Consider the following 262,431-nt stretch of genomic DNA (forward strand, 5'->3'; position numbering starts at 1 on the left):
TCAAACCCACTAGGTGTCAGTATTTCTTAATCCTTGAAACCCTCCTTAAATTACGAGTTTATGAGTCAGAAACTTGTGCCAATAAATATTGAAGGAGAACAACTTAGTGAATTCAAGCCTTCATAGACTCCTTGATATTTCCCAAGTCTCTGCTTCTAAAATTGCCCTCATACAATCACGCCTAAGTGGTTCCTAAAATATGGCCTCAGGACCGTTAGGGTTCCTTAGTGGGCACAGTTAGGGCAACACTGTGGGGTTGGATTTACAAATTCAATTTAAAAGCTAAACCCAGAGTTTTGGCTGAAGCACCATATGAAGAGCTGGGATCGGTGTGCGTCACTTTAACATTTAACGTTAGCTGAACTGTTTTTAAATGACCATTCAAGTTAACCGTTAGCCGACCCTTTCAATTAGCTTATGCTAATCACTGTGTGGCTGTCTATTGTTATGATTATGGTTGGGTAGTGCTGCAAAGGTACTGTCATGGTAACAATATACAGTATAAACTCATGTAAACATTCAGGAATTTGAGTTTACCTGCAAGGCTGGGATATGTGTTTGGTGGCGATTAGCATAATGCTGTGTTCACACTTTACACGTGACAAAAGCAACAAAATGGTCAAATGTGGCCAGCTGCGTAGTAGGCGAGTCGCCGCTGAAGTTTTGCCAAAGCATTTGTTGCTGTAGTTATGTCGTTATGTGGATTTTAGACGGAACGGAACGTGGTGGAACAAAAACCTATGATTGGTTGATGGTTTCTCGTGTCAATAGGGTGCTGAAAAAACGTTGAGACTAGCTCAACTTCGGTTTGTAGCGTGTCACTCCTGTCACGCGCATAGACTGTATATAAAACGTGGGCATAGCCATCGTGACTTCACCCATTGGTTTGTGGACTGCCGTTATGAAGCCTCGAGTTTGGCGATTTGGCCGTCGCCATCTTGGATTACAGCTGTCGCCATGTTGTTTTTATTGCAACCAATGAACGGAAGTTATCATATTTGGAATGCGGAGGAGTGACGTAGAATGTCAGAGTGTCTCTGGTAGCGGCAGCGACCTGTCAATCACAGTAAGCCCGTCCTAAAGCATCCCCTGCTTTATGGTCTGTTTGACTCTAAATGGACCATAATTTACTAAATGAACATCATGCTGTATTGAAGAAGACTTGAAACTAGAGATTGAGACCATAAACTCATGTTTACAATGTTTACTGAGGTAATAAATCAAGAGAGAAGTAGAGTCATTTTCTCATAGACTTCTATACAACCAGAGGAGTCGCCCCCTGGTGATCAGTAGAGAGAATGCAAGTTGTAAGACACTTATGCTCGGCAGAACCGGAGGTTTCTGCCAGGTTGGTGACGAATGCTGCCTCCATGTATATCATCTGCCTACAGATCAGCCAAAGCGAAATTCAATTGCTCTCAGACAGGTGGTGGACATAAATTGTGTGTGGTTTAACCTAAGTGGATTTTTTTTTCTCAGATTGTTTGAGTTTAAGAAATATTGGAATGTTTAACAAGTAAAAAAAGTTAGAGAAACTAGTTACCCCTCAGACTTATAATGGGACATTTCGGGAGTATATATATAATAAATGTATTCATACCATACGATTCATATTTATCTATGTTGTTTAGGTTTAGGGAACCTTGAGGCTGTCTCCATCATGTTGTCGCTCATTAAACCCTCTCCCTCTCTCTCCTCTATCGGCACAAACAAGCCAATCAGAGGGCTCAGATTGCCTCCTCACTCTCTCTCTCTCTCTCTCTCTCTCTCTCTCTCTCTCTCTGCCGGTCCACCAAAGAGCAGTCCTCCTCCTCTCGTATACGATACACATACACACACACACGCACGCGTACTCACACGCACACACGCACGGTCCAAACCCCCAGAAAAAGCCCTGCTGAATCCTCACACCGTCTGTCAGCATGGGGAGCGCTTGTTTTTCCCGGGACGTTTGTTTGTTTATCCTCCTCATAAATACTTGCAGGGTGATGGGAAATGTCGGACTCGCAGGTAAGAGCTCCCCTTTCCTCTCTGTCTTGCTTTATTGTCAGCCACTGAACGCACTTTTCTTTTCTCTTTTTTGAACGCTTCAGTCTCACCGGCTTAACGCAAGAAATGATGGAGACGAGTGAAGAAACCACCACAATATCACAGGGGGTTTAAAATACAAACCGTGAAGCACAAGCGAGCTACTTTAAAGTTGCCATTTGATTACAGCGCTCTGCAATTTCGATATTAGAAAAAGAATCGTTCACTAAATGCCTCTGAAAACTCACATTTGCGCGCATTTTTGGGGGTTTGTATTCTTGACAAAACACATTTTTTTCATGTTGAATTCGGTCATTTTGGTGAATCATGCTTTATTTATTAAATGTCAAATTCTTGGTAGAAAGTCGATTTCATGTCGCAGTTTGTCCTCAAAGGCATCCGGGATGCGTAAATGGATTACCAGTCGGTGTAACATCCGCGTCCCGGACTTCACTGGAACTTTGTGTTTCCTGCGCGCAAAGGTCTATTTCAATCGGAAACTACAGCTTGCTCTCCGGGTTAAGTAAATACATTTGCTGTGATTTGTTTTTTTAATGTTCCAAGGCGTGGAAACGGTGCAAATGATTTACACCGAGGGCGGCTTTTTAAAGCGGAGGGCTGAAGCCGCTATAGAGAGCATCTCGTCTCCGGGGTTTGGTGGGCTTGTCCGGTGCTGAAGGAGGAGGGAGGCGGAGGCTGTGTGTGTGTGTGTGTGTGTGTGTGTGTGTGTGTGTGTGTGTGTGTGTGTGTGTGTGTGTGTGTGTGTGTGTGTGTGTGTGTGTAAGTTGGTTGGGGGGCAGAAGTGACCGTCCAAGTCCCAGGAGAAGGCATGCAGGCAGCAGGGGCCCGATATCGACCGCGCAGCAAGAGCAGCAGCAGCACATTGTTCAGCCTCCCACCGCTGTGAATGCGCGAGGAGTCAATATTGAGACAGTGAGCCACCATGCAGGAAAGGCTTTGTCAAAACCAGAGACACTTGGGGTTTATACAGAACACAGAAAACGTGTAAAAAACTGTTCCTCCTCCTGCAGCATTTCACCACCCTAACCCCCTAAAAAGACCGGAGCTTGTTGCTGCTTTTGCTCTCCTTTTTCTCTCTCTCTCTCTCTCTTCACTTCGGCTCCAATAAAACACTCACTGACTTTTTTTTTTAACAGGAAAAATATTTATTGTAAATTCCGTTTTATCGTTTATTTATTGCCTTTACACAGCTGAGCCGGGCGGAGGGCCAGACAGAGAGCAGGGGCCGAACCGCAGGCAGCTTCCAGCCGGGTCGCCTAACTTTTCCACACACACACACACACACACACACACACACGCACACACACACACACACACACACACACACACACACACACACACACACACACACACACACTCACACTCACACTATTTATACTGCAGGGGAAGAGCAGAGGGGCTCTGTGGTGATGCAAAGGTCTGCTGAACAGGAGAAACCAAAAACGTCTCCGGGTCCGTCTCCCTCTGTGTGTGTGTGTGTGTGTGTGTGTGTGTGTGTGTGTGTGTGTGTAATGAGTCGGGCCCAGATGTGACTGTCTCCTCTATCAATGACCTGATCAATTAGGAAGCCGTTAAACCCTCTGTCCTCTGCATGTTGCCCAGTGATCTCTCTCTCTCTCTCTCTCTCTCTTTCTCTCTCTGTCACACATAAATAATTTGCCGGACACATTTGGCACCGACAGGATTTCACTCAACTTATTTTTTAAAAACGGCAAGGGAAAAATATGCGAAGGCGCATACCCTCTTAAGCTTAAAGAGGGTATGATTTTGTATCACACTCCCTTAGAGTTGGCAGACTGCGAGAGACAGATATAATTTAATTACATTATCTATATATATATATATAAATATATATATATAGAGAGGGTCTCAGGGGTTTTAAAGACCTCCTGGGAGCCTTAACAGCAACATTTTGAGGGGACTCTGGAAATAATTTTTAACAAATAACTTTTCACTCGCAATGGTCACAAACATGTCCCACTATGTTCAACATTATTCATTATTAAAAATAATAAAAAAAATAATGTATTCAAATATATGAATTAAGAAAAATATTGCAGTGTTTCCTTTGAACACCCGGTTGTTTCTGGTAAGGTCTTCACCCATGGGTGGCAGCAGTGGATTTTTTTTCTTCCTCGAGATCAGCTCTCTGTGGGTCGTTCTTTTCTCTTTAAGCCACATCGGATATGTTTCTATCTCCAGCTTGTGTTCGCATGAGGTGGAAAGCTGATGACTGCAGCTACACACAAGTGTGTGTGTCGGGTGCGCTGTGTGGATTCTGTTGCAGGACATCATGTTGTATAAGTTGATTGTCTTGACTTGCATCCATTAAATCTTGTAGGCTATATTGCAATTTCAGTGTGTAAGACTGTGTGTGTAAGACTCACAGAGTGTGTATAAGAAGTGGACTTAGTCATCGTGACGTCACCCATGGTTTGTGGACTGCCGTTATGAAGCCTTGAGTTCTGCGACTCCACAGCAGCTTTCATTAGACTCATGCACCTGCATGGTCAAGGGGTCAGTATGCGTCAACAATTAAGAGAAGGCTTTTTACCCCGCTTTCGAGTGAGCTATTCGGCCGACACTTTTGTCGTCAGACGACTAGCTAGTTTTAAACATACCTCAACCGAGTATACATGTGACTGGTTCCACATGTCAGCGGGTTGTAACCAGGTGGCAACCTCTCTACTAACCAGCAGGGGGCAACTCCTCCAGTGGCAAAAAGAAGTCTGGTTGTATAGAAGTCTATGAGAAAATGACTCTACTTCTCTCTTGATTTATTTCCTCAGTAAACATTGTAAACATGAGTTTATGGTCTCAATCTCTAGTTTCAAGTCTTCTTCAATACAGCATGATGATCATTTAGTAAATGATGGTCCATTTAGAGTCAAACAGACCATAAAAGCTGCTTTAGGGCGGGCTTACTGTGATTGACAGGTCTCTGCCGCTACCAGAGATGTATACGTGTCTCTACTTTAGTCCTCCACATTTGAAATATGGTCACTTCTGTTCATCGGCTGCAAAAAGCTAAGATGACGACGGTGAAATTGTCAAACTCGAGGCTTCATAAAAGCATTCCACAAACCAATGGATGACCGTACGATGACTACGTCCACTTCTTATATACGGTTATAACCCGGTCAAGAGGGATTTTATTCTAATTCCATAAATCATAAAGAGGTAAAACTATCCAGTAATTCACAAAGCAGAGATTAGAGCAATATTTTAAATACAACATTTTAATTTTGTTTGTTTATCTGTTTAACTATCCTAGTAATCTTGTTGCGACCACTTGGGGGGGTCCATACCTCTAGGTTAGGAACCACTCATGTATGCTCATGAGCCGTCATCAGTGTCTCATTGGAAGGCGAAACATTACATTGTTTCAAGCTAAATGAAAAGTACACATGGAGTTGGCACTCAGAGCTCTGTGATTAGAAATGCTACACAGACACACTTCTTCTAATGTGACATCAGTTAAACAACACGCATCTCTGTCGAGGATACTAAAGGGACAAGATGGAACAAATGTAACACTTGTAACTGAGTGTAGCTTTTAACAGACAGATGCTGACTCACTCCATCCTGGGGATGTACCAATCCAACTCTGAAGCAATTCTGAAACATCAACTGAAATGTATGGGTCGAGGCCAGGGATCACTCAAATTCAGCGGCATAAGGTCAGAGCGGTGCGTCCCGAGTCATACCAACATCAGGGCGCGTTGAATCCATTGGGACTCATGTCTTTATATTATTTTTTTCATTTTACCTTTATTTAACCAGATAAGTCAATTAAGAACCAGTTCAAATTTACAATGACGACCTGGCCAAAAAGGCAGCAACAGGAAGTAATTCGTTACTTGACTATTGACTCCTGATTTTTTTTTTCTTAATGTTTGTGCAGATGCAGACGAGTGTGCAGAAGGTTCGGACGACTGCCACATCGACGCCCTCTGCCAGAACACGCCCAAGTCCTACAACTGCATCTGCAAGCCAGGCTACAAGGGAGATGGCAAGCAGTGCGAAGGTGAGTGGCCTCACTCCGCTTCAATGCACTTCCCGTTCACTCCTTTCTCTTCGTGAACGGATGTGATTGAAACCTCTTGAACCCGAGAGTGCCCCAAATGGGGTTTTAGAGGGGGGGGGAGAAGAGTGTACACATGTAGTACAAATCACTTTTGAGAACGAATGAAATGATATTTTAAAATATTTCAAAAACGTACATGACGAAGAGATTCTGATCAAATGGACCATGTAACCTATTTTAATCACTCAAAAACATATATATACACAAACTACTTCAAGGTACTACAAGTACTACCACAATTTCACCTATTTCTCGCCAGGAGAAGCCGAGCAATGTTCTCCGTTATCGATCCCAGCCGCAATCTACGGCACTCACACACACACTTCATACCCAGGACCATGAGCACAACAAACTGCATCGAACTATCGCCTCCAAATTATTCTACTTTAAACCGTTAGAACGTTACTATTGATCTGCCACAGATATCAACTCAACCCATCATCATAAACATTGAAACGCTCCGTACCTTTTAGATGTTTCCTGGATGAAAAAAAATAAATAAAAAAATGTATCCGTGCCGCCATTTCGCCATGTATCTCAGCTTGTTCTGTGTAAAAAAATGAGTCTCTGACGAGCTTCTATGACGAATGAGTAATAATTTCAGTTTTGGCCAATGGGTTTGACCCATGGGGGTGGATCACAGTTTTCGATTATTTTATTGGCTTAAAATTCTGTAAACAACTCAAAGAACGAATGACTACACTGCCCAGACTCTGCTGAGTTCAAATCTGTGGGAATTGCGCAAATCGGCCAATCACAGGCTGTGTTAGGTTCAAATACATCACGTAAAACATATTTTACAAGTTTTCATATAGCCCAGGCTCTCAAAATGATGCCAAACTTCTGTATTAGATAGATTGAACACTATTAGTGATAAAATAAGTGAAATATATAGATATATAGTATTTAAAAGTACAATAAGACAGCGATATATGCGCCTTCCAAAATCAGAATTGACGTTGGCTGACCAAAGCTGACCTGTACACCAGCATTGATTTCTCAGGCATACTTCACTCTATCAAAGCCAATTTTTTTTAAAAAGGACTGCTGACATGTTGAGATATGATTTGGGAGAGTTTAGGCCTGGCTGTGCATCATTTAAAATCAATAAAAGTGCTTTTTGGGCACAAAAAAAAAATAAACCTCAAAATTCTCAATTTGAGCTGTGTGTAACGTTCATTTCAGCATTTACCAGTAACATATACAATGATATGTACACATATTAACAAAGCTCACATTTATTTGTGTTATTTTTCCATTTAAATTATTCAAATAGACCATGTAGTTAGCGAGATAAGCCCCTTTGCGTAAGGGTAGGACATTTTAGAGCACAGGGCTAAAAATAGGCCTAGGGTCCAAGAGGACATGTGCATCTATAACTGCAAATGGATAGCCAATCTACATGATACGATTGTAAAAAATGTGCCGGGTTGTCACCAACCTCCTGAGCAACTTTTCAAGATTGTTGATATAGAGTTAAGATGCAACATGATTCAGCAGCAATCTGATTCTGAAGTGCACCATTTTACGTCCAAGGTTTAGTACCATTTCAGAAAATAGTTATTAGCAAGGTAGAAAATAGAGTTGAGACTGGAATTACCCATCACAGAAAAATACTGAAGTTAATGTTTAAACTGTATCCACGGTTGACTTAAACTTCAATCATCATCATTCGTCATATGAAGGCATCAGAGTTACATTGAAACTAATTCATGACAGGTCAAACATTCCTTGTAGTGCCTTCAATGTGGCATTTTCATTTGTGTAACCCTAAGCATACATTGACAAAAGCTGATTTACCATAATGATGATCTGTTCCCGACTGTATCCACGCTGTGGGGAGAGAAGCAGTCAATTGAAGGAAGGGCTCACTTTGATGTGTTAAGAATAGACCTGTCCATCAGATCCAAGGCGATGGATGAAATACCCACCACAGAGCTCTTCTCCAAATGTGTGTTCATTTATTTTTTCTAGAGATGCCCCAAACCAACCCCAAGGATCGGCATCGCATAAACTAAACCCCAATCGAATGCCGATCCTTTCTTTACTCAACTCTACTGTGTTTTGTCCACCTCATCCTGGTACTATTGCAGCGTTGCTCTCCTTTATAGCCTACACTTTACTGCATATACCAGTGAAAATTAGAGGTGCACCCGCGTAAGTGACGCCCACTTTTGACATCTGAATACACAGACTCACTCCAATGCTAAGAAATCAGTTAGTTAGTTAGTTCTAGTTACGTGAGTAAGTTGATGTTGTTGGGTTTGTTTGGAGTGTGCGCTCAATTCTGTAACGGCACTTACAGAGGGATACCTCTTCTCTCCAGCTGTTCATTTCAATATAAGGCACTGTCTCGGTTACAGTGTGATTTATATTTTTTATTGACTATTTTATACATTTTAAATCAGGACCTTCAGTAATTGGATCGAGAAGATAAAAGAAAAATGTGCAGCTGCTGTTGTGTGTCAGAAACATATTTAATCCACATTCAGGTAAATACTGGTATCGGATTGGACATGATCTGATCAAAATAAACGTTTTTGGGACATCACTTGTAGCAACAGATAAAATCAAATGTGAACTTCAGTTAAACAAAGCTATAGGCTGGATCTGGGTACAAGAACTAGGCCTCTGATGTAACGGCTGGTTGGACAGCTGTTTCACAACCCCTCCCCCCTACAGGTTCTCCTAATTAACGGGGAGGAAGTGGACTGAGCGAGGGTGTCCGGGTGAGACGGGGGCAGCACCTGGCTGTGCGTTCACACCTCCACTCACTTCTGCCTCGGAGCACACCACAGCTGGAGCTCCGTTGCACTGCACAGATATGCTCTCCCTCCCTGTTATGTAGAGTCCTAGCTCACACACACACACACACACACACTGTAATCCTCTAATCTTTTCCTGTGAACCGTGCGCTCCACTGCTCATAACAAGACAGAATTTTTGGAACCTTGGCGAAGTATAATTTACTACAACTCGAGTCTCATTTTTGTATTTCTGGCCATCATTCCTAATAGCACTGTACTCACCAAATGAATTGTGGGAAATGGCAGCTACTAGCGGTAACAATGCAAACCCAGACGACACAAAGTTTCCATCCAAAGCCATTATTCTGTCACCAAGTTGCTCTCTCTATAGATTTATAATATTATTCACTCCCCTGCCAAGTTAGTGTCTGTTCAGCACACCTACAGAATAGTTACTTTTGTTGTCAGTTTTTAAAAAGGTAGCCGGTACTATCAAATTCAACCTGGCTAACTTTAGGCATATAAAACCATACCTAACAACAGAGGCAGCCAAACTCTTTATGCATGCTATGATCTTTTTCCTACTTTACATACTGTTTTACAAGCTGGTCACAAGCAAGCATGACCATTTTAAAAACCTATTGAGTCCCTTTACAAACACTAAAAACACTTGACCGAAAGACCAGTTGCTATCACCATTGCATATAGTTCAAAAGCACAATCTATTTCATTTCTGTAGTTTCAAACATTTTGCAGATGCTTGCCTCGTCTTTAAGGTTCTGCATAGGCTTACACCTCCCACACTGAGTCAGTTCATAGTGCTGAAGGATAGTAGCAGCAGGGCAACAGAGGCAAACACCAGAGGGGACTGTGTTGTACAATACAGATGTAGCAAGTTTGAGCAAACAGTCTTCTCAGTCAGAGCCACCCACGACTTAAACAGTTTTCCTATTGACTTAAGAGAGAGCACTAATTACCTAACATTTAAACAAAAACTAAAGAGAGTGCTTAAAGCAAACCAAACCTGCAATCACAGTAATCATACTACCTCATCTCTGGCCCTGCCGTTACTCACTTTTATTGTTTTTACGAATCTGCTACTTTTGTAATGTATTTATGTATTTTATTGTATTATGTTGTATTATGCTCTACAGTGTTGTCTTATAGTGTTTGCTGTTGAATTGTACTGATAATATCAGCCCAGGGACTGCAGGCAGAAAATAGCTCTCTAGCTGACTCACACATTTACATTGAGGTGGAAACTGAATTGTTGATTAATGTGCACTGTCCCAGGTAAATAAATGAATAAATAAAAGAAATAAATAAATCGCCGTTTGAGGGACGGCCTTTGTTAGTGAAGAGCGTTCACTAACAGATCAAGTAAAAGTTACAATGTTGCAATTACCCATGGTGGTAAATAATCATGGGAGCTTTAGTTTTTTAAATGCTAACAAATAATCAGTTTGACTGGTAAAATGCAATTTTTGTTTTAACTTCTAATAACAAGTGCTATTAGTGTCTTGGAATATGGAGAGTTTAACCCAGGTACATGGTGCATTTTTGGAAAGAAATGCTGAATGAGTGATTGTGGGTGAGTTAAAGAAGCTAGTGGAACAGAGGCTATTACAGAGGGTTTATAGCATAAAAAACAACTTTGCATGTTGATCTCTCCATAAACTGTTGTTTTTTTTCCAACACGTGTGCGCGCTGGTGTCTGACGTCACATTTTTGGTTGAACTGACCATTTACATCAATGATTATTGATTGAGTCATTCAGCAGCTCTGTTGTCTTTTCTGTTTGCCATAAAGCATGTGATTTATGCCACCGGACAGACAGACACGGTCTGAACGAGGTCGTCTGGAATAACAACAGCTCTCTGTCCTCTGAGAGGAGACAGCGGAGGGTTTCAGGCTTTCAGGCTTTCAGGAATATGATCTTCCTCCCATAAAGCTGCTGCTGTCTGAGCCGACCTGTCCTGCCAGCCACTGTGTATAACATCACTTCACCCAGGCCAGCGTTTGAATCAGTGTGTGTGGAAGCTGTACTCTGCTTTGATGGAACTTGAACGTCAAATGCGTTTCATTACATCACCGTTCTACATCCAGCATTTGAATGCCTCTGCGCGAACGTGTGTGAGTGTGTGTCAAACACGCTTTACAACACCTCCAGAATGTACGCTGAGATCTATCAATCTCCTCCCAGCGATGTAGCAACAGCTCACGACAGAGATGTCAAATGAAGACAGATGGTGGGATGGGAGTTGACCCTCTGACCCCGGTGATTAGATATGGCCGCTGTAATTGGCTGGCTGTGTTTTCCATCAACAGGCATTACGGGCCACTTTGTCGGCCAGCGCGCCATTAGCGGCCCTGCTATTCCTGGAAGCACCTGGAAGCGGCAGAGTGCCTGTGCTCGCTCTCTCCATCACCCAGTCCTCCGCTGCTTTTATCAGCGTCATTCCGTTTCGGCAAAGACTCACTCAGCAGTCTAGTAGAACATGCCATGGATTAGGCGAGAAAAACAGAAAGTGGATACAACTTAGTGTACGTCATCGTCTTTTTGCTCCACAATCCTCACAAGTGCGTTAATGTATGATCCGTCCACACTGTTATCGCTCATTTGTCATTTTATCAGACGTTTCTGTTCAGAGCACCTGCATTTATTATTATTATTACCTCCAGATGCACCCTTCAAATTCCAATTCCTTGGATGCGATGTGCTATTTTTATTGTGAGGCTAGAATGTTTTAACATTTAGGCCTCTCTGTTATTTTTGGCCGTGCTGTCAGAAAGACCAGCAGCAATATGTGCAAAGTCAATTGTGACAAAACAGAAAAGTTGGAGCTGATTAAAAATAATGAGCTGCGTAAATTGTAGGTTCTACAGATCAATAACACAAACGTAATCATATTTTACACGTTCAGTTCACCACTGAGATCCACCATCCTCCAGACAGACGAGTCATATTTCTCCTATACCTCATTTAGAAAATAGTTTTGCCTTGTAAGTGGCTCACTTTAAGGCAGGGGTCTCAAACTCATTTTCACTCTGGGCCACATCAGCATCATGGTTGCCCTCAAAGGGCCGGTTGTAAATATAAGACTGTGTAAATGTAACTACTCCTAAATAACTGCAGTGTTTCCCCTAGCTTTACAGCTTCTTGGGGGGGGGGCTACCTGCAGGAGGGCGACTGTTGCCGGCGACTGTTCCCATCCGCTGGTGGGAGTGTGCGCGCGCGGACCGGGGTGGAACTCCGCCGTGCGCGATACAGAGAGCAGAGGATATTTGTAAATTGTATCAAGTCTAACTTTTGATATTTTTTTTTTGCTGGCGGATTCGCGGGCCACATAAAATAACGTGGCGGGCCGATTTGGCCCGCGGGTCTTGAGTTTGAGACCCCTGCTTTAAGGAATAGTTTTTTAAGTGGAGTGGTATGAGTTAATAGTCAGTGTATTACCTACAGTAGATGGCGGTCAACACACCCCTAGATTGGAGAAACAGACCGTAGTACCAGCACTGGAGCAAAGCAATGTAATGCTGGGAATGGGGGCAGCAGCAAAACGTATTTTAGACACCTAAAACAATTCATATTAGTTTAAGTGTAGTTGCTGTTCTACTGCTGCCTCGAACAGTTAGTTTGTGATATTTTGTGACTTTGGTGAATCCTAACTAATCCACTGTAGGTTCTTTACTGACTAATTGCTTCTTACAACCCACTTAAAAAACCCCAGAAACATCACTTTTATCAAATTAATTTCTGTGTGCATATAACTTACCAACTAGCACAAACTACCTAAACAAATGTGAGTGGTGTGTTGGGGATGTACTGCAAGGTTTTTTGCGGATGTCTCTAGGTGTATGTACTGTATAGATGTATTTATATTCCTAAAGCATGGACAATACACACAAGTATACCCTTGGGCATCTACCCCAAAGTGAGTTATATCAGTATAATATCATTGAGGCTCTCAGTCGGTACGTCGATCCAGAGGCTCCTCAGATAATGGGGGAGGCAAAATATTAATATCTGTTGATCCATCCATCCTCCATTATGTGGGGGGAAGGTTGCGGTGAAGCCCTGAGTTTCTTACCTTATCTCTAAGGGTGAGTCCAGCCAATCTACAGAGGAAACTTATTTTGGCCTCTTGTATCCATGATCTTATCCTTTCCTATTCAAAGCTCATGAACATAAGGGAGGGTTGGAACGTAGATGAACGGGTTATCGAAAGCTTTTCCGGCCACCTAAGCTCTAACAACGGTCTGGTACAATGCTCACATTACTGCTGACACCACACCAGTCCGCCCGTTGATCTGACGTTCCATTTTTTCACTCGTGAACAAGACCCAGAGATACTTGAACTCTTTTATTTGTGGGCAGCGACTCATGAAACCTAGAGGGGAGCAGTCCACCGTTTTCCTGCAGAGAACCATGACCCCAGACTCGGAGGCGCTGACTCTCATCCCAACTTCTTCACTGCAAACTGCCCCAGTGCGTGCTGGAGGTCACAGTCTGATGAAGCTAACAGAACCACATCATCTGCAAAGGGTAGAGACACAATTCTAAGGTCCCCAAACAGGACATTATCCTCCCCCCGGCTGCCTCTTGAAGATGCATCTGTGAAGATCACAAACAGAATCTGTAACAAGGGATAATTGAGTCCAACTCCCACTGAAGCATGTTTGACTTTGTGCTACAGCTCTCATTCCGGTTGTATAATGACCGGATGGCTCATAACAACGGCCCCAGTAACCACTCTAAACACATTAGAGATTGGCCTTATGTCCAGTTGTTACTTTGTTATTTTAAAACACTGAATGTTTTCACAGATATTTCCTCAGAGTAGGGGATGCAGATTTGTTTCATCTCTGGAAAGTACACTGCAGAAACACCACAGCAATGAGAGCTCAGCACTAAAGAAGCTGCCAAAAGAAAGCAACGGTGTGACTGTTCAACTTTTCACGAAGCAAAATGTTTCTGGGTCGGGCCAAAAACCAGATGTACCCTTTGTCAAGATCGAAAAGCTCTCGGATCTTGTTACTAGGTAATTTCGGAATCAGACATTTTTATTTTCCTTTTCCTAAAGAAAGCCACGAGAACACGGATCGTATTGATGATCACATGATTTCTTAATGTGCACTTTAGAGGTTCCAGAGGGATGCAGCCTGTATAGCACCGCATTGACAAAACTCTGGCACGCTCTTGCACTTTTGTGGGATTCGAGCCCCTGTGACCAAGGGAGACGACCTGTGCTCTCGGCCTCTGCTACACTTCGGCACTACAAATTAGCAACTCGCAGGCGGCATTGTCCCAGCCACTACGAGTTTCACCCAGACCTGACCATGTGTGTTTTCTCCGCTGACCGTGGGCGCCCCCGTCAGGACCGTGTCCTCAGATGAGTCGTTTTCTCAAATGAATGTGATTCCGCTCGCCACTGAAATTGGATCTGCCGTTTATGAACGCTGCCCTCTCTGTAGACATTTTCCGCAAGCTGATACTGCCGGCTCGTTATGGAAAAATGTGAACTTTTATCCCTGTGCTGTCAAACGAAGAGTATGTGGGAGGAGCTGTGTATCAGTCAGGCCTGCTTTACTGAGTGCTAGTGTGTGTGTGTGTGTGTGTGTGTGTGTGTGTGTTTGTGTGTGTGTGCAGAACAGGGCCAGAGTTGTCTCCCTGTTTATAGAGAGATCCAGCGAAACTGTAACCGGCTGTTGTGAATGCTTGTTTACCAGGCTGAGAGTTAACAATTCAAAGGATTATGATAAGATGAATCGGAGAGACTTTGCTGTGTTTCCTGAGTTCAGGGCAGAAAAACTCCATGGGCTTTGGGAGATAAGTGACATCATTCCTGCTGCAAAAACCCATCTTTACAACAATATGAAACATCAAGTCTTTAAATCTCATAAACGTCCAACCAATATTCACTTAATGTTGTCTTTATTTTGTGAGTAAGGGCTGATTTAGAAGATACAGAAGGTAAACGTCAGGAGAGGATATTCTTTTTTAAAGTTTTAAAAGTTTGGCATCACTTTTTTGGATAAACGTGTGATTGATTGGTCTGTTAAAGAAAAGAACCAGAGGGTTGAGTGATCTGGCTGTTTGCCACAGAGCTGTCGGAGGCCTGCAGAAGCAGCACCGTGTTTACTCAGCATTTGTCACTTACTGGCTAATTGAATGGTTTTCATCAGCGCTGCCCTGAATAGAAGTCTCTTCTCCTTCCGCTCATTATGTGTTTTAACACTCAAGCCTCTGCCATCGCCATACACACACAAACAAACTTGTGCTCATACTTGCCATACTTGGCGGTATGACCATAAATTTGTATCACTGTATTTTTTAAGATTCTGGCGGTTTTACGGTATATCACGGTATTTTTTTTTTCCTTGACTGTGTTTTTATATAGGTTTATAGTTAACTAAGTTAACTAAGTTTATACTTACTCTACTGTCAGGAGTACATAGAATATAAAAACATTGGAATGTCATCATGTATAAAGGCTTTGCTTAGTAAAGGGTTTGCTCGTTTGTTCGTATAATGTTGGGATAGCAGTTTGGCTGAAGTATTGTCGCCCCGGTAAGACATAACTTGAATCCAGTATTTTATTCATTGCTCTGAACCCGTCTTTCTCGACTGTCTGTAGCGGGACCATGTCCTTGCAGAGGTGGATCATTATTGCGTTCGTAATGTCACTCCACCGCTTGCTTTTCTTGTCGTATGCAGTGCCTCGGGCAAATGTCTCTTCAAGCGATGTGTGACCCTTTAGCTTCACCGTTTCACTCGCGTTACCGTTACTGGTTGACGGCCTCGAATCCGACGGCACAGCTCCTCTCTTGGGCACAGACTATCGATGCATCTCCGGTCTGTCTTTGTTCATCCGGCATGTTCCTTTCTGTTCTTTGATGTAACGTTACTGTAGCGACGGAGACTCTCCCAGCTGTTAGCAGACTGTTGTGCTAACGGGCTAGCTAGCGAGCTGTACCCAGCATGCCGTACGGCGGTGAAATTTTACAAATGTACAATTATTAGTGTTACAAATTGTTTATTTATCATAAACTGTTGTGTCGTGGTGTTTTGCCCTGTTAAAGAGCGTTAGTTGTGGGTAATAATTGTTGTTATAAAGTTATAACCATGTTTGGGGTCCCTCTCAATACACATAAGACAACTAGCTACAACCGCAGATCCCTCCGCGGCGAACAATATATTGTGCTGCCTGTTGAAGAGTGACAGTAGTTGTTTCGGCTATGACGGTGTGTGAAAAATTCATATCATACGGAAAATTAAAACCGGTATACTGGTTGAACCGGTATACCGCCCAGGACTACATCATGCTGTATTGAAGAAGACTGGAAACTAGAGATTGAGACCATAAACTCATGTTTACAATGTTTACTGAGGTAATAAATCAAGAGAGAAGTAGAGTCATTTTCTCATAGACTTCTATACAACCAGACTTCTTTTTGCAATTTAAGGAGTTGCCCCCTGATGGCCAGCAGAGAGAATGCAAGTTTTAAGACTCACTTCACATCGGCTTCACTCAGCAGAACCAGAGGTTGCCGCCTGCTATAGATTCATGTGCAACTAATACAGTTAATATGGCAATAGCTTCACTCAATTGAGCCAATCAAATGCATTGTTTACCGTGCATAGACTATTGGCTGGAGAGAACTACAGGGTCAGAGAGATGTCAGAGAGATGAAGCAACTGACCGGCTAAATTCTGGCTACAGACTGTTTTCTCTGGTCTAACCAAAGTAGCACACAACTCCACCGTGTTTGTATTGACTGAGCTGTGAGCAATCTTTCTCCACTATGAACGTTATCAACACAAAGAGCTGCTCCCTACACATGTGCATTAGAATGGCACTAACTCGATTCAGGGCAATATTCAAACTACTGGTTGCACTGGTTGCACCTCCAGTTCTGCCGAGTGAAGCCGATCGGAAGTGTCTTAAAACTTGCATTCTCTCGGCAGTCCACAAACCAATGGGTGACATCACGATGACTATGTTCACTTCTTATATACAGTCGATGGTGTGGGCGCCGTAGCGCTTCTTTCATGCATTTTTTTATTTTTAATTTGTAAGCTCGTAACACATGATGAAAGATACCCTGCCAGCTTGAGACTGGATTCTAATTTCAGCTCCTCTTTTACTCTGTGTCACTTGACCTTCTTTACTGAGACAGAGAGAGAGAGAGAGAGAGAGAGAGAGAGAGAGAGAGAAGGCATCTCATTTGGAGGGATGGATGGTGAGGGAGACGGCGAAGGTGGAAAGGGTGAGTGGGAATAGTGGCAGACAATTACTAGGCCATTGTCTGCCTGGCGTCTGCACCTCTGTCATCAGTCGGCCACTCTCCTCACTGGCTAGCTGACAGACACACACACACGAATGGAACCCACCCGACACAGATTCCGTCCGTGCACATCCCTCCCTCTTCCCCGTCTGCTTCTTCCAATGCTCAGACTCAGTGGAGCAGGTCGGATTCATTCAGGCTCAACTTTATATATAGATACAGTGACCTCATGCCAGCAACTCCATGCCGCTTTCTTGTCAGTCTTTGACGGATGATGTCTGGCACCGCGGGGTGGACGTGTCACTCAGGTAAAAGCTCACAGGGAAAAAAGAATTTCCCTCCAGCTTGGTTCTGACTTTCACAGCCGAGATTTAAGTGTTTGTTGGATGTGCAGACAAAGCTTTATGTATCTTTGTATATCATGACACATGCACACTCGGTTGGGACACAAGCGATTGGAAATGGTTACTAAAGTCTTGTCATTTTATCTACATTCAGAGACAAGTCTGAGTCACTCTGTTCTCTGCTAGTTCGCTCATAAGTTGCAATGTCGTGGTCAAACTTCACGTTCATCCGCCATATATTATAGTGACTAGTGACGCAGATGTTTGGGAAGTAACACTTTCCTGGCTGCGACTGCACTTTGGGCCGAGAAAAAAAATGGTACCGCTTACTTTTAAAAGCTGCATTCATTGGTGGGAAGTTGAACTTTGACATACACACAGCCAGGTCCTATGGTTAAACTTTTTTTTTTAATATATAGGTCCTTTTCATGAACCTCAAAACACGCTGACATCTTGTTGTATTGTAGCCTGTTGTTACGGCTGCAAAAATAATGGCATATCTTTTCCAGCAGACATGGAGCAAGATTGTATTTCATTTGGAGTAGTGTTTCTGGATTGTAGAAAGCTTTATACAGGGTGACCCGGTGACAGACACAGTGACCTGCTTATCTCTATGCTATCTTATGTTATATAGCCCAGATATTTAATGAGCAAACACACGGCAGATTAACATTCATGTAGAATCGTTTATGGCCACCTGACTAATGTTAGTCCAACATTCTCTCAACATACTCTTTGTAGATCCATCTTGTCTTCCACTAAACCCTGACAAAAAGCTGTACAGCTTTTCAACTTGGCCAACTTTGGGGACTGTAGACCCTCAACATAATCTCACAGACAAACAAACCATATGGAAAGTTAGGCCTTTTGCAAAGCATACATTTGTTACATAGCAGGAAAAACACTGTGCAACTAATAGTATGAATGAGGACTTCACTCCATTAATTATCCCACTAAGCTGTGCCAGTGAACCAGCAGGCACAATACCACAGCCCTGGAATAACAACAGCCATTGTTAATGTCATTAATTACACCTCTGCTAATCCTGCAGCAAAATGTCTGCTGTGAAAAAGACCCATTATCACCTAATAACATTTGCTAATGTGTTACACGCAACATTGAATTTAAGTTTACTCTACTTTTTGCTCTGCTTTGGACTCCATCAAGATTATGTGAGCTTCATAGATATTGAATTGTCTTCACTAGCTTGCTGCTAATGGTGCTGTTTGCTGCTAGCTGCTATTTTACAATGAATACAAGTCTAACTTTCCTTTTCCTTTTTCCTGTATATACTGTGAAGTCACCCATTGGTTTTTCGTCTACTGTTTTGAAGTCTCAAGTTTGGCATTTTGGCCGTCGCCATCTTGGATTTTTGCAACCAGATGTGACACAGGCATTTTTAGACAAAAAGGTTTGCATTAACTTTCATGAACTGAAAAGTGCACCATGAATACACGGACCACACCAACACCGAACATATATTGTTTGTCATGTGTTTCCTAAAACATCCTAAAATCCTGGAAAACATTTAACTTTTTACAATTTGCGAACGCTAGAACCTCAAAAAAGGCTCACAGACACACCACCAAACACCAAATGTAGGTGTTATGCATATACATTTTGACCTAACAGGAAGACAAAAAAAAAAACCCCACTGTGAAACTAATTCTATGAATGAAGGCCCCTCTCCATTCATTTTAATAATAATGTCATTAATTACACCTGTGTTATTCCTGCAATATGTCAACGTGCCTGCAGTGAAAAAGACCCATTATCACCTTATAGAAAAGCTGATGGGTCTCACATTTGAAATTACAATTCTTGGCAGACACAGAGCAACATCGAATGTAAGTCAAATGTTTCCTGCTCTTTTTAGTTCTGCTGTGGACGCCACCAAGTTTATGTAAGCTTGGTAGATATTTAACTGTCTTCACGAGCTATAGTTGCCAACTTTGCTATTTGATACAGCAACATTGAATTGAAGTAAAACATTTACTCTCCTTTAAGCTAAGGTTGCTTCATGTTTAGTAAACTGTCTCCACTAACTATCCGCTTATCTGCCATTTGATGCTGGGCTCAACGACCTCAACAGAGATTAATAGCCTTCAGAGTTAAGGGATTTGTTTTACAAAATGGGAAGTTAACACGCAAGGAAGAATTACTTGTTGTCCGTAGAGCGTCTTTAATCTTTTTGGCAACGTGGAGGCAGCTGGCAGATACAGACTTGACATATTTGTATCACCTCGCAAAGCTTGTACGTGTTAGCAAACAGTTGCATATTCACACATCAGCAGGACGGAGCAACGTTAGCAACTTTCTAGGCACGTGATGAATATATAGTATAGTATTCCTGACTGAACTTACGCTAGAGCTTCAATTGTTACAATTGTGCGTCGTTCGGTGCTCGGTAGGAAGCACACAGTGGTTATATCAACCATTTTTTGCTGTTGCTGTTTGTTGTTGTTAACCAAAACTATGAGAGAACAAAGGCTAAAGGCTGGGTGATAATGTGTGTGGCTTTGTCACTGTGGGCTGTCACATCACATGTAGTCATGGGATTTATATGAAAATATAATTTATTTTCTGTTTGATCCAGGCTCCCCTCATAAAAGTGCAGATGAGGGGAAAGCCAAGCACCTTGGAAAAAAAAATGTGTCATTAACTTGGACTTGAATGTTAATACACATACCTCACTGATTTTTATAAATTCTTGTCATGAATTTAGTGTTATTTTACATTCTGCATGGCATTGAAAGTATAGAATTTAGCTCACAGAAACCTGCAGAAACCCTAGACTGTAAGCAGCATCCCATTCTCTCCCTTTCCTCCTTTACTCCCTCTGCCCCTCAGTCAGGGGTGGGGGGGAGTGGCACCTAATTCCCTTGATGAAACTTGGAGCATAAACGCTTCCCTAGGCAATTAGAAAACGTGCACAATTGCGAGCGGAAGCAGCAGCCGGTCTGAAGCTGTCGGGCCACCGCTGTCAGATGTCAACAACAGCTCAGGGGCAGGAAGTGGCACCGTTTGGGGCTGAGTCGACCCTACGACGCACCCTCCTCTGCCGGCCTCTCCCTCTAATCCCTCCATCACACGCGTACCTACGCATGCTCCAAGTCTTCTTTCCTGTTCTTTCCAACACCTCAACATACACCACCCTGTTTGTCCTCTTTTCATTTTCACATGACAAGCAGAAACTCTAGAACCAATGGAAATTAAGTGGTTGAATTGAATGTATCATATGTGCTTGTGCTTTAAATACATTATGACAGGGATAATTGATCACTCAAAGTAAACCTCTGACTGAGCAGAATCCTTTTTAATTGTGCGTCGTTTGAACAATCACGTCTCGCTCTTTTAACGTTCAGTTCTCCCCATCTTGGAGTGTAGCCATTCAGAACAGCTAAACGCTGTGAAAACAGTTGTTGTAATGATGTCTTCTGTGACTCTGGAGAAGATTTGTCAGTTCTGAGGTCATCAGAGTTATCTTTATGTTTACAAACTTGGGTTTGGGAAACTCCACGTGTTTAACAGTGTACCAAACTGGCTATGAGTTCAAATAAGTGGGCTCTAATGGATACCATCTCTTGGTAGCATTACGGGAAATGTAGGATGTGATGTTTTTTTAAGCCTGACTCACTATGGACTAATATAGGGGTATAAAAGAGCAATGCTAAAAACCACACATCATATTAAAGTCAAATCTTGGTGTGACTTCTGCTCCACACCAGCGTTTTCAGGTGTGTTTTTGTAAAGCCCCCCCCCTGACCGCCCCCTCAGTAGACCGTAGTCTTTCCCTTCTCCCTTCCTCTCCGACAGATGAAAAGCAGAACACAGAGGAAGTGCCACATCGTGCTGCACCGCGCCATCTGAGCTGGCAGCATAGCAAAGTGTCCAAACAACCTCTTTCCCCAAACAGTCGCCCATTCCAGCTCGCCCTAATTGGTTGCAAATGACTTTTGGGATGAGCTAGTGATGGCTGTGATCGGTTTGTATACACAACGCTCGGGCTCTTTAATTCCCCCCATGATTGACTTTTTTACGTTTTCCATACCTTTAAAGAGGAATTCTGGCTGCTTATAAACACATGCGTCACAAATAAAGCAGTTTTAAAGTCAGTTTTATGAACTTTTCGACGGAGGCTTTGGTCACTATTTTTATCACGGAATTTAATCTAAAGAGCTAATAATAATCTTCTCATCTGACACTTGACAGTGAGTACGTGTGGATGAGAGTGTTCCCTTTAACGTCAATCATGCCGGAGTATTCCTTCAAGTGCAGAGACAGGGTTCCTTTCTCAGGGATCAGACAAACAGAATTAAATTGCACTGATGTGTGTTGGCCTGTGTAATTGGCCTCTGGTAAACATGTCTGTGGTGCTCTAAGTCGCAGAATGTGGCATTGATTTGGCTTTTGTCATGATGGTTTCTAACCAAGTGAAACCCCTCAGATGAGGATCTTTTCATGTTTATGTCTGCCCGCTTTTGGACTTTTCAAAGCGCTCGTATCCCGAGCCCAAATGGGGACGTTAACCATCTGAACGGAAGTTTTTTGTGGATAGAAGATTTCTGTTGTTTTCTGTGTAAGTGATTACATTTTGCACGTGTTCTGGTGTTGGCGCGTGTGCGTGCCGTACATTAGTGTTTGTATATGCTCAGCGTCCAGGTCTGGGTTATGTCCACATGCAGGATGTGGCGGCTGAGAGCCATGTCTGTGTCTGTGTGTGTGTGTGTGTGCGTGTGTGTGTGTCGTCCATCGATACTGTGTGCCAGGGTCTCATTCCTGCTCAGAGCCATCGGCCTCCTTCCATCAATCAAACCTGGCTGCTGTGACTCTGTGATCCAAACAAACAAAGTCTGGAGTCATATGGCAGGACAATATCGGTGACAGTGCTGATCTGTTGGAACTAAAGTTAACTCAAAGATCTGCTGTAGTCACGCCAGTGGCACACATGCCGTAACACCGACCGCGTCTATCTACATAGTACTAATTGGTTTCTCTAAATACATGTAAAAGACACCGTAACTGTTGCCTGGAGTAAAACATGAACTAGGTTTTTGTCTACCACAGAAGTTTGGTTGTTGGCAGGAATATAAGAAGGACTTTGCATGTGGTCAACGCTAGTTGTAACACAAGTGTTTCTGTTATTATACATGCAAGGGAAGGGGTGGGGGCCACGACCAGTGACTTCATTCTCAAAATATCTTCATTGATTTCAGCTGTTAGACAGACAGAAATACAGACGAGCAACGTGGAACGTTGACAGACAGCAGCCATGGTGTAAAATGAGGCCGGGTCTTCCTTGCCGCCTCCCGGATCTCGTGCTGTTCACACGGAGGGGGGGGGGGACTGTTTGCTTAAGTGGCTCCGCATGGCAACCACTTGTGAGCCGCTCCTGTGAAAGCCCTCCACTGGCTCAGCATAGAGGTGGGGAGGGTGCATCCCTAGACGAACAAACAGCGGCTGACACTCTCCTCTCCTCTCGTCTCTCACTCCCCCCCACCCGACTGCCCCCACTTTCCGAGTATCCCCCATTTCTGCAAGGTAATGCAGCCGGGTTGATAAATTCACTGGCATCCAAACTTAAAAGTAAAGCATTAGATCAAAACTAGTATCATCACCATCATCGTCATTGTCATGTGTTAGGTTGCAGTAACCTGCTGCTACGCTCTGACTGACGTCTAGACAGGAGGAACGTTTGCAATCTTGAAAGTGTCAAGCGGCGCTCACCTGGACGCATACTGCCAACGAGGGCATGTGGCACAAAATAAAAAGTAATCTGGGAACTGATGCAAACAAAAACACCCTCTTCATTCCCCATACAAACAGCATTGTTAAATGTCTTAGTGAAATCATTTATTTCATTTATTTTTTTACATACATTTTGCCTCACTGTAAATTCCAAATTCCACCAAAAATGCATTAAAGGCAGGGTTGGTAATCTTCTTTCTGATATTTTTGTTGAAATTCTCTCATGACAGCAATTAATCAAATGCTCAGACAAAATAAAATGTCTGTGGCTGTCTAAGACTGTGACTGTAATAAGCTCGTCCAATTATTTCATTTGGCCCAAATGTGACGATTGGACGGCCTGCCTGCCTGCCTGCCTGTATTCTGCCCGTGCACTCATTGCTCATCACCAGAATTGTCCACAAGCTGCTATCTTAACAGCTGTGAGTATTAACAGTAGCCATGTTTGTTGTTTTCGTTCATGATGATCATTTTGTGGGAGTGGCTTTCGAGGGAGGCCTAAAGAGATGGGCTGGGCTGTTGGTGTTGCAGACTTGGCGACTTTTCCGCTAGATTACGCGACTTTTGGAGCTAGTGCTGCTAGCTACTTTCATTGGATAAGAGTTGGCAACACTGGGCTGAGTTTTTTGGTTGGATAAGTTTAAAAAAGACATACACTTGCTAGTTTCTCAAAATTACCAACCCTGCCATTAAATACAAAACATATTTCATGTGTCCAGTGATTGACAGGAAGGACTGTATGACATTGCGCTCCACACTGACAAGAAAAAACTCACCAACTCTCTTTTTTTGCAAATCACAAACCAACTGCAATCATTAAGGTGTCAGTAACACTACCACCTTTCTCTTTCAGACATGGACGAGTGTGAGAACGACTACAATGGGGGCTGTGTCCATGAATGCATCAACATACCTGGCAACTACAGATGCACCTGCTACGATGGATTCATGCTGGCCCACGACGGACACAACTGTCAGGGTAAGAACTTCCCTCCTCTGGGTGTGTCTCTGTTAAGAGGGCTGATGGAAATGATGGACTTGATGATTGAATGATGGATGGACTAAATGACTAAAGGGACTATGTACTAAATAGTCATGTCTTGTGGGCAAACATGATATTAAAAGTTTTGCTGTTTGTTCCTGATCTTGACAAAATCATTGATTATATATTCGCTTAAATGTGACATAATGGGTTTTTCATCTGGTATAAGTATTTAAAAAATCATGAAAGACTGTAGACCTATGTGAAGTCTACGACTGCGTATTATGGCTATAGTAGGTTTGGTTTAAATAGAAACTATAGGGGAGGGGCTAACATTCGGGGAAAAAACTTGGATATTCTCTGAGATTAAAGTGGTAAATTATTGTAAATTTGAGAGAAATCTCTCAATTAAAACTTTATGATACAATATTCTCTGAGATTATTTAATCACAAATTTCACAAGAAGAAACGATTTTTCTGAGACGGACAAGACAACGGTAATCCAAAGAAAATATGTAGAAGTAGGGCTGTACCAAAAAAGCTTAATTCCTAATGCTGACATTTAAATTATTATTACTAATAGGCGGGCATCCGTGGCTAAGTGGAGAGCAGGGCCGTCCTTCAATCAGAGGATCGGTGGTTTGATCCGCGGCTCCGGCTCTTCTCGTCGCATGTCGATGTGTCCTCTAGCAAGACACTGAACCCAAAAAATTGCTCCCGTAGCTGTGCCTATGGTGTGATATAATCTGAATTGTAAGTCGCTTTGGACAAAAGTGTCTGCTAAATGACTGGAATGTAATAACTTGCTAATTTTTTTTCACTTTAGGTTGGATTAACATAAAATCACACCTTTCAAAGTGAAGCTAAACAAAAAATAAATACTATTTATATCCAAGTTTATATCCATCTAAGGTTTCTATTCTCAAAATATTACCCCCCGTTTGTTTTTGTTTTGTACAGGCAACGGATGTTCAATGTTAATCTAGCCTTGGAGTGTTTCTGGGTGTGTGCATCCATCTGAATCAGTACATGATTGAATATGTCTGTCTGTCTGAGCTTAAGAGAGTAAGCTTAAGGGTGCGTGGATGTTCCTATGTGTGTGTGTGTGTGTGTGTGTGGCTCAGCTCGCCTTTTCTCTGGAGAGTCCCTCCGTCATCGTTTGGAGGCTTTCCATGATCTCTGCTGTTTTGGTGCTTGTTTCTCTGTGCTGTTGGGAGGGCGGTCGGGGTTGAAGAGTTCTCCTACAGATATCTGGCTGTGCTTTACCACTGACACATCCAGCCCCGTCTAGCCCCGCTGCTGCTGCGTTATTGACTTAGTGTCAGTCAGAGTAATGTTTTTTTTTCTTCTGCCCCGTGCAACACACAGTCCTGCACAAGATGTGCTCGAACACATCTCATCCTGTCAGTCTCCCACTGATGACTGACGAGAGCAAACATAAAACACAACACATGAAAAGAAGCGTGTGGTTTTGAATGCCCTGTGTGTCTTGTGTTTTGGCATTTGTAAGTGTTGCAGCCTCATTCTTTGAGCCTTTTGGAGAGATTGAGTGAGAGATGGAACGCTAATAGCAGCAGCCTGCAGCGCAGAGTAAAGCTCCGAGTTGTGGATTCACCTTACAGAGGATGAATTTCAGACAGCTGATATAATGCAGAATTGAAGACGCCATGCTGCCAGAATTCAATTGTTCCTCCATGCACAAACATCGGCCAGAGATGTTCAATGAAAGCACTATTTAAAAAATCCGTCCCCATGCTGAGGTTTCAGCTCGTTTCCGTGGTTTCTATTGGAATAGTGAAAGGTTTTAAACGTTGGACGCACTATGTCTACAGAAGTTAAACTGTCATGAGACATAAACCTGATGAAAACAACACAATGACAAACGTCTTACATTATTATGCAACTAGTACAGTTCTGTTCTCACTTTAATGAAATTAAATGAGGTATCAGTCACTGAGCAGTTTCATTAATTGACATGTCTCCATACCGACCGACTAAAGGTCCTCTGGACCTGCGTCGTCATAGCATTTTGCTCACAGGCTGACTAGTGTAATGCAGACATGGGGAGTCACTGATAGAAACGGCTGAAACTGAATGGTTATTTATTATTAAAATAATAAGTCATGCAACTTACAGTTGAAGCTTAAACCATTTAATGTGCCAACAAATTGATTAAAACTGAAACAGGAATCACAGTATATAATGTGCATTATATCTGAACATAGAATTGAATCAAATTATGATACCCGATCCAGCTATATGAGTCGGTATCGTGCATCCCTAGTTTATATATCCAATAAAACGTGAAAACAAAGGATAAAGTTGCATAATGTGGTCTAAACCTGTAGGTTCAGAGCTACTTCCTGCTTCAATGTGCAGAAATGACCTACTTACCTCGTTTTCGGTTCTTTGTAAAAGTAAATAGAGTGTGTCATGAGAATTAAACAAAAATAGGCAATGCAAATGTTTATATATCTATATATATATATAAGTGTTTTGGTAAAAAAAATTTACTTGACACGTTGAATTAAAGTCGCTCTGTTTTTTTTTCTCTGCTTCTGCATGGTCACACCCTGCTGTGAATAAGGTGAGAATGTTGTTGCTGTGTGGGTTCTAGTGCACGCCATACAGATGTGGATGGTTGTGGAGTTGTGTAAGTGACCTCATTGTTAACATATAATGTTACTAAGCCAGCATCTAGAGGTCATTAGAGGAACTGCAGTTAAAGATATTCCCACCAGAGCTTTAGCTTCAGTGTTCAGAATCTCACACAATGAAGCTGGTGTTTAAAATCGGATCATCCTGAGAGACATGATGGAAACAACTATCAAATGAAGCTGTGGTTTGTTAAGGAAATAGACATTTTCCATTTTTCCATGTCGGAGCAGGAAGTTGGGGGGACAGTGTCTCTGTATTGGTGTCATCACATGTTTTGTGTTGCTTATTTCCTGCTGGCTGTAGACGGGCCCTGACTGTCTACAGCCGTTAGCTCGCCAGTTAGCCGCCGCGTTGCTCTTTGTGTTCTGGTGAGCTGGAGAAGGAGGGGTGTGAGGTTAGCAGGATTCCACCACACGTGTTGTGTTGGTGCCGCTAATTCAAACGATTCCATTCTGCTCTTTACGGGCCAGCGAGAGGAAGCCAGCCCGACTTCAACCCGGAGACATGCTTTATTGGATGCTCGCTGGATGCGGCCTTAATGAACCGCGGCTGATTAAAAGTGGGTTACTGAGTTCAAACGAGGCGGTAAAGCGTGAAAACAGACACACGGTCCGTGTGATTGCAATCTAAGAGGCAATGTTTTCTTTCTTCTATCCTATTCTATCTTTCTTTCTCTTTCTGTTGTGTCTTTATTTCACGCTTTGTTCCTTCTCCTCACCCCGCTCTGTATTTCCTTCCTCCTTAGTTTGAATCAAAGCTTCAGTCTTTCTTTCTCTCCTTTGCTCGTTTTTTGTTTCATCTCTCTTTCCCTCTTTGTCATTCGTACTTTTCTTTCCTCCATTTCTTCACTTTTCCATTCCTCGTTCCTTGTTCCAACAGTTAATTTCTGTCTGCCTTCCTTTCTTCCTCCCTTTGTCCTGTCCTTTCCTTCCACCCTACCATATTTCCTTTGTTCTCATTTCCTTTCTTTTTTGCTTCCTTCTATCCTTGCTTCTTTCATTCACTGTCACTCCTTTCTTCCTTCTTCTCCTCTCCTCTCCTCTCTTTTCTTTTTTCCCTCTCATCTCCTCTCTTGTTTCCTTTGCTCTCGTCTCCTTTGTCCTCTCCTCCTTTCCTCTCTTTTTTCCTCTCATCTCCTCTCTTGATTCCTTTCATCTTGTCTCCTTTGTCTTCTCCTCTCCTCTCGTTTCCTCTCTTGATTCGTCTCCTCTCTTGGATCCTTTTTCTGTCTCTCTCCCCTTTCTCCCTTTTCTCCTTTTGTTTCCCTGTCCCCGTCTCCCTTACTGTCTCTTACTTTTTGTTTCATTCTCTTTTCTTCCACCATCTCCTGTCATGCTCCATTTATTTTTCTTTGTCTCTTTTCTGTCTTTCTTTTCTTCCTCTGTTCTGTTATACTCGTCCTGCCTCTCTGCTGACCTTGTACTAGCTTTCATTTAATTACCTTAATAGCTGTCTGGTGTTCTTTCCTCTTCCCTCTTCTCTCCCATCTATTTGTCAGATGGATCACTGAATGTTTTCACTTGACTTGAACCATCATCAGGTAACAGTAGCACAGCTACAGGCTGACCAGTCAGCGTGTTTATGGGAAACGTATAAAGCAGGGGTCGGCAACCCGCGGCTCCGGAGCCGCATGTGGCTCTTCGGCCCCTCTGTTGCGGCTCCCTGAGTCCTCCGTCCACACGGCGTTTAAGCATCGTTTTCAAGATGATCTCCGTCCAGACTTAAACGCCTGAAAACGAATATCACGTGACTATTGACGTACACTGGGCATGCAGTGGGTGCCGGTGTTACGTCCTACTGGTTTTCAAACCTACTGGTTTCCTTCCGTGCGTGTGTTGTGTTCGCGTAACAGCAGCAGCTGTTTTCTGCCTCTGTTGCCAGATTCGTCACACATTCACAAACATATTGCTGGAGATCTAAAAGCCACATCTCATATATATTGCGGGGATTACGATTGTATAAGTGAGCACTACATCACAGCCACCTATGAAGAAATACATTGAAGAAAATATATTTATGGAAAGATCGCATCAACCTGGATTCCAACCCTGTCGAGCAAAAGAGTAATATATTCAAAAGCGGCCGCGCTACGCGATGCGCCACTTGAATCTTACATCGTAATGCGCCTTTTCTTGTAGGTGGCTCATCATAATTTGCAGACCTCCACCCTCGGTAAACTATCAATTGATAAATCCAAAAACAGAAAAGTCACGGAGGAAAATAGAGAGTTTAATTCTGCGTGGACGTATTCATTTGCTTTCACTACCAACGATGCTGGCTTACCTGAATGCTTGATATGTGGTGAGAACTCTGACATCAAATAGCTTTTGCGGCTCCAGACAAATTTTATTTGGTGGAAAATAGGGCAAAATGGCTCTTTGGATAGTAAAGGTTGCCGACCCCTGGTATAAAGACATAACTATGCATGAGATGTTAGCTCTCTGGGCTTGTTTCCATTCACATATTTATATGCATTTTGAAGTATCGCATTTGAAATACTGTATGAAAACGGCAACTTTTGATAAAACTGCCTCAATCGCAAAAGAATGTTTTTACGCTCGTTCATGGTGGTTTTTATACCTTTGTTGAAAAATAGTTGACGTGCTAGATGAATTATGGGAATACCATAACTGAATAAATTCTGACGTAGGTAACATTTCACTGGCTTAACTGATTGGCTGTTTCTGCTGCCAATGTCCTCTCAGGTATTCCTATAAATTGCAATTGCTAGTCTGGGGAATGGATGAAACATGGCTAATACTAGTTGACATGAAAGAACAAATAAAACTTGTGCATTTGAAACAAATTCCCGAAGACCTCTCTCCATTTCTTTCTTTTTTAGCGCAAACTTCTGACCAAACTACGCTGTGGCTGAGTTTATTCGCTCAAAGCCGAACAAAAAGAACTCATTCTGATTCTCATTCAACAAATCAATTAATAGAAATGACTTCTGCACACAAAAGAGGAAAAAGCATCCTGCCTTTCCTACCGCAGCCAACGCCTTCAAAAGTGATGCAAGATATTGTGACATGGTGCACCTAAGCCTTTCTTTTAGACCATTAGTACATTGTCTTATATAAATCAAGTGATGCTTTAAAGGAGCAAATGGAGAGTGTTTTTGTATCTGTGTCCTTGTGCTATACTTTTACCTCTGCTACAATATGTCACATTTGACAGGGCTCAACAAAAAGGATTGCCGGCTTGCCTGGGGCAAGTAAAATGCCACGCAGGGCTAGTAAACCTAGAAACTCACAAGAAAGATTAAACATGACAAGTAACTTTAACTAATAAATAAAACTGTTTCTAAAGGGGCAAGTAAAAATGTACTTTGGGCAAGTATTTCCGACCCACTTGCCTCAATTAACATTGAACCCTATGTGATCAAGTGTCTTTTGCAATTGGACAGACATGATTGAATCCTTGTTAAAGCCATTTTTACTCCCAACTCGTCAAATACCAATGTTTGGTCAGTGCCCCATGGCGTCTGACACCGACGCACCGAGGCACCCTTTAGTGTCTGTATGAGACACACCAGGCTTCCAACTAACTTCAGAGTCAACCTCCCTGTGTCATTATTAAATGTGCAGTGCAACTCATGTAATAGAAAGTGCATGATAGTCCGTTTATGCCTGTTGTGAGCGATGGAGGTGGGTCAAACAAACACAGGACTTTCACCCAGAAAGCGTCAGTTCGTGTCCCGAGTGAACCTCCGAGTCAATATTGAGTTATTTGACAAGTCAGTCGTTGGTCACATGACTTGTTAGTCCCGTGAGATGCTAGCCCCTTAACGTCAACCACAATCTTTTTCTAACTCTGACTAATGGATTTTGTTGCAAAAACCTAACTTCTTGTCAAGATGGAAGTTTATTTTGAAAAGACACTATGCATAACAAGTGTATGGTGACACGTCCAAAACTGATGCTAGAGGCGTAAACTAGAGAGTCAGGGCCACTGACCAAGCGATCGTATTCCACGAGTTAGGAGTGAGAATGTGTTCATAGTCAGTTTTAGATACTGGTTATTGCAAATCAATTGTTTCTTAAGTCCATGCTGGGTTGTTTTTGGACCAGGTGAAAGCCTACTTCTGGCATGGTCTCACATTGCTGTGTGTTCATTTCAGATTAAACAAAGAAATGCTTCCTAAATTGCACCGCACAGTCAATATTTAAAAACCCCAGGCTGTTTGTAAGCAAAGATGTTGACATGACTCATATATAATAGGAGCCTGTATTGAGTGGCTTACTCTGATTCCAGCAGTATGTCTGTTTTTACAAATGTGGAATATCTAATTTTGGAACAAAATAATAGAATTTCACATTTTAAACCCCATAAGAAGAATACATAATAGGACTGCTAGCAGAGGACGGTGCTCTCCAGGGGATTAGGTTGTATTTCAGGTATGGGTTTTGTAAGAGCTATATTTAGCCCACTTTGAGAAGATATACTACACTGCAGAATGGGTAATGCGTTCCTGTGTATTGACTCATGGACAGCACATCGTCACCAGCCTCTCCGATGCTTTGTGTCGACTGTCATCACTGACTGCAGAGTGCCCTGTGATGCATGGTAACCATATAAACAGGCCTCTGAGAGACTGACACGTCGGCCTATTGTCAAACCGCATTTCAAGCGCAGCTCCAGCCGTCACCGTCACGCCGCTCGTCAACAAGGACCTCAGTGTTTGTCATAATGTCTCGCTCTCAAGTGTCTCATTCAGCAGGAGATTTACTGTATGAATGAGGGCACACGATCGCACACGCTCCCTCGTCCCAATTAATACTGGCAGTCTGTGTACACCCAGAGACAGAAAATGTCTCGTCTCTCGAACGACGAGCTGTCATAACACAGCACGGCAGCCCCATGACTGGAAATCGGCCGCGATTAGTTCAAAGATGCAGTCAAATGAAAATCATGTGTCTTCCATGGCTGGTAGAAATGTGGGATCCTGCTTTCAGACTCACTAATCACTAGCTGGGAACATAATGTCAGGTCCATGCTCAGAAGACATTTGTTGCAGTGAGCTTTTGGGTTCAAGTCGAACACTGAAGCTAAGTAGTGTATTGTGGTGTGTAACCATTCAGATTGACGCTCTTAAATCGTAAACTGCAGCATCAAAGTGCAACAGCTCCATCTGAAAACAACATTTTTTATCCGACTTGTTTATTACTCCGTCAAAGTTCACACTCTATTTAGTTCTTACTTTTCTCGCACGCTCTGGGCCCGCTTGTGAAAAGCAACAAAGACTCTGTGGCTTTTAATAGACCCGAAGCATGATATTGAGAAACCTCAGAATCTTGTGGTGTTCTGAACAAGACTCAAACGACAAACGGCACTTCAGAAAATTGAGTTTGGAAGAAAAAAATGAAAAATAAATCAGTTTGCGTGAGGGGGCAGGAAGTCACTCCCTCATGTCCCAGATGCACTGTGTCAACAAGTTAGGGCACTAATAGATTTAAGATTGCGTAATTGTGCAGTGATTAAAGAGCGGTCCTGTTTCGGCTCCTTTCTTCCTTTTGATTCTGACTTTATTTATTTGGTTTTGGCGTGGACACAGCTGGGCCCAATGTGTCGATCTTTCGGTGCCCTCTGTGAACGTCCGGTGCGGCTTGCGCAAGTTTATTTTCCTTCTGACGCGTCCTTTTCATTCCACGGCGAGATCTGAGAGGTGGCGGCGCAGCGGGGAGCCAGCGGCCGCGGTGTGTCACGGAGAGGTCCAGCATGTAACGGACAGGAGGTGGGAGGGAAGGGGCAGATAAACTGAGGCAAAGTTTAAAGACTATCTGCACGCTTAGCAGTGGCGAGGTACAGCAGTGTGTGTGCTGGTAGCTCCGTTAGCTGTTAGCCAAACACACCGCAAACGGTTCCCTCCCCTCAATGTGTGCACAGAGTAGCACATGGGGGGTTGGAGATGCACTCAGCAGTGTTGTCACTAGCGGCAGTGCAATAAAAGGTGTTTTGAGTAAGTGTGGCTCACCGCTACCACACAAAGTCTTTGAGCGTACAGACATAACTGGCCGGACAAAACATGACGCAGTTTGCTGCAGCAGAATGTGAGATTAACCGGACGGACGCAGAGGCACACACACACTCATGGACTCCCAGACACACGCACACACGCGATAGGTTGAATGTTTCTCCTGTGGAGATAAGAAAATCAACAGAGATTAGGACAACTATCAGAATTGATTAATGTACAAAACATACAAATAATTAGCTCTCCTCAAAGCCACCAGCAATGGGACAGGAGTCTATCACCTATGTTTAGCGGGTTGTCCTGTGTTAAAAGAAAACTGCACATATGCGCTAATTTTGGTAGAATATAGGTTAAATATCGCACATTTGTGTGGTTTCTACTGGTGGTTTTCCTCAGTGTTTTCCACATGATCAAACATTCTAGAAATCAATCGTCTAGAAGACATTTTGAAATGACTTTCTACACTTGTTTTGCATCTTTACTCACAAGTCTTTTATTTTCCCACCCTCACTCATCCCTCGCCCTTCCCCTACGCCTCGTTGTCTCCCCCCCCCCCCCCCCCCCCCCCGATGTGTCAAGCACATCCTAGTTGTGTCTAAACAAAATTGTAGGCAAGTTTACACTAGCACAATCAAACAAAACAGAGGGTCTCCGGTTGAAACTTGCAAAATGGCCCCGTGGACTGTTTATGCAGAAATGTTGGCAGAGTTTAGTTGGACTTGGAGATGGCTGCATTTCTTCTCTCTCTCTCTCTCTCTCTCTCTCTCTCTCTCTCTCTCTCTCTCTCTCTCTCTCTCGCCCTTATCCAGCCTGAAGATGAAATGCCTCAGTCACATTTATGACATCTGTTAAACCATGAGATTTGCTTAAAACGCCGTTCGGAAGTGAAATGAAAACAAAGCCCAGAGTTCAGCGAGGACACTAATACACCAGTATATTTACACAGGAACTGGAGGTTTATGGGTGTATGAGTCCGGGAGAGAATGAAGCCAGCTTTAAGTTCGATTGCACTCTCGTTCATGCACCATCCAGGGTACATTCAGGGAAAATGATGGACATAGAGCTAACGGGGGTGGGGTGGGGTGGGGTGGTTCTCCAGCGACCAAGATTTGATCCCAAACATATCCGCAAAATAGGGAAGTGTATTGACTTATTGTTGAATTATTTCTTATAATTGACCAGGATTTGGTAAGATTGGAATCTTAAAATATGGGTTAATAAGGTGGGGACATGAGCGTGAATCATAATCCTAACCATAATCCTTAAATCGAATCACAAAATGGTCTGGGGAAACTAGATTAAAGTAAAGTAGAACCCTTGATTTCAGTCTAGAAGCAGCAGTGTAAGAGTTGTCTTATTGTGTTGTTGGAAGGGTGCTAGCGGGGGATAAAAGGGTACAGTAGAGTCAGAAGTTGGCAAGTGTTTGGCAGAGGCTCTAACAGCTGTATACAGTAACAGTATGTGTTCATCTCTGCACTCTGCGCAACTACTCTCTTCCTGTCCTCTGTTTTTGGCCTCCCCTCCTCTTAAATGCACTAAGTCTAGCTGGATAACTAACTGGAGGAGATCAGCTCCAAGATCCTCTTGGAGCTGATCTCCTTCCTACGCAATGTATTTGGGGACGCTTTCAGTGAACTGTTAGAAGAGTTTAACATCTTGTCCTGACAAGATGTATTTTCGTGGCATTTCTACTTTTTTTTATAAGGGAGACGGGAGAGAGAGAGGGGGGGGGATGACGTGCTTAAAAATTGAGAATTATAAAATTTTGACGGAGCGCTTCTATTTTAACCGGCGCAGCTTTTCCAGCATTTACGGCATTTGTTCAGCGGTGCAGGAAACACAACGACCAATATGCGTTGTAAATCACATCACGTGATGCAGCTCAGCCAATCAAATATGGGTATTCTGACAAGTTTCCTGACTCGAGTGAGATGTACACACACCAAGACACACGGGGGAGAGACGAGGAGAGAGCTCGCAGAGCAGGAACAATATTACGTAGTTTAGAAAAGTCAATTCACAAGACGATCTCCTAAAAGAGAAAAGTGTTCAGAGAGACCAAAGTCTTCAACCAAGAATGGACAAACTCGTTGAGGTGAATTCCTCCCACGGGCAGTTTAGAAACAGTACGTCTCACTTGGAGCAAACGTACCCACTCACATCTGAAATGAAGACACAGAAAATAAACCTCAGAGTCCAATATGATCAGAATCCTAACACTTTAATTCACTGTCCAACAATGATGTTAACAGAGAATAGAGCTGAAACAAGTGGTTTAATAACCACAGATAAAGTCCATGTACACAAATGTATCTTATTAGAAGATGAGAAAAATATAATATAGATTTTTGATTGACATCACTTCACACCTGAATGAGCTGAATTTAAAGCTGCAGGACAAATCAGTGAAATTGATTTTTCTAAGATTAAGTACTTTATTTTAAGATGCACGTTTTTCAAAAGCTTTCTGTTATTTAAGTTATTCTTTAATCCAGATATTATTTTACTTGAAATGAGAAGAACATTTATTTATGTATTTCTATGTATTATTCATAATCCATCCAGTTACATTTGAAAACTGAGAATAATAATTGTTAAAATATAATTGATGTGTACTTTCTTTATTTGATAGTTGTTGACTACACAGAGACGTTACTACTACTAGGCTTCTTGAATATATATATATATATATGGCACTAAATAGTGCAAGTTAGATATTACTGTAATGTTCCGGACCTTTGCACGAGGACATTTTCTCAATCTGGACCTTTTGGAATTTTAATTGAATACCCCTGGTGTATAGACTCAGGTAAAACTAGGTTGGACATTGTGTCTGGCGCGATAAACACCAAGTTGTACATTTCTTTTGAGCATCTAGGTCTTTTTGTCTTTGTCTGTCTTTTCTTTCTTTCATTCTTTGCAGTATGTCTGTGGTTGTGTAACCTGCCTGTCAGAACCTCAGACTAAACACAGTGGAAAGTCATTCCAGTCAGCCACTGGGATCACTCACTCACTCACACACACACACACACACACACACACACACACACACACACACACACACACACACACACACACACACACACACACCTACACACACACACACACACACACACACACACACACACACACACACACACACACACACACATACACACACACACACACACACACACACACACACACACACACACAGGTAGTCATGTTTGATCCCCGTTAAAGTCAGTTGAGGGTGTTACAAGTTTGCAGTTCACTTCAGCCCCCATCAAAATGTCCCATTGGAAATGTACTGGTCTTTCAGCAGCACAGCAGAGGCCCTATAAACACACTCTTGCACCAGCATGTGCACACACACACACACACACACACACACACACACACACAATCACACACACACCCCCACACACACACACACACACACACACACACACACACACACACACACACACACACACACAGACTGTGATGCTCACCTTGTCAGATCCCCGTTACAGCCTGGTGCCAGGAGGTTGTACAGCCACCTTAGGGTGCCAGGATCAGAAGCCTGTTAGGACTCCCCGTCTGCCCTCTGTGTGTTTGTGCGCGTAAGCATGCGTGACCCTCACATTCCCGACACTGACGCCATCCCTCTCATCAGACATTTTCACATAAACTTTGATGGGCACACGTTTGTTTATGAAGCTGAATGGGCTGCTGTTCCACTGTGTTGCCGTGGTTGACTTTATTTCTCTCTGTGCGTCTCCAATCCTAACAGATGTGGACGAGTGTGTGGACAACAACGGCGGGTGCCAGCAAGTGTGCGTCAACACTATGGGGAGCTACGAGTGTCAGTGCACGGATGGCTTCTTCCTCAGCGATAACCAGCACACCTGCATCCACCGCTCTGACGGTAAGACTGGAACAGAGATGCCAAGTACAGTGAGAGCCGTCTTCTGCTGCTTTCTGGAACGTAATCACTTGAGAGAAGCAAAGAAAACACGTTGAGCTTTGTTTCAGGATTATGTAAAGCTACTTGATGCTCCTTGCTCAATCTTGAACTAAACAGGGATTATATTGTCTAAAATCATTTTGGGTAACTAGATCACTTTGCTAGAATGACTTGAGAGTGCGATAAAGCATTTGGTTATTATTTGTGGAATTCATGCAAAGTGGTGGGAAAGAAATCGATAGATCAGTGCTACTTTGCTCTGGTTGGTGTAATATTAATGGAAGAGGTGTTTACCCCACTGTTCCTGACTGGATGTGTCAGAGACAGCTCAATGCAGACGTTTCATCTCATTATACTAAAAGTCATGACTTGCAGACACGTTATTTCTGTAAATATGATTCTTTAGGAGTGGATGGATTATCAGTTGATGGGCCCTCAGGAACAGACTCGTAAAATGTACTTGGGTATACTTTTGTGTAGCTTGAGAAATTCTGGCCAATGGAAATATGTCATTTTCAACAGCTTTTAGCCTTGTTAGTGGCAGTGCCCAAGGGATGCTAATGTCAGCTGTTGGATGGATTACCAACATATCAGGTACAGATATCCATGAGGGTGAATCCTAATGGCTGTGTTACCACCATGACGTTGACATTTGTGGTTTTTGTTTTTTACCATCAATGTCCCCAATAGGCTGTCCTACAGGTTCACACACACACACTACATTCATGTCTTAAGTGAAATAAATATCAGTCCACACTACCCAGGGCACTGTAAAATGGTTTGATCACTTTCGTGTTGATCCTTTTGAACATAAAGCTACTTCAGTCTTGAAATGGATCTCCCCTAATTTACGCCCCTGCTTTGCTGTCGACTCAGTGCCTCCTAAAACGTAATCTCCCTTGTGCGTGACCCTGTGACAGGCTCTCTGGATCACAAGGAGACGTGGGATTCGAGGGCACTGACATCATGCCTCTGGCTCGGCCGGTCGCCCTCCACACCCACAGTGGCATTGGATTTCTTTAAATCGTTTGACCCCACTACCCTGGCATCCCCGACCCATTACGCCTGTCACATTTAATTTATGGGCTCAGTCTGAGGGAGCGGTGATCCCGAGGTGAGGAGGCCTCCTTATTCCCCCTCCACACACACACACATACATTCTCTAGGCACAATGCTCACATGCATGCGGCTGTGAATGGGGACAGTGTGGCGGTGAAGTTCAAAGACGGGACGAGAGGACAGTCATCTGTCATCTTTGCGATGGCACAAAAGAAAGAGGCGCTGGGGGAACATGGTAAGGGATGAAGAGTGAGGGGGAGGAGAGAGGGACATCAAATACAGGAAGAGGCTGCAGCAGAGTGACCTCTCCTTTATCCTCTCCCTCGTCTCCCTGGGCGCTCCTCACAGTGTCGGCGTGGTCAGCATGAGGGCGTGTCAGGAGCCGGCGTCAGGGATGTTAGAGGATTCTCTGTGGAAAAAGAGGTGAAAGAGATGCAGAAATAGAAGTGTGTTTGCTCACTGGAAACCCTATGAACCAGCATGTGAATATATCTCACTCCAACTATTTATGAAGGTTTCGGGATAGAATTCAGGGGACAGCCATTGAGAGTTCTGTTTTTATACGGTGAATTTGCAAAGTTGCACCACAGAATGAGACCACAGATTACAAATGCAAATCAAATTACCAAATTCAAGTGACTAATTTCCCTTTTTTAGCAGTAAAAACATATTTAAAATTCCTTATTCTTCAAAAGAAATGCGAAAAGTACATTATTTCACCATATATTCATACAAATTAAATTAAATGTCAAAAATCTGTATCTTAAGTCATTACTGCGTCAACATGTGTAATTCCTGCTCCTGTCAGACGGATGTTCACGGTAAACAAGCACTGAAGACGCTTGTGGTATTTTCCCGTTGCTCTGCTCTGGCAGGCTTTTCTGAGCCTTTAACCACCACCACACAGCCCCCACCCCATCCAGAGATCCTCAATAGGACACTTGTCTCCTCTCCGTCTCCTGCACAGGAATAGAAGCAGCATCCCGGTGTCCCACAGGAATCTCCTTGCGCATGTTTTTTTCCATCTTCCCTGCTGTGTCCCATTTTTTTCATCTTGTCTTCTTTGAGTCACTTGCTTTATTTCATCCTCCAAAGGTAAAATAAAGAGATTAAACCAGATTAGGACCTCTAACACTCTGTTTAAAGACAGTGGATCAATCTGACAACATACAGACAATCAGACAGACTATACAATATTAAGCTAACACATTTTATAAGGGCTGTACAGTTATTTATGATGTGTTTAGCATAGTAGTGATGATAACACTTGTTTACTTTTCCTTAGGTAGGGCTTTGAAGGCAGGACTTTTACATGTAATGATTTTTTAACATGTGGTACTTTTACTTAAAAATAAATACGTCACCCCAAAATTATAATTATTATATTATTACCCTGTGTTACCTTGAATTCTTGAAGAAAACATTGTTTTCCTTGCATACCTCAAAGAGAAAAGTCTTGATGAATTGAAATAATTAGGATGGCTGCGTTTTAACAACTGCAATACTTTACCAATCCAAGTCTCATTTACCCAGTGGTGTGCTAACACATTCCCAAATACATGCGTCGCAAAAACAGAGATGCCGACAAGTAATTTTTTGCTCAAAGTCTCAAGTCTTTGAGCTACAGTCAAAGTCAAGTCTTAAGTCTTTAAGGGGCAAGTCTAAAGCTGTGTTCACACCAAACGTGACCCAGATTTTTGGCCCGACTACGTTACGTACAAAAACAATGGAAATACGCAAATGACGCAACTTGAATAATCGCCTCATTCGCGAGAGTTTACATTTTCCCACATGGACGAGAAATTTGCGTGACGCTGTGTCACAAAAGCATATCAGCGTTGAGATCCTCCTCCTGTCATCACTGACGTCCTGCTGTTGAATCAAAAGCTATGGAGGAAAACAATATTCTATCCGTAGGTGGGCACCCAGAGCACTACGATAACTCATATTAGTAGACACCAGACGAAAGTATGTGTATAAATGTACGTCTATGAATCATTGGGTACAAACAATAACTATGCTGCCATATTTACGCCTAGATGATATTATTTTGACTGTTGATGGAGCTGTTACAATGTCAGCAAAGCCTAGCGACATCGATCCGAGCTCCATTGAGAAAACAAGTATTTTAAAAGTGATTTGCTTGTCGTCTTGCAGAGAGAACTAACAAAACATGAATTCAGACTTTTTACAAATCAGCATTATTATGTCGTTATTTCGGCATCCCTTTTATCCATTTATTGCAATGAAATCAGATCAAAATCTGTTTATTTGGGGTTCATACAGCTGTAGTACACCAGCCGACCTGTGGCTTGGTATATACAGTGAAGACAGCTCGATAAAATCCACGGAGCTCCACCGGATGATGTTATGAACTCAGACAAAATGGCGTTTAGTTTCCCGGGATATGTGGTACTTATAAAAAGCAGAAATAGTGGTTATTTCTTCCATGGTTGATGGTGGAAATAAATGGCTTATTTGATAACGGTTTCCATGGAGATAAGCCACTCCTCCTCTCCGGCACAAATTACGCGAATAATCACAAATGATCCCGCAAGTAAACTCCTGCGAGTAACGTAACGCAAAATCTCTTTCTTTCATCCATTTTATTTTCAGCCTATACATGTTACACGCCAAAAATAATTATATATAACATGGTGGATAACTATACAGACAGTCAAACTCAGCGACAAACAATGTAAAAGAAGAAAAGGTCAAATTAAAAGAAAAAGTCTTTGGGGTTCAAGTCACAGTCAAGTCGCAAGTCTTTGAGTTAGATTTCAAGTCAAAACTCGAGTCTTTGAGGTGCAAGTCTAAGTCACGTCTCAAGTCTTTGAACTCGAGTCGAAGTCAAGTCACAAGTCTTTGAGCGGCAAAGTCCCAGTCAGCTCTCATATCTTTGGTAGGCAAAGTCCAAGTCAAGTCCAAGCCTCTTATGGTTGTAATGAACGTTCTATCATCGTGACGTCTGGTCCAACACATTCTCACTCCTAACTGGTCGAATACCGACGCTTGGTTAGTGGCCCTAAGCTTCAAAATATGACACTCTAGGAATCCCTCTAGTGTTAGTTTTGGATGTGGCGGAGACGGCGTTTAGTTTTGCTTGTGACACGAACAGCGGTCTCCTGGCCTAAAGTCCTGTGTTTCCACTAATAGAGGAAAGAGGCTCCGTGTAATCTTTACTTCATCCAGCTCGTGCTCAGTACCCCAGTTGTTCTATGAGAGACTAAGGTGTGTGTGTGCATGTACATAAATGTAATGCTGGCCTTCCCCTGGGGGTAAAACCTGCCGCCACATTCGTGTCACATCTTTTCCCTATTTGGGTTGACCTCATCACGTTCATCTCCAACCTGTGTAGAGCTTTATTACAGAATTGAGCTTTGCCGTTTTGCTGGAAATGAAAGAGACGGTAAGCCTTTATTGATCCCCAGAGATCGTCTGCTTTTAATCTCATGATGATGTGATGTGATAATTTACCATAACTGCGACCGCCAACAACCAGCTTCTCAAATTATACTCTGGTAGATACAAATGATCTCTCACGCAACTGTTTTGTGTGTGAGAAGGAAAGACGGTCGGTGTTAGATTGTTGCTTTGCGTATGGTAAGTGTCAGCTCACGGCTCATTTCTTTCTCCCTGATACTCGCCTGGAAGGTAATTAAGCCTAGCAACAATTGTTTCTTCCATTATGGTGTGTTTCCACTCTGTTGTGCTGCGCTCTGTCTAAAGCACATCCAGACGAGAATGTGGAAGACTCTGGCCCGAAAGCTTCCTATCTTGAGTTGGGGAAACAGCTCTCGCAGCAAATGTTCCTGATCTGCCATGATGTGTAAGGGCCATGACCACATGGGCCAGGTATGGCCCACAGGCCCGACGGTGACATGTAGAATGGAGACGCTCGGTTCCAGTTTGGGAAATTTGAGTATCTCTAAAATGGAGGATCTGGCTTGTCAGTGAAAGTCTTGGGTTACCTTCTGACCCTGAGAAGGGATATAAATGTGTGCTGAGTTTGTGCCATTGATATTACTAAACTAATACAGCGTACGTCTCATTTAAAGAAACTCCTGCGTGTGATTTGCAGCAACAGTGTAGAGGTTGATTGGTTGCTGTATTAGATATCAAATGATTGCCTCTGAGTTGACCGGGTCCGTCTGATTTATTAATTGTGCCTTTTGGACCAACGTGGCCCCCGCCAAAACAGAGTGAAAACAATACGCTTGTAAATTCTTCTCTGAGCTCAACACCAATTTCCTGGCAAAAGTTGGAGTTGGCAGTAAGCGGGGAATTTTAAACACCATCTCATGCGGACGCCATGCCTGGCGCTCCAAGAGAATGTTTGGTCGCAAGAGTCTCTGTGAACTGTGGAGCAGGATGACCGGGCGATAGTGGGCCGACTGTGGGCAAGAAACATAAAACATTTTGATCAAACAAACTATTTATAAAGAATCTTAATACTGTGGTGGAGAAACTGTGGCTGGCAGCTCCTGGAAGGCTTTATGTAGTATTTAATGGTAGGGATTACAATCAACAGGAGGTAATGGGCAATGAGGCATGGTGCTCACATGCGGGGCTCAGTGTAGTGCAGTTTAGCAGCTGGTAACTCTTGGATTCAGTATAATGTGATGCCTTTGAGGATGAAAATAACAACTATTTTCATTATGTGTTCAATCTGGAGATTTTTTTTCTTGATTAATCAATTAAAGTTAAATTGTAAATTAAAATACCAAAAGTCCAAGGTGTAGTCTTCAGATTCCTTGTTTTATCCAGTAACCCCAGTGTATTCAGTTTATAGTCACAAATGAAAAAGAAAAGCAGCAAAGTTTCACGTTAGAGAAGCTTTACATAGGGATGTCAACAAATTATGACAGTACTGATGATTACCATGATATTTAAAAATGTAATATTGATATCATTATAAGGCTCAATATTAGGGCGTACTCAGGCATCAGCTTATAGTCGCCGAAATGGAAGAAAATGGTTGCATTTGTAGTCACCTTATATTTTGATTAATTAATATGCTATGCTGCTGTATGTCAGCTTAATAATGAAAATGTGACACTTGATCTTACATGTTGAATATGTTTCGCAAAAAAGAGCTCCGTCCAGTTCAAAGATACCAGGATACCTCACCTCCCAATACTGCACGTTGACAGTTGAACCAATTTGCACATTTATTTGTGATGCTGTGTGTGTTGTTTGTGATGAACTTTTTACCCCACAGTCCAACAACTTCATTTGCTTAGCCATTATTTCTAAAACAGATGCCTGTGGGCACACAAGTAAACGCACCAATGCATGTGCAGTGTTATCACATGCAGTTCCAGTTCTGACTGTAACAGCAATATTTAAATTTCACCCCAATATCAAAAAATTGTTTATTTTGGGTCCATATTTTGCCTTTTGCTATTCCTATTTTTAAACATTAACAATGGTAATTATTTTGGCCACGATAATCATGTAGTGACAGCCCAGCTGGAACCAAAGAATGTTTTTGCATGAAAAATGACAAGCACCTTTATGTGTTGTATATCAATTGGAAAGTAATAGGAAGATTTATTTCTTTGTATTTGACTTACTATATTTCATCATAAGTCATACCTCATTATCACATTTTGATTGTAATCACGAATGAGATGGCAGCATGAGAAACACTCCCATTGGTATTCTCATTCAGTAACACTTTACTTATTACATCTATTTAGCAAAGGCTACACAGATTTATAGGCAGTTCATAAACATTGCATAAATGGTTTATAGAATATTATAATGTAAGAAAATATACAGAGATTTTAAGGTGTTTATTATTATACTGTATTTGTCAGGTTACATGTCTCCTATGAAGACATGTAATAATCAATCTCTTCATATATTGTCTATCAATGCGAAATGGCAGGATATAAAGTAAAGTAATGCCATTGTTTGAAATGATCACATGGCTCACACATGATATCTGTATACAGTATGCTATGTGTTGAGAGAGAGGGAAGGCAAAGAGAGCAATGGATTGTGGGAGCACGGGATGGGGGGAGTTGTGAATGTTGAGTGGAGAGAAAGAGAAAAATAAACACAGAGAGACAAACAGAGTGGAGTGGACCAATGGAAGCCGCACGCGTTTATTTGGAGTTGTGTGATGAGAGGAAGCAGACTGAGGCTGCTGACACACACACACAAACACACACACACACACACACACACTATAGACTATAGACACAGATGCACAGACATGTATTTGTGAACAAAAACTTGCACATGGAGGAATTCTCACTTTAAACAAACCAAAGCAGGAAATTGGAGGTACGGTGGAGCTTTTTAAATGACGGCCGAGGGGCATGTGGGAACTCTTGAGTACAGGGAGCTCTGTCTACCTGGCTGTTATCATCATCAATTACAAACACCATCAAAAGCCAGACACTTCGCCTGTCCCACATCCTACATCCATACAGCTCCGTGTGTCTGTCAAATACTGTAAACGCTCAGCTGTCGTTATTTAAGAAACACTAATGTGTGTAGCAGCACGTCATTTGATAGAACGCTCAGTTTTAATCTGTAGCATGCAGTAGTCCCAATGTAAAGGCCCTACAGGTATTAATTTTGACCAACAAATAATTTAAGAGTTGGACTTAATGAATTGAAGTCACAACTGTAATTTCATTGTCTCACTATAGTGTTATTCCAAGAATGTCCTACCCCCAAAAAACGCCCCATGGTTACGATCATTTTTAGGGGGCGACTTCTTGTGGCCATAGTAAAATATAACTTGAGCAAAAAGGGGAAGTCAGGTGACGTGATATAAAGAGCAACAATGTCCGTGGAGGTGGGAGGTTGGGGTGGATAGATGGGTCAAACACATCCAGAACTTTGACCCAGCAGACCATTTTTCGCATCCTTTGTGAAATAAAGGGTCAAATCTTCTCTGCCAATGCCAAACAGCTTAGTTTGCCATTGACTCTTGTTTGGTGTTGTTTGGTGGATTGGATGATTGAAGTCTGAAGAAACAAGACATATTGGCAATTTAAAAATGTATTCATTTAACAAACAGGAGCCTCAGTAGCGTGTGGAAGAACCATACACAGCCACAACAGCCTGGCTCCTCCTCCTCATGCTGGTCACCAGCCTGCTCACACACTGCTGTGGGATGACATCCCATTCTTCAGAAAGCATTTGTCGCAAGTCAGCCAACGTGGTTGTGTTGGTCACTCTAGCATGAACAGCACGCCCAAGCTGATCCCACAAGTGTTCAATGGGGTTGAGGTCAGGACTGCTGCAGGCCATTCCATCCTCTCCACTCCCAAATTCTGGAGGTAGTCTCTGATAAACCGCTCTGTTGGCATTGGCAGAGAAGATTTGGCAAATTTTTCATGGGCGCAACCCACATACTCAGCTCTGCTGCTCATCCCACAAATGCACGTTTCTTACAAATGTGGCACAGTTTTAAAGGGAACTAAACAGGCTTTCCAACGGTATAAGATTTATTGCCAAGAAGCATTGTTACAACAGAGAAATAATCTACCAAACACAAATTTCCTTATTTTTTGTGCTATGTTTATATAGCATGTGGAGCCTTCATATTTTTTCAGTGTTCACACTTTTGGACACTTAAAAATGTTGGATATATATAGAATCCATTGTTTTCCAATTTTTGTAAGTTATTAAAGAAATTGATTTTATGATTTATGGCATGGTAACTGAGTTATTCTGCACAAAAGACAACTCTGAGTTCTCTCTATTTCATGCCATGATTGTGCTGTTTTCATAGAGATGCAGGACTTTTATATTGCAGTGAAAATCGAGGCCACGGAGAGTAAAAGGTGACTGGAGCGAAACTGCTTGGTGTTAAATAAACACACAGGCCAGTTGAACATGTAAAAGTCATTGTCAAAAATCTTAATAGATGAATAAAACATTGCAAGGTGTTCAATTCACCTAATGGGATCAATAAAGTGTATCTTCTCTTCGACTTTTAGGGAAATATAAAGCATGCAGTGAATGAGCTCCGACCCTGCATGGAGACACCCGAGTGTCCCAGCACTGAGTGAATCCTTGAAGTTTGTGTTTTGTATTAACAAAACACAAACACACACACACACACACACACACACACACACACACACACACACACACACGCACACGCACACACGCACACACACTCCAAAGGTCCTGGTGTGTGGAGGTGAAATCCTGGTGTTTGTGTGTCTTTGGACACTGTGACTGTGGGGGTGTTCTTTTACATTTTTAGTTGTAGTTGTGTGTGTGTGTGTGTGTGTGTGTGTGTGTGTGTGTGTGTGTGTGTGTGTGTCAAACCAGGCCTCGGCATGAACTCTCTTTGAAACGATAGGTCTATTATAGGTGCACACACACAAAACACACACAAACACACACACACACTAGGTCATCATAGCATGGTCGAGGTGCTGAAAGTGACTAATGCTTTCCTTTCCAAAACACCCGCTCTCCTCTATTTTATAAATACTTTGTTTAAATATTATTCCAGCATGTGATTTTAACTTTAACTGAAAACGAGCTCCAACAACTTAGCAATCTCTCTCTCTCTCTCTTTGAGGTAAACACAACTTATTTACCTGCGAGCGGAAGGTGGAATCCACGTTTATTTTTATTCCCCCCCCCCACTGTTCTGCTCTTTTCCCCCCCTCTGTGCTGCCTCCGCTATATTTTTAGGCCAGAGTTTGTCTGTGGTCAGTGGAAATGTTTTATACGAGGGCGTGGTAGCTGACCTGGTGTGGTGCTGCTGCTCAGTAGCAAACACAGGAAACACACACACATACGCACAAAGTAAACATATTCCTGTCTCATCATCTCCCAGCTTTTTACAGAAAACTAACATCTGCCTTTAACCGGAACAAGTCTGATACACACACACGCTTTGTAGTCATACTATTACAGTTAACAAGGGCTGTGCGAATCAAACAGTTCCCCCCAAAGTTTTTTCCTGTCTTTAACGTTAGCAGCTGGACTCTGTTAACATGACACACTGAACTCTGGTTCGCCTGCTCTCTTGCCTCCATCTAAACGTTGCTGCTTTGACGTTATAGCTGAGGACACGAGTACTGACACGGCTTGAGCATTTCAAGAACCATACCTGGGGTTTGCAGGTTGTAGCAAATGAAATATACTTTACATATCAGCTGATCATCTCACTATAATGTGAGGAATCTCTATCTGTCCGTGTATATGTGGGTGTGTCCTTCGTATATTTTGAGAAACACTCCTCCGATCTACTTCACACTTGGTGGGTGTACTGCTTGGGACCCAAGGGGTGTGCAGTATTTATTATAGTGCAATTTGGACATGACATGTTAAATATGAAGGAACTTTAAATAAACAAGCCATATTGCTTAGTGCAGCAGAGGGGGAGGGGCTTCTGGACTCTGAAAACTAATTCAAACATGCCGTCGGCAGCGCGCCTTTACAGGCCCCGGCTCATTGACTGTAGTCCACTTTTACTGGTGGAAGCTAGATATACTAATGTTACAACCAAACTCTTTGTCCCTACCCTTGATGTGACAAAGTGATGTTAGTTTATAGTGCCCACATTTGTATGAAGGTTGCTCAGTGACCCAAGTATATCATTCTATAACATTTCTCGGATCTAACCAAAGTTCTGCATCCCAGTGGCCCGTGCATTTTATACCTGGGCCTTCTGTGCTGTCCTACTGTGCTGTCCTACTGTGCTGTCCTACTGTGCTGTCCTACTGTGGCGTCATTATGACACGCAAGCTACGGTTATTTGTTTCTAGGGGTGTAACAATACACGTATTCGTATTAAACCGTTCGGTACGAAGCTTACGAACCAAACAATACGTTTGAATAATACTAGTGCATTTGGAAAATGCAGAAGCTTAAATTGTGAGAAATATTATGTTTTCGGTGGACTGCGCTCACGCAGTAGACAACGGGCTGTGTGACCTTTTGAACCCAGAACAATAACAAAAAACAGCTGGGGCACCGCACGTGTCTTCAGGGAGGTTAAGCTAAACTAGCTTAGCAGGAAACAACAGCAGTTAGCTTTTCCCTACTGATTCAAACAGAGAATAACATTTCCGAACCTAATCCCGCGATGACGGGATGCTTCGTCATTAACGGACAAGTCAGAATCAATGTAATTAACACAATGACCAGTCACATATATTTATATAGAGCACGAGCCATTCATATTATTCATAAAAACGACATGACAAATGAACACAGTAGTAACGCTACTGCAGATGTAAAAAAACAAATGCAGTTGACTTATCAAAGCTGTCTTCACTTAAAGACAAAGTCCATCCTCCTTTCTTTGTTAACGAAGTCAGTAACTCCCAAATCCATTTATCCTCCTCCTTCAGCCATTGAGTGTTAAAAAAACAAAGCTAGGTTACAAAAAAAAAGAATCTACACCAAGCAAAACGCTAGAAATATCATAACTTCTCTTACATATGTTTCAACCTGAACTCTTACTCAACACTAAGATCTGCTAGCTAGCTTTCTGTTTGACAAAAGTCACACCGGCCCTCTGACCAATCACGGCGCACGTTAATGCAGACATACTTAGCAGGCTACTACCACTGGCACGTCAAAGAATACGCCCAACATGTCAAACTAAAGATCTGATTGGTTGAAGACTATGACAATCAACAATATCGTCCCCATTTACTTAAACTGCAAAGGCTCTCTATTGGGCATCGAGCCTCTCTCCTTACCTAGAGACATAGGGGCTGAATCTGATTGGATAAAAGCTCTCCTTAAAACAAGCTGCACTGGAAGCAGAGCTGCAGGCTTGAAGCAGAGCAACAGAGGAAGACAGGAGCTGTGCAATGAGAAAATAAGCTAATGGGGAAAAAAATTGTAATACATGTTGTGTATTTGTAAAAAACCATTACATTATAAAATAGCTATAACTTTGTGATTCTGTTTAGGCCAGCAGAGCAGGCTTAGCTGGCCCTGACAGCCCACCACTGCTGCATCCATTTGCCCATAGAGCAAGCACGCCCAATGGCCTCACGTGATGGACCCGGAAATTGTAATCCCACAGTCTGGCCACTATTTAAAACTTTCTTCAAAGCCAGGCGCTCTTCTTGGGGGCTTGGGAAAAAACAGGAATGCAGAATTCTTTTTTTGCTTTTGTGTGGCTATGTGCACTTACAGTATACGTTGGCGTACAAAAATTGCGGATGTTAGCATTTCACTCAAATCACTGCTACAGCCTCACAGAGCTGCAAAGCAGAGTGCAAAAGTAAACTATGCAGACGATTCAACAGGTGGCTCAATCGAACGGACCTCCACCCTGAATCAGAGCAATGCTGTTAGACTGTTTTTCAACCCGGACCCTATTTGTTTAATGTTTTTGTGTCTAAGTGACTGATGGGGACAACCAGTCCAGGCTTAAAAATACTCTCCCCTTTATTGTGTATTATAACTAAATGTCCATGAACAATGCTGAGGTTCCCTAAACCACCAATATTCCTCCATGGTTGGTTTTTGCCCCCCTGTCGATGCACTCAGTAATAAATTGAGGTTACAGCAGTGGTGGGCCGTCAGGACCTGCAAAGCCTTCTCTGCTGGCCTAAACAGAATCACAAAGTTATAGCTATTTTATAATTTAATAATTTTTCTTAAATACACTTCATGTATTATAATTTATTCAAATATTTATTTTCTCATTGCACAGCTACTGTCTTCCTCAGTTGCTCTGCTTCCAGTGCAGCTTGTTTTAAGTAGAGCTTTTATCCAATCAGATTTCACCTCTGTGTCTCTAGGTAAGAAGAGAGGCCCGAGGCCTGCAGACTCACAAGTGAATCCCTTTGCAGTTTAAGTGAATGGGGACGATATTGTTGATTGACATAGTGTTCAACCAATCAGATCTTTAGTTTGACATGTTGGGCGTATTCTTTGACATGTCAGAGTATGAAGGCAAATCACTGTCAAAATCCGAGAGTGCAAATGAGATCCATGCGCGAGCGAAAATCAAACAGCCGCACGCGTATTTTACTTTGACGGGCGCTTTTATATACTTTTCTGGTGACTCTGACGTTAAAGCACGTATGTTCTGCACTCTCGTGAACGAGCAGCGGGAGCTGCCGTGAGCCCCTCCGCCGCCCCAAAGCACACACAGGCGCCTCGCGCTGTCAGAGCAGAGAGGAGACGCGCTCTATCTATAGGTGTTGGCTATATTTTGACAAGAAACAAATAATAACCGTTGCTGTGTTTCAGCTGCAGGACAGCAGTGAAGGCCCAGGTATAAAATGCACGGCCAGCCACTGGGTTACGTTCGCCGCTCTGCACTGCGCTCATACAGGTGGTCACAGTTATTAACGCCGTCTCGACCAACAGGGTCATGGCCGGAAGCATCGCACCCTTCCTCCTGTTCACACTCAAGTAAACACGGCTCAGCTGATGCCATGTTGAGACCAATGTGGAGGGAATTGAAATGCTATGAATTTCAAATTTAGCACATTTAAAGAAATACCAACAAGCCAGAGTATTTTTTCCCCCTTATACCAGAATGATAATATGTGGAGACAGACCTTTCTTTAGCGCTTACAGCGCTGTGGAGATAGGTCTGGCTATGCGAGACTATCGCTCTAATAATCTAAAGAATATGAATCAATTATTTCAGCTTAAACTAACTACATTAATGGCAAGAAATCCTGGGTGAAAAAGGGAATTCTAGTTCCAGGTAGTTCCACTGGTCATTTTAATGTGATCTTTACTGTAAATAAAAGGAGAGAATTCACTGCCAAGGCAGTTTGGTAGCGTCTGTTATTGTTCCTTTAAATTAAGACCTCATTTCCCATACACCCTGTTGCTTCCGGTCCCGTAGGGGATTTAGCTACTTGCCCCCTCCCTCTGTTATTGCTTTGGTTTTGTTTGTTTTTTGGATTCACTGAAGCGGAAAGTAAACATGGTATTTTTGCTCTTTCACAACCGTTCACTACCGAGCTTTAGTTGTGTTTGCTCTGGAAGAACAAGACCTACTTCCTGGTCAGTGCTTTCATTCAACTAGTTACCCTCCAAATCTCACAATGCAAAACATAAATGCTGGCAGTACTCCAGCTTGGTTTTACAATGCTCATGATTTAAAATGTCATATATTGCTGCTAAAATCCACAGTCCTGCCACTATGATGCGTGTGAAGTTAGAGTGAGATACAGAAAGTGAAAATAAAAGAACGAGGGAGAGGGATATGTTTGTGTGTGTGTGTGTGTGTGTGTGTGTGTGTGTGTGTTTGATGAATAGATTGGGGAGTTATAAGAAAGGCACCGTCCTTATGTAAAGGAGTTCAATGCAGCCAAGAAAAGCTCTCATTGAAATTCATGGCTTAGCACCTATAGCGCAGTGGTTTGAGCAGACCAGTGAGAGAGAGACACACAACCAGCGTCTGACAGATTTCAATTAAAACGGCACTTATAAGAGCAGGGATGGAAAAGTGTTTTTTTTCTGTTTCGTGGGCTTTTCAGTTACTTAATAATTTTCTCACACTTCATCATTTAGTTAAGTCTTCAATTCAAAACCGCTTTTTGTAACTTGGTTTCCTTGGTGTGTTTTAGTTACCATGGTTCAAACACTTCAGCGTCGATTAAAAAAGCTGTTGTTATAAAATAATGCTGAACGTCAGATTTAAATATTGGCCTCCCAGAAATGACATGGAAGAGAAATGTTTAGAAAAGCAGAGACTGATGTCTTCACTGACAGCAACAGATTGATAAAAGGTACGTAGCCTATGACACGATCGCACATTAATGATACACAAGGCACGGCACATCCCAAAGCAGTGATGCAACAGTGTTTTCTTTTCAGAGGAAGTAATAACAGCAGTATAAATAGTTCCTGTTTGAGCGTTTGAGGCTTATTTAAAAGCTTCTTTTAAAAGAAGCCTTTTAAGTGGAGTTCTTTATGTGTGGCTTGTAATTCATACATGTGTGCGTTAGCTGGTTATCACATACAGAACACACATATCGTACACGACGTATACGCACACACAGATGCTCTTATTATTGCAGCTGTATTGGCAGTTCAGTGTCATTTTTTTAATTGTTTCTGTCGCTGTTGTTTTTCTCCGAACTCCCAAGAATATTCTCAGAAGACAGACAGACATGTATCATGTCTCTGGGGCAGTCAGTCAACCCTGCAGTTTGTGCATACACACACACACATAGGTCAATAGTTGTAGAAACATGACTGTGTCGACTCAGTTGACCTCTCCCTAAGCCACGCCCCCTGCTGCGACTTTGTCATGCTGTCAAAGCGAACATGGAGACCACACTGTCACTAACTGCACTCCCTGGAGAAATATTAGCTCATTGTTTGAAAAACAAAAGGTGATTTCAGAGAGAAGCAGACAGAAGGGCTAGCATACCACTGCTGACAGATATTAAAACTCGCTGAAGAACAGACAACCTGTGTTTCCCAGACTATGTACTCATCCAGACTCAACGTTTAGCCCTTCTGCGTTTGTTCTTTCTCTCTGCAAAGTATGACTACAGCAAGTTGTTGCACCACATCAGTTTACAGTTTGTTTACGTCTGCTTCCCCATGGCAGGAGATCGCGCTGCATCGCTCCTTCTGCCAGGATGATTGTAATTATGTAATTAAGTGTGTGATGCACCATTATTTTCAAATTTTGCAGTGTGTGCATGTGAGAAAGAAGAACATATTTAAGTTCCTAAATTTGGTTAGGGTTTAAAAACTAAAGTCTAAATTGGTCTGGCTGCAATTTTGGCGTGATGTGTTAAGTTGGCATGATCATGTACGAGGTGTCCATGCACACATAAAGCATTGAATACATGCACACAAATCAAAGCAGAAACAGACTTCTACAGTTTAAGCAAGAAATCCACAACTGATGCTTGAATTATCACAGCGGGTGTGTACATGAAATGTGTCGGCATGGCACCGAAGTACTGCAGCATTCAATTGCAAATTAGCATTAAGGTTCAGAACATTATTTCACCCAGGAAGTGTAACTGTTCTAAGTGCTGGTTAATGTTGACAGGAATCCTAATAAATAGACGAAAAACAGAAGAAGAGTAACAACTTTCCAGAGAGGATAAAGGTTGTTATATTCATTTGTGTATATTTGGTATTTTCATAGTTGAATTAATCAAATTTCCAACGTTGCGACATGTTCAAAAGTCAACATCAAACTTTCTTCTCAGTTGATTGAAAGTGTGAAATGTCTCTCTCTCCCTGGTGAGAAGATCAGGCTGTGAGACTGGCGTTCAGCATCACCTCATTCCTCATCAGCCTCAGAGGAAAGTGGGAGGAGAGCGACTGTGAGGCTCTAAATTATCCTACTCTCTCTCTCTCTCTCTCTCTCTCTCTCTCTCTCTCTCTCTCTCTCTCTCTCTCTCTCTCTCTCTCTCTCTCTCTCTCTCTCTCTCTCTCTCTCTCTCTCTCACTCTCTCTCTCTCTCTCTCTCTCTCTCTCTCTCTCTCTCTCTCTCTCTCTCTCTTGTATACCTTTCTCTTCCACATTCCTCTCCTCTTTCTTCCCTTTTTCTCTCTCTATCTGTCTCTGTCTTTCACTTCATTCCTCCCTTTTTTTCTGTCTTCGAATTATACTCTGCCAGCCAGACTTTTGGGGCTTTGGGGTGTAACACTGCAAGAGTCAGGTTGTAATAACACGGCTGTGATATGCTTGGACCTCATCTGGAGTCAGAGTTCCTGAGAGAGAGAGAGCGAGATGTGTGGAGAGGTGGATGAAGGAAGGCAGGGAACGTGAAAGTGAGAGACAGACAGGAGGATAATAAAAGAGACAGAGGAGAGACTGTGCGAGAGACAGACTGTGTCCTAGGGGCTCTCGCTGGACCGTGAAGACGTGTCTCTGTGTTTTATCTGGACCTGCTGGGGCTCCCGGTGAGGAGCCTCGGTAGCTGTAAACCTGCTGACCTCTCCAATCCAAACAAAGCTTCACGTTGAGCTGGAAGGAAGGAACATCAACCTTCTCTCTATACATTTTCCTTGCTGTTTGAATAATTGCCATTAAAAGTGACATAAACACCACTTTATTGCAAAGGAGCATGCACATGTTTGCACTCCAGAGCTAAAACGACTCAAATCAAAAATACTTTATGTTCAAGCCGACCAGTTCCAAAAAACACAACATCATTATTTTCCGATTACTTTTTGGCAGTCAAAGATTTCAGTTCCTTTCCGAAAATCAATTTACAGACATTTCATTTACTTATAAGTTTTTCACATCATGCCAGAAAATATATAATATAAGATGTTAAACAAAACAAAAATCATGAATAATAAACAAACCACTTAAAGTGGACACAGTGTTCCCTGCAAATAAATGAGTGAGCAAAGTGATTATTGATCAGCCTTCTACATGACAACATGTCACACATGATATCAGTCTCGACTGCTTTTAGTTTGAAACTTGAGCTTGTTTTGATAAAAGTGACTTTCTATCTGAAACTGATGAAACACACGCACAGTCAACCGTTCTTAGCATCTTCAACGTAGACTTATGTCACTAAACACTAAACACTAGTGTTTAGTGAACACTAAAATAAACCACTTACCTGAATATCCATGTGGGGAGGTCATGTGTTTGATATGATACGATGCTCGATTCGTGATGAATAAATCTCCTTTTTTACATTTTTTATCTTCGTCTCTATCTTGATTGTAAGGGAGCCAGGAGGGGCAATGGAGTGATTCGACTCTTCTTTGTTTGGAAATGAGAGAGGGAAACACACCTGTTGGAGATCTGCACTCTACTGAGTGCCCTTTTCTAACACTTAAGTGCGTTTAAATCTTCTAAATAACTCTGGTAAAACCAGGGGTTTTGCTCATGACTGTCTGATTGTGTAACCACCTGTATGATTTCCCTCTTCGACTCCATTGTTGCTGAGTCTCCAGATCTCAATTCATTTAATCTTCATGGAACACTGTATCATAGTACTTTACCTAGCAGTAATGTAAAGAGGACAAAATGTGGCTTTACAAAAAACACTGGTGATCCTTTAGTTTATTGTCGGTGGGAATGTAAAATGCTCGGCTATTTCAGTGTTTTTGTGAAGAGGATCAGCAATTTCTTGACGAAAAAGTCCTTCAGGGACATGTAAGTTGTGATCGAGTCTTGCGGAGACGATGCAGGTATTGCACAGAATAATGTTTTTTGTGCAGCATCACTTGTCAGTCCCTTTTATATTTGCTTTGTTTGTATCGTGTCTATGTGGTCTCTGCCCATGTATCAGCAGGTCAACGCTGACGTTGAGCTAAACACGGCTCAAAATCAGATCCGTCTGAATATGTATCCAGAGACCCATGTGGGTTATTCAGGTCTGATGAGTAAACGTGTCAGTGAGCTGCCGGCTCCCCCCCCCCCCCCCGCCTCACTGCCTCCTCACATCGGACCCGTCGAGAGGCCACAGTTTGTGTTTGTTGCTTTAGGCTCGATTGTGCCGAGTCCCAGTCCCGCGTCCACCTTCTCCCTCTGCCTCGGTTTATTTGACTTCTCCCAGGTTTAAATTGATTGTAGATACTCGGCTTTCTTATGAGTTTAGTTTTCAAACAGGGTCAACGCACGCTTTGGCAAACTGTTGAACGTTTTTTTTACCCCCTGGCGTTGTTGCCCTGCTAGTCTTCTGGGTTGTACAGGGTCTTACTTTGACTGTGCACCAATTCCTGCCTACATTTTAATGTTATCAGAATTATATCGACTGAATTATATAATGTTAAACAGAGGGGCAGATTCAGTTTGATCTTTTGTTAATCATGTAAATGCACAATTTCCTTTGGGTACATTGATTTGGGACTTTGATGGAATTGTCCCGTTGGAAGTGGACAGATAGAATGGCAGCGTTTAAGAAAAGACTTTTGTTTGTGAAGGGGACTCTCTCCAAGGAATGGCACCCTAATGAGGTACTTGAAGTGCTCCTGGGCCCCATGAAGGGACATTATTCACTATGGTGACCAGGGAAGGGGTGTTTCTTTGGACCAGTAATGGATGAAGTTTGGTGAGTGCTACCACACTAATGGACATCCTGAGGAGTAAAGATGCAAAGATAATGAGAATCACATTAATCTCTTATCTACAACGGCCAATTTGGGCCATTGTAGGTAAAAGAAAAAAGACATTACAGAGGCGAGGGAGGGTTGTGACATTCAGAGAAACATTTCTCAGGGATTAAAGCCGTACATTTCAGAGAAAATACTCATTATTATATTCTTTGAGATTAAAGTGGTATTGTTACCAGAAAAAAACAAACTGGTATGTTGTTTTTCGTCTTAATAGGCCCAATTCGCTGCAATGTCTCTTAAAAGTCTTTTAGAGTATTTCCTCATTTTTTCTTTCTCGTAAACGTTTGACCTTTTAATCTCAAAGAATATTCAAGTTATTTTTCTCATTAATTAGAAATGTAATCACCCCCACCCACAATGGTCCAAATACGGCATCGTTCTTATCTGACTGATTGGTTCCTTTTTTAAAAGACTCACATTTCAGTCTTTGAAATTGAAATACTTGCTACTTACTGCAGCTTTAATCTTCCACATGGTTCTTGGATGTTTGGAGAGCATCCTCAAGGGCAAGGCCTTCACAGCCAAACACAGCTATATCTAAAAAGTACTCAGAGGAGCTCCGCCAAGATTATACAGTTGCCCGAATGTGTTATTTTAGTAATATCCATTTCCATTTGGATTCTCATCTGCAACAACATATGCGTATGATGGACTATCATGATTTCCAAGATATCTAAATGTGTGGGAATAATGGAGTTCTGAAAAGATGAATTGCAAACTTTACAGTTAGACACATTCAAGAATGATTTTGATTTATTATTGTTTTTATGTGCCGAGTGTCTGGCCTGTGATGGCCCTGCTTTCTCGAGAACTGTTCATACTATAAACTATTCAGCATAAGTTTGCCACTCGGCCTCGGCTTAATGAGCCAGCGGGGGAGAGAGAGATGGCAGCGATGGTCGAGCAAGCTAGAGATTGAATGAAGAGAGCGACCAGCATTTGTGAGAATGAAGCAGGGAATCAGAGAAATGATGTGTTATTTTCCTATTGTTTCACAGCGTTTACATTCTAAAGCACAAATAAAGAGAGCCACACCTCTGCAGACCTTTGCACTATCCTCTCGGGAAGATGCTGCCTTGACAGATTTTGCTCTTGGTCACTCTGCACACAGTGTAGGAGACAGAGAGGAGCAGAGGGAACACATGAGCACATGCACATGAAAACACACATGATGATGACGTGATGTAACAACCTGTTGTCATCCGTCAAATATGGCAGCTTCGTATCTGACACAGCTAAAGTGTGCCTTGTGCCTATAAATGTAATGCTTGTGTCGTAGGTAGCTTGTACAGATACCGCCACACACTCCTAGTGGATCATACCTGGTGATTGAGAGGGATTCTTTTTGTCTATCCATTGTTTTTTGAAAATTCCTCCAAATAACAGCTTTTAAGCATTTGAAATAACTTAGATCTGGCTTGATTATATTTTTAGATATCAATATCAGGCTGCAATATAGTTCCAAATCCTGTACCTGAAATTCCTAACTACTACATCCCCCAGCTACCAAGAAACTACAGCTCTTGTACCGTAGCTCTTAATCCAGTAACAGCAGTAACTTAATCCATCAGCGCTAGCGCTGCAAACCACCAATGAAGGACGTGTCAATGAAAATTAGCTCCAGCCAGCACAAAATGAATAACAGAGTCTTGGGCTAATACAATCTATTTTTTATTTGGAAAAGAACAGAAGACGATGGACCAAGAAACAAAATGACGATGTCTTGGTAACAGTAAAGTCCTCTGAAGGGAGTTCATTTTGATAGATAGATATATACTTTATTCATCCCGCAAGGGGAAATTTGTTCGCTACAGCAGCAAAAATATACTGAGCAATCAAAGTGAGTAGAGTAGTTGAGTAGAAAGAAATATTAAGTATAAAAAATGCACAATATATACAATAAAATAACAGAGCAGAACATATTAAGTAAAACAAAGAATGCACAGTATATACAATGAAATATAATAGTATTCATTTAATTAACTAGATAAACTAAATAGTAGTGTAAAGACAGTGTAGCGGTGTGTAGTCATGTGAAGGATGATCTGGCCAGAGGTGATTTATTATACAGTCTAATTGCAGTGGGCAGGAAGGTTCTCTGCATCTGTCCTTGTGACAGCGGAGCTGGATCAGTCTGTTGGAGAAAGTGCTCCGCTGTCCCTGCAGTAGGTGGTGGAGAGGGTGGTCCGGGTTATACCATATGGATAATAGTTTCTTCAGTGTCCTCTCTACCACCTTTTCCAGAATGTCTTGTTTGCAGCCAATGATGGAGCCGGCCTTCTTAACAAGTTTATTAAGTCTGTTGGTGTCTCCGGCTCCAATGCTGCTCCCCCAGCAAACTACAGCGAAGTAAAGTGGACTGGCCATAACAGACTGGTAGAACATCTCCAACAGCTTGCTACACACGTTGAAGGATTGAAGTTTCCTCAAGAAATAGAGTCGACTTCACATAAAACCATTAAAAACATCAAAACATAAGGCAAAAGAAAAGGAGATTTAAAAACAATTAAGAACATTGATTGAAACATTAAAAACAGTCATTAAAACACTAAAAAGCAGTGTAAAAAATAAAATACAGTAGTATAGTAAAATGCAGAAATTGATTAATATCCTTGAATCTGGTTCAATCTTGATTTAAAGGAGCTGAGGGTCTCAGCAGACCTGCAGCTTTCTGGGACTTTGTTCCAGATATGTGGAGCAGAGAAACTGAACGCTGCTTCTCCATGTTTAGTTCTGACTCTGGGAACATAAAGTAGACCAGTCCCAGAGAGCTGCAGAGGTGCAGAGCCCAAAAGAGTCCAAAAGACAATACCCAACCACAGTAACAGCCTGTTCACCCTGCTGCTGTTTGACAAGTGACACAGTAGTATCTGCTGTCATACCTCCAGACTTGCGAGCAGCTTCTTACGTTCAGACTGAGATCTGTAGAAATCTACCTCCAAGTGTGGTTTTGATTCAATTTGCAAAAATAGCATTTCATGTCTTTTTTTTTGCTGTCCAGAGATTCTAAAATCAATCCGGATGCAATCTGGATATAGCAAAAACAGATTTAGGCTGGCAGTCTGAACAAGGCCAAAGACTCCTCAATTCATCCTCCACACTCCACCATAACAATTCATTTTGCTCTGTGTTTTTTCTTGTGTAGCATAAAGGGACTACAACCTTGAAACTAGCCTTTGTGACCAGTGGAGTCCACCTATTCACAGTAAAAAAAAAAAAGTGTAATCTCACATGGTTGTTCTCACTTGAACACATTCTTTTGCCAAAGTTACATATGTTTTGATTGTGTCACATGACAGTTTCATGCGTTTCTTTTTTCTCGCTGTTATTCCAACACGTTGTCACGCCCAACTCTTCACATATGAACGCCTGGTCAGGACCACTTGGGTCACTTTTTAACACACTGGGTAGACCTTTAGCATAAGTTTTCAACACGCAAGGTTCATGTTGCCAAGAATTTACAAAACTACTTGTTTGGGTTTAAGCAACAAAAACTACTTGGTTAGGTTTATGAAAAGATTTTGGTTTTGGTTAAAATAAGCACATTTGTTACACAGCTCAACTTGGGCATGTAACTTGAATATGTTATGTAAGCGAAGTAAGTTTAGTACGTTATGTAACTTAACCTAAAAAAGTAAGTCAAAATAAGTCAACGGGGACTTTTGGTTTCAAATGGGACACGAACAGCCGTCTCTTGGGCAAAAGTCCTGTCACTGTAGTGAATTTTGCCTGTCTTTACACTACATCACCTGACTTCCTCCTTTACTCTCGTCACAATAGCTACAGCCACTAGAGGCAGCCCTGCAGGTGCAAAACTGTCGCTTTCGGGGAAGTGAAGCCAGAGATGCTTTATAACAAAGATGATGCATTACAAGTTCTGCCAATGTTTTGAAATGGTAAACTTCCTGCCTCCTGACGTGTGCAACACCCTCACCCCACCCAGTTGTGTGGATGGATCAATAACGTTTTTATATTTTCTTTTGCTAATTTTGAATTTACACAGCTAAAAGACATTTATCTAAACAAAAATGAGTTAGTTAGGGCGTTCGTAAACGTTAGTTGCCAGATCTCGGGGTGTGTGTGTTGTTGAGACAGAGAATGGTCTTCAACAAAGTACATTTTTTCCTAATTTGTCCGTTTGTGGCTTGTGAAAAAGGGGACCAATATTTACATTGGTGACTATGGAGTGAAATAAATGGTCATAATGTGTTCGTGTTCAATTCTCCCATTACAATTAACTGACCCAGGAACTGACGTAAGTCTCCTAAAGGGATGGGGCAGTGGCGAAACCCACGTGACACAGATACAGGAAACTGATTCTCAGTGGGTTGTCTCTGTTCTAAACTGTCTCTGATAGAGTATCAAAGTTTGAAGCACAGGGCCACTGAACAATCTGCCGCATTTAAAAAGTTGGGAGTGCGAAAGTGTTGGCTCTTCTCACTGATTTAAAGTGGGTGGGGCTGATTTAGAGGATGTTTTCAAATACTCCCGTTCATGGGTCAGCAATGAATTTGAAGTTGGTGGGTCGTTTGCTAATGTTACTTCCAACTGTTACTTATTTAGTAATGAATATATATATATATATGTGATGCTGTTTTCTAATTATAGTGTCATAACTTAAGTGTGCCAGTGGAGAAAAGTTCCATAGCTCTCTGTTCCTGTGTCCCTGTCCCCTCCACAGATGGGATGAACTGCATGAACAAGGATCACGGCTGTGCCCACATCTGCAGGGAGGCACCAGGCAAAGGTGGGGTGTCGTGCGAGTGCCGTCCTGGCTTTGAGCTGGCCAAGAACCAGAAAGGCTGTACATGTACGTATTACACCTGACCTCTTTATTATTACAGTGCTGGCCTATATCCCCACGTTGACACACACACACACACACACACACACACACACACACACACACACATACACCAGGAAGTGAGTGGGCTTTAAGGTCAACCTTTAGTCTCTGATTTATGTGTAGGTTTTGTTGACCTTTGTTGACATTAAGCTATGTTCCCACTACATGACTTACGTAACGGTCAGATCGCTGTACTGATAACGCTACACTGTAATCAGGAGTCATGACTGACCGGCGACAGGGGCTCTTTCACCAGGAGGAATACCCAATGACCACGTTTAGTCACAAAAACATGTGCAGTGACACAGGAAATTATGTACACTACAGGATTATTTCTTCTAAAAATAGTAATGCTTTTTGATGTTGTCGTTGGCAAACAAGTTCGCAAAACAGCTGGTTTCCACCCGTCTTTACTGTGTTTCTTAGGTGTAAAAACTTTGGTCCGGCTTTGTAGTAGGAGACCCCTCCGCCAGCTTTCCCCTCAACCCGTGTCTTGGGCTCTCATTGGCCATAGCTCATAGACAGGCTACCCAACAGGTCCAGATATTTAGCCTGATAGTTATCTGGAATGCGTCTGCGATGCGTCTGCGATGCGTCTGCGATGCGTCTGCGATGCGTCTGCGATGTGTCTATGATGTGTCTGCAATGCATCTACAATTTGCCTCTGATCCGGGGCTTTTGTTGGGGAGCTCAATCATTTTCAGTGAGTTGAAAATCATGGCTGAAGTCATGTAGTGTGAACTAGCTATTAAATGAGCAGCTCACAGACATTGGATGTCTTTATTTCCCACATGTAGTCAAACACACTTTTGCGTAATGCTCTCCGTCATCTGTTAATCTTTAGTCAATTGGCTTGTCAATTTATTTTACAATTCACATGGCAGCGAGGTATTAACACTTTGCTTCATAGACTTGAATTTATTGAGGTTACGTACTGGTGCAATGAGGGATCTAAACTGTTCCTGTAATCAACATCTGTAATAGCAATGATGGACAAGTTCCAGGAGGCCTTCAGCGGTAAAATATGAGGGTGGACATTCAATACCAAAATCAGCAAAGCGTTTCAGGCCAAGCCGAAGGTGCAGAAGGATTCAGTGGAGAGAATTCATGTCTCGAACTCCCCCCTCACGGCTCCATCCCTGTTTCTCACTCTTCACGCTGAGTGCCTACAGCCATGGAATTTAGGGCTGCTGTTTTTGAGGGGGGGGTTCGCTTTTAGTTACACTTTGTTTGGCAACACATCTTGTTCTCCTCTCAGACGGTGAGAGTGTCAAGATTGTGAAAAAGCATCTGAAAGTCTCTAATGCATCACCCGCTGTGCTAAAATTCATTATGGCGAGGGACCCAGTGCTGTGCCGGCCTGTTGAGCATGGCGGCACAGAACAGCAGTAAACAAGTGATGAAATGAGAAGCTACTTATGTCTACACACACACACACACACACACACATACACACACACACACACACACACACACACACACATCTTTCCTTCCTTCTCCTTGCTCTCTGTCCATTTTCACCATTCTGTTTTTTCTGACTCCCACATCCTCTCTCTCCTTCACTCTCCTCCTCATTGTTTCTTGAATCATCTCAAACCCTCTTTTATTTTCACAAACGTCTCACATTGTTAGTGTTTGACTAATCAATTCTGTTCGTTACAGGAAACTCCTTCTCAGGAGTTTCTGGCCCATTACATTGTACTAGTTAGCAGGCTGTTAGGGCCAAGTTAAAACCTAGTTTCCCGTGTGGATAAGGGCTAAGGTTGGTGAGTTCTCAAAAAGGTCCTGCAGTGAAACCTCCTCGTTACAATCTCCTCTTTCTCACGTTTTCCATCTCCAGCCCTCGCTTTATCTCTCCTCCACGAGTGCATTCTCTTTCTCATTCTTCCACATCTTTTCTGATCCATCGTGTTTCTCACATTCTTTCGAATTGTTTTTCTTTTTTAAGAAATGATTAAGAATACGAAACCTTTTCTCATTTTGCTCTCTCTTTACCTCTTAAGGCCTCTCTTGACCCCAGATTTCCAGGAAGTCAGGAAACTTTTCAAGAACTACATTTCAAACACAAGAACCTAGAACGAGTTAGGGGGGGACGATGGTCCCCCAATCTAATCAAAGTAATAATTTTAACAAAAACCTGGATTTCCCTAGTCCTAACTGCTTTGGTTTTGTTCCTAAGCCTAAGCAAACCTTAACGATACAGCTGAAAAGTCAGAAAACAGGTTTTATTTTTTAAACAGAGATGCTGTTCTGGAAGGCATGGACCAACAATGTATTTTGTCGCATTGGAGAATTTTTTCGAATCAACATACAGCTAAGTTTTGGCTGATTTTCTTTTTACCCAGAAGAAACCAATGAATGTGTGTGTGTTGTCTCTAGTGACGTGTAACTATGGCAACGGCGGTTGCCAGCACACATGTGACGACACAGACACCGGTCCGGTGTGTGGCTGCCACCAGAAGTACGCCCTGCACTCAGACAGCAAGACCTGCATCGGTGAGTGACAGCCAACACGGCTTCCAAGTTCACACACTTATGCACACACACATTGACTCTGAAGCCCTCACAGCTGTAACATGTGTTGTATGATAGAAGGCCCTTAACACTGTCACACACTGTCCAGCTGATAAAAGAAATGAGGAAGAAGTGTGTTGGGGGGCGTTTAAGGTTGAAGGGGGTCAGTGACAGACAGATCATCTATGAGCTCCCCAATCATTAATCGGGTTTAGCTGTCCTATTTGTTTTAATTGTTGTTCCCCTGGCCTGGACTGTGTCTCAGTCAGTTCCAACGCTCACTTGGATGTTGTTTCAGAACTTTATTGCTTACTTTCTCTGGTCAACTTTGCTGCACTAATGTTCCATTGAAAAGCAGTACAAAATATACAAGGTGGTCAGCTGATTACTGTTTAATGTTGATTTTAGAGTATGGCGTGTAGATTTATTGAACATTCTGGCTGTTCTCACTCCCAACCTGTCACATACAGATGTTTGGTCAATGGCCCTACGTTTCAAACAAGGATGCTACATGTAGTCCTCTAGCGCCAGTTTTGGACATGCAGGGTGACCTCTACTAGTCACTCCTCAGCAATGCTTTCCAGCTCCTGGGGAACCCTGAGGCGCTCCCAGGCCAGACGAGATCTGTAGTCTGTCCAGCGTTTGGGTCAACCTTGGGCCTCTTATCAGTTGGACATGCCTGAAAAACCTCTAAAGGACCACATCCAGAAGGCATCCTTATCAGAGGCCCAAACCACCTCAGCTGGCCCCAGCGGCTCTACCGCGAGCTCTTTCCGGATGTCTGAGCCCCTCACCCTATCTTTAAGGCTGAGCCCAGCCACCCTACAAAGGAAGCTTATTTTGGCCGCTTGTAACCGCAATCTCATTCTTCACTACACATCACTATCCAAAGCTCATGATCATAGCTGAGGGTTGGAACATAGATGGACTGGTAAACCACAAGGGTCTGGTATAACGCCCCCAGCAATGCTGGCGCCGTACCAAACCGCCTGTCCATCTCAGGCTCCATTTTAACCTTGGGTTACTATAAAGAGAGACAAAGTCTGCGTAGGCAGGAAGTCGGGGTGGTCAAAGAAACACAGGACTTTCACCCAGAAGTCTAATGTTTGTGTCCCGAGTGGAACCAAAAATCAACAATGACTTATTGTAAGTTGTGTAACGTACTTATGTAATGTACTTAATTTATACTAACTAACTTAACTGTCACTTAGTTGCGTCACGTAGGCTGCATGACGCAGTTTACTTAATTACTTACTTATCTTAAGTTACGTAACAAACAAAGTTATTTAATCCCAAACCATCATCTTTTCCTAAACCTAACCAAGTAGTTTTGTTGCTTTAATCTAAACAAGTAACGTGACATACTACAATCAAGTAGCCAAAGTAACATACTTCATTTATGTTGCATATGTAATGTTGCCCTGCACGCTGAAAAATGACGCCAATGGGGTACCCAGCTAGTTTAAAAGTGGGCCATATGTGACAGGTTGGGAGGCAGAACGTGTTGGTTAAACACAATGTTGTGTTTCTGTTTGTTCCCTTTGTGTTGAAATTATCAATTTGAAGGTATGAAGCCGTACTGGGCTCAGATAAGAGCAGTAGTCAGCACTGTTAATGACACCACATGTTTTAGCTCATCTCAGATGGTTTGTCTAAAAACGCTAGTGCAACAATATAACCTTTCAGATCATTTTTTAAGACGTGGGCCTACACCGTAACACTCTAAGTAGATGTATAAGAGTTCCTTTGAACTTTGAGGTAGCAGCTCTTCAATGTGGTTAAATTGCATAGATGAGAGCAAAAGGCCCTTGGTGGCACCAAAACACCTAAAAAAAGACCTTTTCTAAAAGACCTGTGTGGATTCCCACTTGATACACAAAAGGTGTTCATAGCATTTCATTGTAGGCAAAAAATCCAGCAGTTTAGATCTTGGAATCAGAATTTGTATGGACTCCCCTCCTGCCAAAATCTCACCAAGGTCACCAAGTCTCCGTCCCATTAGTGGGCTGCTTGGGAGTCCATGTGATTTTAGTTTACACGTTTTGGCTCATTTGTAATTGGGCAGCTTAAACCTTAATGAACCCCCAAAAAAATCAAGTCAACTTTTCCATGTGGTTTAGACCAAAGAGCGATTTAACACTTTGTTACATGTAACATGGCGAGGTTATAACCACCTGCACACCCAGAGGACACGTTTGTCTCATTCCTGACTGTCAACTGAGAAACGTCTCAGTACGATGTCAAAGCTGTTGATAACACACATGGACACACAATTATCTGATGTCATTTTGATGTGCTGTCTTTCCTGCTGTGTCCGTACACTGGAAACACCTCTCTCTTTCTCTCTTTCTCTCTTTCTGTCTCTCTCTCTCTGTCTGTCTGTTTCGCTCTGTCTCTCTCTCTGTCTCTTACCCTCACCACTCAAGCAGATTGCGGTTTTGACTGCCAATAACCCCCTTTTGTTTCCAGCTGCATCAAGGAAAGGCTGCGAAGAGGAAAAGAGGAAACAGAATGAGAGGGAACCCTCCCCTTTCCCAACATCTTGTGTCTTTTCTCTCTCTCTCTCTGTCTCTCTTCATACTTTGACAAGAGAAAGGACCTCAGTATCTCTGGTCTGGGTGCCCTAACTGCTCTATGGACGTCCCTTGAACCCCCCCTTCCCACCACCCTCCCTTTTACCCTTTCTGTGTAGCACTGTCCTTCTGCTCCTCCTTTCTTCTCCCTCCTTCTCCTCCTCCTGCTGCTTTCTGGTGATAGTACCTGATTGCCTGTCTTGTCTGAGCATCCGTGGTTAAACCAAATCAGGTGGATGTAAAGGAGTAATCCTCAGCGCACAAGAGGACAGAGTGACTCTGGGTGGGTTGGGGTTCGGGGGGGGGGGATCACGTGTGGTCAAAAACGGACATCTCAATTGCAGCCTGATCTTAGTCAAAACTCCCAAAGAAAGCAAAAACCTAACCTCCTCCTCCTCCACCTCCTCTCTCTCTACCTCCTCATCCTCCACCTCCTCACAAGTCCCGAACAAAAAAATGCGAGCGACTCGTCGAAAACCCCGAAACGTCACATCGACCTCCATGCCTCATCCCCATCAGCCCGCTTTCTTGCGCTGCACCCCTTAATAGAGAGGCAGGGACTTGCACCCTTCTTTCTACTGCATGTGTCCACTCACGTGTGCCACATCGTCCAACTGTCTGCCACTGCTTCTTCCACTAATCAGCATCTGTCTGTCTGTCTGTCTGTCTGTCTGCTTGTCCAGCTGCATGGGAGAGCCTGCGCTGCATTTGTATGGTTTACCTTTTTCATTTTCCCTTTGAATTGCAGTACATTTTTTATTGCTGTTGTTGTTTTTAGTGACCTTGGTCCTCCTGCATTTTTATATATTTTTTACCATTCTCCTCCGAGCTTTAGTAGTGTAGAGTGATTTAACTCTTCCCCCCTTCCTCGTCCTGTGTAGGTCCGGCTCTCTAAACCCCCCGTCCCCCCTCTCTCTGTGGGCCTCTGAACCACTGCTTAGCCCTGTAGACTCCCCTCTTCTCAACCTGTCTTACACATCCACTCCTCACACACACACACACACACACACACACACACACACACACACACACACACACACACACACACACACACACACACACACATACACATACACACATTTCTTCTCCATTTTTTCACACACTCAAAAGCATGCAGACTGGTATGCACAAGCTCTTGATTTAACACACACACACACACACACACACACACACACACACACACACACACACACACATTCACACAGCCACATTTCACCCGTTAGCTGAGCACCAGAAAGCCTCCATTCATTCCCGGAGTGTACTTCAGAGACTACTCCACTTTGTCCATCAAGCGCCTGAGAGGAGAGAGAGAAAACGGTAGTGGGCCAGGCCCGGGGAATGGGACATTAATTACCCCTGTAACGCCCCTCCCTCCCTCCCCCATCACAACCCATAGGACCGTGTGTATACATCAAAGCCTAGTCCTATAGCGGCAAGTGGCGTCCATTCACAGAGAGATGCTCATTCAGGCCCTAATGACTCAGGCCCCAATGAAAGGCCGCCTCCATCCCCGCCATCGCCAAAACCCACCATCCCTACGCCGCACCACATACATGCAATCTCAAGAGCGATCCTACCTCTTTCGCCAAGGCCCCCCCCCCCCCGTGGTTTATCCAGCGATGACTGTCAAAGCCAGTTGTGATGTGTTCCATAGACAAACAGGCAACCAGCGCTGCCCCCAGACTACCTCCTCCTGCTTGTTTTTTGTTTTGGTTTCTTTGCATGCCCTCCCTACACTCCCCCTTCAAACCCCATTTCTCAGTGTGTGCACCCCTGTTTCCCTCACATACCTCTCCCATTGCGGGCCATGGTGGGACTGATCCGGTCTTTCCTCATTCTTCTCTCCCTTGCTCTCTCTCTCTCTCTCTCTCTCTCACTCCCTACTCTGTTCATCATTCCCTGTCGATCATCTCGTCATCGTTCGGCACTCGTTTGACCTCTCTTCCTCCTCCCCATGTACCACCCTTTCTCCTCTTTCCTGTTGTCACCGTCACCCCCCTTTTCCTTTGCTTCCGTCTTTGTTCCCACATTCAAGGCAGCTTGTCTTGGAAATGTTGGACATGTATCCTACCTCCCTCTCTTTCTCGTCTTCCTCCTCCATCCTAATGCAAGGGAATCATTGCTGACAAAGTGTGGCTGTTTGATATGGAAGACAGACACTCCATCGGTGACAACAGCAACGTCAACATCAGAGTTAAAATCCCCCTTAACGTTCACCCCAACCCATTCCATCCCCCAAACCCCACACCTCTAACCATCCTTGTTTTTGTTGACTTTCTTCATATGTAAGCCCCTCCCTCCTCCCCTCCCTCCCTACCTACTTGCCTACCTACCGCTTCATTTTGTAAGCTACACACTGATCATTTTATTCATTTTGTTTTGTTCTTCTGTTTGCTCTGGGGGATTTATCATTTGTTTGGGGATTAACATGCTAACAGGGATTTTGGCGCTTCTTCATCGCTTCTTTGCTTCTTGGCTTTTTTTTTGCTCAAACACCAAGAGGGGCTGAAGGTCTGGTCATTTGGGCTTCTCATTAACCTGCTGCTCACTGTTTGTCCCCTTGTCACTTGTGTTTTAGAGAAAGATGAGGCTGCAATTGAGAGCTCTGAGTTCAATGCCACGTCAGTAGCTGATGTGGACAAGCGGGTGAAACGGCGGCTACTTATGGGTAACTCTTTTCTTCCTCTTTCTATGTGTTGCCATGGCGCTTGTGCTTGTATCCCCGACTCCACTCCTCTCCGTTCTTCCTCGTCTCTCTGTCTTCATTTTGTTGATTTTTTTTCTTAAACCTTTGATGCCCACTGTGTTTTCCACAGTCAGTTTTGTTGCAACTGTATCTAAAGTGATGAAAACAGAACAAACGAGGTCGCTTCTTTCCTTTAAACTGGTCCTCTCTAACTTTACCTCCCAAATCTCTGGATGGCTCTAGGGTTTTCTTATGACTAATATTTACACTCCCAGTTGCACCTTACTCCAAATGTTTTGTGCTCCATTCCCCTCACTTATCATTACCCATGTTGCAAAAACAGAACAACTTGCACCAAAGCAAAACCCCTGAAAAGGTTGCGACCCCAACTTGCCCCATGATTACAGAACTACACCATAAACGTTTTGCACTGCACTTGGTGGACTATTCTCAAAACCATAATACTCAAAAGGGGCAGTAAAGCGAGACCTCTCTACTTAGTGAGTCTTCTTTTTTTGGTGGATCAAATGTTTCTTGATTTTCAAGATATGCATTAAAAATCAACAATAAGTTACTATGAAAACACGCACACATACACATATACACATATATATATATATATATATATACATACATACAAACATACAGTGTATATATATATATATATGCATATGCACACATACATACACATACAAATAGTAAATAAATAAATAAATAAAATAAAAAATATATAATAATAATACAAAACTTAGTAATATACACACATACACACACACACCCCTCCCTCCCTCCCACAATTGGCGACAACAAATAATGCTTGGTGACTAGCGAGAGCCTAAAGACTCACGTGACTAGCAATTGCCTAACAATTCACATGACTAGGGAGTCTAACGACTCACGTGACTCGCGAGTGCCTAACGATTCACATCATTACAGATTGCCTAAGGATTCACGTGACTAGCGATTGCCTAACGAATCACGTGACTAGCGATAGCCTAACGATTCGCGGGACCAGCATGCCTAACGACTCAGGACACAAACGCTGGTCTCCTGGCCGAAAATCCTTTGTTTGTCTGACCCATCCAACTCCCCTCCCACCCTTCCTGTGTTGACTATCTCGCTCTTTATACTACGCAATTGCTCTGAGCGGCTAATAACAGTGGGTTTACATTCGTGTCAGTTGAAGATTGAAGATTCAGTTGAGAATCGGTGTCAAACGCTGAGGGGCACCAACCAACCATCGGTATTTGACGAGTTGGGAGTGAGACCCAGTTGTGATATAATGGTGGGAAAGCTCACCGGTGACATCTGTTTGTAAAACCTTGCACTGTAGGAAAACAGCAGGCCTGAGATCAGTGTTCTTTACCGTCACGCCATCACAAGCTAACGTTACATAGTAACCTTGGCTATCTCGCGTAACTGTCAGTAACTGACACGCCCTATGGAATCGGTGTCATAGCTTTTTTAAATTCTAAGCCCAGCAATTCTGTGATCACAGAAGATATCACGCCCTGCCTCAATGCGTCCATCAGTCTGCCGCTGGCCCGCGCCAGGCCCCCTCAGAAGATACTTGCCATCGCGCCTAACATCTTTTCTGGCGGAAACCCTGTGGCTATGAAGGAGTTCTACTTAAAAAAGCATTGATCAGGCCATGATTGGGACTGCACCCTGCCACTTTTTGCTTTCAGATCTTCAACCCATCTTTTCATAAATGAATCAATGTTTTTCCTACGACCTGATCAATCTGACAAACTTAAATGGGTCTTTCGATCAAAGTTGTGCTTTTTCCGAAACCTTACTTTCCTCCTCTCCTGTTTTAAATTGAACCTTTCTTTTATTTTCTGAGACAGTGGTACATCGGAAAGTCCTCCCGGTGCCCCAGTACTCCAAAACGATGTGCTACAGTCTGTAGTCTATTAAACCATGTTCCATTCTTATATACACATTTCACTTCAGCAGGTTCTGACCAGTGTGGAGGAAGAGTGAAGAATTTGATTCTAACAGATCTATCTGTCTGTCCTTCTCTCTCCTCCCTCTATGACCTTTTAACTGAGTATTGGATTTCTCCTCACTCGTCACTAAACCCTGCTTCACCTCCTATTGTACCAGCATGCCACCTGTATCCTGTATTCCAGGCTGCCCTACTGTAGGTCATGGACAACTCATTGGGATTACATTACAAAAACTTCACAACAGTGAATCAAGTTTTTAATCCGTTTGGAGGTTTTGCTTTCAAATCAATCCCTCCACGACGAGATCAGCCACGGCAGCACCACTGTTTTCAAACTTCGACATGGTCGAAGATTTGAAAGGGTCTGAGGGCACTATGCCATACAGATGGCCAGCCTCCAAATTGCTGAATGGTTTAATGTCCAGCTGGTTACTCCCTCAGTTTACCTCAGAAAGGTGCAGATAGAAACAACGGAAGTTTCCAACAAAATGAAAAGTCAGCCAAAACTAATTTTGTTCAGGTTGAATTTGGAATTCAAGATTAAACACTTATTAATGTCCTAGTATTTACCCTAACGATGTGATGACCAGTACTGTCTGTGTTTTAATTAAACGTTTGAGTCCTGATGTGCCTCCATCACGCCCGTTTGCATGAACAAACAGACACGTGTGGATGCTGAGAGCATGGAGGGCATTCTGCTGCTGCTCCGGCACAGCCTGAATAGCAGCAGCGTGTTGTTTGTCTGCTTCCTCTGACATGTGACGCTCCTGTCTCTGCCCCCGCTGCCATTACATGGGGCAAAAAAGTTCAGAGTGAGGCTCTGATTAAAAAGGCGCTGCTGAGCCGAGGACAGGATAGAGAAAGCGGGGGAGTGAGAATGGGGGGAAAGGGAAGGGAGAGGAAGGAGTGTGGGGAAGACTTGATGAAAAGCAATCTGGAGACATTTCATGATTTAGAATTTGAAGGAAAATCAGGAGCCAGGTGCTGGACACATGTGAGCAAAGTGTCAAAAGAGAGACTCAGTGGTGCTACAGTTTTTCTGGCCTTGGATTCCCAATATACCTCTCGACAGATGGAGCTAAACTGAGGTGTGTACGTGCACAGTGGGTGTATCCGTACAGCGTGATTCCAGGCCAGAGCTATGCTGACTGACAGCTGATTTAGTTGCCCATCACGGGGCAAAAGGGGGGGATCTCGTTGAGCGCTGACAGATGATCGTGCCCCTCTCACCTTTTCCCAACACTGCAGCAGTTGCTGTTACTTGGCACAATGCTTTAGTATACACAGTGCACATCGTTTTCTCTCACGCTCTCCAGCTTTAATCAATAGAACGTGTGTCCTCTCACGGAAAGAGCGGTCAGCGTTTCCAATGCAAGGAGTGTGACGGACATGTGTATACTTGCTGTCTTCCCTCCCATTCCTCTGCCCCTCGCTGACACATTGTAATCCCCACAGATGGAGTTGCTGCCTTTGTTCTGTCTGCAGGAGGAGAGTTGTGTTCAGTTGCTTTCATGTTTCCAACGTCCCCTAACCGTAAATGTTCCCCTTCCTTTTTTCATATTGATTTCATCTAGAGTCAAAGAACCTGATGACTGGTCTTTATCAGCTAAGTATCCCAAATGAAATTTAGAATAAAATAATTTAAAAAAATCATGAATGTACATGATCGGGTTCATCACTGATCAGAATTCACAAGTTAACCACAGAGTTGCCAACCCACCTGTGTGAACCTGGTGACATGATACAGAAGGGAGTATGGAAATGCCTAGTTGTTACTTCATGATCTGTTTCATAGTTCATCAATTATGCTCAACACAAATTAGGAATTTAATGAAATTTGGGAATTGACTCAAAAGTCATGTCATGTCAATTGCACGGAATGGGCAGTTTCAGATAAATACTTAAAGTGGAGATGAAATGAAAAATGCCTTTTGAACTGTTTTAGACATCCCAGGTCATATTACTTATCAATATATTAAAAAACAAAAAAACAAAATGTCTTCGTATTCTTTTATATAAAAATCAAATCATCTTTTCTTCCTGTAAAACGATATCTTGATATTATATACATGACTAAATAATTGCTTAGGATGGAGAATTTAAAAATGGAGAATTTTAAAAACCAATAAATTCAGAACAGCATTAGAATCTATATCTAAAATGTATCTAAATATTGTTTATATAGCAGCAACAGTTATGTTTACAACAGCAAAGTCATTAATAGCTCACTGGAAATAAATGGAAAATGTCAATTAAATAAATAACATTTCTGGTTTGTCTCAGCCAGCAGAGACGTTTTTGACCGATTGTTCATGCGTTGCTTGTGGAAACATAACGATGGTAGCCGATTGAATTTGGTTCAGAGATGTATTAATACATTTTGGGCTTTTTACTCTCAATTATTTTATTGCACATACAGTAACAAGCGTAGTTGCTGTCAACTCGAGTATCCTTCACTTCACCTGGTTCACTTTACCACAGCGGCCTCTCTGCCCACGCTTTGTGTGTGTGTGTGTGTGTGTGTGTGTGTTTGTGCCTGTGTGTGTGTGTGTGTGTGTGTGTTTGTGCCTGTGTGTGTGTGTGTGTGTGTGTGTTTGTGCCTGTGTGTGTGTGTTTGTGTCTCTGTGTGACAAGCTCAGCCCGACGGAGAGTGCAGAGCAAATGCACACTGCAGCGTGATAATAAATTACATCAAAACTTTCACAAGTACAAATAAAAATGCCAGTAACATCGGGGATTATCAATACTATGATCTTTAATAATTTAGCATCATGGAACATGGAACGCATCACTACCTTCAGATAACGTAAAACGCGAAAGTCTCTCGCTAGCCCGTTCTGGGCTGCTGTAGAAACATGACGGTGCAGGCTGACGAAAACAGCTAACGGAAAGGTGATAATACACTGATTAATACATAGTTTTAAACATTAATATTGTATTCCATTGCTGCCAATTAATCCCCCTAAATGTTACACTTTTCCTTTAAGCTAATATCAACCAATATCCAGCAATCAATCGGCAACCTTTAGCAAAAAGGGAGGTGTGTGTCGAGCCTCAGTCCTCCGTAGCTCCGTATTGCGCTACATTCTAAGTCTACCCACTTTTTTCCATTTCATTGGGGGATACTCACAGTACAGAAGATAAAGACGCTCTAACTTCTGTTTCACTGCGACTTTAAAGGAATAGATTTAACATTTTAGGAAATCCACTTTGCTTTCTTGCTAAGAGTTACTGTAGACGAGAAGATGGATACCAGTCACATGTCTGTAAATATGAAGCTACAGCCAGGGGGCAGTTAGCTTAGGATAAAGCATAAAGACTTTCTTGTGATCTTTCATTTTATTCTGCTTGTTTTATTTGTACAAAAATCCAAAGTGTAGAAATGACAAATTGTAGCTTTGCAGAAGATTTTGTGGCCATGTACAGTGACTATACAGAAGGTGAAGCGAGGTGCTTAGTGCAGCAGCTCTTTGTGGGTAGAGCGGGTCATCCTTTAATCCTGAGGTTGGTGGTTAGGTCCCAGGCTCCTCCTCTCCGCATGTCAAAGTGTCCATCAGGGAGACACTAATCACGACAGCAGCCTAAATACTGAGGTCAAATTTCATGTATGTATGTCACAATAAAATAAAGTTAAAGTTTGAAGTTTGCTAGTCAACCAACGCAGTCTAAAAAACAGTGTTAATTTGTGAACTTTTGAGATGCTGCAAAAGGTTGACCTATTCCTTTAATCTTTACCACCACTGACTCTAGACATCTCTGCTGCAGAAAAAACACATTCATTTTATAATATACAATAATATTTTGAATAGAACCTTTTAACCACAACACACACTCGGTATGTTTTGCTGCTTTATTACTCTGGCACATAATCAGCAGCTCATTTCTTCATTGTCAACAGTCTCAGTAGAAAATACGCCAACTTTTGCAAGTGTGGTGTTTGATTTGATCTTCTCCTTTAAAAACGTTTCCCAAATAAACACCAAAGAATGATTAAACAATAAACTAACAGGCCAAAACAATGTGATCAGAATCCATCATTGGTGATTCCTAATGATAGAGAAGTTCACTGCAGAAATATGTGCGGCTGCACACACACACTCACACAAAAGGATAGAAATATGCAGGGTTAGATGGAAGGTGTAGAGGCTTGGAGAGGGGGCTGAGGGGGTTACGAGGGGCTTCTCCAGCACATCAATCAGGCCCGGCGGTGCGTCTGTGTTCCCATGCTTGGTCTGGCCCCGGGGCTGGGGCGTGGCCTGTAGGGGGGTGCTCTGAGCAGGACTGTGCTTACCCGGCCTCACCTAATGATAGGGCCAATGTACTCAGTATAAATCACTCTGACCCATAAACACCACCTCTGCACACATCAAGTCCACTCACATGCACTTGTAGCTTTACACACACACAAAAAGTCTTATTGACTGTATACACCTGTGGAGGCACGCAAACCTTAACTCTCACGTTAACGTAACAATACGCATTCCCACACAGTTGACAAAGACCCGACCTCGAGAGTGGAGAGGGGACAGGGGTCTTATGTCTCACTTCTGTCCTTTCTCTTTCTAAAACACTTCTCTGTTCAAGACAGAGTTTGAAATAGCCTCAGAACTTCTCCTCCGCGAGAGAGAGGACTAGACATGAAAAGGATTGCAAATGTTGAACACAGAGCTTTGACGGATAAGCACAGCGAGGAACAAATGCCGTCCAGAAAGCAGAGATTAAGGGAAGAAACCGTGAGATTGATGTTGTTTGGAGCCGCGCAAAGAAACACAAACAAATCCACAAACACCTTCCTGTTTCTCTGTAGAATGCCACCGCCATCTTGGCTCTGATGCAGTTTGTGACTGCGTTCTGAAAGGCCATTATGCTAATGCCTTGACCTCTGGACGTGGATGTGTTTGCCACCCTGAAAGGGCTTTTCCTATTTCCCTCTTCACTTCTCTTAGGCACACAATCTCCTGGCATTTTAATTAAATGGGGAAAAACTGCCAAAAAGGAGGGGCACATCCACGATTTACTTGTTGGTGTTGTCCAGGAAAAGCCTTTGAATTCCAAATGTCAACTTTGTAGAAAACAAAGAACCTTTTTCTGATGATGTTATTTAAATTGAACCTTTTGGGTAAAAAAAAACATCTAGAACTTCCTCTGGAATAACTGAAGTCAGACCCACCAAAAGACGAACAGCTACCAGCTGAAACGTCCTTATTAGGTGTAGTATTATTGAATCCCTTTCAACAAACACGAGTCAACATCATATTTCAGCCTTCTCAGCACTTCTCAGGCCCCATCGGGAAAGTGTGTGCTGAGCTTTGCTAAAGCAACAGCGGCTGGGCAGGTGAGCTAGAGTTACCATGAGCTGGTGTTTGTTTTGGGATCAGCTCGGGCGATATTCACAAGTCCCAGCAAACCTTTTATCTGCGCCACGCACACCAACATTTTTTCTTGAGTAAAATATAAACGCCGAGTTCTACTGAGTGTCTTCTAGACTTACATCACTCTACCTTGCACTAACTTTTATTTTTCTGTCTACTTACATTAACCCTTTCTTTTTATTTGGATACAGGACCAACCTTTGAGCCAAAGACTTCTTCACCCACCTCTTTCAGCATAATATTTTTTGTGTTCTTGTAATGACGCACAGCTGCCAATGATAAACACATCTTGATTGTGACTTTCTGTGAATGAACACTGTATTCGTCTCTGTATAAAAAAAATGCCTCTATTCATGAAAACTGTGTTGTGATGTAATTTCGTCATCTGTGTGTTGACAAAGCTACATGCGAAAACATGAGAATACATTACATCCTACTGTTTTGCTGTTTGTGTATTTTTCAACCGCATGAAGCTTTGTCTCAACCCACATCACCCTCCCGTTTCTTTTTCATGCTGCTTCCGAAGCGGGGGTCACATGTTAACACCCCCTTCTCCTCTCTCCCTCTCTCCAACTCTGTCCTGCCATCCTGCAGAGACCTGCGCAGTGAACAACGGCGGCTGCGACAGGACGTGTAAAGACACGGCCACAGGGGTGCGCTGCAGCTGCCCCGTGGGATTCACTCTGCAGCCTGATGGCAAAACCTGCAAAGGTCAGTAGATACACGAACGAATGGGAACATGCACGCGTGTGCAAGCATGCTGTGTGGGCAAAGAGTCCCACGGCTTTACCAACACAGTCTCACGGCAGTTCGTGAAATAGTCACAAAATGCAATCTCTCGCTCGGCACGACTTCTTTTTCAGGACGACAAAGCTAAAAGCTACAGCAAAGCTAAAGTTAGGTTTAGGCAAAAAAAAACGCAGCGTACTGTTTGTGGAAAAATGTCACAAACACTTTGGGTAAAAAATAAAAACAATGCTAAATGACCTTCTATTGACATTGTTTTTGTGCTGAGCGTCAAGAAAAAAAGGCATTGTGGTATTGGGTCAGATTTTGGTAAGACCCGCCCTACATAGCATTCAAGCGCTAGGATTGGCCAGGCATCCGTGCTCTTGTGAGGTACCAGTAACCTGATTTGTTCAAGTCCTATACCCTGACAATTGAGCTATTCTGACCATTCAAGGTCAATGTCTAACCTCAACCAACTGTCTCAACCAGCTATGCAGACCGGGTCTTGCCAAGAAATGCAGTGGGATTCGTAGGTACGCGTCACTAAGCACTTTGTGTATGCAGAGGAGACCAGGTCCACCTGCTATGACTGGTATCTGAGTGATCCAGAGCCAAACCAGACCCCCGCCATTCGCTTCACTTCCAACTGCACAGAGCTCCGGTCGTGGTCACTGCCGCTGCATGATGTTGTTGACATTGCCTCCGAGCATTTTTTCCTGTTCCGCCAGCCTGCCACTGACGTAAATGACAGTGGTCCGAAGAGAAGGCTGCTGCAGTGTGGGCCTAAACATCCCTACCATCTTAGTCTAGTGTTTCGTCTTTCCTTTTAAACAAACAGCCTCGCTGAATGAGGCTGACCTGTGGGTTCAAACAGTGGTCTTTACAGGCAGTGGGGCCTTATTCTCGTCAGGACTGGACACAGTTGTTCCCTGCAGACATACAAGCCAGTCTAGATTGCACAATTCTTGTACAATGTTTGCTCTTTGTGTTATCTCTCCTCCATAGCTCAGCAAGGAAACACTGTTCAGGTGTTAGAGTGGAAATTGTATACTAAAAAGACATTAGCTTTGGATGATACCCATAACTGCTAAAACCTCATATTAGCTTCATATAAACTTTTGACTGCATTTTTGCAGCAAGCTTAATCTATTGCAGTGTTCATTTCAACACATGACTATTGTTTCTCAATATCGATGACGATACTGTAGGGTTGCTGTATTGGTGCTTTGACAAAATATTTTCACAATGATATTTTTGATAATGAATCATCAGTAATATCGATATAATGACGTGGGTAAAGAACAGCTAGAACCAGGAAAAGACACTTTTGCTACATTACGATATCCAAAACCTAAGATGATACCCAGTGTCATATCACGATATTGATATATTGCCCAGAGCCTATCTCATGGCTCTTGGGTAAAACTACCTGTGGTTAATTGTGAGAAGGGTAATGATATGGATGGAGAGATGGATCGGGCAGGCACAACCCCACAGGTAACAGACGTCGTCAAGGAGATATGAGAGTCGTCACAGCAACAAGGTGCAGGAATTCCACGAGCATCGTGTGATGTGAGCTGGCTCTTTTAAATTGTATAATAGTGTACGCATACGTGTGTGTTCTGGATTGTGTATGTGCGTGTGTTTTCAGACTTAGCGTCAGGCCGTTTTGAGAATGTGACATGTAGGTGTGTGAAATCCTGGAGCCGGAGCTGTCTCAGGCCTGGCAGGCAGACGACGCGTCGGCAAACTTTGAGATGTTTGAACAGTGAGGCCCACGCTGCCCACTGTCTCTCTCTCTCTCTCTCTCTCTCTCTCTCTCTCTCTTTCTCTCCTCCACCCATGACATACTCACACAGACAGCACCATCCAGCTGCAGCCCGGTAAATGTACTCAACTAGAGGACATGCAGGACAAACCAGTCAGTTCCTAATTTGACACAATAAACACAAGAATGCAACATGATCATAACTACCCTGTTAGAAAGAAACCATTAGATTCATTTGGGAAAAGGGAAACAAGAACAATTATTGAATGATATGACAACACTTTGGTTTAATGTTTGGTGAAGTTTAGGCCCGTTAAGTTCAGGTTAAGGTCATGGTTTAGGTTACAGTAAGTTTTTAGTTAAGCTTAGAGGAGCTTTATCCTCATGGTTACAAAAATAACCGTTTGGTTAAGGTTAAGGAGCGATGGCGGTCGAGGTTAAAAGAAACCAACGTTGACTGTCAGTTGGAAACAGCACACGATCAGCGGTCTCCCGCGCTCAACGCATGTCATTTTCTGCCGCTAGAAGTCTCTCAATCAAAACAATAACAAAAGAGGGAGTTTGGTGACCTGACGAAGCAGCATTAGATCATGAGAGCTGTTGTTGTTACTGGAGTCAGCTTCTCCCCGTTAAGAATATCTCAGTTTTCATCGCTCTGGAGGTTTTTACCACAGAGGTCTCCTCTAAACCGGTAAAAACCCTGAATACAGCAGTTTGAAAAATCTGTGTTTCGTTCAAAATCAGTGTTTCTCCGACACTGCTCGGCGTATGCAGCCGTGATAACCAACGCTGACGCTGCATAAAAAGGATATGATGTTACTGACACGCGATCAAATGAAAAGCACCATTAGCTTGATTAAAGTTACTGATTTCTCTGTGTCTGTGGTAAACATTTGGGATAATGTAAGCACACGGTCCAGTCGTATTTCGATAATATGCTTCATAAAAGTTACACATTATAACTTTAAAGTGTGATGTTTTGTTGACTCATCCATCAGACCCGATGTCACCAGACTTAGAGGGCTTTGTCACGTAAACAAATGTTGTTTTGAGCACTTTGCTGAAACAGTTGATTGTGTTTTCATGGGGCGACAGAACATATTGAACATGAAAAGCCACGTTCATGAGGCCAGCCGTTGGGCTCTAGAAGCCCCTCCAGCAGTATCGTCTGCTGACAGACATGTAACACTGCAGTTGCATGCTGGTAGAACATCCCGTCTGCCGCTCTGATGTCAAGTTCAAACCCAGCAGCTTGTTCAAACACTTCCACTCTGTCTCCCCGCGGTGATTTGTGGTCCTGACAGGACCCGGCATTTCCAGTGGTGGAAAAATGAAAAGTTTCCCCTCTTGTGTTCGGCCGTGAGTTGAGTGGAGAAGATGGATAGTAGTGCAGTCCAGCTGTGCCCCGCCCACATAATTTGGTTGTGGATCAGCCCCCCGGGCTTCATAAATCCCAGAGCGGGAATCAGTGCTATGGGGAGTTGAGAGACACAGAGGAGGCGGCGCACATCGATCAGTATCTATCACCTGGGCACCGGGCAGGAAGACACACACTTCTGCATACACACACATCGGGTGTGCTCGATGCTGCTGTTTGTACCTCAGCTAGACCCAGACCACGATGTGCAGGACTTATAGGATGTGGGAGAATATGAATATCGAGTGCGATCTCTGAGGGGAAAATCTAAATCTTTTTAAATTACTATAGGGTCAAAACTAAATATTCTGGAGCTGAGGTAGAATGTACAAGAGGCAACCACATCAACTTCAAGGCTGAAAGGATTGTCAGGATGTGAACTTTTACTTTTGTTTGGTAAAATGTCTCCCATTCACTTAAAGGTTCGCCCAAATTACCAAAGATGCATTTTCTGTCCTACCTTTACTGTTGAGGTTTTGGTCTTATTAGTCCAGGTTTTGAGATATCTGTCTCTGGAGATAGTGAAGTGGATGGAATGATGTTTTCTGTCCTCATAACATTGAAAAATTCCTTTAAACCGCAATTTGTCTTTCCAAAACCAATGTCCCAGAGTAATCCACAGACTATGAACAGTTTTTCTTGGAATCATTTTCTACTAAACCAATAGTCCCTAAGAACAGCTTGGTCCAGACCTGGGCATTGTACGGCCCGCTGGCCATATCCGGCCCGTTGGCTGTCGCCGACCAGCCCGTCAACGGGAAATTAGGAATAAAACGTAAATAATTGTACATCATGTACGGAGTACAGCTGCATTGCTTTTATTTTTGAAGGCGACTGCTGCTGTCTTTTATCTCAATTTACGTACGTCAGTACGTTCGTGGATGTGTGCGAGCAGCAGCGTCACTGCAATCCCGCCACAAGACTAGTTCATAGCCTCTCCGACCTCTCATACCCAGAAAGACTCGCCAGCCTCAACTTGCCAACACTAGAATTTCGACGTCAACGAGCTGACATGGTTCAAACATTTAAGATATTGAAAGGAATCGACAGCGTACAGTCCGACAGACATTGTATTGTATGTCGCAACAGTATGTTCAAGAAATCCCTTAGCACCACCACGAGAGGCCACGACCTGAAACTACAGGTACAGCACCAGCCTGGTCCACAGAAACCTTTCTTTTCAAGCAGAACAACACCACTATGGAACAGCTTGAGTCAAGAAACAGTCAGCTCCTCCTCAGTTAACGCATTCAAGACCAGCCTAGGGAGAGAATGGCAACATCATCAAAGCCTACATCAATACATATTCTCCTAGTTCACCATCCAGTCTCACGCATTGCGTTAATACAACTAACATACCTTGAGACTCAACGAAATTCAGATGAGAATCAAGCCACCACCTTGGTAAAGGGTCTCAATACTCTAACGGGTACCTAATGACCTTTACTAAAGGTAATCTTACTAAAGGTAATCCCAATAATGGCAGTGTCGGCAGCCGGAATCGGGCCCATGTATTCATGGCGCGTAATTAATCACGAGTCTCAGCCGAGTCCGCTCGATGTGTTTCTTCCGGCATGCCGAGTTTACGCCGGAGATGGGCCAGGTCATTTTGGCTACCTGGGATGTGTTGGTGATGCAGAGTGGACACGGACATCTGAGGCTTTGCTAGCTAAGCTGCAAAAGCAACATGCTCAGAAGATGTTCGTTCTCTGAACTGAAAAACAGAAAATGAGGACATTGGACAACAAACAATTGTAATAAAAGTACTAATTTATCAGAAACATAATCCCTGTCAGTGTTGTACTATTATATATGGATATTACAAATGTACATTTGTTTGGATCATTATTCCTGCTGCAGATGTTTTAGGTGGAGCTCATTTTAACTCTGTTGTTCAGTTTGGGTAGTTAGGAAAGGTTTGAAAAATGATATTGTGCAAAGTAACTAGTAACTAAAGCTGCCAGACAAATGTAGTGGAGTAGAAGTACAAAGTTGAATGAAATGGAAATACCCAAGTAAAGTACATTGAATTTGTACATAAGTACAGTACTTAAGCAAATTGACTTAGTTACATTCCACCACTGATCATAATATTTACTCTTACCACTCACGGCTTATCAAAACCATACAATGTACTGCTTTTTCTAAAGAGGTGGAATAATATAGAGCCCCTGTTTCTCATGTGGCTCCTTGGGAAAAAAAAAGTTTCCCAAGGAGAACACCCTACAGACCTGTCCTGGTCTGTAGGGTGTTCTCATACAACTAACCTGAATTGTCAATTAAGTTTTAAAGGTTCACGTTTGTTTTTGACATATTGCAAATACGTTTCTAATCAAAGTCCGCCTATAGGTTGAGGTGGATGGATGGGTCAAACGAACACAGGACTTTCACCCAAGAGACAGCCGTTCATGTCAAGTGTGACACCAAAAGTCACTTGTGAGTTGCTAAGAAAATTGTTGACAAGCCATGCTGTGGATTATCCAGCGGGACAGGGACATCGATTCTTTTGAACTTTTAAGTGTAATTTCGCAGTTCACTGTTCTCTGAAATACTATCTGCATGACTAGAGACCACTAGAGGTAAGCGAGTGTTTTTTGGAATTTGGGCCATCTGATCCTTTAATACAATCCAGATTTAAGATTTATCAGACAGTCAGCAGTAAAGAGGCAGACAGAAAATGAGAGAACGATGGTGCAAGACATGCAACAAAATCTCCCCGTTTGGACTTTAACAGTGACCTGGTCAGCTTCTTAAACCCCTTGGCCACCAGGATGCTCCCATCTGTACACTTTCAAAACTGCTCCTTGCCAGGTTGGAGCCTATCCCATCATGCAATTGACAGAAGGCATGTTACCCATTCTTAAACTGCATGTCTTTGAACCTGGAGGAAGCTGCCAATGTATTCAAACTCTTGCTGTAAGTTGCTTTTTTATTGACGGTGCCTGAAGAGCATTTTGTAAATGCTCCTGTATGACGGGGGCTTCCTGTAACCTTGGTAACAGCACACAGAGGTTGCAGTGGCTCTCTGGGAGTTAGTGCATCAATATCTCCTGCTGAAGCCATATGTGTGTGTGTGTGTGTGTGTGTGGGCGCGTCGACTCCGGTAGCACATTTAATCCCAGTCGTGTTAGCAGCGTATTGTAGGACGCAGTATGAAGTATAATTGCTAGCATTTAGTAGTTTACCGAACATAGTAGTTAGCGGCAAGATAAATGCCACACTGTGAGGTGGTCTCGTCTAACGTGCCACTGAATTGCTTGATAGAGACAGACAGCTCTCTCTGACTCTCTCCCTGTCTGTGTCAACCTTGCTCTAAAGCTCTAAAGGGGATGTGCCCCGTCGTGCCTGTCTATCATAATCATTTCAATATAAACTATGTAGGGCATGTTTAAAACCCACCAGTCCGATAAACGCCCTTTCATCTGCACTGACAGACGAGCCGGTTCAGCCTCTCACGATGACAGACATGCCAACCCGAGGAGGCGGTTCATCACTGGGCTCTCGTGCCGACAAATGGGTGAGAAAGAGAGAAAGAGAGAGAGAGAGAGAGAAAGAGAGAGAGGAGGAAGATTTTCTTTTTTTAACCCTTTCCAGATGTTTGATTAGAAGGTGCACGCTGGAGGAAGGATGAGTTACTGTTTGTGTGTGTCTGTTTTTGTGGGTTAATTAACACACATTGAGGTCGTGTGTTAGTCTGTTTTGTGCACATGCGAGCTCCTTGGAGGCTGGATGTGTGTGCTTGTGGTTGCGTGTGGATAGCGTGTGGTTGGCGCACTGTGATATACAGCACTCAGTGTGTATTGGCACCTGAGACACGTCCCCACTGGCCTGCATTCCTCCTCCACCTGAAAAGACCTGAAAGTGCGCACACACACACACTCACACACACACACACACACACACACACACACACACACACACACACACACACACAAACACACAATCAGATCAAACTAAGACAGGGACATGATCACATCCACCTGGAAGCTAATAGCCGTTTAACAAAGGAACGTCATGACCACTTTATGCATACAAACATGCATTTGTCACAGTTATCAGGTTTCCATCACAATTGGTTACAAGTTATAATCGATTATCCATAAAACCGCCCAAATAAATATGAATTATTATTAAGTTATTCAGAGTTTGGTGCATTTAGATAAACAGTTGGTGGTGCTCATTTTTCGGTCGTTAGTATTAAACCAAGAGGGCACATCAATAGGATGTAGAGCTCCAGTCAAAACTCTTATCAGTGGAAAACAATGTAGAAAACATGATGGAAATACGACATTTGGTTGTTTATACATGAGGGACAGCGCCTGTACCATTTTCGAGATATATTAGTTGCAGTACGTTACATTGGTTTTGATCATAGAGCGTATGTAAGAAGTACACGTAGTTTTCGTGACGTCACGTTTTAAAGTTTGGTGTTTTGGATTACGGCCGTTGCCATCTCGGCTTTTTGCAACCAGTGAATGGAAGTTACTTTATTTGGACTGCTAAGGAGAGACGTAGAGACAACGCATACGGCTCTGGTAACGACCTGTCAATCACAAGATAGCCCCGCCCTAAAGCATACCCTGCTTTAAGGTCTATTTGACTCTAAATGGACTACTATTACTAAATGAACATCATGCTGTATTGAAGAAGACTTGCATCTAGAGATTGAGACCATAAACTCATGTTTACAATGTTTCCTATAAATCAAGTGAGAAGTAAAGTAGTTTTGCTGCTCTTACAATCCATTCTTTTGGTGTGATAATACTTATGTGTGTTGGTACAATTTGTCTTAGAGATAGCCTGAGGGTTTCTGTTGCGCCAGTGAAGAGTCACAGATAAGTGTCCACACTGGTTCTGGGAACTAATCCAGTCATAAAGCTGCGGTATCCATCACCTTACATGACTGCAGCCCGGCCGGCATCCCTCGCTCCGGCCCAGCTAGGCCCAGATCACTGGCTGTTTTATTGTTGTGTAGAGAGTTTCCCTTGGCCCGCATGCCCCTGCGAAGTGTTTGTTATTACACAGAATCGAGTGCTGAGGTCGTTTAATACCTGAATAAATACACGTTACCACCCGGCCTGATGTCCGTCCTCTCCGCCGGCATGACCCTGCGAAGAAAACCAGCGTTCTCCAAGAAAACTAGATCCCCTGTACTCAGTCCGTAATTATTTGTAGAGGTTCGGGTTTCTGCAAATGTATTCCATTTAATTGCTTTTTACTGCAAATATTTGGTGAAACTATATTTGGTAAAACTCTCCACTGTGTGCAGCTCATACCCTGGAGGTATGAGTAGCACATTCCTGCAAGCAAGTGACAACGCAAGAGTTTTAACCCTGGTCGGTTTGTCTCAGTCTTTCTCTCAGGAACAAGGTAACCAGACAAGCCTCTTACATAACAGCCTGACCCTGGGCTTGACCTGTAGATTCAGGGGTCAGAGGTGAGGAGTTACGGTTCAGTCTCTCCACCCTCATTGGTGGCGGTCGGTTTAGGCTTCAGTGCTGATCAATCAGTTCAGCCCCCCCGGTCTTTATCAGGCAGCTGAGCCCTGCAGCAGCATCAGGGTCCCTTCTGGAGTCGGGTTTCTCGCTCCAAACACTGGACTTCTCAAACCCAGCTCGAGGCTTACAGAAGAGTAGGCAGTGGGGGTGGAGGACTTGTTTCCTTTGGCCCAGGTGGATATTAGCAAGCCTTCTCATTTGGTCCTTAGCCTCCTGCTCAGCCAGAGCAGTGTATGTGAAAAGTTCACATCCCCAATATATAACCTGGAAGAAAAATGAATCCCCTCAAGGTCACCGTTCAACTACCAGTGGATTCACTTCAAATTCTCGTTGTGCAAAAGGCCTGCCATTTGGATTACTGAAATATTGCATTAAAAAGAGCCTGAATATGTTTTCTAACCCAATTTACTCCTAATCAATTACTCACATCAAGCAAACTTGCTGCTCTAAGGCCCTGTTCACACCTGGCATTAACATGAATCTCGGGTGAGCCGATCACAGGTGGACAGCTCTAAGTACAGGTGTGAATGCACGAAAGGCGCACTGAGGACACATTGAAATCCAATTGCTCAGACCACATTTGGTGGTGGTCTAGGAATATGGCCACATTCTGTTAGCAGTGTGTACATGAATGTGTCCACATTAAGGACCGCCTACTCAGACGGAAGTACATACTCATTCACTTGTATCAAATTAAGTAAGCTATTGGTCCACAAGGTCTGAAACTACGCCATAGAGATATATCACGAGCAAACATCTTCGGCAATTTGTGCTTCCTAGAACACGCCCAGGAATACACACAGTCTATACTGTTTGATTTCTTCTTCTTTCAATTCTCGGCGGCCTAGGCACAGGAAGTGCATTGCTGCCTCCTGCAGGTTAAAAACAACACAAATGGAAATTATGTACATGTTTATTTGCATATAGAGCGAGGAAGTAAGATCCGATCACAAGTTGTCACTGGAGAGGCAATATAATGCCAGGTGTAAACTGCACTTCCTTAAATGACCACTGCTGGCTCCAAAAGACAGTTAATCCCCATAGATCCCCATGTTAAAATGCCCAACTTTACATGTACAAAACAGCCTGGTTAAAAAAAACGTTCTGTCTCTTCAGCTAATATCCCCATTCATGACAAATGTACTGAAGGTGAATATTATTAATTCATATAACTCACCCATTTCAATTATATTAAGCCTGAAAGTTACGCATCATTCTTTTAGTGAAAGGTGGGTGTTGCTGCTCTACTGCGTCACCTGTCTCAGCCGTCTCAGCTCCTCCAACGACCCCCCTCTTTACCCATTTTTAGAGTTAGGCAGAGTCATCACTGCAAAGAAGTCGACGCCTGGAGCCGCCCACTTTGAGCTTCACAGCGGCTCTTCAGAAACCTATGGGTGATGTCATCGAGATGACATCCTTATTTTTTTCAGTCCGTGGTGTGCACTGGCACACTTAGAGCTGTTTACTTGTGATCAGATCACCCAGCACACTGCGGGTGTGAACAGGGCCTAAGATTTTCATGGTCTGTCATACAACACCTGAACCACAGCTGCTTCCTCTGCTGCTAAAGAGTGTCAGACAACTGTGCTCCTGACTGAAACCATTGCTACAGCATTTCATCAGTTAACTATGGATTAGAATGCAAACATTTAACTTTCTTTAATAGTCTGACTGATTAACTTCACAGCTGTCAGATACCAGCAAAGACTCTGATGTCACGTGAGTAAATTAGTGCATTTACATCCACCTCTTTTTATGTGCATTTTGAATTTGCACATCAAAGAGTAAAAAAGTTTTACTCTTGGCTGAGTTAGAAAAGTGTGTATTGATAAAAAGAAAATGTAACAAAGTGCAGTGAAGCATGTAACTTTAATGTCATTTAAGCTTCTGATGAAGAGTTGAAAACATCAGATCTGTGTGGAGAGATGAGGAGACTGTAACCTTCCTCACATTATTACATGAAACAAACAGAAATGTCATATTTTCTTCACACTTTGCATGTTTTTTGCTCGTTTCACGTTTGCCTGGAGCTCATTTTACTACGTCATTTCATTGCACCCTCTTCTTCTGCAATTTTTTAATTTGCACCCAACTTGGCTAATTAGCACCACGATGCTATGTCGATACTCTCAACTCCCAATTGCACTGTAGTGGATGGAAATCTGTAGCAGTTAGCTTTTTTAGTGCAGGTTTTCTGTAAATTCTGTTAAAATTTGCACAAAATCTGAATGGAACGGTCAGACCTGACAGGAAGACTCCCTGCTGGCTGCTGTGATCCCATCGCAAGATGGTCTCTAGTTTTCACTAAACATTTTTGTTATTTCATATTGAATAAAGTAACGGCAAGAAAGAACAAGGTTAATACAATATGATGTTATGTTTTCATGGACCATTTTCTTAAATCATTTCAGAGTAATCATTTTTTTAAATTTCTATTTATAGTCTCACAATTTTTCATTAGCTATGTTGAATTGGAAATAGACAGCTTTTGCCAGTCTCTTTATTTCTTTATTTTGGTCGTTAAATTGCTCTTAAATCCAGCTTTAAAAAGGCTGTAAAAAGTACCACATTTGGTCGGTTTGAAACCTGCACATGCAGGCAGCAGCAGATAGCCAGTCTGTCAGCAAGAGATTCAAAATGTCTGTCAGAGCTATGTTATATTCAGAGAGAAAAACAGCTCTTGGTAAAGGGTGAAAGTATTGATCGAAGGCCGGAGCAACATATTGATCGTCTAGAGTAAATGTCAGAGATGGATCCCGGGACACAGCCAGTGTGTGTGTCTGTGTGTGTGTGTGTGTATCCTTGTATTGTGAAAGTGACGAATGAATCCTCTCCCACAAGGGCAGACAGCCGTTTGTGGATGAAACATTCAAGTGAGAGAAGTGTGCATGCTTTTTACCCTTTTGTGTGATCGGTGGAAATAAGCGGAGACAATGCCCAGCGTGTTTTTTTCCTCAGTCCATGTGAAGCACTAATTAGTTCATTAGGAGCGTCTTCATGAACAAACGCCTCAGGCCAGATGGCTTCTGGCACCCCAGATGTTTGTACATGATGGCATCAAGCTGCTCATTCATGTGAACACTGATTTTATTCACAATTCTACTCTTCTGCTCTTACACAGAGAAAGCTGTTGTAGTAGTTCCACATTTCTAGCCATGCCAGCGACATGGCTCTATGAATGTCGATGTCAGTCTTCCAGTCTGTCCAAAGTTTTGTCCACTTTGATCCAGACTAAAATATCGCGACTATGAGATGGATTCCCATGAAATTTATTTCAGAGCTTAAATCCTGATGACTTCGGCTAACCTAAACAACTCCCATTGAGGGTCTGCGTCGGTCTGGCTTTCCAGGCATGCACATTTCCCGGTCTACACTCCATTCCATTTGATTGCACCGAGATGTTGTGAGCCAGAAGTTCAATGCCATTTGACTGTCATTGTATTTATTTTAGAGCAAAATATTTAGATACAGGTAATCTCCTCACACAACTTCTATTCAGAACAAGCATCCACTTTGTTATCTTATTCTTCCTCTTGGCAAACCAGCTAGAGGTGCAAACACCACCAACTGGGCTAGAGTGTTGCACAAAACTGGAGGATGCATAAAGTGTGTGTGGTCACACATTTTGGGCGGTCTGCGTAGACATGGGCGGATAACGACATATACATCTCCCAGACCGAAGCAGACCCTCATGGACAAGCGGGCGAGGAAAGTATGAATTGGTCTTAACTGTTGAGGCATTATTCTCAAAGTCATCTCCTTGATCTAACTTGGATTGTACCTCATTCGTACTTTGCTTTGGACAAAAACATATAATGAGTATTGTGCTAATAAGCAAATAGCATGTTAACATGACAAACTACAATGGTTGCAGTGGTAAACATTGATAGAGGTTAAACACCAGAGGGACAACTGACATTCTCAGAACTGCCACACACGTCAGGCCACCCTTCATTCTCCCTGCACCCACTCTCCTGTGCTCTCTCTCCACTCACTGAACTTTATTATTTCAAGATGTGTGGAGGCTTAATGTATTTATTTAAGCACAAAGCTTATTTAAGCTCCATTAAAGGTAATTATAGACCCTGTCATGAGGCTCAGCCATCCCCAGAGTGGCCATTAAGTGTGGGTAGCTGCGGCCGTTCTGCCAGTGTTTGTGGCTGCTAGAATAATTACGAAGCTGTGTCTGTCTGCATTGGGTAGACCCAGGGTGGTATCTACTGTTTCTACATAGGCATTAGAGCAGAGACGTTGTGGGCAGAGGGGGAATGTTGTGGACTTGCTCACTTACCAACACGCCTGATTCGGGAATCCAGTTTTCCTCAACTCCTAAAGCTGTTCTTCTTGTGGTTTCTGTGCCATTTTTTCTTATCTGATTCCTTTAAAAATCACAAAATGGAGGAAAAGATCAAGTTAAAATGTCCTTGTCTTGAAAAGAAGTCTCATGGTTGGCAATTATACAGTGTGTTTGTAACCTGAAGGGAGGGAAAAAATCCATTCCTCCTGCTGTGTCACAGATAGAGATCAGCCTACCAGCTACTGTCAGCATGTCAAAGAAAAGAACAAGAAGATGACCATTACTGATTTGAATCCTTTGGCAGACGGCGCTGCAGGTTAGACATGAGACAACAGAGCATTGGAGGAGCGAAACTGGGAATACATTAAAAACAAGAGAGTGTCAGACAGGAGGAAAAGCACAAAGTCAAGAGGAGGTGATAGACTGGCAGTTGAGAGCAGATCTAAAAGCTTCTCTCCTGATATGATATCACATTTCGGGACGTTAGACGTACACTTAAGTCTACTTGAACACCCTTACCTTTCCCACTCTCCTTAAAAAAAAAGACAGAGCCTCATTTTCTTCCCACCAGCCATGGGGATATCCGTTTCAGCCGAGCCAGATGGAGGGACAATCCCTCTAAAAGGCCGCTGACAGGGCTCAGCGGGACACACAGTTTACTACATTTTTACCGCACGAGCAGCCACCTCGCTGTGGATTCCTGTCTCGGCTCCATATTTAGATGAAGAGTTCATTCAGTAGAAGCTCTCTGACGATACAGACTGAGATGATCAGGCCAGGGAGGCCAGAGTCTACCCTGATGGAAAAACACAGCGGCTTAGTTACTGGCCGCTGAGGGCCATTTGAGAGTGTGTGTTGACTGGACGTCTCTGTCCTCTCACCACCTTCTCTTGACACCTCTAGTGTCAGTTTTGTACGTGTCTGGGATGGAGTGTCAGTTTCCGCTCATTACATATATAGTGTCTTTTTAAAATAAACTTCCAAATACTTAATTTTTTTTAGGTTTAGTTACACAACAAAACAAAAAGGTGCCAAATAATCAGTCCCAACCCTACATTAACCGCATATCCATGCCCGCCCCAAGCAGGAACCAGGGCAGAAGTTACTCGTTAGTTGTATGCCATATATTGTAGAACATTTCTCCTGAGAGGAGGGAGTCGGGACTCTGTTCTGGGCAACTTCTGTCGGTGACACGATTCTCGAACAGAAGTAAAAAGTACACAAGACAATAATCAAATAGCGGTCTTGAAATGATGCAGGTTATGTAGGTTATTGATGATAACATGAAGCACTCCTGCTCAACTGAAATTAACAGAGGGCCAGTGAGCGGATAGCAAGTTAAAAAATGGAAGATCAAATTAAATTGAAGATTACATTATGACTAATAACAAAGCATATAGCTACCCACATAGATCACAGTGAAACATATCTCCTCATTAATATGGCCGGATAGGATGGCTGTCAACATTGGTGCTAACCTGACCAGATATAAACTCGGGCAATTTACAGCCTGGCCTGAACCCGGTGGTCGGGTCAGGCTCAATCGAGTTTGGGCAGAGAATCAAAGATCTATATCTCATGAACGCCTTGATAGAATTTCAAAAATGTTGGCACAAATGTCCACTTGGACTCAAGAATTAACTGATTAGAATTTGGTGGTCAAAGGTGACTGTGGCCTCAGGTCCATCTGATTCTCATGAACGTGATATCTCAGGAACACCTGTAGGGAATTTCATTACATCTGGCACAAACATCCACTTGGACTCAAGGACACTTTATCTCCAAAAGGTCAAAGGTCAACTTCATTTAACATCACAATACTCTGCAAAAACACTTTTCTGAGCACTATTTACTGCCATAAATCAGGAACAGATTGGGAGATGGTGACCATATTTCACAATTTACATTTCACTCATCTTGGATGCCCACCTTGAAACTGCGGTGACTGTTTAGATCAGAGGTAGCCAACACGGGTAAATCACTGTCAAAATGCGAGAGCACAAATAAGATCCAACCGCGCGTATGTAGATGTTCCACCCGTGCAAATTAAACAGCAGCGCGTGTATATTACTTTGACGAGTGCTTTCACATCGCTCCTCGCAGAATATCTCTGCTCGCGCGGGCAAAATTGCAGCCTGCGAGAAGAAAACCATGCTTTGAGCGCGAGGTGCGTCCCCTAGTGCTCACTACTATCACTGCTCTTCTGCTCGCAAAACTTTCACCTGTAGTTTTTCTTTTTGATACTAAGTGGGTGGACCATGTCACCATTGTATAACTACAATTAATTGGTTACAATCCTCGTCTTTGGATTGGCCGGATATCACTCGGATAACAATCTTACATAACTGATCATTTGTATAAACATGGGACGGAGTTCATGATTTGTTCAAAAATGTTACAAAGGTAGTGGTTTGTACAAACGAGTCATGATGTAAATCATTAACTGTCATAAGATATGACAGTTAATGATTTCCTAAAAAATGTTATAAGTGATAATTTGTACAAAAATATAACAGGTGTGATTTTGAACAAAATACACAGTCATTGTTAATAATTATTGTGAGGAATAATTAACATTGACATGTGATCAGACAGTCTCTTCACATATATATATTATTATTAAAAGGTGATCTGTGCCACTTTGTTATTCAGGAAGTTTGTATCAAACAAGTAGCCCTTCGTACTACTCAGTACCCTTAAAGTAGCTCTCCGTTTCAAAAAGGTTGGTGACCCTGGTCTAGATCTTCTGTGATGCCGGATGGAAGATGTCTGGGAAGGATCCATGTCTTAAAATTTCTAGTTTCTTTGTGACAACATCCATATTTGAAGCATTGTTTACTGTCATGGCTACAACTTTGTGTTATATCAAAATCAGCTTTATCGACCAAGCATGTTGTCTGGTACACCAGAACAATTTGTCCTTATGTTTCTCCTTTTCCTCTCTCTTCTTCTGTATATTGTCTCCTCTACCTCCATACTCCAACTTCTCCCCCCCTCTCCTCCTCCCCCATGTCTCTGTGGTGTCTTGCTGGACTTATTCCCCAGCTCAAGGGCTTAGGTGTTAAGCCCTCACAGTTTTCATCACTTAGAGCACCAATCAAAAAGGGCTTACCCTGTGTAATCTGCTAGACTATTGTCCCCTCTCGCTCCTCCTTTGCTCCATGCTCCTCTCCTCGTCCTCCTCCACCCTCAACCTCTACACACCTCTTTCCAGCCTGATCTTTCCTCCTCTAGAAACAAAGTTTTTCCAGTGACAAATGGAAGACAAATCTTATCTGGATAGGGAACACTTTCTATAAAAGAGAGATAAGGAGCAGCAATATGTATTTATGGGAAAAAGCCAGTGACATGATTCAATAGTTTGGGTTCATCTGAGGGCACCGTAAGCTGGATTGTTGGGGTTTGCCAGATCTGGCAGCAGGTTTGTGGTTGCCACTGAGCATGCTGCCTCGGGGCGGTTACATTGGCCTTGTTATCATTTTAGAATGTATGCCTCTGGATGGCTGCGCCACACCTGGACTAGAGCTCAGGTATCACGGTTTGTTTTACTATTTTAGAAATCAAATAAACTTTTAGAGTTGTTTTCACTGAGTTTGTAGATTCACCTGCAGGTTTAGGGTGCAAAGCATTTTATGATAACTACAAATTAGATATAAATCGTTCTGAAAGGACGACAACAAACTGGTTTCACCTCTTTGTTCTTGGCAGGATCAAGAAACGACTTTGTATTACAAGACCCACATGTAGAACAAGTGCTTTTAATGATGCTTTTTGCTTCACCCTACTTTCCTTACTTTCTTTTCTTATTTTTTTATTGAAACATTAAGATATAAAGATGTCGCAGTTACCCCTTTTCTTGGCCATCAGCCACTTTCCATTACTAGATCTCTCCTTTTTCTCTCTTCTCTGCCTGACTGCATTAGTTCCAGGTAACTAGCGTATCATGGGATGAGACAGGGATCACAATGAACAAGCTGAACCTCCAAAGACTCATCCACGCTGCCTGCTGGAGCCCTGTTAGCAAAAACACAAAGTGTTCCATTCCAGTACACACACCACAATGAAACACTGTACCTAATTTGGAAAAGTCAGTAAAAAGATCATAGGAGAGAGAAATACATTAAAACATTGAATCACAGTGAACATGACGAATAGACTCAGTAAAGTCAGCATGTTACATGACACCAGAAGTACATTAACTGTTTGGTGTGCTCCAGGGATGTCATGCAAACCGATACTTCAACGCTAAAATTCTGAAAACGTGACGGTACTCATTTTGTCTACACTAGGTACTGTAGGTACACAGAGTCTTGTCTAAAATCCGGTTGAGCTTTGACACAAACCTGTGCCTTCGCTGATCGACCTTTCTGTTTCTCCACCCAGACATCGACGAATGCCAGGAGAACAACGGAGGCTGCGATCACTTCTGCAGGAACACGGTGGGCTCCTTCGAATGCAGCTGCCAGAAAGGCCATAAACTGCTCACCGATGAACGGTCATGCCAAGGTCAGTGATCAACAGCTGTCAATCCACAGATTCTCATTGTGTCATCGGACTCAGCAGTCAGGTCTAAACACACTCAGAGGCAATCATTAGAATGTTCAGCTCTTTGGTTTTACTTGACAAAACTCAAAGAGAGTACTTGTTTTATGAACCACATTAGTGGTGGCTGGTGATTATTTAGCTCGGTGGGGCTACAGGGATTGAGGACTTCTGACACACTAGCAATGTTTTTGACTGTTTTTCCATGAACATATTGAATATTGTCTTGACTTTGTTGACATATTCCACTTAATGCTTAAAGGCCTACTGCTTCTCTGATAGTTACAGCAATGCAAATATTCAATAGAGCATTGCAGAAACTATGCTGTAGCAACCATGCCATCTTGCTATTGAATGCTCCTTTGTTTGCTGTCATCTACTGGACTGATGGACTCATTTGCATATTCAAACATACAATTTTAGAAAACTTTTAATACAAAAAATACTTATCTTAATGTCAGTAATTAACTGGGGACATATTATGGTGATATCTATTCGTTAACGTTTTATTTTTTTACTCTATTCACCTGTAATGTATTCGCCTAAATGCTTAAAAGAGAAAAGGTCAAGCGTGCGTCATAGAATCTGCAGTTTGACGTCCTCAGCTGGGTGTGCAGTGTACATGTAGGAGCCACATCAGATCAGCGGTGATGTTTGTTCGTCCAAAGGCGGATTCCTGGTTACAAGTCGCAGCAAGTGAGAGCAGACAAACACAAAATTATTTTTGTTAAAAACAAAACCCAGAAGCGTTTCTGTCCCCGGCCCAAAACCGCCGGCAGTGTGTACGTGTGTGCCTCTGTGTGTCGGATGAACTGTGCATCTCCCTCAGTGCGTTTGAAGTCTTTGATAACGTGGTGTTGAGTGTTGTTAGCCACATCACGGCGTCAGCGCCTGTTTCTGACACACCATTGCCACTGTACCACACCAGCCAATAGCGTTCAAGTTTGGTCCCATCCACTGACATCTGGACTGTTCAGCTTCAACATGACCTTAGAATGAAATTAAATGCTTGATTTGCCAGCTCTTTCTGTGCTGGTGAGCTTTTCCAGAGAAAATAGCTCCTGGTAATACATGCCAGTGTATTTTGCCAGAACTGGCATGGAAACCAAAGCAGAAAGATGAATAATTGGCCATATTTGCATAAGCAATTTCCCCAAGTTATTCCTTCTATTCTATAAAGTTTAGAGAGAGTGTCAGCAGTTAGGTCAATGTCAGCAATCACTGTCAAACCACCTCATCGTGACCTCACAGAGGATCACATCAGCCAAACCAACATGTATTTCATATCTGTTCCTTTTACCTTCAACAGCTGCTGAGTTCAGTTTACGTGCTCGTGGGCTAGCTCGAAACAGGCGACCTATTCCTTATCCCCACACGAACAGATGCCCGGAATATTTACCAAGGCAACATCCAGAGCCTTAACAACTTCCTCCACATGACAAACTCCATTATGACATGTTGTATTTTTAGCCCCTGTAAAGCCCGGCGGAACAGCCTGAAATAAACCAGGTGAGCTGAAAAACGGCAGCCTCCATTCCTGATAGGTTAATAATATCCAGAGCTGGACCAGTATACAGAGTCACACACACGGACACAGACACTGAGTAACGGTGAATTTGAGCCGGCTAAACCTCAGTTCAGTAAAGTTTTTCCAAACTGGTTTATTAGAATCCTAGTTTAGTATGGAACTCATGTATTTGTTTACTATACTGTCCACTGTGATTGATAGGAAGGCCTCTTTAGTCCGCGGTAACCAGCCTGTCTTTCTCCATAAATGAGTCATTAAGATTACATATCTGTGAACCACTCGTCCCACTGACCTTTGCAGCGGGACAAAACCCCAGAGCTCTCACTGGGCTGAATTAAACCATGACTTCATCAGTTCATGATTTCATTAACGTGTTGTGAATCAGACAACACCTGTGATGCAGTTGTAGAACCGTGGAAGGGACATCGGCAGGTTGTGAGGCTAAAATATTCATCTGAACTGATGCAAAGGGTTTATGCAAAGCAGGAATGCATTTGGCATTGTTTTGATCTACTTTATTATTAAAGCCTTTAGTTGTATTTTTTAGATCATTATGTCACTTTTTTGGGGGGTAACAAGAAAAGAAAGAAGAGACTGACAGTGTCAACTGACATTAATGGGAAAAATCAGTAGGCACAAGCGTAGTACAGAACCTGTTTAGACAACAAACCGGGTTGAAGAAGATAGTGGTTCGGGTTCAAAAGGTTTGTTTGTGTAACTTACATAGATGTTAGTTAAGTACGTAATTACGTAACAAAAGTAAGGTAAAATTAGTCACGGATTACTTTTTGTTTCACACAGGACATAAACAGTGTTCTTCTGGATGAAAGTCCTTTGTTTGTTTCACCCGTTCATCCAACTTTGTCTGTCTTCGAGATTGCATGCTAACGTATTGCATACTAATGTATTGCATGCTAACGTACTGCATGCTAAATGGTAAATGGACTGTACTTGCTTTTTGTAGTCTTTTCGACCACTCAATGCGCGTTCACACTACCTGTCATTCACACACTGATGGCAGGGGCTAGGTACCACCTGCCTATCAGACTAACTCATTCACACACAGCTCCGGGATTTAGTGTCTCGCCACAGTCGCCCCATTAAGCGTAGTAAGCATGCCAGCAGACTGTTCACAGTGAAGTATGCTGAAGCAACAGCCGGACGGTGTCAAGGCACCCCTCCAGTGCCTGCAGACATCTCCAAAAATGTCGCAGCAGCATTATTTGGATAAACTGACCACCTGTTGGGAATCTAAGTGGTTACTTTGTCATCTGAAAACAAAATAAAACTTAATAAAATGACATATTAACAGCTTTTAGCCTGGCTCAAAATCTCACAAGACTGACGACTTATCTCAAGGCACCCACACACAATGCATTGTGGGGCACTTGAGTCAATGCTTGCTAATGTAGTATACATCCGGGCATTTCTAGTGTACACAGAATCCACATATGTTGCCGTGTGAATGCACTCCATTCTTCATTTGTTCTCATACTTAGTATGAATAGTATGTTAGTATACAATTTCGAACAAAGCCTTTGTTGCTCTTTATACTAATGTTACGTCACCTGACTTCCTTAGCGACAGCCCATTGCATTACTTTTTTGTATGTTTAAGTACGAACAGTGGATGATAGTGGCCAGATGTATGGATATGAACAGGAAAACCACTATCACTAAATGAAGCCTAATGTGATGAGTCACTGATGATGATGTCTCCAGCGGTCACTGTCTCCAGTATTTCTCACCAGTAGTGTATCTCTCCGTTCTCCCTCAGACATCGACGAATGCTCCTTTGAGAGAACCTGTGACCACACCTGCGTCAACTACCCCGGCAGCTTCGAGTGCCTGTGCCGCAAAGGCTACATCCTGTACGGCCTCACTCACTGTGGAGGTGAGAGCCCGCTCAGATCCGTCACCGCTACTGCAAACCGGGCTGGAACTAGCTGTTTGACTCAGTCGGAGCGTGTGTGTGTTCGTGTGAGTGTGTGCGTCTGAAAAGGGAGTGTGAAGGTGAGGGGTCACTGAGCGGGCGCAGACTGCTGCTGCTGAAAAAACACTCTCACAGCTCAGTTCCTCTGAATAACTTCTGGCTGAGTTTTCTGCGTGTGTAATGAGTAATGTCATTGGATGCATACAGTGTGAGTCTGTGTGTTGGTTTGTCTGCTGGATGGATCTGTATCAACAGACACATACACTCAGTTGCCAGGTACAGCTAAAATGCTACAGTCTAATACAACAATCCTGCAGTAACTCCTCCCTAAGATTCTAATGGTTGTGCTGAAACTGTTTTAGAGAACTTTTGATTCAACTGTCCGATCATTTCGGAGGCTGCTACGGAAGCCCTGAGAGTAAAGTATCTCTTTCTAATTCTGACCGTTTTTTTCTCTTCTGTTTGTAAGCAGGTGAAAAAAAAGGTTTTGCAAGGATTAAATTATTTGTCATGATCAGTTTTGTTTTGTTTGATCGTTTTTTTCGTTGTAATACTCATTTTGGCCACAAGAGGAAAAGTGAAAGTGAAAGCGTTCATGTATGCCTCCAGGTCCGTTTTAATTGATCTATATTGTGTGTTAGCACTTTATGTAAATTAAAGCTCACCTTAAACATGAATGCTTTTAGTCAAAGTTATCCTGTATTAAAAAAAAGAATTACCTACCAAAACGTTTTAGTTTCACAGATTCACAGACAGGAATTTAGAAAGATTATCTTTGAAAAGCCTATTTTTAAATAAAAAACACAAGAGAGAAATCTATTTAGGTCAGACTTAGAAAATGGATCACAACAAAAAAAAACATGTAACTTGCTTGCATTTCGTTGTGTTATACCAAGAGAGCTCTCTGTTATTAAGCCTTCTGTCATTGATATGAAAGGGACAGAATAACAGAATCACCTGTCACATCAACACCTCACATTATACAAACAGGAAGGAAAGATGCAAAACAAAAACATGAATTGTGTCTTAAAATGTAATAAAACACTGACATTATATTTGATATATGAAATGGTAAATGGACTCTACTTGTATAGTTATTTTCTAGTCTTCTTACCACTCAAAGCTCTTTAACACTACATGTCATCATTCACCCATTCATTCACTGATGACAGGAGCTACCATGCAAGGTGTCACCTGCTCATTAGGGCTAACTAACATTCATACAACATTCATATGGGCACAGCTACGGGAGCAATTTGGGATTAAGTGTCTTGCCCACGGACACATGGACATGGACTAGCGGAGCCGGGATCCTCTGATTGAAGGACGACCCTGCTCTACCACTGAGTCACAGTTGCCCAAATTAAATATTTATTTAATACATATTAAATACTTCATATTTTTATAATGTTATTTTATTCTATGTTCTCACTGTATCAATGATGTTAAGGTATGTGGGTGTTTGGTTTTAACAGTTATGCCTTCACATTCTCTCATCTCTAAAATGACATGTGCTCAAAAAGTCCAGATCTTTTGTCCTCCCTATCATGTCTTACAACTGTGATTACTTCCTGTGGTTGTGCCTCAGACATCGATGAGTGCAGCATCAGCAACGGGAGCTGTGAGTACGGTTGCATAAACACCCAGGGTGGCTACGAGTGTTTGTGTCCGCCTGGACAGAAGCTCCACTGGAACAAGAAAGATTGCATCGGTAAGCACCAGCTCTATGCGTGTTTGAGTCCAGGTGGTTGTCATGGTGATCTGACTCTGTGTGTTCCTCAGAGGCGGTGAAGTGTCTTCCCAATGGGAAGCCAGCACCCCGAGCCCAGCTGACATGCGCCAAGAGCGGAGGGGCGGAAGTCTGCTCGCTCTCCTGCCCCTCCAACGCCCTCTTCCTTGCAGGTATACACACACACACACACACACACACACACACACACACACACACACACACACACACACAGTTTATGCCCAAACAGTTCATTTGGTTACTCAATAAGACAAAATGCATTGTGCTAACACAGCTTTCATATTTTCCTGAGCTGACTATCTATAGATTTACAGTATGAACCATAAACAATTAGTGCTGACACAACAAAACATTGGTAAGGTTGATTATTTTTGGGAATTATTTATGGGAAAACACCAAACATTTACCAGTTATAGCTTTAGAATTCAGCCTTATCATTCATTGCCTACCAAGTACGACATTTAAAAACTGCAGCTGTCATCATTTTTAACCGTTCTAAAGGGATGTCTGTCGGTAAAGACTGAATCTCAACAACTATTGGATGGATTGCTGTGAGATTTTTTAACAGACATTCATGGTCCCAGTGGATAAATCCTGCTGACTTCACCAACAGCAGGTCAGGACTTGTACTTATTTGGTCAAATATGTCGACATCAACTCAATGGATTGGCACCAACATCAGGGATTTATGGTTCCGACCATGAATCCTAAGGACTGTTCATCTTGCGCTGACATCTTGGCTGGATTGTGATGTTTGGTTTATGACCAAAAAACCTGCAAAACGAATGACATTGGCCTCAGCTGCACTTTGTGTTTAATGCTAGTTCTTGAATGTTAGCATAATAACATGCTAAACTAATGGTGAACAAACAAGCTGCTAACATTGTCATTGTGAGCACCGCTGTGCCTAAATACATCCTCACAGACTAGCACAGCTCTAGATTCTTCTTGTCGTCTGACCCAAATATATTCAGGTCATAATCATATATGTCAAGAAGGAATAGAGTTTCACAACACTTGAGATTTAGGGTGTCTGAAAGTCTGGGTGTAAAGGAGATTACTTTAGATGTAAAAAGAAATGTGTTTATGAATATTTCGGATAGCTATTTATCTATGTAACTTTATTTCAATAGAAATATACTGTGATCTTCCACTCTGAATGAGAAAATTCACAGAGTGTGTTTAAGTTGGTGACCCAGCAAATGAAATATATTCTGCTCCTGTAAATCCCTCTAAAATGGCCTTTTCCCTCAGATGGGTTGTTTCTGTCACACGCTGCTTCCCTCTGGTGGTGACGGCTCGCAGTCGCAGATTTACCATCCTTTCCTCTCGATGCAACTAAAGCTTGACAAGGTCGCTCGCTCTCTTTATCGCTGTATGTGTTGACTCCTCGGGGGGGGCTCTCCACTCCGACTGATGTGTTTTTCACTCTGCGAGGTCCTCTTGGCTTCTCCTGTCCCGGCACTTTGGCTGCCACCCCCGGCCTCTCCTCCTGCCATAGTACTTAACACACATCTGTAAATCGATTACATTCTTTGATCGCGCCTTCGTTTTTTCCACGTCGAGGCCTTCGCTCCGTTTAACTTGGCCGCCGCGGTGTGAGAATGATGGATAGCTCTCAGGCACGCAGTGAAATATTTGTTTTTCTGTCTTTTTGGAGAGCGTCTTAAGTTCACGGGGAGAGAGCCATGTAAATTCCTGTGGCTTGATGCAGCCGGGGCTCTTATTTAATCATCTCGCTTTTATGACTTCCTCCCTTATTGCTCACTCAAAAAGCTTCTTTTTTTGTTTGTTTCTATCAAGAAAGAAACAGGATTCATAGATCTTTCATTTGTGCTTTAATCCATCAATGGAGTTTTGAGGTCACATGCCAGCAGATTTTCCTCTGGGCTGTCGTTTCTGAATACGGTATTTATAGAGTTCTTATTAATCCTGTGCGTGGTCCAGCCCACTGCCAAGTGCAACACACGCACGACTCTGACGTGTGATGGAACAGGAGGACCAGGTCACACAGTCCTTCAGACCAAATAAAAACTCCCTAAGCTCTCATCATCAAGTCTGATTTCTCTTCTCCTACTGCAGTATAATTGTGTGTGTGTGTGTGTTTGTTTTAACAGACTCAGAGAACAGCTACACACTGAGCTGCGGAGTGCCCGTCCAGCCTGGGAAAGCGCCTCAGAATAGGAACGCCACCACGGCCTTACCCACCTGTGCCGGTACGGAAGGCCTGAGAAACACACAAAAATAATGATGATGTTATGATCTTCAGCATATAAACATAGCACAAAAAGTAAGAACATTTGTGTTTGGTAGATTATTTCTCTGTTGTAACAATGCTTCTTGGCAATACATCTTATACCGTTGGAAAGCCTGTTTAGTTCCCTTTTAAAAGGTGCCACATTTGTACGGAACATGCATTTGTGGGATGAGCAGCACAGCTGAGTATGTGGGTTGCCAAATCTTCTCTGCTAAAACAGCTTATTTTGCCATTGACTCTTGTTTGGTGTTGTTTGGTGGATTGGATGATTGAAGTCTGAAGAATCAAGACATATTGGCAATTTAACAATTTATTAATTTAACAAACCTCAGTAGCGTGTGGAAGAACCATACACAGCCACAACAGCCTGGCTCCTCCTCCTCATGCTGGTCACCAGCCTGCTCACACACTGCTGTGGGATGACATCCCATTCTTCAGAAAGCATTTGTCGCAAGTCAGCCAACGTGGTTGTGTTGGTCACTCTAGCATGAACAGCACGCCCAAGCTGATCCCACAAGTGTTCAATGGGGTTGATGTCAGGACTGCTGCAGGCCATTCCATCCTCTCCACTCCCAAATTCTGGAGGTAGTCTCTGATAAACCGCTCTGTTGGCATTGGCAGAGAAGATTTGGCAAATTTTTCATGGACGCAACCCACATATGCATGTTCCTTACAAATGTGGCACCATTTAAAAGGCTTTCCAACGGTATAAGATTTATTGCCAAGAAGCATTGTTACAACAAAGAAATAATCTACCAAACACAAATGTCCTTACTTTTTGTGCTATGTTTATTAGTAATACATTAGGGGGTGATGAACATGTTCATGGTAAACAACAAGGAGATGAAGTGAGATAATAAGACAAGTTGTAGACACATAACATATACAGAGTGGGTCCTGCAGTGACGCTGTGAAGACGGCGACAGCGCAGATGTAGAGGTCTGCAAGCGCTGAACAATTAGAGCAGACTGAGCATTTCAAAATGTAGACTTTACATACCTGTAATACTACATGATGATTAACAGTCTTTTGTTTGGCTTTGCTGTGTATCAATCCAGACACGCTGGCCCCGCCCATCAAACAGAAGGCCAGGTTTAAGATCAAAGACGCCAAGTGTCACCTGAGGCCCCGCAACAAGGAGAAACACAGAGAGTCATCCAGGCAGAACCTGCAAGGTACAGAGCTTATGCTGGGTTTAGACACGCTATCATTTATAATTGATGTTTTAACCAAAACTGACTCTCCCTCTCCTTATCCACCTCTGTGTTTTTCACCTGGCAGGAGGCCAGTTCCCCTGCACCGACGACTGCCAGGTAACTTTTGTCAACCTCAAGTGCGACTCGTCTAAGAAGCGCCGACGAGGACGCAAATCTCCCTCAAAAGAGGTTTCCCACATCACAGCAGAGTTTGAGATGGAGATGAAAGAGGAGGAAGCCTCAGGTGTGGTGTTCTGTCTTACCTGTTTTGTCTTTCTCCACTTGGAATGAAATAGTAAACTTTCATGTGCAAAGAGAATCACGCAGAATAGCATCCACAAAGAAAATAATCAATTTGTTTTTGAATGAACACCGATGTGTGCTTAGACACATGCAATGTGGACTGCGTGCGGGAAAGGATGAAGCAGAAGCTGCAGAGCGCCATGCGGACGCTCAGGAAGTCCATCAACAAACAGCAGTTCTACATCCAGTTCTCCGGGACAGAGTACGAGGTGGCCCAGAAACCGTCCCGGGTACCGGAGGGAGCCGAGGCCTGCAGCACGGGACAAGTCCTCCGTGATGGCAAGTGTGGTGAGTCTGGAGTTTTGCTAGTTATGGGTTGGTGTTGTGATGTTGCCACCTTGTCACGAAGAGGAAGATCACAGAAAGTATTCCTTCAAACCTGCACCTGTGTCCTCCTCAGTGAGCTGTGGCTTGGGGACGTTCTACAGCGGGGAGCAGGAGCAGTGTGTCCAGTGTCCCCCCGGGACGTACCAGGACACAGTGGGTCAGCTGTCCTGTGAACCGTGTCCCAGCACTGAAGGACAGGGCATCGCCGGTGCCAGGAACGTGTCTCAGTGTGGAGGTAACTCACCGTCCCATCATTACAGTCAGATCTTTCATTCTTCCTCCAACAGTACTGAAACAATTGCTGTATTAATTATATGAAGACACAGCTGGAGCCCATTAAAGGTCCTCAGATGTTTTTCCTGGCTTTTGTTTCCTTCTTTTACCTTTGCCAATGTTGGAAATTGTGACATTTTAATTCATCTAAAAGTGCAGGTTTGCTGCGAAGGTGCAATAAACGAAGCCTTCTCTCCATTGACAACACATACATACAATGTGGATGTATAAAGATGTTGGGTTGGCACCACCCAGTGTCCATTCATACCCAGTGAATCTGAGCTGCAGCCACAAGGGAGCACCACAGACCAGTGTCAGTGGATTCAGTGACAGAGCTCTTTGCTGTAGGATATTAACCAGCTGAGAAACTCTCTGACATTGTGCTGTTCATATATTCAATCAGTGTCTTAGAGAGACGTAAAGCTCACAGGTACATTAAGAGAAGAACAGAGAGAATAAAGACTTTCTTGTGTCCTTCCCTCAGGTCAGTGTCCAGCCGGTCACTTCTCTTCCGACGGGTTCCGTCCATGCCAGCCCTGTCAGCTGGGCTCCTACCAGACAGAACCAGGCCGTGTCCTCTGCTTCCTCTGCGGAGGAGGTCTCATGACCAAGTATGATGGATCAGAGTCCTTCAGGGACTGTGAGGCCAAAGGTGAGGCTTTGTGTCCACGTGTGCATCTCTATATGCAAACCGTACATCTGTTTGTACAGTGTTCCTTTCGTTGCTACGTACTCAATCTACCGTAATCAGCACTGTGCCAAGTTTATATAAATTGCGTATTTCCGCACCAAGGTTTATTTAGAATGCTTTACACAAAACATCAAGTATCCAGACAAAGTGCAAAAGAAACACACCACAAAATGACATTCAAATACAATTACAACATCCACTAAAATACAAGAATTACAGTTGCAGTTCAGTGCTTCTCAGCAGCAAACAGATAAATCTTCAGCCTTGATTTAAAAGAACTGAGTGTTTTCTGGGAGTTTGTTCGGAGCATAGAAACTGATTCTCCATATTAGGTTTTTACTTTAGGACAGAACGCGGACGTGTCCCAGATGACTTAAGAGGTCTGGATGGTTCATAATGTAGCAGAAGATCATAAATGAACCATTCAGTGATTTATTAACCAACAGAAGTATTTTGAAGTAAATTCTTTGACCAACATCAACCCAGGGGAAAGGTTTCGGAACTGGAGTGATGTGATCCACTTTCCTGGTCTTGTGTGGACTCGAGCAGCAGCGTTCTTAATCAGCTGCACAGGTCCTGCAGACATGCTTTTTTTTTGTACCATTAAGCGGTCACCTATATATACACCACTGTATGATTATGTGACAGCACATTATAATCCATACTGAAGTGTTGTTGAGATGTTCCTCCATTCATATTCTATAGATTAAGAGCTTGATTTGCTCCTGTGTAATTGGAGCTTTCAAAGCTGTGTATGTGAATGCTTGGATTTGCATTGACACAAACCATTTGTCAGCAGTTTCATTGCTGATGTCATCATAAAGTCGTGTTCAGCTTCACATGTAGACGATAAAGTCATCTATTAGGCTTTTGTGCTTTGTTTACAGGACTGCTTTGTAATCTAGGCATGCATAAAATCACAGCTGTGTGATGTATCTTGTAGATGGCATGCTGTTTATCCTCATTTTAATCTGAGTGGGTACTCTGACTGCCTCCTGTTCCTCCTCAGTGCACTGCGCTCCTGGACATTACTACAACTCCACTACCCACCGCTGTATCCGCTGCCCAGGAGGAACCTACCAGTCAGAGTTTGGGCAGAACTACTGCATCACCTGCCCGGGGAACACCACCACTGACTTTGACGGAGCCACCAACGTCTCCCACTGCAAAAGTAACGCTGCTTAACATATACATTCAGCCTGCTCCAAAGTATTTAACAGCATGGTTGGTAATGAGTGCCAAATGAAAATTGTCTTCAAGTAAAGCAGTAGATTTTTCAGATCATGGTGCTGTTGTATTAAAAGGAGATATATTGCTAAGTGTTTCTGTTATTTTGCCCTCAGACCAGCTGTGTGGAGGTGAGCTGGGAGAATACACAGGCTACATAGAGTCTCCCAACTACCCTGGAGATTACCCATCCAACGTGGACTGTGTTTGGACCATCAATCCGCCACACAAGAGGCGGATTCTCATCGTGGTACCAGAGATTTTCCTCCCAATTGAGGATGAGTGTGGAGACGTGCTAGTCATGAGAAAGAGTGGTAAAGAAATAAGTGATAATTCTCATTATTTTTAGCCAAACATAACTAATCAGACATATTTCTGGGCTGAATGTTCCTAGTCTGCATGTTACTGATTAATTAGTTCATTTAAAACTCAAAATAGATTAATATCTATTGCCAGGCAGCAGGGTTGGCCATAGAAACAGAAAAGGAGTATAAAGGACATCCCCATTCAAAGCAATGTAGCAAGATGGTCAGAACGGTGGGCATTTTTATGTGTGCCGTTGTTGTCAAGTAGGTCTATCTGCAGGTCCATAGTACTGAAGAACACGCCTGCTACATGACATGCCCTTGAAACGGTCGCAGTTCTGTTTAGGCACCAGAATCTTTAGGCACAAAAACTACTTGGTTTGGAAAACATCATGGTTTAGAAAAACATCATGGTTTAGAAAAACATCATGGTTTGTGAGAAAATAAATCTGTTACTCTGGAAGTTATGTCGGGGGGGGGGGGGGGGGGGGGGGGGGGTCATGTAGTAATGTGGGTGTGTCGTGTTGTAAACTTGGTCAGTCTTGTACTAAAGTGGGGTGTGTTGTGTAGTAAAGTGGGTCAGTCAGGTAGTAAAGGAGTTGTGTCATGTAGACACAGACATTGGCTGTGTCTTAATTCGGCAGCAGATTTGGCTCTGTGACCTCCGCTGCCGGCTTAGCGGCAGAGCAATAGTGTGACACACTTTAACTCTAACCCATAACAACTGAACACTATCTTCTCAAATGACCACGGCAAACAGTTCAATGTCCGTTCTACTATTGGTTGGCACTTATACTGTGGGTTCAGTGTGTGTCATCGGGTTTTGCTTTTATACCAACCTCTACCTGCACATCAATGAGGTATTTTATGTCTTTTGTTTGAATGTGAAGCCTCTGCTTCACATGATCAACCATATAAGAATGGAACTAATGATGCTGTCACGACACACACACACACGCACACACACATGAATTGCTCTTCTTCAATGGCAGAACAGATTATGTTGTGACAACAACACAACATAACATGAACTGAACCACAGTTGGATTTAAGTCATTTCAGACCATTTGACAAAACAATCTCAACTCACAGTCACCTCACTGTTTTTTTTCTAGAGTTTTTGGCCACATCACATGGTCTTCATCTGCAGATTCATTTTGCTTAGTTATCATGAGATAGTAGATTCCGAGCACTTCTAGGACTTCTCATCTGTGAAGTTGAGCAGTTCATTCTTGACCTTGGGAACAACAGTGAGCAAAACAATCTCAGTTCCTGCAGATGGGCGAGGGTGCACGTGGATTCGGAAAATGTTCACATTTTTTGACAAACTGCTCCTGATTTTGGGACAAACTACCAGCTTCAGTTTGTCTTGCTGTGCTCATTTTAACACAGTTGAGCACTGAAGCTGTCTACCGGTGCTAAGCTCCCTCTGGGAAAGCAACCTTTCTTCTTCTTAGGGCACATACAAACCTGTGTTGTTTAGTCTAGTTGGATCCGACTCTGGTTCATGTTTGTACCATTCCTCCAGCCCTTCCCACCTCCATCACTACCTATGAGACGTGTCAGACCTATGAGCGGCCCATCGCCTTCACCTCTCGCTCCCGTAAACTGTGGATTCAGTTTAAGTCCAACGAGGGCAACAGTGGCAAAGGCTTCCAAGTCCCATACGTCACCTACGATGGTGAGTCACCTTCAACACAGCTCTGCGAATTCCCTTGTGAATCATATTCATTGTTACTCATTTTTATACTGCCATCAACTTACACTCTATATACTCTGTCATCAAACCCTGTTCTGTTCCAGAGGACTACCAGCAGCTGATAGAGGACATAGTGCGAGATGGCAGGCTCTACGCCTCCGAGAACCACCAGGAGATACTGAAGGTACTGACAGATACAGCACCAGTCTGTCATTCAGATGGAATGTCTTTTAACTCACCTCATATGATTGGACCAGTTGGATGACACTGTCTGTCCGTGTTGTCTCTACAGGACAAGAAGCTGATAAAGGCCCTGTTTGATGTGCTGGCCCACCCCCAGAACTACTTCAGGTACACGGCACAGGAGTCCAAAGAGATGTTCCCCCGCTCCTTCATCAAGCTGCTGCGCTCCAAAGTCACCAGGTTCCTAAGGCCGTACAAATAGACCGGGCCCCTCCACTGTCCCGTTAAAGACCCCCGTCATCTTGCGTCATTCCAAACCCAGAAACCTAAATGTAACCCCCCCTACCCTGTCTTCTTCTCCCCTCCCTCGGTCAACACATTAATGTACCCGTTTTATGACTAAACATCTTCATTTCCTTTTAACACATTATTATCTGACACCCTTCCCTCCGGTTAGTGCAGCGCTTCTTTCGCTTGGCTCCAGACCTTTGAATCCTCCCACTCCGCCGAGGTGATTAGTTGGTCTGGCATCATGACATGAAACAGCGGTTTCTCAGATAAAAAGCAATCGTGCTTATGAGGGGGGGGGGGGGGGGTCAACGGTTAGCCAATTAGCGCCATGGGCGGGACTAACACCATTGTCAAACCGTTGTCAAGCTGTGAGCTGAAGGCAGCATGCCTTCTCAATATCGCCCGACATCTTAGTTTGTTTCTACTTCGCTCTGCCCCACTCTTAAATCCCCGGCAAAACCAGTATGTTGGCATGGCAACACACCAGTGTTAACTGATGCCGCTCAGGCGAATACGTTGTTCTCTAGTGAATGGTTCGGGAAAATCAAATTGGTTTCAGTGGAGGCCATGTCTGACTGACGATGGAAACAAAGTGTAACGAGTCAACAATTCTGCCTGATATCAGGCAAACTTTTCGTTTAAGGTTTGACCGATATGGGTTTTTGTAGGCCAGTATTAATATTTGTTATAACATAGCATAAGATACCTGATATATATTGTGTGTATATATTGTTTCTTTAAATTTGACATGTATGAATGTTTTTTCTCATTTTTGGTATGGTAACATTTCAGTTAAGGTTTAAAGTGGGGGTGCGGGTTCTAATTGAATATTGAATAGTATTTTTCAACAAAGGAATATATACAGTATAAAGGACATGGACAGACACAACATAGCAAACCTTCACATCCTTTGTCTGAGTCCAGTTATAGCAACATGCATATCATTATTTTGATTGTTGTCACTGAGGATACACAACCTTGAAGCAGCTGAAAGGAAACCTGTATATTAGATGTTATAGTGGCTATTATAGTTTCCCAACACATTTGTTACTGACCAGCTTAAAAGCTAAAAAGGCCAATCAAGCTACGGTGGCAGATTGATACCACTCTCATGTCTGTATGTTAAATATGAAGCAACAGATATCTTGGCTTAGTATATAGACTGGACAGAGAGGTAAACAGCTAGCCTAGCTCTGTCCAAAGGTAACAGAACCAAAATCTGGTCACCAGCTGGAGCTCAGTAATTAACACGTCATATTTTGTTTGATTAATCGGGACTCCCTGGTCCTTAATGGTCCTTACTAGTCCTCACTGGTTCTCACTGGTCCTTACTGGTGCTCTTCAAAGAAATAGTTTTTTTGTACCTCAGACAAGCACCCGGTTAGCAGCTTCATATGTGATGCATGGAAATGAGAGTGTTATTGATCTTCTCATCTAATTCGGGTCGGACCGTGTTTTAGTATATGTAAAGCGTGAAAAGTCATTGATGATTATTATTATTATGCATTCCTTAAGTAAAGTACATATTATCAAAAGGTGGAATTTAGTAAATGGCCAGTTTCAGCAACCCAATGTCGGTCAAACCCTATTTCAGCACATCATAAACTAACTCCTCTCGTCTCCCGACCATCCCCAGATCTTTGCACCTTCATCGACAAGTTCACTCCTCCTCTCATTTTATCCCGCTCTGCTTGGTTTTCTGTGTTTTTGTTTTTGTAATATTTATACTGAACATGTCAGAACTTGCAGAAGCCCAAATCGCAGCTGTACACCGCACACTGGTGTGTAGGATGTGTGCGTTTGTGTGGACCACACACGGGTGTACGTGCACGATGTGTCGAGACGTATCAGCCCACACAGTGAACATGGATGTATTCCGAATTTGGATTTCATCATTGGCCCTGATGTGCACGAGACAGAGATAAGAAAAAACTATCGGTGCACTTAAAACCTATTTTAACACGGAAATGATTTGAAAGAAATGTGAAAGTGGGGAAACCATTCCGCCTTCAGAGGGCGGAAGATCAAATGGGGTGAATCAGAAAGTCTATATTGTAATTTTTTTTAAATAAAAAAAAAAAAGATATATAACAAGATGAGATAAACTACCTGCAAGTGACAGCTTGTTACTTTAGAGAGAAATGTATGTGATGTAACTAATATTTGGAACTTTAATTGCACTTGAATTTTATATTTTAAACTGTAGGAAAAAAAAGATCTAAGTTACGTATTTGTTACTTTTTTGTGTGTGTTGTTTTGAATAGTCGAGAGAGAAAGACAGCTGTGTCTCCTGCACTCTGTAGCTTGCAGTGACCCCGATATCTCTCAGTTACAGTAGAGCTTCAAGTCCCATTCACACACACAGTGAGAAAAAACATTTCTGTTGAAGCTTCAGCATCTTGACGTTAAACTGATGCACAAAGAGAAAAACAGTGTTGGCATTAGATCACCTAAACCACCACTACTGCCCAGTCCTGCTTCACCCCGCCAACATGTCCTATAGCTGCCAGAGAGAAGAAGCATCATCATAAAAGCTTCTTGTATGATGGCACTACTTACATACATACACTATATGCCTGTTTAAAAAAAATCTACCCAGATGTAGTCTCTTTCCATTAAACAGGAAGTATAGTGTGTATGCTATGCTTTACTTTTATAACCCAACTAAATGTTTCTGTGTCATTCCCGTTGGTACTAATATGTCTTTCAAATCATATACCATGTATTGAAGATGGGCTCTATATCTGCACAATGCGACTGGAGTTGGGAAACATGTATGTTGTGACCAGAACATCAGTCTGGAGGTGAATGTAGTGGCAGTGGGAGATAGGAGGCATATCCTCTCAGTGTCCGTAGCATTCGCAACTCGTCAACTGTAAACCAGTAAACTTTATCTGTGTATTGTGTTTTTCATTAAGAAGCAAGCCTCGCCTGACAGATGATTTAAAAAAAATGCACATGTAACATTCCTTGTTGGTGTTGAAGCTCCTCTAGAAACTAAACTGGGCACGAGGAACATGAGGAAGTGTCAGTGCTCATCTAGAGTTGTATCAAAGATTACAGATTCAACATTAAAGGACCACCCTGGAGGTTTTGTATGTTTAAGCCCATTTACTACAAATCTTGGATCCTACTAAGTTTTTTTAAACCGTAGGATCTTAAACTTTCAAGTCGGCTATTGGTTTCAGTTCATTTCAGTACACTGTGATAATCAATGTGTAATATTTGTTTCATATTTTGGGAAATACACTCACATCATCCTGTCGATGATATCCACTCAGGCTGTCGTTATTTACTGTTTGAACTTATACCTACGAAAAGTATATAACCCACGTAATCGTGAGCCAGGACGTGCAGGGCTTCCGCTATGGAAGTCAGGTGATGTATTGAAGAGCAGCAAAGTCTGTGCAGAAACGCACAATGCTACATGGTTAACGTTGCCAAACGATTGCTTAGGTTGAGGCAACAGAACTACTCGGTTAAGGTTAGAAAAAATATAACGGTTTGTGTTAAGACGAGAACATAACAACGTAAGGTAATGTTACATGATGAGCGTAAACACAAGATTCATTTTTGATTTCACACAGGACAATAACAACGGTCTCCTATGTGAAAGTCCTGTGTTTGTTCCATCCAACACTCCCTCCATCTCCAAGTGAACTTTCTCACTCTTAAGACTAGTTATTATACCAAGTAACTTTCAATAATGGTGGCTTGATAAACTACGTCACTTGCTCTGCAGAAATGCAAAAATGCTCTAATAACATTTTAAAAACATTTTGGGATTCAACGTGTCCGTGGTTTGCAGAAATGTATGATACCAACATTTCTTCTTGAGGGCTGTGTGGGGTCTATCACATTTTCAACATCTGCTTAGATTTGAATAATATTTTAGTGTGGGCCAGCCTTCACTTTTGATTTTCATAGTGCACCGAAATGAAACCAATAAGACATGAAGGTAGGAAATAAAATAATAAAAAACTAAGTTATGTAAAATATTTGTAATAAATAGGCTGAAGGTTAGAAAACCACAAGTGTGGTCCTGCATGGCACTGAGCTGGTCCCAGCGGTTTAGGGGTTTTAGTCCAAAATAAGATATATAATGTGGAGAACCAATAAGAAAATGGGAAATCATTTTGAAGACCATGCATTGGCTGATAACCACCCCCTTAAAGTAGATATGCTCTCTAGCGGTCACCCCAAATGTCAGTGAGGTCACTGGATCATCACATAAGTTCCCCAGATAAAACCATACTGTTGTTAGGCATAGTTCCAGGCCTTGCCAAATACCTGCCACACAGACAAGTCATGGTATGGCCTACTTCCTGTTTGAGGTGGGCACTGTTCAATATGAGTCTTATGAAAAAAATGATATGAAATGCTCTAAAATTTATAATTGACTGTTTTTTTCTTCTTCCTGAGAATGTATTCTATTGTGAATGGGTTGGTGCAAGTGGTGTGTGTGTGTGTGTGTGTGTGTGTGTGTGTGTGTGTGTGTGTGTGTGTGTGTGTGTGTGTATGTGAGTTTTTGTGCTTTGTGCCTGTGACAGAGAAGGAGATTGTGTGTGCGTGTGTATGTGTGTGTATGTACTTTAGTCCAATTTGTAGAGGAATCATTTTAACGTTTGTGTTAGTCGGTTGTACCCAAAGACAGAAACTGTAACGCAGTGTTGTGCCATTGTTTGGTCCATGAAACTCCAGTACTGAACAAATTAAAATAAAACAGTAGCAGAAAACAGTCTCGGGTCGTCTCTTTTGTATGTCCCTGTAGAATGTAGAGCAGAAACGGGAGGAGCCCTCGGAGCGGCTCGTATCTGCTCATTATATCTCTTATCTTTCCTCAGATGTGGCTCTGTGTGGCGTCACACACACAACCGGCCCCGGATGTATGCTTCTGGAAAATTTAGCTGACGCTGCTAATGTTGTGCTTATCTTCGAGCGACACAATCAGCGAGGCAGATCTGGATGCTGCGAAACACTCATCATTTGTTCTTCTTCCCGTTGACGTTCTCTTTCTTTGTCTTAGAGGGAAAGAGTTGTTGGGATAACCTGTTTGAAACGCCCGGCTGTCAGGACATCTCCACTCTGCCTGTGCTTGCTCACCTACTTAAGTAAAGTGACATTCACTAGTTCCCATGAGTTGATGAATCCTGCTGGTTGCTTGGGGTTTTGAAACCAGAAGTGACATGAGAGGGTTGAGTTAAGTGCAACCGAAGGCTGGATAAGATATTTTTAGGCGGCCAAAATGTTATAATTAACTTTCATGAACTGAAAACACACATTATATATTATTATTATACAACCCATACTATTACATTTGTACGGCATACTATACTTTGACTTGTAAATAAAATTGTCATGGCATATTGCATTGTCACTGTGACATATTTAATGAATTAATTTAATATTTAAAACATTTTAATGAATAAAATATACTATACCATGAATTTTTGTTTGACATAATATACGATAACATTATTTAAAAATGTTATGGCATACTATACTATGACCTTTTTATTGCATAATATGCAACGATAGCTTTGTCTTGTCTTGACGTACCGCACTGTAACATGTTAATGGCATACCAAACTATATTTTTTATGTCATTTTTATGGCATACTATACTATGTTATTCTTATGACATTTTTTTAACATATTATACGATGACTTTTCCATTTTCCATTCCAGTATTTTTGTATTACTGTTTAATGGCATAATATACTTTGACTTTTATAACATTTGTTATGAAAATGTAATGACATCCTAGACCGTCACATTTTTAAGGCATACCATGATTTTTTGTGCCAATTTTTATGACAAACTATACTATTATATTTTTAAATATATACTATAACTTTTTTCATGACACTTGTTATGACATGCTTTATTATAAAATGTGTCTCCATCCAGTCTACTGCTCCTCCACAGACACCATTTGTCTTTTCTCTGAGAATCAACGACAAAGACCAACGAGCTCCATAAAACAGCTGTAATGTCAGCTTCAGGTATTCAGGAGTATTGGATATCAGAGATAATGATATTCTCGCACTGAATGATGCCTGAATGTCGGTATCTATTACAGACCATAACCTATCATAATTTCATAATGAAGCTAAAGACGCTACTTAAATTGCTCTATAATTGCTAATGAACTTTTATAAAATGTATGGTTACATAGTTAGCATTAAAAGTGGAGAGTGGAGTGATGTTCATGAATAAAATGGTAAAAAGATACACAGGATTTGGACAAACCTGAAGACCTTTCCATAGTTGCCATGGACTGTGGAAACACAAGACCACCTGCAAACGTCTGTACAATAAAACAAATTGAATAAAGCCATCAGAATTTTGAGTTGCATTCATTTTAAGTTAAATAGTGTTGCACACATTCAAACCAATCTTGGTGTATGAAATAAAAAGAGGATATCTCACTGATAAATTGTCTTTCAATTCCATTGATTTCCATTTATTTTGGCCTTTATTAATTCATAATTTAATACAATGAAGCTTGTATGAAATTTCCTATTTACATTTAAATATAGATAATTCTGCTCACAAGAGCAATGTTACAGTTTTTGAGCTGTTGATAATGTGAGGCAAAGAAACTGCTGTTGAACATGCAGAGATTATTTACCATAAGAAAACACATTTAAGCAATATATCAACCATAGTATGTATGAAGTCAGTATAGAAACTATCACAGAAGAAGCAACAGTTAGCAGCACACATTAGCCATTGAGCCACTTTATTATTCATTTCAATTTATTTCTTAAACTCTACCGTCTTACTCTATTTGTGAGTGTTGTGTTTATTACAAGCTGTTGTTGCCCTCCTCCCTGTCCACCTCTATCTTTTTCTTTCCTCTTGAATGAGGAAATGAGTGTATTCTTGGACAGAGGGGCTGAGTGGACTGGTTATAGTGGAACAGAGGGACCGAGTGGACTGGTTATAGTGGAACAGAGGGACTGGTTATAGTGGGACAGAGAGGCTGAGGGGACTGGTTATAGTGGGACAGAGAGGCTGAGGGGACTGGTTATAGTGGGACAGAGGGGCCGAGGGGACTGGTTATAGTGGGACAGAGGGACTGGTTATAGTGGGACAGAGGGACTGGTTATAGTGGGACAGAGAGGCTGAGGGGACTGGTTATAGTGGGACAGAGAGGCCGAGGGGACTGGTTATAGTGGGACAGAGAGGCCGAGTGGACTGGTTATAGTGGGACTGAGGGGCCGAGGGGACTGGTTGTAGTGGGACAGAAAGGCCGAGTGGACTGGTTGTAGTGGGACAGAAGGGCCGAGTGGACTGGTTGTAGTGGGACAGAGGGGCCGAGTGGACTGGTTGTAGTGGGACAGAGGGGCCGAGTGGACTGGTTATAGTGGGACAGATGGACTGAGGGGACTGGTTATAGTGGGACAGAGGGACTGAGTGGACTGGTTATAGTGGGACAGAGGGGCTGAGTGGACTGGTTATAGTGGGACAGAGGGACTGGTTATAGTGGGACAGAGAGGCTGAGGGGACTGGTTATAGTGGAACAGAGGGGCTGAGGGGACTGGTTATAGTGGGACAGAGGGGCTGAGTGGACTGGTTATAGTGGGACAGAGGGACTGAGGGGACTGGTTATAGTGGGACTGAGTGGACTGGTTATAGTGGGACAGAGAGGCTGAGGGGACTGGTTATAGTGGGACAGAGGGGCTGAGTGGACTGGTTATAGTGGGACAGAGAGGCTGGTTATAGTGGGACAGAGAGGCTGAGTGGACTGGTTATAGTGGGACAGAGGGACTGGTTATAGTGGGACAGAGAGGCTGAGTGGACTGGTTATAGTGGGACAGAGAGGCTGAGTGGACTGGTTATAGTGGGACAGAGAGGCTGAGTGGACTGGTTATAGTGGGACAGAGGGGCTGAGTGGACTGGTTATAGTGGGACAGAGGGACTGGTTATAGTGGGACTGAGGGGCTGAGGGGACTGGTTATAGTGGGACAGAGGGGCTGAGTGGACTGGTTATAGTGAGACAGAGAGGCTGAGGGGACTGGTTATAGACTATTTTTCCTCCATCATAAGCAACCAAATTGCTGTTGGTTTTTTCTAGAAAGTATTAAAATAACAGCGTCCACAAAGCGAGGTAATCCATCATGACACCGCCATTTGTTTTCATCTATAGGTTTGTGTTTTTTTCATTGTGTCTGAACTGAACTCAGTGTTTTCACATCACCGCTGCATTACACCACACTCTCCTTTCTGTCAATCAGCTGGCACCAGAAGAAGAGAAAGTTTGCTCCAGGAAATAAACAAGTCACCTTACAAACTTTAGTAAGGTAATCCATGTCCTCTTCTTAACTATGTATTTTTCTTTCTCAGTTGTCTGTCATTGTAATGCTTCTTTAAGACATCCACAAAACAATTACATGAGCATGGACTACAGAATAATCAGTGTATTTACCCAGATGTGAATGGCTTATAACTCCGACTGACAGAGCCAGTCCTGTAATGATGGAGTTCATAGCCTGTTTTATGGTTGAGTCCTTATCTACTTTGCTGTTGGTCATTAATCATATTCGACAGACAGATCTTATATTTCCTACGTGTTCTTTCCAGGACGTCCAATCAGCAGCGGCATCTGCAGGCAAATGCAACCGTGCCAAATGCAGAGATTACTCTCCGGTTGCTATCTTGTTGACTTCTTCCATCAGTCGCTTCGCTCAAAGTTCACTGGATATGGAGCAATAAAGACGGCAAGTGACAAGAATGTGGCAGAACCGCTATTTGGTCTAATTACCAGATGAATCTGGTGCATTTAGAGCAGCGATTTATGATACATGTTACAATCAAGCAAAATGCAATGTGTTTTGTTAACAAAATACTGTATATTTGCATCAGCTGATAGCACATTACCACACTTTTATTAATACCATTATAAGACCACAGATATGTCTTAACATAAAGTACAAAATGTACAAATATGACAGCCAACTAGTATAATGAATCAGAGAAAGCATGACAAATTAATTAACGGATAGGGTAAAAAAAAAAGTCACGGCTTACTTAAAACAATGCCCATGTGAACATTGAAATTCCTCCTGTTCATATCACTGAGAGAGATCCATTTCCAAAGTATTTCTAATAGCCTAAGTAACTATCAAATAGCGTGCACTAGGGCCCGGCGTAACCACAGCAGTATTCAGCAATATTGAGAGTTTTGCTTAAACACAGCCTTGAAAAATGTTTATGCATCGTATCCTTATACGAAAGTTCTAATTGGTTAGGTCAAGGAAAAGTTTGTGGTTTGAGTTAAAGTAGGTATGTTGGATACGTAACATAGTAACCAGACGTAGTTTAGTAGGAAGATACATAGTTAATAAAAAGTAAGATAAAATTAAGTCAACTTTTGGTCTCTTGGTGTAAAGTCCTGTGTGCCAGCTTTGTCGCTCTTCATTCTGCGTCACCTGACTTCCTCATCGGCAGCCCTGCGTGTCCGCACTCACGATTACATGGGTTGTATACAAATTATAGTACATTAGTAAGTAGTAAGTACAGTGAATGAGAATAGCCTGAACTTTTCAAAGAGAATGAGTCCACCACCTCTAGAAAAGGTAAAGATACTTTTGCTGAAGGGAGTGGAGCTTTTAGGAGCTAAAAGAGTTAAGGAGACCAAAAACAGAGCTAAAAGGGAGTGAATGTTGGATGTTTATCAGGCAACCCTTTATTCACGTTTAGGTTTATGATCAATGTGATGAGGAAGTTGCAAAATGTTGGCACTGAAAATATCAGTAAAATGTTCACTCACAGTGTTTTCCGTGAGAGTACCTGCTTTTGCAATATAATAAGAGCCCAGAACATTAACGCACAGAGGGAGAAAGAGTTTAGGGATTATTGCTCAGTGGATCCCAATTCATTGACAAATCGACCACATACGGCCAGCAGATGGCGGACTCACTCCAACCTGAGACTGGAGGCTTCCACCTAAACTGGGGTGGTTATGGATGCATGTGTTTGAGCTCCAGATTGTGGTCTATTTGTTTAGCTCATTACCAGCCTAAATCTCAGTCCAATTACCTGCGGATGAATAGGAGCAGAGGTGGTGAGACGGCGTAATGCTGTAATTTGACTGATTAACCCTTACACAACCAATCGCGTGAGGAGTGAATGGCTTTTTTTCTCATTTCAGCACAAATGCAAAGGTTTAAGAGGATTTTCTCATAAAATACAATTTATTTTTGATCTCCAGGATGCCATGTCCTGATCAACAACGATATATATCACCGAAAGATGTGTGTCATTGGTGGGTGGATGAAAGGTAACTAAACACCAGGTAAAGTCCTTGAGCACAGTTTTGATATACTTGCACTAAACCTTCAATTTTAAAGTACTTGATACTTCTACTCCACCACCATTCAGAGGGAAATATTTCTATATTCTATATTTATTTTTTTGAATGTTGTTTTTGTTTGTGTCTAGTTGTTTCAGATGTCAATGAGTTGTTACCAGTTCCACCAGTGAGACATTCCCCTTTAAACACCTAATTTCAATAAATAATCCTCACAAAAGGAGAATTATCAGTTGTTATAGGGTATTTTGTTACTCCACCTCCTAATTGACTCCGTAGGCCTTTCTCATATATTGGTGAGATGGATCATCGCAGGGAGGTTCGAAATTGTTGGGCTGCAACCTCTGCCGTGGTTCTTGTACTCAACTAAAGGATCTGAATACTTCTTCCAGCACTGGTAGAGAGGTGTGTCAGTGTGGAAATGTTATAACATTTAGTTTTTCTTCATGAATATACAATAGGTCATAATAATCATACATGCAGATGAGACATCAGGGTTCTTTGGTACTGTACAGGTAGCAGATGGAGCACTTTATGTGTCTTTCTGCTGCATCGGTCCATGGTGGTTTTAACTTGCGTTCTTCCTTATGGGGTATTTTGAGAAATGAGAGAGAAGAAGCCGATTCCTGCTCTAACATCTATATGACGCATGAGTCTCGAAAATAAATGAAAAAAACTGACTTGTGTTTGTAATGAGTGATGCATAGGTCCCTGCACATGTATGTGTAGGGACGACATCAACATTATCTGAACAACAACCTCAGATAATCAATTTGGCAATTTATAATCAATTCAAAGCAATAATATCTGCATTTCCCTTGTTCCTGCTTCTCAGATATGAATGTGTGTTGGTATTCTTTGTTCTCTAACTAAACAGAACACTTTGGAACGTTTGTCAGCTGTTTGAATGTGTCAACTTGAGCTTGTGATAATAATTTTCCGTGTTTTTCTGACATTTAATCAAACAAACGTGCTACTTAAGTTTAATTTTGAGATACATGTAATTGTGCATTACTTGAGTATGCACAATTTCTGATACTTGATGTTTTCAAACCACAGTAATTACTTTGAAGATCGATGAACGTTTATCAAATATGATGCAAAGTCATAGATTAAACAATACAACAATATATAAAGTATGAAAGTATATGTATAGCTACAAGACTGCTGCTGTACTTTGGTATCTGCACAAAGGACCTTTACTACCTTATTCCTCAACTAAATAAATACATAAACTAAAATACTATCATTTATTCAAGATGTTTTTTGATTACATTATATTGTTGTTAGTGAAGGCGAAGGCTTTGTAATAGACTTTAAATCATCATGTTGGATGATGAAATGAACAGAAAACATATTTGGTCAGTTATAAACATGACAGAATCAACTTTTACATTGAAATACTTGTTGGGGGAATAAGGCACTCATGACCTCATATTCATTAAATCCTGGACGCTGGTGGCCCTGCGTGGCCCCATCAGCGGGAGCCTCAGAGTAAATGTGACCGGGGATAAGCTCTGTGGAGCCGCGCAGCAGCTCTCCTCCCTCCCTCCCTCCTCTGCTCCTCCTCAATGTACCGCTCACCGGGAAATACGGTGGGAGGGACTGATCCGGGAGAGCGAGAGAGAGAGAGAGAGAGAGAGAGAGAGAGAGAGAGAGAGAGAGAGAGAGAGAGAGAGAAAAGACGCTCCACCGGTGCACCACGGGGTCCGCATTCAAACTGACCAGCGCGTCTCCTCTCAGTGAGCGCACGCACCGTCCTCTCTCCACACCCGTCCCCCAGCAGCCTCACTGCAGTCCACCACCGGAGCCGGTAGGTTGATTCCTCTTCATCATCTTTTAGGTGCATTTACGCAGAGTTGTCCTTTTTTTTCATGCATGCGAGACCGGAGCAGAGACTTTGCACTGCGCCCGCAGAGCGCTACGTATTTCCTCAGTTCATCGCTGCTCGGGACCCTCATCTCTTATTTCCCCTCTCAGATGTGAGCGGGATTCTGCAGACGTCTGAGAAGCCTGGCTTTTAATAAACGGCACGCATTCACGTTACCAGATATAACGCATTCCAGCACCGGAACGCTCTTATGTTAGATCAGGTTTCAGTAGCACCACATCGAAAGTCTCCGCGGACAGTACAGGCTGGAGAGGCTTATGGAGCCTCCATGTCTCAGAGAGAGACCAAAGTTGTATTGTAGTTCAGTTAACCGGAGCGCAGGCTGCAGATTCTGAAGAGTGGAGGGAAACTTCTTCACAATCACCCACACAACACTTTAAAAGGATTCAATATCTGAAATATCAAAATTCTGCCTTCAAAGTAATCCATTGAAACAAATAGTGTGTGAGTGAATTAAATGTGAATTTGGCCATAATAATAATAATAATAATAATAATAGTTGTTGAAGAGTACAAGAAAGAATGTTATTATTATTCCATCATTTTTCCATCTTGGTTGATTCTATCTTGTATTTTGTTTTGAGGGAATTCTCCTCATCGGTTGTGAATGTATTTCACAGAGATGTAAGTCATGTGCATGAAATCAGATAATATAGCACCACACTCAGATGCACTTTAATTTTCTGTGTCCATATGTAACAGAAGAAAATGAGCGAATAAGCGGAGGAAATTGCCACACGGTCTAATGTGACGGCCGCCTGTTAAATAGGAGAATGTGCCGAAGAGGAGAGAGCATCAATCAGACAGCCTGTCTTCTCTTTCTGCATGTAGCATTCGTACAGTACAGGACTCTCTCTGCTCTATCTGGATCAGAATCTGGGACTGTTCTGGTCCATATGCATGCTGCTGCTGCCATCGACTTTGTTCCTCTTCTCCTCTCCTCTCCTTTCTTCTCTTTACACTGAACAAGGTAGGAGCCCCTAAACTGGAGCCTCTGTGAGCTTTAATTGTCGTTAACATCTCTCGTTGCAGAGAAGAACTCATCAACAGCAGAGCTCCAAATAGTCCAGCTTAAACATCAATGTCCATTTAGTTTGTATAGTCGTGCATCTTCACCAACAGTTAATACTTCTCCTTCTACTTAGATAACATTTTTACATGTTTTATTTTTTTGCCTGAGTGAAAACAAATTCCTGATTTGGAAAAACAGCTATTCTGCATCTCGTACTGTAATTTAATCTAGTTCAGCTGAGTTCATAGTATAACTACAGAGCACGAGCATGGGTGAAAATCTATATGTTGGCATGGTTTTGTATTTAATCATGAAAATACCATTTGAATTATGTTTTAATCTCTTTCCAAAAATATGAAATGGTAGAGATATCTGGACGATGTGCTCTGTCTTTTTCATGGGACAAGTAATTATTCTTCTTCTTTATTGTATTATCAACTGTAAATCTGTAAATCCTGGTCTACACTTTTCTCTTGATATCATTTTGAGAAGTTGTCGTTCCTGGATAGATGCATATGTGTATATAATGCTCTTAAAAAACCTTGAACGTGACTTTTTCACTTTACTGGGGATGTCACAGGAAAGAGAGTCATGTTTCTCGTAAGCCTGAAGAAAGCAAATGACTGAACATTTCTGAATGTATTTAATAGTCTCAAAATAAAAGTGTTACTTATCCATAACACCATCCATAACAGGCAAATCCACACATCTCTTATCTTCTCGTGGGGATTCTGAATTGCATAAAACTGCAGTTACTTTAGGGTTCAGTATGATTCACGTGTTGGGGCAAAAAGTCTGCTCTCATATTAACGTCAATCATAAAAGTCAATCAAACAACTATAATGACCATACAGAGAAACAAAACCATAAAAGTGACTGCAAAGAGATGCAAAATGACCAAAAAGAGACGCAGGATGCCCCCAAAGAGACGCAAAATAACCACAAAAAGACGCAAAACAACCACAAATAGACGCAAAATTACCAAAAAGAGACACAAAACGACCAAAAGGAGATACATAACAACCACAAAGAGATGCAAAACAACCACAAAGAGATGCAAAATTACCACAAAGAGACACAAAAGAACCACAAAAAGACGCAAAACAACCACAAACAGACGCAAAATTACCAAAAAGAGACACAAAACGACCAAAAGGAGATACATAACAACCACAAAGAGATGCAAAACAACCACAAAGAGATGCAAAATTACCACAAAGAGACACAAAAGAACCACAAAAAGACGCAAAACAACCACAAACAGACGCAAAATTACCAAAAAGAGACACAAAACGACCAAAAGGAGATACATAACAACCACAAAGAGATGCAAAACAACCACAAAGATGCAAAATGACCACAAAGAGATGCAAAATGACCATAAAGAGACACAAAAGAACCACAAAAAGACGCAAAATAACCACAAAAAGACGCAAAACAACCACAAAGAGACACAAAACGACCAAACGGAGATACATAACAACCACAAAAAGACGCAAAACAACCACAAAGAGATGCAAAATGACCACAAAGACGACGAAAATCATGTGTTAAAAGCATTAAGTAGAAAGTAAACAAACCCTATCACGATGGTGTAGTAGAGCAGTGGCTAGAACATTTACTGGTGTGCACCGACGCTTAACTAGTCAGTCTGTAGGTGTGGTTGGCTTGTTGACTCTTCCTGGTGTGGGCACTGCAGAAGGAGCGGGTGTGCAGAAAGCAGCAGTTAGAAAAGGGGCAGCATAGATTTAAATTGAATCTGTTGTCATTAAAACTTTTCTTACACATATTGAAAGCTGATCAAACCCTAACTTTTGACTACAGACAGTCAGAGTGAATACATTTGGGGCTGAGATTGGACAGGTGGTGCTGTTATTGTTGGTGAGCTGAACATTCAGTCCTCCTGTGTGGCGCTGCACGATCCAGAAAACTGCATTTGGGCCCAATGTGTTATAATCTCGCAGCATCTGCTAATGCATCTTCCTGTCTCACACTGGCAATGTGAGGGGGCTGTCACTGTCACATTCATGACAACAGCAACACATTTCAATATGCATGCACAGGCCCGGATACACATCAAACCGCATGCACGCGCTGAACACACAATGCACGTAATGCACTCCTGAATATACCGAGCACGCTGGGATTTTCCCGCAACACAACAACCGCAGTGTGAAGTGTATCTGTCACGTCGGTGTGTTGTCAGCGTGTGAGGTTGCAGTGAATGAGAACTCAGAGATGGCGCACCGACATCGCATTGGCGGTCCAGGCGGACTTTGCCAAAGACGCCTGTCCCCAAATTATCACCTCCGTCTCCAGCATCCTTGTCATCTCAGCACCTCTCAGCGACTCCGCTCTCTCCCAGCAGTTGCCAGAGCCTCCAAAATATGAGCTGCACAGCTGAATCCATTCTTGATGGGCCTCACTCACCGGGGACAGGGATTAAAAGGATTTCATGAATTCAGTGTATTCTTTATATCTCAGGAGCAAAAAAATGAAAAGAATATACTGTACACATGCAGAAAACAAGAAACTTTGAATAGAAAATAATAAATCTTTCTTGAGCTACAATTTCCAGCCTGACTTACATTCCGCATTACCGTTTTTCATGAATTTAAATATCAGATTTAACCTGCACTAACAGATGCACTTGTACTACACCAGCTGGAGGGGATGCAGAACTCGCCTTGTAAGCTTTTGAAAATCACCACAGTTCTGTCATTTAATAGATCGCCAACGATTAAGTGTTTAAGCAACCTGGTTCTTTAATCCAGGGGTTGCATGCCTTTGTCCTTTATAGCCGGTTTCCATCTGTATTTTCTGTCAGGCTATGCATGAATAATTGTTTTATCAGGTTGTTGTTGGGGAGGTCTGCCACATGCAAATCGTCAAAAAATTAGCAAATCAAAAAATCCCACACCTGTCAAGGTGTGTGACGTTTTGTTGAAGTTGTTTTTGAGCTGAGATGGTTTTCTGCTGCCGATGAATAGATCAGTTGGTTGGCAGCAGCAATTTTGATGATCGATTGTTTGTTACAGTGATTTACTCCAGCAAAAGTGGCAAATATTCTCTGCTTCCAGCTTCTCAAATGTGAGCATTTAGAAATTTTTTTGTCTTGGCCTGGTGGTCAGACAAAAAAGACATTTGAGACGTCATCTTGGGCTCTCAGAGCTTGGGGGACATTTTTCACGTTTTCTCACTTTTTATAGGATTCACAAGTTTATCGAAAAAAAAAAGATTTACATTAATTGTGAATAAAAACCTTTTATTGTAGACCTAAAATGTTCCGCTAATTTATAAATTAGTCGATCAACAGACATTTTCAAAGAAAAATACTCTCCATAGTTCCACCCCCTAATAGTGAAGATTCACTGCTTCTTCTTTGATGGTAAATAGAATATCTTTGGGTTTTGGACTCAAAACAAGATCCCTGGTAATATCAGTTTGGACTTTGGGATATTGTGTTGAGCATTTTTTCGTTATTTTCTCATATTTTATAGAACAAACGATTAATCAATTAATAAAGAAAATAGTAAGTAGATTGGTGCCAGAGTTGGTAATTGAGAAAACTAGCAAGAGTAGGCCTACGCTAGCTTTTAAAAATGATCCAACATAAAAACCCCACCCAGTATTTCCAACTTCTTTCCAATGAAAGTAGCTAGCAGCGGTTATCTCCAAAAGTTGCTAAATCTAGCGAGAAAGTCGCCAAGTTGGCAACACTGTCCCTTAAGGCCTCCCTCCAAGCCACTCCCCACAAATTACTATTATGAATGTAAACAACAAACATGGCAACAGTTACTCACAGATGTTAAGATAGCAGCTTGTAGAAGACTGCTGTGAAGAAAAAAAAATGGACAAACATTGAATCATAATTTGGTGGAAGGAAATGATCCTTAGAAATCAAAGGATTTGTAGACTATTGTCTCTAATATCTAAGAAGTTAGTTTCAGGAATTGTCAGGAAATTGTCCCAGGAAAGGTACCAGAGGTGACATAGACCCCAAAATATTCAGTTTACAATGAAACAAAACAAATAAGTAGCATCTAAACTTCCCATTGAAGAAGAAAATATTTGGCTTCATAGATGACTTCAAACTGTGAAATCCATTATTTTTGCTCCACCACTTCTCAAAACTCCTGTCTTTACCACACATTCTTCATATCAGCTCTGCTCTGTCATTTTCCCTCTCAATTGTTAAAGGCGCCACAGAGAAGAAGAGAAAGAGGAGGAAGGAGGTGATGTCCTCTCCCCAGCTGACTGTGACTGTTTGCTCAGCAAGGGTTTGAGCCCGTCAGGACACCTCACAGCAGCCTCTCCTCGAGCCTGGACAAGCTGCTCGCTATCCTGAAGCAAAAACAACAAGTAGCTAAACTTCCCCTCCCGACACCTGGCCCTCCAACACCCCGCTCTGCTCCCGTCCCCTGTGCCATGGCCTTCACCCTCTCAGAGATCATGGCAGCAAGACGGCAGCAGTCGCAGGCTCAGTCGCAAGCCCAGCGAGGCAACAGGACGGCGGTGGAAGTGGACGAATACAGCACCAACCCAACTCAGGCCTTCACCTTCTACAACATTAACCAGGGACGCTTCCAGCCACCACACGTCCACATGTGAGTAGATATAAGAAACAGGTGGTTAGTTAAAGGAGCATACAGCCGTCATTTACACTTAGAGCCCATTTCATTTTGTTGAGATTTTGGTTTGCATATCCTCGCATCCTGGATATAATTACTTTTTTTAACATTTACATTTGATATATACAGGTATATATATATATATATATATTTCTAGATCTAATCAGGAATTATTATCATCCATCTATTATTCCATTTCTTTTACTGATGTTTTAGGCTTTTGCCAAGGTATCATTTCAGTATCGGAATCAAGTCGAAGTTAAAGTTTTGGTTCACCTCTAAAGCTCAACTAACACGTTTTATCTGATTTATTTGATTTTTATACAGAAAGAGGAAAATAAAAATGACAATGTTTTGTTGTACACGCTTGTAAACTTAAACAACAGCATTTCTGAAATGGATTTCTGGACTTGACACTGTTTTGATTTATTTGGGGAAAACAAAACAAAGAAAACATCAAACAAAAAATCATCCTGAGACACCATGTTAAGCTAACTAGTAAGCTAACAGCACGCTAAGCTAACTAGCATGCTAGAAACCAAACAATCCTCTTCAGATACTCTAACACCATGAGTCTACAACATGCTACAGCACAAGCTCATCTTTTTAATGTGCAGAGAGGGCGGCACATTTTTAGATTTGATTGTCAAGTAAGGAATATTTTGAGACAAACTTAGGCAAATTATTATTATTATTATTATTACTATTATTATTATTACTATCAAAAATGAATCAAGCTCTTGCTGTTGCTCTGCTGGTCCATGAGGAGGAGGGGAAAAATGATATAATTCATCAGAATAAAAAACGCTAATTCCAACCTTTCGTCTGCATTTGTTCGTTCTTACCACATCTACTGATTTTGAATACACTTATTGTAAGTTGCTTTGGATAAAAGCGTCTGCTAAATGACTGTAATGTAATGTAATGTAATCTAATGGCATCAAAACAGGAAGTCGGTAGTAAAGCCCTCCTCTGGCTCGATTTGATTGGGTGACTGGGCCAAGTGTGCGACTTTGTGTCTTTCTTTGAAAAGTTGCGAAAGTTTAAACTTTTATGCTTCATCTTAATAAAAACGCTAGAAAAACGTGACACACGCCGCAAGAGAGGAGAGCATGCCATGTTGCGGCGTACCAAAGGAAAACAATGGTTTTGCTGGCGACGCGTCTTGGTGTGAGGTCCTAAGTAAAAGAAACTGGAATTAATTTGAGAATAAATGAACAGAAAGAGAAACCACCATAGTAGGCTACATGTAATTTGTCTTCCTTCAATGTTGCATTTGTAGTAAGCTTCTCTAACTTTCACATGTTCCGCGTTAGTTTCAGTTTTAACTTGAGTTCATATAACCAAGAATAAACACTGTTATATTGATGCTCAGAAAGAGCGGGGCTCCAAAAAGCATAATTTTACATTTCCGATTTCCCACATGTAGAAATAAAACATTCTCCGTGAACCCATATCTGTATTTCATTACTTTGTGACTCTCCTACATGGATGCATATCTCCTTTCCCACTTCCACCCATCTCTCTCTTGTGGTGGGGTGCAGAGGAGGAAGAGGAGGGGGTGGAGGCTGGGCTGGGTGTTATCGTACCTGGAGGAGCGCTCGCTAAAGTGGGCCACGGTTATTCACCAGCTCCCCTCTTTCCCCCCTGGAGACCCCGTGGATCTGCACACTCGCTGCAGATCCCACAGGACTCTGCTCGTTTTCTATATCTGTGCTTTATTCTTTTTCTATCTCTGCACATTCCTTTCTGTCTCTCTCAGCGCCGTGCTTTTGTTGTGGCCTCTTGCTTCTCGCTACGTCTCTCCTTTACTCCGCTGCCTCAGTCTGTGGGGATGATTTTCTGCTGGATACCAATTCAAACTTCTTTCATTGTCAGCCTCTTACCACAGAGACTTTGCATACAGCTCTGCGTCTCTCTCTCTCTCTTCTGTATTGTTTAAGTTATCCAAGAGCCGCAGTGACCTTTTTTTCCTCTCCCCTCTCCCTTAACTTGCTTGTATTTTGTTGTCCCTCCTCGCTTCAGGGTGGACCCGATGCCCCACGACGCGCCCAAGCCGCCGGGATACACACGCTTTGTGTGTATCTCGGACACCCACTCCCGCACCGACAGCATCCAGATGCCGTACGGAGATGTGTTCATCCACGCCGGAGACTTCACCGAGCTGGGACTGCCCTCCGAGGTCAAGAAGTTCAACGACTGGCTAGGTTAGCATCTGTGGGAGTTGTGGTTCTGGATCCAGAGCGGGTCAAGGCCCGGGTTTTCTCTATCTAGTTCCCATTGTGACGGTCAGTGTCAGGCAACAGTTACTATGCCTCAAGTTTTAAAGATCGCTTTCATTAGGAGAGGATTCACTGTAAATTAAAGGGCCAGATCAGGGGTTTTACACATTTTACAACATTGACTGCAAAGATATACTTGTCTTTACTGCTGACGGTTTTCCCAAGCATGCCATAAACCGATTTCCTCCTTTAATGAATAGATTTGAGTCTTCTCTTCCTTGTTGGTGAGTTCAAGGACGCTCTGAGAGCATCAAAGCTTTGAGTCAACTTGTGAACAGCACATATCCTAAATGTAACAAGCACAACGATTTCCCAGTCTGCTTCGTGTTTGTCCTGTGTTCAATTTTCTAACAACAGAGCTCATGAATGCATCGCTGTGTGGCAGCCGATTCCCAAATCTTTGAGGACTTTCTTGAACACGCCACAAAGCAGAGTTGTTTTTATAAAGGTTCTCTGCTTATAACTGCACTTCCACACAATGAGAACTTTGATAAAAGAATGAAGAAGACTGCGTGTTCAATGTGATGTACAGGAGGTCTCTGCAAGTAGATTTCTTTAGCGTAGCCTACTGACGTTAATTGGAACCAACCGCTGTCTGGAAATAAGAAAAAAAAAATCTAACTGGTGCAGTGCTTTGGAAAACAGACCACAGTATGTAATTTGTGTGAAACATGCAAAAACCCGCAGTATGGTCCTTTAAGTGTGATGTGGTACGACGTGAGTCTGGTTTGTGTTACGTTGCTCTCAGCTCATATCCCTGTAGTTTAACACTGACACCACTGATACAGAGCAGGCTTTCAAAAGCCGATAGAACAGATGATCCTCACATTTTGAATATTTACATTCCACTTTTAATATTTGACACTATTTATAGACAGACATTTAACTTATTTTTATTTTCTGACTGCTTCTCTATATTGACAGTTTTCTTTGTTAAGGCCAATCTATTGTAGCAGAAGCATGTCCGTCAGTCTGCCTGATGTTAGATTTGTCATTTGTCCACGTCCGTGAAGGTCCTTTGGACTCCTGGTCATTGGTCCTGTTCTTATTAAGGGGTCGCTCACATTGTTTTATTCTTTTACCTTGTTGTTCACTGTATGTATTGAAGCACGTTGCGTGCAAATTTTGCACAGTTGTCCATGCCTGTATTGAGGTACGATCAAAGCTTAATTGGCAGGGTCTGCCTTTCCGCCGTGGGATTCACATTGCTTAAGAAAATATATATATACACTACCGTTCAAAAGTTTGGGGTCACTTAGAAATGTCCTTATTTCTCAATGAAGATAACATTAAATTAATCAGAAATACACTCTATACATTGTTAATGTGGTTAATGACTATTCTAGGTGGAAACGTCTGGTTTTAATGAAATATCTACATAGGAGTATCTGGAGCATCACATTTGTGGGTTGGATTATACTCTCAACATGGCCAGAAAAAGAGAACTTTCATGTGAAACTCTCCAGTCTATTCTTGTTCTTAGAAATGAAGCTATTCCATGCGAGAAATTGCGAAGAAACTGAAAATTGACACGAAATTGTCTGGGTGACCCCAAACTTTTGAACGGTAGTGTATATATATATATATATATATATATATATATATATATATTTATTAATTATAGCTGCTTTAACACAAGATCGAATGGTGTTTCTCAGTTGTAATGATGGCTCAGCAGTCACCACTAATGCTGCGTTCGCGCTACAAGCGACGCAGCAACATTCCTAGTCATTTTTAAGGTAAGACGTTGAGCTACAAAGTGACATGTCGCTGCGTGATGGAGGTGACATGCTACAAAAAAAAGTTGAGCCGGTCTTAACTTTCCTTAGTGCTCCGTTGCGACGGTTAAGCGTCAACCAATTATATGTTTCACCCTGTTCCGTTCCATCTTACAAACAAATTTTGTTGGACAGTTCTAAGTGCTATTTAACCACATAATTACGTCAACGAATGCTTGAGCAACACTTCAGCAGTTGACAATGTAGCTGGCCCCGCTTGGTCCATTTGTTTCTTTTGCTGCTCGTAGTGTGAACACAGCATTAAACTCAAATGTCATGGGGAGCAAGTGTGCCATAGCCATTAAAAATAAGCAGATTTCATCTGACAATGAAGACAGTGAGTGCAGTTGAAGGCCCTGGAAAAGAATAATAAGTGGATTTTGAGTTAAGATTTTTTTTTCAAAGCTGTCCAGTTGCATAGAAAAGTCTGTCGACATACTGTTGACCACCAAGGGTGTGTTGAATCACTACAATGTGAGATAAATTAACATTAAAAGGTAGCATATCAGACATTTAGTGATAATGAGAAATATTCCTAGTTTATTGCTGTAACTAGAGAGCACTGTTAAGAATTCTGCAGTATATCTGGGAGCCGTTCTGTTTTGTAGGAGCTTTGCCAGGCTCAGACTTTTCCAGAAGTATCTTATCTCTGTGCTGAGTTTGGGCGCAAGTGTAAGTCTTATCATCGCTGCGTGATATCTTTCAGCAACTAGAATTAAATGACCCCATATGAAGCCAGCGCATCGGGGAAAAACGTTTGTCTCGGTGAATCTACAACAGTGGATGTATAGCAGAGCGGTCCCCGCTATCATCTCCATCATCATCATCATTGTCGCCGGCGTCATCAACACCTTCGCAAACCTTCGAGAATGGCAGAAGCCTGTTAGTGGACTTCTTTGTGTATTTGTCTCTTTCTCCGAGGGAGTGGGGGGTGGGGGTGGGTAAGGGGAGAACTTATTGTCCTTCCCCTCTTCTTCACACATAGCCTACACATACACACATGCGAGCTGCAGGGAGCGCGAGCTGCAAATCCGCTAGCCCCGCACTCCAGCGGCGAGAGAGGCAACGGGAGAGACGGGGAAAGAAAAGATAAACCGAGCCAAACGCGCCTGCTGCTGCCTCTGAAGTCACTTTCTCTCTCCTCTCTTCATCCCTATCTCCTCTCCTCCTCCGTCGTCTCCTTGTCCCCCTGCAACTCTGCCAGCTCTTCCTTGTCTGCTTGTGTAAATATTTATAATCCGGCTATTCCTATTCCTTCTCTCTCTATTTTATTCCCACTCCCCCCCCCCACACACACACACACACACACACACACACACACACACACATACACACATCTGTACAGTAGATGAATATCTACTGTACAGAATGGGACTGTGCAGTAGACTCCTGCTGTTCAGTGAGTGCAGAGCAGATTTACAGGAAGATCAGGTTGAGCGTATTCATTAGACGGTTCAAGCTGAGCCGCAGTCAGGTAACGCTATCTGCTCCCAAACTTTCTACTCTTTTATCTTTCTTCCGATGGAGTCTCCTCAATCTTTTCTTAATCTCTTCTTTTGCTCTTATTTTGTGTAGCGCATCTCCTCTAGTTTATTTGTTCAACCTCTTTTACCTTTTCTCTCCTTCTGTCTTCCTCCAAACCTTTTCTCTCACCTTTATTACCTCGTTTTTTCTGTACTGATTTCCCCTTTTCCTCTCTTACTCTTACTCTCATACTCCAAACCTCTCCCCAATTTCAGCCCTCGGTGGCAGCTCTCTGCGATTCTTCTCTCAGCTCTTATTTTTAGCAGGAAGTCAGTCGGCTTCAGGGACCGCTGGCAGCCGCTCAAGGCTTTGTCAGGTACAGCGAATGCTGCAGGAGTGGCGAAGGAGAAGAGAGGAACGGAGGGGAGGACTAAGGAGCAGGAGATAAAATGCAGAGTAGAAAAAAAGGAAGTTCGAAAATGAGAGGAATGCAGGGAAGGAGGCGGAGGAGGAGGTTTAGAAGGACTAGAGAGGAGGAGGAGGAAGACTTCTCCCCAGAGGAGGGTTGCCTTACCTGGGTAAACTCACAGGCATGCAAGTCCAGCTGTCAGTCACTGTATGGGGACTGTGTCTGTGTGTGTGTGTTTCTATAATTTTGCGAGTCACTTTACTTATTTAAGATTTTACTAATGTATTGTTGAAACCATTGGATTTAAGTAGTAGTACAATTTTGATAAACAGATGTTTAACTTGGACCCGAGCGAGCCCCATTTGGGGTTCAGAGCGAGATATTTAATCGAAGAGAGCGTCGTAGAAATCAAAGTTCATAAAGAAATTAAAAAAAGAAATACCATTTTTTATTTTTTTTTTATCGAAAAAAGTCTCCTTAACTTAATCATCTAAACCATTTTACACACTGCAAACACCATTATAAACTATTACACTAACTAACTAAGAAGATTGTACACAATATCACGTATTTCTGGCCACGAGTCAGGGAGCTTTGCACTTCGGAGAAGGCTACAAACACGGCGCTAACGACTAGCATGGCCGACCAATATGTCTAACTGCAAGAGGATTCGATCAGGAATCTAGAGATATCTTCAGAATGTCTCTCCGTGAAAGCATTACAGAGATACAAGCCAACAAGCACCACAACAGCAAGCCACTCAGCAGCAGAACAACCGTGAAAGTTCCTTACTTTGAGACGAATCATGAAGAAAACGTTCCGGTAATCCGTTCAAAACTAACTTGCTATGTTGCTATGCTTGTCCTTTGACCCTCTGATGTGTTGACTAGAGAGAGGGGGGTCAGACTAACGTGTAGGACCCCGGGGAAGGGGGGCAAGCTTTAGGCGAATGGGATTTTACACACGGGCTTGGAAGGCGTTTCTTCGATTTTTAGGGTCTAAAGACTCTATCAATCAAAACCAAGCTTCTATCCTCGCACTGCTGAGACTCTGACGTGTCCAAAATGGTCTCAAACTTGAAAATAGACCAATCATAGGCTGTCTGAGCTCCCAATACACACATGAAGACTGGAGCTCAGATGAGAATCATCCATGGTTTACAGCCTTAGAGAGGATTCTGGCTCTCAAAATGATGCCAAACTGCTGGATTTGGATGTTTGAACAATATTATTGATAAAACAAGTGAAATAAATAGTTATATAGTAATAAAAGTACGATGGAACAGCTGGAACACCTGGTTCCAAAATGATGATTTTGCTTAAATTCTCTGTACTGAATACTCTCTAAATATATGTATTCTTTACTCTATCAAAGCCAATTTTTTTTTAGAGACTCCTGACCTGCTTTGCTATGATTTTGGAGAGTTTCTAGGCTAGATAGGGCTTCATAAAAAAAAATATTAACAATAAAATTGCTTTTTTTTCAGGCACATTTGACAATTTTCAGTTTGAGCTGTGTGCCATCTTCATTTACTATTAACCAGTAACATATACACAATATTTACCCATCTGAACAGATCTCACAAGTGTTTCTGTCATCCAAAAAAAAATAATTATTCAAATAGACCTTGTAGTTAGAGATTTACACTCTCTTGAGTATGAGTAAGCAATTTTCGAGCAGAGGCCTAAAAATAGGCTTGGGGTTCAAGAGGTTATTAATTAAGTCATTTGTCAAAATCGTATCATCCTATCATCTTGTAACACGTGAGAACTTGCTGATTTTCTTTGTTTTATACAGTTTTAAATCAAATATCTTCTAGCTAAATAAATATAGCTCTGGGGAACTGATGGGCGATTGGATTTTCCGAAGGTTTATAGAATAAAATTATAAAAGCATTAATTATTAATAGAAATAATTGTTGGTTAGAGGCCTCAATGAGAATCATTTTCTACATATCATTGCAAATCCTTTGTTTCCTAAGAATGATTTATTCTCCTTCTATTCCTCCTCTAATGTAGATATCTAGAGGATATGCACACTTTTTAAGTCACATGATATACAAATCAATTCAGCTTTATTGGTATAATACTTGTGTGCCATGCAATACAGTCTTGTTATAAATGTGCGACAAATCAGCGGCTCTTTGGGAGAGAAAAAACGATACATCAGTTACTGTTATAGTATGAAACCTGAGAACAAAATGTATGAAACCATAATGCGTTCAATAACATTTAAGACTGAAGGTTTGTTTAAGATTATGACTTAAAACTCCCTGCTGTAAAATAATAATAATACACACATGCGTTCACACATTACATTTAAAGGGCCGTACCATTTACTACACGACACTTTGCCACTTTACACCAATTCTAGTGTTTTTACAATTTTTGAATGAACATTTTTCCAGGCACCCATACATTTCCATCAACTTCCGTACAGTATGAAAATCAAATAGCATGACATTTGCTTGAAGAGCAGCCTAACGCTCCATTTCTGATTGAACATATCTTTCACAGTCATCTAACTAATATAGGCCGAGCCTTTTTCTTTAAACATGTCCTTTGCTTTTCTGGACAACAGTTCATCCGATCAACGTTTTCATTTTCTCTGTAAATGGGCAAAAAGGTGACATTGCACTAAACACTATAGACCCGCCAATAAAATCAATGGATAGTTTGATAAAGAGAATGCACATAAAATACTAACAAAAGTTTATTTAAGTGACCCTTTACGTTGTGTAAACCAACACACTGAACAGTCGGCTTTAGTTTTTTTTGTCAAAGTTACATTTTCACATTTACATTTTCTTGTAATGCAGTGCAAACCTTTATCCATCTGGACTTTAACTGTATTATCATGCAATAATAGTGTAACAAAAATAAATGCAGACTTCCATTTACTGTGATGATTACACAATTTAAGCAGGAATTAAAGAATCTTCAACGGGATTTTTATACTTGACAAAGATGATGGTTCCAGGAGCATCCTAAAATCAAAAACTGTACAGCACAAAAATGTTAAATATACATAATTTGTATATAAGGAGCTATAACTTGCCATCCAAGTAAGTTTATGTTTCTATTAGTGGTTGTGTTCTTTATAATCGCCGTGTCTGTCCTCATAAGCCTGTGTGTATATGGAGGTCCCCTCTTTGATAGGTTGACAATACCCAAGGATTCAGGTCATCTTTTAGTAATTTCTCAAAATGTACAGGAAGTTTGCAGTAATATTAGCAGATAAGACCGTAAAAGTACATTTTCTGCTCTATTTGTTTTTTTCAAAATGACTAGAAACAGAGGTCCACACTTTGTAGTGTAGAGTTACGGTCCAGTGTTGGTAATATAGTAACTTAATGTATGTGTGTGTTAAAGGTGTAAAAAAACAACACACAAGCACATTGGAGCTTGTGAGCCTGAGGAGCTGTGATAGCTAAAAACGACGACTGTAAGCAGTGTTGAAAAGCCTCCGTTTGTGCAGAAGCCAGTGTTGGATTGTCGGGGATGGAGGCTGATTACTTGGGACAGGTGAGAGGAGACACAGAGGAGAAAGATTGAGAAAGAGGAAGGGAGGAGAAAGAAAAGGGTTATTGAGAGCGAGGGGCAGAAGTCGGGCTTGCAAGCAGCAGCACTTCAGACCAATTGTCTCCAATAATGGCCTCTTTGATCACAACTCGCGGCTGTGAGCACACACACACCAACAGGCAACGTAAGCCGAGCCAAAGCTTCTCTCTGTGTTTGCGTGTTTGTTGCGAGTGCCGCCCGCTTGCCGTAGACTTGAGTGACATCTTTATTCATGCCCGGTGATGGCGTGAGCTGGCGGAGCAGAGCAGGAATATACTGCAGTGAATGTTATTTAAATATGGATCTCATTGTCTTTGGGAGTTGACTTGAGGTCAAGAGAGGAGCAGCTTTAATTCTTAAAGGCTTTGTACTCTCTTCTCGTGTGTCTGACTTCAGTTCAGTGCGCTGCTTTACTGGCATCACACACACAGAGCAAAATACTTATTCACAATAACACAGGTCAATTTACAACAAACTGGCTGTTTGTTTGAGGATAATTTCCACCCACAGAATACATGAAAAATTAAGGGAATATTCAGGTAATTTTCTCTCTTTTAGGAACTCGACCCGGTTGTACGGTGGTGTGGTGTAGTGGCTAGCACTGTCACCTCACAGCAAGAGGGGCCCGGGTTTGATCCCCGATCCCAGGTGGTCCTTCTGTGTGGAGTTTGCACGTTCTCCCCGTGGCAGCGTGGGTTCCCTGCAGGTTCCTCCCAAAGACATGCAGCTTAGGTTATTTGGAGACTCGAAATTGCCCGTAGGTGTGACTGTGAATGTTTGTCTGTCTCTACATGTGCCCTGCGATAAACTGGCGACCTGTCCAGGGCCTTCGCCCAATGTCAGCTGGGATCGGCTCCAGCGACCCTGAATAGGATAAGCGGTTTGGATAATGGAATGGAATGAACTCAATCCATGGGGTGAGACCAGGTAAAAAAACACATCATCCCTTGTTTGTTTCACGTAGCAGAGGCCTTTTAAAGGAATACTGCAATAGTCCATTAAATGTTTAGCTTGCTCCTCTGCAGAGCTGTATCATGCTTGGATTTACAATTTACAACTATAACGGTTTCCAATGGTGACTGAAGTTGTAGCATCCTTCAGGGGACACACGAGTGTTGGTATTCAACATAAGCATAACATTCAGCTTAAGAAGTTTCTATGGATGTTTTGACGAATTTTTGATGAATCTAATTTTCGGACTTTAGTTTACAACAGATTGATTAACTGGTCTTAGTGTATATGTCGGCTGATGACTAATGGCAGAACAGTAATGCCAAAAATATGCTTGAGATAATTTAGATGCAGTGCTGAAACTGCCACCGAGATAATAGCTGTTGAGATATTAAAACTGCATTGTTGGATTTTTTTTGGCCACTTTGGGGTAGAAGAATGTCACAACAAACTAAAACTAATCTTGAACATTTGCTATGCTACAAACGTTAGCAAACAACTTTAAAATGGACTCACCCAGCAGATACCAAGCAACATCAGCAACTCTTAGTAGTGTTTCTGGCCAACTGATGGCCAATGTAAAGTTCAATATTCACTCTAATATTAGCTCTGTTTTGGTCTCCTCCAACTCCTGAGAAAAACATTAGCTACTCTGTGCGCCACTGTGTGTATCAGCTAGTTGCTGTTACTGTGTCTGCTGGTCGTGTACAGTGGGTTTTTTCGGAGCATTCGGAGCTATAAACATCTGCTTGTTGCTGCTGGAAGAAGGTTTTTTGGAACGAAATTCTGAAAGCAAAACAAAAACAACAAGCTGAAAAAGGCAAAAAAAGCTTTGTAAATTCGAGGGCAGCTGCAGAGATGGGAGCTAATCCTCTGTGGGTTCGTCAGTGCATGTGACACCTCTCACATTACATGTAGTAGTTTCATGCATTCTTGAATGCAAAAATATATATTGGTACAGCTTTAAGTGGATTTTGGAGGTACACATGCATAACGTTTACTGACCTGCAGGGCCGACTCCTTTGGTTGCAAAACAAAGTCCGATTGTATGGATGTTTATGAGAAAATTACTTCTTACTTGATATATTACCTCAGTAAACATTGTAAACATGAGTTTATGCTTTCAATCTCTAGTTTCAAGTCTTCTTCAATACAGCATGATGTTCATTTAGTAAATGATGGTCCATTTAGAGTCAAATAGACCATAAAGCAGGGGATGCTTTAGGGTGGGTTTACTGTGATTGACATGTCGCTGCCGCTACCAGAGCTGTATACAGCATCTCTACGTTAACTTTCTTTCATTGGTTGCTATAAAAACAACACGGTAGCGGCCGAAACCCAAGATGGCGACGCAGAAACAACCAAACTCGCCGAACTCATGGTTTCAAAATGGCAGTCCATAAAACCAATGGTTGGCACGATGACAACGTCCACTTCTTTTTATACAGTCTATGGTTGCAACCAAAGTAATCATTTCAGTCTTGGTATTGATATTTTGTGTCAGTGTATCTCCTAGTAAAACCACCACAGGCCTCTCTCTCTCTCTCTCTCTCTCTCTCTCTCGCTCTCTCGCTCTCTCTCACTCTGACTCTGGGCTGCGAGGTCTACAGCCTTTAGCATCTCAGCTACAACTCTTTATTTAGCGCCTGCTCTACTCTTTTTCCCTCAACTGCTGAATAATAGATAAGTGACGACCATGATGCGATTGCCGTGTAGGCGGTTTAAATGCGAGTGTGTGTTTTCTTCTTCGCCCGGGAGAGTGTGTCTGCCCCACTCTGCAACTTTGCAGCAAAGTATGTGTGTGTGTGTCTCTGTGTGTGATTCTTGGCCCTCCGCCTTCATCTTCTGTCAGGTGTTGACCCCCCCCCACACCTCCCCTTCCAACCTCATCTTCACCTCAACTTCCCTCACTCTCCTCTTAGCTTGCTCCCTTTAGCTTGGTAACAGCGAGGGCATTAAACTTTCATCACTGCTGTCTTTTTCTAGCACGCTCTTCTTCTCTCCTCCCTTGCTCCCACTCTTCCTTCCCTATTTCCCTCATTTCTTCTATCGCAACTTTCCTCTTTCACTGCTTTCTCCTTCCTCCCCTAAGCCTCATTTTCTTTCTCGTTCTCTCCACTTTCCTTCCTTCCTACGTTTTTTCTTCTCCCCCCTCTCCTGTGTTTACCCAGCAGTGAGTGCTGCTGGAGGAGAGCATAACAAGGAGGTTTGACACTCCTTTATGGTTTTTAACATTGGGGAAACTCGACAGAATTTCAAGTGACTGTAAATTTAAGCAAACTGCCTCCCATCTGTCCCTCACTGCTTTTGTGTCATCTATTTGCACACTTAAAAGACTGCGGTCCTTGCGTGTGTGTGTGTGTGTGTGTGTGCACGGAAAGCGACTGGATGTGAAAATGGTCTGCGAAACATCCCCACTTTTTTTTTCAAAGAAGTTATTTTCTTTCATTCCCTCCAAGTTCAGAAAACGGTTGGAAGCAAGTGAAGCCTCTGTTGATATCGCTTATGAAATGATGGAAGTCTTTCTCGTAATTTTCCCTTTCTCTCTCTCTCCCTTTCTCTCTCTCTCCCTTTCTCTCTGTCTCAGATTTGTTTTCTGGGTCAGCGTCGGTGCATGTAATTTGCTGTACGCAAACTGTTGCTGAATTTGCATTAGCCATTTCAAGCAGAAATAGACAGCAAACAAACAGAGGCAAAGCTGTTAGGGAGTCAAACAGAGTGGAGGGGAGTCAGTCTGTGCAGATATTGGCATGAATCACTTATACGTGCTATTGAAAAAAACAGCAGTAATAGCAGTTGTGATTAGTCAAGCAAATGTGTCACAAGGTTATGGCAGTGGAACCAGCCGGTTTCTTGTTTCAGTTGGATTTGATTGATTTGATTATGTTCAATAAGTCTTTACGAGAAGTTTTTATCGTTTCTGCCACTTTGGATTCGATCAAATAAACAAACTTTCAAAACTGATTGACAAGCCCTCTGGGCAGCTCTACTTCCTCGTCCTCTCTTGTTGTACTGAAGACAGACTGGATGCTTCAGCGACTCACTATCTCTCTCTAGGTACAAGTGGTATTACAAGACAGGAGGGTCCTCTAGTCCAGCGTTCTCTCCACAATGACTTGGTCGTCATACTGTGAAATATTTCATTTCATTTCCGTTTTAGTAGATATCTCTGCAACAGAATACACAGACGCCTTCGACATGACGTCCACTTTCATTTGGTTGATAATTGTGTGTTTTAAACTCAAATTCTGGCAAGATCTTACACAATGCACCTTTAAAGTATATCAGAGGAGATTTGATTGTCTACACCAGGGGTGTCAAACATACGGCCGGATCCGGCCCGCCACGTCATTTTATGTGGCCCGCGAATCCGCCAGCAAAAAAAAAAAATGTAAAAGTCGGACAATTTACAAATATCCGTTGTATCGCGCACGGCGGAGCTCCTCCCCGATCCGCACGCGCCGCGCACACCTCCACCGAAGACGAAGGAGCACCCCCCCCCCCCCCCCCCCCCCCCGCCGACAACCGGCCCTTTGGGGGCAACCATGATGCTGATGTGGCCCCAGAGCGACAATGAGTTTGACACCCCTGGTCTACACCCTTCATGGGGCAGCAAAAAAAAAAACAGAGAGAAAGAAAAGGGAAATATAAAAACACTTCTTGAGTACCCTTGATCAACTTATAAGAGCAGTTACAAAGGTATTGCTGTGTAAAATAACTTAGACAAAAAACATAAAGGTCCATTCTGCAGAAAACTGCAACGTTCGAGGGTTGGACTTTATCAGGCGGCTAAATGTTGCGTCATTAGAGATCCAGTTTCAAAACAAACACGGGACAGATGGCGAGTGGCCAGCCATCGAAATCATCAGCATTCATCAGGGGCCCACGTTGCTTGTTCCCGAAAAAGTTGCAGCTTAATCTTCAAACCGCATTATCCTGTAGGCGACACCGTCACGCTGAACGTGGAAGTGGAGCAGACAGGATGAAAGAGACAGAGATGGAGTGTAGGAGAGAGAAAGAGGAGGAAGACCACCTACGAGGCCGCTTGATGATGCGCTGTATCCGTCTTTGTCACTGCTTCTTCTTGTGTGTGTGTGTGTGTGTGTGTGTGTGTGTGTCGTGGAGTGTGTTTGTGTGCGGCACATTATGTTTGGGCGAGGACATTGTGGAGTGTTAGGAGGTGCTGCTGTATGCTGATAAAATGTGTGTTTTGGATGCGCGGCTCAGTAGGTGGTGTTTGTGTATGCTGTCTCATAATTGTGGTCTGTCTTTGTTTTGCGTCTGCTTGTGTGATTGCGTGTGTTTGTGTGTGTGTATGATGGCGTGTGCGTGTGGGCGGTGAGTTAAACGAAATGGGCGAGTATTAAGTTTAAGCTGAGGTGAGAAGGCGGAAAATTTGCTGCTTCTCTCCCTTCTGTCATCCATCTGTACCGTGTTGCACGTCTTTCCCTTACACACCTCTCTCTTTTTCTCTCCGTGTGACATACGTTCTTCTCTCACATCCAGTCTCCCCTCCTCTGTCTCTGACGAGTACACCCGCACACACGTATGCTGTGGGAGGAATTAAGACCGATCCGAGCTGAGTCTTTAGCTTGTCTGTCTTTGAACATCAGTGTCGTTTCTTTTGAAGCCCCCCTTTGAAGTATTGCGTTTCTATTCATGCATACTCAGATAAAGGCCAGCTAAAGCGGCACTGTTTGGCTATAATCTCACTGTGTTCTATACATAAAGAAAACCTACAGAAGCTGTGGGGTGTATGTGCACAAAGGCGCACAGGAATATATGAAGACAATAAAGTAAAGCCGGACAGAGAATTTGGTATTAAAGAGTTCTGGCCATTCTGCTATTACCACAACTGTCTGACATGGCCACAAATCGGAGGCGATCAGACAGGTTGTAAATAAGTTAACAGTTTACTCAGATTATTTAAACCTCAAACTCATCTTCAAGACCTGCTTTTAATATGATCAGCCCAATAAATGGTTGTCATCAGTTGTCATTGGGAGCAAAGATTTGAGGTAACATTGTACTCTACATCCCTATTGGCTCAGTAGGCCGTTATCTATTGGTAAGATGGACAGGGAGGTTCAAAATATTTAGGCGGTGACCTCTAGTGGCCATAGTAATCATGACCGGAGCAAAGCAGAAAGAGAGGTGACGTAGTATCAGGCGGCAACCTCCGTTTCTTCAAAGTGAAACCAATGTGAAAGCTCCTTAAACCTGCATTCTTTCTAATAGCCATCAGAGGGCGACTCCTCCGGTTGCAAAAGGAAGTCAGTATGTATAGAAGTCAATGCGAAAATGACCCTACTTTTCATTTGATTTATTACCTCAGTTAACATTGTAAACATGAGTTTATGGTCTCAGTCTCTAGTTTCAAGTCTTCTTCAAAAGCATGATGTTCATTTAGCAAATGATGGTCCCTTTTAGTGTCAAATAGACCATTAAGCAGGGTATGCTTTAGGGCGGGGCTACCTTGTGATTCACAGGTCACTACGAGAGCCATATACGGTTGCAAAAAAACAAGATGGCTAGGGCCAAAATGCCAAACTCAAGGCTTAACCAGTCCACAAACCAATGGGTGATGTGAACTGGAGATTACGTCCACCAAATTGATACAGTCTATGTGAGCTAAGTGTGGCACCCTCAACATTTTAATGGCTACAATTATTTGCAGAATTATTATTGTATTAGTTTGTGTTATTACCTTGCTCCCCCACCATTATTTTCTGGTTATTATAATTTAAAACACTTTGTGTGACTTTTAAACTCACCTGCTTTCACCTAAAGTAGCTGCAGGGCTATGGAGCCAAATCCAGGTCAATAGTTTTGATCATTTGAAAAAAATTTGAACCTTGAAGTTGAAGTTGTGGTCTTGAACATTGAAAATTACAGCAATGTATTCAAAATAAAAATAAGTGAATGAAAAGTTTTTTGGGGTCGAATATCATTTTGATTGAGTTCTGGAATTTTTTTGATTACATTTTTTGTTTTCATTTTTCACTTTCATATATATTTTGATATTTGAGGTCTTATATTTTTCACTTTCAGATGTTATATTTTGAGATTCAAATCTTCTTTTCACTTTTAGACCGTTTTTTTTCAGTTCAGACTTTTGGCCCTGATCTGGCGTGAGGGGTGTGACATCAACTGAGAGGGGCATGTAATCATGAGTGACAGCATAACAAAGAAGGCCAAGGAACTTCCTAGGCCCCGCAAGAATTATGATTCAACACGTTCTATACACCATATTTACGTGAATGCAGTTGGGAAAAAAACTCTGGTTTGATTAGTCTTTTGCCCCTATACCCAGGTCGGACGACCGATTTGCACATCAGGACCGCTACGGGCCTCTACGGGTCAGAGTTTCCTCTGACTTTTCCCTGCCCAGGCGTAGTTCACCATCTTTCAGGTCCTATCGGACGAACTCACGCTCCCCCTCCCTGACGGTGCGGGCGAGATGGGCCGGTGGTGTGCCCGACCCTGCGGGGCCGGGATCCCACCTCACTCGGCGCGCTGGCCCTCACTTTCATTGCACCACAGGGTTTGCTTCACCCTCTGATTCGCGCGTGCGTTAGACTCCTTGGTCCGTGTTTCAAGACGGGTCGGATGTCTTGCCAACATCGCCGCAGACCCCTGATTAATTTTACTTGAGCCGATTCCCGTTCTCGCGGTGCGCCGCGACCGTCTCTAGGTCGGCTTGGAAAGGCTCGCGGTGCCTATGTAAACAACGTAGTTGAGGAAGTTCCTCAACCATCCTTCTTTGTTATGCTGTCACTCATGATTACACGCCCCTCTCAGTTGATGCCACGCCCCCCACGCCAGATCAGGGTCAAAAGTCTGAACTGAAAAAAAACGAGGGAGCAGTAGCATTTTTTGCTAAGACAAAATAATTGTAACTGTAATTCTTGTCTTAGATAAGCAACTTAGACCAGCCGTAAGAAAGGACAGTCGAGATCGCAGATACGAAGCAGACAGTCTTCTTGTTGTATTCACAGGTAAGAGAAGTACACAAGCGCCATATACATTTACGTTAAGTTCGCTTGCTTTTGCAGTGCCATGTTGTTATGTTTATAAAGTGTTTAATGCTGAAACATTCGGCAGCTAACTAAGGCTAGCATCATTAGCTAAACAAGGCTATTCGCGCGCTAGCGGTTTAGCGCCATTATAGCGTCAGTAACCTGGCCTGACGATTGTATTGTTCCCATGTAAGACACAGCATAATAAATTCATCTGGAAAACTGAATGGAAATGTTCATCATTCAGTGTGTAAGATAAGCACCAGATATAGTCTGATATGGTCATTTAAAAACAACAAAATAACACTTTGTAATTACTTTAAATGCACACACATTAAATGCTTCTGCGCCATGAAAACTAAGACCCAAGCTTTAATAAACTGGACTTTCCCTTTAATTTAATTTTAGCAGAAGGTTTTGGCTGCTGCTTCTAGTACACATGCATTCACTCTAACTGACACACACACACACACACACACTGGTATTAATCTAATAATTTTGGGTTGGCAGGATATATTTGGCCCCCTGTTTTCAGCAACTGCACACACACAATCATCGACGTTCTACACAAACACACACACACACACACATAAGCAAATACACTTTGGTGTTAAGTTATTTGGCAGGGCGTTTTGGCTACTAGTCTTTGGTATCTATGCAGACACACACACTTAGGAATTAACTTTGTCTTGGCAGGCAGGACATCGCTTTTTTTTCTTCTTCTGCATGTACACAAATACACATACAAGAGCACACACGCACAGACACACAATGGGCAGTAATCCCCCTATACATGCCAGAGCTTCGGGCAGAGCAGGGATTTTCCTCTTCAAAGAGCAGACCACCCCATTGCAGCCTCGGAACAATGGTGGCCGAACTCCGGAAGATATCCTGTGGCGGGGGTGGGACTCCACACACACAGATACTGTAGCCTGTGTTATGTATAGACACACATACAATTACGTGTAAAAATACACAAACAATATGCTTATGCACAGACCCCCGGGATCATGTACGTACCTGCGGGAGTGGGAGGACGGACGTTTTTTGTGGCAACAGACAGCAGATCTGGGAGGTGTACGACTGGAGGCAGGCAGACACTTGACTAAAGAGTAAAGACGCTGAGCGAGAAGGGATTGAAACACAACCAGAGAGGAATAAAAGGATGAAGGGGCAGAAGGAGACACTGAAGTCCAGCTGTTTCCACTCCTGAGCCTCACTTCCAGCCTGGGCTATAGTCCTATGTTTTCACTCAATCTTTGTACTCTCCTATGCTCATTTTGTGTGTGTGTGTGTGCGGTGGGGGGGGTTCTTTCCTCTTTTTGTTATCTTCTTGATGCGGCGGAACATGAGGTGGCCGTCCTCCCCGCGCCGCCGATTCACTCGCAGACGAATTAAAACTGTTTGTTGCTTAAAAAGCAGCCTTTTGAATTCAAAGACAAAAGATGGCGGGGCGACAAAGAGCGGCCCGCATGTTGTGGGGGAATGTCGGGGGCCCAAATGTTTAGATGCCCCCCCCCACACTGCACACTTCCACCCACATCCTCTTCCCTTTTCTTCTCTGTCTTTTGTAACAGAAGCAACACATTCTTATTTGATGCAGAAATTGTCTTTCTGGGATTGATTTTTTTTTCTTTGTGGAATCGCACAATGAGAGACTGTATTGTTGAATTTCTTTCTTTCTTTCTTTTTTGTATTGTTATTATTGTCATATTTACAGCAGTTGAATTCCTATAATAAACAGACGCACATACACTGACTGATTTTAGTCAGAATCACCGCTCAGCTATTGGTATTCACACCTCGTCATTTTGCAGCTTTTTTTTTTTTTTTACTGGGGGAAACTTTGAAAAAAGTCATCCATGAAATTGAAATGTAATTCTGCTAAGTAAGAGCACTGTGTGTGTGTGTGTGTGTGGAGGAAGGTTAGGGTATTTGTGTCCAGCTGGTGGAGTTTTATATTTCTCCCCATGATTTATTTCTCTCAGTTTGCAGTTGGCCGTCAAACTTCATGGGTGAAAAATTGCTCATGTTGCAGAATTTATGAGGAGACACAAAGTGGGTTTATTTGTAGAAACATTATATGAGCACCGCCATGTTGCCTCGCTGTCTTTGCCTTGTCGCCTCGCTGTCCGTCTTCCTCAGACACACATAACACATATACGGTATGTCCATTCCCCTTACTTATTTTTTGACGTTTGCGTTTTTTAGGCATTTAGCTGATGATCTCATCCAAAGCAGCTTTCGTTCTTCCTCAGCTTGTCTGTCTTTGATTGTCACCGTGGTGGCTTTTGGATGATGCCGTTTGAACCATTGCATTTCTTCACATTCATTTGCAGATGGAGGTGGACAAGATTGTACTATCGAATGTAAATGTGTCACCTCTGAGACGAGATCCTTGACCCGACACGGAGTAGAAAAATAAATGTTTATTTAAGGTTTTAGACTAACGGCTTCTTCTTGCCCATATCTCATTTATTTTTCATATTCACTTTACATTTTAGCTATGCATGCAGTCTCCGGTCAGTCAAGTTTTCATTTCACACTCAAGCTGCTCCGGTCTTCAAAGACTAAAACAACAAGCTAAATGAGTCTCCAGGTAGATGCTGCGCTCCAATGCAGCATCTTGGCTCTTTTCCTGGCGAGCTTTATTCTTTTCCCAAGAAGCTATCACAGTCGTCATTAAGGCTACAGAGAAAATACGTGCTGTCGAAAGTTTCTAACACTTTTTTCAAGCGGTATGAGATGCAATTAAACAAGATTTGTACATACTGTAAGCAGAGACCCTGGAAACGAACAGCCTGACATGGCTGTACGATAACTGCATGTTGATTCCAACTCATTTTTATAACTGAACTGTTCATGTTTTTGCAACACATTCTCACTCCTAACTCATTAGCTTGGTCAGGAGGGATGGGACTTTGTAGTATTTTATCACAGGTCGCGACAAACCACACACAATGAGATAATAATCGTGAATATCATCCATGACGAGTGACTTGAAAAAGCTGTCTAGCTCACTATCATGGTAGAGAAGTGAAAAATAGAGCCTGATTCAGACATTGAATAAATCAATTATCCTATAGCAAAGAACAGACTCACACAATTATTTAAAAAAATGTATTTATCCTTTATGTATGCAGTGGGGACCTTATGATTTATGATAACCGTATTTAAGATTGTTTGTGTGTTTTGCACTTAAAGGAAAAAAGAGGTGTGGCCTATCTGTGATTTAAAAGAAACAAGGTGAAGTAAATGTAAGATAAAGTTATTCCACTACGTTTTTGCACCATTTTAAGAGTCCTTCCTAAACTGAGAGCCCCCCAGGGGGGGGCTACGGAGAAAGTTTAGTGTACAGCGTGTAGTACAATGCACTTCTCAGAAACGAATATAATGAATGCTACACACACGTTATATACTGACTTAACGAAGAAATTCTGGGTAACAATAACTTCGAAGCCATTTTACACACTGCAAACACAATTATACACAAACTAATATAATCAGCGAGAAGATATACCACAATATCACGTATCTTTCGGCACGACTCTGCGAACTACGCACTCCAGACAAGGCTACGAACAAAAAGCTAACAGCTAACACGGCCGACCAATACATCAGAAAGTAAAAGAATTCGACACAGAATCCAGAGATATCTTCAGAATTTCTCTCCGTTAAACCAGTACAAAAACAAGCCGCTACACTGCTAATAATCATAAATGCTTCGTACCTTGAGCAGATTTTCTTGAAGAAAACGGATAAATCCCCGCTTATTTCGATTCAAATATGGCTTCGACATATATCCTGTGTGTTTCTCATCTGTTTCCTAAAGAAACGGGGGCCAGACAAGCTTGGGGGACTGGGGAGAAGGGATTTCACTTTCAATGTATCGTATGTTACGCACAGCGACGCACGGTGCATTTTAGATTTTTACTGCCTAACGATTCTGTTAATCAACACCAGCTTACACCCACCGTTTTTTTAGACTCTTACGCGTCGAACGAGGTGTCATAGTCTGAAATTGGCCAATCATAGGCTGAGAAAGCCTCACATAGACACAGTCAAACTGCAGTCAGCCGAGAATGGATCCATGGTTTACAGACTTAGAAAGGATTCTAGCTCTCAAAATGATGCCAAACTGCTGTATTTTGATAGATTGAACTATATTAGTGATAAAACAAGTGAAATATATAGTTATAATATAAAAGTACAATGGAACAGCTGGTTCCAACATGACAATTTTGCTCGACCTCGCCTGACCTCTCTGTACTAAAACCTATCTAACTTTTTTTTGCTTCACTTTATCAAAGCCAAAATTTGCACAGAGACTGTTGACATGTGCTGTGATTTGGGAGTGTTTTTAGGCATGGAGCTGCATTATTTCAAAGAAATAATATCAATAAAAGTGCTTTTTTTTCAGGCGAACCTGAAACCTTTCAATTTCAGCTGTGTGCCATCTTCATTTACTCTTAAGCAGTAACATATACACTGATATTTACACATCTGAACAAATCTCACAAGTGTTACCATTATTATAACATCAAAATTATTCAAATAGACCTTTTAGTTAGAGACTTACACTCTCTTTAGTATGGGTATGCAATTTTCGAGCAGAGGCCTAAAAATAGGGCTAGGGCCCAACGGGTTTTAAGCATACTTGGATGATTATTGGGATAATATGGCAAATAGCAATTATTTTGGCCAGGATAATCATGACATGACATTTTCATAGCGCCCCATGCTTATTGGTCTGTGGCCCCACGCTTCAAACTAGCATACCCCTCTGGCGTCAGTTTTGCAAATTCCACTTCTGACATGCGTCCATCGTCTTTTCAAAATAAGCTTCCCATCTCCCAAGAAACTACTGTGGTTTTCAGGAATCGGGAAAGGATTGTGGTTTGGGTTAGAATACATTAGTTACGTAGTTAAGTAATTAAGTTAATAAGTACGTAACGTTACTTAAAATAAGTCAATGTTGACTTTTGGTTTCATGTAGGACACGAACATCCTGTGTGAAAGTACTGTGTTTTTTCAATTCAATTCAATTTATATGTATAGCCCCAAATCACTGTTAGATTTCCGAAAGCCTGCTTTTACTGTGAAGCGGCTGCAGACATCTGACATAGAAGGCACATAGACATTGTGGTGTTAGTCACAAATGCTAATTTGCCATTGATTAAAAGTTCATCTAAATTAATATTTGTACATTTTTACTCAGTTGGAAACATTGTGTTGAGTTTTCCAAATGTAATTTTACTGTTGCAGTCTCTGAGTTTGTCACCTAAAAACATGAGGGAGAACTGTTGAATTACTGAACAACCAGTCCAGTGTGTTAGGAGCTGCACAAAAGCTGAACTTTGTTAAAATCTTTCCAAATACTTTGTACATTCCAAGTGCTGCCAAATGCACCGTGGTTTCAAAAGTGTTTGCTTGACTATTTCTGTAATTCCTCTCCTACATTCCTCAATATGTATGAGGAAAATAGAGGGAGGTAGGTATTGAACTTCAGGACCCACTGTGCAGAAACACAGCTTTAGACATTCAGCGAACGGTGCCGGGATTTTATGCATTTTTGGTAAGAAGTCAACCCTGTTACCTTCAATACTTTGTTTGAGATTAAAAAATACAGGTGCCCAGTTGTCCTGCAAGCTTCAAAAGGAATTTGATCAAAGATAATGATCACCGTTATTATTTTGGAGCAAAGTAGTCCTCCGACCTTGGTTTATACGTGGACGATTGAGCGAAACGCTACTTCAAAATGTCTTCAAAGTCTGATGGAAAGCGGTGGAAAACATGGTTTGATTGTGCGGTGTTGTGTGTGTCCGTGTGCCTTTGTGGAGATGTAGCCCCTCATTTACGGGGCTTTTTTGGTGTCTGTCTAAACACGAACCCTTCTGCCAAACAAATGGGAGCTGTGTTGGGGGAGAGGGGGCCGCCCCGGCCCAAACTGCAAGAGATGGGCACTCTTTCACAGCCTCTTTCATCTTGTTATTATTCCTCCTTCGCACTCAAGGATTTTTGGGCTTCCTAAAGTATTTCTGTCGCTCTCTTCTTCCTCTATCCCCCCTCTGCTCTGTCTCCCCCCCTCTTTCTGTCACCGGGATGTGATTGGCTGTTATGACAGAGCCGTCGCCGGGCTGTCAGCCTCTTCTAAAGCTCAGTTTAATTACTCCTTTTCACCAAAGTGACATGCTCACGCACAGATGCATGCAAACTCGCACATGCGAGGGAAAGCCACTCACAAACACATAAACCCGATGTGCTCAGCTGCACGAAAAAAATAAATAATTGGGATTGAACTCGCCGTCAGCCGCTCTACCTGACAAAGCAGACCCCCAGATGTTTGTCAATGTTGGCCCTCTGTTTCCTCAGTAGAGCTTTGAAAACATCATGTAGATTTGTGAAGGGCCGGCCGCCGCTGGGTTTGATGGGCATGGATCGATCCCGCGCCCCGCTGTGCCAGGCTTTGAATGGCCAATTAAAGCCATTGAGAGGAGGAGAATGGGGGGGGGTGATGTGAAGGAGTGGGTGTTTGATTATAGGAGGACGATGAGAGAGAAAGGGGGGAACGATGCAACGGCGTTTGCCGTATAGCCAGTCAATGTTTAATATTCTGAATCGTAAACTTCACAATAATCACTCTTTCTTCTTTCCCTCATCATCATTCCTCCAGATAAAGACTCCCTGACAGATGCACTCAGCTATGCTTTCATAAACAGAAGACTGTAGTGCACTGGGTTGAGACCTTGACTGATGGTGGAAAGCTTAGACAGATGTACAGATTTGCTAGAAATCAAGGGGAAGACAATGAGAAAGCCAAGCTGCCTGGGATGGGTTTCATATCGTCCTCAGTTTTCCCTCTCCTCCTTGTAGCTCTCTACATTGTCTGCCAGCCTTCTTTCTTTCATTTCCTTTCTCTCACTCCCTCCCCATACATCTCTTGTCTCTCTGTCTCTCCCTTCCATGTCCTGGTGTCTCCTTCTCTCCCAGGTGGCAAGCTCCCGTTCTGAAAAGTGAATGCCATAAACCTGCATTCTCTCTACTGGCCATCAGGGGGCGACTCCTTTGGTTGCAAAAAGAAGTCTGATTTATTACCTCAGTAAACATTACTAGTTTTACGTCTTCTTCAATACATGTGTGTCAATACAATGTTCATTTAGTAAATGATGGTCCATTTTGAGTCAAATAGATCATAAAGCAGGGTATGCTTTGGGGCGGCGCTACCTTGTGATTGACAGGTCACTTCCATGACATTGTCTGGTCTGGGAGTTGTCCGTGTTTCCATCTTAGAACTTTGACCCTTTCATAGTGTGTTTACAGTTCATGAAATTTAATTAGAACATTTTGGGTAGTATAGTTCAACTTGCGATTGTACATAGCTCCAAGATGACAATAGTCAAAAAAACAAGATGGCGACTGTCAAAATACCAAACTTGAGTCTTCAATATCGTCGTTCGCAAACCAATGGGGGATGTCACCATGACTACGTCCAATTTTCATATACAGTCTATGAACCATGCTTCATCCCCGTTCTTGTCTCCATCCTTTTTCTCTCTTGCCTTTTCCGTTTCCACCCCCTTTTTCTTAATTATCACTTCTCCTCTTCCTCCCCTCTTGTCTTTTCCTCTCCCACCCCTCTAATTTTCTCTCTTTGTTCCCAAAATTTGATGTCCTTCTTTAACAAATTTTGCCTGCTCTTCGCAATGTCCTTGTCACTTCCCAATGAATCCCATCTTCCCTTTACTTTACATTTTTCTTACTTCTACTCAACCTTTTTTCCCTACTCCCCTAACCATTTGTTCACCTTCCCTTTCCTTTTTTCACCTCTCTTCTTCCCTCTCTCCATTCCTGCCAGGTACCCTGCCCTACGACATCAAGATCGTAATCGCCGGCAACCACGAGTTGACTTTTGACCAGGAGTTTATGGCTGACCTGATCAAGCAGGACTTCTACTACTTCCCCTCTGCCTCCAAGTTGAAGCCGGAGAATTACGAGAACGTCCAGTCGCTGCTCACCAACTGCATCTACCTGCAGGACTCCGACGTCACTGTGCGGGGATTCAAGATCTACGGCTCCCCCTGGTGAGTAGCCCTTGCCATCGCACTGCACACGAGAGTCTGTTTTAAGGGAGGAATAGTCAATGAAACGTTTTAGTGACCTTTGTTGATGAATCTATGTCTGGATAGCTTGCTTGCTGCTGCTTAGATACGAGAAAGTGATTTTGCGTCTAGATGCTAGGTATTAACTAACAGTGTGCATGTTCGTCTTCACGTAATCACGTAATTGGCTGACTGAGCCAATAATGACTTAGAATGGATGTCTTAGCGTCAAAATATAGGTATTATCTAAACACATGTTCTTATTATTCATCCATACCACTTGTGTCAAGATATTGTGGAGGGTTAAACAAACAGTTTCATTTTCTCAAAATCATATTTTAATTAAGACGTTCATTATTTCAGTTTTGTGTTCATATTTTGCATATTTTGCATATATTTTAATTAATTTGGGTTTAGTCAAATAACCACATGGCATATGTATGTGAGGCGAGGTAGTATTCCAACGTAGAAAAACTGTACACATTCCACAGTGAGTGGTGGGTTTGGGGTGGCCCAGCAGCTCACTCTTTACCCTGGGCCCCTTAGCAGGTCAATCTTGGTGCAAAAGTTAAAACGTTGCTATCGTGACATTGCTCTCCTACTGTCCTCTTTTCAGCTTCATCTGTACATTCTTGTATCATTAAAATGAATAATTTATTTTCTTCTTCATTTAGCTTTGACTTGCTTTCTTTTATTCTACCGCAACTCCTCATGGACAGGCAATCGTGTGTGTGTGTAAGTGGTTAGGTGGTGGTCGATGATCCTCTTTGTGTGTGTGTGTATTATGGTGACAGGCTCCTGATGGCAATGTTTGAGTGTGTTTTTGTGTGTGTGTGTGTGTGTGTGTGTGTGTGTGTGTGTGTGTGTGCCCCCAGTTCTGGGTAATTGGTTTGCTGTGATAGCAGGGTCCCCTGAGTTTATTGTTTAAGCCACTGCAGAGTTGCCTCAGGTGGACCGAGAGGAAGATAGAAGTGGAAAAGAAAAATGAGGGAGGGAGTGGACAAAGGAGAGATGTAAGAAAGAAGGAAGAGGTGATAATGGATGGAGAGAAAGAGACAGAAGACAGACAGACAGACAGACAGACAGACAGACAGACAGACAGACAGACAGACAGACAGACAGACAGACAGAGGGAGGGATGGAGATTAAGGGGAGATGATTTTATTCAGATTCACCGGCTGGCCCTGGCTGGTATAATAGGGACATGAGGTGACGAGTGTGTGTGTGTGTTTGTGTGTTTCTGTAAGAATATCTCTGTCTGAATGTGTCAGTGTGTGCTGTGGGTTTGTGAGTGTGTGTCCCAGTGTGTGCTCTCACTTGCCTTGGACTGCATGCCGATGTGTGTGTGTGTGTGTGAGCCTCGGGGTGTATTCCTACAGCACAGAGGGGCTCCAGCTGGAGGCTCCGTGTGTCTCCCCCCTCTGCACTGTCTGGTTCCCCTCATCCCTCCTCCATCTTCCTTCCATTCTTCCCTTCTTTCTTCTCCTTTCCCTCTATCCACTGTAAACCTCCTCTTGCCTTTCCTCTCTCTATCAGTTCCTCCCTCCTTACCGCTCTCTCTTCATCTGTTCACCCTCGTTCCTTTCCTTCCTCTCTCCTCCTCACTCATTTGATGGGCTCTGCATGTAGATGACTGACACACACACACACACACACACACAGCAGCCACCTCCTCTCTCTGGCAGGAGTAGCGGGACGGTGCCTGTTCCGGTCCCTTCGTCGCCATGGCAATGCCAGGCTGGCGCTGCTTTATGGCTTTTGGATTACCACACCACCCCCTCCCCTCAACACACCCATTATATCACCATCACCTCCACCACCTTGAGGTGGGTAGCCTGTCGAACTATCTGACCAGCCTGATTATCTAAGTGCTTTTTAGTCCTTCTGTGAGTCTAGAATCTGACCCAGTAGGAAGTGTATCCAATAAAGATCCGATGTTATGAGAGATCATTCTGTCCTTTTGACAGACAGAGATCTCAATATACACTAATATCCTCCTCTCTATGGAAGTCTGAAATCATCCTTTACATTTTTAGAAATGACGTTTCTTTTCTTATGTTCTCCACGTAATCTTGAGTGAGGACATATAAAGACCGCTTAATCACACGGCGGATGGTTAGGTGGACGGTCCAACAAACGACGATCCTTCAACCAGAAGACAGCAGTTCCTTCGCCATGTGAAATGAGAAATCAACGTTGATGTTTTTTCACGTAACTTGCACACTTCAGTAACGGCACTTCCGTAGTTATCTTAACCCCAACGATGATCTCTTCCTAAACCTAACCATGTGGTTTATTTGCCTAAACCTAACTGAGTTGTTTCCTGTGAAGACAAAAGGTTATTTTGAAAAGATCGTATGCATGTGACAAGCCGTTGTATGAGGATACGTTGCCCACTGTGACTATTTGTCTGTCTATCTATCCTCTCTTTTACCATTTCCTACATACTGATTTGTTGCGTTTCTTCATTTCTGTCCGTAGTCTCTTCTCATTCTCCATCCTGTCGTCTGTCAATGTCTTCATCACTTCCTGTCTCTCTTTTCTCCTCGATCCCTCCACCCTTCCAGCTTCACGGACCGTTTAGAGATCAGAATCTCTATGCATTGGAATATTTTGACTTTTGACCTGCAAGTCTGATGCAAAATTTGTGAAATAAATAAAAGCCCCCATTAGATGTACCTAATTTAGAAACATTGATTTATTTGCTAAACAAATACAGTCCAGATGAATTGTTGTTTATAGAGCAATAAACAATAGGAGCTTTGCCACACATGACAAATGTTCTGTAGCTATATTTAGGCTACCATTTTTATGGGATGTCAACTTTCTCCACCAAAGGAAATCTCTCACATTTGCTCCCTGTCAGCAAATTGTCCTTCCGCTTAGAACAGTTGATGATTCTCGTGGGGTGAGAGTCCGTCCTAGTGTATTAGTCATTATTTCTGTCTTTTTTAAAGAGCAAAATGCAAAAGAAATCTCTGCTGCAAGTTTGTTCACTTGTAAAATTGGATGTCAGGTAGAGATTTTTTGCACAAATATACAATGTAGATGAGAAAACTTCAGCTTTTTTGTACCATTTCAAATGCATAGAATTATGAGGTATTATCTTTCATTTATTAGTCAAATTAAGCTTAATCTTTCTGTTACTGGCCTGAATGGTGCTTTAAAAAAAGCTACTTTTGAAATGAAATATTTACACAGAAAGTACATAATAGTTTCACCAGCTGGTAGCACACATCTTGGATGCTCAGGATCTCAGAACTACTCGCTATACTCATAATTTAGCAACTAAGATTCTCGGCAGCAGAGACCAATCTGCCAACCCCGGCTGAGTCATTATTAACAATGAGCTGCATGGATCGGGACACGCAGCGTTGCATGTTTGTGGATCTGCTCCTCCACGAGCACAAACACAGACATAAGTATGAGCGTTTCGCTCCGTGCAACTTTTTCATCATTGGCCAATTAAGAACTTGTGTCTGATAGGAAGAGGGGGGAAAACCTCTCCTTCTCTTCATTACAGTGATTCATTCTGCTTTGAATATACTTTTTTATCGCATTGGATTTGAAGGAATGGTCCCATTGACTTGCATGACCGAGGGAGCATGAATAGATAACCCGCTCTATCCCCTGAGCCAAAGCCCCCCCCCCCCCCCCCCCCCCCCCGTGGTTACAAGGCAGATTCATTTATTTCTCTAGACACTCCACAATTGATTAGTCGATCGAAACAGAAATTTAGCAGTAGCAGCAATAATAATAATAATCATATTAGTAAAGTAAATACTTCGGTCTTCGGGATTTGGAATGGGCATTTTCACTTTTTCCAGACAATCCATCCATTTTCATAGAAAAGAAATAGAAATACTTTCATTGCAGCCTTACAGTACGCAATTAAATAATTGTAATACTTTTGAAAAAACATAAGCAATTTCATTAAAAAACAAATGCAATGTAAACTCAAAAATGAAATTCATGAAATTCGATTTTGGCACAAAGTCCCTCTGCAGGCAAAACGTTCTCACCGAAGCTTGGTCAGTGCCCCTCTGCATCTGATAGCGACGCCCCGCAATACATTTTAACATATAAGACGCGCCGGGCTGTCAGCTAACTCCGATCTAAACCCATCCAAATCACTATTAGAGGATCAGGGATTGGATGGGTCAAACAAACAGAACTTTCACCCAGGAGACAGATGTTCGTGTCCCGAAACCAAGTCAACGTTAGTTTAACACAGTTTTGTTACGCAAGTTTCTTAGCCTACGTACTGGCAGTTAAGTAATGCACATACTTGTTTCACTTAACAGACATACTTATTAGGACTTATTTTAACTCTTGGGCATTCCAACTGAAAACAGGTACCCGGTTCCAGTGCTACTTGAAATACGATCCAGGTAGCTGGACCGCATTTTTCTGTTCAAACCCGACCCTTGTCCGACAGGCATTCTGTTTTTTAGGTCTGAACCATTACAGTCATTATATACGCTCACGTAAATAAACCCCAGCACTGAACAGTCTAGTCTAGCCCAACAGACAGTATAGGTATATCATTTTCATTTGTTTACACTATATTTTTACAAAAAAAGATCTTGAAGCACCATGTCAAGTAAGCTTAACCCGAACATCATTTGTTGATAGTTGTCCGAACCGTCGGGTATCCTCACTCTAGATCCAGGAAGTCCAGTTTGAGTAACAGATCCAAGAGTCTTATCAGAGGCCAGAACACAAAAACAGTGCTTCATAGCAGAAATGATCAGAGTGCCAATTATTTTATCTTTCATCACGTCGATCAAGAATTTCTAGAGACATCAGTCTTTAACAATTGCTCACAAATATATAGCATTAAAAGGCTCACTAATTTCCTAAAATAGCTGGTCATTGTAGTTTTAGAACGTTACAAGGAAATGGTGCAATTTTTCGGGACTACTTTCAGCAGTGGATTAACCCCCATTTATTTCTCTTGTGAGTATTTGTGGCAGCAGGACTGTGCATGTGGGATTGAGTTAAAATAAAATACAGTGTGATCATGGTGGTAAAGGAACATGTCACCCAGTGCAGCAGTGTGGTCATTGATGTGTTTTAACCACAATGGAGCTCTAAGGCTCAGAGGAAGTAGATGTATCAGGCTTTGATACACAAACTATACTTCAGTCAGGAAAACTCTCGTTATAGATTTTAACCATTTATTGCAACAAATGGAATACAGTTAAACTTGGCGATAATGGCTCCGCTCTTTGAATGCTCCCCGGATTAGCCAGCAGCTACTGAGCTAAGACCGGGAGCACGAGCAATAACCCCCCTGGGTTTACAGGACAGAGGTACATTTTTTAAATACATTTCAAACATTTACCAGAAGATGAATTAACAAAGAGGTGGAGGCTGGGGTGGAGGAGGCGAAGCTTCGCCAGCAGTGTGGTCTGTAGCAGCGTAGATGTAGAATGAATCAGTGAGAAGGAAGCCATATTTAAATAAACCTCCGTGAAGTGAGAGTCGGCTGTGATTGGTGCGTGGCCGATCGGAAGCTATGATTCAATCGGCTGGCTGTCAGCTGGTTACAGCTGGGGCGTATAACTTCCGTGTCCTGCATGAACTTACTCTAGCTTCATTTGTTAGTAGATACATTCACTGTTTGGGTTTGGGCCTGTTCGTGTAAAAATATATAGATTATCCCCAGCCTTATCCCTTAAACATTTAGCCTATTTTCCAGGCGACGGAAGACTATTTGGCTCGAGGGTCTTTGACGGATGCTACGAATAATTGAATTTTAGGGGGCAGCCCTAATAGCTTTGAAACTAATAGGTTAGAGACTTGAATCCAAATCCTAAGGGGATGTTTCTTAGGGTCAAGATATAAATCTTGGTCTTCAAGCACCATCTTGTCTTTGAATACTTTTCACTGTTTTCAGCATGAAGTTTGAGTCAGTGGGTCAAGAAAGAGAAACAGCAAGGGAGGACAGGCAGATGAGGAAAATCGTCTATATAGGTTGGTACTAATGGGTTAAATCTCTTTAAATGTTTCCAAAGATGGTCTCTGAGGGATGTAAGACAGGCAGGGAAGACGGACAGCTTGTTCACAGACACACACAAACAGACACAGGGATGAGAGAGACAAAGTAGTATGTTTGTTGACGGGGGATTTGCACAGAGCGACGGGAGAGAACCTTTTTTCGTCTTTAAATGAAAACGGCAGAAATGTATCGCTCCCCACTGCTCCGCGTGGAATAATTAAGGACGGAGATGCAAAAGACTCCTTAATTAGATTTTTTAATTATTGAGGATTCACTTCTCCTTCTATAGTGGCCCAATTAAGAAAGCTCATCAAAAACTAAAGAGATGAAGAGAGGCCTCCTCCTCTTCTCTGTCCCCCTCCCCTCACCAACCCAATCTCGTCTTCCTCCTCCCTCCACTCTCTCATTTGACAGAAATGGACTACCTGTGTTCCGTTTGATGGCTTGTCCTCGTTGATGAGCGTAGAAATGGAAAGGACTCTCGCCGACATTAATTAACTTGCTTGTTTTCACGGCCTCCAGTGAATGTAAAGGAGAGCAGAGAGGTGGAAGAGGAGAGGTACAATACAGTGGTTGTGCACCAAGCTTTTCCTTTAATGATAATGAGTCTAATGATGGTGGATATGGCATGAAGGTAATTTGACCATCTTTCTCGGTGCTGAGTGGTTGGAGTTTGCTTTGTTCTCCCTCTGACAAGGTGACACTTCAGAGAAAGAGAAGTTTGAATGATGGAGAGAAAGAACGAGCGAGTGACTGAGCCAACTGCTCTGCCGGTGGTGTTGCATGTTTTAGCCCATTAACTACAAATTGTGTTAGGTTACATTACTGCCAACCATTTTATAAGAGATTCTATCAGTCCTTTTAGACCTATTTCCTTCCTTCCAGGCAGCCGTTGGTTTCACTTCATTTCCGGAAGCTGTGAAAATCAACTTGCAGAAACTTAGGTAGCAAATCCATTGGAGTAAACATTTAGTGGCCTTGGTTTTACTCAGCCGTCGTGTGGTAATGCGTTTGCAATGCGGGGGGGCATTTTGAAGACCAGTCTGATTTCCAAGATGTGAGAAATGGCCGCTATAAAGCCGAGAGTTAGTCCTAAAGACACACAATAAGTGGATACAGACGCTGTGTTATTCTAGCCATTTCTTGCATTGAAGATGTTGCTGTTTTGCTGCCAACTCTCAGATCCCACCAGCAAAACGAAAGCATAGGCAATTTGTTCAAGTTCTTCAAATCAAAAGTTCCTTAGTAGCAAATTTTTGTGGTTGTGCGAATAATAACCACATGTTTTCTGTGCTCATTTATGACTGTACAGTATGCTCAAAGACTCCTCACTCCTCTTAATGGGCTGCAAGTGATCAACCACTGCTTCATTAGCTTGAGGCATGTCCTGCAGTCAGCTATGCTTAGAACAAGCCTTACACAGTCTGTTGCAGGCCACATCGGCCTTTGGCGTGGCTCAAAAGGTATATAATAAAATAAAACCATTTCACGTTAACCCCGGTGCTTGAAACTGTAAGTGAAAATGCTTATCTAAGCCAAGTAAAGCCTGTGTGGAAGTGTCTTAAAACTTGCATTCTCTCTACTGACCAGCAGGGGAAGACTCCTCCAGTTCTAGTTTTAAGTGTTCTTCAATAAAGCATGATGTTCATTTAGTAAATTATGATATATTTAGATTCAAATAGACAGTAAAGTAACTGTCTATTTCCATGTTTGTGACACATGGAATGTTCCTTAAAGTGGCGTGCTATTTATACGCTGTTCTACGAGATCGCATTAGTTGTATCTTTGTGCTACTGAGTCTTGGCAGCTAGCATTTTTGTAGTTCTCGATGAGAATGTGGTCCGCATCATGTGTCGGTTTGTCTTAGGCACTTTGCCTAACCTTTTTTTGAAGCCTAAAAATACACAGCACCTAAAATGCTCAGTGTGATAGATGTCGCTCACAAGTTTTGTCAAGTTGATTTCCATAGTCCACTGAAATCAATAGCTGTAGGGAAGGAAATTAATGCAAAAAGACGTGATAGGCTTTGGGATTCTGTTGGAGTAATGTAATGTATGCACGGCTTGTAGTCAATGGGCCAGAACATGCAGCACCACCGGTGTGCTCCTTTAAAGATGTAAAGAGACAGAGAGACGTACAGTTGGGAGTTCATGCGTTGCTGGGCCTCTTCACCAGAGCCCACACTAAATTACCATCTGATTCACTTTGAGACTCCCAAACCCCCCCCCCCCCCCCCCCCGAGCACTGTCCTCTCCTTTCTCGCCTCACCTCTTCCATCCCACCATCCCTCCACCTCCGTCCCCGTAGCACTTAAACTCCCACAGCACCCAAATAAAGTAGCCTACGAACACTGAACATTAATAAACGGGTACTTAAGGGGGTTGGTGGAGGAAAGAAGAAGAAAAAAAAATTGGCCTACTTTAACACTTGTCACTTTCCCACCCTCTCACGCGCCCCCATTCTCTTTTTTTCTCCCCCACTCTTCTTCAATTTCATCTCTTCTTTTCTCCTAAGTGTCTGCCAGTCTACAGCCCTGTAGCTGAATAAACAGTTATGGAGGGAGGAAGAACAGACGAGAGGACATTTACTGTGTCGTTTCCCTGGAGGGATTTGTCTTTAAATTACCTGTTAAATGGCCTCCAGGGGCAGGACTTCAATGTGCGTGGGTGTGTGTCAGCGTTTGTGTGTGAGCTTGTGTGTTATGGCACGCTACGGGGCATTTCCCTCCATTTCACACATGCCTTCCCTCCCCAAGGCACGTGGCATTGTCGAGGAGAAAAACTGAATTAAAGTGATTCTGTCCGTATGTTCCTCCTCGCCTCAGTCTCTCCAGTCTTGCCTCTACACACACACACACACGCACACACACACACACCGCTCCCCACCCTTTTCTACTTTCCGTCTCGCCAGTTCATCAGCGAGCGGTTATGTTCGGTGTTTGACCACAGAGTCAGGGGAGTCGGGAATGCCGCGGACACTGCAAAAAATGTCCACGCTGGAGAGTCGTATCGTCTCGCTGTCTCTTCTCGTGCTGGCATAAAACCAGCAAATGAGATGATTCTGCTTCCTCAAAACGCAGTTTCATTTATCGCAGCAATTTTGCATAAACAAATGTGTTCGCCGTGAAACTAGGCAGATTAACTCAGATTGATCCACTTGCATTAAAATGAGCCTTTCAAGCGAGATAAACGTGTTGATGTACTGAAATTAAGTCACATTGTCTCACTGTTTTTCCTTTAAAAAGAATACTGACAAACACACATTTGCATACTCTGGCAATGTTAGGATTATCGGAATTCTGGGTGCTATTTTATGGTGAAGTGCTGTAATTTATTCTTTTGTGCTATATTTATCAGTGCTATTATATAAGTGTTGTCTTAAGTCCTACATTTACCAGAATGCCTATTGCCCTAAAGTCATTGCATTTAACTGTTGGTTTTCTATGCAGATGACAAAGCATTATTAGCAGCTGGTAGAAACAAAAACTTGAAACAAAACTACTTGGAGTAAAATAAGTACCTTTTTTATGTAACTTAGGTTACATTTGTAAGTTAAGTAGCATTCGTTTTGTACGTGCAGTTAATTTAAGTCAACATTGGTTTCATAACGGACATCAACAGCGGATTCCTGGGTGACTGTCCTGTGATTCTTTGATCCATCCATCCACCCTGATCTAACCTGACCCCGCCTGATCGTTTGGAACACAGAACCACCCGAGAAATTGTCATTGGAAACTGTTTGGGAAAGGGCAGGCACTTTCAAAAAGTATTTGGTAGGTGATTGGATGAACCATCTGTACATCAAACTCTTGCCGAAGTCACTCAGGGGAAGAGCGGAAATGTCTTTTCCATGGAGAAAAGCCTTCAGTTTGGTTCTTTGCTCTTCTTTCAATAAAGACATTATCTCACGCTCCGTGGTTGTTTGAAGAATGAAAACAAAGAGAGGTCTTCGAGCAGCCTGCTCCAAACCAATTCAGCCTGTTGGGATCATGTTGCTGAGGCAAAACTCAACATCTCCACTGTTGCTCTCCCAGAATGTTGAGGCAATACCGTTCCCCCTTTGAGTGATGTCAGTGCTGCTTCGCCAGTCTTTTATTTGACACTTGAAGTAGAGTTTTAATACCAAACAATTTAAATAAATCAATTTGTTATAATTTGTCCCAATCAAAGTTTACAGCTTATACACCGTGTTCCTAAAATGTCAGTGTAACACATTGTTTGTCCCTTCAGTAAAAATCAAATGCCATCAAAGTGAGTTGAGCGTAAAAGTAACCTCAGCCTTCCAGATACAAATTATTGAACCAAAATGTGTTTTGATGATCATTAAATTAAAGAAGGCAGATCTGTCTTTTATCTAACTATCGTATACCATATTGTCAAGGGTTTTTGCTTGCCAGTAATTCAGCAGTTAGCGGTTCATCTTTATCTTCTGTGCTGCCTATAGGAAGCTTCCTCGGCCTGAAGATAGATCCAACATGTCTTGAGGCAGCATTGCATATTCTGGTCTATTGAGACTGCTGTCTGTGTTGTGATTGGTCTGCCATGATGGATTTCTCCCCGTTGATTGCTGAATGTCAGTGTTCTAGTATTTCTAGCATGGCTCACAGGAACGTTGAGTTGTTCCCATTTTGCCAGTGAATCACTAGTCCCAGCCAGTTTCTTTTTTTCGTGAACAGCTTAAAGTGTTTTTTTGGATGCATTTTTCCTTTAAATCTCATCAAATGGTTTGTTAAACTGGGTACTTTTCCAAGAACTCATTTGCATTTGAAACAAGAGCAAGAATTTGAGTTGTTTAATAAAATGATTATAGATTCTTTAATTTAACATGAGGTGCATATTTTCTTGCACACTATTATTTGCCTTGAAAACGATGAAGACAAACTCTTAACAGGTGAGAGGTTCAACTCCTCATTTAAATGAGGTTGCAATGTGAGCATAGTGTGTCCCTTCTGCCATGTTGGCACCGGGGCTAACAGTTCTTGCCATTTGCCCCCCACCCCGGATGTAGGGGAGGGATCCAGCATCCCGCTCGCTGCCCAACCAACCACCCCCAAAACTCCTCCACTTCCCCCCGAACAAACCACCAGCACTGGATGATCTGGTTAATCTCCACGATCCACACGCTGAAGCGCGGAAGAGGAGAGGAAAAGAAGACTCCCTCCCTCTTTTTATCTCTATTGTCTTTCTGTTCATTTCTTGCCCCCCGTTTCCTCCTCTCCGCTGGAGAACTTTGAAATAATTTGTGTCTCGTGGGCTTTTTTACACATTCTAATTTCCAACTAAATGGGACATCTGTTGAAAAGGAAGATTTTCCACGGTTGCCAAGGCAACTATCGCTCTGAAAGGAAGAGAGGGGGGAGCGGCTGCGGGAGGCAAGAAGAAGAAGGAAAAAAAATAAGTCCGACAGCTTTTATGGACAGAATTAGACTTTGGTGGAATATTATCCCTGCAAGACAAACAGCAGCAGGGCCTGTTCTCTCTTTCTGCCTCTCTTCCCGTCCCTCTTCATGACATCCTCCCTCTCTTTATCATCTCTCATTCCACTTTCCCCGTCTCCCACTGTCTGTCTCCATCGGCTCTTTTCTTGCTCACGCCCTCATGTCCCCCCTCCCCTTTTTTCTGTTTCCCTTCCTTCCCCCTCTCTTTTTTCATCTCCTTCTCTGTCCTTCATGCTGCTGCATCATCAGAAATATCATCGTGAAATCTGCCTCCAATTAGAGGTCTAAACCCCCCTGTCCAACCCCCGACGCCCACCAGTGACAGCTTTTCCACAATCTGAAATGTCTCATCCGCGGGGCTGAGGCGCACCTCACACTCCCCGGTAATTGGTCATTATTTAGAACAGGAGGGGACAAATGTGCTTCCCCCAGCGCTTCTAAATGCAAGTTAAGCGGCCCTTCATTACACTGGCACTAACAGTAAGGAATGGTGGCTCTGTAAAAATGTCATACGCCGAAGTCCAGACAAGACAAGGCAAGGTGGGGGGAGAACTTCTCGGTCTTCCTTACCGTGACATTTCATGGAGGTTTGTTTGAAGGTAGAACGTTGGAAAACAGGTGAAGCGGTGCTGAGTCGGTGCTGAGTCTGTTTGTTTTACGACGAAATCTTCCAACCCGAAGGGAAGGAATTAGGTTAAGAGAAGAAAGCAAGGAAAAGGGTTGTTTTCTGTTGACAGCAGTAGAGCAGAAATTGTCATTATAACCGTCGATACTGTTTAAAAAAACCATCAGCAGCACCAGCGGTGCTTGGCATCGCAAAAGAGAGTTTTGCAGTCCATTGGTCGCAAAACTCTCTCTGACAGATTTTTGCAGTAAAATGCCCACATAAACCCCAAACCAGCGCTTGACTGGAATAAAAAAAAGGTGGCGGTACTCGAAGCTAGAAGCATGCATAGCAGAACCTGCAGCACAAGTCATGCACAAGTAAAAATGTAGTTCAAATAACTCCAGAGGCATTTTTTCCCCTTTATAAGAACACACGTTATGTGTCAGTGGCTCTTACTCCAGTTGATATCCAGGTGCAAATTCAAACTTTAGCACCAGACTTGTCTGATTCTCACACAGAGATAAGAAGAAGGCTAGAGTGGTACCCATTAGCACCTGGGGAATATGTCATAAAGTAATAATGCTGTTCGAAACATCAAATCTTTTCAGCTGTAGAGATTGTATCCTCGGGCAGCAAGACTCTCTGGACTGGCGGCTGATTCGGTGATAGTCTTCAACCTCTAACTTTTCAGGTTTCACTAGCCCTGTGATCTGGAAGCCTCCAGGTCAGATAAACGCTGCTGTCAAATCCGACCTGTTTGGTTGAACTCAAATTAATTATGGTGCCATGGTGTGAAAGCTGTCCGGCAATTTGTGGTGCAGACTAAACAACCTCACCAAGGCTGTTTGAAGAGGTGCGACTTGGTGCGGTTCCAATTAGACTTTTTTGTTTTTGGTGTAAGAGCAAAGCACACCAACAGCATCATTTTGTGATAATGACCAAATCAGGTCGTCTTCTAGCCAGATCCGATCATCCCCTGATCCCGTCTAATTCTACACAGATCCGGTCCTATTCTACACAAATCCGGTGTTATTTAATCCAGATCTAGTCATCTTCGAGTTAGATCCATTTAATGAATGACTGAAGGTGACCACATAGTAACTATCCTCCTGTAATGTTACGGTACAAAAACATTTTTTGGACCTGTTTCTACATCTGTCATTATTTAGTGACAGTACTCAATGGTGAGTGCAGGCCCAACTCGAGTTCTGCCCCGACCCACTCTACCACCCCCAGTGTCCTCACTCAGGTGCAGTTCCAGGCATCTCCAAATGACACATCAACTCACCCACCTGCTCTGTAAGCACGCACATGCACATACATGCCACAGCCTCCACCTGCTACACTGTGGGAGGCTTATAGGCAGGGCTGGAACCGTGTGCTCCGATCCTGCCCATGCGCATCCAGCAGAGATCCCGATCCACCGAGGAGGCCCCCCATGATCATCCCCTCTTCCTGGTTATGTTTTTTCCATCCATCTGCTTGTCTTCCTCCTCCTCCCACCCTCCAACCCTCAAGTTTTCACACCTTTCTATCTACATTATTTTTGTTCCCTTAAACAACTCCGCTTCGGCCGATTAGCGCGCTGTTAACGTTTTTTTCCAAGTCGCTGTTCCCTCCCAGTGAGAGTCGTCTCCAGCGGGAGCTCATTATCGCCGGGCATGAAGTTGACTGCCAGGGTCCCGGCTGATTTGTCACATCCCAGTTCCCTCCCGCCGCCGAGCCCGGCAGATTGGGGGTGTTGTTGAGTTGGTGTATATGTGTGTATGGTGGTGGGGGTTGGGGGTTGGGAGGATTTGTCTAGAACTGCCTGCTCTAGGGAGCATCACAAAGTGTTTTTCTACGGCCCCCGTGTTTGTTACCGTCTTATTCCCTGACAGTAACTCTTGTCGGCGGAGAGGGACGGCGACGAGTCACGTGTCGCGTGTTGAGAACATTTCCATGTGCCGTTTGTCATGTCGCTGGTATTGTTTACAGCGATTCATGCAGTTTTGGTTTATGGCTTTGTATTGTGCTGTGAAATGGAAATGACGCACGCCCCAGCAGAGCTTCATCCACTTACAAGATGCATGAGATGAGGCTGCGGAAGGAGGAAATCAGCAACACAGGCACAGATTTATGACTTAAATAGACATTTTTCAGCATGTCGGCTTCATCAGAGTGGGTAGATCAATTCATCCTGAAGCCCGTCAATGGCTTTACTAAAGTATTCGGTGTCAGCACGGTATTTCTATGTTGTTCATAGAAATCAGGGTGGAAAAAGTTATATATGTTACACATATGACGGTTCTGGGATGAGTTGTGTATTATGCGGCTCCTGCAGGCCCTCAGCATACATTAAAGTTACTGTTTTTTGACAAATAAAATGAAGTCGCAAAGGTAAATTAATAGATGAATGAAAGGACGTCCTTGGAAGTGTTTGATTAAAAGTCATTCAAGGGTAATTCATCATTGCGCCTTTCCAATCCAAACATCAAGGCCTCATTTTTTCCACACCTCAACCAAAGCGGGCCAATTTGAGTCCTTATATTTCACCAAATATTAAAAAGTCTAAGAGTTGGAACACTGAAATTATGTTTTTTTCTCAAGGCACGATTGAACCTAATCGAATATGGGTTTTCCATTAAAGTAGGTTCTAGGGACCCGATGAAATAGGCTTAATTATTTTAAACGACCAGTTGATCCCAATTAGGGGGTTATAATAATCACTCATCTACTATCTCCTTTTGCTGACTGGTAGAATATAAATTAGAGACTCTTACAGTCAGCGATAGATATACTGTGGGGATAAAATCAATAAGAAGGTGGGCTGGGTTACCAACCGCATTAGGGCCTCAGAACTCAAGGGCCTTTGAGATCTCCACACTTACTGTGTGTCAAATGGTTTGCACTAATTTAATTGAAACTTTGTTTGGGAATAAGACCAACTGAAACAATAAGGGTCTTCGTGGTGACTTAATTAAGCTGACCAATCTTAAATAAATGAACTTGCCATTAATGTCAAAATCTTCTTTTCAGACTATGATCATTTTATTAAATCTGGAGCCACTTTTTAGAGGTTAAACGACTTTCCGTAGTCGCACATGATATTCATTACAATATGTTACAAGGCTTTTTTTGTCATTCATTGATTGCTGTCAGGATGTAATGAAAAATGTAACAAAAATATCAAAACATTTTTTTAAAGATTACCAACCCTACCTTTCACAACCTTTTAATGACCTCGACAGTGCTGTTGACAGATCCATCATTGCGTTGTCTGCTCAATCTTTGTTCAATTCTACAGAATTTGTTCTTATTTTTAGTTCTGGTCAAGTTTTCAAATATAACGGACAGAAATACATTGATGAATTCAATGCGTGTGAAATGATGCATGGAGCCCCTAGAATCTTCTGTATGATTTGATGCAGTCATAAAACTTTAATCTTGTTTGTGAATATCTGATTTAGTCTATTTGTGATCTACCTTCACTGAAGAATGGCTCTGTCACCGTCTGCAGTTGAAAACTAAATGTACAAATAGTTTGATCACACTCCTCGTAGGACCACATCTACTGAACTGAGGATGTGACATGAAACCCTTCCCGGGACGGCTGGAATCGGTTTTGGCTCAGACTGGACTGGAGAGCAAAAAGCAGCGGATGAGAGAGAAAGATGGAGAGGGAGTTAGAGTCATGACAGCAGAGGAGAGCAGGAACAGGGAACTCGGCTATTCATCTGTCACTAATCCTGTATATCATTCTTTACGTCTGCTTGTCCGGCTCCATCCCACTTCCCCCTCTCTGCATCTGTCTTTGCTTTCACTCCTCGCATCTTTGTGCGTTGTTGAATCTCATTTATCTTTTTTCCCCCATCCTCCTTTTCCTGCACTTCTTGCTCTGCGTCATTCTCTTTGTCTGCCTATCCATCGCTACTCATCCCTTCTCCTCCGGTTTCTTCTTTTTCTGCCCACACTTCCACCCATGTACGGCAACAGACTTTCTTTGACTAAAAGCAGGAAACATCCAGGGGACTGAGACCTGCCAGGTGTGTGTGTGTGTGTATGTGTGTAATTGACGCATGCCTCGAGGTGTGATATTTCAGAGTTTCAGCAAACAAGCACATTTTACAGCCTTGGGGATGAATGGATGGATGGATGGATGTACAGTGTAGATGGATGGATGGATGGATTTAAATGAGAGGAAGTTGGTGTGATGGTGGTGCAGTTTTTGGAGGCAGCTGCCAGTGACAGCAATCACTCGGGGATGGATTGGGAATAGAATCTGTCTGAGAAGAGGAAGGCAGATTATTCACAGATGTTTTCAGCTGGAGAGTTTTTTGTAGTGCACAGCTCTGGTTGGACAAACTTTTCCTGCTGACAGAATATTAAATGATTTACAGTGGAAACAGCTTATAGTAATCACGTCTGTACCGGTCAAATTGATCAGAATAAGCAGATGATTATTATAACTCATGTTTTTGTCTTTTTAATTAATTATTTTTCTTTGTTCTTTTATTTTATTTAGCTTTATATCTAATTTGCATTTGAACATTTACTACATGATTATAACGTTTTGAAACAGACAGCTTCGCTATTTACTGAATAGATTATTTAAAATTACCATGCAACTCTTTCAAACGCTTTTGAAATTACTGTAAATGAAATTACTGTACTGTGTATAATTCTAATACTCTGTAGCCCTGCTCAAACTGGACATTAAATGACCGAGTATTATCAATCAGCGTTGCCACATGGGAAATATTAAACTATTGTACCTGTTGGGAATGAAAAGGAGCGTGTCTGAGTTATCAGCATATAAAACGACAAAATTATTTACATCAATAGAATTATTAATGTCAGTAAGATTATTAACGGTAATTAATAATAACGGGGCACCACCCTGCGAACAGGGACCAATAACCAAACTATAAACTAAGTCTCATAATTAGTATTAATCCACAGTGACAATAGTCAAAGTACTATTACACATTCAGAGTGAAAAGTGAAGGTTTAAGTTCGAGCAACAGACCACATCCAGCTATTATCACAATACACATGCACAAAGTAATCACAGACAAGAAGTGAGTGTGTGTGTGTGTAGAGGGGAGGGGCGAGAGAACAGCTCAGACAACGTATGATGTAATCTAAACCGTGGCGACGTCTCTCGCGAGACCACAAGATGGCGCGAGACTCTACAATGGCAGTAGACAATAGAGATCTCGTTATCTACACATGTCTGAAGCCGTTAGCGCAACCCCTGAGCTACATTAGCTTAAAGCTATATGTTTGTGTGGGTTAGTAAAAGAAGAGAGAACGCAAACAAAACAAAATAAATTCCACGGTGGAGTACGGAAGATTGCTCTCTCATCTACAGAAACGGAGCTGACAACACTCTGATTCACACAGCTGCGGTTCTGACCTCTGAACTGATAAGAAACAACTTCCGGCCTCACCAGTGGTGAAACATCTCAACACGATTGCAGCAGTATTGAAATACACAGCAGTAACGATCTCGGTCGTTAATCTCGGCGATTGTTGAGCATACACCACGTTATAAAAATGACACAGTAACTTAAGCAACACAAACAAGATAAGAAACACAATAGACTAAATCTGCCCAGACTCTATTTGCCTTACTATGAGTCGATTTCGTGGCGGTCGATGCAGTCCTTCTGAGTTTCTCTGCTGACTCAGGCTACGCAGCTCCATGCTGCACGATGACAAAACTCTGTGTGTTCCTTTGGTCCGTTAAGGGAATTTCCCGTCCTTGTAACCGGCATGGATCGACTTGGATAGGAAATAGAAGTCATCCTCTTTCTCTGAAGAAGTCCGTTTCTTCACTTCTGAGGGAAAATTGTCCACTTCCTCTTCCAGGATGCGAACAAAAACAAAACAACCAAACAGTCCAGTACATTCGTCCAGCGAATATAAAACTGTTTAACCTAGGATTTTCTTTTCAAACACAGCAACATTGCGTGCTTCCTTATGCAAATTGAATTACATCGAATGGCATAGAGATGGGGGAGCAAGGCTGTTTTATGGAAACAGGGGCTGAGCCACGGGGGTCCTGGGGTGTCTGTGGCCTTCGTCCAATGAGAGCAGTGGCGTGTTCTCTCAACTAAACTACCTCAGAATTTCACAAGATGTGTGAAATTGTTTTATTGGGAGTTTGGCCCTTATCAACCCCAAATCACAAATTCCTTTGTCTCAATGCACATGGCGAAGCCAAGCACATGGCCCCAACATACCAGAGGCTTAAAATTAGCTTATTTCTAAGAAAATTATTGTATTCGAATCATAACCAAGATAACAATCGGTGTCAATGTTTAATTTTATGAAACACATATTTTTGACAAGCCCACAAATCTACCCACACGTTGTTTTTTAAGCATACTGGTGATGTAAACTCTACCTAAATAAGTTTTGAGTGGCAGCCATGCTCCCGAGTCACATATGATTAACATCATAGCCTACACAGAGCATGAATGGCTGGAAAGAAGTCTCCTTAGAAGAGATGCGTGAACATACACGTAGGATCCATATTTTGCGATCTGGAAATGAATGAGACACCGCAGATTAAAATCAACCACTAATTGTTTGCGTCACAAAATTGTCAAACTACCGTACATCATAGCACTTTTGGTTATCTTAGAAACACGATAACTATCGTACATCTGGCAACGCTCTTATGAATCCATAATGCTTTCTCCCGTCACGTTCATTTTCTGCTTTCATCACTACACGCAGTGACTGTTTACAAGGTAAACAAGGAAAGCGGAGGAACACCCAGGCGCTAACCTCCGGTTCTGTCGAGTGAAGCAAGTGCGGAAGTGTCTTAAAACTTGTATTCTTTCTACTGACCAATTTGCAAAATGAAGTATGATTGTATAGAAGTCTATGAGAAAATGACTCTACTTCTAACTCTATTTATTACCTCAGTAAACATTGTAAACATGAGTTTATGGTCTCAATCTCCAGTTTCCAATCTCCTTCAATACAGCATGATGTTCATTTAGTAAATTATGGTCCATTTAGAGTAATAGACCATAAAGCAGAGTATGCTTTAGGGCGGGCTTACTGTGATTGACAGGTCGCTGCCGCTAACAGAGACACATACAGCATCTCTACGTCACTCTTCTGCATTCCAAATATGGTAACTTCTCTTCATTGGTTGTGAAAAAAACATGGTGATGGCCATATTCCAAGATGGTGACTGCCAAAATCGCCGAAATCGAAGCCTCAAAACGTCAGTCCACAAACCATAGGGTGACGTCACGATGACTACGTCCAATTCTTATATACAGTCTATGCCTAAACCTAGTTTTTTTGGGCCTATATTTTTTAACATTTTGGCAAACTGGGACCATAAAAACTATTACCAGTTTTTGTTTGCAGTGCATCCATCCATGTGCACTATCCATGAGCTGTGTGTCATGACCTCTGCTGCTGCTGTTTACTACTGCCCCAAATCAGCTGCCAAACTACAACAACTAACGTCCTGTTGTTTTTTAGAACCCCAGCATGCACCTGCCTCTATTCCACCTGGCACAGTCCTCGCTCAAAGTTATAGACTAAACTCCTTATCAATTTATCATAAAATAATCAGATAAATTGATAATGGAAATAATTGGCCCCTTAAAAGTGTGTTTGTTTTATGAGCTATAGACAACATCTGCCTGTGTGATATACAGTGCTAGTATACAGTACTACAGCACACACACGGACACACACACAAACATACACATATGCGCAAGTGAGCGTCATCAAAGAAACATTGAGCATGCAACACGTATTTCACGTATTTCTACATCATCAGTAGTGTGTGTGTGTGTGTACGGGTGCTGATGAGTGTGAAAGCGGAGCACAGCTGTGAGCAGACAGGCTAGTGCAGAGCACAAACTTTAGACCCCCCACACACACAGACTCACAGACCAGGGAAACGCGTTTCTCTGTGTCCTCACACTGTTTCTTTGATGAAGTTCACTCACTCTGTGTGTGTGTGTGTGTGTGTGTGTGTGTGTGTGTGTGTGTGTGTGTTTATGTGTATGTGTTAGTGTGTGTGTGTGTGTGTGAGAGAGAGAGAGAGAGAGAGAGAGAGAGAGAGAGAGAGAGTGTCAAATGGACAGATGTCCCCACTCTCTGTCCCACAGATGGACTCTGTGATGCTACAGTGTCCTTGTCCAGGATTCACAGGATGCCTGGACACACGCAGGCAAACTGAACCCAACTGGGCCCTTGACTGAGTTTCTGAGTATGTGTGCCTGTGTGTACGTTGCTAGTATATCTAGTGTATCAGCAGAGTAAAGACGGTGTCTAGTGTAACACTGTGTGTAGATCAGAGCTCTAGAAATCTTGTCTAATCCTTACGCTACTTTCTGCTGAGACCCCCACTGCACTCACTGCTTAACTACAATTACACCATTACAGAGAGCTCACACACACACACAGTGTGTGTGTGTGTGTGTGTGTGTGTGTGTGTGTGTCCTGGGACCTGCCATGAGTTACATGAATCGTGCTGAGGGCCAACATGTCTCCAATCTGCCTCTCAGCAGAGAGGTATGGGGTTGAAGACACAGTCGCCGTCACACAGGTGGAACCAAGGCCAGGGGAAGGGCAGATTAAAGGAGTAGTGCACCTCAAATCCGGCCAACGTCTGCTTCCTCTGTCTCTCCTGTGTTTCCAGCCTCATCTTACCTCTGACTCATTAAGTCACACAGTAGAAATGTAGCGCTCACTGGGGCTGTTTAAAAGAAGCTTGGTGGGTGGAGCATTCAGACTGCATTGGCGGGATTTTGACTCTTGACTGTTTTGGCATTATCGTTCGTATTGGTCATGATAATGTTGTACTCACAGAAAATAGATCTAAGAAGAAATGAACACCAGCAGTCAGACCTCAAGGTTAGTCAAACTTATTTGGAAGAGACAAACAAGGTAAAGATTAAAATCCTGATCCCCAAACCATCTCTCTTCAACATCCAACACAGTTTGCAGGCCCACTTCTTGTTTCAACTGTGATCTACTTTAGTTAAGGGACGTTCTCACTCCCAACTCGTCAAATATGGCAGTTTGATCAGCGGCCCTTTGTGTTAAATTATGCAATGTAGTCTCATCCATTGTTTGTAGCATTAGCTACATAAAATAATGCACTGTAATTCGTAGCTATCACGTGGAATGTTTTCATATGTTGTCCACGTAATCAAGATCGAGGAAGTATAATGGCCGTTTAAGCGCACACAGGGCGGGCGGGAGTGGAGGTGGATGGGTTCAGCAAACAGTGATCTTTCCAAGAGACCGCTGATCATTCGCCATGTGAAACGAGACGTCAACGTTGATGTTTTTGTCACTTAACTTCGTACTTCAGTAACGGCACTATTGTGGTTATTACAACCCAAACAAGGATATTTTCCTAAGGTTTCCTCGGTTTGTTGCCGAAACCTAACTGAGATTCCTGTGAAGACAGAAGTTTATTTTGAAAAGCCTGAATGCATTTAACAAGTGTAAATTGACATGTGTTGCTGGCTTTTGTAAAACTAATGAGCAGTAACTTTTTGAAGGATATCAGACAAACCGATGAGGATACATTGCCCTAGTGGCTGTAGTAAATATGACTGGAGAACAGACGGATGACATAGTATAAAGAGTGACAAAGTGGGTTTAGGGAGGAGGTCAGTGTGGATGGATGGATAGGTCAAACACAGGACTTTCAAGCAGGGATCGCTGTTAATGTCTCGTACCATAACTGACTTATTTCAGCTTACGTATGCAAAGAAAAGAGCGCTCACTAACTCCACTTAAAATTGATTGAGCATTTTGTACGGTATAGCATCTGGGCGCCAACAGGGACGTCGCGGTGCATTCAGGTGTACATTGTGAAACCTGAGAAAGTCAAACTGTTGTTTTATTAAAGTATCCTCCTGCCATCTGGTGGATCTTCTTTTTTAATTAACAATGATTCAATAATTAAAATTTGACCATACGGCCTTGGCACATAAAAAGAAAACGGTATTCGTCATGGTAACATGCAAGGAATTTGAAAATGTTCGTGACAGTGCTGGAAAAAAAATGTAATTGAATAGTTACCTTAAAATCGAAAGCAAACTGAATCCCCTAAGCTATGTATAATCTACATGCTTTTAAATAACTCATCTTTGACTTTTGGCATTACACAGTCTCTTGGATGAAAGTTCCATGTTTTACCCACACACCCCAACCTCTCACTACACTGATTCATCAAATAAAAACGATTCATTTGAACCTGGGAATTTGTGTGTGCCAAACATGACAAAGGATCCTCGTAGACTTTCCGCATTGTTTCCGTGCCATCACCACGTCACGCGCAGTTAACAGGTCATGGTAACTTTATTCATTTCTCTGTCAAATCAACCGGCTCTCAACACAAGGTCTGTTAAGTAGCTGTAACGTTTTCAATCACATCACATGTTATTCTACAGCAGATGGAGTTTACCTAGTTGTCATGGAATTGCAGATGTTTAATATTTGGGAGATTGGGGTATGGATTAATTGAGGGTTTGTCCCACCAATTTGTCCAATAAACAATATAGAGAACATATTGTGCAACCCAAGCAAAGTATAGTAGGTGGTGAGTTGGGGATGGATGGAGTGAATGGTGTTGGGGCAACACACAGACACACACACACAGTGATAATGGCGCTGCAGGCGAGTCTCCGTCACATCTCTAATCCTCCTTATTGTCAGAGTCAGATATACTCTGCCTTCCAGCACTGTCTTCCTCCCCTCCTTCCTCACCCCATCTGCCCCTCCCGCACTGTTTCAGTCCCTCCTCCCTTTACTCCCCAATTCCTCTGCCTCTTTCTTTGACTCCCTCATCGTGCTTTCACCCATAGCTTTCCCACTTATTCCCTCCCTCTCGTCTTATTTTCTGTATTAATTATGGAATGTGTCTTTCGCATCCTCCCTCTCACTGTCTGTCTCTCTTCCCTGCTGTCATTCAGTGTATAAGTCTCTGTCTCTCTCTGTATTCCTGCTGTGAGGATCAGCCTGCTATGTCAGGCCGACTCGCACGCGTGTGCCGGCCCCGCGATTAAACATCAAAGTCTGTGTGCGAACGGGGGAATCGAATGGTGTTTGTCTGCACTGGTTTTCAGTCGCAACAAAAATCATGAAATTGAAGAACTGTCTCCCTGCAACATGTAAAACAACTTGTTCCCTCTCTGCGTCCCTCTAACTCGGTGCCCCGCTGTGCTGAGTGGGCCGACCGAGTCAAACTCTCACATGCTGTCCATGTACCACCTCGGGCTATATGAGTGCCCATTTTGCCTGTTTGTGTCCACTAGCCGCCGCCATGTTTATTGAGTTATAACTGTCAAAATTTGACAAAACAGGCACAGATAATCCCCTTTGTGCGGGACGGAAGCCTTCGCCGCTTTGACGTGTGGCTTCTGTAAAAAACCTGCTCTTGTTGTAAATCTCCTGCTGAGAGAAGGAACTTTTTTAATTCCATCTCGCCTCATGTTGTCTTGTTTTTTTAGTCCTTGACTTTGCAATCAGTTGACTTGTGTCGCCATCAGATCAGAGGCGTGTTTTTTAGGGAACAATAGTTCTTATGCTGCCATTCTTCTTTTTGTGGCAGGTCTTGTCATTCAAGGCTAGACTTTTAGACTTTAATATTGTTCAGTTCAATGTCAATAGCTCACAATTTAACTCCTGAACACTTGTGGCTGTCAGTGAGTCTAGCCACAGACTGTTGGAGGAACCTTGTGGAACTCTAATTAGCTACTTCATACTTTTAAAAGTATGTTATGTTTGGATCGATACAGCAGCTGTAATTACTCAGTTGGAGTTGTTATGTTTTTAGATATGGCATTCAAAGAAGATAATAAAGTGTTTGTGGAGCCGACGAAAGCCCCAAATTTGTTAAATGGACTTACATTTGTATAGCACCCTTCAATTCCTCAGACGACTCAAAACTCTGTTATACATTCACCCATTCACACACACTGCTGATCAGGATCTAAACTAATGCTCATTCACACACATTCACATAGGGAGCAATTTGGGCTTCAGGGTCTTGCCAGAGGACACTTCGAAATTCGGACCGGAAGAGCCAGGGATCGAACCTCTCTACTTCGGTGCCACAGTCGCCCCATTGTACCTTATATCAGCCACTGATGTGGCAGGGAAAGCACAGGGAAGCAGTGAGGGGAAACCTGGATTCTGGCTGCAAGTGACGTAGCTGCTGTCATAGAAAGTAACGTGGTAATCAACGATTATCACGAACGAGAAATTCCACCAAGGACAGGTGGAAGAGGTGGGATTGAGTCAAACAACCATTGGATTTTTCACCAAGGAGGCAGATGTTTGTTTGGAACCTAAAGTAAATGTTGACTTTATGTTATTAGGTGTTACACTTGTTACGTAGCATTATTTAAGAAAGTCTGTTAAGGGCTGTTGTTATTATATTACTTGAATTATGGTTGTTACGTTACGTTGTGTTGTTACTTTTAGTTACTTTGTTATGTTATGTTCTTACGTTGATTTGTCAGGTTGCGTTGTTAGGCTACGTTCTTACATTACGTTGTTATATTACATTACAGCATTATGTTATTACGTTACGCTGTTACGTTACGTTTTTACTAGTGCTGGGCAAGTTAACGCGTTATTATCGCGTTAACGCATTAATTAATTAACGCCGACAATTATGTTATCGTGCGTTAACGCAGTTTTTATTTTATTATTAAGCTGACATTTTTAACACAGCAGCGAGCGGTGAACAGCTGTTTGTGTGGCGTCTCTTCCTGTTTCCTTCACCTACATTGCCCTGGGTCCTAAGTCCCTCCATGTACCTGTACAGCTTCTTATCACCCTCTATGTACCAACATAGATTTATTACAAATACCACACATATTACGATAATCAGCATTGCATATGTGTCTGACCAAAATATCAAAAAAGCAATGATTCATTTAAATTATTTTTTTAGAGTTTTTAAAGTGTTTTTGTTTGGAATATGTATAATAAGCATATCATTTAGTTATTGCTACTGATAATTTAACAAACATTAAAAAAAAAGAAAAAAACATGATGTTGATAGGTTTGCAGTTTTCAAGGTGTATATTTCAAATTGCATCTCTTACACACTTGAAAATAAAGTTGAGAACACCGGCTGAATATCTGTTATCAGAATCATTATAACTGTATTTTAACTGCTAATGTGTAAAGGGAATACTGCTGTTAAAAACAACCTTATTTGTTTAAAGTGTTTGCAAACCAAATGTTATTGCACTTTTGTTCATATAGCAGTACTTTTAAAATAAAGTGCGCAATACACTACTTTTGAATTCATTATTGAATTGTGCACATAACAATGCGATTAATCGCGATTCAAAATTGTAATTGTTGCCCAGCACTAGTTTTTACATTACGTTGTACGTTCTTATCCTATTATTTTTACACAAACCATTATATTTTTAAGCAAGTAGCTTTGTTGACCAAACCTAATCAGTCCTTACACAATGTTAACCATGTGGCATTGTGCATATGCAAGTGTTATACAGTGTTATCTAAGTGCTCATATGAAATATATTTTTGATTCAGAAACATCCACATTGTCAGTTGAAAGAGATAGATGTCAGGCAATGAAAGTTTGGAAATAAGGCTGTTGGAAAGCACTTAGATAAATAGGTATGACCGCATTTGTCAACAAGCTTCTTCAAGTATCTGCTGCATATCAAACACAGAAGGAAAATCGCTCCACAAATGTGTGTGTGACTAGTGTGTGTAAGAGGATCGCCATGCTCCACTCCCCCAACCTGCCTCCCAAGCTGTTATTAGGGTCGTTAAGTCATGAGTAGTTAATTAAATCTAGCAGAGGTGATCACGGTTGGGTGTTTTCACTGCGTCAGTGCATGTAGTGATTAGCACGAGGTCTGTGTTACACATTAGAAAGGACCTTGTTACAGTAATCCATTTTCATTTCTTACCCCACAACCACGGCTCTTCCTCACCTCCTCCTCATCCATCTCTTTTTTTGTGTCTGCATGTGTTTGCTGTATTTTTCTTTCCCTCCTTGTATGTCTGAATCTGAAAAGTTATTGGTGCCAATATATCAGACCTGAGCGGCAGTAATGATACCGTAGTTTTACTTTTATTTAATAACAACTATAACAGCGTTTTATTTTAAAACCCTGAATAGGCTGCTTTATTCAGTTTGTTTATCATCAATAAATCTCATGAATAGACCAAAACCAATATGTGTTAAAACTGTTAGATCCTACTAATGATATCATCTTTGAAATAAGGTCACAATTACTGTAGTTTGATGTTTTTTCTCTGGTGACAGCTGGTCCCAGTAGTTTTAAACAAATGTTACTCTAACTGGAGGGACTATTTTTAGCGGTGGATTAATCTACATTTGGTGCTCTTTTTTGGTGTATTTGTGGGACAGAAGGTTGGTGTGAATGGGATTGAGTCAAAATGAACTACGATGTGTGTGTTCATGTCCCCCAGTATGACAGTTTGGCTCATTCAGATCAGGTTTTGATACATAAACAAAAATTGTTAGTTAACATAATATATGTGTCATTGTATGAACATACAAAACAGAACGTCAAAAAAGAAGCAGAATTTGAAACTTAAAGCTGCTCAACTCAATCATTTTATAACAGATCTGCTATTGGTACTTTAGAAGTTCTGAAGTGAGATCTCCTCGTCTCAAACCTCCTCTCTCTGTCTCTTTGACTTTGTGTTTTACTCTGACACACACTCCGACTCCGGCTCAGTACAGTGTGAGACACACATCATGGCAGAGAGCAGAAAAAGACCCAAAGTGTGGCTACATTTTACTCTGGTAGATGCTGAGAACTCTCGTTGTCACAAATAAAACCCTCACAAGTAAAGGAGGAAACAGCAGCAGTTTATCACAACATTTAGCCAACAAGCAGAACATCAATCTGCAGAAATGTGCAGAAATGTGTTTTCTACTGTTTGTCGAGCGGCCGTCCATCCTCGTCCACTGCAGGTGACGATGTAATACGGAGTTTGATCATAAGAATAGGTTAATAAATGAAAGCTAATCACTTAGCTAATTGTTTAGCTGAGAATGTATTTTAAAGATTTTGGAACTTTTAAGTATCTATTATTGATAAAATTAATGCTGCTATGATTGAGGAAATATGTGATAAAAGAATAATCAGTGCCAGCATTTGATGCCTTGGACACAGTTTGGCAGATATTCAAAAAGCACTATAGTTTGATACCCCTGTGCTTTTCACCTTGTCTCCAAACTCTGCCTCTCTTTTTCCTGCTGGACCTCAGAATACCTTCACTGTTCACTCGCTTTTTAAATATTTCCTCTCAAACACCGAAGGCGGCCTCTCAGAGACCAAGCTGCTCTCCTGGCAGCTGGTTGCCCCCCCCCCCCCCCCCCCCCCCCCCCAACTAACGAGGAGTGAAGCGAAGAGGGAGAGAGACGGAGTAATATGTCAAAAGGAGACGGACAGGGAAGAGGGGGAGGAGGAGATGGGGAGAGATGAAGAAGAGGGGAATGAGAGGCAGAGAGGCAGGCATGGGTGCTCGGCAGTTCTCGGCAGAGGCCTTTAATGATTCATGGTCTTACTCCAGTGATACGAGCGGGCTTCCGTTCGTGAGACACACACACTAATACACACCCGGTGATACATGCAAGCTCAAAAAGTTAAGCAAGGAGCTGTGCATTGCCTTGTTTTTGTTAAGTCTTTAAAAAGCATTTGAGAGTATAGCCAGTATGTGTGTGTGTGTGTGTGTGTGTGTGTGTGTGTGTGTGTGTGTGTGTGTGTGTGTGTGTGTGTGTGTCATGAAAGTAACGCTTTTGAACGCTGTTGTTTGTCTACTGAAGATATACACACAGACATCTATTTTCTCCTCTTCAAAAAAAAAAGAAAGCCCATAACAAATACCAGCCCATCACATTAGCAGATTCTTTTAATATGCTACATGCTTCCCCCTCCGCTACGTTAACACAAATCACTTGTACCACTTGCTAATCCCTCACCTGATAAAAACATCACAATTCCGAAGCAGGGATATTATCCGTGGAATTACATTCAGTTAGCTCGGCAAACATGGGAGCGGTTCTCTCTGGCAGAGAGAGAGAGAAGCTACGGTCAATTCCTCTGCGAGAGATAATCTCTTTTTTAGCAACTATGATGGAGACGCCCACGGGTCGGCACGCAGACGTTTTTTTCCCGGCACAGGCGGACGCCGCAGAAAGACACGCTGCAAAATGAGATACAAACCGTTTGACAAAAGACTGACGCCTTCTCTTACAGAATGATTGATGTCAGTAAAATTAAAGAAGCCGCGGTGCTTTATAATCCTCTGCTGACAAAATGATAGACTGGATCATCTGTGTTTTAGGTGTACTGAAGAACTTTACACAAAATTGGATAAACAGCCTCGAAAATGATTAAAAGTAAAGTTTTTTAATTTGAAAGTGTATTTTTCTGAAGTTTTGACAGGAACTCAAAAGCAACATTGATCAATCACAGATCACTTGTGCGAGCATTTGAAGGATCATTACTGCTTTATCCCATTAACTAAAATACGGTGTATCCTTAACATTGTTGCCAAATCAGCTCTCACATTGTCCAACTTCCCTGGCAACCGCTGGTTCAATTCATTTAAGTGCATTATGAAAATCAACTCCAGGAGTCTGAAACTTGTTGCAGCTAATACATGAAGTCGTTCTTTTTTTCAGCTGTTATCGGTATCATCCTGTTCCGATGTGAGGGTCCTGGGACAGAGGATGTCACATGTGTACAGATTGTAAAGCCCTCTGAGGCTAATTTGTGATTTGGGCCATACAAAATAAGTTGAATTGTATAAATTGAATTGAATCATTGCCTGGTAATGCACCAATGCCCTCTGTGTGACGGTGCGTTCACGAATGCTCCCGCACTCTTTATTGTTCTGGCCTTCACAAAAACGAGATGTGGTATCGCTCATCATTGGATGCTGTGCCTTAAATAACAATCCCTGCTTGTAAAAAAAAAACTAATTCAGGAGTTTACATTGAGTGTTTCTCACTAAAGATTGTGTCCATACTTGAGGTCTAACAAACGTGCTGAATGCACTTCCTTTCTCACAAAAACATTTGCAACGCCGATTTTCAAAGTATTTTAAATCCAGCATTGTTTACAGCCAGTGTGTTTTGGGAATGGGTTTCAGGCAGTGGTGGGCCGTCAGGGCCAGCAAGGCCTTCTCTGCTGGCCCTGACAGAATCACAAAGTTATAGCTATTTTATAATTTAATAATTTTTCATAAATACACTACATGTATTATAATTATTTTTCTCATTGCACAGCTAATGTCTTCCTCAGTTGCTCTGCATCCAGCCTGCAGCGGTGCTTCCAGCACAGCTTGTTTTAAGTAGAGCTTTTATCCAATCAGATTTCACCTCTATGTTGTCTCTAGGTTAAAAAAAGCCTTCACCCCGAAGCCTTCACAATTACAAGTGAATCCATGTGCAGTTTAAGTAAATGGGGACGATATTGCTGATTGTCAGTCTTCAACCAATCAGATCTTTAGTTTGACATGTTGGGCGTATTCTTTGACGTGTCAGAGCTGCTAGCTGGCCTACAAGTACGTGATTGGTCAGTGGGCTAGCATGACATGTTGGGCCGTGACAATCCCAATATCTGCTGCCTCTGTCGAGCGGACATTTTCAGCCCTCAAACGCATTAAAACATATTCAAGAAATACAACTGGGGAGGCTCGACTGTCTCGAGAAGGACTTCTTACTGGAACTAAAATGCACGGATGTACTGAACAACCGTGAGATTAAACTCTTTGTTAACAAAGAAAGGAGGATGAACTTTGTCTTTATATAGTGAACAGCAGCTTTGGTAAGTGAACTGCTCTTGTTTTTACACCTGCAGTAGCTTTAATATGCTTGTTTATATATAATTATTTGTACAACTTGTTTTTATGAAGATAGATTTTTGTTTGGTTTAATATGTGATAGGAACTATTGTTACGTCCTATGTTTTTCTGGGGACACATTTAGTCGGTGCACAGCAACAAGAAGACACATGAAGCGGAAGAAATCTATATACTCCGCGCAAAGTGTTAAAGTTAAGTTTAAGTTAAAGTGTTAAAGTGATCATCTTTTGAAGATTCATGTGTTTTCAAGTGGACTCATTTTCCCTCTCGGTGTTGACAGACGAATAAATCCGTCAGTAACAAGAGTTAAGGTGTTGTGTATTTCCTGGAGGGAGTGATAGGAGCGTTACTACTGTGTTAATTTGTCTATTTAATATTGTTCCCTCTGATGTGAATAATATTTGAATGGCCCGTGCTCTTCAGTGTGTGGATGAATACGTGTGATAGCTCGCAGGTTTTTTAATGCATTATCCGCTCGTATTCATATATCTGCACTCTACAGTTAGTGTATTTGTAGGTGTTGAGCTTCAATTTTACACAAAACAAATAATAACTGTAGCTGTGGCGTTATGAGGAGGTTCAACTGTAGTAGGACAGCATTGAAGGCCCAGGTATAAAATGCACGGCCCGCCACTAGTTTCAGGTCACCCACGGAAGGGCAGGATTCAGAGATAGAATCGCAATTTCAAACCCAACTGCTGCTTCAGCACCACGGACAGCACAGTTTGGCCCCGATCACACCGAGACAAGCCGCTAGAAACATGTGCGCACACAAAAACAGTTTTTCTAGCGGTTTTTAAACGCACCTAAAAGTTAAAATATTCTCAACTTTTCAGCGGCAGGCACGGAGTCGCACTGCCCGTCAATGTCACAGTTGGCCCAGGTAGACAACCAAATGGAGCAAGAGGCGGCTTTACAACTGTACCACTGACTTCCTGTTTTAATGACAGGACATGTAGGAACGGACAGAGGCAGACGAAAGGGTAATATTAGCAGTTTTTAATTACGATGAACATAATATTTCCCTTCCTCCTCATTCAACAGCAGAGTAACAGCAAAAGCTCCATGTCCGCATTGAATAATTTGTTCCCCTGTTATTTATGTTTGATAGCTCCATCAGCTGTTTTGCCCGACACTCTTTGCCAACGGGCGTTTTTGAAGCGGCCGCACCTGTTGCGACACGTCCCGGTGTGATCGTGGCCTCGGGCTACTGATGTTTCCGAGTCATGGTGGGAGGCCGTAGATTCTAACTGGCACAAACCTCAGTCAGATAAAGTATCAATGAGTCAGGCAGACTAGACTAACATATTCTGCCCCTGCACTCTCCCTGCTATTAGGAGATGGAGAGAGGGTGGCAGCAGGTGAACATGGGGGATGCACTTTGGTCCATTTTTTGAACAAAGGGAATGACATCCTCCCTCAAATTGCTTTCTGTATGAAATGGGATGCAAACATTGCTCCATAGCGCTGCAAGTGATCAAAAACTGCACAGGGTACCTTTATGTTTAGGCAACAAACATCAATCTGATTGAGCTCAGGAAAAGCTTGTGTTCGTGCTTAAAAAGCTATCGGTCGAGGTAAGGGAAAGTTCATGGTTGTAGTTCAAATAATCCGATGCAGATCACAATCTCTGCAGTCAAAGTTGTAAATCCAAACATCCAATGAAGACAAATGAAATTATTATTTGAATGACATCAAGACGTTGCTTCTTTGGAAAACAACATAATGTAGTGAATCTCTTCAAGTTGATCGAGGAGATTTTCACAGGAAGCTGATATGAAATAGCTGTGTGGAAGACAAGAAATCTATCTAAATGTTGGATATGCTTTGGAAAATGGTTATGAATAATGTCAAGAGAATATGACTAGTTAGTAAGATATGCAAAAGTACAATACGGACCTTTGCAGGACTACTGTGTAGGATTTAGTTTCCTCCTCACATTATAACATAAAAGTCTTTCTCTAGAGTCAATATTTGGTTTGTCCGTTTTGGGCTACTGTAGAAACATGGCGGTGCAGTAGAGCCCCCTAAATCCTGCACACTGGTCCTTCAAGTTGACTTGAACGGCATCCCCCTGTTCTTTCCATCCTCATGAATCCTTCTACTGTGGTGTCAACTATATATATATATATATATATATAAAATATACGAATAATCAGCGTAAGGTGGTCGTTTTTTTAGGGAAACCTCAATGTCTTCTTGTTTGCTCTCTCTTCATCCCTCCATTCACTCTGGGAGTAACGGGAGCATCGACCACACCGCCAAGATCATTTCATTTTAATTGAGATGTCCATGTGAAGACGGACATGAATATTTCATTCCACAGGCCCTATTAATATGCTAAGGCCAGTCTAAATGTTTTAATATCAGCCGGGTAAATTATTGAAACTGTGTTCATGGGCAGCGTTGGATCATTCGTCAGAAATGTTTAGTCTCTGATGTTCAGGAAGTGATGGAATTTTAATCACGTGGCTCTCCAGCCAAAATGTAGGACGTGATTTCCCATGATGCACCGCCACATGTGCTGGACCACCCCTCCCTCCCCCGCACGCACGCGACCTGGAGTCTCCGTTTTTAGCTTTCTTAATTAGAGAGAAGGACAAGGAGACTGTGTGACAGGTATTTCTTCCTATTTCCAGGCCTGTCTCTCTGTCTCCCCATCTGTCTCGGAAGTCCCCAAGCATGTCAGACTCACACACACACACACACACTCCGGAAATTATTCAAAAAATCCTCATCTGATGTGCCACTGAGCACAGACGCGTCGGGCATCGGCCACGGCGATAAAGTTGGTGTTTCGAGTGACTGCACTTGGCAATTTAAAAAAACCCGCTTGCGCAGAGGCGGCACACACACACACACAGACACACACACACACACGTGCGGCGCATTGGAGAGGAAGATGGATCGGAGTACAGATTGTAAGTGACATGTTAATTTCTTCTCCGTCACTCACGACCGCGGCGTCCGTTATCAAAGTAAAGGGACACGAGCCCCAGCCGTCAAGACTCTCCCGTTCTTCTTCTCTTCTTTTCTCCTTCTCTACTTTTTTTTCTCCCGTCGCCGAGCGTTCTGGGCCCCGACTGTGATCAAGGAGGCGTTTAATGTCGCTTTCTGTTCACCCTGCCCCGCTACCCTGCCGGGGATCCTGTTTGATTCGTACACTAGACGACTGCTATTCATCTTGAAGGTCAAACCTCGTGTTAAGACAGTAAAAGGAGGAAGACTGTTTGTGTGAGGTGCAAAAAGAGAAGCTGGAGTTATGGTCTTTGCTCCTCCACAATTTCTCCTAATATTTTTCAAACACAAACCATTCCAGGCCACAACTTCAGGAGGTTTCGGTTAGAAAAGCACAATCAGGTTAAGTTCTGTTAGAAGCAACAAAAAAGGTTGGATTAGACAGCGACTTTTTTAAGAAGATGCTTAAAAAACGCAGCTACAAAGAGGCCAGATATTTGCTGACCTGCGCTAAAATGTTGCATATACTAAAACGCGGGAAAACTGCATTATCAAAGTGATTACATTAGACCCTTGTCAAAAAGAATGCCAACCATACAGTCCAATCAACAATGTCAGCAAAAATTGTGGTTTAATATTCACAAACAAAATATTTCCCCCGTCTTGCTTTGCTGTGTGTTTGCTTGTTCAGTGGTTAATTCACATTTAAATGTTTTTGTAATTGTCATGACACAAAAAACGGTACCTGTGACACATTTACGGAAAGCTTTAACTCATGCATCATATCTATCGAGCAGGTATGCTGAACCATACCAACATTTCTGACTTCACACTCGTCTAAAATAAAAGAAAACGCTTTTAAAAAGAAACATACACGTTATCTCCAAACACGTTCGCTCAACACTTCCATAGAAATACCACACTCAATTGTCAATCACCTGCACCCAGAATGCACCTGTGAAGACACCTGTAACCTATTAGGTCACTTAGAATCAGAGCTTGAACACTTGAAATACTAGGATTATAGGTCGACTGATAGGTCGGTTTGGCTGATGGCTGTGCAGCCGCCTGCAGTCCCACAGAGACCTACATCAGCGTTTTACATGGAGTCTGTCAAGTCTGTCATTTATTTATGCGCTATAGCCATAAATATGTGACAGACATGGAATTATGTTTTTCAATGTAAACTTTTTTTCCAGAAAGCTATTCTTCACTCCATAAAAAGTCCTAAAACCTTGAAGGCATTATTCTTTCTGGCGATTATGGTAAAAAAAATTGCGCTAAAACTTTTTGGCCCTGGTGAACAGCTGACAAAGTGGTGTTATATCATAATAGCTGTTTTTAGTTCATTTCTATATCAAGTAAGACAGAAAACATGCAGAAAATGTATCAGAGTATTAGATGAATAATTGTCTTTTTCCTTCTCCAAACTATCATTATTATATCGGTCGAGCTCTAAAAAGGATTAAAAAACGATTTAACTGTGACTTAAATGCTTCCACATAGTGTGCATTAAATGATTATAACTCTCCACTGTTCAATTGAGGATCACGTTTCATTATAATCATTATAATTAATTAATTAATCATTAATTAGTAATTATTATTATTATCATATCAATGTAAGGAGAGAGTGTGACATGTGACATTTGATAAAAAAGATTCAAAGCATCCCACATGACATTTGTCTGTATTTGCCACAGTGACCAACCCATCTGTTCTTCTTACTTCCTGTACGTGTGTGTGTGTGTGTGTGTGTGTGTGTGTGTGTGTGTGTGTGTGTGTGTGTGTGTGTGTGTGTGTGTCTGCAGGCAGCCCTGGTACTACGGCTGGGGCTTCAACCTGCCACGGGGTCAGGCTCTGCTGGACAAGTGGAACCAGATCCCCGACAACACAGACATCCTGGTGACACACTGCCCCCCACTGGGTGAGACACACATTACAACACACACATAGGCTCCAACATATGTCTAAAGTAAATTGTGTGTATGTACAGATCACTGAACTGTGAAAATAAATGATGATGTAGTATTCATTAACTTTACCTGTTGTTATTCAAAATGTTACTCATTAAATTATATTATTTGATCTGAATATTTATTCAAATCAAAGAAGCATAAAATGTACACAAGCCACTGGTGGAGCAAGAGCCGAAGCAGCAGGTAGAGATGGTGTTGATGTGAATGGTAATACCAAAGTATAAATGTCTTATCAAAAGAAAACCAACATGCATTGTAGTGATGTAGTGATTTTACAGTTTATTGATAGTTAAGTTCAAGTCCAAGCGTTGTTTATGTTACAGTTAACAGACATTGTGTTCTTTAATAATACTTAGCTTAATCTGATAATCTGTTTCCAGTTGTATACAAATTTATAATAAATAATTATAAAGGTTCTTTTCCCCACTAAAACTTTCCTGTAGCTTCCATCTGAGCTGCGTTACGGACAACTCGGAACTCAAAAATGTCCGACCTCCTAGAAACAATACAATGGAAGGTCACTCAGAGTCGGAGTTCCTACTTGTGAGCTCAGGTCAAACCCATCGACCATGACTTCATGAAGAAGCAGTGGTCTGAAGTCACACAATAGAAGTGAACATTGTAAATATTAAACCATCAACTAAAAGGCAATGTTTACTCTTTGTGTTTGATTAACATGATAAAAACTATCATATAATAAAACCTGTTCTCCTAAATTGATGTCAAAATATTTTTGCGATATGTTATTAGGTAGCTGGGTATGGTCCACAGTCTATGATAATTATCTTGTTATAAATTTAGTTATTTGGAAAAAATGTCGATGCTGCAATTATCAAATGAGAAATTTCCGACCTCCAAGTTGTCTGGAACGCAGCATAAGTTTCCGCCTAGTCCTGACCTCAGTAAATCCAGGGGAACACATAATCAACCTCTGTCAACATGTCTTTGCCTATTATTTGCATTATTCTTCCTAAAATGCATATGCAAAAAGAAAAAGATGCACCTGAACAAATAACAAACAAACTGCGACTACATCTGTTTGATCGATACACTGCATGTGTCTGGGCCAGAATACGTCACACCTGTGCCTGAAGAAAAGGTCCAAATGTTAATCTGGCTCTCAGTCCTTTATTTATTCATTCATTTAGTGACCTAAAAGTAGTCACATTTAAATTTATTGAATCCAGAAATACTGGCAACAGCCTATAAAATGTCCCTCATGTTTTATATTTGTTTAGTAGATATGATACAGTAACATGCAACAAAAAGATCCCCGGCTGGAATTGAACAGGGGATATTGCAAATTGACCCTTTGCTAAGCACCCCTCCCCCCAATTGCTGCCACTCCATCAAGCTGTAAGAGCTACCATAGAGCCCACACTGTCACTAACTGCACTTCCTGAAGAATTATCTTACTTGACCTCAATAGATCCTGCAAAACACAAACTACATAAACAACATCCATCTTCAGCTTTTACACAGACACCGTCAGCACGCTCTCTGTAGACGCTTTGTTTGGAAGTAGCGCTGATGAATCACTGTCGTATTGAGTGGATGAATAAAGGGGGAAGGTAATCAAAGCGGTGACTCACACACTCCGGTCATCTCGTCCTGCTCTGCGTGAAAACACACTTTACCTTCAGAGATTATTAGCCTTTTTTGTGATCGCCTTTCAGCTTTTATGTACTTTTTCGTCCTCACACACAAACATGGCACAGGTTTGAAACCAACACAGATGTGGACTCACAAGCTAACTGACATCCTGTCTGCCTCACACACACACACAGACGCTCGTGCGCATACACACTCTCCTCCCTCTCTCTGACTCTCACTCTCCCTCACACACTTTCACACCTCATCTCCTGCTGCAGCTGTGGTGCTCAGACGCGTGTGTGTGATTGATTTCAACGTCTGAGTCTCGGCCGCGAACACAGCCGTTTATTTTCCATTCAGCTTAGCGAAGTGTCTCCAGCTATCTGCTCGTAAGCCACCGGCATATGGAGCAGCTACAGCAGGCTACTAATGCATGAGACACACACACACACACACACACACACACACACACACACACACACACACACACACACACACACACACACACACACTCACACATATATAGACCCAGAATGACACTGGAGGGAATGGCATGAGAAAGAAAAAAAGGGGATGGAGGACAAAAGTTTTGCTAATGAAGTGGATTCTTCAAAGCGGCAGAGGTCAAGAAAAGACATCCTTTTTTAAAATATTTTTTAAGAAGGGTGTGAAACGAATGATGGCCGAGAAGGTGACAGAAAAAAAGGAGTTGTGAGCAAGACATCGTTTCGCACTGCAGCAAAAAGCTCCCGTCTTTTATGAGGCGCGATAAAACGGCAGATCGGCAGCTCGAGAGGAAGAATATGGCCTCTTTATCTGGCTGTGAGGAAGAAGTTAACAGCAGAGAGAGAGACAGAGAGAAAGTGAGACAAAAAGAGGAAAACAGGCGCAGTGCCCAAAGCAGCAGCTGCTTTGAAACAAGCAGCACATGAGAGCAAAATACCCCGAGACACAAAACAGCCCTCGTAACTTCTCACTTCACTTCCACCATCTCCCAAGGCTTGTAAAGAACACACTTACTGTTTTAAGGCAGCTTTTCTTTTTTTTTTTTTACTTAAACTGATATTAAAAGTATGTTTTTTACAGATAGAGACATTTCGAGGAGAAAGAAGTCAGACCGTATTACTTTACCATCTTTACCATCTTGATTCACTGCCAGCTAAAAACTGACGTTTTTATGTTTGTGTTGAGTATGAGATGGTCCATTAACTTTGTCCAGAGTGAGATTCTTTGCACGATGCTTACAAGCATACAATTACCCGAAATGGCCACAAACCTTTGTATAGTTTTGCTATGCGATTTCAAACTACTGTTCAAATTTGACTTGAGGTTGAGACTCGAGTTGCAAAAATGAGGACTTACTATTAGGGATTAAGAATTTTCTTTGACTACTAGTCCATAAACAATTCAGACTTTTCTTGGACTTGTACATTAAGACTTCAGACTTGGCTTGAACTCGCCCTTAAATACTTCAGATTTGACTTGGTCTGCTCCTTAAAACTAGAGACTTAACTTCCCCTACTTGTGAGACTGGTATTGGACATGACCGTAGAAACTCAAAACATTGGACTCGCCCATAAAAACTTGAGAATTGACTGGGCTTGTCCTTAAGATGTGGCTTGGCCTCGCACTTCAAGACTTGAGACGTGGCTTTAATCAGTTTTAAACCGTTGGTTTATTGGAGGCCCTTTCATGTTTTAATATGAAAATGTATTTAATTAATCTTGATTTATATCTGTAATCTTAGAGACAAGGTTCAATCAGAAGTCACGGCAATCATTTTCTCCATAGACATTTATCCAAAGGTGATAAAAACGTAACTTTATTTTTGAGTTTTTTAAAGCTTCCAGTCAAACTGTGCCATGAGTTGCTCAAAGGTCTTTAATTAAACCTCCCTCCTGTTTCTCGAGTTGCTGGTTAGGTCTAGTCCACCTGCTATCCCACAATGCTTTGGGAAGCAATTATCATTTCAGCAATTCATCTTGTAGAAAATGAGTAGGAGCTCACTTCTTACCACACCACAGTCTGTGGGTTCACAGTTAGGGTTGCAATGTCATCGTCTTTAAATCTGTTCCTCTGTCCGTCCATCATTTTGGTCCAAAGATCAAGATATTTATCTACTGGCCAGATTTCTATGAAATCTGCTCTGGTTATGGTAATCTCATGATCAATTTGGAGAAGATGCTGTTTATTGAAATGTTAGTTTCTGCAGAAAAGATGGAGGCACGAGCTCCTCGGTCATTTTATTTCTACGACTTGATGCTTTTATTGACTCAGCATCAGCAGCATCCCTCCTCGCAGAGCAGCCACTAAATCATATACACTCCATGCTTCATCCTTGTCACACACACTGTGAAGTCTGCATCTGTGTGTGGCTGTGATTGATCTTTATTTTCTATGGTTGCTTTCTAAGAGTCTTTTTATTTTTTTGGTGCTGCGATGTGCAGTTTGCCATTAGACAAGGAGTCTGAAATGGACAGCTTTGTTTTAAAATGTGATGTATGACTTTTTGAAGGGAGATGAAATGTATAACCGTCGCGGAGACGCATTCAGTCATGTAAACACAGAAAATCAACCCAACAGTATCATCACACTGCTGCCCGCATTACAGTAATGATCCAAACCGGATCATTACTGTATAACACTTTATGTAAGAAAGTAAGGATTGAACAGTTCATAGTTTTGTTACTATTTTAAAACAGTCAAATATGACTGATAACAAAATATATATATTTTTATCGTCTATTAACATGGTTGACCTTTAGTGGTCATAGTAGTTATGATGGTAGCAAAGGAGGAAATCAGTTGTCGAAGTTTAGCATATAAATAGAGCAACACAGTCCACCTAGTGAGGAAGTAGGAGTGAATTGAGAGGTCAAACAAACACAGGACTTTCACCAAGGAGACCGCTATTTGTGTCAACAAGCAGACTTTTTTAAAGTTATGTACGTAACCACGTCACGTAGTATAGCACGTAGTATAGCACGTAGTATAGCACGTAGTATAGCACGTACAAACAAATGGATTTTATTTTACCGTAATTTTCTATGGTTTACATTTTGTACTACCATGTCATTTGCAAGTGTCTTCATCATTTCAAGTGTTGATTGTGAAAATAAATGTTAGTTTGCCACGTTGCCAACATAAATGTATACTACTTATTTTATCCCAAACCGCAATCTTCTACTAAATCTAACCTAAATGTTTTTGTTGCCTGAATTTAAAGATGTTTGAATTCACTATATTATGTTTCACTTTCACAACGTGGGGGGGGGGGGGCCTGAAGTATTCTAATAGTAGGGATCCACTTGCCCATTCAATCAGCTGTTAACATTCACAATGGGTGACAGTTTTCTTATAAGTTTGAATGGTTGAGTTGAGTGGTAATTATACAGCACATTTCCCACAATGCAATGCAATATTTAGAGGACCTACAGTACCCGCTCAATAAAACGTGAAACGTGGCATTGTTCTGCTATTCACTGCCCCTCCTCTCCACCCACAGTAGGCTCGACTGACCACATTGCATTGTAGCTCGCTGTCCATCTCCACATTATAGTGAGAAACATAGAATATTACAAAGCGGACAAATATTATAACCAATTTATAACAGTGGAAGACTTTCTTTCGCCAACTAACTACATTACACCACCTCATTATCTAATTTCGGACCACAGCTCTTCATATGTTCCATGGCGTTTTTGCAGGCTCTGTGAGAAGCAGCATGTTTAGTGAAAAGTGTGTTTGATTTGTGTGTTACTGTGTGTAGGTTTCCTGGACTGGGTCCCGAAGAAGATGCAGCGTGTGGGGTGCATGGAGCTGCTGAACACAGTCCAGAGGAGAGTCAAGCCCAAGTTACATGTGTTCGGACATATTCATGAAGGTACTTGAACGAGCTTGTAAAACACTCAACTCCCAACAACCTCCGCAAAGCAGGTAGACCAGCGTGTATGTTAAATCCAGGGGTTTAAAATAACTGAAGAGGACTTGGTTGAGCCATTTAAATGCCAATCAGTAAATGGACTGTACTTGCATAGCGCTTTTCTAGTATTCCGACCACTCAAAGCGCTTTAACACTACATGTCGTTCACCCGTTCACACCCATTCATTCACTGATGGGAGGGGCTACTATGCAAAGTGCCACCTGCTTTTCAGAACTATCTACCATTCCTACAACATTCACACACTATAGGCACAGCTACGGAAGCAATAAGGGGTTAAGTGTCTTGCCCAAGGACACATCGACACAGACTAGCGGAGCCGAGGATCAAACCTCCGATCCTCTGATTTAAGGACGAACCTGCTCTACCACTGAGCCACAGTCGCCCCATTTCAACATTTTAACCGTCTCAGATCTTCTCTGTGGATTTTGGCTCTTGGACAATAAGAAGACGCAGAGTCTTGGTGGTCCTTAAGTGAATGAATCAAACTAACACAGTGGAAACTAAAATAGTGCACTCAGATCTCCGGCAGGTGTGTCTGCAATGACCACTGCTTTATTATTTGATTGAATAAAAACCTCAATCGCCCCATCGTCTAGACAGCAAGCGTACCACTCCCACAACAGATTTGAATCTACTCAGCTGTCTGCACCGGCTCTGGGCAGCCACGCATCTCGGCTGCTACGTCCCAGGCGTAATCGCAACCTGAAGCTGTTTTAGCTTTCAACAAAATGTAGTTGATGGTTGGAGGTTGATGCCCAATAAAAAAAGGCTCTGAATGCACAAATGTATTTATATTTTACAACCTTGTCAGCGCAGTGTGCTGCTCTATGGCTCTGTCCAGAGACCAGTTTATGATTCCACAGACTCTCCCTTCACTTTTGCGTGGGTTTTTTTGCACTGTTTATTCATGTGTAAACTGTAACCAACACTGTACATTTACTGCCACTATACAACTTCACTGCTGACGTTGTTTGCGGCTTACCTAGGCGCGCAAAACTGGACAGAAACTGAAGCGGTTGTTGATCACTTGCGGCCCAGACCGGCCGGTTAAGAGGTGAGAGGAGTCAGCAGTCAATGACAGAATGAAACAGTCAATGACATAGGTTTTCAAAAATTGTTAATCACTGCAACACTGAGAGTATACAGTTATTAATGAGCACAGAAAATATGCTGATGATTCCAGCAGTATGCGAGATTAGCCGTGGACAGACACACACACGTGATACACACATGCACACGCATACGACTGAATACATTATCTCCCCTCAGGTTTACACGAAGGGGAGATTATGCCATTGGCTAATGTATATTAATTAAATTATATCCCCACATACATACAAACATGTTTGCACTGTGATGGTTTTTATTCACTAAATATGAACTAACCCCTGCCCCACCCCCTTTTATTTACCGAATACAGTCTATAATAATAATAATAATGCATTTTATTTGTAACGCACTTTTCATTCAGAGAATCTCAGAGTGCCACAGAGCCAGTACATAGTAAAAACATCGATTTAAAACATAGTTAAAACAAACTATATCAAAAAAATGAGTAAACATAAGCATAATAGAAAACAGTGAAAGAACAGAAACACAAAAGAAATAGCTGACAGTGATTTAACACAAGGTCAGAAACACCTTCCTGAATAAAAAGGTTTTTAGGCCGGTCTTAAAAGAGTCCAGTGTCTGTGTTGCCCTTAGGTGGTCAGGGAGACTGTTCCATAGACGCGGTGCTGCCGAGCCAAAGGCCCGGTCGCCCATGGTGCGGAGCTTGGTGTTGGGGACCCGGAGGAGCGAGCTGTTTGAAGATATGAGGGTGCGGGTGGAGGTTTGGGGAGTGATGAGTTCTTGTAGGTAGGGAGGTGCATGTCCATTTATGCATTTATGTGTGAGTAGTAGGACTTTGTAGTCAATTTGTAGGAATGAGACAGGGAGCCAGTGTAGTGAGTGTAGAATGGGTGTTATGTGCTCATATTTCCGGACTCTCATCAGGATCCTGGCAGCGCTGTTTTGGATGTATTGCAGCTTCTGGATGCTCTTGCCAGTGATCCCAGTGAAGAGTGAGTTACAGTAGTCCAGTCTTGAGGAGATAAAGGCGTGGATGAGCTTCTCTGCATCTGACAGGGTTAAAATGGGGCGGAGTCTACACATCTTAAGGCTCACATAAATCCTTATGACCTGAATTCATAGAATGCAATATCATATTTTGCATCAAAAAATATAAGAGGGACCTCTACTTTATCACAATCTGAAGGCGGCAGTTACTTTACATACATTTTTACACCCATCACTGTGTCTGAATCATTCTCACATGTCCCACCTAAACATTAAGCTTATTATTTAAATTAACCAATCAAATGTAGCAAAAAGCCATGTATTTAAAATATGGTATTGTTTTTTCCTTAAATTAAATATTTTTAAGTTAAACTGACTAAAACAATTAAATTCTAGCCATGTAAACTTAGATAATATGGAGATAATGTTCAATAATTTTCTTGAAGAAAATGCTTAAAGTGTATATGAAAGAATAGCTGAGCAGCCACATCCCTCTGAGCATTACATCCAGGCCAGCGAGGGCAGAGAGGCCGTCTCCCTGGGCTGAAGGATTGCTTTTTTGGGGTTATCAGGTCAGTGATGAGCCCGTGCAGCAGTCCCCCACCACAGAGAACCAGATTAGAAACTAGATCACACTTTATATTAGGAGAAAGAGGCTGAAAGCAGCTCTCTTCATTAATGCGAGGACTCCGAGGGGGAACTCGGAAAGACAGCCATTATCCTCAGCGTGTTTTGTATTCATGTATTCCAAATCTGAAAGCACCAACATGGACATCTGCTCGGTTCCAAGAGATGGTGAACGTGACACCTACACTTAACAGAAAATCACTGGTAGTGCAAAGTTAAATTGTACTGTGGTTCTTTCTGAGAGATGGTAGTTAACTTATGCTCGACAAAATGGTAACACTTTTACATCTGCCATTTGGAAGCAACGTCGATCCAAAGTGCCTTTGGAGCAGAGATTTTTTAACTGTAGTGGTGTTAGTGTCACACTCATGCATACATTTGCTCAAACTGGATTCTCGCCATTTTGGAAATGACAAAGATGCGCTGCTATGCTATAGCGCCAATAACTCTGGTGTCGTTTGGTTGTCCAAGAGATTAACTCCATGTATTTATTACGATCGCCATCAGATGCATCACAGTTGCTTTTCGTCCCGGGGTCCACTGTGATTGCCAGTTCTTCCCCTGATTATTTAATCATATATTGGTGGATATTTACTGAAGATTTGCATTGGGGAGGCAAGGTTTTAGTGGTAAGCAGTAAAAAAGTGTAAATAATTCCATAATGGGTTACATTGAAATTAGCCCTGTAATAAAAGAAAAACTGCTTTGAGTTCTTTCAATTTAGAGGCATACAATAAAGGAGGAGAGAATATAAGTGTATACAAATAGCTGCTTTATGACTGACTACAGCAGCTCAGGAAATTCTGCCTGAAATGTAACATCTGGGAAAGACAGGTGTCAAATCTACAGAAGAGTTTTATGGTCAGGCATTAGGGGAAAACGAGAGAAGGAAGATTTCTATTGAGCATTTCTAGAATAATGTCAAAATGTCAATAGTATTCGTTCCAGGCATAAGATTTTATTTTGCATCTTTACAATAAAAATAAAATGGTGACAGTAAATTTGAAATACCATTTCAAGAATGAAGTCTAATTGTGGAGAATAAAGTTGTCTTTTTGAGAATAAATTCAAAATGTTGAGGATATAGTCAACATACCATACATTCAAGAATAAAGTTGTCTTTTTGAGAATAAAGTTGAAATGTTGAGAATAAACACGAAATGTCATACGTCGTACTTTTAAGTATAAATTAAGTTGCAACCCTCACCACATATGCTGAAATTCCACCTTAATCTCAAAATGCTGTAAGATTTTAAAGAAATCTTCCTTCTCTTATTCTCTCTCTCTCTCTTCTCTCTTTTTCCCGAATGCCCAGGTTACGGCATGATGACCGACGGCACCACAACCTTCGTCAACGCCTCCGCCTGCACTGTCAACTTCCTGCCCATGAACGCGCCCATCGTCTTTGACCTCCCGAACCCCGGGAGGACCACATGACTAGAGGAGGCTCGCCCCAAAACGCCAGCCGTCGATCAAGAGAAAAGAGCTAGGAGTGGCAGGTGAGGGTCGGCAAAGCAGATTCTGTAAATACAAGGCAGGTGTGTGTGTACATGCCCGGAGACGGAGCGGAATAAAGGGAGGGGACACTTCCTTTCTGCTGTTATTGTTATTTTATGTGCCATCATTTCTTCATCTGAGTCTAAAAGCAGACAAATGGGCGAGCGGAGAGATCAATGCGGACAAATCTCTGTCCTCTTTTACTGCACTGACAATCTGATGTGGTCTCAGAGAGACGAGAGAGACACTGCACCTACGTCGAGCCATGTAACACGTTGTTCTACGTTGTTCTTCACTCCATTTAAATGAACTGAAACCATTAGGACTTAAAGTGAAGCACCTCGTCTACGTGAGAGTTTTTGGCTGAGCCACGACTCAACAGCAGCGACGTTACATTGGCCTCCCCGGAGGGATTTTCACAGAACTTTTCAACCCCCCTCATCTTCCTTCTGTTTCTCTCCCTTCCTCGGGCCCAGAGAATGATGTTTGTTTTTTTTTGCCAGCGTGTGCAATCAAAGCGAGTGTGTGAGGGCAGCAAGAGGTCTCAGCCAGGGGCTGTGTGAGAGTCGGGGTGTCAGCCATGTTGACACCTCTCCCCCTGGGCCTCATTAAAGCCCTCATAAGCCTCTTAACCGTGCCTAGAGGAGGACGCGGAGGAAACCACATGCGACACTTCCCCTTTGTTTTGGTTTTTTCCTCCCCTCTCCACTCCTCTTTCCTTGTACCTCCCCTTTCACCTTTTTCTCCTCTTCTTATATGTTTTCCTTTTCTCTCTACTATCCACGCTGTGAAGGACTAGCATGGCTTGTTAGCTACGACTGAGGGCGGGCTTTTTGGACAGGTGCTACATGCTAGCGCTATTCCTGGACAGTCAAACTGGTGGTTGTTTCTAGGACCGTCCCTCGTGTCGGGAGAGACTTTTCACCCTTTTTTAAGAGGAGTAAAGCTGTAACTACATGTACTGTAACTGGTTTAATGTAAATGTTTTCTGTCAATGTAAAGAAAAAAAAAGGTTTTCTCAAAGATTTCCAAGCTGTTGCAAGCTTTTCAAAAAGACTTAATATTTGTGGTTGTTACATTTCCTTTGGTCTATTTCTTAATAATGTAAATGCTTATGATGGTATTTTCTTCTCTGTGAAGCTACTCTGCCCCATTTTGGTGATTATTAACTCTTTCATGTCTCTTTGCAGTTTGTGTGTGTTTTAAAGAAAAAAAAGTGATTTCTTTTTTTTTCTGCTCTGCTCTATTTTCTGAATAAGGCTGTTCTCAGTAAGAGTCTGAATGTGCTTAGCATAACAAGACCACGTCACACTTTGATCTCGCTGCTCTCCGACATTATGTATGAAACGTTCCCCGAGGCTGCAGCTTACTCTCGCTTCCTCAGCACATCAGCATTCATTGTGCCAGCTGATGTCTTAATGTTTCCAAATAGGCAAAAAGAAGGAAAGACGCAGCAGAATAACTCACCAAGAAACTCTGTGTGTGTGTGTGTGTGTGTGTGTGTGTGTGTGTGTGTGTGTGTGTGTGTGTGTGTGTGTGTGTGTGTGTGTGTGTGTGTGTGTGTGTGTGTGTGTGTGTGTGTGTGTGTGTGTGTGTGTGGATAACAGTGGAAGGTGTGTGTAATGTTACGTGGAGCAGGTTGAGTTTTAGGCAGATCCTCACTTCTTCAAGGGGCAGGTTTAGTATTAAGATTAGGTTTAAATTATGGTGCGCTGCCCAGTAGGAGCACTGCATCTTAATAAAACACAGGCAAATGCAGAAATCATAATTGCCAATTTGACAACAGATGCATCTGGAGCATAATGTAGGAAGTCCTAGTATACAGATGCTAATCTAGATATTGTACCACCTGCAGATGATTGTGATAAACCTATACAGACACTCTGTATCTCCAATAATATCGGGCCCACACAGTCAGAGTGATAGCAGTAAAATACATTCATTTAGAAATGTTGAAGCTGCTCAGATTCATGGAGCTGCTATTTTTTACTTTTGTTAACATTGCGAGGGCATTTGGCCTTGGTGGAGCTCTGCGGTCTCAGGGTGCACTTCTAGTTTATTATGTATTTGCAGCCCTTTTTTTAAATGTGGCATTTGTCAATTTAGTGAATATGAATATATTGGCAATATTTTCGTTGCAGGTTTTACTAGTAATTAAACTAACTGTAGAAGCAGGTGGAAGCCTCATTGAAGTCCAAAGACAATGGTAGGTTTATTGACCGCAAATGTTGTAGTCTGTGCAGAGTAGGTAAAAGGGTTTTAGATTTCTAATTGTGAACATAATGAAGTAAAAAAATAGTCCACAAACAGGTTACATGGCAGACAAATAAAGGCTGTTTGCTAATAACGGCTCAGAAAGGTAAAAATGTATGTCACGTCATTCTCGGCTTTGCTGCTTTGATCTTACAGTTATCTTATGAAACAGAAACATTGTTCTTAATAATTCTGACACTTGAAAATGTTTCCCATGAAATCTTGATCACGGAAAGTATGGGTTGGCTTTAAACCGGCTCAGCCGGCGGACGTGTCCGGTGAGCTTGCTCAAAATCAGCAACCAGCAGTGAAATGGCAACAATAAGTGTCATATATACTGTACATATGTAGGGAACCCCAAACGACCCGTTCTGATGATAGATAATTGCAAATTGTACACTATAATTAACCTTCTGGTTTCTTTAGGGTTCTCTCCTGATGAGAATACGCATCATTATTAAATATATATCGTGATAATTATCACTATCGATCAAATCGATTGTGAAAATATCTTTGGCCATATTGTCCAGCCCTACTTCGATGCCATTTTTTTCTGTCACTGCTTAGGTTTTTCATGCAGAACTTTCACATTAATAGCCTACTAGGAAAGGAAGAGGGTGTTTAATGGTATGTTATATTGTCACGCAGGTAAGAACTAGCTCTGCTCAACACCTTAAGTATTTATGAGAAACAAACAGTTGCACCATTTTCACTTCACTAACTGGTTGTGTTGGATCAGAAGAATTAATCTATCATTACGATCCAGGATTTTGGGCATGGATTGGGGAGACTTGAGTTGGGGTTAGCAGTAATAGTCTGAATGTATCCAGGAGATGGTGTTGCACAACGTAGGGTGTGGATATGCGTCTATGTGAGTGTATTTAATACAAATAATAAGAGAGAGTAAAAGGAGAAGGAGTGCTCAGCCTCATCGTTTAGAACACAAACTTAATTAACGTCTGCGGCGTTCCAAGAAAGGAATAAAAGGGAACTATTAAAAACCAAAATATGGGAGGAACTTTCATCTCTCAGTTTCATGAAGAGCCGTCTGTTTGGTCCGACTCTCCACTTCCAGTCCTCATTTAGACGTCTCTTTGATGCTCCTCTGCTTCAGTAGCCGTGTTATGTGTGTTTCCTGTTTTTTTTTTCCAAGAGTGAAAAAAAAGAAAAAAAAAGTGCTTGTACTATTTCTTGATTTCTTTCTTGAGGCATGCTTAAAGGAGTTAATGACTTCTGCTACTCAGACAATCTGCATATGAAGAGTTTTGTTCCATAATGAGATATGTACTGTTTTTTAAAAAAAAATGCGGGGGGATGCCACCAACACACACATGCCGAATGATTGACAGCTAAAACTTGAAAGCAGAATGTGGTGGTACTTTTACGTGGTACTCAATAAAACATCGTTTGTGTCCTTGGTAACATTTCTATTGGCTGGATACTTCAACGTTACTGGATGGTTATGAACTTCAGATCTTTTTTTTTTTTTAAATGGACATATAACATTTTGGAATGAAAGTGTTCATATGGTATTGTATTTTGCCATCGTTGTTCGGGAAATTCTTTGGGACAGGAAAATGAAAACCCAACAACTGCAAAAATGTAACTGTGTTGCTCCTGGAGACAACTCTAAAATGTAAATTTCCTCTCTTTCTTAAAAACCACATGGATTCTGCTGGTTCTGAGAGATTGTTCACTGATTGAATAAAACCTTATCTGTGACTTCTGGATCATGCTTCCCTTACTTCCATCCTCGCTCTTCCCCTTTTGTCTCTCTCCCATCCTTTATTAGAGGTGGCGAGGAAACTTTTCCCGTCCTGTTTTTTTCCCCCTTTTGTTCCAAATCAAAGGTATCTATGTCTCGTATCAATTATAGAGCCCAGAGCAGCGAGTTAATTTCCAGTATAAACCCTCGCTGCTCCGTGTCTGTCTCCCATTTTGCGCTGCAGGTCTTCCACACCTCTGCACATTCTAATGAGAACCCTCGTTCAAATAATTACATTAGTAATCCCAGGGGGAGACCGGGTAATTTATTCGCGGATGGCTTTTTTACTTTGCCATTAATACAACTAGCTTTTATATATTCCTTTCTTCCTCCAGGTCCCTCCCTCCCTCATTTTTTTTCTCACTCTGCCTCTCCTACCACGATGCTGAGCTTTTTTTCTCAGTTCTGATCATCCCTTTTTCTGTTTCCATCTGCTCGTCCCTCTCCCAGCTCCCCTCAGATAATGACTCCCAGTAAATGTTTCCTCTCCTTCTCTGAGAGCTTCTGTACTACCTTGCTGCGGCGGCAGCGCTTTCCTTTGAATGAATGACAGACGTCCCCTCCGTCTCCTTGTCATCCATCTTACTTTTCACTTCCCGTGCGAACAAAAGATGCGCCCGGTCTTTCCCACCGTCTGCATCATAAGAAAGGCACTTTATTTGATTGGCTTTGGAACACAAATCAGTGTCAAATAGTCAGGCAGGAGAACACGTCTCTCCTTGTTCATCTTTATTTTTTTCCCCCATATTTTTTCAGTCGTCAAATCCCTTGATGGATCTATTTATCGAATCAGTGAAAGATCAAATTTGGAATTCTAAAGTCTTGCTGTGAGGGCCAGAAAAAAAACACCAAGAGGCCCTCAACCCTTCCCATATCAGTTTGAGAATTTGTGATAATTTTGCCCACAAATATATTACTAAAGAATATGCACCATGGAAACATAATATTAACCAAAGTATTAAAAGTAGACACAGGGCCTCTCTAAAGGGCCGTCTTAAAGCTTCAGTTGGTAACTTTAATAAAAAATATAAATATCAAACTGTCAATATATCCTGCATGAGACAGATAATCTGTAAAAAAAAAGAAATCTGCTTCTTTTGCCTCCTCTTAAGCTCTTAATGGCATTTGGAAGATTCCAACGTGCCCGAAGAAGCCGAGGAGTCTCTAACGCAGCTGTCAATCGCTGCTGGTGAATTTCAACTGCCAAACTAGGCAGCGCTGATCAAATATGAATTAAGATTCTGTTACTTCATCGCCTATTTCTCACAGTACACTAAAATATGTTCTCAGAAACATATTTTCGGGTACTGTTCAGCTGTCAAATGAGAAAGTTCCCTCCGGACGGTGGGATTTTATAAATCTAAATTTAATCAATCAATTTAAGATTAAATTAAATTGGAATTATTATTTTTTTGTTTATTTGTATATTCTGTGTATGTACGTTGCTCTCAACGTAAAAACAAAAGATTAAAAATCCATGTATGCATACACATACAAGGATTCTGATTCTGTAATGTTATAGAGAAGTTTTCAGAGGAAGCTAATTAGAGGTGCTGACCATTTCAGCATATTACCATATAACTCATTTACAATTAAATAAAATAACCACAAATTATAACCAAACACTAAAACTACGGCCCCCGAGAGTCGGGGCCCTCGGTGCAGCTGGTAACCCGGCCGCCCTTGTTGAAGCAGCTGTATGCAGCTGGGTGAAGGTCAGTGAAGAAAGGCCCAAGTAGCAGATCCTCCCGGTGGTGTCGTTATCGACGTAAGAGCTGAGGTGGAAGAACTCCTCCTCGCTGAAGTGCCGCAGCACCTGCAGGGAGACAACGGCAAAAGTTGGAGTGTGTGTGTGTGTGTGTGTGTGTGTGTCCTGGTGTGTTAGGTTGAGGGGTTTAGGAGATGTCATCGCTAACCAGCTTGCTAATTGTTTCTATCGATTGGCTCCTTGTCGTCAGTGGATTGTACAGCAGGTAAATGGCAGGGACAATAAAACAGGAGTGTCAGCTGCTGTTCTCCTGGGCCGAAACGTCAGCGTGGTCTTGTTGCAACCTTCAGCTTAATTGAACAATTTAAATTACTGATTGGCTGTCAAGTGAACAGGTGTGTGTGTGTGTGTGTGTGTGTGTGTGTGTGTGTGTGTGTGTGTGTGTGTGTGTGTGTGTGTGTGTGTGTGTGTGTGTCTGTAGGTTTCGGTGTGCGTGTGTGTGTCTTTGCAAGCTTGCAAGTTTGAGCTCCATGGATTTTCAGTCACTCTCCTTCAGACATTTTGATAGAAGGGACACAAGCGGAGCTGCATCAATAATTCATAAAGAACCAGTTTATCAGAGTGTTTGGCAGAACCCCTACCTTCCTGAAGTCCTGCTTGGGGACACTTGCGGGCGGGGTCACACGTCAGGAAGCGGCATCGGACGGAGGTCCAGGAAGAGTGGACCGTGTCGCTCAGAACCCCCTGGCCCATCTGAAACCATGCGGGATCGCCATCAGACCCCCGGACAGAAGGAAAGGAACAAAGGAGAAAGAAAACAACACATAAAGGTGAGAGCACCCACATGATCGGTACCATTTTCTTCTTCACAAGCTGAGAACAAAGTGTTTTTTGTGTCTGTAAACTTGCGCACAGACACACCATCGAATCAAATAAGATGCAGGGGGTCTCTGCAATTCTACACAGATGGTCGGTTTCTGGTCGAGACAATGCAGGTCTGTGATTCCAAAGTTGGTTTGGAAAGGTTGCAGCTCATGGGTTGCCAGATAAGGCCCTCACCCACGCGCTCCACTGAAGCTCGGGGGCTCGGCTTAGTCGCTCAGCAGGAGTCCTTTTAGATCGTGCCCACCCGTGTGTCATTGTTCAAAGCTTCATATACACCTCCCCATGCCAGAAAAAAAGGCACCGCGACTTACCACAACTAGCCCAGTTTGCTTGTCATGGGAGGCGATAGTCGAGAGCCTGGGGGTGGGAGGTCCCCGCTGAGTTTACACAATCTGGCAACCCCACCGTCGTCCACCATCGCCACCCCCTCACATTACATAGCCACCCACCCACTTCACTGTAACCCAGGGTAGACTTGCAGCCAATAAAACTACAATAGATCAGACGCTAAACGCAGGAAAGGAGAGGGACTACAGATTTAATTTGAAATGTGCTAATGTGCCGCTCAGCATGGATATGTGTAGCTGAAAGCACGAACGTGTGTCCCAATTTCACATTAACTCCAACTGCCATGACTAGGTGGCATGAGGGGAAAGTAGATTTTCAAAAGCTTACATATACGGAAGTCATTCGATTTCTCAGTATTGCACCGTGTAAACAAAGTAGAGGAGAAACAAATGAATGAAATGTGTCACATTTATTGTTCATATTTTGTTTGGTACCACTTTCTAATAATATAATAATTGAATGTGTGACGATTGGCTTGTTAATGGTTTATTAATTGTTAACTAATCGTGGTTCTCAAAATCTTTCTGTCACGCCCCACTTTGGAGGAGGAAAAATGTTCACGCCCCACCGCCCCAACAAAATTGTAACAAAATGGTCCATGTTGAATTTTTATTGAAATAACATTTTGTGACTCCTCCATCTGTGCTTTTTCAAATCACTTTCAAGTAAACCAGATTGCTCCATCAGACAAAAACAAATAAAATGTGCAATCACTTTGTTAAAACAATGCAAATAAAGTTCTATCTGTGCAAAAAAGAACAAATATTTGGCAAAAAATAGCTTATTGTGACTGCAATTAACCTGTTTTCAAGATAATAACAATAAAGTGCATCCTATGAAAAACTAAACAAAACAAGTTCAAATATTTGGCAATAAAGAGTTTTACTGAGTTTTACACTGCATATCTTTTCAAAACAACAACATGCAACCTGTGCAAAACCAAACAAAATGAGTGCAGATATGTGTGAGCCATCACGTTTTATCAGTATTAGTGGCTGCAATGAGCTGCTTTCCACTACAAATCTTTTTAAAACGGGGTTGCAGACTTGATACGGCCACTCTCAATTCATGCTCAATGTTGAGCTGAGATCTGTATTGTGTTTTGAGAGGCAACACCAGACAAGCCGATCTCACAGAGGTAGGATGTGGTGAAGGGAAGCAGAATGCCCACAGCCCTCTGTCCGATGAGTGGAGGCTCGCTCTCCACACCAAGCCAGAACTCGATCAGTGAGCTGTAAACCTCAGGCTCTGGGTAGAGTCGGACGGCATCTCGATAATGCCTCTTTGTTTTGCACACAAAGCTACACATGTGAGTCACAAAGGATCTTGGTCGTCGTGCATGCGCAAGCGTAAACTGTTAACGTAAACATTTACACGAAAGTACAGGCATTTCGCCATGTATTTATTAATGACTTAGTTTTATGTCCATGTACTTTGTATTTTTGTAATATATGAAGTTCTCAATAAAGTTCTTGAAATAAAAAAATCAGCATTTCCCCCTGCGCACCACCTGTAATACCACTGCGCCCCACTAGAGAGGCGCCACAGTTTGAGAAATACTGAACTAATCTAACTAGAAGGCAAAGAATCTCTGTCTGTGTGTCCTTTGAATATCTCATGAACCGTTCAGCTGTTCTACTTAACACTTGGCAGCTGTATTGATGGGAACACAAGGATGTGCAGTGTCGAAGTTGGTGCAATTTGGATATGCGACACAGTCGATATTAATAAACTTTGAATAAACAAGCGATTGAGTGGAGGATCTCTGCAAGGCACGGTCAGTCGTTAGCATGTAACAGGTAGAAGGGGTAACTAAGTGTCGTATATGAGTGTCTGTGGTTTGCTGCTCACCCAGGAAGGCGGTGGGCCTGACGTGTCCCTCTTGCTGAGGATCTTCCTCGGCACAGTTCCTCTGGATCTCCTTCCAGCAGTGCTGCACAGCCACGAGTGGCCTTCTCTCCGTGCTTCCCTGCTGGCTTCCTGTTCCCGGCCTCCCAGCTGAGGCAGCACGCCTGGAGGTGCACTGGGGGACAGACTGGGAGAAAAATGAGAGGGGGGGGGTTGATGTTCAGGAGAAAGACTGCACAACTACACTGAAAAATCATCTTCAGTTTTGCACCAAGCAGCCGATTCTAACGGCATGTCTGTACAGGAGGTGTTCATGCGATTCTTGAAATAATTCCACTTGCAACATGTTTGAAAAAAAGCTGTTATCATTCGGAAATAAGTCTTAGTAAGTTAGATCATTTCACTTTATAGTAATTCAAGAACATACTTGACACAAGATAAGTTTTGGAATCACCTACAAAGATGAAAACTTGAAATCAAGACGGTACATCATTTACATATGTAACCGTTACATATGTAAATGATGTACCGTCTTGATGTACCAGCACAGCATTGCCTACAGAATTTTAAATAGCAGCTTGATGTCTGCTCTGAGTGAACAGGCATCTGCACGTAAAGTAGCGCCTAGCTCAACTGTAACTGGTGCTTTCTTTTAAAAAACTATTAACACATGGTGGCCGTTATTTAAGGCTAAAAAAAGAAAACAGTGAACATTTCAAATATTTTTTTTATTTCAGAAGATTCTTGAAAATTATGTTAATAAAGAACAGAATTACATTTTTAAATGTGGTTCTGAGTCGTGGTTCTGGGATGTAATTACAAATAGCATTGGAAGTCGACAAAGTTCAATTAATGTTGGGGTTTAAACGGGTTGTTTCTTGTTTCTATGACTAAACAAATACTTGTGCATGGGAGTGTATGTATATAGATGTATGTATGTGCATGTGTATGTTCAATAAATATGTTATTATTGTTTTCATATATCTCTATATATGTCTCTCTCTTTCTCTCCTGTCGCTCTCTCTATATGTATATAGATATACACACATATATCTATATGTATATATGTGTGTACTTTTTCTGTACATTTTCTTTTACTGGTTTTTATTTATTTACTGGTTTTCCTCTTATTCATTTACTGTTTTTTTTTATCTAGCGATGTTATGTTCCTTTACCTGCTGTGTGTGTAGTTCCTTTTACCTTTTATCTTGTGTAATAGATAAATACAAAAATGTAAATGACTATGATTAATGTTATTATTAGTAATATTATTAATAATAATATAAATAATAATAGTTATTAATGTAATTACAAAATGACTACTAGTATTACTATCTCCAAAATTAAAACTCTTCTCCAAACAAAGTTTCTGAAGAAATATGACGGTGACTGTAAACAGATCTCGACTCCCTTTGTATGTACAAAGACAATTTACACCTCATGTTATTTGCATTATTTGACAGCTGGAGTGTCTTGTAGTCTGTTTATTCGCTGATGTACTGACTGTACAGACACTAGCAGCAGAACTAACAGAGGCTGTCTGTGTGATTGCTGTGACACAGGCTGCATTTTTTAAAATACATTTTTGCCACTACATCATATTGATTCTGAGGACGCAGGGGGACATTCTAAACACGGAAAAGGCATTTACTTTATTTTGTATGTAAATCGTAAAGAATAATTTATTTGAGCGAGCAAAAATATATATACTCTGCTCAATACATTTATTACTATGTTTGCTATTATCCACATAACTGCACAATAATAACCTCTCTCATTCCGTTTTACTCATTTTGCAACTCATACATCTCTTGCTCTGTGTGTTGTTTTTAGACGACTGAAATTGTAGCACACTGTAACAGGGACGAGTGCACAGAGCCGGGATGAGCGGGAGGATCCCTTGATTAAGTGTCCAAGGGTTTGTAAGTGCACAGAGCAGGACATTTGAATACGTGACACAGGGTGACAGAGGTCAGTCTTCTGGATATAAATCTATTTCTGTGCTCAAAATGTCCGTCTGTGCACTCAGAATATATAGTCATTCTGTAGTTTCCAGACTTCTCGTAGAAACATACTGAGCTTTGCAGAGCAGCTGGTGTCTTCATGCATCACAGATCATACTGCAGCATTCAGTAAAAAAAATGTAAAGAATATTCTCAGACTGACATTTATAACTGAGCTTAAGTGATGTTATTGTTTTATTATTTTACGATGATGATAATTTCTATATAAACAGTAGGTTTGATAGATGATAAAGGTATTCTCGTCATGTGCTGTACCTTAGCGCATTGGAGAGTGGCACCTGCAGTCTCTGGGCAACTCAGTTTTGTTGCTGAGGCTGTTGCTCTAGAGTCAGAGGAAGGCGATGCGACGCTGTTGGTGTGATAACCTGCTGCCCAGTGCACCAAAGCGCTTCAGAAATTCTTTGTACCGCAGCTTCCTCTGCTCATTCACAGGCATCTGACTCCACCAGTGGCGGGCCGTCAGGGCCTGCAAAGCCTTCTCTGCTGGCCTAAACAGAATCACAAAGTTAGAGCTATTTTATAATTTAATCATTTTTCTTAAATACACTACATGTATTATAATTTATAAAAATATTTTTCACATTATCTTGTTTTCTCATTGCACAGCTACTGTCTTCCTCAGTTGCTCTGCTTCCAGTGCAGCTTGTTTTAAGTAGAGCTTTTATCCAATCAGATTTCACCTCTGTGTCTCTGGGTAAGAAGAGAGTGAATCCATGTGCAGTTTAAGTGAATGGGGACGATATTGTTGATTGTCATAGTGTTCAACCAATCAGATCTTTAGTTTGACATTTTGGGCGTATTCTTTGGCGTGCCAGAGCCTTCTAGCTGGTACGTCAGCATTAACGGGCAGCTCAGTTTCAAGGAGCAGCTCTGCAGTGAGGTGCAGCGTGCGCTGTGATTGGTCAGTGGGCACGTGAAACGAAACTTAAGGAAGCTGGCAAAGCTTAGTTGGAGAAGTAAGAGTTCAAATTGAAAGATATGGAAGAAATAATGAAATTGTTTGCATTTTGCTTGGTTTAGATTATTAATTTTTTTACCTAGCTCTGATATTTTAATACTCAATGGCTGAAGGAGGAGGAGAAACGGATTTGTGAGTTGGGATTTAACCGTGGGATTAAACTCTTTGTCAACAAAGAAAGGAGGATGGAGTTTGTCTTTAACCTAAGTCGGGTCTTGCAGCATTTCGACGGCTAAAGATACAGTACAGACCCAACTTTACTAGTGAATGTACTAGCGGATGTTACCATGGAGCTAGCGGCTTCAGAAAAGTGCTTATTGTACAAATCTAATCTTTGTCTTCCATAAGCTGTCAACCAACGTGGTCATAATTTTCACTTTTCATGTGCGTTTTTTTTCCGATGCTTCATTATGGTGTGTCTGTGTCTAAAAATGACTTTGACGATCATAATGACGCCGGTTTTCAATACTGCACTATGTTAGCATCTGGCTCAGTATTGTGTGTTCACTGACAGTAATGTATTGAAGCCAGGAGACCGAGCTATCTTTACTGTGCCCTGATAACGTGGATTTGCTCTGTTTTTGCTTGACTGCATTTCATTAGTAACAGCTAGCGATACGTTTAGGCTTGTCAAGCCCTTCGTCTAGAGGAGACTTCAGGCTTTCTAACGGTGTATTGCATGTGCAAATTGAGCTGTCCTGGGGGCGTATACAGTCACGCGTAACTGAGCTACCCGCATACTCGGTCGTGTGCTCGTCGTGGCTATTACACACAGCAAGTCTGCTACTTACATACCACGTCTTCGACCATATATATTTAGTTTTTGCAATTTGCAATGGCTAAAAATAAAAGGAAAATAATATAATAGCAAAATGTAAAGGAAAAAACACCTTTAGTGTGTCAGAATATCATTTGTTATCATGTGTCCATTTGGGTGTCATTAGAGCTCTGCCTGGATCTCTTCATGGAAAAAACACTGTAGAATGGTCATACCTTGTCCTATCTTCTTCAAATTTGAGGCAGGTTTTCACTGATAGTGTAGTTACAGCCCTATACTGTCCTTTACCTGTACAGATACAGCCACAGGCAGTTATTTATACTGAAAGATACTTTTTTTTCTTCAATTTGTACAGACTTCAAAGGCCCACTGCTCTGTTTCTGTATGACCTACAGGTTTTCTGACACTTTCACAAGGAACTTTAGTTTAGTTTTTTCTGACAAGACCTCATTGATGCATATAGAGTGGTTCAGAAGCTACAGCCATTTTAATTTGGGTATGTCATTTTAGGAGTTTTTGCTCCAAAATAGGGGGGGGAGTGGAAGAGGTTCAGCATTTGGTAAGTGAACTGCCCTCGAGTGTGTAGCAGAATGCGTGTTGCTGCTGTTGTTTTCCCATTAAGTTAGCTTAGCGTAGCCTCCCAGAACATGCGGTGCCTCAGCTGTTTTTTGCTTTTGTTTTTTTTTGTTCCGGGTTCAGAGGTCACAGCCCGTTGTCTCCTACGTGAGCGCAGAAAACATTATATTTCCCACAATTTAAGCTTCTACATTTTCCAAATGCACTAGTATTATTCAAACGTATTGTTCGGTTCGTAAGCCTCGTACCAAACGGTTTAATACGAATACGTGTGTTCAGCTGCAGGACAGCAGTGAAGGCCCAGGTATAAAATGCACGGCCCGCCACTGGACTCACACACACTCGAACTGAGAAGCAAAAGGAGCCACGCACAGAACTAGAAAAGTGCACTACTCTCCCAAACAAAGAAGAGTTGAATTACATCTCTGCGAAGACCTCCACTGGTAGCAGTGCTTTAGTCCGAGGATGTGGGATGATGTGGCTTAAAGCCCCGCTGCATGTTGTGTATTTGCAATCTGGCTTGGTTACAGGCCCTGTTGTGGTAGCGATTCATCCCCAGCTTCCTATAGGGGGAGTAGACCTGATTTTGGGTAATGATTTGGCTGCAGGGAGGGTGTTCCTTGCTCCCATTGTAGTGGATAGACCAACAAGCTCTGTAGTTGACAATTACCAGAGTGCGGATCTGTCATCTCGGTTGCCTAAAGTCTTTCCTGCTTGTATTGTAACTCGTGCCCAGTCAAAAAAATATGAAGATGTGGTGAATTTATCTGAAGTGGCTCCACCTGTAGACAGTCTAGAGGCTGATCCTGATCCTTCGGTAACTTCTGAGTTACCTCTAGATAAGCTGTCCACTATTTCGGTTGGAAATGAGTCTACTGAAGTTAAATTGACCAGTCCTGTTGATGTGTCTGCTGGGCCTGACACACAGTTGAAGGTTGGCAAGCAACAGCTGATAGCAGCCCAGAAGGCTAACACTTCTTTGGCCAAGTGTATGGCAGCAGTGTTGCCTAAGGATGAAAGTGGCACTACTCATGCCACTTTTTACTGGGAGGATGGTATCCTTATGCGTAAGTGGGTTTCTTCTGTTGATGACAGTGAGTGGAATACTACTCACCAGATTGTTGTCCCTTCTGGTTATCGGTAGCAGATACTGAGCTTAGCTCATGACAATGTTCTGTCTGGTCATCTTGGAATAACGAAAACTAATTACCACATATTGAGGCATTTCTTTTGGCCTGGTCTAAAAGGTGATGTTGCTGAGTATTGCCGCTCTTGTCACGTGTGTCAAATGGCTGGGAAGCCAAACCAGGTTATTCCCCCAGCTCCACTCATTCCTATACCAGTGATGGGAGAGCCATTTGAGAGACTCATTCTTGACTGTGTTGGCCCATTGCCCAAGTCTAAATCTGGTCACCAGTATCTCTTGACTTTGATGTGTGCTGCAACTCGATACCCTGAGGCAATTCCACTACGTTCTCTCAAAGCCAAGTTGGTAGTGAAGGAATTGGTGAAATTCTGTACCACTTTTGGCTTGCCAAAGGTCATTCAAACAGACCAAGGGAGTAACTTTATGTCGAAAGTGTTTGCTCAGGTGTTACAAGTGTTGGCTGTGAAACATCAAGTCTCTAGTGCTTAATATCCAGAGAACCAAGGGGTGCTAGAGCGCTTCCACCAAACCCTGAAAACCATGTTACGCACCTATTGCCTTGAGACTGGTAAGGAATGGGATGAGGGTATACCCCTCTTGCTTTTTGCGATCCGAGAAACTGTTCAGGAGTCATTGGGCTTCAGCCCTGCAGAACTGATGTTTGGCCACACGGTCAGTGGGCCATTACAACTATAGCGTGAACAGTTGGTTGGTGAATCTTCCTCTGCACATAACATCCTAGACTGGGGAGGTGGCCAAAGAGGCACTGGCGATCTCGCAATCTAAAATGAAGGCTTACTATGATAAGAATGCTGTCAAGCGCAGTTTCCAACCTGGAGATGTTGTACTGGCGTTTCTTCCGGTCTCTGGTTCAGTACTGCAAGTTTGTAGGTCCTTACACAGTTGAAAAGAAACTGAATGAAACAAATTATGTCATCCGTACCCCAGAAAAGAGACGGAAGACTTGTGTGTGCCATGTGAACATGCTGAAGCCATATGTGACAAGGCCTAGTGAAATCGATGCATCCACATCAGTTGAGGTGTCACCTGTAGCTTTAACCGCAGTACTGCCACCTTACTCCCCTCTTGAAGATGAGTTAGTGCTGCAAGATGCTCCTGTTCTGTGTGCTCGGTTGCAGAATTCTCAAGTGCTTGATGACTTGGAGAGGAATCTGTCTCATCTTTCTGGTTCCCACAATAGTGACATTGTGGGGTTTATTGAGCACCATCGTGGACTATTTTCAGATGTACCTTCCCAGACCACTGTCTTGCAACATGACATTGATGTTGGTGACTGTTTCCCGATGAAGCAGCATGCTTACCGTGTCAACCTCAGAAAAAGAGCCCAGATGCAGCAGGAGGTTCAATACTTACAACAGCATGGTTTTACTGTGCCCAGTTTCAGCTCCTGGAGCTCCCCGTGTTTGTTAGTGCCAAAGTCAGATGGAACACCACGCTTCTGTACTGATTTTAGGAAGGTAAACAGTGTGACAAAGACAGATTCCTTCCCTCTTCCTCGTGTGGAAGACTGTATAGACCGGGTTGGAGCTGCACGCTTTGTCACAAAGTTAGACCTACTCAAAGGGTACTGGCAAGTGCCCTTGACTGCCCGTGCCTCTGACATTTCTGCCTTTGTTACCCCAGATAGCTTTCTACAGTATACAATGATGGCATTTTGCATGTGCAATGCCCCTGCTACCTTTCAGCGCCTTATGAGGAGGGTTCTGTCTGGAGTTTCAAACTGTGAGGCATATCTTGATGATGTGGTGGTTTACTCCCCTGATTGGCCATCATGTAAAAACCCTGTCCACTGTGTTCCAGTGTCTGCAAGATGCTTCTTTGATCTTGAACCTTGCTAAATGTGAGTTTGGAAAGGCTACTATTACTTATTTGGGCAAGCATGTTGGTCAGGGTCAAGTACGCCCAGTTGAGGCGAAGGTGACAGCCATGGCTCAGTTTCCTGTTCCAACTACTAAGCGGGAGCTACGTCAGTTCCTTGGATTAGCTGGTTACTGTGAGGAATTTAAGTTTTAAAGCACTCCTAGCATGGATATTATGTGTTACAATATGTACTTTATTTTACTTGTAGAAGGTTTAAACTAAAAGGAGTTACTGAATGTATTGTGCACTGTGAGAGAAACCAGAGAATTTATGACACCGCCATAAAGTAATAAAAATCAGTGAGAGGGGGATGTTGATGAAGAGTTTCTGAGCACAGCCTTCAAGGAGGGAGGAATGGGTCAAGAAGATGGCCGACGGAAGTTCGAAGGGTTCAGCCAATCACTGAGCTGATCGATTGGCTGAGAAATGAGAAACATGATACTTTTGAGAGACTCAGCAGGGACAAAGGATCTTCGGATTGCAGAAGATCTTCCTCAGACCTCCTCCGCATCATGGGACAGACACACCATTCTGTCCTGTGGTGTGAACGGGGCCTCATATTTCATGGAATATTATTTGTTTTACTGTCGATAGTGTAATTCAGTTTGCATTTGTTTTGGCTTCTGTTAGATATTAAATACTTTTGATTTTAACCTGAACCATTTGATTCTGGCCCTGCTTGGTGATGGAACAAAGAGAGCAAGGAGGGGGGCTGCTTATTCTCCTCTGTGCTCTTCTTCTCCTCTGTTTGAGAAACTTCAGCCTCAACATTACTATAGAGGGTTTTGCCGAAACTTTGCTTCCATTGTGTCCCCTTTGACAGACCTCCTTAGTCACAGTAAGAATCTAGTTTGGGACGCAACGTGTAAGCAGGCTTTTACAACTGTTAAAGCTCTTCTGTGTAGCTCCCCAGTTCTGTCAGCTCCAGACTTTACAGTGCCATTCAAGTTGGAGGTGGACGCAAGTGGTACTGGAGCTGGTGCTTCAGGAAGACTCTGCTGGCATTGATCACCCAGTGTGTTACTTCTCTAAGAAGTTCTCTGCCGCCCAACGTAAGTACAGTACAATCGAAAAAGAGGCTTTAGCTATGCTTTGGGCCCTACAGCATTTTGAGGCTTATGTGGGCACGACTCCGCAGCCAGTAATTGTGTTCACCGATCATAACCCTCTGGTTTTTCTATCAAGGATGTACAATAGCAACCAACGACTTATGCGTTGGGCCCTTATGGCTCAAAACTTCAACCTGGAAATCCGTCACAAAAAGGGGCGGGACAATGTCGTTGCCGATGCCCTCTCCCACACCTTAGGATGACACCCTTATGGCTGTCATCTTAAGGAAGGGAGTGTTCAATATGTGTATTCAATGTCTATTCAATGTCTCTGAGTTCTAGGTGCAGCTCCCTAATGAGGGATTGAGGGCACCTGGATGTGGGTTTCACCTATATAAGCGCCTCCTTGCTCCGCCCTTGCTCTCTCTCATCTCTCTCAAACCCTTGGTTTTGCATCTACTTTGGTGTTGTGTCCCTCCTTATGTTGCGGCTCCCGAGCCGGTCGTAACACATTGAATTGTCCCTCCGGGCTCCCATACAGTCAAGATAAAGGAGAAGATAATAAAAACGGGGATTTATTCGTCTTATATTGTGCCTAACTTTAGTGGATCATAACATATAGAATTAATCTGCAGATTCTCCAATTCAAAATGAGACCAAACTTTTCTATAGCCATAATGTGGCCTGCAACAGAGTCAGTAAGGCTTTGATTGCTAGAAATGCATTTTGATACATAAGCAGTTGTTGATCACTTGCGCCCGGTTAAGAGGAGTGAAGAGTAGGGCTGTCACAGTGAAGGAATTTCCCATATGATGATTGGCTCAATAGTGGGATATGTAGTATTTATGCCTTTTCTTTCTTTCTTTTTTTTACTTCATTTATCCTGATTTAAGTGCTACATAAATAAGCTTTGTTGGTAGGCCATTACTAGGAATATTATTACTTTGTAAATAACAAAGAAGTTAAATAGGCATAACGTTATTCTTTCAGCTGAAACTCTTTAGTTGCCCCTGGTTGCTGTGATACGGAATGTCTGTGGAAGTAAAAATGGCGGCGTGGGGGGAGAGAAGATGGGTCGCCGGTCTATATGTATTAATTTCTCCGCCATTGTTGTTGTTGATTCTCACTTGTAGCCTACATGTAGGATGTGTCGGTTGGTCTTTGTGGTATTTGTCACGCTGCTGTCGCTTGTTGCAAAATGTAAATACGTGGAGCCCCTATTGCAGAGAAAAACAGTTATATAAAACAGTCAATAATGTGTTTTTTCCAAAATTTTAAACAAATACAGACGTAAATGAGCACAACAAAATATTAGGCTGACGGATCCAGTATTATGTGAGATTAGCCGTGGACAGAAAGACACACGTACACAAGCGTGCTCTCCCCACAGGTACACATACGCCTGGCGGAGATAATAATAATTTGCACTGGGGGGGATTGGAACCCCAAAGAGAGTTACACACAGCACAGTAAATTGGCTTTACAGATGACTAACTTTCTCACACAGTCAATAATTATCAGCAAAGATGAATTAGATTTTGATTAGAATAATTAAAGAAAACATATCAGACTAAAAAGAATGGAACTGGCAAATGCACTGAAATTCAGACTTCTCTCCTCATTTGTAACCATGGACTGATGCCAGCGTGTGTTGTTTCAGCTTGAAAGCACCGGGAGAGTTGTTGGAAATGTGCTTTTTCTCTTAAATCTCTCCTCTTGGAATTTTAATGCACTGGAATATAAGTAAAGATTTTTTTATCTGGCTTTACCTGATAATTTGTGAGTTTCAGACAGTGATGATCACGAAGCTGTCTGAACTGCTCTTTGGAGATGTTGGTGCTGTTGGAGGGGTCCAGATCCATCAGCTCTCTGGTGATTTCATACAAGTGATCTGAGAACATTTCCTGGATCTCCTGCAGATGCTCCTTGACCTCGGAGGTCTTCGTAGGGATAGGGGATCCGGTCTTACTCAGGCACCTTGCTGACGTCTCACAAGAATAGTTCAACATTCTGGGGCTATTACATTTAGGTTAGCCTAGCTTAGCATAACAAGGCTAATGCTGTGTTCACACTAAACCTGAAGCGAACTTTTTATGCTCCGCTTTTACATTCAAAGTCAATACAAAGACGTGAATAGAGATAAATGAGTGCCAGGCGACGTGAATTACACGGCATGAATTGTATGCTGTGTCGCTGAAGCCATCAGCGTTGACATTCTCCTTTAGTCGCTGTTGTTGAATCAGAAATGGAGGAAAAATGATTGTAGCCGTCCGTGGACACCCAGAGCTCTTCGATAGTAACTCATATTTGAAAAGAGACCAAAACAATATGTTGCTGCCATATTATCCTAATTTAGATGACATTATTTTGAGTGTTGATGGAGCAGCTGCAATGTAGCATAGCTCCGATCGATCTGATCTCCACTAAAAAAAACAAGCATTTAAAAAATAGTTTACTTGTCGTCTTGCAGATGGACCTGTCAAAGCATGAAGACTTTTGACAAATCTGCATCATGGTGAAGTTATTTCGGCATCCTTTTTAATCATTTATTGCAATTAAATCACAGCAGATTCTGCTTATTTTTGGCTCATACCATTGCAGTAAGGCCAATTATTTCAGCAGACATGTGACTTGCTTGCTACAGTGAATGCAGCTCAGTGAAACACCTCCAGATGATGTTGTGAGCCCAGACATGATACTTTTGTTTTTTTTTATATATCTGGGACTTTCACAACAGACAAGAAGGCCATGAACGCCTGGAGGATGGACAGCCACAGGAAAGTGATCAGCAGAGAAAATGACGAAGAAGAAAAGTGAAGCATGTTCGAAATTCCCCTTATACAAATTAGGTGCTGAGGCAGTGACTAGTTCTAGCCTCTCTCGCAGAAGGACTCTTTCTGGCGCTCGGCATCAGGAGAAGCAGGGGGGCGCTCACACCCCTTCTCTGCTTTATGGTCAAACGCAGACAGGAAATCCATGTAAGCTAGCTTTTTGCAGTTATCATCCATGGACACCTCGAGCCTAAAGAGAGAGGAGGGAGGAAGTGCGACATAAACAAGTTGGTTTCACACTGAATGATTTCAACTACCAGGTGCAGTTTTTAGCCTGCACAGGCGATAAGGCATCCCAGTGGATTAATCCTGAAGATAACTTTTCTCCAGCGCCTACACGAATGACCTTCCTATCAGCCTCAGCTGTTTAGTGCTACAGAATGCTAACATGCTCAAAATTACTATGAGGAACTAATAACTCATGAAACAATTTAATGCCGGCAGTGACCAGCCAGCCAGATGGACCCAGATCTGGCTTAACTGCCCTTTTCCACCTGCAGTCAGAGCCTGGCGGAAAGTGGAGAGTTTGGCGCCCTAACGGCACCTCCTCCGGCCAAAGACAAGGTGGTGGTCAGGAGGATCTTTCACATGGTCAAAGATGATCTGTACAATTACTTTGGCAGTGTGTGCCAGTGGCGGGCGGACAATGAGAAGCTGCAGGACCTGGAGCTCACTGCTTGCTGGCCCAGGCCTTATTGCTGGCCCTTCTGCAGTAAAATGAGAGGTTTTCTAAAGGGAGACTGGCATATCTTTACGACACCATAGGCAGTGGTGGTCATTGGTCATTAGCTAATGATAAAGATCTAATGATGGTATTAATCTAGCAAAATCTGAGTGGTGCTATTTTTTTCATTTCTGTCTTTAATTGTCTCCAATGTATGTCTTTACAGAGAAAGTAAAAGATGCCGTTGACCTGCACAGGTGATTTACATGCTGCTCTCTGCGGACAGAGCAGCAATATGTTTGTAACAGGCTCCGCAGCTCGTCCACTGTCACTGTGCCATCTCTGTTCGGTCCAGGTGAGTCAGGGAGTCGCTTAATCTCTCACAGTTGTCCTGCAAAATGTGTCTCTGAATAGAACAACAAGAGCTTGTGATACAAACAGAAACTTGTGCTGCTTTGATTTCATAGATTCAATTAAGTATTTCTGTTCAGACGGATAAGTAAAATATTTTTCCCTTCAACTTTACTCCCATTATCAGATGAAAAAATATGAGAAAATAAACATGTGAAAACTCTCCACAAGTCGAGCAATTGTAAAAATGTTTTTCTGCTCTTAGAAATCTAAACTTTGTTTTCAATAGATTGCAAACCCTATTGTACATTTAAACTTGAAAATGAGTGGAATTTAAGAAGCCCTGCTTTATGGCATTTAATAATATTTATCAAGAAAAATATTTTTTATAAGGGCTTAATAATCAGTCTGTGCAAAATGTTTCTAAGCAGTGTTTAAATGTTTGTTCATCCAAACCCCCTGGGGTTACCAAGCTTGTTCAGAAGAGTAGGCGCTCTAATATTACGGCTGCATGTAATTTATATTTATGTTATGTGTACGTTTCAGGTTCATTAAGTTTAAATCACAACTTTTTTTCATATCAAGCTTCATCAATGTTTTTACAGTTTATTTAATAGATATAAAATAAAAAAATATTTCTTTAGTTTATTTTATATTGTTGCCACCTGCGCCTTCCAGACGAAAAGCCGGTTCGCTCTGTCTCTCCCTTCTTACAGCTGACATCCACCCTGCATTATTTGCACCTTCAACACTTCCATAGCACACATGACACATCCATGCAGTGCTTTCACTGTTGATCGGCCCACTCCATTGTTTGTTCAGTGTTAAACCTAGTTAAAACAGTTTATTTCAAGTGAATCTCTTGTGTGAACTTCATCCTTAACAAAGCTCCTTCCAGCCAGTTGGAGGGATCGCATATCCCATCTGGCTTAGGAAAGCTTCTAGAAGATGTGGCTAGGGAGAAGTACATCCGGGCTGCATTACATTACATTACAGTCATTTAGCTGATGCTTTTATCCAAAGCAACTTACAATTCAGATGCTATCATACCGTAGGCACAGCTATGGGAGCAATTTTTGGGTTAAGCGTATTGCTCAAGGACACATCGACATGCAACCAGTGGCGCCAGAGCCAGGGTTTGAACCACCAACCCTGCTGAAAGACAGCCCTGCTCTCCACTCAGCCACAGTAGCCCAGACAGCAAGCTACGTTACTTAGCCTACTGTCCCAGCTGCTGTACGTTACTTAGCCTGCTGTCCCAGCTTGACTAGGAATGGAAATCTGAGCTCTATACTTTCACGGTATCGAACCGAAAATACCCAGTTACCAAGTAATATCGAAAATCCTTCAGTCAAAAGATACCTGCAATCGATCTTTTTAACTCTTTAATACCACCCCTATTTTTAGGCCTCTGCTTGAAAATTGCATACCCATACTAAAAAGACTGTAATTCTGTAACTACAAGGTCTATTTTAATAATGTTGAATGTTGTTCAGATGTGTAAATATCAGTGTATATGTTACTGGTTAAGAGTAAATGAAGATGGCACAGAGCTCAAATTGAAAGGTTTCAGGTTCGCCTGAAAAAAAAGCACTTTTAATGTTATTTTTTTCTTGAAATGAGGCCCTGGCTAGCCTAAAAAAATGTGGCTTTGATAAACTGAAGCAGGACAAAGTTAGAGATGTTTTAGTACAGAGAGGTCAGGCGAGGTCAAGCAAAATTGTCATTTTGGAAACAGCTGTTCCAGCTGTTCCATTGTACTTTTATATACTATATAACTATATATTTCACTTGTTTTATCACTAATAGTGTTCAATACATCCTAATACAGCAGTTTGGCATCATTTTGAGAGCCAGAATCCTCTCTAAACCTGTAAACCATGGATGATTCTCGTCTGAGTTCAAGTCTTCATGTGTGTATGTGAGGCTTTCTCAGCCTATGATTGGTCAAATCCAGACTATGACACCTCTTTCGACGCGTCAGAGTCTTGGGAATGTGGTGGGAGTAGCCTGGTGTTGATTGACAGAATCGTTAGCCAGTAAAAATCCAAAAAGCGCCGTGCATCCCCGAGCGTAAAATTCCATTCACCAAAAGTCTGACCCCTTCCCCCCGGTTCGCACAAGTTAGGTTGACCCCCCATTATACAGGAAACGGATGAGAAACACACAGGATATACGTAGCAACAGTGTTTAGCCGGCAAACTGGGAATTTTCGTGATTCAGCATAAAGGTGCTGCTAAGATTTTTTTCCGGTGAAGCGGTTTGTTGTTCTGGCGTTTGTTTGCTCACAGCTTTGTACTGGTTTCACGGAGAGAAATTCTGAAGATATCTCTGGATTCTGTGTCAAATTCTCTTGCTTTCTGATGTATTGGTCAGCCGTGTTAGCCGTTAGGTTTTTGTCCGTAGCTTTCTTCGGAGTGGTAGTTCGCTGAGTCATGGCCACAAATACGTGATATTGTGGTTCATCTTCTCGTTGATTATATTAGTTCATGTATAATTGTGTTAGCAGTGTGTAAAATAGCTTCGAATTTAATGTTACCCAGAATTTCTTAGTTAAGTTGGTATATAACATGTGTGTAGCATTCATTATATTCGTTTCTGAAAAGTGCATTCTACGATACTCTCTTCGCTAAACTGTCTCGCTGGAGCCCCAAATGATCCTCGCTCGGTATCCAATGGTTGTAACCTGAACTAGAAAATGTAACTTTGTATGTTTTTGCTTGCAGCCAATCACCGCAAGCGTTCTTCGAGTTAATGCGACATGTGATTGGCCCACTACCGCAGCCGTAGTGGGCCAATGTCTGAGCCGACAGCTAACGGTGCTAACAACCTTAACAGTGGGTTGGAACCTGCGGTGGGACTGAGGGCGATGATTAGCTAGACAGTGGGACACACACACAGCTTCCATGATGGCTGTCAAGTGAGGTACTACGTTGGTATCTGTATCACTTTAAGGATATTGGTATTGGAACTGGCATCGTAATTCTTTCAACAAGACCTACTGCTGACATGGATAGACGCAGTGGTGGGCCGTCAGGGCCAGCAAAGCCTTCTCTGCTGGCCTAAACAGAATCACAATAGCTATTTTATAATTAAATAATTTTTCACAAATACACTACATATTACACGTATTATAATTTATTTTCCCATTAGCTTATCTTCTCATTGCACAGCTACTGTCTTACTCTGTTGCTCTGCTTCCAGCCTGCAGCGCTGCTTCCAGTGCAGCTTGTTAAGTAGAGCTTTTATCCAATCAGATTTCACCCCTATTTCTCTAGGTAAGGGCGTATTCTTTGACATGTCAGAGCTACCGAGGTATTCTAAAAGTACGTCAGCATTAACGTGCAGCTCAGCATTAACGTGCTGTGTGATTGGATTGTATGTTCTGTACAACCGCGTCATTAAACTCTTTGTAATCAAAGTAAGGAGGATGGACTTTGTCTTTAAGTGAACAGCAGCTTTGGTAAGTGAACTGCTTTTGTTTTTTTACATCTGCAGTAGTATTACTACTGTGTTCATTTGTCTATCGTGTTATGATACGGTTAATATTGTTCCCTCTGATGTGAATGGCTTGTGCTCTTTAGTGTGTGGCGGAATACGTGTTTTAGCACCACAGAGTTGCTGGATTGATTTGTCATGCTTTGTTGTCATATAAATATATGTGAGTGGTTCTTGCGAGTTTGTTCTTGTCATTGTGGGGTTGGGGTCTGGACATTTTAATCTCTGTTTGGGCTGTTGTTTTCTTTTACAAAGCAAAAATTATGGTCTGGAGAAATTGGGATTGTGTGGCGATTGCTTTCGCCCTGTTTGAATCAGTAGGGAACAGCTAAAAACATGCGCCTCAGCAGAGTACAATGCTGTGGTTCCGGGGTGGGATGTCAGACAGCATTTTGCCAGGTTGAGCGTTGTCCACCAGAAACATATTTCCCACAATTTAAGCTTCTGCATTTTCCAAATGCAATAGTATTATTCAAACGTATTGTTCGGTGCGTGAGCCTCGTACAGAACAGTTTAATACGAATACGTGTATTGTTACACTCCTAGAAACAAATAATAACCCGGAGCTGTGGCGTCATAATGAGGTTATTAGGAGGTGGGTCAACTGTAGTAGGACAGCACTGAAGGCCCAGGTATAAAATGCATGGCCCGCCACTGGATAACGACAGAGAATAAAAGATGGATCATCTAAAATTCCCCAAAGAACCCTTCTTCGCATACTCAATACACTCCAGTGAAGCAGCATCAGAGGACATCGGTCTGTCTGCATTCTGCTGGAATACAGCTTGGTTCATCTTCTGGCTTTGAGCACTGAGTTCCCCTTCATGGTGAAACCCCAGCTTTTCCAGGAAGTCACAAGCTGCCACATGGCCCCGCCCATCTGGGTCATACCTGTCAAAATGGATTTGAAAATTGTGGCTGGTACAGACAGAAGCACTTCACTGCATAATGTAGCGAAAGTGAATCTTAAGCTGGGTATCTCTTACCTTGACCAAAGCTGGTCAAATTCGTCAGATTTCATGGGAAGAGCAAAGGTGAAGAGGAGTCCTCTCAAGCTCTTTTTATGGATGCAACCATGGCCGTCTGCGTCAAACTGGCACAGCACCTGAAGTGAAAAAGAGGAACAGGTACAGATCTTTGCATCATGCAAAGAATCATTTGATGTGTGCTTCCTCTGAGCTTTGCTGACTTTAGACATATCTGCCCACTTGTAGCGGGCTTCACAGGACATAAGTTCATGGAGCTGCTGTTGTCTATAAGGAGAGACAGAAAAACAAACTTAGCAGCACTTTCCTGAAAATAGCAGAGCATCATTAATATTGACCATATTGGACTCACACACATGCTGTTTGCGTCACTTTTTAGCATTTGCCATTATTTTCAACAACGTCGACAAATTCTGCGTAGTTGAGGTTGCCCCCGGGATGCAGGCCGATCAGATTCAGCAGCCGCTAGTATTCTCCCTCACTACAGAAAAGTCCTAGGCTGCTGTACAGCGCTTCGAAATCACGGCAGTCAACCACGCCTTTACATTTCCTTTCTATCAGTTGGAAAGGTGTCAGGCTGTCCTGATAGGAAGGGATTGCGTTATCAGATGGGAGACATTCATTGATTGAAGAGTTCTGTGTACTCGTCGTGAGTGTTTGCAGTCACATGCTGGTAGATCCTGCTTAGAGTTTTCACATTCCAAGACTTCATAAAGCAGTCCACAGAGAGAGCGAGAGGGACTTTGAACTGCTTTGAATGTAGTTCAGTGTGAGTACGGTTTGGGCTATTTATCAGTGGATAAATGCTACAACTCCTCAAGACACAAGCCAAACCTTGAAGTTCACCACATCCCCTCTGCGCCTCAAAAAAGATACTTGGCCACCAGGCCTAACAACTTTACCGGCGGAAACACTGTTGTTGCATATCTCTGTGTGTTAGCGACACCTGTAGATCAGTAGAATACTGGGAAACCATTCATTACGAAAGTTCATCCACATGCACATTGACAAGATAAACAAAATGGGGACTGTGACGTCCCCTGCCTTTCCCTGCCACCAGGTATCTAGAAAACATGACGGGTAGATTGGATCATTAGGGCCACCTGGTAATACCTGGGACACTTTCATTTACACAGATATTTTGCATGTCATTTAACGCCATTCTCATTCCCAACTCATTACAGACGGACGCATGGTACGTGGTTAACGTTGTGAATTCAATCAAAACTAATAGAAAAGATCATGTTTGGGTTAAATCAAGTACATTTCTTATGTAATTTAACATAATACATAAGTTAAGCAGTCAACGCAAATAAGTGATCAGTTGACTTTTGGTTTCACATGGGAGCTAAACAGCGGCCTACTGGGTTATAGTCTTTTGTTTGTTTGACTCATCCATCCACCACGTCCCACTCCCTACACCAACTTTCTAGCACTTTATAGGTCATCTATCTTCTGGAGCACTTACTCTGCGCGTCTATTGCTGCAGCTTAAAAAGACGAGAAAAGCAAAAAATTGCGTAACAATAAAATGTGATACGACATAAGAAATTTGGCTCGTCACCCAATTTGGTCAGACCAAGCTGCCATAGCACAACTCTACAGGGAACTTTTAAGATATTGGTCCTGGTTTATTTGGTGACACCTGTGTTTACTGCTGCTAATGACAACTGGACCTTTACCAATCCAGGTTGCAGGTTTTCATTTGAACAGAAAAAGAGCAGCTCATGAATCTGATTAGAGTGTAAAGCGCTCACCATGCTCCATGCAAATCTGCACGCCATCCCCTCTGCTGAATTTAGATACCAGTCTCTTACCTTTGAGGTAGTTGTCATTGATCTCAGATACTGTATGTTGCTGCTGTGGACACATCTACAACAAGCACACAGGAAGGCAGGTCTCGAAGACATCTCTTTGTTAAAAACTTTCACAAAGGCTTCATCTATTGAACATCATTATTGTTGTTGTTTAGCTTCTACCTGCTTCATCATTTTCTGCCTTTCTGGTAGGCCGTATGTTTTTGAAGGAGGCAGAAGAGGAAGTCTACAAGTCCCAAGTCATTTTTAGACTATTTATCATTTTGCTTTGAGATTTTGTAAATATTCGATTCACTTTCTGAAAGAAGTTTAGGTTTGGAGTTATTGCCTTTCTGCACAGCGCCATGGTCAAATCTCTAAGTCCACTCATATTGCTACATATTCTGTTTAATACTTTAGTTTTTAATTGTCAGCATCACTCTCCCTCATTTCCTGTCATGTCTCTTATAAAAGCATAAAATGCCAAAGAAAATGCCAGGCATAAATAGCACCAAAATGGCTTTCAATGTTATTAAAATCTTAGGCAATATAACTTTAAAAATAAAAAGCAGACTATTCACATCATTCTACTTAACACATCCTTCTTTTTTAATTAAAATATCAGGTGAATGCATTGCTGATTTGCATTTCCTGTGAACATCTTCCTCACCCCATGGATGATCTTGATACTAGTCTTCATGCAAACCAGGCACTGCTCAGCAGAAGCTAGCAGGGGGTCGACCTCATCCTTATCACCATGACCCTCAGAGCACTCCCGCCTGCCTCTGGCTGTGGCCTCTACAGAAACCATGGGGTGAAACAGATATTAATTCACACAAGTTTAGATTTTTGGCCTTTAAATCAGGCACATAATTAAATTCACCATCTTTGTGTGGGAATTATACCCAGCAAATTGGAATATTTGCTCCATTTTGTGAATTAATTTGTGTTTTTTCCACACTCCAAAGAATGCCCTTCATGTCTTCAAGCACACTGGGCATTTAAACTGCCTGACCTAATATACATTTAATTAGAAGCACACTTGTATTCTAAATCTAGGAGACCTGATTTGTATGCCTTGCAAACATGAATAACTTTAAGTCCTGGCTTTGTTTGGTGAGCCTTCTCTTTTTTTATTATTCTTTCTACTGTCTTTTTGGGATGTTTTTGTTTAGTGGATACAAATTAGAGCGATGCCCTGCTGCTCTGTTTTCTGCTTCCAAAGCATATAATTAGCCCAAACAAGCAGAAATGAGTGTGATTCTGAATCTGTGTGCTTCTCTGCTCCACTAATGAGAGACAAGGAGGCTCACTCTTACTCTATTTATAATCCGGGATGATTTCTCCAACGGCTGATGTGCTAAGAAAGACATAATTTTACAGGAAGCAGGGGGCTTATGTTTGATCACCGTGGGTGGGGTAGGAGTCGGGATGTGAGGCAAGATGGAGTGGAGGGGGACGGGAGCCTGGTGGGGAGTAGGAAGGGATTTTGAAAATCTCTATTTAAGCATTGAAAACCCAGCCATGCAGAACTGATGGGATTTTTGACACCACTGGTCAAGATGTTCTGACTGCCGTTCTCCTTTCTGTGATTCAGGCCAGGTTGCATTGGCTTTTAAGAATCAGAAGCAGACTCATTACAACAAAGTACACATAGAAATTTGACCTGTATCTTTCACTGACCACCTATGGAAGATTTAAAATGCCGAAATCTAGCTGTAAGGAATCTCTGTATTTGTGCCTGTGAGTCCTTCGCATTTGTAAACCGCTCGTCTGATCTACTTTACACACGATGGGTGTATTGCTGAGGACCCAAAGGAGTGCTTTGATGTACAGTATATATACATATATATATATATATATATATATATATATATAAATATGACTTTTTCTTTCTTAATTTGTCACAGTGTCATCTACAATTTAGTACAATGTTATTATAACTGAGAAAATGTTGAAGTTGTTATAAAATTATTTTCTTAGAAAAGCTGAAAAAGTTGCTGATGTACGTCTTCAGTAGGATATTGCTCTTAGCTCTTAACCAGGAAGAAGTCATAATGTATTGATATATGGACTAATACCTTGTTAGTTTTGGTCTCTGGTTTGTTGAAAATGATTAGAATATCATAATTATAAAAGATATCCAGCACCAATCCATGTGGAGATTGGTGGAGTTTAATGTGTCTGCTTTGATGTTGAGATATTCGTGTAGCTTTTGTTCCCCACTCACCGTCCCATCAGAGCCGTGGGTAATGGCCCTGATGTGGTCAGTAAGGCTGCTGTATTGTCGCTCTAACCTGAATCTCATCCTCTGGGAGACAATGTCCAGGATGTTGCAGGTGTCTGAACTGACCTGCATGACGGAGGAAGGTCGCTGTCCCCTGACTGACTGTGGGGTCGACTGAGGTGAAGTGCACGGCCAAAGGGCAGATAGTTTGGAGCATAGTGCAGAAGGGGGACTGTAATAAAAGCCACAACTGCAGTGCCTACATGTACCAGGATACATTGAACGCATACTACCTTTTCTCCTGGAATGAGGATGTGTGTGTTTCATCTGTTAGCGGGACTCACAGGTTCCTGAGAAAGCCAGTGTAACAAACCGACTTAGAGGAACTTCCGGGTCTAGCGCTAGAGGTCTCACAGAGTCTGGAAACACAGAGAGAAAGTTTGAGAGTGAGCTGAGAAAAACCCCAAATGAGCACAATTCATGGGTTTATCACTTAGCAATGAAATATCTAATGCATCATATTGTAGCAGAGTCCTGCACGGGTCCTGTTTTGCAAACAAGCATCCCTGCACAAAGCTCAGTTTTGCCAGATCAGATTTTCCAGCCCAATCACAACTTAAAACCCACTCAATTTAATATAAAACAGCCAAAATCATAACCAGAATCCTGTGTAAACCCGTAAAAAACACAACATATCTCTCCCTCAGCCCCTAAAATGATGCAGTGGGTGGACTTGGGCTCAGACCTGGGGAGGGAGGAAGTTACACTTAAATGAAAAAAATAGCTGTACAAAATAAGATATTCATGAGTCAAACTTAATGGCAATTATGTTTTCATCTTCCCCACACCACATCTGAGACATCACCACATTTACTGTAAACTAATTAGACCGAATGAGTCTGGCTTCATCCGCAACTATATGCTATTTATTTAACAGGCCAGGAGGTCCAGTGTAGGCAGAGAGTCTGTCATCAACTAAAGGAGTCAGGTGCATCGTGTTAATGTTCCAGCCTTGAAGGACACTGATTTCCACTGGTTCTGGATTGACCTCCGTGCAGCTGCTTGCAGCTAAAGAATCAGAATCATATTCAATCGTCACTTGAATTTCAGCGAAAAAGTAAACAAAATGCAAAACTATTTCCTTAAAATTGAGCTAGCAGGGCTACTCAATATACAAATACAAACTACAGTTGCCATCTTTTTAATTATTATTATTATTATTATTACTGCACTGCATGTGTCTGGATGTGTTTCTCACTTGTTGAAGTGTGCGTCAGAGATTGGCGTGCCATAGCAGCTCAAGACCGTCTTCAGTACTTCCCCCGTGACATATCCAGTGCGCTGAGGGTCAACCAGCTCCAGAGCTGCCAGCACTGAACTGAGCTGCTCACTCAGCTTGTCCAGCGGTAAATTCTCCATCTTAATAAAGTGTACACAAACAAACGCACGCACATACACACATAAATCAAACAGTGCGTTAATAATTAACCTCTTTTTTCTTTTGATCCAATCTTGTGTTGTCTCTCTGTTTGATCTCGTGGTGTACTGTATGCTGTGTGTGATACGTGTGATATTTGATCTCAGTATGTTGTTAACACACTCACTCTTCTCTGTGAAGCTGATGCCAGAGCCAGTTTATCAGCACACCGTGTGGTCTGCCTCTCATCTGGTGTTTTCTGCTCCTCCTGGGGACAAAAACATAGTGCACAGTACATATTTATGGCCTTACATGGAATTGAAGTGCGCACACACACACACACACACTAGCACATGGTTAAACAAGCATACAGTGTCTTCAGTCTCCTCTGGGACATCCAGGAGCTCAGCAGTGTCTGCAGTAGAGGGTTGTGGTGCTGTGTTGCCTGTGGGAGCGTATCCAGAGCATTGAGCAGCGCTGTGATCCGTGACCGTCGAGTTCGGGGCCGGGTCCCACCCGGTCTCTCCAGTGAATGTCACAGGTCTGCTCTGGTGATCCAACCTGCCTCCTTCTGGAAAGAAACCAAGCAGTTTTTAGTAGAAAAGTCAAGTAAAGGCCTCATTATGCTTTAAATGAACAACATTGTGTACAAAGTGTCATCTGACCACCTCTGAATGACCACACTCAGAGACAGATATAAAGCCAACATACATAGCTTCCTCCTTACGGCATCCCTCCAAGAATTCTGTGTTTTGACTGTTATAGGACAGTGTCTGTTAGGAAGGCTTGCCCTATCAGAACACGTGGCCGTTCGGAACGCGTGCCTCTTGCAGCATTCCTGAGTACCGCTCATCACTCCTTAACTTCAGAAAAGTGAAAAAGAGTTTGGTTGTGAGGTTAGTACATCCAGCAGCAAAAGTGAGCTGCAGTCAATGAGCCTCAACCTGTAAAGGCTCGCTGTGGACGACTTGCTCAACTCAGTCCCTCAGAGTCCTGAAGCCTCGCCCCAGCTGCTTCACAGAGCGCTGTTCACTTGTTCATTCAGAATGTATTCAAATTGAATGCGTTGCGTGTCCAAATTGCAGGACACTGCACGTCCTTGTGTCCCAAGCAATACACCCGCCAAGTGTGAGGTAGATCTGATTCTCGAGATATGCGAAGAACACACAGACAGACAGACAGAGATTCTTTGCTTAATATTTAGATTTTCATTCATGGCATCAATTGGTTGTACACATGAAAAGTGACTGAAGAAATGTGAAAGTATGAAGAACTGAAAAAAGTGGTATGCTATCCAACAATAGCAATAATGACACATTCGCTGCACAATATCTTGGGCACTTCCTAAAGAGATTTTAAAATGAAAAAAAAAAACTTGAATGACGGTCAAGTCTGCTAGAAATAACAGACTGTAGAATGACATAATTGACCAATCAGAACAAAGCTGTGTAATAATATGGTGCTAATGACGGTATGGCACAACAGCGCCTCCATCTGACGTGTATGTTACGTCGGGAGTCACACACAGACAATGTGAATCATAGCAATTCTTTCGAGCTCTTGAATGCTTCCCTAGAGGTAGTCTAAAAACCATAGTTGGCTTCGAACCTGCCTGAGTAAAAAAGCTCATTATTGGCTGGCGGTGTGAGGACACTCTTGTTTGATCTCCCACCCGCCGAATAGATTATTAAAACAGTTGATGGATGGATTTTTTTTCTCCCATGCCATTAAAAGGAGGAGATTTTGGCAGACAGATATGTGTGATTCATATCTGGGAGAGGCTTCACACACACACATACACACACACACACACACACACACACACACACACACACACACACTTTCTCAAACTTGGAAGCTGACTGTTGTTTTTGTGAGTGGCGGCAGCAACATCAAACATAACCGTGAATTAATAGGAAAATTCCACCCCCCTCTCCCCAAAGTTTTAGTCAGACTCCAAAGTTTCATCCAGCTGAAGTAGACTGATTTGGAATTAAAGAGGCAGAACTGGATGCGGAGGCGTGTTGAAGGGGATGGCTGTCAGACGAACATATGGCTAGTGACTGAGTGGCTAACCGTTGGCCATATGCAATCATCTAATCATGTTTATGGCCATCAAAAAGCTGCGGATGATGATTGGCTCATCTGTAAAGCTGTCTGGCATTTATATCTAAAGCACACACCTGAGCATGTGCCTTTGTCTCTTAGCAATCTGCTGAGATTAGTCCCCTGTGTCCTGTCTGATCACATTCAAGATCACTCCCGTCTTGTCTGTTACTGCAGTTTTTTTAAAGGCGGTGCAAATAAAGGAAGAGGTTTGAATATGCATTTCAGTGTTTAGGAGACGCATCGCTCTATTGTTTGTCTATTTACTTCCCTAGTCCTGACTCCTACCGCGTCCAGCAGGTGGAAAATCTCATTCAGTCGAGGGTAAAGGTCCTGGAGATCCAACCCTGAGGGAGGAGACAGGTGTAAAGGAAAAGAAAGAAGACGATATATCATAATGGATATATATGGCCGTCAATTCCTTATAATTCCAAAGACCTCTCCCCGACCAGCAACCATTGCTGCATCTCAAGTTCATTTCCTGTGTAACGTGATCTGTAAATCTGCCAGCTCAAGACCTAAAAAAGCTCCTCTAAAAATCCTCTGCCATGGCTTTAGTGTGAGCAGTAACTACTGCAGATAGATAGGGATTCTGTCTGAAGAAATGCAAGTGGTTGCATTGTTTGTCAGGAAAATTTAAGAAATGCAAGTTTTCTTTTGAACAGCTGTGAATTAAAGAGCTTTGACGCTGGAAATCAAAATCCAGAAGAAAAAACAGTAAGGTAGCATGATGGGCTGTCCAAAATATTCAGGGTTTACGCTCATATACTGTGAGGCATTTCTGCATTGGACTAGGGTAAGGGTTAATATTGAAGGGTAACTTTAGTTACAGTATTGAATGAGAGTGTAAAGTCATTTTTCAGGGCAACTCCTCATCGTCAATGTACGTCCTGAAGAACTTGTTTTTGCCGCTGACAGGCTGACAACATTATGGAAAGAACCCCTACAGAGAAATAAAATCTTTTTTCTTTCACTTTCCAGTCTGTTTGTTGTTGTGTGTCTCACTCTGAGAATTCTCATTCTGAAATGTGCATCACATTGTGGAAATCACACTAAGCTACGCTTTCTGAACTCCAACACAAAAAACTTTGACCGGTACACATCTATCCAACTGTCACGTGACATATTTCGTTTGCAGCCTCCAAATGAACAAACAGGTGAGGATAACATAACTATCAGGGTGCACAACACAGTTCTTGGTCTAGTTATCAAAAATTATGTATAAATGGACGTTGCTTTTCAACAACAATCAACCGCAGAGCAGCCTCTGAAGACAGCCCAGTATTGTGAAAGAATCCTTGGAAATCAGTGCAACAAGAATATGCATAATATGGCAAAAATCCAACTGCCTATTCATGCATGATTTGAACTGAGCTTTGCAGGTTAATTTTTTTGTTGAAATCTCAGGCAATTTAAAAAGACAAAAAATGGACTTAAATCAACATCCAGCGATGGACTATAGCCAATAGCCGATATATTTGTCCAATTGCTGAACCATAGACTCCATGGCCATGGTATAAGTGGAATAATATCCTCCAAGTTTGTACAAAAACCTATGCTATCTACAGTGGAACTTCCATTAACCCTTTGTGCCAATGGTAAATCCAGCCTAAAGCTGGGAGAACACTACATTTGTATTAATCCTTTGCATTGTTTTTACTCACATGTTTATATCGGCCTTTCTGTACGGCCAGAATCTGTGACTCAATGGACTGGCAATTATGTGAAGCTCACACTGAACATAAACATACAAACCCCTGTCGGTTTTGTTATTTAGAATAAAGTTGATCCAAACAAGACGATTGCAACCTCAAGAGCGTTGACAAAAAGACACAAAAGCAGCATTACTTTGTGCAATTCTCCTTTCAACAGAAAAAGACAAATATGGAGCTACAGATGGCTGGAAAATGCAGAGGTCTGTATCACAGCAGACTTAACACAGAAGATAGGAGACCTGTGAACAACATGTGATGGCCTCACCACATGTGTGAAAAGGGCCAAAGACTTATTTTAAAAACCGACCTGTCGTTATGAAGATTTGTCTCGCCCTCTCCCGGTCTCACGAAGTGGCCCAGGAAGTGTTTCCATCTCACCGGCCCCGTTGCTCGAAAACCGTAACTGCAAACACACAAAATCCATACACATGCATGAAAAATGTATTACACAGAATGGACGATCGCTAGATTTTGAGATTAAAAGAGTAAAGGGCAGGGAGGTTGAGGAAGAGTGGGTTTGTGGAGAGAGGGAAGAAGAAATAAAGATAAATAAAATATGTCTTTCCCTACCAGCTGGTCAGCTTCTGGAAGGAGTGAGGGTTCATGGGAAATATAAAGCTGCTGAGAATGGCCCTGAGGAGATCCTGTTTTACCAGGCCAGGTGGTGTCAAAGGCCTGCAGCACTTGCCATACCGGGGTAGGGTTCATGCACATCTGATAGGTATAAAAGAACACACTGGTGTACATTCCTAATTTAGAGACAGACCTTGTTTTTCTCTCCTCAATAAAGACAGGAAGTGAGTCATCTCTGGTTGCCATGGAGAACATCCCAGTGCGGCTTTCGAGGAAGCGAGAGAAGAGCCCTTCCCCGACTGCCGCCTTTCCCGCAAATTAGCCGTGATTAACACACTAACTCAGGAGCTGATTTTTCTGGGCAAACATTTTAATTAGAAGTGTTCCCTCTGCCGTTTGCATCCTGACGCACCACTTAGAGCCAATTTAGCCCCCGTCTTTAAATAGGATAATGCAGGGGAGAAGGGCCAGATGGTGATATGCAAACAGGGGGATGTAAAACACACAAACTCTTTCAGTCTGTACCTTGTCATAGAAGAGAGTCTGCAGCTTCCTGTGTCGCAGTACTGATGGGGCATCGCGCAGACCGGAAAGATATTCTGTTCTTTGTTTCCTCTGTTTGACTGTAGTTGTCCCTCAGCTGGACACTTCTATAAAACACAATCAGTAGAATAACTCTTGAGGCTCGTGTTTACTTTATAAAAATAAGGCCAAGGTAGTTTGAGACTAGATTTTGTGAAATAATTGGATTTTAGATCTGACTTTGCAATTAGTTTTAACTGTCTCGTTTTTAGTGGTTCACCAGAGCTTGGTCCAGACTGAAAAATATCAAAAACCATTGGTTTGATTGCTGTTAAATTGGGTACTTATATCCATGGTGACCAGAGGATTAGGTCTAATGATGTTGGTGATCCCCCCGATTTCTCAAAAAATTGACTATTGGATGAATTGCCATTTTCAGACATTCATGTTCCCCTCAGGCTGAATTGTAATCGGCCATCCCCTGACCTTTCATCTAGCGCCATCACGTCAAAATTTTAATTTGTCCAAAACTTTGTTTTATTTTCCATCAACCTCAGCAACCAAATAAGAATAAAACCATTTTAAACAATATATGCTGAGGATGCATCAGAATTGTCATAGTGGACATATTAGCATCAGTGTAAAAGTAGATTTAATTTGTGGGTTACATCCTAATCTGTATTTGGATGATATACATCATTCAATGGATTTAAATATTCTGAAGAATCGTTCCCTGTGCTTTTGCTTAACTCACGGCCCTAAAGAAGCTAGATGTAATACAATAACTATGTATTTAATGTTTTAATAACATGTGATATTAGTATTAGCATTTAGCTAAAAAGCAGCACTGTGTCAACCCAATATGTTGGCATTTTATGTTTCCACCAGGTATTTTGAATGTCGACGTTTTGTCAAATGAATGGTTAGGTTTAGGTTCAACAAAAGTGTTTGGTTAAGTTTAGAAAAACATCATGCTTTGTTTTATGATAACGTAACAACGTAACGTAACAACGTAACGTAACAACGTAACGTAACAACGTAACGTAACAACGTAACATAACAACGTAACGTAACAACCACACTTAGCAGACTTTTAAGCGTAACGATATGTAACAAGTGTAAAGTCAACGTTTACTTTTGATTTCACATGTGACATGAACAGTGGTTTCCAGGGTGAAAGTCCTGGTTGACCGGCCCTTAGTTGACGTTCTTGCTCTTTATATATCATTTAACTTTCACAAACGGCTGCTCCATATACTACGTGACTTGCTCTGCCCGAATGCAAAAAAGTCATACAGAAAAAAATGTCAAGTCCAGATTCAACGTGTCTGTGTTTTCAGTAATGTACAATGCCACTATTTTCTAGCAACTGGACTGCATAAGTAAATACAGCCTTAAAGAGCAGCTAGCATGGCTAGAGACTCATTAAAGTCTTGTTAGCAACCTGGTTGGAATGCTGCTTCCTCTCAATCACATTCTCGAAATCTACATTTCAATTCACTGTATCCATACCTAGCTTATCAGATCAGTCTCAATAATTGCAAATGCACACAGAAAGACTCACAAATGCAAACAGAAAGATTCACAAATGCACGCAGAACAATTCACAAATACATTCCAATGCACAAATAAATGAATTACGATTTATATAAATGTAAAAAGAAATCAGAAATATATTTCTGCATTTCTATGTATTTGTTTGTGGATTTATATGTATTTGTTTGTGGATTTGTATGTATTTATTTGTGGATCGCACTGCATTTATTTGTAAATCGCTTCACATTTATTTGTGGGTTTATGAGACTCCCCTGACGTCGCTGGATTCACAAATGCGTTTTTTTCAACATAGACCTATCTGTAGCCAATCAGATGTCCGCCTCATTTTCAACCAATCACATTTACATTTATATAAATCGTAATTTATTTATTTGTGCATTGGAATGTATTTGTGAATTGTTCTGCGTGCATTTGTAAATCGAATATATTTGTGAATTGTTCTGAGCACATTTGTGAATCTTTCTGTTTGCATTTGTGAGTCTTTCTGTGTGCATTTGCAATTATTGAGACTGATCTGACCCCATAAGCTTAGTGCAGACTGTAGCAATCTTGAAGGCATGGCTGTCACTGAAGCCTAGCTTGTCCAGGAACAGTGTGTAGGAAATGGTGGACGTGTTATTGGGCAGAGATGGGCAAAAATACATCAAAATGTATTTTGATACAAAATACAAAATACCCCCAAATAAATGTATTACAACAAAATACAAAATACTGGTGTTAGAAAATGTAACAAAATACATGTATTTTGTATTTAAAATATAGGAAATACTTTTCTGGATTTTCCGTTTTCTCACAATGTGGTATAGCAGAGCATTCAGGTTTGGGCTATAATGTACATAAAGCTCTGGTGAACCCCACAAAAAGGAAGAACAGTTACAGAATGTCAGTGTAACTAAGCAAAGCTATTAAAAGACAACAACTTGATTGACTATGTATATATATTTTTTTATTAATGGGACTTAACAGCCCATAAACTTTGGCTTTGTATCAACAAGAAAATATTCATCACATATGACATACAAGCTCCCAATCTCCCTCTTCCTATAGCTAGCTACTCGACTGATAAGTTAACTTGCTAAACACTGGCTATGCACTAGCCTAGAGAGCATGCTAGCGTCATTAGCATGTTAGCATCGATCGCTAGCTTGATATTATAACCATCACCATGTATATACAATAGGCTATGTAGCCAGACCCAGACATAAGTTATACATCAAGCTAGTTGACATCTGTCACACTCAGATACAATATTTAACTTGACAGACAATCCGTTGAACTTGAAGATCTGAAGACTGAACTCGTGAACTGTTTTTTGATTCGTGGAGAAAGTATTTTGAGTATTTTAAATACAAAATTACTCCACTCTAAAGTATTTTGTTACAAATTACGTTAGATTTTTAATCGGCCCTATCAAATACAAATTACAAAATACTCAAAAGTAATTGAAATACGTATTTCAAATACAAGTAATAGAAATACTGCCCATCTCTGTTATTGGGACTGTAGTGATTCCAGAGCCAAGAAAAAAAGCAAGCAGAAGCTGTACGTTCATGTTTAAATAAACGGTACAGTTCCACAGGTGATCTATAATGTGAAGAACATCCAAGTCAATGACGAGATGATAAAAGAGGTCACGCTTTACGCTTGGCTTTATCTGTTCTAACAGACAGACGGAGCAAGTGTGTGTGTGATAGAGAGAGAGAGAGTCCTGAGTGCTAAAAACCAATTAATGCCATTGAAAATGAACCTGTCACACACAATCCTCCAGAGCCGCATCATAAAAAGTTGAGGAACGTTTCTGGAGTGGATTTGACTGCAGGGCCCGAAGTTTTAAAAGTCAATTAGCTCCGTCTCATCCTGAGACAAAGGCTGACCACAAAGTTAGTGCTAGTGATGTCGTCCTAGCCGACAAACAACTCCCCACCACAGGGGAATACTGGGAATAGTCATGGCCGTGCTGGTTGTATGACATGTGTATGTGCAATACATTAGAGCAGGGGTCCCTAATAGGCGGACCGCGGTCCGGATCCGGACCCAGACGCCGTTGTATCCGGACCCAGGACCTAAAACCGATAGATAATTGAGAATTATTACATTTTTACAGGAGCACTTCTATTTTAACCGGCGCAGCTTTTTCAGCCTTTACGCCACTTGTTCAACGGTGCAGGAAAAACACTGACCAATGCGTTGTAAATCACATTACGTGATGCAGCTCAGCCAATCAAATATGGGTATTCTGACAAGTTTCTTACTCGAGTGAGATGTACACACACTGTGACACACGGGGCTGAGACGAGGAAAGCGAAAGAAGAGCAGGAGAGTTGCGCGAGGTTAGAGAAGTCATTACACATGACGTCCTCCAAAAAGAGAAAAGTGGTCAGGGAGACCAGAGTCTTTAAAACCAGAGAGCCCCCCAATTGGGGAGCTAGGGGGGCGAAGAGTACACACATGTAGTACAAATCACTTCTGAGAACGAATGAAATATTTCAAAATATTTCAAAAACCAACATGACGAAGAAATTCTGATAAAATGGACCATGTATCCTATTTTAATCACTCAAAAACATATATATAGACAAAGTACTTCAAGATACTACAAGTACTACCACAATTTCACCTATTTTTCGTCAGGAGAAGGCGAGCAATGTTCACCGTTACCGATCCTAGGCGCGACCTACGGCACTTTCACAGACAAAGCTCATATCGAAGAGCACGAGAACAACACACTGGATCGAACCATATCTTCCAAATTCTTCTCCTTCAAACCATTAAAAAGTTACAATTATTCTTCCGCAGAACATCATCATAAAAATGTAAACGCTCCGTACCTTTTAGATGTTTTTCTGGAAGAAAATCGCCCTAAAAAATGGAATCCTCTCCTCCTTGTGCAGCTGCTTTCTGTCCTCCGTTCTTCGGAAAAACTGAGTCTCTACAAGCTTCTATGACGAATGACTAATAATTTCAGTTTTGGCCAATGGGTTTGACCCTTGGGGGCGGACCACGGTTTTCGATTATTTTATTGGCTTAAAATTCTGTCAAACAACTCAAAGAATGTATCACTACATTCCTCACACTCTTCTGGGTTCAAATCTGTGTCACAAGCGCAAATCGGCCAATCACAGGCTTTGATAAGGTTCAATTGCATTCAGTAAAACTGAAATTCAGACGAAAATGAGCCATGTTTTACAGGTTATTATATGGCCCAGGGTCTCAAAACGATGCCAAACTGCTGTATTAGATAGATTGAACACTATTAGTGATAAAAGAAGTGAAATATATAGTTATATAGTATATAAAAGTACAATAAAACAGCTATTAGTGCTGCTTCCAAAATCAGAATTGACATTGGCTGACCTCAGCTGACCTGTACACCGGCATTGATTTCTCAGGCATACTTCACTCTATCAAGCCAATTCTTTTTTTACAGACCCCTAATCTATTGTACTATGACTTGTGAGGGTTGATTTTGGTGTATCTGCATCATTTCAAATTGAGAAAATTAATAAAAGTGCTTTTTTTTCAGGCGAACCTGAACATTTTCAATTTGAGCTGTGTGTAACATTCATCCAGCATTTACCAGTAACATATACAATGATATGTACACATCTTAACAAAGCTCACATTTATTTGTGTTGTTATGCCATTTAAATTATTCAAATAGACCTTGTAGTTAGAGATTTACACTCTCTTGAGTATGGGTATGACATTTTCGAGCAGAGGTCTCAAAATAGGCTTAGGGTTTAAGAGGGTTAACCATTAATTAACTGACTCTTATAGATTAATTCTTTCCACGAACTGTTTAAAACCAGTATGTCTCACATGTTCAGAGACCGTCACATAAGAGCTCAATATGATCAGAATTCTAACACATTACTTCACTGTCCAATGATGTTAACAGAGAGAATAGAGCTGAAACAAGTGTTTTAATAACCACAGATAAAGTCCCTGCACACTAATTTCTCTTATTACAAGATGAGAAAAATGAACATCGTGGCTTTTTATTGATATCACTTCAACCTGAATGAACTGAATTTAAAGCTTCAGGACAATTCAGTGAAATCGATTTTCAATAATAAAAATCTAAAAAATGTATTTTAAGATGCACATTTTTCAAAAGCTTTCTGTTATGTCAGTTATTTTTCAATCTTTTTTTATTTATGTATTTCTATGTATTATTTATAATCCATCCAGTTAAATTTGAAAACTGAGAATAATAATTGTTAAAATATAATTGATGTGTAGTTTCTTTATTTGATTTGACAGTTGTTGACTACACAGAGACGTTGTTACTACTGCTAGGCTTCTTGAATATATATATATATATATATTTATATATGGCACTAAATAGCGCAAGTTAGATATTATTGTAATGTTCCGGACCTTTGCCCGAGGAGATTTTCTCAATCTGGATCTGCATTAGAGTGTGTACACATGTTAGAAAAAGATGATTTGAATTTGATTGTATGCACACTTTTTTATGTCAGTATTTGTTCAGACATTCAATTGTGGAGCTTAGATGTCATACAATGTGTGTGAGAGAGTCTGTGCATATGAAAACAGTTTAGTGAAAGGGACATTAATGAAAAGTTATTTTATAGCAAAGCAAATCCAAAAGCTTAAATGTTCCACACCATCTAAGTCTTTTGCTGTTGTTCTTGTCCCAGGATTGAATTTATCATGAATAGCTGTAAATCAATATCAATAGTTCAACATTTTGTATACGCTTACTCAGTGGCGGGCCGTGCATTTTATACCTGGGCCTTCTGTGCTGTCCTACTATACTTGAGCCAGCTCCTAATAATCACATTTTGATGCGCAAGCTACGATTATTTGTTTCTAGGGGTGTAACAATACACGTATTCGTATTAAACCTTTCGGTACGAGGCTTACGAACCGAACAATACGTTTCAATACTAGTGCATTTGGAAAATGCAGAAACTTAAATTGTGGGAAATATAATGTTTTCAGTGGACTGTGCTCACGTAGGAGACTATGGGATGTGTGACCTCTTGAACCCGGAACAATAACAAAAAAAAGCTGAAGCACTGCACGTGTCTTCAGGGAGGCTAGCGGGGAAACAACAGCAGCTACTGATTCAAACAGGGCTAAAGCAGTCGCCACACAATCCCCATTTCTCCAGACCATCATCTTGCTTTGTAAAAGAAAACAACAGCCCAAACAAAGAATCAAATGTCCGACCCTAAACCCACGATGACGGGATGCTTCATCATTAATGGACAAGTCAGAATCAATGTAATTAACACAATGACAAGAACAAACTCACAAGAACCAGTCACATATATTTATATGACAACAAAGCATGACAAATCAACCCAGCAACACTGCAGCACTAGAGCACGAGCCATTCATATTATTCATAAAAACGACACGACAAATGAACACAGTAGTAACGCTACTGCAGATGTAAAAAAACAAATGCAGTTGACTTATCAAAGCTGTCTTCACTTAAAGACAAAGTCCATCCTCCTTTCTTTGTTAACGAAGTCAGTAACTCCCAAATCCATTTATCCTCCTCCTTCAGCTATTGAGTGTTAAAAAAACAAAGCTAGGTTACAAAAAAAAAGAATCTACACCAAGCAAAACGCTAAAAATATCATAACTTCTTTTACATATGTTTCAACCTGAACTCTTACTAAATACAAACATCTGCTAGCTAGCTTTCTGTTTGACAAAAGTCACACTGGCCCACTGACCAATCACGGCGCACGTTAATGCAGACGTACTTAGCAGGCTACTACCACTGGCACGTCAAAGAATACGCCCAACATGTCAAACTAAAGATCTGATTGGTTGAAGACTATGACAATCAACAATATCGTCCCCATTTACTTAAACTGCTCTCTATTGGGCATCGGGCCTCTCTCCTTACAGAGAGACATAGGGGCTGAATCTGATTGGATAAAAGCTCTACTTAAAGCAAGCTGTGCTGGAAGCAGAGCAACTGAGGAAGACAGGAGCTGTGCAATGAGAAAATAAGCTAATGGGAAAAAAAATTATAATACATGTAGTGTATTTGTGAAAAATTATTAAATTATAAAATAGCTATAACTTTGTGATTCTGTTTAGGACAGCAGAGAAGACTTAGCTGGCCCTGACGGCCCACCACTGCGCTTACTCTATTTCTTGCTTCGCGTTACAAAATATGAGAAGTGCAATACCACTCTCATGTTTGTACAGTAAATACAAAGTGTCAGCTTCATATTTAGCTGGTTAGCTTAGCTTGGCTTATCATAAAGACTGGAGGCAGGGAGATAGAGTCGGGACATTGTTGTGAGGTTGTGAGGCAAAAAAAGTACATAACATTCAATTAGCCATTTAGTTAAACAGTAGGTTTTGTCACAACTAGGCTTGGGAGATATGACTAGTTTATCTTTCAACACAATATTGGTAGCATACATTTGATTTTGTGTTATGTGGTATAGAATTGCAATTCATGGCGCTGTTAGATTCCTGAGACTGCCCTGTTAATACAGGTGCATGTGGGAAACAGTAAACAGTAATTGATCTCAGTGAAAATGCAGTTCTTGAAAGTCTAAACACTTTAATATTGGTGGTGGTGATGAGAAGATGTGAACGTGGTGTAGTTTGTTAATACCCCAATGTTAGCTTTTTACTTCTGGTTTTAATTTTGAAGATTGTCATGCCGAGCAAAACGCGTAAATATCATAAACGTTTGTTTGCCACCGATCTCAATTTCTGCAATAATCCAGAATGCAATGAAAATAATCCCATTGGATGTTTGTCTTTAGAACCAGCGCAATGCTAACTTCCTGGTTGGCCTAAAAGAATGCTGCATACTTGCAGCAATCTACGTCACCTCCTGCTGACTACCTGAATGTTGGTCCCAGCTCACTAAGCAGTCAACCAGTCCCAGTGTGCGGTGTGTTTGGGCCTTCCTTTGTATGTGGCTGCACAGATTCGGCATGCGATTTGTCGTGTCAGACTGTCCAAGATGCAGCGGAACTCGTGCCACTGGATGTGTCCTTCTCGGTTGCAGTCATACAGGCTGAACACTCTGATCACGGTCCTCAGGTTGCTTCCGATCTGCGGGGGGTTCACACACATGTGATTGACAGCAACGGCAACACTACACCTCAGCAGGCGAACTCATGAACCCAAGAGAACTTGTGAGGCTCGGCTCGCAGGAGCTTTCATCTCTGTGAACACGGTTATCGACACGCCCGCCTTGATCTGTAGAGGCCCGGGTCAGTTTCCCCAAAGTGTTGACAACTGATGAAGTGGGAGAGAGCAAGGAGGAGATGCAAAGATGGCTGGGAGATGGATGAAATAGAGAGAGGAGACGGAGGGGGATTGTGGGTCGGTAAAGCACAGACTGAGAAGTTTATGGTTTAGAACAGCAGCTTGAAATGGATGTGCCTCTCTGTTTCCTGGCTGAAAATTGGGAGATGTAATTACAGAGGATCTGAAGAATATATCTACTCTTACTCAAGACTAAAGTGGCCAATAGATGTTTTCATTTATAAGTCTTAACTTGCAAAGTTCAAATAAAATCCATAACAATTCGTATTCAATGTAGAGTTGTTTCTATAGACACCATTTACTACGCTGGTGAAAATAGATTAAAAAAAAATGTGTCATGATCAAATTTTACGTGACAATTTGACAGCTTATTAATTATTGTAGTAATGAGAATAATCAATGAGTCTGAAAAAACAAGGCCATGGGCCAAAAAGTGCTGGAAAACTATTGTGTTAGATCATGATGTGACACGGCAAATTACATAACCACAACCACCACAAACCACTGTAAATTAAAACTGGGTATATCTTCGTGAGGAGGTCTTACTTACAGCCACGATGTCAGCCATTTAATATGAAAGTCTTTTTTATTATACTCACAGAGTGCCTTGGAGCTTTTCCTAGTTTGCCGTACTTACCGCCTTTAAGAGCAGAATCTGTTCATATCAATCAATTGCTTACGCAAATTACAAAAAACACAATTCCACCGCGGGTCTCCAGTCCCGTCTTTTAAAAATTACCTTCATATCAAATTGATTTGCAATCCCCCTAGAAGACATTCCTATCATCATATGGACGTGTACATATTGAACGTATCCGTGGGGGGGAAATGGCATTTTGTTTAGTGAAACGTGTCAAAATGAGCAAGAGGAAATTATCTCATGTGGAAGATCGTAGGTAGCGTTTTGCAAATTTGGTGAACCGGTCCCTGGAACACAGAAAACGCTGACTTCTGGTGCTTTGTACGTCCAACCACCCATCTACATGTCCTCCTCTTGACTTCTGTTCTGAATGAGAAAACCAAACTTCCTGGACTGACCTTGTCAGAAGAAATGACAATATTGGGTCTTCGAAACAACCAGAGCCCTTTGACAAAAACAGCTCCCGTGTCCTGCGAGGTAAAATTACTGTTTTTGTCAATGAGTCTTGTGTCTTTGAAAAAAGCATAGATAACGGCTTCAGTTTCCCATCAGAAAGGGCTGTCTGGCAGCAAGGTAAAGCCATGAAAATATTTTAAATACAGTGTACACTTTTAATAATATTGATTTTTGTAGGTGTCTAAAATATGCCTTGCTGCTGCTCCAGTGCACAGCAGAACATTGTTTTCTCCAAACTCCATCTACTGTAGATAATACACTGACTATGGAGAAGTACCTCATACAACCCAACCTCTAAACCTCCAAACTATCCCTTTAAGGAGGAACTTTGTCATAGCGCTGCACAATCTTTTTTGGTTCAGGTTAGATGTCTGACAAAATGTCTTTCACCCTCTCTCCAATCTGCTAACAATAGTCAGTTATGATGTTGCCTTTCTACAATGTGCGAGGCAACTTTGCAAGATAGGGAAGAATTGTGATTATGGAACCAAACTCTGTCTGACACAGTTCATGACTACCCGTACTGCTACTTTTACTCGCTACGTAAAGGACACATTACTTCCAGCATTGATACTGAACGCTGGAATTGGATGCAAGTCATGAGCTGCAGAGCCATCCAAAATGTGCATAACTCCTAGAGATACATGGCTGCATTATTGGCCGTACTCATAGGCAAAACTACTATAAAAAAAACTCTTTCTAACACAATGAGCAGTCCAGGATCAGAGCAGAGGAGCACTGAGGAGCATCAGGCACAAAGAGATAATATACATGTGTAATTTGGACCACCCTCCATCTCCTGGTTGATGAGGGTTTGGATCAGGCTAACATTGCTGGAGTCCATGTTGCAATGTCCCCGTTACTCACCAGCTTGCTCAGTATAGCTCCGGGGGGCGCCGCGCTAACCGCGGAGGAACAAGAGCAGCAATACTAAATATAGCCCCGGTGACTCTTGGGTAATCAGAGTCTTCCGTCGCCCAGAGAAGTCTCCATCTAATTGCACTCTGATTAGACGAGCTGCCAAGTCTCTCAGTTAAAAAAAAAAAGGCGTGGAGGGAGCCTCCCTCATGTGCGTGTTACATTGACATAGTCTCTACCAATACTCAAAATAGAGCAGATGGAGGAAAGTCCAGCAGGAACACACAAGATGCTGACCTATGAAACGATTTGCTTTATCCTATATTCACCACTAGTTTCTATAATTCCTAAATTCCACGTCTTTAGTTCACTTTTGAATCTTCAGGGAGGTGGGGTTTTTTATTAAATTCTTTTTGTAAAACTTAGAAAATCTTAATAACTTCAGCTACCGTTCAAGCTTCCTTACAAGCATAACAATTAGCCCCCACATTTACACCACCTTTCATTCAGTCAGGGGGGGGAAAGAAGAGGCGCACCACAGCAGCCTGTGCATTTAAAAAAAAAGATCAAATGAAGTGAATTTATTAAAGACAGATATAAATATGATCTCCCCCTACCCTTCCCCCTTCTTCTCCAACTTAGAGGATTCTGTGCTAATTAGAAATGTGTTAAAATCACAAAGGAGGGAGCAAGGAGATCATACTGTATTAATGAACAGAAACAGAGGGATATCATCCAATCTCCATCTCTAGCTCATCTCTCCCTCTGCACCCCCCATCCTTTTATCTGCCTTTGTTTCCTCCTCTTCTCAATTCCCTCACAAACTTTGTTTCCCTTTCTGTCTTCCCCCTTTTGTCTCTCAGCCCATGCCTCCCTCTGCCTTTTTTCCTCCCGCAAATTCCTTGATAATCTATTTTTTTATCTCCAATTCCTCCCCACCCCTTTCTTTTTTTTCCCTCTCTCTCCCAGCTCCCCCCATCCTTCGGCAGTGCCAGCGCTCCATTAGGCAGCTGTGTTCTGGTTGGCGTGGTTGGACGCCTGGCGCTGTGCCGCTCTCGGAGTGTCTCAGCAGCCCTCGCCCGTCCGTCTGCCCACCCAGCCCTGTGGTCCTTAATTAATGAAAGCTCTGTTGTTTTTGTTTACCGGCCTGTTATATGCTAATCCAGCAAGCCCCATCCTTCATGTCTGCCTGTTACCCTCTCAGCTGATTAGTATTGAACAGCCATGACCCAAAGTCGAGTCTGATAGCCATCTGATTTTACTGTTTATTCGGTTCCACGTTTCAAGGGTCAGTTCACACAAATTGCGAAAAAACACATTTCTCACTCACCTCTAGTGGTAACCAGCCAGTTTGGGTTTTATTTTTCTTTATTGAGATATTGGGATATCTTTTTCCACCCAATATACAACAGAGTGTCCCTGTAACTCTGGATAATCCACAGAAGACTCAGAAGATGCTGTGTGCATCACAAATTAATTCATAAAATCTAATTTATTAATTCCATTGACTTCCATTGTATACAGTTGCAAAGTGGAAGGGTTATTTTCAAGGTTTGAAAAGTAAAAGCCACGTTCATTTTCTGCACATTAGGTTATACGCTTTACGTTAAAAAAAGGACAACACATTCAGCAGTTTAAAATACTTTTCAGATTCTGGGTCAGTTTTGGATGAATTCCGGGGGGAGTTCCTCATTGCAACAACAAAGCATTCTGACCTTGAAAGCACCGCTGACTGTCAAATTGTCACAATGTCACAAACTCCTAGGTTTGCGTTGATGAACACTGAGTATATCACTGAAAGGAAATTCTAAAATCTGAATGTGGGAAAACCCAAAAGCTGTTTTATAATATATCGTAAAGGACTGAGAGAGCTGAAGTGAGTCTGGCAGCGGTCTGGCGAACCACGCAATCAGGGCCTCTAAGGAAGTCAGCCGACATAGTGTTAGTATGAAGAGCGACAGAGTCTGCAAACAATCACTAGACTTTCACCCAGTTGACCGTTCATGTCTCTTCTGAGACCAAAGGTCAACTTATTTTACCATACTTTTATAACTATGTTTGTTATGTAACTCACGGAGGTGGTGTTAGTTAAGTACATAAGTTACGTAACAAATTGAATTATTTTACGTATCAGACATCCTTAAAAACCACAATGTTTTCTTGAAAAAAACCAAGTAGTTTTGTTGCCTAAACAAGTTCTGCACTAAAGGGGGCTTGCTCAGACACACTGATTGCTCGTGTTGCGGACTTTTTTAGAAGAACGCAGAAAAAATTAGAAGATATCATACAAAGCAATTTATGAGGATACGTTGCAAAATGATATAACAGAAGTTGTCTGAATGTGGCCATTCAAAACGTGCATTAATATTAGAATATTACTTATTCCAAAACAGTCACAGTGGTCTCTGAGTTTTTTATTGTGAAACAAGCTAATTTATAAAATAAAAAATGATATATATATATTATTCCGTGGAAATTTGAATTCAAGTTGATAAATCAGCTTCTACAACAAAGTAAAAATTAGCTGGTTGAGTGATGTCAGGTCATGTGACCTCCTTGCCGTGAACTCCCAACTTTGATATCGGCAGACTGGAAAGGGAAGAAACAAAGATAATGGGTGTTATGATCGCCATCAAATAACATCAGTCTGAACTGAGGGTTGGACTGATGCATTAGACCAGGGGTGTCAAACTCATTCGGCCCGCCATGTCATTTTATGTGGCCCGCGAAAACAGCAGCAAAAAGAAAAAAAATTAAAGAAAAGTCAAAGTTGAGATAGAAAGTCAAAATGATGAGATACTTAAACACAACAGTCATAGAAGCAGCTCTTTGGCTGGTTACTCTACATTTGACATGGATATGTATTGTGAGTACATTGAAGACGACTTTAAACGTGGCTTTACAACACATGAAATACTTCACGTGGGATTGTGCAAACGCACCCTTGAAAGGATTTTAAGCTTTGAACAAATATGTGATATTTGTTATTTTCTGTAAAAGTTTGATCTTTGATAGAGTAATGTGGGTTTCTTAACCCTAAATTAAAAGGATTTAAGTTATAATAACAGAAATGTGCTGACGTGTATTTTTACACTTGAATAAACAATAATCAAATGCAGAGACAGTTATTTAGCAATATGTTAGGAGTAGTTACATTTACACAGTCTGACATTTACAACCGGCCCTTTGAGGGCGACCGTGATGCTGATGTGGCCCAGAGTGAAGATGAGTTTGACACCCCTGCATTAGACTGAAACAAAAGGCTGCTGTTTTGATATTGACTCTTTCTTTCAACACTTTCCTGTTTTCAAAGTAAACTCAACATATAATATGAACTAGCACAATGATTAATTCACGGAAAAAGTGAATTAAATGAGACTAAATGTGTGACATTTTCAGATCTCTAAACTGGCCGACCCCATTCAAATACAGGAAATCCACTATGTTAATTCGCTAAGCATGAAACCTTCTCAGCTAAGACATAATTAGAGTAATGATTAGTGACTACCTCCCACCTCACATGCATGTTTGTATGGCATGTTTGTAGGCTTGGCAGTGTGTAGGAAGGTAAGAGGGGTCACACTTTTCTTTTTCCTGTAAAGACACAAAAAAGATGAAACCGCCCGGATGCCGAATGAAACTCTAATGAAAGAAGAATCACAGAATGTTACAGGATGTCTGGGTTGTAATAAATAAGAGGCATGAATCCTCACACGTCAGATCCGTCGTCCTCCAGATTTAAGCACTTTGGAAATGTGTGTCGTACAACTCTGACATTATTTAGTGCCGCACATGCAGCTGCGTTTCGGTATTTTCAGTCAAACTCTGCTGACTTGTAAACAGCATGTAACGACGCGGCTTTAAAAAGACACTCGACTCTCCCCTTGCTCTGTCAGTTGAAGCTTCTGCCGCAATCGCTCTAACCTTTCCTGTCACTATGAATTATAGGAGGGAGACGAGCAGAGGGACGGGACGGCTCCTCTGAAGAGGAGTGATAAAAGAGGGGGATAGACGGAGAGTTGGAGGGGAATGAAGGGAGACAGTCGGATCACAAACAGTACGAGAAGGTTGAGGATTGACAGAGAGTAGAAGAGAGGGATCAGGCGACGATCATAAGAGAACGTGGAGATGAACCCTCTTTTTGTCTGTCAATTAGAGGGCTAATTTCTGTCTGGTCGGGCTCCAGATTGCCAGAGACAGGCGGCATTAAAGCAGGGCTCAGAGGGATGATAAGGGGCTCTGGAAACCGTTCTGCTGCTGTCGCATACTATCCAAACATTAGTCTTACAAAGGCTCCACATAACCTAAACAACACGGTGGGTCTACAAGAGGGCTTCCCAGGAATACTGGGCTCTTGAAATAGATGCAGATTAGACCACAGACCCACATTTGATGAAGATGTACTCCTGGGAATGCCCGTATAGGAAGCTTCCTGATGTTGTGTTGGTGTATTCAGGAACTGCTCATGAGAGTCAAGACTATTTTTCTGGACTCCCAGATTTATATATAAGAACCCAGTCTGAACCCCTGATCCATTCCACTCAAGAAGGTCCTGTCTTTGTCATTTGTGTTCATTTTAATTCATTAGCATATTGATGGTGTTTGAAAACATTCTTTCTGGCTGGTTTTTAATAAAAGAATAGTTAAAGTTGGCTTATAATTTTTTTTGAGAGTTCAAATACACTCTGTGCTGGTGATTAAAGAGAAAGCCCACCTCATCACAACCATGTTATATGTATGAGTAGGCGGGATCTCACATTTAAAGGGACAGTGTGTGGTTGTGTGATGACATGAAATGTGATTAGGTCAAATAGTAAAGAATGGAAGAATAAATTCTTAATTTTGAGTGTGCTACTGCATTGAGCAATGGATTAAATCATTGGTATTATGAGCAATATACAGGATGAATTTGTTAGTCTTTTTGAGTCTCAATTCTAGAATCCTACAGACCCTGTTAACCGGCAAGAGACATGAGAACTGGAACGAATGACTTCACTGACAAAAGAGCAAAGAATGACACTGAAGGCTTTTCTGCATTAGAAAAGATGTTTCTTGATGTTTCTTGCTTGCCCTTTTCCAAACAATTTCCAATGACGGCTTCTCAGGTGATTCTGTGTAACAAACCATCTGGTGGGTCAGGTTACCTATCAGCGGGACGACATCATTAGTCTGTGCCTTCTAAAACTGTCACAAATCCCTGATGGATAACAAATCTCTTTTATGATGTGACAGCACTAAGGTTAAGGTTTGGTTAGGTTTAGGCACAAACACAACTTTGGTTAGGGAAACACTGTGGTTCGGGTTACAGTTACTAACTTTGTTAAAGTTTAGGGACTTTCATTGCCATAGTTACAACCACATGGTGATGGTTATATATCCCGGGGGGGATTTATCCTCAAAGGTTCTCAATTGTCTCCGTCCGTGACGTAGTTAGAAAATGTTGGATGTGCACAGACAGCAGAAAACCTGCTCAGAGCCCCCACAAAGGGCTGTGTCTGATGTTGTCTTTTGGATGTAACTTTGGACACGTGGACACTTGTGATCCTTGTTGATGCAGCAAGCATAGATCGAGCTCTACGAGGACTACGCTCTATATTATTGTCACCTGACTTTCTCCTTTGTTCCCTTCACTTGAACATAAACTGACGTTGTGGGGCACTTGCTGAAAAGACTGATGCGTTTTTTCGAGGACAGTTTGCAGGGAGCTCGGAACCCATGGGTAAGGCTGAGCACCCATGGGGAAGTGGCCATATCAGGGGAACTGTATTGCTATCCAGTTAAGTTAAATAGAGGATTAGACACTAAACCTGTGTCCATCCCTATATTAAAACCTCTTGGTTGTAGTCTGGCAAACCCTTGGTTTTGAGCCCTCAGCACTTTTATACAGTACAGTTTTTAACAGCATGTAAAACGGGCAGGTATAAGATCGACAACTAGTGAGGGAGCTTATATTTCACAAAGTGGCAGATTCAAACAAACAGGCAGACAACGATTAGTTACAACTTCCCAGAATGGGATTAAAATGACACACTCATCCATCACAGAACAGACAGAAATGTGATTGAATGTTGATCCTGCCTTTGTTGGGGTTTTTTCACACAATTCAGTTGCTGCTTGACTGAATTAGTTAAAAAAAAGTCTGAAAAGTATTGCTCTGTTCCAAAGTGTTCAACTTCTAAAATCTTTAATTCTATCAGAATAGGGTTCATGCAGGTGCATCGTGATAGAGGGCCCCTCTATTGAATAATGTGGGGTGATTATGTTTTTACTTTAACGACTGTAGAGATGATGGGACATTTGGGAGAGAGAGAGAGATACAGCAAAGGTGCCTGGCTGAACTCAAACAGGGGATGTTGCTTATCATGGTCAGCATCTTAAAGGAGCAGTGTGTCAGATGTAGTGCCATCCAGTGGTGAGGTAGCAGATTGAAACCAACTGATTACCCCTCCGCTCACTCCTCCCTTTCAAAGCATTTCAGAGAACTACACTGGCCTTCAGGTAACATAAAAAGTCTTTCTCTAGAGCCAGTGGTTGGCTTGTCCATTCTGGGCTACTGTAGGAACATGGCGGACTCAGTCTAAGGCAAAGAAAACTGAACGTCTCTTAGTTTCAGTGATTATACACTAATGACATTTTTTAAATAATATTATATTCCATGTCTGCCAATAACGCCGTCTAAATCCTAAACACTGTTCCTTTAACCCCTAAACTAGAGAGGATATTTTCTAATGTGACATATTTCATCTGACTTTGCTATTTTGCTATTTTGTGTACATTTAAAGCTCAATTTTGAAATAGAAATGAGCATGCATTCGTTACTTATTAAGCGAAAGACAGCGCCTATGTGAAGTTAATACAACCATGTTTGTTTTTGACACATCACAAAAACATCTGCAATCAAAGTCCATGTAGGAAGGAAGACAGGGAGGATGGATGGGACTTTCACCGAGGAGACCAATGTTTGTGTCCTGTTTGAAACCAAAAGTGACGTACTAATTTCAACCCAAATCATGATCTTTTACTAAACCTAACCAAGTAGTTTTGTTGCCTAAACCTCAACGTAATTGAGAATGTTTCGAAATGGCAAAATATAACAAGTATCTAGAAATGTCAATAGGAAACATTCAGAAATGTTGAGATCCAGCATAATCGTAGTTTGCAGAAACGTACAATACCACTGTTTTATTCTGCCAACTTTAGGAAATAATCCAAAAGTTGCAACAAAAAGGATCCTGTAGCCTTTGGTTCGATTCAGGAATCGCAATCAATCAGGTTGTTCTTTTAAGTTATTGATGATCAATGTGTATGCATTGTAGTGTATCTTGACTGAGTTAACTCTGAAAGATAACACAAGTGATGAACAAAGTGACGCCCAGAGGAGGAGATCAAGACACAGATGGAGTTAATAAACAGTTGAGAAACATCCTTCATTCCACCCTTGGATGGCTACTTCAGGGAAAGTGTGTGTGTGTGTGTGTATGTGTGTGAGTGTGTGTGTGTGTGTTGCGCTGATCTTAATTGAATATTGATAAGTGAGGCGAGCACACGGGGTAAACAGCTGTGACTGGTACTTCATCATATGTGTGTGTGCATCACTCATTATCAGGCCCAGCTGGTCCTCCGAGACGAGTCATCAGACAGTGACCGCACACACACACTCAAGCACATATTCCTACACGCTCACACTTATTACAGTAATTGACAAACAATTTTGACAGAGATCAAAGTCACCAAAGCTGTGTAGACTGCGGAGAGGGATTCCCCCGTGGCTTTGTTGTTTGTTCAGTAAACAGGAATCCGAATATCGGATATATTCATCATAACTTTCCCGAAAACAAAGCTTGTTTTTGTCCCTCGCAGGGGATGCTACCTGGGTAGAACGACATCTTCCTCCTGTTGCCGTGACAACAGAAGCCATCATCCCATAATGGAAGTCAGATGCGGAGCATTTGTGGAGATGGATTTAGAAATAACTGGCGTTTGTTTGGACGGAAGTGGTGGAGGTAGAGGCTTTACGGTTTCCTTAAAAGTCTCCTAGCAACCACAGTTGATGCTAGATGGAGGTCCATTGGAGAATTGTCTGTGCTTGAATAATGGCTAAACATACTGATGAAATAATGACCAGTCATCGTTGAAGGGAATTCCAAACCGCGGCATAAGAACAAAACAGCAGAAGCACAAAGGCGTCCATTATCAGCGGCCCGCTTGCACTACATTATACCTTCCAACGTGTGTCGGAGAACCGCGCTGGTCTTCAGGTAACATAAAGATGTGAAAGTCTCTCTCTAGAGCCAGTATTTGGTTTGTCTGTTCTGGGCTACTGTAGAATCATGGTGGTGCAACACAGTGGACTCTGTGAAGAGGACCCGCTCCCTATGTAGATATGGAGGGCCCATTCTAAGCTAACAAAAACACAATTCTTAGTTTCAGGTGATCACAACTGATGAAAACATAGTTATGAATATTATATATCGTTTCTGCCAATAGAGCCCCCTAAATCCTAATGTAATTGTTTTGTCTTTAAAACCCTTTCTCAAGTTGTAGTGACTGATTCCAGCAACCGGAATCAACAAAGAGATTCCGGGCTTTTCACTTTTGGTTGAGATTCCCGTTTGATTAGAATAATCGGTTAACAGATGATGACATAATATGATATCTAACTTATCTTCCTGGTCTCCCTCTGGTGTGTCTTGCTTGCGGTAAAAAACGTGTGATCTCCACCCCGTCTGTTGCACCTGTGCCCCATATATCAATTACCTGCCACACTGCCAACCGTGGTCAACCTGAGGTAGGCTCCCAATATATACAGATATAATATCCAGACCTAACTAATGGCTCCTACACAAGTCTTTAAATTGGTCAGTTCTTCCAACCAATCATCCAGACAACTTGGGAATTAATAAATTGTAATAAAATGTTGTTGATAATTGTCCAACAGTTGTTACATTCCAGAACGAACTGCTATCTAATAAAAGCAGAAACATTCCCTAAATAAGTAATAATAAAATATTTAAAGGTGGTCTGGACCTTGTTTGCGATGTGGTTAAACAAAAACAACACTGCGTTTTGTCATGTCTACATTCTAGATGGCTGTCCCTCATGTCTGTCTACCTCTGTCAGCCGATCAGCTACAGCTGCCTGGCTGGTACCCAAGGCTCCACCCGCCCCCTTGGTGTCACTGCGGACACATTGACCCAGCTATTGGTGCACTGTCAGGCTGAAAGTGTCACGATTAGGCTTTGCCTCTGTGTTCTGTGTGTCTTTGTGTTTCTCTACCCTCCTCACTCTACCTGTCAGTCACTCCCTCAGCCTATTCCCTTCACCTGCCTCTGATCACTAATCGAGCACTTCCCCCCCATCAGCATAACTCCTCTCACCTGTTCTTCCCCCTACTTAAACTCCTGCCCCTCAGGCACTCCTTGCCAGATCCTTGTATTGTCTACCCGCCCGTTGGGCTTGTCCTTTTCCCGTATCACTGCCTTCCCTGCTGGATTTTGTCCTACTCCCGTCTCACTGCCTTCCCTGCTGGATTTTGTCCTACTCCCGTCTCACTGCCTACCCTGCTGGATTTAACCCCTTCGTTTCTTGTCTCGTCCATGGATTTCCCACTGTGTCCTGTAAGTTGATGTTGTTCAATAAAGATACCCTTTTCACGCTACTCTGCCTGGTCTGCGCTTGAGTCCTCCACCATGCCCCGTGACAGAAAGGTTAAAAGAAGTTGAAATCCAGAAAAATAAAAACATCAAAATCAAGTTAATAGTTAATCCAAGGATTCTAATCTGTATTAACCACTTAATTCTGCTTAAGTGTGACATTCCCATAACACCCCTGCATATCTGAAACAAAACTCAGTTCTCAGTTCTTTTAAATCACGGCTTAAATCCTTGCCTGTTGCCTTTTATTACATTAATGTTGGGACTAACCTTTGTGCTGCACTGTAGCTACACTCATTTCATGTTTTATTCCATTTGATCATATTTCTAGCTTCTATTTTATATTCTTTTCAAATCCTATTTCATGTCTTTTTATATTACTTTGTGTTTGCGTGTGGGGACTGCCCATTGTTAGTAGCAAGTCTACTGCCTCTGATTGGCTGGCACTCGTCTTCGTCGGTTGGGTTGGGTAGGTTTAGGCATGAGAGGTGAGATTTGTTAGGGTAAGAATATCAGGGTACGCCAATTGGAAAAAAGGGAATGTCCGATGACCTCATTATGCTGTTTATTGCACAGACTGTATTTTCGGAGCAAGGGGCCTTCGGAAGAATGGGTGTTTGTTTTAGGAGTAACGGGCTGTCAGACAAATACAAATATGGGGAATAATGGACCATCTGAACAATGGTATGGAACCTTGTATCTCTTATTTAAAGCATTTTGAATTGCCTCTGTGAAAACACTACACAAATAAACTAGACGAGAAAACCCAGACCATAAGAGACAGAACATATAAATGTGGTTTTGTTTAAATGGAAGACCCTGACCAGGTTGATTTGTTCCAGTGTGGGTTGCCATGACACATTCCTATCTTCTTTCCCAGCCCTATTGCTATTAGTCAGTCTGTTTGGACACTTCTGGTTGGCTGGGCAACACTGCCTACAGATAAGAACTCAGACTTTGTCATATAACATCTGATTTACAGGTCTAACTAGGCCTACAGAAGACAAAGGAGTGATTCACTTTTTAAAAATTAAATATAAGATGCCCCTTGAAAAAAAAAGAGATTAAACATATGTTAATGTCACAATGCCAAACTTTACAGAGGACAGTATTTTGCAGTGTTTTGCTGAGAAGACGGTGCCTTTTCGCTCTGAATGAACTCTTCACTTTTATCAGCGCATGCTGCCATGATTATATTTTATGGTATTTTTCAAATGTTGTCCCAAACCATGACTTTGAATGTATTGATGAAAATCGATTAATTGTCTAGCTCTAGTTGGCTGGTGACGAGCAGCAAAGAAGCATATGCACAGAAAAAATGTTATGATGTAGAAAGAGAAGGATATGGATGGTCTACAAATAAACGTGCATTATGTGGACTGAAGGATGTGGGCTGTGAGAGCATAGAAACATTCAACACATTCCATATTTATGTCTGCCTTAAGGATTAGGACAGCTTTGATAGCCCCCGGCTCTTCATTTATCCTCAGATGGAAATTTGGTAAATTTTCTGCGTTTCACAACAACATCCGCAACCTGGTTTAATATGTGGAACACAAGCAGCACAAATCCAGAGTCCATTCGGTCATGCTTCCTATGTAGAGCCTGAATTCTGCCAGAGCTGGCCCATCACCCCCTCACACACACACACACACACACACACACACACTCTAAGGATGATGTGTGAGTCACGTTAGCATGTTGACTTCATTCATTTGTTTTGCAGAGCACCCTCTGTGGAAGTGTGACTCTGCAGCATTAATTGATGCTAAAGCGAGAATTCAACCTCACATCACTCTGTTGCTTTTCAGTAAATATATCTCTTGTATGTTTACTACCAAACAGTATACAGTAATGACAATCAGTATAAAATATATACCGTGTGGAATTGGGACACAATTTCCAGAAAGTGGCACAGCCAAGTTCATTCATCCCTGTGTCCTGATGAAATAGGTGGTGATGTAAGGATGGTGATGTGAACTCACAGGGCTAGTATGTGAAGCAGTCTAGAGGATTTTCAAATCTTAAGTGATTTTTTAAAACATGGGTAACCACAGACATAACGACAGATTTATCTGATTTTTTATATTTTATACAATGCACACACCAGACGATTCAGTCAAGAAAAGGCGTCAACATTCAAAAAATGAAGACAATGAAGATGAAGACAATGAGAAAGTGTTTATAACCTGCATTCTTTCTACTGGCCATTAGGTTGCAAAAACTTCCCAAACCAATGGTTGACGTCACGACGACTAGGTTCACTTTTTATATACAAGAATATACCGAATGGACGTATTGGTCATGATATCACTCATTGGTTTGTGGACGACTGCAGTTTTGAAGCCTTCCGTTCAGCATTTTGGCCGTGGCCATCTTGATTTTTTGCACCCAGTGAACAGAAGTTAACATATTTGGACTGTTGAGGAGTGACGTAGAGACAGTGTATACGGCTCTAGTAGCGACCTGTCAATCACAAGGTAGCCCCGCCCCAAAAGCATACGCTGCTTTATGGTCTATTTGACTCTAAATGGACCATCATTTACTAAATGAACATCATGCTGTATTGGAGAAGACTGGAAACTAGGGATTGAGACCATAAACTCATGTTTACAATGTTTACTGAGGTAATAAATCAAGAGAGAAGTAGTCATGTTCTCATAGAATTCGATACAATCTGACATCTTTTTGCAACTCAAGGAGTCGCCCCCTGTTGGTCAGTAGAGAGTATGCAAGTTTAAGGTATGTAGCGTGAACAGTTCCTTCCCCAGGGAAAGCGGAGAAGGCTTGGGCACCTAACACGGTGGTAACTCAGTCGGCTGTCGCACCTGCGAGGATTAGGTTCCTCATGGAGGTGTCGGAACAATACCTTCTGCCTTTTATCTCACCCCGTAGCTGAGTCGTTAGAATTTCGGAATTATTGTCTTTCTGAAAGTCTTTTACGGCTAAACCCTGGGCACTCTCAGTAGGATGTAACCCTAACACTAGAGGATAATTGGGCTGATTTTAGGGGCTGATTTGCCTGTCCAGACCATTACTGTCCAGTGTTACTGATTTGAGGTTTACATTCATAATATTAATTTACTGACAAAGTTATGAAATCCTGTAAAACCATCTAACGACAACAGTCTGCCTCCAAGTCTGTTTCTTTGAGATCCAGGGCGCAACCTCTAGTTCTGAATGCAATGCGGAAGCACCTGTTAAGAGATCGTAGAAAAGTATGAAAGCATAAAAGTATAACTATTATAACCTGTAACCTTTTTGATTCCAAGTATAACCATTATACATATAAACTGTTTTAATTCATGATAGAAGTGATTAAACATATAACTTGTTTTATTTTTTGATAGATGTGACTGCATATACGCCTTATATAAAGTAGTCACTCAAAACTTATATAATCCTTCCTCTTCTGAACAGGATCAAACCAGTTACATTCTGTTGTAGATCTAAAAGCAGGAGGACTCATTTGTGAGTGACACATGAACCTGAAGGAGGTACCAGCTTGAGATGAGCATAAAACCAGCCAGCAGAGCAGAGAGAGACAGGAGAAGGGGGGAGAAAGGAGATTCCCAGGAAAGAGTGGGACTTTTCCAGGCTAGAGACTGGGATAGACTTCTTTTTATAGAACCTTAGGGGTCTTACCCCCTCAGAGGTGGGTAATAGAAGACCCTTCTGCTGTCTTACCCACTCAGAAGTGGACTAGAAGACGCTTCTGCTATCAGAGGACAGCGAAAAAAAGAAAAAAGAAGAAGTTTCATTGAATTGAAATTGTTGTATGTGACTGTTGTGTGAAACACTTTAATAAAACCACGACTTTACCATTTGTAAGTGGCTGAAACCAAACAAAGTACTCTGGTTCTTTAGAACAATTTAACCCTCTTCCCCTGTCCGTTAACCGTGCGATAATGAAAAATGCAGAGGAGCTTAAGGTGAGTTCCATGGGTGAAGACTTGGCAGTGTTGGTCATAAAATGGTGAGATGTTCACAATAGGCAATAGTAAAGTATAGATAATGTACATAACTATTCATACTGGGTGTTAAAACTTATTCAGGAAATAAAACTGGGGAGGCTCAACTGTCATCACTGGCGTCCATGAATCAAGAAGGACTTCTTACTGGAACTGAAACGCACGGATGTATTGTACAACCGCGTCATTAAACTCTTTGTGGCACAGCAACAAGAAGACACGTGAAGTGGCAGAAGTCTATATACACCGCGCAAAGTGTTAAAGTTAAAGTGTTTAAGTGATCATCTTTGAAGATTTGTGTGTTTTCAAGTGGACTCATTTTCCCTCTCGGTGTTGACAGACGAATAAATCCATCAGTAACAAGAACTAAGGTGTTGTGTATTTCCTGGAGGGAGTGATAGGAGAGTTACTACTGTGTTAATTTGTCTATTGTAACGTTTTTATGATATGGTTAATATTGTTCCCTCTGATGTGAATAATATTTGAATGGCCCGTGCTCTCGAGTGTGTGGTGGAATGCGTGTTTTAGCACCACAGTTTTGCTGAATTGATTTTGACTATATGCATTGTCTGTTAATGACAAAGCATCCCGTCATGTATCTGCACTCTGCAGTTAATGTATTTGTAGATGTTGAGCTTCATTTTTACACGAAACAAATAATAACCTGTAGCTGTGGCGTCATAATGAGGTTATTATGGGGTGGTTCAACTGTAGTAGGACAGCACTGAAGGCCCAGGTATAAAATACACGGCCCGCCAGTGCCACAAACACAAAGACGTGTAAACAAGTGGTGCCATACACAGTACACAAAACAGCATGGATGTGATGATGGTGATGAAACGCAAGAGGATGAAGATGATGGTGCATGGGGAGGGGGGACATCACTCCTGCACTCAAGCCCACTCCAAACTTTTCCAAATATTCCAGCGCCAGCATCTGTGACGACGGAACATATAACAGCCTCTCCGTGGAGACGGAAAGAGCGGCGCTGCGATGTGGCTGGCTGGCTGGCTGGCGTCAGGTGAGTTGAGCAGTAATTTTCAGGACGAGGTTGTTTGGGGAATACTCTAGGTGCAGTTCTCTGGAACGGGATACACCTGGGAAATGCAGCTTTTTGTTCTGACCTTGTGCTGTTTTACTGTACACACACTCCTACGCTTTCACACACACATACACACTCAACAGAAAACTGGTAAGGAGTTGGCACACACCCAAACACACGAAATCAGCGAACCAGTTTCCGCAAAAACATACATACATATACATTCAATCGAGCAGACAAACACTTGGCACACGTCATATACCTATTTTGGTGGCTCATAATCAAAGTACAGTCCCTGTTGCCCTGCCCTACATCCTTCCATGGTGTAATCCAGTGCAGCCGTCCCCGGTGGAGCTCCTGGCTTTGAGTCTTATTATAGACACCACACCATCCAATTATCACTGCTATCAGCGTAACGCAAGGCCCCCACCCCACCCCCCCGTGCTCTATATACCTGTGACGGTGTTGTCGCACCTGCAGTTGAGCGTGAGGCTGGAGGTGAGACAGAGGTCAGTGGCTGACGCCATGGAGGACAGGGGGCCACGAGACATGTTGAGGTGTTAAGGGTGAAATCATCTGTCAATATCATCTTAGTATAAGATAATCATCTTAGGTTAAGGAAATAGATGGTAGCTCATGCTCTGCAGCGATGTCATATGTGTGTGTGTCTGTGTTGTCCTGGCTGTGAAAAAGAATCTATAATAAATATAAATCTATCTAAACTTATTAACTGGATACGTGCAGTGTGCTAAATACGGGAGGCCTCAGGGGGTCCGAGACCCATTGATTGACACTCCAGACCCCCTAATGCTTCAATAGGAACATTTCAGGGGGGTCTCTAAAATCATAAGACAATGATTTGTCATGTGCAATTGTCACTAAAATGTCTGTTAAAAGTTAACGGGAGGAGGACCTCCCAAATTTCCACTGGATATGTGATATTTCAGCATTTATTTATTTCAGGATTTATTTCATAGGCATTTTTATTTATTTTTTAGTTTATTTAATATTGAATGAAATGGCATTCCATATATTCTGGCCATGGTTCAAGCTGCAAAATCGCATTCAGAATTGTCCAAATTTCACTGGTGTGAGGGTCCGTAGAGAAGGTGAGAGGCTCAAATAATGAAATCAAACACACTGCAAGATAACTTAACAGTGTGTCTACAGTCTCCATCGCCACTGTTTTTCACCATCTTGAAAACTCAGTGGACACGGACAAAAGTGGGTTCAGGTTACAGGCTTTAAATTGCAGAGTGTGTTGAGGGATGTAGGATGCTGCAACGTCTAAGAGGATTCAACGTCAGTTCTAATCACTGTGAATAAACACAGGGAGAGAAAAAAAGACATTTAGCGAGGGAGGAGACGGGAGCTTGAGCTCCCATGATGCGGTGGATTTTCTGTCTTGTTCTCTGCATGAGTTCGGCTTTCTGTCGCACCGCCATCTTCTTCTTTAACATTGCATTCGTCAGCTGTGATGATTAAACTCCAATTACTCAAGCAACTTTTTTATTTTACAGGCCCAGCTATCGCACATTTAATAAGTGATCAATATTCAACGCAAAAGGATCATGATGGATGAGACCAGATAGATAAATAAAGAACAGAAGAAGAGTGTGTTGGCACAAAGCGACTTCCATATCAAAATGTCATCAGAACAGCAGCTACTCCTGGTGACAATTCCTTTGAAAGTAAACTTTCGACAACTCTCCACAAAGCACACTCACCTACACGGTGCTTTTAATGAATAGAACGGTGAGTGGGAGATGGATGGAGGGGAGTGGGGTTGTGTATTGGGGGGGGGACACAAAGTGCTGATATTATGGGAGAAAATCTGAGTGGGAAAGACAGGCAGTCAAACTGTCAGGCGTGAGCGCTGAGACGGAACAAAGAGGAACAGTGGAGACGATTACAGTGCCGTAGCAGAGTGACAAGAGGCATCGTGCACACAGATGAAGACGAAGGGAGAGGGGGGAATTACGTCGGCCGTGCGCGGACCCCGACCACACCACACACGCACATGCACGCTCGACTGATCATTGCCAAAGAGGACGCGCATCGCGATACAAGGTCTCAACACTCATTAGACACCACGACGTCCACTTCCTCCATCACCCAGCTTTCTTCGCCCAGAGGAGTTTTTGTCTTAAAATGTATTCCTTTATTTTTTGTAAACATCTGCTGAGAAATGTACAGACTAAAACACGGAAAATAATTAGTCAGCGTGCCGGATCAGGGGGAAAACCAATGCCAGCCAACGCAACGGAGGTGCAAACAAATAACGTCTGCTTTAACAGCTGCCAGATTCAATTCTGCCTCTGACCAGTCTCTACAGCCACCGTGCATCATTTGTCAATGTCAGCTGCCTGGAAGAGATTCTTTTTAAATCTTCTACTGCCACCTTCTGGATGATGCCTCTCTTAGCAATACAAACATTTGGAGGGAAAAAATAAGTGTTGCCCAGATACAATCAGCCCAAGCCGCTGGACCACCCTGTTAAGCAGGGGAGGAACAAACGGCATGGAGATATTTATTTATTTTATGCAAAGATCTTTTAATATGTTAAAGAAACAGTGTGTAGGATTCGGAGGCATCTAGCAGTGAGGTCGCAAATTGCAACGAACTGTAACCTCTCCCGTGAAGCATGTTGGAGAACTATAGTGGCAAAAACATGGATGACTCTCTCTAGAGCTGGTGATTGGTTTGTCCATTCTGGGCTACAATATAAAAATGGTGGCTAGCAGTGAAGAGGACCCACTCCGTTTCGAAAAACACAATAATTCTTATTTTCAGGTGATTATACATTAAATAAAATGTACTTAATAACGTTATATTCTATTTCTGCTAATAGAGCACCCTAAATGCTACACACTAGCTTTAAAAGTATGCCCCATAGATTGTATATAAGACATAATCACTGTGACGTCATCCATTGGTTTTTCGGACTCCCCTTTTGAAGCCTCAAGTTTGGCATTTTGGCCATCTTGTTTTTGTTAAGCCAGAAGTGATCATATTTGGACATGAAGGTGGAGCTGGGGAGGAGCGAGGCCCTGCGGGACCAGGTGCATCCGTTATTCACTAACTGTGATATCAATTGGGATGCTAAAACAAAATGTGCCGACACTTTGGTAGTGACACTGTGTTAGCAACACTGCTGTAGCGACCTTTCAATCCCATGGTAGCCCCGCTATTTGCATCATTGCTCAGGGAGTGTGTTGTGGTAGTGCTTCTTAGCGTTTGAACCAGAGACTGAACCAGCAATCTCTCATATTGCTATGTGGACACTGTCACCAACTCATCAAGCAGAATACCATATGAAGCCTACCAAAATCCCTGCTTTACACAAGAACCTACCACTTTCACTGTTTACCTCACAGGAGGAGATGAATGAATCTTACTGATGAAGCAATCACCTTGCTGAAGTGCTTTTGGGAGACTCCTCTGACTTCCATGTGGACTGGGAGGACAGTTATTGTCCCTCTCACCTGGTTGAGGACAGACAGTTGAGCTGGTTCTTTATTTGATTATTTTAAAATGTATTACTAGTTAATACATTGTTTTACACTTGTACTCCCTATTTAAATATAATAAAATATTTAATTTGACATTAAAAGACCCTTTAGTGTGTGAGAATAGATCTCTATAAAGTGATTTAAATCAATTAGAATTATTAGAAAGTGGAAACAAACTTTTCACTATTCTACATTTACACACCATACAAATTCATGCAGACCCAACGGATAAAAATAAAAAAAGAAGAAACAATTTCATTTATTAAAGATTATTAACCATATAATCTAATATTGAAAATATAAAAAATGTTAGAGTAGAAAATAGGCAAATATAGCAGAGGAAACTGAAGTTTGGGAAAACCACTCACGTCTGTCCGTGTGGATCCATGTCTGCCTGGATCGCCCGCCTTTCTGTCCTCTCCTGAAGGAAAGTGTGGAAGTGACCGGAGCCGTGTGCGGCCGCGGCCCGATAACCAATCATCCCAGTCCAGGGTGAAAAGGTAGCAGCTTGGCCATACTGGGTGAAACTGGTGTTGTGTGTGTGTGTGTGTGTGTGTGTGTGTGTGTGTGTGTGTGTGTGTGTGTGTGTGTGTGTGTGTGTGTGTGTGTGTGTGTGTGTGTGTGTGTGTGTGTGTGTGTGTGTGTGTGTGTGTGTCAGCAGTAAACACTTCTGAGCACACCACACTGTTCAACCATTCAGTCTAGTTTTGTTGCCTCCGCTCGCTATTGTCAAGCCCAGTTGTCTGTCACCATAGATGCAAAAACACAGACTGTATATTTTTCTTTTAAATGGCAAGACAGATATTTAATGACGATAACTCAAAGTTATTGTAAGTTAAGATTTATAATATCTATGAGCATATAAAATACAATACAGTGCTGTAATGGGTTAGGGTGGGTTACAAATATGGTCTTTTCTGCTGCAAAACCACAACTTTAAGTTTAAATACTTAAAGGACATTTTTCTGATAATACTTTTGTTCTACATAATGTGGCTATAATCAATGTAATTATGGTAACTGGACTACTTGTCCAGTTACCATAAGATGTGAAAAGTGTTGCACATAGTGACAAACCCACAGAGAGTTAAACCAGAAAGAATGTTAGACTTACCTGCGTCAAGTGGACACAAGTGTGACCTCAAATGAATGCTAACGGGCAGCTAGCTAACAAGTTAGCCAACCCAAGTTAAAAGGTGATAAGTCATTGTTTCTGTTTATACCTTTTAGGTTATTGCAGTCTGTTTTTATTTTTTGATCAAGGGCTTGTTGAGTATTTTTGCATGGTGTTATTGTAATTATTTTTTACTCACAAGACTATATGTAACTTTTGTTAAATCACAATTACGAGCTAATGGTTAATGTTAAAACATAGTGTAACAGTACAGCACTTTTAGAGAGGAGTCATGAGTCAGCACACTGACTCAGTAGTGTCACTTCCACACAAAGTTGTAGCTACCGAAAGTTTGCTGACATTAACATACTGTTTTTACCAGATCAAGGCTGTAGCAGCAA

The 262,431-nt window shown here is 42.1% G+C and overlaps 2 protein-coding genes across 4 annotated transcripts; both read left to right on the plus strand.

Moving 5' to 3' along the window:
• Positions 1 to 1,922: 1,922 nt before the first annotated feature.
• scube1 (signal peptide, CUB domain, EGF-like 1) lies at positions 1,923 to 108,020 on the plus strand (the record flags this gene model as incomplete). Of its 2 annotated transcripts, XM_079183542.1 has the most annotated exons (23): positions 1,923 to 2,010; positions 5,954 to 6,076; positions 24,118 to 24,243; positions 36,633 to 36,767; positions 60,576 to 60,704; positions 63,120 to 63,236; positions 68,406 to 68,495; positions 76,431 to 76,547; positions 93,929 to 94,051; positions 97,392 to 97,508; positions 99,136 to 99,258; positions 99,330 to 99,449; positions 101,415 to 101,513; positions 102,613 to 102,729; positions 102,836 to 102,994; positions 103,138 to 103,341; positions 103,454 to 103,615; positions 104,138 to 104,305; positions 105,354 to 105,515; positions 105,688 to 105,885; positions 107,405 to 107,557; positions 107,680 to 107,759; positions 107,868 to 108,020. In XM_079183542.1, the coding sequence occupies 23 exons, from the start codon at positions 1,923 to 1,925 to the stop codon at positions 108,018 to 108,020; spliced, it is 3,063 nt and encodes a 1,020-aa protein (XP_079039668.1). The 2 variants fall into 2 exon arrangements, with proteins under 2 accessions (XP_079039668.1, XP_079039669.1); XM_079183543.1 differs by lacking the exon at positions 68,406 to 68,495.
• Positions 108,021 to 112,531: 4,511 nt separating this feature from the next.
• mpped1 (metallophosphoesterase domain containing 1) lies at positions 112,532 to 195,982 on the plus strand (the record flags this gene model as incomplete). Of its 2 annotated transcripts, XM_079183755.1 has the most annotated exons (7): positions 112,532 to 112,553; positions 125,696 to 125,876; positions 127,926 to 128,107; positions 151,219 to 151,444; positions 186,156 to 186,271; positions 191,686 to 191,799; positions 195,861 to 195,982. In XM_079183755.1, 6 exons carry the CDS (start codon positions 125,698 to 125,700, stop codon positions 195,980 to 195,982), a joined length of 939 nt encoding a protein of 312 aa, XP_079039881.1. The 2 variants fall into 2 exon arrangements, with proteins under 2 accessions (XP_079039881.1, XP_079039880.1); XM_079183754.1 differs by lacking the exon at positions 112,532 to 112,553 and having other exon boundaries at positions 125,698 to 125,876.
• Positions 195,983 to 262,431: the final 66,449 nt, after the last annotated feature.

This window comes from Pholis gunnellus (assembly GCF_910591455.1).
Source record: "Pholis gunnellus genome assembly, chromosome: 22".
Lineage (NCBI taxonomy): Eukaryota > Metazoa > Chordata > Actinopteri > Perciformes > Pholidae > Pholis > Pholis gunnellus.